This window comes from Telopea speciosissima, chromosome 1 (assembly GCF_018873765.1).
Source record: "Telopea speciosissima isolate NSW1024214 ecotype Mountain lineage chromosome 1, Tspe_v1, whole genome shotgun sequence".
NCBI classification, from domain to species: Eukaryota; Viridiplantae; Streptophyta; class Magnoliopsida; order Proteales; family Proteaceae; genus Telopea; species Telopea speciosissima.
In genome coordinates this window covers 11,455,854-11,669,761 of record NC_057916.1, presented here as the reverse complement: position 1 = coordinate 11,669,761, position 213,908 = coordinate 11,455,854, and the positions used below count along the sequence as shown (strand labels likewise).

General features: G+C 38.8%; 11 protein-coding genes across 21 annotated transcripts; 4 read left to right on the top strand and 7 right to left on the bottom strand.

Moving 5' to 3' along the window:
• Window positions 1-6,180: 6,180 nt before the first annotated feature.
• Window positions 6,181-15,942, bottom strand: LOC122657221 (adenylate kinase 1, chloroplastic-like). Its single transcript, XM_043851930.1, has 4 exons — window positions 15,406-15,942; window positions 9,869-10,009; window positions 7,576-7,848; window positions 6,181-6,581 (listed from the first exon to the last, which is right to left on the bottom strand). Exons 1-4 carry the CDS (start codon window positions 15,754-15,756, stop codon window positions 6,438-6,440), a joined length of 909 nt encoding a protein of 302 aa, XP_043707865.1. The 5' UTR covers window positions 15,757-15,942; the 3' UTR covers window positions 6,181-6,437.
• A 4,256-nt stretch (window positions 15,943-20,198) lies between these two features.
• LOC122648430 (protein TONNEAU 1a-like) lies at window positions 20,199-65,322 on the bottom strand. 2 transcript variants are annotated; one of them, XM_043841647.1, is made up of 8 exons: window positions 65,203-65,322; window positions 61,817-61,949; window positions 33,598-33,686; window positions 33,357-33,479; window positions 32,753-32,886; window positions 32,638-32,663; window positions 32,414-32,570; window positions 20,199-20,356 (listed from the first exon to the last, which is right to left on the bottom strand). In XM_043841647.1, the coding sequence occupies exons 1-8, from the start codon at window positions 65,287-65,289 to the stop codon at window positions 20,305-20,307; spliced, it is 801 nt and encodes a 266-aa protein (XP_043697582.1). In that variant the 5' UTR covers window positions 65,290-65,322; the 3' UTR covers window positions 20,199-20,304. The 2 variants fall into 2 exon arrangements, with proteins under 2 accessions (XP_043697582.1, XP_043697587.1); XM_043841652.1 differs by lacking the exon at window positions 32,638-32,663 and having other exon boundaries at window positions 32,414-32,578.
• Window positions 65,323-65,918: 596 nt separating this feature from the next.
• Window positions 65,919-83,798, top strand: LOC122648422 (enoyl-[acyl-carrier-protein] reductase, mitochondrial). The gene is made up of 12 exons (XM_043841637.1): window positions 65,919-65,926; window positions 70,752-70,757; window positions 74,832-75,008; window positions 76,963-77,060; window positions 77,235-77,366; window positions 77,556-77,699; window positions 77,811-77,913; window positions 80,006-80,105; window positions 80,325-80,401; window positions 80,485-80,563; window positions 82,959-83,077; window positions 83,541-83,798. The coding sequence occupies exons 3-12, from the start codon at window positions 74,842-74,844 to the stop codon at window positions 83,632-83,634; spliced, it is 1,113 nt and encodes a 370-aa protein (XP_043697572.1). The 5' UTR covers window positions 65,919-65,926; window positions 70,752-70,757; window positions 74,832-74,841; the 3' UTR covers window positions 83,635-83,798.
• On the top strand, window positions 67,384-71,506 carry LOC122648411 (leucine aminopeptidase). The gene is made up of 4 exons (XM_043841626.1): window positions 67,384-68,527; window positions 68,760-68,993; window positions 69,115-69,441; window positions 71,034-71,506. The coding sequence occupies exons 1-4, from the start codon at window positions 67,547-67,549 to the stop codon at window positions 71,328-71,330; spliced, it is 1,839 nt and encodes a 612-aa protein (XP_043697561.1). The 5' UTR covers window positions 67,384-67,546; the 3' UTR covers window positions 71,331-71,506.
• On the bottom strand, window positions 73,507-74,367 carry LOC122648447 (50S ribosomal protein L10, chloroplastic). Its single transcript, XM_043841660.1, has one exon. It carries the CDS (start codon window positions 74,365-74,367, stop codon window positions 73,678-73,680), a length of 690 nt encoding a protein of 229 aa, XP_043697595.1. The 3' UTR covers window positions 73,507-73,677.
• Window positions 83,799-86,653: 2,855 nt separating the features above from the next.
• On the bottom strand, window positions 86,654-94,531 carry LOC122651362 (uncharacterized protein YKR070W). 2 transcript variants are annotated; one of them, XM_043844768.1, is made up of 12 exons: window positions 94,341-94,530; window positions 94,131-94,234; window positions 93,655-93,690; window positions 93,458-93,531; window positions 93,276-93,316; window positions 93,003-93,074; window positions 92,647-92,848; window positions 90,160-90,258; window positions 89,512-89,579; window positions 87,873-88,074; window positions 87,647-87,730; window positions 86,654-86,725 (listed from the first exon to the last, which is right to left on the bottom strand). In XM_043844768.1, exons 1-12 carry the CDS (start codon window positions 94,460-94,462, stop codon window positions 86,666-86,668), a joined length of 1,164 nt encoding a protein of 387 aa, XP_043700703.1. In that variant the 5' UTR covers window positions 94,463-94,530; the 3' UTR covers window positions 86,654-86,665. The 2 variants fall into 2 exon arrangements, with proteins under 2 accessions (XP_043700703.1, XP_043700773.1); XM_043844838.1 differs by having other exon boundaries at window positions 86,660-86,725; window positions 94,368-94,531.
• A 1,893-nt stretch (window positions 94,532-96,424) lies between these two features.
• LOC122647736 (DNA topoisomerase 6 subunit A) lies at window positions 96,425-98,085 on the top strand. Its single transcript, XM_043841072.1, has one exon. The coding sequence runs from the start codon at window positions 96,476-96,478 to the stop codon at window positions 97,757-97,759; it is 1,284 nt and encodes a 427-aa protein (XP_043697007.1). The 5' UTR covers window positions 96,425-96,475; the 3' UTR covers window positions 97,760-98,085.
• Window positions 98,086-98,406: 321 nt separating this feature from the next.
• On the bottom strand, window positions 98,407-121,215 carry LOC122659422 (pentatricopeptide repeat-containing protein At5g02830, chloroplastic). The gene is made up of 12 exons (XM_043854555.1): window positions 121,097-121,215; window positions 117,325-117,529; window positions 116,593-116,700; window positions 107,521-107,685; window positions 107,047-107,356; window positions 106,760-106,941; window positions 105,858-105,923; window positions 105,644-105,724; window positions 104,869-104,966; window positions 103,625-103,844; window positions 101,447-101,507; window positions 98,407-98,879 (listed from the first exon to the last, which is right to left on the bottom strand). Exons 1-12 carry the CDS (start codon window positions 121,213-121,215, stop codon window positions 98,539-98,541), a joined length of 1,956 nt encoding a protein of 651 aa, XP_043710490.1. The 3' UTR covers window positions 98,407-98,538.
• An 18,906-nt stretch (window positions 121,216-140,121) lies between these two features.
• On the top strand, window positions 140,122-144,174 carry LOC122665455 (ethylene-responsive transcription factor RAP2-7-like). Of its 5 annotated transcripts, none has more exons than XM_043861615.1 (10): window positions 140,125-141,044; window positions 141,194-141,219; window positions 141,346-141,376; window positions 141,520-141,607; window positions 141,698-141,843; window positions 142,094-142,138; window positions 142,253-142,356; window positions 142,454-142,590; window positions 142,856-142,975; window positions 143,775-144,174. In XM_043861615.1, exons 1-10 carry the CDS (start codon window positions 140,446-140,448, stop codon window positions 144,030-144,032), a joined length of 1,554 nt encoding a protein of 517 aa, XP_043717550.1. In that variant the 5' UTR covers window positions 140,125-140,445; the 3' UTR covers window positions 144,033-144,174. The 5 variants fall into 5 exon arrangements, with proteins under 5 accessions (XP_043717540.1, XP_043717562.1, XP_043717554.1 ...); XM_043861611.1 differs by having other exon boundaries at window positions 142,442-142,590; XM_043861605.1 differs by having other exon boundaries at window positions 140,122-141,044; window positions 141,520-141,843; window positions 142,442-142,590.
• Window positions 144,175-155,698: 11,524 nt separating this feature from the next.
• On the bottom strand, window positions 155,699-183,524 carry LOC122665477 (mediator of RNA polymerase II transcription subunit 15a-like). Its single transcript, XM_043861632.1, has 6 exons — window positions 183,450-183,524; window positions 183,090-183,217; window positions 163,571-163,682; window positions 160,310-160,433; window positions 157,314-157,378; window positions 155,699-155,854 (listed from the first exon to the last, which is right to left on the bottom strand). The coding sequence occupies exons 2-6, from the start codon at window positions 183,152-183,154 to the stop codon at window positions 155,714-155,716; spliced, it is 507 nt and encodes a 168-aa protein (XP_043717567.1). The 5' UTR covers window positions 183,155-183,217; window positions 183,450-183,524; the 3' UTR covers window positions 155,699-155,713.
• Window positions 183,525-187,177: 3,653 nt separating this feature from the next.
• Window positions 187,178-207,703, bottom strand: LOC122667004. Of its 5 annotated transcripts, XM_043863177.1 has the most exons (15): window positions 207,465-207,483; window positions 206,672-206,771; window positions 206,332-206,459; window positions 206,075-206,228; window positions 205,825-205,934; window positions 205,271-205,354; window positions 205,144-205,192; window positions 204,937-205,028; window positions 202,505-202,643; window positions 202,241-202,320; window positions 202,085-202,162; window positions 200,643-202,054; window positions 194,788-194,790; window positions 188,761-188,871; window positions 187,178-188,669 (listed from the first exon to the last, which is right to left on the bottom strand). In XM_043863177.1, exons 2-15 carry the CDS (start codon window positions 206,762-206,764, stop codon window positions 188,047-188,049), a joined length of 3,156 nt encoding a protein of 1,051 aa, XP_043719112.1. In that variant the 5' UTR covers window positions 206,765-206,771; window positions 207,465-207,483; the 3' UTR covers window positions 187,178-188,046. The 5 variants fall into 5 exon arrangements, with proteins under 5 accessions (XP_043719112.1, XP_043719120.1, XP_043719087.1 ...); XM_043863185.1 differs by lacking the exon at window positions 207,465-207,483 and adding an exon at window positions 207,556-207,703 and having other exon boundaries at window positions 200,643-202,162; XM_043863152.1 differs by having other exon boundaries at window positions 200,643-202,162.
• Between the last annotated feature and the right edge of the window lie 6,205 nt (window positions 207,704-213,908).

Below are 213,908 nucleotides of genomic sequence, written 5' to 3'. Positions count from 1 at the left end.
CTAAAGTGGCAAACGTCGTCAAAGTAGACGTTAAAGGGTGGTCAGAATAAAACTAACGTCGGACACGTAATGGTGTTTACTTTGATAGAAATGGCAAATATATCCTTATTCCTTGTTTCCCTCCCACCATGAACGTGAAGAAAAAGGAAGATGGAGAGAGAGTGACACAGGGCTGTCATGAAAATATCTAAGGCCATAGGCGGGAAAAAAAAATTAGGCAAATAACAACGTCAAATTAGTGGTTGACACGAGGGGTGTCAACCCTTGTACGAAATTATCCACTGAGCTTGTCACACGTGGACTTTTTATGTAGTGGATTGATCCTTATTGAATTAATTAGTGAGTTACGCAACTTACGCTACCAAACAATATTTTATTCTCTTACCAAAAAATAATAATAATTTACCTAATAAATATAGGCTTGGGCTCCTCTACAGGATGGCACGGTGTGGAGTGCGCACATCTATAAGCTGGGCTGCCACGGTGCGTAAATGTATGCAGTCTTATTCCAATAATAATTCACCTAATAATAATATGGGAAAAAGATCTCTGTCCAAGAGTGTGTCCTACACCAGTACTCTCATGTATTTATCTCTTTCTTCCTCAAAACAAGCGGGTAGAAATGTCTTTTCAAATGGAGAGGAGAGAGATAGGTTCATGGGAGTACTAGTGTAGATCACACACCCTCCTAGACAGAAAACTACTTCCCTAATATTATGTTAAAATTATTTGTAAGGGAAAATTTTCATACACGGTTGTATAAACCGTGTATGTGAGAGGGTCTCTCACAAATAGTTATAAAAGTCTTAAATTCCCACCCATTAATTAATGCCTTGAAACTCCCACCCTCTCACATATACGGTTTACACGATTGTGTGTGAAAACTTTTCCCTTATTTATATATGAAAAAGTTTTTTATTATTGATCAATAATTTGTTTGTTTTTTTATGAAAATAAAAAAAATATAAATCCATTATATTGTCCAAAAGAAAGAGCTTATATTAAAATTATTTGTATATGAAAAAGCTTAGCTTGTCGAATTTACATTTCAGAGGTAAGGATATAGAAAGCATAGCATAAATGGAAAATTATCCCCTCCAGTTCCCTACCCGGCCCAATTCCCTAGTTCTTGTAATAGGGGGGGTGGACCCCACCCGGGTAGGGATAGGATGGTCATTCCAGCCCCCATGCTAGAGGAACTGAGGGAACTAGAGGAAATAAAGATCCAAGTTGAAATAGTCATCCCAATCACTTGATAGAGACCAACCAACAGAGTCCTAACACTTTAAACTAGAAATAACCTCCAACAAAAATTTCAAAACCCATGTTGGATGCCCATACGTGTATGCTCTCATTAATCCCGTGCTAGTGCAGGGGCCACGCAACCTAGCAACACCCCTCCGCTTTTGTAATGTTAATGTTCAAATGGCCATGTGAACTAGATAAGAAAACAAATGGAAAAAAAAAAATCTACACAATGTTAGGGTGGGATTCCCTTTCATACCCTCTAATATAATGAGCCATAAGATCTATATTGACATTCTCTCTCATCAAATTTGTCTTTCCCCCTCTCATTGGTGTTATTTCCCACTTTGACGTCGTAGGAAACTTCTGCCTATAAAAAAATATTCCAAAGTTGGGTTCAGATTAAATTTTTTTTTGATCAAATCCCTAATCCAATTTTTTCTTTTCAAATTAGTCGTATCTTCTTGGTATTTAGGCAAGCAATGGTGGTTTATGTGACACCCAAGTGAGTCACAGACCTCCTCAATGACAAGTTCATGGTATACCTCTTTGGAAGAAACCACCGCCAAACTAGCAACAATAGCACTGGCAACAAGCAAATGGTTTCATGTACGTCTACTCTAAAGCAATGGATTCCAACAAATGGGAGTCTTGGCATCTCACCAGGAGAGGTACATTGTGGACCATGACCTTGTCATTGTTTCTCTTATTATGTTCATTCATACTTAGTAAATTCGCGTTTAATATGTAAATTATACGCATCCTTTTATTTTTAGATCATATTTATCCACATGTTTCCAAAGAAGTCTAAAAAATTTCTTTTCCAAATAATTCAATTAAATATTTGATACAAAGGAAGCATCATGGCTAAGAATCCTACTTTTTGTCACATAACATGTCTAAGTGGGGCTTGAAAGAAGACGCCATGCATATCAAATAGTTCTCCATGTATTGCATAATAAGAGGACATCTTGTCACCACCAATATTGATGTTGATCTGTATCGATTGTATTGGACCGATCCCAGACTAAAATGTCACATATATTTGTATTGTATCGATCAATCCAATATCGGTATCAATCACGGCTAATATTATTACGAATCAACGATATGACCAATCCGATATCGATTCTTAAAACTATGATTTAGACCTGTAATTGACCTATAAATATGGGAGGGTGGACCTTACCTCCCTATAGGCCATAACCTATCATAGGATAGAAAATCATGCAACAAGATTATCCAACCCTTTTTTTTTTTTGGAGACCGGAGGGGTATCCGACTTTAGGCCGATTAAATCCCCCCTGGGCTCGTATATGACCCCCGCGCCACGCACGAACCGAGAGCTTCTGGGCCCTAGTGAGCCTCAGGCAGGTGGCCCCAAGAAATTATGCAGCGACGAAGGTTTGATCACGAGACCTCGCTTCGGATTACCCAACCTTTATGTGGTCACATTTCCATAAATATCTTTTAGAAGGGAATAAAATATTTTAAAAAAGAAAGGAAAAAAGAGTTTAATTGGGAGTTTGTGAGTCCACTTTGTCCAATGTATAGGGCAAGTCTATACATCATTCAATAATAGCTCAATAGAATTCTAAGGAAAAAATCAAAAGAAGAACTCAATTATGAATTATCCTAACACCCTTTACAAAGAATTCATGTCATTTGATACATTAATTTATTTATATTAAAATTGCAGTCAAATGATTATATGTAGTGAAAAAGTAACAAATTCACCAACACAATAAGGATAGAACGTGCAATTTAATCAGGTCATTCACTTGATTTTCTTCAAAATCTAATTAAATTTTTATCTTTTTCCATGGCAGACTCACCATCTACACTCAAGCCCTTACCCCACCCCCATTTATTATGATAAAACTTTATTGCAACTAAAGTGGTGTACTAAGAAATTGTAATTTTACTTGATTGATCTTTTAAGATGAATTTTTTTTTTTCAATGAAGGTCAAGCCCGTCATTTCACATAAAAGTTGTATTAAATAGCTTTAAACTTTTGTAAACAATTTTTGAGAAAAAAGGCTGCTTGATCACGTCCACTATGTCAGACACATGGTGGCGAAATGACCATCCCGCCCCTATACTGGATGCTTGGATGTGTGCACCCATTGATCCCCATGCCGGTGCAGGGGCCACACGACCAAGTAGCGTTCTCTATCCCAAACTCTTTTTACCCATACATTAAATAACTCTTGGAAATAAGACGAGATAATTAAAACGAGGATTACAATTTTAATTCACTATTATGGTGACAACAACTCGCACCCTATAAGATGCATAAATGAATTCATTAAAAGTGAATAGGACACATCTCCATTGTACATAGAGAGATTGAACAAAGGGAAATATACTTATCCCCTACTAAAGAAAAGGTAAATGTTGTTGTGGCAATGGATTTGATCAACCATGTCAGTAGTGTTTACATACACATTTCCATGGCAACACATCGAATGGTTGTAAGTAAAGGGAAGTGAAATCACTTTTGAAAAGAAAAAGGTAAGTTTTGTAATTGTGGCTGTGCAACCTATTTAGAACTATTATTATATATGATAAATGAGAAAAAGATCCTTGCCACATTGAGTGCACCCTGCACCCAATTACAGGATCTTGCGAACTAACTACCCCACCCCTTGAAATAAAAAAATCTCATTGATGCCCCTGCATGCGCTCTCATTAGCCCCACGCAATCTGGCAGTGATCTTCTCCCCTTGATAAATATACTTTTAAATGTAAAATTTATTTTACTTAAATAAAAAAATTTGATTATAAAAATAAAATAATATTTAATAAAATAGATAATCAATTTATAAATATATATATATTTTAGAGTTAATTACACCATCATGTGAGCTGATGGAATAAAAATTATCACTTTAGTATTGATTTGATTCATTTTCCTTCCAATCAAATGGTGCCAACTTATCTTAAACTACTATATAAGATGAGGAAGGAACTATCTACAAGTAAGTGGTGTTCAATTCTTTTCCTTTTGACTTTGGCATCGATGTACAACAGAAACATTCTCTCTTTATGTTTCTGTGGCTACATGCTAAAGCCTTTTTGTTCCATGGTTACTACGCCTAGATTCTTTCACTTTTCTTGATCTCTTCCTTTATCTCCACCTCGAATCTTATCTCTTTAGTTACACTTATTCAAGGCAGACTGGATTAGGACCATCAAATTATCTGCTCCACAGCCTATTTCGTCATTGCCATTTCCTGACTTTATTCTCATCATCCACTTACCATAAATCTACCTGTTCTGATGATATCCGATGGGACATGGGAGGAAGGCCGGGTTTAAAAACCCGGAATCAGGATCCGGATCGATTTGAAGGAATCGGCTTTGGAATCGATGTATTCCAGGCATTTAGAATTTTTCCATACAGAATTGGCCTGGACCAGAAGGGTTGGGGGAATTAGGATCAGCCTCGACCGATCGGACCTCTGATGCTATTTGGTGTTTATCATGTCATCGGGAAATGGTTGGTATCAATGGTGATTTGGTCTAACTCAATTCGAATAGGTTAGAATCAGAGTTGTTGAGATGTTAGGAGTTATAAAAGTATAATCTCACATCAGTTATCCGGGACATTGGGCATATCTTCATATACAATTGAGTTATCTCAGTTTTAATAGTTTAAGCTTTTGGATTGATCACAAGTGACATTTTATGGGGCTATCCTACTTCATTTAATAGGAATTAAGATTGATTGATTCACCAGAGGCTTTGTCCAGAGTCACATCTTTACCTCCCCTTCCTCTTCCCCTATATAAGTTTTTGATCCCTTAAAAAGGTTCTTTGCAATATACAAAAAAGCTTTCATTGTGACCCATCTAATGTTTGTCATGTGGACAAATTATATGCCAACTTTAATGGTTGGATAGGTCAGGCTTAGTTTAATTGGACTCATTTTGGGCATTTTTTACTTTATCATCCGAGAATGTGGAATCAACCTAAAATGCATTCCAAGAATGTATACCATACAAATGCCTTAATTTTTCACAGCTTGGAAAAGGGCAACATTTGATTAAAGGTGTTTCTTACATAAACATTCAACAGCCTTCGATGCGTCCTTCGTTACTGCTGGCTGCATTGCAGACTGCTTTGTAGTAGAGTGCCTTCCCACTCAAGTCATGGAGAAACACAAGCTCATCTTGTCCACAACTCTGGCAAGAATTCATCAGATACTGCCCCTCATATTGTTTATATTCATTCAGAATTTGGAATTTTAAAATTTGTAAGACAAGAGACAATCAAAAAAAAAAACCAGAAGAGTGCATCTTATTATCACCAAGTAGGTGAATTAAGAGGTTGTAACCTTAGTTTTTTAACCCTGTCTTATTCCTAAAAGTTATTTAATGCAGAAATAATCCTATCATTTCACATGTAAATTACATTAAATAATACATTTAAGGTCTCTGGCATGAAGGGACCATGGGATGTAGAAGAAAGGAAGTGTCAGTCAGTTCTCCAAACAGACTAGGGAAAGAAAGAAAAAAACAGGGGAGGGGGGAAGAAGGGCAGCAGATTCCAACTAAAATCGTAGGCATCTTATTCAAGTGTGGTGGTCGGGATTAATTGAATTTCTGTTGCAATCTGGCACCCTAGTCCTCTCAAATAATCCAACACCAGGGAGGTGAAAAAGAAAAGGGGGGGGGGGGGGGGTTGGATACCAAGTAAATTACCATTACCATCAGATACAAAGGAGGTGGGATTGAATCACTGAACCAATGCTTTACCAGTTTGAAACCAAGGTGTGTCATTATCATATTATAAATAATCGACTATCAAAACTTACAACAAATCATGAAAAACTGATTTCCACAATCTTTCAGTGTATACTATTATTACCACAAACTAACTGACCTCCATGAATTCCAGAGTTGACCACATGAATACTTTGAAGTATAACCATCCTTCACCACTCAGAATAATAGTGATGTTTACCCTTATACTTCTCCAAATAATAGACCAAATTCTGATGTACTACATATCTTCAAAGCTCAACTAGGCAGCCATCTCATTAAATGTCTGACCAGATTTGAAGCTTTTATTTAGGACAGAGAGAAAAAAATGTATTGTTTTTCTGTCAAATTACTGTGCATGTACATCCTATGCATGCGAAGAATGACCTACTCACATTTGAGAATCCATTCCACATGATAGGAACTCATGCTGCTGCAGACTGTTTGTCATCATGGTCATCAAGGTTCAGAGCTTGCAGCAACTTAGGCCAAGATTCAGGGATCCCTCCTGGTAGATCAAACTCCAACAACTTTCCTCGACTGCGATAGAACTCCTCTACGGGCTGGCTCTGCAGAAGCAGCACAATTATCAATCTCTAATCAACCAACTGACCAACAAGATGAACCATGACCATATATATATATATATATATATATATATATATATATATATAGAGAGAGAGAGAGAGACACCCAAGCAGAAAGAATTTTATTCCGAGAAGCAACTTGACACAACAATTGTATCAACTTCAGTTGGCGAGTGGGGTACTAAAAACCAGTAGAATGACAGTAAGTTGTCAGTCCAATCAATCAGGAATCAGCACCTTGTTAAGGGGGCTCCAAACCAGAAATAAATAATGAATAATCAGATTGATCACATTCTTACATATAGTCCGTAAAACATAAAAGGGCATACCCAGTGCACAAGGCTCCCGCACTACGGGGTCTGGGGAGGGTCATAATGTACACAGCCTTACTCCTGCTTTTGCAGAGAAGCTGTTTCCAGATTCGAACCCGTGAAACAGCCAATGGAAAATGGGAGATTGGCATCCTTTTCTGAGTGAATAAGCATGCCATGTCTTTTGGTCATCTTTTCCCCTCGCCCACCCATTCTCAATTTTTTTCTAATTGGATAGATATCAGCACATTATATCTTCTCTTGTATAATTTATTAAAAAAAAAAACAAAAAACTACAGAGTAATTCTTTATCATTACAAGGTCTTCGAGTGACATTATGCTGATTTCTTACTTGTTCTTATGTGCATTACCCCCAGGTTATGGGTATAAAATCAATCATCCTGCCCCAACTTTCTACCAAATAATAATTGTTACACACTTTCCACCAAATAAAAAATCTTTTACACCCCCCTCCCCTTTCTCACTGTTTTTTAATTGTGACTAATGAATGGGAAATCACACCCTTAGAAATAATTAAAATTTTCAAAACCGTAGCCATCTCAAAAACCTAGTAGTTGAATTGAAAAGCACATATAGTATCTTAACATCTTTAACTAGTATAGCAGCAGCTAGAATTAACAAAGGTTTGCAAAAAAGGACAATACCATTTCATCATATATACGAAGTCGTTCTTTCACAACTGCCTCTGTATCATCGGATCGGGTGATGAGCTTTGATGCACAATGCGGAGGGGGAAGAAGTGGAGCCATGTATATTCCAGGTCTCCCATTCTCACCCTTGATATCAATATTTGCGACATTGAAGTTCCCACCACACTGGCTGCAAATCCTTCTTCCAAGGCATTTCTCAAGAAGTACATCTTCCCGGAGCTTTAGGTTAATAACTAAATCAATGTCAGTCACATCCTCCAATATTTCCTACACAAGCAGGAAGGAAAAAGTGAACTAAGAGAAACAGAACAATATAATACAATAGAAACAGTTTCACTATGCAATAGGCCAAGGACTACAAAATTTGAGTTCCTGCAATCACCTACATATGGTGCAGAAATTCAATGATAAACCAATTCAATCCATGATGCTATTACTGAATTACAGGCATACCAGTTCAATGTCCAAGACAGTATAAATGTATAATTAAGTGAATATTTGTCAAAAGATACCAAAAATAAGTCCAAGATACTCAAGTGAAAACTAAATGAACATTGACATTAACCACACACCCCCAGGGGGGGGGGGAGAGAGAGAGAGAGAGAGAGAGAGAGAGAGAAATGAGATGAGGTAGTATAGCATATACAGTTTACTTTGTTATCTTTCACACGCAATCTGTGATCCATTTGTCACACCTTACGTCGAGCATTTCAAACAAGGCACTCAAAGAAAGGTGCACCCACAATATCTTGAAGGGGGTTAAACTTATAGCTCTACATTTCTTTTTAAAAGAATGGTGCAAGCCGTAATAAATGAGGGAATTAGAAACCTAGCAATCATAACAGCAACGCATACAGTGGGTACAGTATAGACATATTAAACTACCGTATATGCTCTACATATAAATGGATGAGTCATATATGCTGTGCCATTGATCTCAAAAGATCCAGTACAAGATTCTCTAAAATCCATGAGAATGAAGCCTCAATAGAGCAGGTCCTTGACCCAAGTTATCTCCTCATCAGGGGTTTATAGGTATTATCTTCAAGTAATCAGCTATCCACTTCTTCCAACAACCCAGCAAAGAGGGAAGAAGATCAGGTTTTGTGGGTGTTCTCCATCTGAGGATGGAAGATTCTACAGGGCCTCTAAAATCTGAGAGAATGTAGCACCAGATAGCAGGTCCTTCACCTGAGCTACCTCCTCATCAGGGGTTTATAGGTATTATCTTCAAAAACACAGCCATTCCACTTCTTCCAAGCACCCACCAAAGAGGGGCTGTAGTATTCTCCAATTGGTGATGAAAGATCCTCCAGCAAAATTATGAGTACCAAATGCCTACTGAAACTACTAGAAGGGCAGCCAACCCTGTTAAGAGGGAAGGAGATCAGGTTTTGTGGGTGTTCTCCATCTGAGGATAGAAGATTCTACAGGGCCTCTAAAATCTGTGAGAATGTAGGACCAGAGTCAGAGCAGGTCCTTCACCTGAGCTACCTCCTCATCAGGGGTTTATAGGTATTATCGTCAAAAACACAGCCATTCCACTTCTTCCAAGCACCCACCAAAGAGGGGCTGTAGTATTCTCCAATTGGTGATGAAAGATTCTCCAAGGCCAGCAAAATTATGAGTACCCAATGCCTACTGAAACTACTAGAAGGGCAGCCAACCCTGTTAAGTAAGGGGCATCTTTTCCACCTATGATCTACAGAGGAACACAATGATATGGTCTACCGTCAACAACACATAACTTTTGCAAAACCAAATAAATAGGAGAAGTGTGATACTCCAGCGTAGTTTATGACAGGAGTTCACGGGTCCAGACTTCCTAACATAAATGTGAACAACAAGCCCATTGATCTGAAGTCCATGATCTTCTTTGTATCCAGGAGGGCAGAAGCTCCTCTGTCCTATCTTCATTTGTTCATTCATATTTTGTCCGTCTTCTTTGATCAAAATCTATCATTGTCAATTACAAAAATTTATTAAAAGAAAATGCTGCACAAACACGACCATTGATTAAAAAATCAGAAAAACCACATCAGTCTTTCCAATCAACAGACTAATGGGTCCATGAATTCATTGAGCAGGAATAGACAGCATAGGATGGATGGTAACATCCAGTCCAATAACCTATTAACACAAGGAGATTAATGGACATGCATATGGCAGAGAACTAGCTTGGCTTCATGCTTCACTATGTCTAGCAAAATTTATAAAACTAAAACCACACTTTAATTTTGAAAAATCATGCCCTATCACCACAACCATATAAGTGCTCAGTGCTCACCGCTTGTCTTATTGTTCGAGGGAAACCATCAAGAATGAAACCTGATTCACCCTTGGCTTCTCCAGCTTCAAGTCGCTGAGACAATAAATTTAATATGATTTCATCCGAAACCAATTTGCCTTGATTTACAATCTCTGCAAGCTGCCAAAAAAACGAAGATAAATATATAAATCGAGAATGAAAATATATTTAAAACTTCATTTGAAGAGAAGTTTTCAAGGAGCAACAGTTACTGCATTTCCTCACTCTACTTAGAATAGATATTCTACTAGGTAAATATATAGTTTGAGTCCCATAGAAGATAACTGCAGTTTTTAATGGGATATAACAACACATGGCACAAATGAGTGCTCAAACAAAAAGTAAAAATCAATAGAGCTGATTAGAACCATATAACCTTAATAATATTTTAATTAGGCCCAAAAGAAAAAGATGTTACAATATTAGCACAATAATAAGTATTAAGTAAACCAGTAAATGCTCACAAAAGTATGACTCAAAATATAAAGTTAGCAAAAAAAAAAAAAAACCTTGTGTTCTTAGTCCAATTGCAAAACTCTCTCTCTCTCTCATATGAACCGGTCCCACTACAGTTTCAGGCCACGACAATCGCAACATCATTCTTGCAGCAGTAGTGACAGAATCTCAGTGAAAATGAGGCAGATAAATGAAAATGGAGGAGATAATGGACATATTTGGAATGGTTTCTCAAGCTACTGCTTGAATGCTTCTGAAAGGGCTCTCTAGTCAGCAAAAGGTGGAGCCAAACAGAGAGCTCGTGTTGGTATAATCACCGCCCCCATCACCAGAAGCCAAGAAGTGGGGAGGAGGCAGAGAAGATTCCATCGCACAACCTCCTATGGGCTCTGCCTTTGCTGACCCGAAAGCAGAAGCCCAGGAAGCCATCCAAACATGCACAACATGGATGTGGCACAGACACTAGGGAAGCGGCAACAACGCCCCCCCCCCCCCTTTTCCATGGGTATAGCAGGATTGGCTGCAAAATGCTGATTAATCTGAGAACTATAAGAGAATATTTGGCTAAGCTTCAAAGCAGGCTTAAGCGTGAGCAACAGACGCACAGGCACTAAAGGGATGGGGTCTTGGGCTTCTGGAAGAAGAGATTCCAAGCGCCAACAATGGACCTGCTTTCTATAGCTTCTCATTGTGAGCAAGGTTCGAGAACTCGCGAGATCTCGCCGAGATCTCGCCGAGTTTCTCGGTTTTGGGCAAAACCGAGTCGAGTTCCTAGTCGGTACAAAAACTACAATTTCTCGACCGAGATCTCGCCGAGATCTCGGTGATATCTCGAAGGTGAAAATCATGGTTTTTAGTACAAAAACCAATATCTCGCAGAGATCTCGCGAGATCTCGGTTGGGCCCAAAGATGCTAGTTAGTTGTATTTAGCCCAATTTTCACCCAAAAACCATTTCCAACATAAGAGAGAGCAGGAACAAGTTCTTAGGCTCTAAACCAAGGGGAAAAAACCTCTCCTTCAAATTTCTTCTTCTTTCTTTCGATTGTTGGATGGAATGCACTGTTTGGAGTTAGATTGAAGTGCCAAAGTGAAGATTCAAGTGCCAATTTGGAGCATCATCACCTATTTGCAAGATTTCAAAGGTGTTTTCTATTTCTTCCCCAAATCTATTTTTTCCAAAAAAATTTTGTAATCCTTGTTAGATTCATGTGGTTTTAATATATGTTGAACATCTTTGCCCGATCTATCACTTCATGGAGTCGGATTTTTTTCAGTTAATAAATTATTTATTATAATTTCTGGAAAAATAAATGATTTATTTGAAAAAGAAAATGAAAAAAATAGGATGAATAGTGATTGTTTGAAAATGATTTTGATATATGTTAAACTACTTGGGATGCTCTACAGCCCCATGGATTAATTTTTATTTTCACCCATTAAAAAAATTATTTTATTTTTCAGATTTAATAAATATATTATAAAAATTAAAAAATATATATAATATTAAGGAAAAATACTTATTGCTTATGGAAAATTATGTACAACATATGTACATAATATTCAACTTCAAATGGTGTCAAATTCATCATTACATTATATTTTTCTTATACTTTAAGGTATAAATAGTTTTAAAAAAAATTCAAAATATTATTTTTAATTAACAAATAAATACTTGGGTTAGGGGATAAATAAGATATAGTTATTTCATAGTTCTAGTAGCTTGACATTACGTTTAAGAGTTATGAATAGATTGACATTACGTTTAATAGTTCTAATTTGCTATGTTTTACTAAATTATATATAGATTATGTTGTTTTAGACTTTTAGTACGACTGTCGCCTACCAACCTATGGGCCAAAGTGAAACTCATATTTGGACTTGTTTTTGGCAAATCGGGCATGCCATTGTGTTTAAATGGCCTGAAATAGGCTGGATACCAAGTTTGGACCCAAAATATGTGTACAACCCACCGAGTTGGGGTCCGAGTCCAAAAAAAAATTGCACCAACTGCCGAGATCTCGGCTCGACTCGGTTCGGCCAGCGAGATGCCACCGAGACCCGAGTTCTCGAACCTTGATTGGGAGAGGCTAGGTTCTCAATATCTGAGCGAAGCTGAGAAGCTCCCCAAAAACAAGCACAAAGTGTGTTTCCTAGAGCTTTGTGGGTGTCATTTCAGTATAAGTTGTATAACTTGCTGGTGTGATTCTTGTACCAACCTTTCTTCCTACCCTTTATTCACTGGATTACTGACCTTATTAATTGAAAACCTTCCTTGCAACCTAAAATACCTGCAAGCCTCCGTGTCTTACCTTAAAATTCCATAAATTGCAATCGATCTTCAGATTCTCATTTTCTAGTCAATATTCAACCGGATAGCTTGAATCTTCTATCTAGTCCTAAATTCCATATTCATATTATCAAATCTTATCAATTTCCCTATTTCTTCTCTCTCTAGCCTTTATTTTCCCTGAGTCCCACACCAGAATTTGATTCCTTTTATTTCCTTCAATTGATGAGATTCACTAGATGGGAAGATATTTCTCTTTATTTAGAATGTTTATCAACATAAACCAATGTGATCTCATTCAAAATGAATACATGAATGTTTTGGATGCAACCAAATTATACCATACCCTAGTTGCCCTGTTTTCAGTTTGTTTGTTCTCCTTCAATAATTTAGGCTTGGAACTGACTACGAGTTAAACATCAGTGTATTTCAACTCTACAACTTTACTTTGGAAAAAGATACGTTTGGAACTATAAACATGTTATTAATAAAATTAAGCCCAGTACTCTTATTGTTTCTGGTCCAGCAAAGACATACTTCATGTTGCAGCAGAAATATATATTCCAGAGAGACTCAAGTTCCCAATCCAGCTTCAATTCTCAAATTCTCACCAATAATATACAAGATATTATAATTTGGATAAATAAAATGAAGATTTCTCACTGGAAACATATTAAACTTCACACAAATATTTCAAAACCCAGGGTAAGACAGAACTGTAACATCAATAGTCAAAAGATTGTATGAACTTGACCATACATTGCTCATCATGTTGCAAAAGAAAGACAGAAATCCAGATAGAACTCATAGAAACACTTACCATTCACCCACAAATTCAAAATCTCATCATAAAATTTATACAAAATCCAACTTTTTTAACTAAAAATAAAAAACGCTTAACATAGGGAACATTTTAGGAGGGGAGGTGCAGGGTGATGGCAGAAGCGATTTGATACAATATCGATCTCAAAATTTTTACAGACAAGGATCTCAAAGAATACATCCATCAAATCTAACAATAGGGACTCGTGATTACCTAAAACGCACTGATGGCATGTTCCATCAAAGGAATGCAGCACTCAAACACGATCTCCATCGAATGCACCCTCTCCAATGGCTAATTCCCAAGCTTGAAGACGAAGAAGAAGACTCATTTTCTCTCCTCAATTCTTATCTCTAATTTGTGTTGTGCAATTAGGGTTTCGGCCATAGCTTCTCTTTTATAGATGAGCTAAGCATGGAGATTACAATCTAACGGACAAGATCATGCCAAGTGGTGTGATCTTAAAGGGTAGCCTTTAAGTTATCCTGAATTGCACTAAAGGACAACACTATAAATCGTAACCTGAAAGCCCTTAGTGATAGAAACTTTCATTACACTTTCTCCCCCACACTACTAACATCCAAAATGGACTTTGCAAGCATGGAATAAAATCACCATTATTAAATCTAATCCATTGTTCATCATTACGGGAGTATCAAGACCAGTGACTGGACCTAAGAAAACATTTGAGACACTTTTCAAATAATATTGATTTAATATAATAATAAAATAAAATACTTTTTGCAAACACTTTACAAAAACAACTACCAGGTCTTGGATTTCGACCAGTCACAGTCCGACAAGTCTCACTTGGATGTTCTCCCAAAACAAGTAGTGAAAACTTTATTGAGTGTCACCCCTATTCACATTTATATCCTATACGCCGAGCGGCGAGTATATAGTCAGTCCTGTCAGTAAATCAACCATTGGCCCACCACATACACACAAAAAATGGATGCAACAATAAGTGCCACTCAGGTATAGGAAAATAAACTATTAAAAATTCATGTTGCCAAACACAACTGGCGGTGAACCATTCAGGAATTTCTATGGACCATTGTTCAACACAATAATGTCTCCATATTTATTTTTCCATACTAATCTCCACCGGTGAAATATACAATATGGTAACCCTAGAACAATGTGCCTAAGTTTGTTTCTAGTTGAGAAAAAAATATAAGGATAGGCAACTGCACATAAAAGAACAATTAAAATATGCACATAATAAAATTGTAATTAATTAATTTAATCTCATTAAATTGGGTTTGATGCACACACATCAAACCATAATAACTGCGGTGTCTAGACTGATCATCCTTAAAGGAGCATCCTAAGTGACACACGATCAGGATCCTGCCCATAATAACAGTAGCAAAATTACAACCATTTTCATTGCTGTAACTGAAGAAATTGTTATGAAGAAAATAGAAAGAAATATTTACAGCATAACTTTAACAGGTGCTGATTTCCAAATCAACTCACATGTCACAGAGGCTCTCAGAACTACCAATTTGAAGGTAATTCCCATAATTTAGCCATCAATGAGTTGGAACTCAGCTCAAAACTCAGAAAAACTTAAATAGCAACGGAAGCAGTCTCCCGGATTTGCCATTAGATTTCTTTCAGTTGCTTCAAAAGCCCTCCAGCTCGATTCTGATGATTAAGATGAAATACTTCAGCGAATTAAAATCGAACCCACCCCCTGGGGGCCGCATTTTCTACGTGTTAAAGATTAAATCTCAAAACTATTTTTGGATTGTTTTTCCTGAGTTGCTTTTTGGACTGTGAAGATAGCTAGAGACGACCGACATGAACGGGCACATCTCACTCGTACAAGAAAGAATTAGGAAATAGATCAATAGAAATGACTGGAAATTTTCAAATGAATAGGGAGGGAGAAAAGAAAACGTATATAGAAGACTAAGAAAAGAAAAATAGGGAAACCTACCTGTTTGGAGAGGGGGCCGGAGGAGGAGAGCTCCTCGCGAACCAGATCACCAGTGGCGATGTGAGGGACACCTAGGAGGCTACAGAGACGACTGGAGTAGGTTCCCTTCCCTACGCCTGGGCAGCCCAGGAACACCCACTGCACGTTCCTTTCCTTTGGATCTCGACGCACTGGGAAGGCTTTGATGAGCGGCGGCGACGAAGAAGATGGAGCACGGTGGAGCTCAGCTGCAGCTGCTTCGGAAACTGCGGTTGAAAACAAGTTCCTCCTCAAACAAGTAGTTGTCATCCATGAATACGACGATGACAACGACAACTCTTTCGCTCTTAGCAGGCGGTTTAAGGCCGCCATGAATTGAAGAAACACTGGAATGAATAATTAATTGCAGAGGGAGAAAGAGAGAAAGGGGGGTTTCAGAGAGTATTCCCGGAAACCAGCAGAGGTACTAGGTTTCTAATGGCAGATCGTAACTGCGGAGCCTTTATATATATTTCTTCTCTCACCGACGGAACCAGAGCGAGGCAATCTGGACTCTGGAATGAGCCACGAGGTGCCTTTTCTTAAGAAATAGTTCGTAAGACGTTAACGCCACCTATAATTTGTTCTTACAGGATTCTAATATGCGGATCTTTTGCCCTTTTGTTGTTTTTAATTGTTTAAGATTTCCTTTTGTTGGGAGAGAGACAGTTCCCACCACGCCATTGTTGGAAAGAATCTGCACACCACACTAATGGCAATGCATAGAATGGAGTCTATTGGTTAAAACAAGAGAGAGAATGTTAGTGTGAACTCTGCACATCATTATGTGAGTGCAAATTGAAAATTAGCCCGCACTAGTAAACATGACCTAAATCGATCGGTTGAAACCCAAGATCGGTCCGATTGATTACTAAACGGAGTTCAAGAATCGAGCAATTAATAATCAGGCATTCACTGTGTTCTAGGTGCAAAGTAGTAGCTTAACGGTCACCTCATCGAGCCAACCTATAGTCAACCATTTATAGGCCAATTAACCCGTTTAAAACCCATTTAATATGATTATAGCCCATTTATAGACCGTATATTATCTGATTAGTCAATTAGCCCACTTACCTTAAGCTCATTATGGACCAGTAATTGACCAACGAAATAAAAAACGTATCCATGCTCTAGCCTACAAGGCCTAATTACCTAAATAGGTGCATAGAGTGTGGGGTCTGAAATTGGTGGGGATCGATTAGAACCCAACCAAAATTGATCAAGCCTGACTATTTGACAATTGACATCCCTAGCTCCAATGCCATGCACTTATTTTTTTAACGTCTTTGCTTGTGTTTGTTTTGGCAAGGAATGAAAGAAAATAAAAGAGAGAGGCTTCCATGAGCTAGTGATTTTCCGTTTAAAGAGATAAGGAAAGAGGGTGCAAATGTATCCTCCTCAGTGGCTCAAAGAACCTTTCCCTAAAAATATATATGGGAAAAGGCAATATGGAGGATACACTAGCACCTTCTCTCTATCTATCTCCTCTTCACATGAAATGACTTTTCTACCCTCTTATGTATGAAACCATTTTGTTGCTCTTCATTGGTGGCTCATTTAGGCCGCTTGCTCAAGAAGCTTCTCCCAAAATATATTTACCCGGGAAGAGATTCGGAGGAAGCTTCCAACAAGCAGAATAGAAGTTGACCAATGTGCCATCTCTGTGGGAGACTATCCCCTAACCACAACTCATCCACGGATTCTTCAACATCAGTCGGTTTGGACCTTCACTTAGTTTCACCCAAGCTTCATCCTGGTCATGGATAGATCACCTAGTTTCGGATCCATAAGCAATGACAATTGCCCTATGAAGACTCGTTTTTGCTACGGCTCCGCTGGGTATATATATCAATAAAAGAAAAGTCAAAATTTTGAATTTTTGGGTAATTATCTATGTGAGAATGGAAGGTGATGTTTTTCGAAAATTACAAGATATATCTGAGTCATCCATTTTTACATTTCTTTTAATCTAAATCGTCTGTTTCCACTCAGAGTTAGGAGAATAGGCAGTAATATAGAGTACTGGTACACATGCATGAACATACATAGGATGCATGATAATACAAAAATAGGTATTTGATTGAATTAGACTTTGGAGTTTGACACGTGACTAATCTAAACCATATCCTCTCTATCCAAATGTTGGAATGAACATACCATCTATCACGACAAAATATGTTTTGTGATAATTTAAAAAATAGCAGACCTTTATGACAAAAATAATACCCTCCAAATTTTTTGAATCCGGTTTTTGTGCACAATCATGTAAACACGGCAAGTGCTTCCGCCCTTTGTCCGAAAACCTCCAGAAAATTATCCTCTCCAATTCCTTAAAGTGTGGCAGTGCGGCAGTGCTAGGTGGAGGTGTTGACAGCTGGCAGCTGCCGCATCCAACGGTCTAAGTTTATTGATATGAAAGGTTGAATGCGGCAATTGGCAAGTGTCGATATCTTCACCTAGCACTGTTGCACTGCCACACTGCCACACTTTAGAAATTGGAGAACCATCGCCATGATCCTCAGTCACGGTCTCTGGCTCCACAGTAATCATCTGCATCAAAATCTAAAAAGAATGTGTACACGGGGATTAACTCCACCGAACTAGTGAGAAAGAAAATGGGATGCACAATCACAAATAATCCATGGTGCATGCCATTATTAATTCATTTACCACCTAACACACAATGCTAAGTCAATGGGTATATGCTACTGCAATAACTCGGGAAGACATTGTGGATCCTTCTATTCTCACCACAATGCAACCTTAATTATTACTATGGAGCTCACGCCGGTCGTAGTCATCACCACCCAGAGGCAGACCCCGATAACCATTACTACCCCTGGCCTGGCCTCTCTAACTCTTCACAGACAGCAGGTGCTCTGGCTATCCAACACCTAAACCCCTGTTGGTAAGGGTCGTAGCATAGGGAACTGAGCCTAACCACAGATATACTACATGAATCCTATCGGGTTGAGAGGTACATCCGGGTGTGTCAACATCCCATTCCATCTAACACCCGGGTACCAGCACAACACGGTGCATACAGGCAAGAATGAGATGCAATATACAATTCCACGTAATCCGGGGGTTTCGGTCCCAGTACTTCCCAGTACCGTAACCCAACACAAATCCATATCATCCCAATCATCATCATCGAATAAGAATAAATGCAAATATGTAATCATGCTTGAATGATAATATCATAATATAATTCATAAATGCATGAATAAGCAATACTACATACACGACAATACATAAAATCTTTCCCCTAAATTATTTATGCAAATAATAACAAATTTCAACCCTCCAAAGTGATTTCAAATTTAGCAAGAGAATATGCTTTCCTTTCTTTTCTTTTTTTCATTAACAAACAAAGAACTTGAAGATTGGAATATTCTTACTTTTTTGTTTTAGCATAATGGGTCTTCGATTCCGTGCCTTCCACGCAGCCACCCTCCACCCTCACGTCACAACATAAGTTTATCAAGGTTGAGCATTAACTTAAACCAAAGAAAAAGTATTTTTTTAAGGGGCGAAGGGTTATGGAACGGCTGCGTGGAATCAACACACCTAGGATGGTGATGTAAGGCTAAGAAGACTCCCAAGTATTGTTTGAATCCTTTTCAGGCTACACTATTGCATAGATACTTCGGAAAAGAAAAAAGGAACTGCATCCCTGCCAGATAAATAGATAAAGGAGAACGTTCTACGTGCGACAGTGCAGGCTACACCCAGACACATAGGCAACCTGTGCAGGGGGTAGGGTGATCATTGCACCCACCCCCATGTGCCTGGGTGCAACCTGCGCTGCGGCATAGAGAACAGTGCCCCAATAGATAATGTCAATGGCTACAGCTCCTTTTGAGTATATAAAAAGCACTGGTGGATCAAAGAGAGCAACCGAGGATTTTGGGGGGGGGGGGGGGAGAAGTGTGGGAACCATTGACAACGAAGTAGCCTCCATGATTTCAAATCTGATTCAGCCAGAACCCTAGAAATCAAACCACAGTGGGAACACCAATTGTGGAGACACTGAAATTTAGCAATCGATGCATCTTGAACCCATGCATTCTATGATCCCAGAAACACTCTCAGCTCCGATTTTCATGTCTGGCTCCAGAGATCCATAATTCTATCTTCATTTATTTGAGATCAGAAATGTAACATTCTTCAAACCGAGTTTAACAATATGACTTAGCACTAGCCTTTTCATTGTCTGGAAAAAATGAGACATGTACCATAAAACCTCCATTAGTAGCACTCGACACTGGAATGCATTTTGCCTCACAGAAACACTGGAATGGGTTTTCCAAAATAATAAACTTCCTCGGCATCAGTTTGTAGAGGGTTCTGAGCCTTTAGCACCATCAGTGTTGCGCCTCTCTCAAAAATCCCCCAAACACACACAACACACAAAATGTACCGCTTGAAGCTCGCTCCCCCTTCCCCCCCCCCCCCCCCCCCCCAAAAAAAAAATGCTTCTGCTGTAATTCAGGTTAGTGGTGAGATAACCAGGAAACCTTGCTATCCATTGATTTTCTGGGTGGGAGATTATATTTAGTACTTCACCTAATAAAAGAAGAAACAAGGGGCAAAAGAAAGCAAGCTACATGATCTTAGCTAACGCAAAACAAATATCACGCATGGCTCATAAATTGCACCCACATCAGCAATACAGTGAAGAGGCTCCCACAGGACATCTCAAATGCTGAAACAAACCCAATGGTGAGACTGTCATTTAAAAAAAAAAAAAAAAAAGACAGGAAAACCAAAGGTGAGACAGAAAGCTCAAGCAAACAACTAAAATGGCACATAATAAGTCTTACATAATAAATTTATATGACAATAAAACAACAATATAAGTACAAGGTAAATGCACAGCTAGATATGATCTTCCTTGCCATCATCCTCTGTGGCTCCATCTCCAGCATGTCTGATCAAAATCAAACACAAGAATCAGTAAACTGAAATATTATATTTTTGCAATTTTACAACCTATATAAATCTATATCTTTGAATTAAGTAATCACAATCTGAACCAAACAAATTGGTGATCCATACAACTTAAAACATTAAATATTTACAAACAATTATCTTAGTACCCTTCTATCCCTCCCCCTCCCCCATCTTTTTCTTCCCTGTTTGCTTGAGCGATAGCAATTTTCATGGCTTCACAACAGACAAGAAAAATCTTCAATTAGGATTGCATAAATAACCATTTAGTTTAACGTAGTAATTAGGATTCGCAAAAATCGTTAGTATACTATTAATAGCATAACTATTATAATTAAATATTTAATAATTAACATAATATAATTAGTTAATTAACACATTGTAACCTGTTGGTTGTGGGTTCAGAACTTCGAAACAGCCTCTTCTGCGAAGCAGGGGGTAAGGCTGCGTAAATTTGCCCCTCCTAGACCCTGCAGTAGCGGGAGACTCGTGCACTGGGATGCTCTTAGTTAGTTAACATAATGTAATTAGTAAAATTAGTATAGCTATTATAATTAAATATTTAATAATTAACAAAAGATAATTAGTAAATTAGTATAGCTATTATAATTAAATATTTAATAATTAACATAAGATAATTAGTGGTAAATTATATTCGCTGGCTGGCTTGCCAACAGAACAAGATGGAACTTTCTTCTTTCTTTAGCGGCCAGCTTTCGAGCTTTACATCTGCTGAACAACTACACCCTTGCAGAGCCTCGCGTGCTTTCCCAAAGTGTTGCCAGACATGAGAGTTTGAAGGTGTGGTCTCATTCCACGGCAACAGACAAACAACAAAATGATTTGTATTGCTAAATATCTGCAAACAATACAGCCAATGCCACATAATAAACAAAAGAAAAGCAAAAACATAGACATACACCCACATATAGCTAAGGTTCTAAGTTAGATAAAGAGGTGTGCTGATAAGCGTTGATATACCACCAATGGACAAGAACCTTCTACTCCATCCATCCCCATATTCAGAATAGGGGTCTACAGCATCCCAGAGCACAGGTACATTGCAGTATGAAGTATGAACCCTGAGGTGAGTGAAGGTAAAGCACCCAACCTACATCCAAAATCACTTCCCACCACAGCAGCCCAAACCACAGGTACATCGCAGTAGAAGTAAGAACCCTGAGGGGTAAAGCACCCAACTTACATCCAAAATCACTTGCCCCCCCACCCCCCAACTAATGCAATCCTATTCACAGTTTCACACTCTTCAATCCCACTATGACACATTCAGATCAACCGCATCCACCTTACTAACACCTCAAGAAGCCCTCAAAGAAGCCATCAAGGTTCTATAATGCTTTCATCCTTTTATCTTACCTGAACCAGCCACCTGTCAGAAAGCCAGATAAATTGAGACTAGTGATTATTCACTTCCTCCTCTCTTCTTCCTTCTATTATGCTTCTTTATTTTTTTGTCCAGCAACCAAACCTATCATATGCCCCATTGAATACTCCCACTTATTTTTCAGATCACCATCAGCCACAGCCAAGCAACCTTCTCAATTTAAAATTCCCAAGACCTACCCTCCTATTTCCTTCTTTCCCCTTCAGCCCCATAGTTTTTACATTATTGAATCACGCACTTGAAGACTTGACCAAGAAATCCCATCCCCCACAACTATCATAAGCCAAGGAGCTATTTTTCCGCCCTTCACTGCTCCTAGAAATCTTTTTGAAAGCCGTAATTACCACCTCTTCAACTTTCTTTGCTAATGTCTTGACGTTTAGATGTATAGGAAGTTGAAGTTCTGAGATTGGACTAGGAAGAGATGGTTAAAAAGGGAAAAAGGTAAAGGCTTGATGGAATCTGAAATTAGGGTAAGACTTTTCTTCTTTTCCTTTTTTTTTTTGGAGGGGGTGTTTTGGGGGGCATAAATGGCTATGATTGTTGGATCAAACAAGGGTTAGTTGGAGGGCAAGGGCTAGCATTTGTATAATTGGGAAACAGCATTTTAAGTATGTAAACTAAGAAAAGCAATTAAATAGTACCCCCAAAAAAGGATTCCTCGCTGAGATGAAGAAATAAGAGAAAAAATTAGAGAAATACAAGGGGGGAAAAAAGGATTCTAATAAAGATTTAAAAATTCAAACTTTCAGAAATTGATGACAAATGGTTGAAAACAAATGAATGGATGACAATACAAGAGAAAATGCCAATCCATTCAGAGATAGATTGGTGAAATCCCTTCCCATATGGGCCATGTAAAGAACCTTTTGCCTAAAAAAATTAAGTGATAAGAGCATTGGGAAAAAGAAAAGAAGAAAATAGAACATAAAAGTCCTCCACTCAGGGTTCCCTGGTTGGACGTGTCTCTAGGCCCAACTAAAAATGCTAAACCCATTCCATTACCCTAAATCCCATTTTCACAAAGATTCGACTACACCTCACCTTTATGAGGATACCTAACATGACTCGGAAAAGAAATAATAATATTCTCCAGATTGACTATGTGACTTTCATCTAAAACATCCAAGACTATTACTCCCTCCATCCCCACAAAGACTCTTGTTTGGAGATTTTCTATGTTCTATTTTGTTTGTCCTTTATACTATTAAATGGACAAAAAAAAATTTACTTGCCTATATTATCCTTAGCTTGTCAATGCAGTAAAGGGTTAGTAGTGCATTAAGAGAGAGAGAGAATAGTAAACACATGAAGGGTAATGTTGGAACTTGGAAGATCGTAAAAATATTGGGAGTAATTAATGCAATGACAAACCTTTCTTGAAAAGTAAGATCTGTCAAAATAGACAGTCATTATCGGACAGAGGAAGAGGATATATTTTGTAAAAACAACAGTATAAAATTTCCTAAACATAATAAGATTGCATTGTCAGAAAATAGCAGCTTTTCAACTTATCATAATTTGTAAATACCAAAATCAAGATCTAGTGAAAATAGTAAAAATAAATGAATTTTTAAAGTAAATAAACATAAAGCCCCAAATAATCCCAAAAATATCAAATTTAAAAGGCAAATCCCATAAACAGATACAATCTTCCTCATGTCTTATATGTGATAAAAAAAAAACAAAAAAAAATAAAATTTACAGTCCTTCATTGACCTGGTTTCATATATTTTTCCCTTTGAAACACTAGCTTAGAACTTGTCTTTAAACTTTAATATCCCACAATCACCTTTCTTCTTTGTCAAAGCCCCTAATTTTGTATTCCCAGTATTGTCCAAATGATGCAGGATAAACACGAAGAACAAAGCTGAAAGGCTGTCAAGCCCTTCATTTTCTGGGGCAAAAATCAAGGAAAACCAAAATCTTAACAAAAGAAGAAGAAAACAAAGCTGATTCTCTGTCATTTCTTTAAAAAAATTAAAGAGGATAGCCAAAAAGCATGGCTGCTTACAATTTTTTATAAGCTGAACATATCTAAAACTCAAACAACATGAAAACCCCTCATTTGTTCTTAACAGGCACCCAAAATATTAAAAAATAGAAGAGAGCGATTGAATTAGTCTAATCAAATTAGCTCCCATCAATTCTGACAAGGATTGGGGCAGAAACAACACTAGGGGAACAAGAATTAGACTAAGAGAAAAGAAAACAGATCTGCTTGTGTCCACTTCTATCTGCTGCCACTTGCTCCTCATGCTTCTGTTTTTCGTTCTCCTAAAACCCAAATCTGAACTTCTTCTTTGTGCTGCGCCTGCTGCCACAATACTACCCAAAGAACCCTCACTGCCTCTTCGTTCGAGCTTCAATCTTCTATCAACACCCAAGAAACTAGCTACATTGGTTATTGTTAGATATATGGCCAGAATACCGTGGGGGGTATTCTGACCCTTATACCCTCTTTATTTTGTTATTTTGTTATTTCGGTATATGTGGTTTAGTCCCACATTGTTAATGTACTAAGTGTTAATTATTCATTATGATTATAAATATAGAAGTGCTTAGGATGCATTAATCATCCAAGCATAGAGTTCTACTTCAGATCCATTTAACATGGTATCAGAGCTGGTTATGAATTACAACCATCCACGATTCCCTCCCCTTCTCTAATTCTCGATCTCTCTCCTGTTCTCTTCTCTTCTCTTCTTTCCTTTGTTTTGCTTTGTTCTTCTTTGTCCCATAGGGCAGCACTGATGAGGTGATCTATTGATCCAGCTGCTGCCCTCCTTTGTTACCTCACTCCATGATATGAAGATTTGATCGATAAGGTGCTGTCCTCCTTTGCTGCGAATATTGAAGACTTCAGCCTTCATTGGACAGATCCACACTATATTACAAGGACTTTGTTCACTATATTGGAGCTTCAGACCTGCGGCAGATCAGTATTCCAGCACCTACATCAAGCTACATCAAGTTCCAGCCCTCAAGATCGATATCTCTTCACACTTTCAGGGTTTTTTCAAAACCTTGACAATTGTCGATCTTGGGGTTCCACTTATCAGTTAATTCTGATTTTTTGAGGAGTGCTTCACATCTGTTCAAGAGTCCTTCGACTGCAATTTCAGCCTCATACAGTCACTTTTCAGGCCTCACATCATCTTATCGATTTCAGCAATTTCAGGGTTTTTTTTTTTCAAAACCCTGAAAATATCGATCTCAAGGTTTTCTCTGGCTGCTGTTGCTGATTCTTGGAGACACTTATTCCTTCATTATTAGAGGGCTTTCATCCTTGTTTCAGCCCTTAACTTGGAGGTGTTCTTGGTTTTCTCTTCACAACAGCCCCCTTCTACAATTTGGGATTCTTCACTGTCTCCATGGGTGACTCTGTGGATTCGACTGCTACTTCTGTTGGTGATGGAAACAGCAAACTAGAGTATCATACTTTCTCTCCAAATCCAATCAAGTTGGATGGCACCAATTACCTACTTTGGTCTAGGTCTGCCTCCTTTGCCATTGCTGGCCGTGGCCTTACTGGTCATATTAGGGGATCCACTGCTATGCCTACTGAGGTTGGGGCTGCTCAAGACAAGTGGCTTGCCAACAATGGAGTTGTTATGTCCTACCTGATTGGTTCTATGGTTACAGATCTACAACACAATTTTCTTCTCCTTGATACAGCCTCGGAAATTTGGGCTGCTTGCAAGGAGACTTATGGACAGCTTGGCAATGATGCCCAGGTATATGAAATCAGGAAGAAGGTCCTTCACACTACTCAGGGAGAATTGACAATCTCCAAATACTATGCTACCTTGCACAGCCTTTGGCAGCAATTGGACCATTTTTCTGATTTTCACCCAAGTACAGCTGCAAATATTACTTCTTATAAGCAACACATGGACAAGATCAGGGTTTATGATTTCTTGGCAGGATTAAATGTGGAGTATGATCAGATTCGGGTTCAAGTGTTGGGTTACAAGCCTTTTCCCACACTTGAACAATCATATGCTCTGGTCTCCTCTGAAGAAAACCGTAGGGCTGCCATGTTGCACCCTCCTATTACTGACAGATCAGCTCTCCAGGCTGCTGCCCCTCCCACTCCTGCACCTAGTGGCATTGCTTCTCTTGGTGATTCTACTACAGGGTCTGTTGTTTGTGAGTACTGTCACAAACCTTACCACACCAGGGAGAAGTGCTGGAAACTTCACGGGAAACCGGCTGATTTTGAAGCTAAAAGGGCTGCCAAGACAAAGATAAAGACGAAGACCAAGGCCCATCAGACTGAGACTGTTACTGCAGCTCCTACTACTGACACTGGTCTATCCCAGGATGATCTACAGGCACTCCTACGTATGCTAAGGTCTTCCGCTACTGCTGCCTCTACTACATTAGCCACTGCCAATTCTTCAGCTCCTTCAGGTTAACACTTTGCCCGGTCAGGTATTCCATTTGGAGGTCATTGTGCTTCTGTGGCTTCCAATCCTTGGATCATAGATTCTGGAGCTACAGATCATATGACCGGTTCCTCTAGTCTGTTTCACAGATATTCTGCCACTTCTAGGAAAGATAAGGTCAAAGTGTTTGATGGTTTCCTTTCTTCCATATCTGGAAAAGGAATCATCAACTGCACTTCCTCTCTTCCCTTGTCTTCTGTTTTGCACATTCCTAATTTTACTACTAACCTTCTTTCAATTAGTAGTATTACTCGTGATCTAAACTGCAAAGTCATTTTTTTCCCTTCTCACTGTGTGTTTCAGGATCTGGACTTTGGGAAGACGATTGGATTGGGTAAAGTGCACGGTGGACTGTACATGCTTGATGACGGTTGCGTCTCTCCACCACCACCTTCTCCGCTGCATCAGAACTCCTTAGTCTCTTCTGAACTCTCCCAGTGGCACTCTCGGTTAGGTCACCCCCATTTAGGAATTTTAGCTCATTTATTTCCTCGTTTGGTCACCCTTCATCCTAAGGATGATTTTTTTTGTGAGGCTTGTGTTCTGGCCAAACAGACACGTTCAACTTATCCAATTTCAAATAAAAGGAGTTCTTCTTGTTTTCAATTAGTGCATTCGAATGTTTGGGGTCCTAGTCGTAAACCCTCTATTTCTGGTCATCGTTGGTTTGTCTCTTTCATTGATTGTCATTCTCGGAACACCTAGGTGTATCCTTTGCACACAAAAAACCAAGTTTTTCATGTTTTCATCACTTTCATAAAATGGTCCAAACTCAGTTCCAGGCTACTCTCAAAGTATTGAGAAGTGATAATAGAACAGAGTATACAGAATCCCAATTTCAAAAATATTTGGCTGATCATGGAATCATTCATCAAACTAGTTGTGTTGATACCCCTGCCCAGAATGGTGTGGCGGAAAGAAAAAATCGCCACTTGTTAAAAATGGCTAGGGCTTTGATGTTTGCGAGGAATGTCCCGTCTCAATATTGGGGGGATGCGGTCCTCACTGCAGCCTATCTCATCAATAGGCTACCCTCTAGGGTTCTTACCTCCCGCAGCCCCTCTGATATTTTACTGGGTAATTCCTCCTTTATTGTGCCGCCCAAGGTGTTTGGTTGTGTGTGTTATGCTAGGGATACAAGATCTCCAGGGAAACTTGAGCCTCGGGGGCTCCGTTGTATTTTCTTGGGTTATTCACCGACCCAGAAAGGTTATAAATGCTACCATCCCCCTTCCCGCCGTACCATGGTTAGTATGGATGTTATTTTCCATGAGTCCCTTTCTTATTATTCTTCGCCACCTCTTCACAGGGAGAGTTCTAGTGAAGATGTGTCCTTTGAGATTCCTCTACCTGAGGTTCCTCTGGCGGCTACCTAGCCTTCTTTACCACCCACGGCTACTACCCAACCTTTTTTGGATGCTTCCCATCCTACTTTGGAGACTGCCCAACAACCTCTGGCTGTTCCTCCTTCACCTAATGGGAATCCTTTACAGGGGGAGACCATAGAAAATAGTAGTGATAATGTTCCTATCCAGGGGGAGTTGACTCCAGTCCAGAGAACTATTGGTGAATTTCAGAAGAGAATTGACAACTCCAACATGATCACCTATACAAGGCGCAGATCCACCGGAGGGCAATTGCATCCCACTCGTAGCACCAGCACCCATCCAATTGCCGGCTCCAGACACGGATCCTACATCTCCTGGTAATCCATCTCCTTCCGACCTACCTATTGCACTTCGCAAAGGTACTAGGACTTGCACTTTACATCCCATATCTCATTTTGTTTCTTATAACTCTCTTTCTCCCTCTTTTCGTGCCTTTGTATCTTCTCTTTCCTCTATCTCGATTCCTAGAAATTGGCAGGAAGCATCTACAGATGGAACGTGGAAGGCAGCAATGTTGGAAGAAATGAGAGCACTACACAAAAATAATACGTGGGATCTTGTGGCTCTTCCTCCAGGGAAAAAACCAGTGGGATGTAGATGGGTCTTCGTGGTTAAACAGAAGGCTGATGGTTCGGTGGATAGGTATAAGGCACATCTGGTTGCAAAGGGGTTCACTCAGACTTATGGAGTTGACTATCAGGAGACCTTTGCACCAGTGGCAAAGCTCAACACCGTCAGGGTGTTATTATCTTGTGCTGCAAATCTTGGGTGGGATCTTTAGCAGTTAGATGTCAAAAATGCCTTCCTCCATGGGGAGCTTGAGGAGGTATATATGGACATTCCACCAGGTTTTTTTGATGACAGGACTAAGGGCAGGGTTTGTAAATTGAAGCGTGCCCTTTATGGTTTGAAGCAGTCACTTAGGGCCTGGTTTGGCAGATTTCATAAGGCTATGATTTCAATAGGTTACAAGCAGAGCAATGCTGATCACACTTTGTTTATCAGACGGCTTGGTAACAAAGTTACTCTTCTCATAGTCTATGTGGATGATATTGTGGTCACTGGTAATGATGATGCTGCAATCAGGGATTTGAAAATTCTTCTTGGCCGTGAGTTTGAGGCCAAAGATCTTGGTCCTCTTAAATATTTTCTAGGGATAAAAGTTGCTCGATCTTCAAAGGGCATCTTTCTTTCTCAAAGAAAATATGTCCTTGATCTATTGACTGAGACAGGGCTGCTAGGCTGTCATCGATACTCCTATGGAAGCTACTACAAAACTTAGGGAGAAAGAGGGTGAGCCTGTTAACAAGGGTACTTATCAGCGATTAGTGGGCAAACTAATCTATCTTTCTCACACACGCCCTGACATTGCAGTTGTTGTAAGTTTGGTGAGTTAGTTCATGCATGATCCCTATTCCTCTCATATGGATGCAGTCCGTCGTATTTTGAGGTATTTGAAGTCTGCTCCAGGAAAGGGAATCCTTCTATCTCCCAATGGTCACTTGAAGATTGAAGCCTATACTGATGCCGATTGGGCTGGTTCTCCTAACAAGAAATCTATCTCTGGCTACTGTTCCTTTGTGGGTGGGAACCTTGTCACATGGCGTAGCAAAAAGCAGAATGTTGTGGCAAGGTCTAGTACTGAAGCCGAGTTCAATGCAATGGCACAAGGAATTTGTGAGCTTCTGTGGCTTAGAGGATTATTGCAGGATATCGGTGTTGCTGTCCATCTTCCTATGATGTCACAATAAAGCCGCCATTAGCATTGCTCATAACCCTGTCCAGCATGATCGTACTAAACACGTGGAGGTTGACCGACATTTCATCAAGGAGAAGCTTGAAGCCGGCCTCATTTGTGTTCCCTTTGTGAAGTCTACTAATCAACTAGCTAATGTGTTCACTAAGGGACTGAGTAGCAAGTTGTTTCATCCTATCTTAGTCAAGTTGGGCATGCATGATATATATGCTCCAACTTGAGGGGGAGTGTTAGATATATGGCCAGAATACCGTGGGGGTATTCTGACCCTTATACCCTCTTTATTTTGTTATTTTGTTATTTCGGTATATGTGGTTTAGTCCCACATTGCTAATGTACTAAGTGTTAACTATTCATTATGATTATAAATATAGAAGTGCTTAGGATGCATTAATCATCCAAGCATAGAGTTCTAATTCAGATCCATTTAACAGTTATCCAATCAACCAAACCAGATTTGACAAAACCTGACTCGTCTCGACATTCTCTTCTTAATTCTGGATCTACTCAACTGACCCTTGAAGGAAGCTGCTCAAACCTTCCACATCACCTAACCCTTAAATTCTAGGCTTCTAGCTACCAAGACATTTTACTTGTTACCACATAACAATCCACTGTCACTATTACACTATTTACGATTATATCGGCCTTTTACCAGTAAGAACTTGTCCCTTTTGTCCTTCAGATATCTCTGTTTCGCCATACTTTCTTATTTATGCATTTGTTCATATTTGTTGCAACTTGCAAATAATTTAAATATCTAATTTTAACACTCAATCTTTCCAGCCCCACTTTAACACCATTATCTATAGCTACACTCATTTTATTTATATGCTGCTGCTTTATTGTCCAACATTCAGCCTCACAACGCATTGATGGTCTTAAACGAAAATTTTCTGAAATATTTCGGTTTCGATGGAAACTGAAACAAAATGTTAGCTGACTTGAGGAATTTAAGATTTCAGCAAAATTTTGAACATCACCCAATATATAAAAAACAACATTTCAGCGAAATTTCAACTCCTTTCAGTCATTTCGACTCATTTCATCGAAATTTCGAGCTTTCACCCAAGAGCTCCATAACTGTAAGAAAACATCAATTTTTGACACCTTCATTTTGCTGCTGAATCAAGGCGTAAAACAACTATAAAATCATTTTTACGAAACAGTTCCTCTTAGAATGCAGTAATTACGAAATATTATATGAACATTCTACTAATGGAATTTCTCGCTCTAAACACCTAGCATGATAACAAAAAATGCCAAAAGCATTCCCCCCCCCTCCTCCCAACACCCCCATGCTCTAACAAGTATAAACCATATGAGAGGGTGAAACAGGGAATTAACACACCCTCAACCCCCCCCCCCAATAAAAACAAAAAAGCTTACTAGAGAACCTAACCATGTCTAACAGGCAGAAAACAACTATAAAATCATTTTTACGAAACAGTTACTCTTAGAATGCAGTAATTACGAAATATTAAATGAACATTCTACTAATGGAATTTCTCACTCTAAACACCTAGCATGATAACATAAAATGCCAAAAGCATTTCCCCCCCCCCTCCCAACACCCCCATGCTCTTACAAGTATAAACCATATGAGAGGTTGAAACAGGGAATTAACACACCCTCAACCCCCCCCCCAACAAAAACAAAAGAGCTTACTAGAGAACCTAACCAGGTCTAACAGGCTTCGATGGGCAGTGATCAGCCAAAGCACAATTGCCATCTAGTAGGAACAACAACTCAGCCTTGGTCGGCCACATGGATCCTCGCCCTCTAAACAGCCCTATTCGAGGTCATACCTGATACAAGATCTAAACTATGCATGTCTTTCTCACCACTTTTCCTAGGGTCATTTTAGGCCTGCCCCTAGCTCTTTTAGTTCCTTCAATCCGAATCAAGTCACTCTTCCTCGCTGGAGCGTCCCAAGGCCTCTATTGAGCATGGCCATGCCATTGCCACCTCAAACAACTTTCCCAAAGCTTATCATGTATTGGGGACACTCCCAACTCAGTTCTAAGATGGCCATTCCTTTATCCCTAGTTCCTAGTTTTGCGATTACATCCATCTCACCATACATCATAGTCAGTCGTACGGCTGTCCTACAAAATTTGCCATCTAGTAGGAAACGCCTACGACAAGCTACTACAACACAAACTACTTTTAGTATGTATGCCGAAGACCTGATCTGAATATGAACCTACAAATAGCAGTTAGTGGGAAAGGAGGTTTATTTCTGTACTTTCTTCCGGAATAAAGTCCTTAATAAATTCCACAGACTGCAATTTTGGGGATTTGTCCAATCCTCACCAACTGCCACCCTGTAGATGAAGTCTTCATCTGTTTTTTTCTTCGTAAACTCGGGACGACACCACTCATTGAAACAAACTCAATCTTTACAGAGAAGCACTTGAGGTCAGTGGAGAGCACAGTTACCAGAAGTAGCTTAAAGTAAGAGCATCCAAGAATCGATTGGTGAAGCAGCAGCAAATAACATGATCCTACAGTTTCAAGAGCCTAGAACTGTATCCTATGAGAAATCCAGGAACAAACTACAGAAAAGACTCCAAACTCTCTAATGGGAGAAACTTCCCCTCTGCCGGAGCATGAATAAATATCTAGGGCTGTAAATGGCTCGGATTCGGCTTGGATAGTGCTATATCTGCATCCGCATCCGATTAGCTATTGGACGGATTCGGATAGTGCTAAACGGATACGGACAGGGATACGGATCGGATATTTTATCCGTTTACATGTAAATATAGCTTTTCGGATAGCTATAGCCCATCCGTATCCGCATCCGTTTGGCTTTCGGACGGATTCGGATAGTGCTAAACGGATACGGACACGGATACGGAAACGGATTTCGGCTATTCATTTACACCCCTATAAATATCCCACAAATACTAGAAATTTCAGATTTGACTAAGAAACAGGTGAAATTGGCAACCAGATAATGATTTCTAATTCTCTCACAAATCACAATAATGCAGAAAAATTAACATAAATTCAGATAGATCAAAAGACCCACCGCCAAGATGTTGTAAGATTCCGGGCTTTTCTATCCAATTGGATGTTTTCCAATGCATTTGATGCTCGAATTACATCCTCTGAAAGCTCATCATTGTCGTATCTCCAATTATATTCATCCTTTCTATAACCAGGCATAGAAGAGCCTACTCTCCGATCTGAAATGCTGAAAAGTGTCAGGGAAGAGACATCAGAAGCAGATAAAAGAACAGGAATATCACTTACCAGGCGCCTGAGAAACAGGAACAGGCCTGATCCATAAAATGGAAAATATCAGTTAGGAATGGAAAAGAGGAACAGTGAGGAATATTACGCATGATAAAGAAAGCTGTTCTGTTACCTTCCAAGGGGTGGTAAGCCTCCAGCAACAGCTGACGTAGAGGCCCTCCGAGCATTTCTAGACTCAGGATTACATATGGATTCAGTTTCTGGACCACCAAGTCTCCTCCCAGTAGCCCTTGCTTGGGATAAATTCTGTCAGAACATCATTCAGCACAACGTACGTAAATACCTAAACACATCTTTCCACCAAAACTGCCTAACAAAGTATGATGTAATGACAAACTGTTTAAATCTTCAGAAGAATCCCCGTGAGCACCACAGTAATATACATGCCTCTGCAAGGTACAAAATATTAACTATTTCTTCTACTACATAATTCCTAACATAAGGAGAACAGAGGTCTGCTTTAACACATTGTTTTACACTCAAAATTACATTTTAATGTTTACAATTTTCACTGAAGTTGACGGTTCCATCCATCCTGGATTATGGAAGTACTTCCTCCCTCATTTAAAAAACAATAAAAAATAATTATAATTTTGTTTATTTTGGGATATGTGGTGGTTAGAATATTCATCTACACATTTATTAACAGTAAGTAAATGGATGGTTCTGGATACGATATTGCACAGTAGGGATCAAAGTGGAATATATCATCATACCTCATACTTTAAATATCCTTCGAGAACATTTAGAAGCAAAGGGCCACTTTCTGCATTCCTATTGAGATCATATCCATTTCTGCTACTAAAATCTTTTAACTCAGCTTTCCAAAAATCCTTTTGCTGCCAGAGGAAGAAAAATTGCCCATACATAAAGAGAAGAAGTTGCATAAAAAGCAGTAGGTCAAGTCACATAAAAAATCAGTGCTACAGCCTGAAACAGAAAAAATTACATGATTACCAAATTACACTCTGGCAAATAAACTTTTAGAGTGTGGTCCAGTTGTGCCCAGTCCAAGTATTCACATATCAGAGCTGTTAATAACCTTCCTGCATGTAGCACATTTAAGTAAAAGAATAATTGTTAGAGAGGAAAGTCACATAAAGATTTCTTTACGCAACTAATGCACATAGATACCTGCATGCATACGTGTCCTCCCAACCCTACCCTCACCCCCACCCCCCAATAATTAACATCTGCATTCAGATGCTAATTTTGAACATATGTTTCCTCAACGCATTGATAAACTTGATTGCAAACTGATTCTAATTGAATCACTGAACTAACTGTTAGACGGATGCTACAGAACTCCCAACCCTCAACCTGGTTTTGTATGTCACCCTTAGCACTGAGTCCTTAATGCAGAAGCAACTGGCAGACAGGTGCAGAATTAAATAAGAGTATTTTGGACTGTCCAATTAGCTTAAATCAAAAGCCTTAACACGGTGACTAATGGGACCTGGCTTCCGCTTCCACATCCCGACGCATATAAATGTGGAGAAGTTTTCTGCTGCAATACATTGTCGAAGTCGGAAGTAAAACCCTCAACAAAATCAGCTATGGTTTTAGAGCCAGTGTCACTAAGATATTGTCATACCATCTTTTACCACGAGAGAGAAATGTTGTCTTGTCCAGTAGCAGTCAGTATCTTCAAAATTGTGTAGATCTTATAAAATTTATATATTTTTAAACAAATACTAATTTTATTTTTAAATAATATCACTTTTAGAAATTAGTTTTCCATATATTGGAGATATTCGAAGCTCTCACCATAATAGATTAGGAGTAGTCTTTATTTGGGTTAATCAGGAAGTTAAATTAAATTACAGTACAGGAATTTTTTTAATGATTTATCATATGATAGAAATTAAATTCTGTTTCAGCCTTGGGCAATTATCTGCGGACAATCCAAGGAGCAAACTAAGTAAGATCTCTGCCTCTTCTATACTCATTCCCATTTCTTGCAGTCTGTTATTTACTTTGTTCTTTCTAAAGTCTTAACTATGGACAGTTAAGTACTTACTGTTGTCTGAGTTTATCACACAAACAGAAAATATGATGCAGTACACAATCAGCGTAGAAGGAAGAAGGCCCGGCCCAATCATGCCCCCATTTAGCCCCACGTTTCAAGTTAAAACCAGGCCCATATGGCCCATATTATGGTTCACCTTAAGACCCATAATCTGGCCCTAATATGGCCTGCGCATCTAGAAATTGAATGAAAATTGTGGTGCCATACGATTTGCGTGGAGAGGAGAATATCTAGAAGATTTGGTTGCAGGAATATTCCTTTGGCTGAAGATTTGATAATATTTGATTAGATTAAATTTGATTTTACTATATTCGTTTGAGTTTTGTTAGGAGTAAGGGGGAGGAATCGTGAATAGAGCTAGTGTCAGCTCTCTATTCACGCTTCCTCTTGTAGGGGTATTTTTGTCTCTGCTGTTTTATTATTCTAAACCTATTTAATATACTGTTTTGGGGGCAGTCAAAACTAACGGCTGTAGCTCCTAATTGTGCAGTAGCTCTTCTTCCTCCTCCTCTCTTCTTCTTCTTCTTCTCTACAATTATTACAAGTTTCTATTTCTTGTAATATCCAAGTTAGTTTCAATTTTTTTGTAATAGGTGGTGATTCCTGCAGGCTTTGGAGGTGATTTCAAAGTCATCCTTTTTTTTTTTGGTGAATAAAAAATTCATAACCAAAACCCCGAAAGGGAGAAGAGAGGGGGAGGGAGAATACACAAGAAAAGGAGGGGGGGAGTTATACAAAAAGACAAGCCCTAAAAAGCCGGGCCATCAAAGCAAAGGAAAGAAACATCAAAACCCCAGGATACAACAATATGACTGTTCCTTGGAGTATCAAAAAGAGGTTTAATGGGGAGCATGTGGAGTTTAGAGCTAACATCAAAGTAGATGGCTTTCCAAGTCATATCCTTTTTTATTTCTTCTTTCAAATGTTTTATTTTTTTTTAAAAGTGTTAAAAATCCTGTCATCTATACTGATGTGTCCCTATTGCTATTGATCTTCCACTGGTTCTTCCCTTGTTTGAGATCGATTCTGCATTAAAATGGTTTCAAATAGATTGCACCAGTGGGACAGGATTTAGACGACCAACACCAATTACTTGGGAAAGGAAAAGTATCATGGAGTTGTTTGGAAGCACTCAGCAGACATTTACCTTCCTCAAATTTTTTTGTTCAACTATAACCGAGATCCTATTACAAAGGGAAAATCTCAGGTCTACACACCCAAAGCATTGTATGGGTCTGGGGCACTTAAAAACTTGTCATGTGCCTCTTCACTCTTGTTGATAGGATAAGAACCTACTGCTGTATGAACCGATGACCCATCTAAGAAAGGGTGTACCCAGTGCACGAGGCACCCGTCACTGTGGGATCTGAGGAGGGTCACAATGTATGCAGCCTTACCCCTGCTTCGCAGAGAAGCTATTTCCTAACTTGAATCCCACTAGATCGCAATGTAGCAACCTTACCGCTGGGCCGAGGCTCGCCCTCTCATGAATCATGACCCATCTAAGAGATCAACTTAAATAGACATCAGCTTAATCAAATGCTTTGAACTGAGGATGTACAGATGGTTTATTTCAACAGCCCAAAGGAGTGAAAAAGTGGGTTTCAAAAAAAAAAAAAAAGAGCATCCCAGTGCATGAGGCTCCTGCTACTACAAGGTCTGGGAGGGGAAAATGTACACAGCCTTACCCCCTGCTTCGCAAGAGAGGCTGTTTCCAAGTTTTGAAAAGTGAGTTTCAAAGCACTCCAAAAAAATAAAATGTAAATCAGATGGTTAAAAAACATGTGATCATGTGGATTTTTGGTATGCATAATCTTTAGGTGGAAACTCTACATGTTTAGGTTCTGATATTTTAAATGTGTCATGAATTGCATCTTATTGGGGCCCATAACTCTGTAGAGGTCTGGTTGCCCCAGACCCAGACCTAGACCTGAGACATCCCCTTATCTAAATTCCTTTCTTCATACTGTTTTAACTTAAGGGCCTTTGGTCTTATCCATGGCAACTTGCTTGGACCTTTCATCCAATGTCAAATAGAGTCAGACTCCGACGATTCCACCAGAACCAACAGCACAAGCTCTTCTGACCCCATCAGGAAAACTTATATTTAGCTGACAAGTCCCAGCTCAGCTGTGACTCAATGATCAGGAGAGCTCTCCCCACCAGCACCAGGTCAATTAGGGCTACTACTCTTCCTTCTAATTCCTTATTTGATAAGACCGATCTTAGGAACATGAAACAAAACCAAACTGAAATAGTTCGGAGCCCAGAAAAAACTAATTCGGAAGTGAGGTGAGGTACTTCTTTTGGTTGGAATACAGGAAATTCATCCAAGCCCTTCCAAAAAGGACGCCAAATGAAGAAACCTTCAAAAACCTTAAAGCAGTGTGCTCCCAGTTACTTACCTTAAGAAAGGAATGCATCCAGACCTTTGGACCAGGCTCATAGACCATTCGGACTGCCAACTGCCAGGAAGCCCAAGCCTAAACAGTCCATATCAACCAGAGGACCAAATGTACCCTAAGAACTATTAACTATTTAACTACTCAATGAAACAATCAAACAATTAGGCTATTGTGCCCAGTTCTGACCAGGGGGACGTGGCGTCTGTTACATGATTAAAATTTTTTACAACCCACAACTCCACGTAAATGATGGGACTTGAACTGAAGATGCATTAGACATCAAAGCTAAACCTTGGCCACCATACAAGTGCTGCTTGTGCCTTATCAATATTGTTGTTCACTTTATACACCATATCATGCTATATCTTACCCAATCAACTCAACTAACGGAACTAAGCCTTATCTCCCAATTAAGGGGTTCAGCCACAAGAATCCTTTTTCGCCATTCAGCACTGTTTAAACATATATTTCCTTTTATATCCCAGTCATCAATGGGCGAAAAATATCAGATATTTGGACCAGGCAATTGGCTGTCCAACTGATAGGTCAGAATGGTCCAACATCCATAAACTTGTTTGAAAAACATAATCTCTGCACCGATCAATTGTCCTACCTAAACCCTATAGCCTCCCCTTTAATTTGCACCTTAATACTCAACATATTTTCTTTTACTTTTTTTTTTCAATTTTTTGAAAAGGTAAGTATGAGCCTATTTTCCGATTTTCCTATTTTCTTGAAAAAAGTAGTACTCACATACAATCAGCCATAACCAAATGCTTCAAAGGATTTCTTAAAGGAACAAACCCAAATTTAAAGTGTGTTTTAAGCTCCTGAAGTCATTTCCAAACAACAACAACTCAGCCTTATCCCAACTAAATGGCGTTGGCTACATGGATCCTTGCCCTCCAATCAGCTCTATTCCAGGTCATACTCATAGTTGTCAAGGCGTCGCCTAGGCGTCCAGGCAGATCTGTAAGGGCCTAGGCGACTGTCGCCATAGTGTAGGGCGCCTTGCACTGGTTTAATTGGTATCGGACCAGGTTCTGACACTTATTTATGCAAAATATCATTAAAGTAAATGGTTACATTTACTTAAGATATTATTTATAAATAAGCATATACCCCCTATTTGAATCCAATAAAAATAGTTAAAAAATCAAATTCCAAGAGGATAAAAAGTCAACCCCCCAGTTCAAGAACAAAAACTGGATTTTTGACCGTAGGTGAAAATTTCAACTTTCTAATGCTGAGTTTTTTCTCAAATCTAAAAATTCCATAAATCTTAATATGGTAAAACATTACTAAAAAGCCAAAGTGCGGTAAAATATTCATTTGTTTTGATTTCACGAAAATGGAGATGAACCGGAATAACGTCCGATCTTGTTTCTGGATTGAGTGGAAAAGGGATATATGAAGTTCGTTTTGTTCCTCTGTGCATCTCTGTGATGGGTAAATCCCTATGAAAAAGGGGCAACTTTCGTGTAGTTTGTGATTGGATGTAACTGTTAAGATTTTCTCTCAGATAAATCTTTCTCTTAATAGATCTCTTCTTGCTCCTCAATGTTTGGAGAATGTGGCGTTGTATTATTGTAAGTTCTCTGTTCCGAACATTTCCTGGAAGTAGTTTTAAAAAAAATATTTTCAGTCAGAACGATTTTGACAGCATTCGCGCATACCGAACAAGGTTTGACCGGAACATAACTCCTTCAATATAAATCAGATTTAAGCAATCTTGGATTAGTTGAAAGGCTGGTTTTGTGTTCTAGCTAATACAAAAAGTCTCATGTAAAAATAAAATCATTTGATTAGTCAAACTTCTTAAAGAACAAGAACATTTCTCTAAATCGAGAGCAGTTTAATTACTTACTGAAAATAGTATAAACCAAATGTATGTTTTGATTGTTTCAAACTTTCAATAGCTAGCTTCTTCAGTTCTACTGTCTTCTAGTTCTATGTTGATTTTTTATGACTTTATGTGGCTTAATATTTATTTTTGATTACTTAATGTGACTCAATATTGATTTTTTATGACTTGATGTTGCAATATTGATTTTTTATGACTTGATGTGACTTAATGTTGATTTTTGATGATACAAGGTACATATTGTAGCACACTAAATAATGTTAGAAAAGATGGGAAATAAAAAATAATACTTGGTCTTGTTGCCTAAGCGGTTAATGTGAAACCTGGTCAAATTTCATAATAAATTTGAACTTTTGGAATCTGCGTGATTTCAAGTTCTGGTTCAACTTTGCCCATACTAGCCTCTAATTTGTGGGCCGTCTTAATTAAGAAATTCAGACCTATCTGTAAAGGCATTCCGATCAGCCAACTACCGTGGCCTTAAATGAGTCTCAGGTGTCTAGCGGAACACAACACATAACCGTGGCATGCTGGATTGATGGCCTGCGAAGCCTCTCTCTGTCTTAAGCCGAATCTCAGGTAAGAATCCCATTTTATATGTATGTATGTTGTATTTTTAATTAATTAATGCATTAAGGGCAGAATAATAATTTTTACCTTGTGGGACCCCGCACCAGAGTTACCTGTGTCTGGTCTGCTGGCTGGACAAGCTGCAGGACCTCCCCCCTTAATTAAACTCAATGTAAGTATAATTTAAAATATATTTATATAACGTTTTGTATAACCAAATAGGGTTAGAAGGGTATTTTAGTAACATTGTCATTTGTGGGACCCGCTTCCCGATGGGGAATGCTGTTCCGCATAATTACCCGTGTTCGGATGACCTTTAATGTCGTCCGGCATCAAGTTATGGATAGAATAGACCAATAAATACGAATTCAGGTTTATAAACTATTTTAGAAATTAGTTTAAATCTAATTTCTGTCCGAAAGACAGATTTAACCCTTAGTGCTTAAGTAGTTAGATAAATATCAAAAGCCTTTCCAATTGATCACTATTCACAAGTCTAAGGGAGCTAAAGAAATTGCTCCACTGGGAAGAAGGAAAGAAAGAGGAAAAGAGAAGAGAAGAAGAGAGGGAAAAAGGGAAGCTTACCTTAGGGCTTGTCTTCAACACTGAGTCGAACCAAGAATCTCCATTAGAAAGGTGCCTGCACTCTAAATCGCTTCCTATAATCGAGGTAAGCCTTGGATACTTGCTGTCTTCCTCTTTATTTCCTTCTTCTCCATCTCTAGTTCACCTATTAAGAATTTCGCCATTAAAGCTTGGAGACCAAGCTTGGGTTTGTGAAATCGAGCATAATTATACTGATTTAAACAGTTTTGACTCTCTAAGACCTGAAATTTGGGAAATTACCAAGTCTGAAAGTTGTATTGCTGTTCTTGATGGCAACTTACAAATCCTAAACTAATTAATTAGGTTACATTAAATAATTACCAAAATTATGAAGCTATTTATGAAATTAAACTCCCATATAGGTAGACCCACCTTTATATAATGTTAAAATACTTAGTTTCTTCCTTGCATGTGAAGATCTACCCAAAAATAGGAAAAACCCCAAATTCGGACACACTGACCCGGATGCTGTTGCAGGCCTAGGGGCGGTTGACCGGCTCCCTGGAAGTCTGCATCCGGCTCCCCTATTTTTGTGCCCTTATGACCTATACCCCTTGGGACTTGACCTTGGACCATCCCATAACATATTGCATGGTGTTTGGTATGTTGTTTAGGGCTGTTTCTACTGTTTTCTAGTCGGTTTGTTGGATTGTTGGTGGGTAACTGACCTAGAATTCCTTCTATAACTAATCTATAATATTCTTGTCTCATATTTAGGACTGTCTTGGTCTGTTCTTGCCTGCCTATTAGAGTTTATTCACCTAGGCTAGCTACAACTACAGGTAAGGGGACCTTGACCTTAATTTAAGTGTGTTTATCATTTTAATTTCACTGTTATGCTGAATGCCATATCATGCATCATTACAAATATACTGATGCATACAGTTTTCTAGCTTATGATTTAATGCATTAGAATGCATGTGAATTAGGCTGCGTATTGGCATACCGCATTCTGTGCATTGATATTTTTATTATGTGGAAATTGTTGAAGGTGGAAATCGAGTTTATAACTCAATCCACGCTTGATCATCATAATTAGGATCGCACTGGGTTAGGTTGATATTCATTACCAAGATCGCGCCCTTACCAACAGGGGGAAAGGTGTTGACAACCCGTGGCGAGACCGATGTGTTAGTTCCGGGATGCCATCTTCTGTCCCCATGTTAAGCGGGTCCCCAATTCCGCGTGGGAATAAACAGGCGGGTTGGTCATTGGGGTCTGCTTGGGGTCCGATGTGTTAGTTCCGAATCGCGGGTCCTCACCGTGGTAGAATGGTTTCGCTCGGGTGATCAAGGGTTAGTTCCGGACCGAGGTTAGCATCTACCACTAGTAGTAGTACTTATACCCCACGAGACTTAGTATCTCGTGCTAGAACATGTTAATTTAGCACACGCATCATGGATTTATTGTGTTTGTAGAGCTTGTACCCCTTACCGGGCTCGACTGAGAGCTCACCCCTATGGATATCCTTATTTTTCAGGTGATTTAGTTATTGCTAATGTTGGATTTGCGGGCTGAGTTTAAGTTCACGATATTTCGTGCGCACGTGATGATTGGGCAACCTCCCGATCTCGCTCGATAGTCCAGGCTATCTCCCACTCTTTTATGCTTTATAAATGCTTTATATAGTTATAGAATAGTTTCTTGTATACTTTTACTCAAGTACCTTTGAGAACTCGTATAGTTGATCACAAGCCTTATCATTTATATAAATGAAATATCATTTAGATTTCTCTTACTAATGATGTTATCTCTATTAATTAAATTATTTCCGCGCCTCGACATCAGATTCGTGAGCAATGATTGTGAATAGTGTATCGCACTTGGATCTTGGGATTGGTTGGATGTCAGAGACATCCCGCCACACTTGGCCCTTAATAACCGGGCCGGGGTGTTACAGTTAGGCACCCCTCCACTGCCTTAGGTCGCCTTGCCACCTTGACAACTATGGTCATACTTGATACAAGACCTAAGAACGGCTTCCATTGAACATGGCTATGCCATCATATTTTCTTTTTCTTTTTCTTTTTTTCCATTTTTTGAAAAGGTAAGTATGAGCCTATTTTTCGATTTTCCTATTTTCTTGAAAAAAGTATTACTCACATACAATCACCCCTAACCAAATGCTTCAAAGGATTTCTTAAAGGAACAAACCCTAATTCAAAGTGTGTTTTAAGCTCTTGAAGTCATTTCCAACCAACAACAACAACTCAACCTTATCCCAACTAAATGGTGTAGGCTACATGCATCCTTGCCCTCCAATCAGCTATATTCGAGGTCATACTTGATACAAGACCTAAAGAAAGGCCTCCATTGAACATGGCCATGCCACCTCAAATGACTTTCTCGTAGCTTATCATGTATCGGAGCTACTCCCAAATCAGCTCCAAGATGATAAATTGAGAATTCCTTACTTTATCCTTCCTGGTTTTACCACCCATCCATTCCAACATCCTCATCTCCGCTACACTAAGTTTATCTATTTGATGCTTCTTCGGGTCTTTTTGGTATCATTTTTCAGTTTGTTTTTCTGACAATTTTTCATTTTTTGGTGTGTTTGGCATCATTTTTTTAACTTGTTTTTAGTTAAAATAAATGGGAAAAAAAAAACCCCAAAATCATAATAGACTCGAGTCTATTATGGATTATGGGAAAAAAAAAACAAATTTTGTCATTTTTTGCGCTGATGTACGGTTCTATTTTGATGCTAAAATGGTAAAAATACTTTATTTTATAAAAACCTACTCTCTTACTTGGTGGAAGTAGTCTGGAGCCCATGCTTCAGGGGTGCAGTAGATTGGAGATGAGGAAGGAGTTTGATATCTCACGGATAGCAAAGTTTTGGAAATAGGATGGTGAAGAAGGCTTGCAAATGGCCTGGGTGAGTTGCCTCTATTGGACGTTGGTGGTGATGGCACAGGTCAAGACTTAGAGATCTCCAATGTGGTTGCAGATCAAATCTCTTTCTTTTTGTTTGGAGTCTCCCCATTTGGTAGCATTGCTGTTAGTCAAAGAGGATGTGTTGGTAATGAGAAAGTCTTCTTTTAGAAGTCACATGATCACTTCTGCTGATGTTGTGTCCTAACAGCCCACTTACGGAGGGACCAAACGTTTGAATCTGAGAAGTGAGAACTTGTTATAAGAAAATGTGATGAAATTTTTCTATATCCTAATGCTGTGGTGAGAATTTACTGAAGAGGTGTTGAATATTCTCTATTTCAAATTTGCCTGTTGCTTGATGTGCTTACCAATCTTAGTTTGAGCCACCGAAGATTGTATGAAAGAAGAATCTGACTTCTTCCATTGTGTTCATTCAATTACATTTTATTAGTTCTTTTGGTGGGTGGAAGTGAACCCATCAAATATATCTATTTAGAAAGGGAGGGATGAGTACTAACAATAGGGAACAGAGGTCACTACAGTGAGGATAATAGATGAGTCTCCAAGACAGCCCCTCACTAATTCTTAAACCTCCCTAACAATTTATATTGATGATGATCAAGATCTGTTTCTCTGTAAGCTCGATAGAGAATAATACAATCATTTTTACAGAGGGGCTGCAAACCACACGGTTATTTAATATGCATTGACAAATCCAAACAGTGTAATATGACGAATGATGAGATGATTCAGTCGTTAGCAAGCCATTCAATTTAGAGACATATCTTGATGGAGCCCATATTATTCATTGGCTTCTTTTGGATGAAAGACTTGGTTTACAGTACCAACCTCATTACTTCGATAAGATCTACACTACCTTTGTTGGCTAAATTAAGATAAAAGTTTAAAAAATTAGTCTATACATAGCATACCAAACCTATTTTTCATTCTACAATCAATTATGTTGAGTAGTTACGAAACAGTTTTTGTTTTTTGATCAAAAATGGTTTTCAATAATGATTTTTTTTAAATAGGCCAAAAACAAAATGACAAACGATACCAAAAAGACCCTTAACTGCCCAACATTCCGCACCATACATCATAGCCAGTCGTATGACTGCCTATACAATTTTTCATGAAGTGTTAAAGGAATACGCCGATCACACAACACTCCGGGTACACCTCTCCACTTCATCCATCATTCCATCCTATTTTAATTCTATGTGAAACATCATCCTCTATATCACCTTCTTTATTTATGATTGAGCCCAGATGCCTAAAATAATCACTTTGCGGAATCTCCCACTCATAAAGCATAGTTGTCATGTAAAAGGGCGTACCCTTTCAGGAAGGGAGGCTTGTCGACTCTATTGATTGCAGCTTTCTCCAGACCTCTGGAAAAGCGTTTAAAAAAAAAGGCTCGAATGGTACAATCACTCCGTCACCCCATAATGAAAGGGGTGATCTCGTAGTGCTTAATCCCTTATTGCTTGAGAAAATAGCATACTGTCCCAGATTTCTGCTATTTCTAATCACTCATTTTCTTCTTCTTTTTCTCCTCCGTTTATTTCTCCTCAGAATCGATAGTTTTGAATACTGTATTTTTCCCCCATCCAATTCGTAAAAATTAGCCTCATCATTCCGTAGATATTAAAAAAAAGGTTTGCCTAGTGCACAAGGCTCCCGCCACTGCGGGGTCTGGGGAGGGTCATAATGTATGCAGCCTTACCCCTGCTTTCGCAGAGAGGCTGTCTCCAGACTCAACCCCGTGACCACTTGTTCACAATGGAGCAACATTTACCATTGCACCAAGGCCGATCACACAACACTCCGGACGCACCTCTCCACTACATCCATCCTATTTTAATTCTATGTGAAACACCATCCTCTATATCACCTTCTTTATTTATGATTGAGCCCAAATACCTAAAATAATCACTTTATACACAATTAGCTATTTAACTGCTCAACGAAACACAAGGTCCAAACAATTGGGTCATGGTGTCGAGTTCTGACAAGTGGAATGTGGTGTCTATTATAATTAAAAAATTTTATAGCCCACAACTCCATATAAATGATGGGACTTGAATTGAGGATGCATTAGACGTCAAAGCTAAAACCCTGGCCACCACACAATAAGTGCTGCTAGTGCATTATCAAGATTGTTGTTCACTTTATACACTATATCATGCTAATCTTACCCAATCAGCTCAACTTAACTGAACTAAGCATTATCCCAATCAAGGGGTTCAGCCACATGAATCCTTTTTCTCCATTCAGCACTGTTTAAACATATATTTCCTTGTACATCCCAGCCATCAATGGGCAAAAAAGATCAAACCTTGGCCAAGGCAATTGGCTGTCCAACTGATAGGCCAGAATGGTCCAACATCCAAAACCTTGTTGAAACAAAAAACAAAATTTGTTTTCTCAGCCCCGATCATTGTCAGACCTCAATCCTATAACCTCTCCTTTGATTCGCACCTTAATCCTCAACCTATTTTCCTTTTTTTTCATTTTTTGAAAAAGTACGAGCCTATTTTCCTATTTTCTTGAAATAGTAATACCCACCCTTAACCAAATGCTTCAAAGGATTTCTTAAAGGCACAAACCCTAATTCAAAGTGTGTTTTAAGCTCCTAAAGACATTTCCAAACATTATAACAATATGAGAAAGGGTGACCCCTTTTCTGGGAGGCAAGGGGTGGGAGGGAAGGAATTCATCCAAGCCCTTCCAAAAAGGAAATCAAACAAAGAAATCTTCAAGAACCTTAAAGCAGTGTGTTTCCACTTTCAAGTTGCATACCTTAAGGAAGGAATGCATTAAGTGTCACACCCCGGTCCGGTTATTAAGGGCCAAGTGTAGTGATGTCTCTGACATCCAACCAATCCCCAAGGATCACAAGTGCAGTACCCTATTCACAATCATTGCTCACAGATACAGTAATCAGAGGCAGCGGAAACAATTTAATTAATAGAGATAACATCATTAGTAAGAGAAGTCTAACTGATATTTCATTTATATAAACGATAAGACTTGTGATACAACTATACAGTTCTCAAAGGTACCACAAAGTAAAAGTATACAAGAAACTATACTATAACTATATAAAGCATATATAAAGCATAAAAGAGTGGGGAGGTAGCCTAAACTATCAGGCCAAGATCAGGAGGTTGTGCAATCATCACGTGCGCACGAAATATCGTGCACTTCAAACTCCAGCGCCGCAAATCCAACATTAGATGTCACACCCCGGCCCGGTTATTAAGGGCCAAGTGTGGCGGGATGTCTCTGACATCCAACCAATCCCCAAGGATCACAAGTGCAGTACCCTATTCACAATCATTGCTCACAGATACAGTAATCAGAGGTAGCGGAAACAATTTAATTAATAGAGATAACATCATTAGAAGAGAAATCTAAATGATATTTCATTTATATAAATGATAAGGTTTGTGATACAACTATACAGTTCTCAAAGGTAGCACAGAGTAAAAGTATACAAGAAACTATTCTATAACTATATAAAGCATTTATAAAGCATAAAAGAGGGGGAGGTAGCCTGGACTATCGTGCCAAGATCGAGGTCGCCCAATCATCACGTGCGCACGAAATATCGTGCACTTCAAACTCCAACCGCAAATCCAACATTAGCGAGAATTCAAATCACCTGAAAAATAAGGATATCTATAAAGTAGCTCTTAATCGAGCCCAGAGGGGGGGTACAAGCATACAAACACAATAAATCCACGATGCATGTGCTAAACTAACATGTTCCTAGCACAGATACTAAGTCTCATGGGTATAAGTACTCTCTAGCTGGTAGATGCTAACCTCGGTCCCTAACTAACCCTTCGGTCACCCGAGCGAAACCATTCTACCACGTGAGGACCCGCCGCTTCGGAATTAACACATCGGACCCCGAGACTCCCAAATGACCAACCCTGCCTGCTTATTCCCACGGCGAATTAGGGACCCGCTAACACGGGATGAAGATGGCATCCCTAACTAACACATCGGTCTCTCGCACAGGTTGTCCAACACCTTTCCCCTTGTTGGTAAGGGGCGCAGATCGGGTAATGAATATCAACCTAGCCCAATGCAATAAACATGATGAGACAAGCATGATCCGAGTTATAAATAACCGAATTCCATCATCATAAATTCACATCATATAAATAATCAATGCAAATGCAATGCAGTATGTTTTTTTGCAACTTATTTTACATGACATCTAATGCATTAAATTAAAAGCTAGAAAACTACATGCTCCAGGCACAGGTAATGATGTATGAGCATGGCATTCAAAGATAAAATTGAAATTAACGTGATAAACACGCAGAAATTAAGGTCGAATCCCTTACCGTACTTCAGAAGTTAGCCTAGGTGAATAAACTTCAATAAGCAGCAAGAACGACAAGACAAATCTAAATATGAGACAATAATATTATAGATTAGTTATCGAAGGAATCCTGAGTCGCTTACCCACCAACAATCCAACAAACCGACTAAAATAGTGAGAAACAACCCTAAACAACATACCAAACACCACGAATAGGTTCTGGGATGGTCCAAGGTTAAGTCCCAAGGGTCTAGGTCATAAGGGCACAAAATGGGGAGCCGGATGCGACTCCAGTGGAGCCGGCCAACCGCCCTGCCCGCAATAAGATCCGGCCGCCGTCAATTTGGGGTTTTGCTTCAATCGCCGATTTTGCATGTATGGCCCAAATTAAGAGTTTTAACATTAATTCAAGGTGGGTCAATCTATTTTGGGTGTTCAATTTCATAAATAACTTCATAATTTTGGTAATTATTCAATTAAACCTAATTAATTAGTTTAGGGTTTATAAATTGCCATCAAGAACAGCAATACAACTTTCAGACTTGGTAATTTCCCAAATTTCAGGTCTTAGAGAGTCAAAAACTGTTTCAAATCAGTCTAATTATGCTCAATTTCACAAACCTAAGCTTGGTCTCCAAGCTTTAATGGCAGAAATTCTTAATAGGTGAACTAGAGATGGAGAAGAAGAGAAATAAAGAGGAAGACAGCCAGTATCCAAGGCTTACCTCAGTTATAAGAACAGATTTAGAGTGCAGGCAGCTTTCTAATGGAGATTCTTGGTTCAACTCCAAGTGTTGAAGACAAGCCCTAAGGTAAGCTTCCCTTTTTTCCCTCTCTTCTTCTCTTCTCTTTTCCTCTTTCTTTCCTTCTCTCCCAAGCTGGAACGAATTTCTTTAGCTCCCTTAGACTTGTGAATAGTGATCAATTGGAAAGGCTTTTGATATTTATCTAACTACTTAAGCACTAAGGGGTAAATCTGTCTTTTGGATAGAAATTAGATTTAAACTAATTTCTAAAATAGTTTATAAACCTGAATTCGTATTTATTGGTCTATTCTATCCATAACTTGATGCCGGGCGACATTAAAGGTCATCCGAGTACGGGTAACTATCGGGGACAGCATTGCCTACTGGGAAGGTGGGTCCCACATGGTCAATTTTACTAAAATTCCTTTCTAACTCTATTTGGTTGTACAAAACGTTATATAAATATATTTTAAACTATACTTACATTGAGTTTAATTAAGGGGGAGTTCCTGCAGCCTGTCCAGCTAGCAGACCTGACACAAGTAGCTCTGGTGCGGGGTCCCACAAGGTAAAAATTACTATTCTACCCCTGATACACTAATTAATTAAAAATACAACATACATACATATAAAATGGGATTCTTACCTGGGATTCGGCCTAAGACAGAGAGAGGCTTCGCGAGGCCATCAATCCAAGCATGCGAGCTTATGTGTTGTCTTCCGCTAGACACCTCGGACTCATTTAAGACCACGGTAGTTGGGTGATCGGAATGCCTTTACTGGATTTGAGTCATGAGATAGGTCTGAATTTCTTAATCAAGAGGCCCACATCTTAGAGGCTAGTATGGGCAAAGTTGAACCAGAACTTGAAATCACACAGATTCCAAAAGTTCAAATTTATTATAAAATTTGACCGGGTTTCACATTAGAAGTAACTAAATCACCTAAAAAATAAGGATATCCACAGGGGTGAGCTCTCAACTGAGCCCAGTAAGGGGGGTACAAGCATACAAACACAATAAATTCATGATGCATGTACTAAACTAACATGTTCCTAGCACAGATACTAAGTCTCATGAGGTATAAGTACTACTACTAGTGGTAGATGCTAACCTCGGTCCCGGAACTAACCCTTCGGTCACCCAAGCGAAACCATTCTACCATGGTGAGGACCCGCCAGTTCCGGAACTAACACATCGGACCCTCGACACCCCCAAATAACCAACCCCGCTTATTTATTCCCACAAATGGAATTAGGGACCCGCTAACACGGGATTAAGATGGCATCCCGGAACTAACACATCGATCTCTGCCATAGGTTGTTCAACACCTTTCCCCCTGTTGGTAAGGGGCGCAGTACTGGGTAATGAATATCAACCTAGCCCAGTGCAATCTAAACATAATGAGGCAAGCATGATCTGAGTTATAAATTACCGAATTCCATCATCATAAATTCACATCATATAAATAATCTATGCAAATGCAATGTAGTATGTCTTTGTGCAACCCATTTTACATGCAGTCTAATACATTAAATAAAAGCTAGAAAACTACATGCTTCAGGTATAGAAGTAATGATGCATGAGCATGGCATTTAGCATAAAGTTGAAATTAATGTGATAAACACGCAGGAAATTAAGGTTGAATCCCCTTACTTGAGATAGTCGATAAACCTAGTCAGTTAGAATCCCAAAAGGCCAAGTAATCCGCACCAAAAATGGAGTAAAACAGTCCTAAATAAACATCAAAACATCATATATTAGTAAGGGTAATAAACTAGGTCAAACCCGAAGGAATCAGTCCAACAATCACACAAAAAGGGGGCAACCGGATGCAAACTTCCAGTGAGCCGGTCGACCGCCCCTAGGCCTGCAACAGCATCCGAGTCAGTGTCCGAATTTGGGGATTTTGCTTCAAATGGCCAGATCTTGACATGCATGGGTCAAATTTGGTGTTTTAACATTAATTCAAGGTGGGTCAATCTATTTTGGGTTCCAATTTCATAATTAGTTAGTTAATTTAGGAATTTCTTCAATTCAACCTAAATTTCTTATCTAGGGTTCATGGACTAGTCATTGGGGACAGAAATTGGGCTTATTAGAGGTACTGCCATGGAAATTCAGGCATAATTGAGCCTAAATAGCATTAGGACAGCAAGAAATTAGGTGGAACTTCCACTGTTTAAGCTTGGATTAAAAGTTGTAATGGCAGAAATCTATTTAGGCATAGTCTAGGCTGAAATTATATCAAATTTAGAGGAGGAGGAGATGGAAACAGCAGGGATTCTCAGAGCTTACCTGAAATCAGCAGTAAGAAGGGACGATGGCAGCCTTGCCTTTATGCTCCAAGGTCTCTAATGGAGGTCTCTAAGCTTCCAACTCAAGTCTAGGACGAATTTCCAAGGTATGCTTCTCATTTCCCTTATTCTTCTTCTCTTTTTCTTCTTTCTTTCTTATTCTCCAAGGCTGGAACGATTCTGGTTCCTCTTCTCATTGTTGGTGAATAATGAATAGTGTAAAGAGGGTTATATTTATAGAAACTTAAGCACTAAGGGGCAAAATGGTCATTTGGTTATAAATTATTTCTAAAATTGATTCTTTTGTATTTATTACCTTATTCCAGCTACAGAATGATGTCATGCGACATCAGGGATGATCCGGATATGGGTAACTGTCTGGAACTACATTCCCCATTGGGAAACTGGGTCCCACAAAGGCAATTTTACTAAAATACCCTTCTAACTCTATTTGGTTGTACAAAACGTTATATAAATATATTTTAAATTATACTTACATTGAGTTTAATTAAGGGGAAGGTCCTATGACTGGCTCGATCAAGCAGACTCGACACGTAGCTCAGTGGGGTCCCACTAGGTAAAAATTACTATTCTCGCCTCTAATACACTAATTAATTAAAAATACAACATATATACATATAAAATGGGATTCTTACCTGGGATTCGGCCTAAGACAGAGAGAAGCTTCGCAGGCCATCAAACCAGCATGCCAAGCACAGGAAAAAGATGTGATGTTGCCCATAGCTTGAGGTTAGCATGGGAAATATTGAACCAAAATCTGAAATCACTCGGGTTCCAAAAGTTCAATTTTTTTTTTTTTTTTGCGGGTTTCACATTAAGACCTTTGGACCAGACAGACCATTCAAACTGCCAACTACCAGGGAGTCCAGGCCTAAACAGTCCATATCAACCTAAGGACCAAATGTAACCTAAGAAATATTAACTATTTGCACCTCGCGACAAAACTTGATCTCAACAACCTGGGTCTGTGAAGAAGAAGAAGAGAAGAGAAAGTGAAAACGATAAAGAAGAATAGTAGGGAAATCCTATAGCCACGATAGTACTCAGAATTCTAACTTAGAATATGACTCAACTTTGACTTCTCCCGCTCTCGACTTAACACTAACTCTCCTCCTCATGGTACAATATTTAACATACTTTAATCCTAAACCTATTTTCCTTTATTATTCATTTTTTGAAAAGGGGAGTATGAGCCTATTTTCCTATTTTCAAGAAACAGTAATACCCACTTACCATCACCCTTAACCAAATGCTTCAAAAGGATTTCTTATAGGCACAAACCCTAATTCAAAATGCATTTCAAGCTCCTGAAGTCATTTTCAAACATTGCAACAATATGAGAAAGGGTGACTTGGGGGGAAGGAGGAATGTATTTATCATGCATCCCACTCTAGTCATCATCCACCATTAGAATACCTACGTTTCCTACCCAAAATTTTTGACAAGCTCATATATCAGATTCCCTAGACATCCATCAATCATGTATTTAAAAATGTCACCAAGGGAGCAACTAGTCAATCAACACAACTAGCAGAAACTGTATCTAAGTAAGGCAAAGTCAGAGGATTAGTCATTGCTTAGTGGATTTGCCTTGGCTGATACATCAACATCCAAACAAAGTTTTGAATCTACAAAAAAAACTTAAAAACTGTCCAACTAATCTCTTCATCTCTTTGATTTAGGGGGCCAAAAAGAAATTATGACCTCCCCAATCCCCAAAGTAAAACAATCCTCTCATTTATTGACTTTGAGGAGCCTAAAGTACATGCTAGCTAGCATGAATACTGAATCTTTAATAAGCTTAGTGAAAATTAATTGATTCAGGTTTTAATACTCAAAGACATATTGATAATTTCCTTGTAAATCAAAATTTAAAAAGTTATGAATTTAAAATAAAATATTTAAAAAAAAAAACTCAAACTATAATAGCATCAGAATACAACTAAAATTAAAACTTAAAACCAAGAACTGATATAAAATAACAAAAGCTAACTAGACTCAAACCAAACACCCAAGATAAAGTTTAAAACTTGATTTTTTAAAACACCTTTTTCTTATAGGATAACAAAATTCCATTAGGCCAGAAGGTTGACAAGGATGTACAAGAGAACATAAATGCTACCTCAACTCGGGCCATATAGTTTGGAGTCACTCCATACAATTGGATACGGCCCTATGTACATATCCTGTCTATTTACCAATTACCACACCCCTGCCTTGTTAGTCTGCTGCAGAGTTGGCCAATCTAGGTCTCCAAGAAAAATGAAATATTTGCTTGTAGACACAGCTCCCTTGCTCTCCTAATCAAAAGAATCAGCCTCCGGGGTATTTAACCATCCTGTGACAACCACTTGATAGCAAACGCTGGGTCTCCCTTGATGACAAGAAGGGTCCAAGTGAATGAATAGGAGATCTGCAACCCCTGAATCACACCCCTTAATTTCTGCCGTGTTCGAATCTACCTTCTCAATAGGGCCCAATGACGCTGTCAAGGGCGTTGCCAAATGATCTCTAAAGCCGCTACCCAATACCGCTGGTCCCAGATTGCCATAGCCACTACCATCAAAATTTAGTTTAACCACCAAAGGTGTAGGGGCTATACAGTCTGACCATATTCCTCCATTCCCTTGGGATGTAGTCAAATGGAATTTTCCTAAAGCACTCTTGATTAGTTTCCCAAAGAGCTGTTCAGACCATTAAGGTTTCACACATTTCTCTTTGCAAATTTTCTTCCTCCTTGAAAACTCCAGTTATTTCTTTCTTGCCATATGCTGATATGCTCCAAATAACCTCCATAAGAGTGTATCTCCACAGAATCACCAAAAGGGGTAGAACTCCAGAAGCAAGCCAAGTCGAGTATATCTAAAGAGGAGCAATCCAGTTGACTCCAAAGAGGCCTAGGAAGTCATGTCATACTTATTCAAAAGGCTGTAATAAATAAACTAGTGACTCAACAACAACAACAACTCAGCCTTATCCCAACTAAATAGAGTCAGCTACATGGATCCAAGCAAAGAAAACATATTAAATAGAATAGTAGAAAGAAAGGAGTGCAACAACTCAGCAATACCCCACCTAACTGGGGTCGGCTACATGGACCCTAGCTCTCCAATCAGCTCTATTCAAGGTCATACTTGAGACAAGGCCTAGACTGTGCATGTCTTTCCTCACTACTTTTTCTAGGGTCATTTTAGGCTTGCCCCTAGCTCTTTCGGAACCTTCAATCTAAATCAAATCACTCCTCCGTACTGGTGCATTCCAATGTCTTTGTTGAACATGGCCTTGCCACCTCAAATGATTTTCGAGGAGCATATCCTGTATCAGGAACTCCCAAATCGGATCTAACATAGTCATTCCTTACTTTATCCATCTTAGTTTTGCCACACATTCATCTCTACTACAGTTAGTTTATCTATACGACGTTTCTTAACTGCCCACATTCCGCCCCATACATCATAGCCGATCGTACGACTGTCTTATAGAATTTCCTTTAAGCCGTAACGGGATGCATCGATCACATGACACTTCGGACACATCTCTTCACTTCAGCCATCCCACTTTAATTCTATGTGAAACATCATCCTCTATGTCACCTTCTTTATTTATGATTGACCCCAGATATCTAAAACAATCACTTTGCAGTATCTCTTTCTCCTCAATTTTCACCATTTCATTATCCGTCTTAGTGTTACTAAAGTTACACACCATATACTCCGCCTTCGTTCTACTTATCTTAAAACCTCTTGACTCCAAGGTTGATCTCCATAACTCCAACTTAACGTTAATCCCTGCTTTTGTCTCATCTACCAAAATAATATCATCAGCAAAAAACATGCACCAAGGAACCTCATCTTGAATGTTTCTGGTTAAATCATCCATGATAAATGCACACCAGTACGTGCTTAAAGCTAATCCTTGACGTAACCCAATTGTGATTGGGAATTTTCAATACCTTGACCTCCCACGGTTTTCACACTGTAAACAGCAGTGAAAAATAATGCTTGAATGATCTTAACCGATCACCAAGGCCCTTTATTTATATAGAATTGAAGTACAATTAATCAAAGTACAAATAGGAATGTTGCCTCAATCCTAAACCTATTAGGAATTCCTAATACAACTAGGAATGCCAGAATAGGACTCGGCTGAGGGAAAAATAAAAGAAGAGAATCATTATCTGACTAGTACTACTCCTAACTTGACTAGGACTAATCCTAATCAGCTAGGACTAGAAGGACTAATCCTAATCTAACTAGGATTACTTACCCCAATCAGGTAAGCAGCCTATTTCAACACTACCCCTCAAATTGGAGCAAAGATGTCGATCATGCCCAACTTGACTAGATTGGGATGAAACAATTTTTCAGACAATCCCTTGGTGAAGATATCAGCAAGTTGATCTGCAGATGTCACAAAGGGAATACAAATCAGCCCATCTTCTAACTTCTCTTTGATGAAATGCCTATCCACCTCAACATGCTTGGTACGATCATGCTGTACTGGATTGTGTGCTATGCTGATTGCAGCCTTGTTGTCGCGGTACAACATCATAGGAAGACGAATAGGAACACCAAGATCTTGTAGCAAACCTTTAAGCCAGAGTAACTCACAAATACCTTGTGCTATAGCTCGAAACTCAGCTTCGGCACTAGAGAGCAACTACATTTTGCTTCTTGCTACGCCATGTGACAAGATTTCCACCTACAAAGGAGCAATACCCAGAAATAGACTTGCGATCTGCAAAACCAGCCTAATCAGCATCAGTGTATGCTTCTATCCGTAGATGACCATACATAGACAAAAGAATTCCTTTTCTAGGAGCTGACTTCAAATAGTGCAAGATATGAAGAACAGCCTCCATATGAGAACAGTAGGGATCATGCATAAACTGGCTCACAGTACTCACGGCGACAGCAATGTCAGGACGAGTGTGTGAGAGATAAATCAGCTTCCCTACAAGTCTTTGGTACCGGCCTTTATCAACAGGCTCACCCTCTTTTTCCTTGAGTCGAACGGTAGGATCCATAGGAATATCTGAAGGATGGCAGCCTAACAACCCGATTTCAGCCAATAAGTCTAGGACATACTTCCTCTGGGAGAGAAAAATGCCTTTAGAAGATTTGGCCACTTCAATCCCAAGAAAGTATCGTAGCTTTCCTAGATCTTTAATCTCAAATTCTTATCCAAGGAAGGACTTCAACCGTCTGATCTCATCACCATCATTGCCGGTAACCACTATATCATCAACGTAAACTATAAGAACAGTGAGTTTTTCACCAGCCCTCTTTATAAAGAGTGTGTGATCAGCATTACTCTGCTTATAGCCCACATAAATCATGGCCTTGTGGAACCGGCCAAACCATACTCGAGGTGACTGCTTCAGCCCATAAAGTGCACGCTTCAGCCTACACACTTTTCCTTGGTTTCTGTCACAAGAGAACCCTGGTGAAATGTCCATATACACCTCCTCATCCAGTGTTCCATTTAGGAAGGCATTTTTTACACCTAGTTGCTGCAAATCCCATCCAAGGTTGACTGCACAAGATAATAACGCACGAACAGTATTTAACTTTGCAATAGGTGCAAAAGTTTCCTGGTAATCAATGCCGTATGTCTGAGTGAACCCCTTGGCCACGAGTCGTGCCTTATACCTATCCACAGTGCCATCCACCTTCTGTTTTACCACAAAGACCCATTTACATCCAACGGTTTTCTTCCCAGGTGGAAGAACCACAAGCTCCCATGTGTTATTTTTCTTCAAGGCTTCCATTTCTTCCATCATAGCTGCGTTCCACTTTCCATCTGATAGAGCTTCCTGCCAATTGTTAAGAATACGAACAGAAGAAAGAGAGGAAACAAAAGCACAAAAGGATGGGGAAAGGGAGTCATAAGAAACAATATGAGATATGGGATGCTGAGTGCAAGTCCTGACCCCTTTGCGAAGAGCAATAGGTAACCCAAGAGAAGGAACATTACCAAGTGGAGAGGCAGGTTCTGGATCCAAGTTCGGCAATTGGATGGGTACTGGAGCAACAGTTGATTGAACCTGCTTATGTTTCCTTGCATAGGTCTTCATGTTACTAGCATCAATCCTCCTCTGAAATTCACTAATAGTCCTCTGGATAGGAGTCTGGACAGGGGTAGATTGCTCCCCCTGAATAGAAATAGTCTCCCCCTGTATAGGAACCTCTCCCCCAGTCCCCCTGACTCAGGGGGAGTATTAGAGGCAGGCCGAACAGGTTCAAATTCATGGTAAACAGACTGAAGTGGAGGTGGAGAGTCAATAGTCAACACATCTTCACTAACACTCTCCCCCTGAAGAGGTGGGGACATATAATATGGAACGCTTTCATGAAAAACAACATCCATGCTGACAAAAGTCTTATGGGATGGAGGGTAATAACATGTGTACCCCTTCTGAGTAGCAGAGTATCCCAAGAAAATGCAGAGGAGACTACGTGGGTCAAGTTTACCAGGGGACCTTGTATCCCTGGCATAAAAAACGCAGCCAAACACCTTAGGTGGAACTATAAAGGAAGAAGAGCCACGTAATAGCTCAATAGGGGCTTTGGAAAGAAGAACACGACTGGGCAACCTATTAATCAAATAGGTTGCTGTAAGAACAACATCCCCCCAATAAAGGGAAGGGACATTGCGAGCAAATATAAGAGCCCTAGCCACCTCCAAGAGGTGGCGGTTTTTCCTCTCAGCCACACCATTTTGGGCTGGAGTGTCAACACAGCTGGTCTGATGGAGAATTCCATGGGCAGCAAGGTATTTTTGGAACTGACCTTCCATATACTCTTTCCCATTGTCACTCCTCAAAGTTTGAAGAGTGGCATTAAATTGGGTTTTAACCAACTGATGAAAGTGCTGAAAACACGAAAAAACTTCATTTTTTGTGCGCATAAGGTATACCCAAGTGAACCTAGAATAGCAGTCAATAAAAGTAACATACCACCGATGTCCAGACAGGGAAGCTTTCCTACTAGGACCCCACACATCAGTATGAACAACATGAAATAAGGAAGAGGATCTGTTATTAGAAATAGGATAAGTTGAACGTGTCTGTTTAGCCAAGACACAAGGCTTACAAAAAAAGTCTTCCTTATTACAGTCTTTAACTAATGCTGGTTTCCAGCATTAGTTAAAGTACCTAAAGGGGGATGGCCTAGCCTAGAGTGCCATTTATGTAATTCAGAAGAGAACGATGCCGACGGTAAAGCCTGGGTAGGTGTAGGATCGCCTTCAAGCAGGTACAATCCGCCATGCACTTTACCCGATTCAATCGTCTTCCCCGAGTCCAGTTCTTGAAAGACATAGTGAGTGGGAAAAAAAGTCACTTTACAATTCAGGGATTTAGTGATACTGCTAATGGAAAGAAGGTTAGTTGTAAATTTAGGAATATGCAACACAGATGACAGGGTAAGAGAAGGAGAACAACCAATGGATCCTTTCCCTGATATGGAGGAGAGGGATCCATCAGCAATTTTGACTTTATCCTTACCAGAAGCAGAAGAATATGTATTAAAAAGGCTGGAAGAACCCGTCATGTGATCAGTAGCACCGGAGTCTATGATCTATGGAGTGGAAACTACTGAGGCACAATGACCAGCAAAGGAAATACATGTACGGGCAGGGAAGGAACCTGAATTGGCAGCAGATGTAGTAGAGGCAGTGGATGTGTTCAACATACGACGTAGAGCCTGAAATTCTTCCTGGGAGAAACCGATGTCAGCAGTGGGAGTTGGAGCTACACTTTCAGTGTGATTGGCTTTGTTTTTAGACTTAGCACGACCACGTTTGGCCTCAAAATCAACTGGCTTCCCATGTAATTTCCAACATTGAGCCTTAGTATGAGATGGTTTGTGACAATGCTCACACTTCACAGGCTCTTTGGTGGTAGTAGCAGCAACACTGTCAGAAGAAGTAACAGGGGTGGAGCCAGCAGTCTGTAAGGCTGATCTCTCAACTTTTGGAGTAAGCATCATGGCAGCCCTTCGTGTCTCTTCACTGTGAACATAAGAAAAGGTCTCCTCTAAAGTGGGGAAAGGAACCCGACCAAGGACTTGCACCCGGATAGGGTCATAATCATCATTGAGTCTAGCTAGGAAATCATAGACCCGAAACTGATCAACATAAGAATAATAGGCAGTAATATCAGTAGTAGTAGTAGGTTGAAACCTAGCATAATGATCCAATTGCTGCCATAAACACTTGAGGGCAGCATAGTATTTAGTGACAGACATCTCCTTCTGAGTAGTGTTTTGGAGTGTTTTCCTGATTTCATAAACCTGAGCATCACTTCCTGATCGACCATAAGTTCCCTTAACAGCAGTCCATATCTGAGTAACAGTGTCAAGGAAGAGATATTGACTAGATAGATCAGTGGTCATAGAATTTAAAACGAATGACGTCACCACAGCATCGTTGGCAGCCCATTTAGTACGGGCAGCACCTTCTTCAGCAGGTTGTTTGGTGGTGCCAGTAAGATGGCCAGTGAATCCCCTACCAGCCACAGTCAAGGATAGTGATCTGGCCCAGATTAAATAATTTGTACCATCAAGCTTAATGGCAGCAGCATAGGGAAGGAAGTCATTCCTAGGCTGACCATCCCCTCCAGAAGCAGCAGTAGTTGTTTCAAAATCACCCATAGTTCAGCAAGGCAGAAATCGATCCACAAATTTGAAAAAAACAGATCTTCAAAAAATTGAATCAAATCTGAAATATGGGTTTTGAAGTTGCAGCAATTTCAGCCATCAGAATAGGCTGAAAAACTGATCGAGTGCTCCTCTAGTAGTGGGGAAGAAGTCCTCCAAAAATTAGCTCCTTCGGATGAGCTAATAAGAAACCCTAAATTTATCAAAATTTAGGAAAAAAACAAAAATACAGAAATATCGCAGGTTTGGAATCTGAATTAGATTTGATCCAAAGCTGCAGTCTTCTATAAAGGAATGGTGTAGACCAATAATGGCAGGAACCAATCTCCAAAGAACCAGAAGTCAAACTGTAGTTGAAGAAGTAGCTTGATCTCTAAAGATGGAGGGAATCTGCCGACAGAATTAGGTCACACCAGTGTCTTCAATCTTCAGTGAGGTGTCATTGAGGGCAGCAGCTATATCTTCATTGGATTCACTTCAAAGTTGCTGCCCTAAGTGAGATAGAGAGTCCGAGAGTGGTGGAGAAGAAGAGAACTAGTAACCGAGACTGTTGGAGGAGGAGAGAACCAGTAGCTTAGAGAGTTGAAGAAGAAAAAACCAGAGAATCGAGAGGGCTGCTTCTTCAGATCAGAAGTGGCTTTGATACCACGTAAACAGCAGTGAAAAATAATGCTTGAATGATCTTAACCGATCACCAAGGCCCTTTATTTATATAGAATTGAAGTACAATTAATCAAAGTACAAATAGGAATGTTGCCTCAGTCCTAATCCTATTACGAATTCCTACTACAACTAGGAATGCTAGAATAGGACTCGGCTGAGGGAAAAACAATAAAACAAAGGGAAAAATAAAAAAAGAGAATCATAATCTGACTAGTACTACTCCTAACTTGACTAGGACTAATCCTAATCAGCTAGGACTAGTAGGACTAATCCTAATCTAAGTAGGACTACTTACCCCAATCGGGTAAGCAGCCTATTTCAACACACACTAATCACTATGCCATCATACATATCTTTAATTATATCCACATACTTACTCGACACCCTCGCTTCTCTAAAACATGTCAGATTAACTCTCTAGGGACTCTGTCATAAGCTTTTTCTACGTCAATAAAGATCATATGGAGGTCCTTCTTGTAAACTCAATCTTTCCATGAGCCTCTTGAGTAAGTAAATAGCTTATGTCACAATAAATAAACAAGAGACTCATTAATTAAAAAATAACAAATGGCCCAAGTCTCACAATACAGCAGTTGAGAAAACGAGTTTCCTCCAGCATAGTCAGCTCAGTAAAGCATACGAAAAGCAACAACCAACCTACAAATATCAGCGGCAAGGCATAACCACTAGGAAGTCTCCTAAGAAGAGCTACATCTAGCAGTGCAAAAGGAGTTTGTATCTCAAAAAATAAAATTCCAATAATACTCTTACTAAGTTGCCCAGCATGGTTATCCATGCCCTACAAATTAAAGAATGGTAGGTCCACTAGATCCAATGTTGCCTGCATGGAAATCAGGTCCTTTTTCTCAAGTCTTGCCTGTTACTCATTGCACACAACTTTCTAAAGATTGGTGTCAGATCGGTTCAATCATTATATCAAGCCAGTATCAGATGAGGAATTGAGGATTATCCAATACACTAGAATGTTCAGTCCACTGTTTATTAGGCTTCCCCCACCCCCAACCCTTGGATCAGCAGGTCCAGAACTATCTAAATTGGCATTACCCTGGACGATTTATACTACATGCCGATTCTTAAAACCTCGATCCCACGTCAACAACATTAAAATTCCTTTACAACTCATGATTACATAACATACAGTGTAGCAAGCTTTAATCTTAAAGCCAAATATGTAGAGAGGGACTTTTCTGCAGGAATTTGATGATGTCCACAAACCAATTACTATCAAATGATTTCTGGCTTCCAAGTTCTTAAGGCTGGTTCCCACTCACTATGTAGGACCAGAAGTCCAGATGTAAGATAAACTCCATATTACTCTGTGAGGTAGCCACCTCTTTTTCAATAACCAAGAAGATCCTGCCTGATTGATATATAAAATGATTGTTGATTCCAATTAGGCAGCAGCACTCCATAAATTCAGACAGACCCCGATGGAGAAGTAAATTTTTGAACTTTATGACGTTCCCATGATTCATCAATCTTCTTCAAAGATAAAATCACAATGTTTTTACCGTCAATTCAAGATTTTTATTATTTTTTCATAAATAAATAAATATGATCCTATATAAAATTGTTTCACCCAAAAATTAAATCAAATTCGTTTTGTTGAAAACCTGTGGTTTGAAGGTCTAACACTGCCTATCAAAATAACAATAAAAATATATGAAAGGTACGAAAATTTGGAATGCAGAAAATCATGTTTCCATCTATAAAACTCCACATACGGGTCTCCAAAATGAAGATGTGTTCATATACTCAAATGTCAGTAATTATTTAATGCTAATGGTGCCACGTGCCAACTGATAAACAACAGAAAACTTTCTTTAGAAACAGTCAACTTAAATCTGACACAGGAGATGGTCATGCACATGAGAAACTCAATATAAATGCGCAAGCTCACACCATAGGGGGAAAAAGTGCTCCACTCTCTTCACAAAAAGGACGATGATACCACAAATTGGATCAGGGATATCCATGTTTCTAAGATTGGCAACAAAGTAAAAAATTTAAAACATCCAAAATAGAAAGACAAAAAAAAAGTCTTATTTTAAGAACAAGGACTTGAAAAGGAACCTGAAGGAGAAGCATGAAGCTGCTTTGCAGGGTCATTGCAGCTACCAAGTAGTGCGGGCGGTACACCATCATCGTTCTCAACTACACGATCTTCCTCTTCAATGGCCTCAAAGACGCTTGCCCTGAGCTCAGCCTGACAAGAAATTCAAATACTAAAACCAGTGGAAATGATGAACTAATACACCTGATCCAGCAGGAAATTGCATTGCAAAATACGAACGTGCTAGTGAAAGGTGGGGAAAAGGGCATCCATAAGAAACCAGGCGAAGTGCGCACACTTAATGCTTTCATGCAACCACCCCATCTTAAGTAGGCAGGTCACATACCAAAACACGATTAGCTTATTAATTTCAGTCTTTTGGCATTTTTATAATTGTCATTTTTTTAATTTTCCTTCATTTTACTTGACCAACGGGCATACCTAGTGGAACAAGGCTCCTGCCAATGTGGGGTCTGGGGAGGATCATAATGTACGCAGCCTTACCCCCGCTTTGCAGAGAAGCTGTTTCCCAAAGAAATCAGGTTCATTGCCCATATTTGAGGTACACATGTAACCACCTCATGATGAGGACATCACTCAAGCATTTAGGACTTATCAGAGGAGACAAACACATGCAGCCACGAGCCCACAAGTCACTTCATTATGGCTAGATGACTAGTCTTATGTGTAGTTCTTTCTATTATTTTGTTTTACTCATATTTGGGGCCAGATTATTATCTTATTTTGTTGTTGTGTTGCTATTATGTTGTAGTCATATGGGTAGTTAATTTAGGAAATAACTATTTAGAGGTTTAATATGTAGTTATACAGGTAGTTATTTTAGGAAATAACTTTTTTATTTTTGCGTGTGTAATGTTCCGAGGCCCTTTGTATTCATGATGGAAAGACAATGAATGAATTAAAGCATTTAGAACTTGTCAGATTACTCTCTTTTCTGCAGCATGAGTGACTCTATGCAATTCTTGGAGTGAATCCAAAATGGTGTGAAGCCAGGATGGTTTTCTTCTTTCCACTCCTCTCTTTCAAACTCTATACCTACAGCAAACCATCCCTATTTGATCCCCCAAATCCATCATTGTTTGTTCCATCATATTTTCTCCCAACCTCCATTATCATTTCTTAAGAGCCTTCCATTTGTTCTTCAACTACAGTCAACAGCAGCCCATAAACCCCAATAAATCTTACCTTTTTGTCTGGAATAGGGCTGATTGTGATGAAAGATGTGGTATCCCAAATTCCCTTGACCCTCCTTAGCCAAATCTCCAAGAAACTTAATTTTCCCTTCTTGCCTAGACTTGATTATTGCTAAATTTCTTACCAGTTCTTGAATAAGTCCCAAATTTTCCAATTTTGTCTCAACTTCAGTCTCCAAATACCTTGGATATTCTTCTCCAACAACAAGGAGACCTTGAGGATACAATCTTTGGAGCATAGTTCGAGAACTCGCGAGATCTCGCCAAGTTTCTCGATTTTTGGAAAAGCCGAGACGAGACTGCCTACAAGTCTCAAAAGTGCAATATCTCGGCGAGATCTCGGATCTCGGTTGGATCTCAGTTTCGACCCAGTATTTTAACCCACCTACCACTTAAATACCTTACCTGATTGGACAAAACTCGACATATCTCGGCGAGATCATGGTGAGATCTCGGGTCCAGATCTCGGGTTGACCCAAAGTTGAGACTTCGACTTGGAACAAAAAAAAATACACCAACTCGGCGAGGTCTCGACCCGTCTCGGTTTTTCCAAGAGTCGAGTTGGTACCGAGACCCGAGTTTTAATACCTTCAGGACTTAATCACAGCCTTCTAACCCGTGGGACAGCAAAAGAAGGTACTGATCTAGCATGTTTCTCTTGTTAAATTTTCCTTTGCATACTTAGTATGAAATTCTACACATATGATTTGTTTATTTCTTTATTTATAACTATACTTGTTAAGAATTTCTGCATGTATGCTGAGATATATGAGTTGGACACCCTTCCCAGCCTTTCACCTTTCAGTTAGGATAATTTTCTAGGTTTCTCAAACCTGTCCTACACCACACCATTGTAACTATGAAGGTCACGTACCATCTGTCCTTGAAGGACCAAAACACAAGAGATTGTTCATTTCAATCATTTGGGCTTACTTTCTTTTCTGTTTTTTAAGTCTTCCATTGCATTTTCTTCCTTAAGCTCTTTCCTCTCCCCCCCCCCCCCCCAAATGATCATATTTTATTAAGAATTTAGAAGCAAGTATTGTGTGCATATGTCTGTTTAAGAAGTGGAGAAGTTGTGTAACATCTAACATGTCCTAATCACAAACTCTGAACATCCTAAGTGAGCTCTCTACTCTCTGAACACAATGCCTAAAATATATGTGGATAAATAACCACTTAAATCTAAGAAAACATTTGTATTCATAAGAACCTTTAGATTACTTCAAACAATCCCACGATTCCTGAATCCTGATGTAATAAAACTTTAGCATGACCAATCTCACATTCCCACCTCATAAAGCTTAAGGGAAATCTACTTAAGACATCAGCAAACAATACTACAAACAATGTGTAGGAAAAGGGTCCAACCGCACGCATAGATTGAATTTACCACTCAACATAAGTGTAACTGACACTAAACCTCACTACCAGGGTTCAATAGATTCCTTGTTCTTCATCCTCGTCTCATATTGGAATAATCAAGACTTAACAACTAAGATGAACTTGCATCAGTTAAAGAGCACTTGAAGTGAACCTACAGAAGGGTACAAAGTAGCAACGGAATAACTGCAAGATACCCACATCACTCTGGGCACTCGAAGAACTGACAAAGATCCATTCCCTTTATTATGTTTGAAATATGATTTATGGCTTTAGAAATACCCTTTGACAAAATTAGCAGAGAAAGAAACATGCTTCACAAACTCACTGATGAATTTAAGCACTGAAAGGAAACGGAGTGTCCATCTCTCTCTCTCTCTCTCTCTCTCTCTCGTCACACATGGGTCGTACGAAAACATTTCTTCCAACTCCAATTGAAATGTCTACCATAATCAAAATCATTATAACCTAAATTAATGTGCTACCTTCTAATCATAATAACCTAAATTAAATATGCTGCCTTTTTTTCTAGCTATCTCTCTCTCATTGGTGAAGTGGGGAAAGGAGTTTCAAACTACATTCCAGAACTGCGCCAAATTCCAGCTTCCTAGTAAAAGGAAGATGACCGGATTCAATTAAGGAACGTAAAACCTACAACAAAACCCGCTGTAACACTCGTTCCCACCAAAATCCAATGCATTTTAGCCTATTTTTCCAAATTCAAACGAATGTGAAATGTATCACAAACATAGAAGGGGTGGAGATGAGCTAAGAAAGAGGGGAAAATGAACGAATGTATATAAAGTTACCCTGATCTTGGCAAGAACACCTTTCTTCTCGAGAGTGCGAGTAACGAGGGTCTTGAGGTCCATCATCTCCCTCGTGTAGTCATCCATCTTGACCCTCTGGCTTGCTCGCTCTACTGCTCTCTCTCTCTCTCTCTCTCTCTCTGCTCTCTTTTCCCTCTTTTTCCCTCTTTTCCGTCCGCCGTAAGGTAATAAAGTGCCGGTCCGGTTCTCCGGTATGCCTTACGCTACCGAAAAGGCCAAAATAATGGCTCTTTCCGATTTAATCCTTCCAGCCAGAAAGAAGTTTTGAACAACATAACAACATATCAATTTGGGCGGCCCACAAGCCCTTCTTCATGTTGTATTAAGGCCTCGTTTGGTTGGATGATTATTTTTATATCTGTTTTTTCCTTGTAGGGAGGGGGACTTACGATAATGGAAGGAAACCCAAGACCTATTTTCGTTTCCTTGAAATTCTCTTGGGGCACATTTGGACAGTGGAATGTGACTGTGTGGAGTAGGATAGGTATTAGGATGAGTCCACGTGTTGGTGGGGTGAAAATTAAAAAATAAATTCATATCTCTTTCAAGAAAAAAGGGGTAAGGAGAGATAAAACCCGCAAAGAATGAGTGAACATAGATAGAGAGTAGGTTGAGGAGGAGAGATGGCGTGGAACACATAAAGGTGAGGAGACAACATGAAGGCTTGAAGATGGTGGAGGATCAAAGAAATCGAGAGATACAGGTAAGTAGATAGGGGACACTCGGTCACCTGGTGCACCACTATAAGGAGAAATGGGATGAAGGGAGAAGTTGATAGAGATATTCTCTTCTCTGAAACCTATCCCAAAAAACTTCTCTCTCCCTCACACACACACACAATGATATAACTTCTTAAAAGAAATAATATTAGCAATGGTATGCAAAACTTTAGGATTATGATCTAAACCAATCAAAGAAAGCTTCTTAAGAAAGGTAAAAGGCCAAACTTGCAACCATGACTTAAAAAACAAAGCATATGTCAATACATTCCTTAATCGGACTAGAGGCTTCTATCTATTTGATCAAGCAAAGGGAGACCTTGAAACTCTAATCTCTTCCAAATTAAAGCAACATATGACATTCATGAAATATTGAAATGTAGAGAACCTAAAAAAAAGGACTATCACCCAATTTATCCGATTGATAGAGCAATTCATTAAAATTACCAATAATATATAAGGAGCAGTGATTAGAATTGGTATAAGAAGAGTAGGGCTGCAACAAGCTGGGCCCAGGCCTGGCCTAATCCCGACTTAGGGTCAGAAATTTCCAACCCTGACTCGTCCTCAGAGTGGGCGGCATGCAATACTATGCCCGACCTAAATTGATTGAAACTTGACAATGGAACATGTATGTGTGGGGGTGTCAAAAGTTGGCATGCAATACTATGCCCGACCTAAACCAATTGGTTGAAGTCCCTTATTGGCCTGATCGATTACTAAACATATCAGGCTCAAGCACCAACCGATTAATAATTGAACACTCCCGATGCAAGGTAGTGGATTTATGGACGCTCGACCAACCTGATTGATTATTAAACATATCGGCCCAAGCACGAACCGATTAATAATCGAGTGTTTTCAGTGCAATGGAGTAGCTCGATGGTTGTCCGACTGAGAGCAACCAAATACTATGACTGATTGATTCGTTTATAGCCCGATTAACTTGTTTAAGCCTAGGTAGCATGATTATAACCCGTTTATGACCAGTTTTAATGACCATTAATAGATCGATTACTCATTGAACCTAGTTATGAACCAATAATTGACCAACTGAATAGAAATGTGCCCATGCCCTGGCCTATGAGTTCGGATTACTTAAATGCGTAGGACCTTAAATTGGTGGGACCGGTTGACACCCTTTGTGTGTGTGTGTGGATGGGACCTACCCAAGAATAAAATTTGGTCCCAGCACCATGACTCACTTACCATAGGCTCATAGGCTTGGGCACTAATTTTGGAGGTTGATTTATATGAATTATTTATGACAGAACCGGCAACGAGGATCTATAAATAGCCTTTATTCCCTCCAAAAATTTAAACGCAACGAGTATCAGTTTGGCCAAAGTGCCCAACCACTCAACCAGGGCGAGGTTATCAGTTCTGCAACGAATCAAAGAAAAGGTATTCTCTTCTGCGGTTCTGCCCTAAAAAGCACCTCTTGTTGTGCTACTCTTCACTCCCTCAGTCATCAACTGTCAACAACTGTGAATGTGACAGCAAAATAGCCTTTAACAGTTTGGCGACCTCTGCGCTCTTCTTAAAGCCATCGTTCCCCCAATTCGAAACCCTAACCCTAATCCAGTGATCTATTGTTTTCTTCAATGGCACCCGTCGATCCGCATTCCTTCACCGATTCCTCTCACCCATTCGCCACCCACCTCTCCCTTTCTCTCTATTTTGAATTCGCCTCTTCCACCATTCAGGGCTCGGCTCTGCTTAGCCTTCCAACCCCTCATTCTGGCTATATCTATCTCGACACACGCTCTCTCACAATTTCCTCCGTCGTCGACCCCAAAACCCTAGCTCCCCTTCCCTTCTCGCTGTCTCCCGTCCCTGACCCGATTAAAGGCCAAAACCTAACCGTTTCCCTTTCCAACCAATCTTCCTTCCTGATCGTTTTTGCCACGAGCCCGTCTTCGTCAGCCCTTCAATGGCTCTCTTCTCCACAGACGTTCAACAAGACTTTCCCCTTCGTGTATACGCAGTGCCAATCTATCCATGCCCGTTCTATATTCCCCTGTCAAGACACCCCTGCTGCACGCCTCTGTTACTCGGCTCGCCTCAATGTCCCTCAACAATTGTCTGCCGTGATGTCCGCACGGCATGTCGAACGCCGACCACCGGTCTCTGGTGAGGCTGCAATGGCCTGCGACGATGCATTGTGGTGTGCCGAAGGCAGGATGGTGGATGAATTCACTATGGAGCAGCCCATACCGCCTTACTTGTTTGCGTTTGCAGTGGGAGAGCTTGGCTTTAGAGACGTTGGGCCCAGAACTAGGGTCTACGCCGAATCGGTGCCCGCGGTTCTGGACGCGGCTGCGAGGGAGTTTTTGGGGACAGAGGACATGATTAGGCAGGGGGAGAAGTTGTTCGGGCCTTACGAGTGGGAGAGGTTCGATCTGCTCGTGTTGCCGCCGAGCTTTCCTTATGGAGGCATGGAAAATCCAAGGATGGTGTTTTTGACACCGACGGTAATCAAGGGGGATGCAAGCGGTGCACAGGTGGTGGCCCATGAGCTCGCTCATAGCTGGACTGGGAATCTCATCACTAACAAAACCAACGAGGATTTCTGGTTAAACGAGGTGATCTGATTTTTCCATGTTTGTTCCCTTTCTCTCTCTTGATTGAATCTGTGCTGAGGTGCTTCTCGACTGTGTGTTTGTTCCGAGTTAAAAGAAGATTTGACATGAATTTCTTATATTTTTCATTTAAGCATATATGTTTGTGTTCAGCTGGATGGAAGTCTGGAACTGTTGAGAGGTTGACTGTGATTTGGTTAACTTATTTATTTCTGTTTATATGTTTTAATTCAAGGGTTGTACAACCTATGCGGAGCGGAGAATTGTTGAAGCTGTGCAGGGGGAAGAGATAGCTGCTCTGAATACTGGAATTGGTTGGAGGGGTTTGAATGAAGAAATGGAGGGATTCAAGGACAACATGGAGTTCACAAAGCTCAAGACGAAGCAGGAAGGAGTGGATCCAGATGATATCTATTCTCAAGTTCCATATGAGAAGGGTTTCCAATTCATTTGGCGCATTGAACGTCAGGTAAGTTCTCATAATAGTCCATAAAATTGCTTTGAAGAAATTGAGCCTGATGGAGCAAACTCCCCTACCCTCTAACCCCCACCTGGGGTTCAAAACTATTTGTGTCTGTTGGACTGATTAGATTGGAAGGCCAGCATTTGACGAATTCCTTAAGAAATATATCGCCACCTTTAAGTTCCAATCCATTGATACAGAAACGTTTCTCAATTTCCTGAAAGCTAATATCCCCGGAATAGAGAAAGAGATCGATCTGGTCCTCTGGACTGAGGGAACTGGTATCCCTCCAGATGCCTTTGAACCTGTTTCCAACACATATGCTAAAATTGTTTCACTGGCGAAAGAGTTTATTCATGGGAGGATGCCAAGGGAAGATGAAGTATCAGATTGGCATGGACAGGAATGGGAGCTTTACCTGGAAAATTTGCCCAAGTCTGTTGAAGCTTCACAGGTATTGTCTATTCTGCATTGATTTAGAGCTAATTCCTTGTATGTGTGTTTGATATTTGTTGGTGTATATGCTGCAAATGAACCTTGGTCTTATGTTGTAGCTTAGAAGTTTAATTGAGCTACTGGCTTAAACACAAGGTCTTCTTGTCTAGTGGCCTCCCTGAACTAGTTATGCAGAGGTTATCAACTTGTTAATTACGATATAATGTCCACCGATTTATCAGCAACTGTAACTTCCTCTTTCTATTCACTTTTGTTTAATCATATTGTACTTTTAGGATCATAAGAGTCGAAATCTCGCCTTTTATATATGTCTTTGGAACTGTAAAAGGGGTGTTTGTGATCTGCAAATATGATTGTTACTTGTGTCTCGGTTATAATCCACAAACATGTGTTTCAAGAGGGATTTTCTCTTCTATACAAATCTACAGGCAAACTGGAAAGGTTGCTCCATTGTGACCAAGTGGTCACGGGTTCGAGTCTGGAAACAGCCTCTCTGCAAAAGCAGGGGTAAGGCTGTGTGATGACCCTCCTCAGACCCTGCAATGGTGGGAGCCTTGTGCATTGGGTACGCTCTTTTACAAATCTACAGGCAGACTGAAGGTAGCCTTGGCTTTGAAATGCTGCAAGAGTTGGTTGAACTTCTTTAGCATATCATTGTAGGACATTGGAAAACACTGTGCTATATTTGGAATGTTTATTGGATGCTTTTTAAGTGGTTTAAACACCCCAAAAAAGTTGGCTTTGGTGGCTGGGGCAAGCAATTAAAAAGCCAGCTGCTTAGCTATATGGAATCACTGGTTCCTTTTCATAACCTTGATGAGAAGTCAAATGTTTATTTAAAACTCAAATAATATGACACGGGGTCCTTTGGTTAGATGCCAAGTGAAGTGATGTAAAATTAAAACAAAAACAAAAGCAAAATAAATTTTTTGTAATCATTACAAAGAATAGTTGTGTAACCAACAAAAATGGTATCTAAAGTTTAAATGAATTTTTTTTCAGGAGTTTTAGATGAAAAGTGAAGTAAACTTCAAGTGCCATAGTAATATTCTTAGTAACGATTGCAGCACTTTCCTTTTTGTTCTTGTTCTAATTTTACTTCACTTCACTTTACATGTAACTAAACGAACCTATGGCTAATTGTTTCCGTGTAGAAATTGTGTAAAAAGGAAGTTTTCAAGTAAAATCCTAACCTTTTGTATTAATGTTACCTGCAACTTTTCCTTTTACATTGATTTTTTGCTTGGAAACAAATGGATAAAACAATAATACAACTACAATATGAATAAAGGTATAGAGTTATTATAGAAAACAATAAAAATAGTATTTAAATATAAGATCACCAAGGGATACAATACTGACGAATTTGCTTCTAGAACTAGATTTTCATTGCTTTCCCCTCTCCTTTTGTCGAATTAGATTGTGTAAAAGTTTGCACCATATGACCTGAACCAAGAGCATAAGTGCCAAGTTTAAACTCTGAATGATGCAACTTTAAATTACAAAGCTGTAGCGAATGCATACAGCTTATTTTTTATTTTTGTGCAAGCTTGTGTCTCATTATATGCTTTGGTCTGGTTGGTTCTGCAGGTTGCAGCCTTGGATGCACGCTACAGGCTGGCAGAATCCAAGAATTATGAGGTGAAGGTAGCATTTCTTCAACTGGCCATTTCATCTGGATGCAGAGAATTCTTCAGTGAGGTGGAGAAAACCTTGAAGGAGGTAGGAAGGATGAAGTACCTGCGCCCACTCTATACTGCGCTGGTACAAGGTAATGGAAAGGAAGAGGCAAAGATATTGGCCAAAAGAGTTTTTGGGGAAGCTCATGAGTGTTATCATCCTATAGCTCAAGGTGTTGTCGAGTCCATCCTTTTAAAGCACCTGTAGGATGGATGAGCTATGATAATACTCAGATCAAACTTATCAATGCTATTGTAATTATTATTCCTGTATTTTCTGTTACTAAAATGAGATGGACAACATGTTTATGGTACTTTCATACACATCTTTTCTCAGCTCACAATATGTAGGATAATGAATGTGCTTTCAGTGGTTTAACAAGCTTTTGGTGGTTCCCTCTATTAGTGGTGCTGTAATTTTGCTTGAATGTATGGAGCTTTGCTATTAGTACTTAGTAGATTTTGTTTCCGTAGGTTGGAACTAAATTGAAGGAAGGGAAATGAAATATAGATAAAAATACAGTTTGTTATCATTATTCACAATAATTATTAACCAAAGTTTCATCCTCTTAAAGGAAGTCAAATTGTATAGAGACCAATTTCTTCCTGCCATTGTCATTGACGATTCCTCCAAAACTAAAATGAAGCATGCTCTGATTTCTTTAACGATGGTGACATCACTTCCCTCATAGGGTAAGAAATTACCTTCACAAGGATGTGCAAGTCATCAGGAGTGTTCGTTGGTCTTCTGGTTCTCGAAGCGTTGCCGGATTGTTAGTTGGTCGTTTGGAGTGTTTGCTGGTTGTCAGAGTCGTCACACAGAGTCATAGATGAGGATGCAGGTCTCAAACATGAGGTTTGGAGAGGACGAAGACACCTCTAGAGGTTCTTATGAATAAATGACATTTGTTATTTTCTCATGTAATAGAGCCATGACATCATCACTTAACATTCTCGTATTAACGAACTATTAAATTTGTAGTTTTTTATGAAACTGAAGGGGTGTACGAGTCGTGTGCGAAATTTCTAGTTTTTCTCAATTTTTGGGAAACTACAGAGGGTGGTATGCATAATTTTCCCAATCATATTTCAAGAAAAAAAAGACCAACAACATGACATAACTTGAAGCATTTGGGGTAATGGTTGGAAGTACAATATTTCCTTTTCCTTACTTGTCTACAAAAATCTAAGGATTTTGTTAGAAATATTTTGCTTATCATATTTATTAAGCTTTTGAGTTGGTTATACAATTCTTGTTATTAATCAAAAACTTTCCATTAATAGGCTTTTGATGCATTTACACTTGAGCCAATGTTGTTCAATAAGATTTTGATGGGTTTCATAGATTTCATTTAGATTAAACTAATAAGATAGCTAGGCTCATTGTTAGCCAAAAATGCATATCATGAAGGAGTTGTAGCAAACTCCTCCGTTCTATTGTACTTTGTGCACTTCAAACGGCTTGATGCAAACATGCAGTCATGGATGAAGGTATTGGTTTTGCATTGACCGATACATATCGCCATATCGGCACTTTCAGGTACCCTATACTGTTATGATATTGATACTGATCGAGAGTATCGGGCCAAAAAGTGACTCATTTTTTAATTGACGCCTGATCCATTTTGTATCAATATCAATATCAATATCGGCGATGACCAATACAGCCACCGATACCGATACCGATACTTATAATCCTCGGGGTTGTGGGGGGGGGGGGATCTTGTCTTTGCCATTTGCAGCTTCTTTTAGCATATCTAAAATGTATTGTATGATGATTATAATAAGTAACGGGCAATGGGATCCCTTGCCCCAAATAAAAAATTTTCATCAATAAGTTTGGTTGGAACCATTTATTATCACAGCAAAACTTGATGTTGGATTATCCAACCTTAATCCACGTAAGGAACCGAATTTTTAGCAGTTCTAGCACAAATTTAACATTCACTGAATCATCTAACTTATGATTTCTAAATCACTAACATTTGCTAAATATTGAACCTCATGGAAAGCAAGGAATCATCATTTATTTGAAAAAAAGGGTTTGGCATTTGGGCATGGAGGTTGACAAAACCAGAGGCTTATTCTACTTTTATTCTTTCATCTTGGATATATTTTTTAACCTGAACTTCACTATGAATCCTTTCTGAATGGAGGAACTAAACCTACCCAGAACTAGAATTTGGATGGCCAAAAGAGAATGGGTTGATAGGAAGTTAATAGAATCCACAAGATTTGGGGATTTAATAGTTCCAGTAGATCAGTCCAAAGTGGGGTGTGAGGTTGAGGGCAATGGTGATCATGTTCATAACGATAGAATAACTACAACAATATACCAGTAGATTGTGAGTGATAGATTGAACAAAGATTATCTGACAAGACTGACATGAAACAACTACTAGGAAGAATCATTGTAAGAAGATGATAAGCTTAATGATACAAAAATCTGCAATTTGATCCATACATAATTTACCAGCAAATGAACTACAGGCAATTTGAAAAGAAGGGGCTTTGGCCGTAAAGAAGAACTTACTGCTCCGCCAATGGCATAATTTTTATTGCCCACCGCCTTCTTCCAACTTCTGAACATACGCCTTCAAGACCATGACCAAATCCCTCGCCGGCGCTTGAAGCGTACCAACCAACGCTGACGCCGGGCTCTGAAGTGATCCCAGCAACTTCGCGTAAATTTCTGCTCTCGTCGGCATTGTTTCTAGGGCTTTGAAATCGGATGCCCCATAGAACTTTCCCTCAAACACCGCCCCAGTGAAGTCATTAGCATCCAACTTCTTCTCTTTCTGGAAATCTCTGTACGGCTTGAGAGCTCCAGGGATCTCTTCAGTATGAACAAATAGCCAAGCATTCATGCCTTTCATGCAAGGTTTGAGAGCTTCCCATGGAGTCCCTTCGATGGCCTTACCCACAAGTGTATTCTTAGCAACGACGAGCTTCACGGATTCCGGTAAAGATTTCCTGAGGTCTTGAAATTGCTGCACCGTGAGGCCTTTGTAGCTGATTCCAGCAAGGAGGTAGCAGTTCTCCAACTCCTTCTTGACGGTTTCCACTGTTTCTTCTTTCTTGGTTCGGCTGATAGCGCAGTAAATAGATGGGATTCGAGTGGTTTTGTGGGTGATCCGCAAAGAGGTTTTCGGTTTGAAGAGCGATTTAGTGAAAAAGCCGTTAAGGTTTAGGGTTTGGGAGCAATGGGGTTTTGTGGAGGTGTAAGTGCACAGAGAGGCTTCCATTATTGTACCCTCGACGATTGGGAGGGAAACCAGTGGTGCTCTATGGTTGTAGACTTGTGGTAGTCTCTTGCAGGTGAGACTCGGCCTTATCATTAATGTTTGCTCGGTGAGGGCATTAGGATCTGTTTGGATGTAACAATTTTTTAAATTTTCTTTTCTTTTCTTTTCTTTTCTTTTCGTTTCTTTTGTTGCTTTTCAAACATAGCCTAGTTTCTCCTTAAATTAAAGGATAAATTACATCACATCCCCTGAAACCTGAGCCATACTCAACTCACACCCTCTTATTTGAAAATAGAAGAGGGGAGTGCGTTGAGTATATCTCATGTTTCAGGAAAAATAAGAGGGGAGTGAGTTGAGTATATCCTCAGGTTTCAGGGGGTTGTCATATAATTTACCCTAAATTAAATACCGCCATAGTTATTCTAGAAGCACAACCCCTCGAGGGAGTGGAGTTACAAATCTACAGGGAGAAAAATGGGTTCTGTGAGATTAGTACGACTCGCACCTTCCTACTTCAATGGCTTCTTACGGGGTTTCCAGCGCAACCCAACGCTCAGCATTCGTTGTTTATCCAGCAACATGTCTCCGCCGGCCAAGGGCGTTGTCTACGAACAGCAAGGCCCGCCGGACCAAGTCACCAGGTCGACACTCCGTCTCTCCTAGTAGGCCAGTACTTAATTCGGTTTTTATTTTTTGGGGGTAACCTTGAGATACTTCAAGATCCATGTCATATTTTCAACTTGGAATTTCATAATAACATTTTGAAAGCCTTCCTGTTGTTCATGTTTGGATTCTTGGACGTAAGTCGTCTGTTTATAGGATATGTTGGGGGGTTGACTAAAATACCTCTACAAGTGCAATGCAGACGATGGAAAGTTAGAATCCCAACTCCTGGCATAGGACACAACTTCCCTCATTTATACAAAGAGCAACACTAGGAAGACCTCGGGGTAAGCTATCTTGCGGACCCCTCAATTGCTTGGACATGCAGCATCTCTTATTTTATTGCTTTTTTCCCGAGGAACCTGTAAAATTTTTTAGGCCCAGAAAAAATTTTGGGTTCTCTAGGTGGCTGACCTGCAATCCCAAGACAAATTGTCTCACCAGTACAATGTAGCTCATCACTACCCCCTAGATTTTACAAAGTGGAGGTGTACTTGAATAATGCATGTGGAGACCTTTGCTATCAGCTAGTTCAAAATTCAGATTCCGACCAAATCAGAGAAAGTTTCATAGAATATTTCAGAACGCCATGCCCTTACTGTATCTGGGTAACGTTGACAGCTTGGAATGATCATTTGTTCAGTTAATCAGTTCTATCTTAATCAGAAGAACATTTAACACTTCAAAAAGATCTCCATTTTAGCAAAGGAACAATTGTAATTTGTCACCATAAAAAGTGGGGGAGGGGAGGGGAGGGGAAGGATACTAATTTGAGAAGTAGATTATATAAATTAAGTGATGGGATAATAAATAAAGCATGAATCCATCTAAATCTGGTATGTGCTGGCTTGATGTACGCAGTGAGATGGCCAGATGGGTTCCATATGGTCTGTCCATGAATTTGATGTCGTTGTTTATGATGTCCTCAGGGACGACAGTTCGACTGCATTTTCCTTCATACCTCAGGGAGATGATTGGAGATGCCAGTGGTTTGGGGTTCCTCCCCTAGGATTATAGGCTTTTGAAAAAGATAGTTGTTATGTTTGAATGATTTTTATGGTTTCATATTTTACGAACTATATGAATAATGGAGACACTCCGTGAAAGGAACATTAATGATTCATATAAATCACTTAATTGGAATTGTCCCGAAGAAATCCAACAAGTAATTAAGAATGCTGTTATACGGAAAAAAAAAGTAGTTATCATGCCTTTGTTTGACGAATCATATAGTTCTACGATCCCATCAACTAATAGGCTCATCAAATGAATCGTAATTACAATTGAAATGACCAAAAAAGATATATGAGTTAATATATGTTCGAAAGTCGAAAATTTCATAAAAAATCCTAAAACTAAAGAAGGCCTTTCAGTTACGGAATTTAAATCAGGAATTGAATTTCTTATAATCATAAAATTTTTCTAATATTTTGGACCAACTCAACTAAGTCTTTGTCCCAACTTCTGCTACGATGGTCTTTTTAAACCATTTAACTTTGTCAATAGTTTAATCTAATATACTAAAGAAAAAACAGATGTCTTTAGCATCATTTTTTTTCTGTTTGGATTATTTTCTAAACTAATGAATAGATGGGTTTAAATCATACAATATGGGCTTATCTTGTATGGATGTTTTCAACTGAATATCTAATGTTGGCAGAAACTAATTTATGGATCAGGCCTCAGTGTTGAACATCTTGTTCGAGCTTGTACTGAGGTTTGTCATTAACAAGGCTAATATGCAAAGGAATGGTTATTGGGATACTTTAGAAAGTGTAGTGATTCTTTTTTCCTCTTATTAACCTTTTCCCGTTCTACCTCCCTTTCTTTCTTTTTCAATATTTTTTTAGGAATTACATGTTTTGATAAAGAGAAGCTATAAATTAGTCTTGCTTCCTGTATAACATGGATCTTCTGTTCCCTTTCCTGCAGGGTAATTGATCTTCCCCCAGTTGAAATCAGAGAAAATGATGTATGTGTCAAAATGCTTGCAGCTCCAATCAACCCGTCAGATATCAATAGGATAGAAGGTTGGAATGTTAAACAACTTATTTTATGAAATGATGGCCCTTATGCTGGCTTCATCTTTATGATGTTTTCTTTAGTTTGAATCTTAATGGATTCTCTCTATCTCTCTCATATTTTCATGTTCAAAAGGCTCTTCTTATAAATTTTCAGCATCTCATCTGCAATTTATACTATAGGTGTCTATCCTGTGAGGCCTCCAGTGCCTGCAATTGGGGGATACGAGGGGGTTGGAGAAGTACAATCTTTGGGATCTGCTGTGAGGGATCTCTCTCCTGGTGATTGGGTTATCCCATCTCCTCTTTCTTTTGGTATAATCCTGATGCTGTGCACAGTGCTTTGAGAATGGTTAAATTTGTTCATTACCTTCTTATTGGTGAAGCTGTTTAGTCTTTCCAATTTTCTTCTGGATTTTGCATAGGATCTCTTCTTTTTAAAGGTCATCTGCTGATGTGTTAGTGTTGTGCTTTCTCTTCTTACACAAATGATGTGCTGCTTAGGGACATGGCAGACTTACATTGTAAAAGAGGAAAGTGCCTGGCACAAAATTAATAAAGACATCCCTGTGGAGTATGCTGCTACAATTACTGTAAATCCTTTGACAGCATTACTTATGCTGGAAGACTTCAATAAGCTGAACTCGGGTAGTGCTTGAATATCATACTTGACAGATGGCAATATGGCCATATAATTTTAATCTTGCTTCTCTATGTTCCATTTATGGCGTTTGTGATGATCAGTTTGGACATGAATAGGAGATGCTATTGTGCAAAATGGGGCTACAAGCATTGTAGGGCAGTGTATGATTCAGCTTGCACGAGCCCGGGGCATCCATAGCATTAATATTATAAGAGACAGGTGCCAAATAACACTTTAATTTGAATTCATTAAACCCTGTAACGGGGATTTTTCTTCAGATTTTGACAAATATATATTGTTTGTGAATTGTAGTTGCATTAGTGATATTGGCAAATAGTAGAATCTTAGAGCTGAAATTAACTTGGATGGGAAGCACTTTAATGTGTCTTTGTGGTAGTGCTTTATGCAACAGCCATTTCCTTCACATTCTGAAGCATTGATTATCATTGGTTGAACAATGACTTCTTAACAAGTACCGTTGGATTTTGTTTTGTCTTTTCCTTTTGCCTTCACCTTTGTTTGAGTCTCATTTTATGTTGGTGAGCGGAGCCATGGCCTCAAAAAACAATTCTTTGTCATCTCATAGGATGGCATTCTACTTGTCAATCACTAATTTTTTATTTTCTCAGATTCTCAATTTTCTATTGAAGGGCACAGATGCTGAGCAAAGCTAGTAAAATGTCTCTTCTGTTTTTCTTTTTTGGGAAGGGGCTGGATATAGAACATATATTGCTATCCTGTGGACTTTGAGTAGCCATATAACCATTCTAGTAAATTGGGTCCTGTGTTGCCTCTCATAAGATGTGGCTGTTCATATGCGATCAAAATATATCCTATGAGACCTGTCATGGCTGCAATCTTGAGTTATTGAGGTGAAATAGTTTCCAAGTACCTTCTTAGCAAATTGGAAAGTCTCTGCAGCATAAGTTATTCACATGTTGACTTACACTGCTCACTGAGTTTGGACTTTGGATTCTGTGTTTTGACAAGTTGTTAGGAGAAAGAGAACCTATTTGCTCAAATTATAACCTATTTCTATTTCAGATTGGCCAATCCAACTACTTCCATGAACCCAAGGATTGTGGCCTTTAAAATCAAATTATGACCTATTTTTGGTATGATTCTATAATTGATCTATGGATATAAATTCTATGGTATCCTAATTGTAAAAATTCATACCAATTAATGATTGTAATTGTAATAATGGTATTATTGAAATTCTTATTTTCATTCTTCAAACTATCTTAGTTATTAAGAAAACCACACCTTTATTGGTAAAATATGCTGGGAGAGAGGGAGAGATTAAATGGAAAGAGCTCGTGGCCCTTACGCTTTGTTACTTGTATTTTGATAAAAAGCATTGGACTTACTGTTTGATGGGTCCCATTAAACACATTAACTAAAGAAAAAAAATTATCCTTGCAATGACTTCTTAGAAAAAAGCATGATGTTGTGGCCCCTATACTTTGTGACATATATTGTGATAAAAAGGATCAGATTTATTGTTTGCATAGTTGTCAAGGCGTCGCCTAGGCGTCCAGGTGCCTTGGACGCCTTTGTCACCTTGATTTTTTACCCTCTCCAAAGCCTTGGGTCGCCTAGACACTGTGACAACTATGACTGTTTGGTGGGTCCCATCAAAGACACTCACTACCTTGGGAAAAATTATCTTGAAATTATTTATTAGAAAAAACCATGAAAACAACAAACTTTGTACATGCTCATCTTTTACTTTAAATAGAATTCAACGGCAAAAAAGGTTGGTGAGGCCAACCCCATTTAATTTTGTGATAAGGGTTATTGGAGTTGAGTTGTGTTCTTACACATATTTTTAAATGAGAAAAAGGAATTTTAATAGAGTTAAAGAGTTTGAAAATTAATATTCACATCAGATGGTTAAAAAATATCAAATCATATTGATCTTGTGTATGGTCTTTAAGGTCAGACTGATTCATGGGTCCTGGTCGAATATGTGACACTTAGGCATATTCTTGGGGACCCCAGATCTGTGTATAGTACACCTCCAGATTAGAGTTAATTCCATTTTAAATAGAGCGACAAATACATGATGAAAATCAAATGAATATATGACAGTGTAATATATTCAAATTGAATTGAGTAAAGGGTGACTCCTTTGCTTGTCAAATCTACTTCAACTCTACTGTGATGTAACAGGAAAGCTTATGTGGATGATAGTTCTTACAAAAATTAACCACTTTGTTGTATATACTATAGATATTGTGCATTTTCATTACAAGGACCATCTTTTTGGCAACTTATACCTTCAACTGCCATCTCCTGCTTGCTGCAGGGTTGGGTCGGAAGAAGTTAAAGAAAGACTTAAGAAACTAGGTGCTGATGAAGTGTATACTGAGAGCCAGTTGGAAGTAAAGAATGTCAAGAGTTTCCTGGTATTGTTAGATTTTGACCCTTTTTTTCTTCATTACTTGAATTTGTACTGTATATATTCTTTTGATAAGTGATATATCACAAGGAATAAGGAGGTCCATCCTATCTGTTACATCTCATCTTCAAGAAGGATTGCTTCAGATTATGTTTTGTCACAGTTGGTTTTCTTCTTACACTAATGTCTCTTTGTGATTTCCTCTTTCCTTGAAATGCTTGCTTAGGATGGTCTACCTGAACCTGCCTTGGGATTCAACTGTGTCGGTGGCAATTCTGCTACTTTAGTCCTCAAATTCTTAAGGTGAAGCATGCTATTTAAAATTTGTGATGCATTTACTTTCAAATTATGTCTGCTCTTTGCCTGATGAACTCTTATTTCTCCAGGCAGGGAGGAACTATGGTGACATATGGTGGAATGTCTAAGAAACCTGTCACAGTATCAACTTCATCTTTCATTTTTAAGGTATTTTCTTAGCAACAATTGCCCTCTGCAACTTTTCCTCATCAGTAGTCTAATTGCTCATTTACAGAAAATCTGACATTGTGCTGTTGATCAAAAAGTAAGAAAGAGAATCTGTTTCTTGCAAGATCTTGGACGTATAGTCTCAAGCATTAAAGCCTCCATCTTTTCTCAACATTTGAAATCATAAATGATGCTGTTTTACTGTTTCCTTTTTCTTTTTCTCAACAGATTCCTGTGAGGAAGAAAGGTTCTCTATGTTGGATTTGTTTTGTGCCAAATATGCCCTCAAGGCTGTGAAATTCTTTGTTCTGCCGACTTGCATGACCATTGTGTAGTTGATCCATTGTTGTTTTAAGCTAAATTTTTATATGAGATTTAATGGTGATAGATCTCTTGACGTATTCACATGTGGGGAAAAACTGGCCTATTAGATGGAAATTTCTTTCTAGCATGGCATCTTCATCCCTTTGCCCCTTCATAATTTATGTCTTCTCTCTAGAAATATGCTTCGCCTTGGTTTATAGAATGAACTTTTTGCAGTGTTTGTGCCTTTGCTGTCATTATTTTCCTCTTCGGAAGAAATCCTTGAGCAGAATAGCCTGCTAAAGACTAATGAAACATCAAGTTTCCTATTTTTCTTGTGATATATTCAAGAACAGTGTTGGACGAATTTGTGGAGATGAAACAGGTGAGCAGCCAGTTATTTAATTGGGGAACATGTGCAGCTATGTGAGAGGGTGGGCCTCAGCGCACTGGTAAGGTTGTTGCTCTAATGGTCATGCGTTTGAGTCAGGAAACAGTCTCTCTGCGAAGCGGGGGTAAGTCTGCTTACATTATGACCTCCCCAGACCTCGCAGTGGTGGGAGCCTCGTGCACTGGGTACGCCCTTTTTATGTGCTGCTATGTGGTCTTTGGGAAGAATGTTTACCAAACTGGGACCTGGACTGGATGGTGAAAACCATCTCCCTGTGACCTAGCCACTAAAAAACAGTTAGTCTTGGATGATGATTTGATCAGTGTTCAAGATCAGGAAAATTTTTCTGATTATATAGTTCATACTCATTTCAAAACATGAAACACATTTTTTGGGAAGCTTAAGTTGGAAGTTTGAAATTATGTAAACAAAAGGAAAAGCAAAGTCCTTGGAGGAATTTCATAGTTGAGTCGGGATAGAAATGGGGTTGCAATGAGAACAAGAATCAAATGAGGATGCGATCTGAAATTTCATAGTTGAGTCGGGATAGAAATGGGGTTGCAATGAGAACAAGAATCAAATGAGGATGCGATCTGATACAAATTTCTCAAATTCAATCTCTTTACATCAATTGTGAGATACTACGTAAGTGAAGCAATAAATTGGTCTCTAGAAATATCAGCTATTAGCCTATTAGTATAGCCAACAAATTCACTATTTCACTCTCACAGGGTCCATGTTTCTAATAATTTCTTGAAGGCAGAAGTATGATTAGTATTTCAGGTATTGTGAAAATACGGTACAACAAAAAACTACTATTACAGAGTACCAATTTGGTTTTATGCCTGGAAGATCCATGACAAAAGCTATTTACTTAGGAGACTTGTGGAAAAATTTAGAGATTGCAAGAAGGATCTCCATATGGTCTTTATTTACCTAGAAAAAGCTTATCACATGCCTTCCCAAATTTAGTTTAGCGTTTCTTGTGTTGTGGTTCTCAATAGACATGGAGCCTACCACCTTCAAAGAAGCAGGGGTTTATGTGCTTAAGATTCAGAGGATGATGGAAATCATTCCAAAACATGTTCCTTAGGTGCTTTATGCACACACGATTCATTGAACTCAACCTGCGCATTTGCGTGTGTGCCCTAGGCCTAGGCATCGACAGTCCTCTTAAGCTTAAAAAAAGAAGCCTTTTTAAGTGGAGATGGGTTAGTGGGTACATAAGGAACCTGCTCATGTGATGTGGAAATCATTGGTAGGAGTTCAAGAGTAACATAGTTGAACCACAATTGCTGGTGGCTGAAATAAAGAGTAAAAGAAAAGGCAGCAGAGCCCCTGATTGGTTTGTCAATTTCACTCATGAACATTTATTTGCACCATCTGATTTTTATTCTATGGACGTCTTTGCTCACTCAGTTTCACCTTTGCTCTTTGTTTACTCATTATCTGCCATAACTGCAATACTTTGGAAGAGCATGAACAGTTCTGAAAACACAGCAAGAGTCCACCTTTGTTCACTGTTTGCTCATTCTCTGCCATGACTGCTGTACTTTAAAAGAGCATGGGTCATACTCAGTAGACATCGTTTACTTTTAACTTAAGACATTGTGTTCATTTACAATCAATAATATGATAGTTAAATCTTTTTCTTTGCGTTGTACGTTCTAATACCATTTCCTTAATCTATTTTGTTTGCAGGACCTTGCCTTGCGTGGATTCTGGTTACAGAAGTGGACGACTTCAGAGAGAGCAAAAGAATCCAGGCCTATGATAGATTACCTTCTGGACCTTGTGCGCAGGGGAGAGTTGAAATATGAGTAAGTTCTTCAATTAAAATATATTCAATTATACCACCGTGGAGGTTTGTGATGCCAGGCATTACAGATGGTACATCCTTACATGTACCACACCCGTTTTTATCCAGCTGTCCATTTGATGACCTACCCTTTGATCTACCAGAGCTCTCAAATCATGTATCTTTTAATCCCCTAGCTTTTGGTTGAGACAAGACATCATATTAGTATAATGCAGATGATTGGCATGGTCTCTCCAAGAGGTGGGCATCAAATGGAAGTTGCTCTGTATGTACTGGCAACACTATATTTCCTGCCAAGGATTCAATGAATGTCTTGTAGTTAGTTTTTCAGTGCTGTGATAGTGTTACTGTTTTTTGTGGCTGCCGTGCACTTGCATTCCCCAGGCAGCCATGACTTCCAGTTCCAGGCTTAAGTGCGACCCTTTCAAAATTGATTCATTTGTTGAAACACCCTAATATTGCAGGATGGAGCTCGTGCCTTTTGATGATTTCCATGTGGCACTTGATAAGGCACTCGGGAAACTAGGGAGCCATCCGAAACAAGTTCTTAAATTTTGAATTTGGGTGTCATTGTAAGGAATCGTGTTTATCTTCATGTTTAATATCTTCATTACTTAAATAATACTCAAGAATTTTGTATTGATGAAGATAAATTTTCTTCAAATAATTAGTACTCTGGTTGTGATTCTGTAAGGGACTTGGGAACAACCACACTGCTCCTCTAGGGTCGATGCAGCAATGGGCATCTGCATTCATATGTTGGGACATGGATGCATATTACATTGTTGGACTGAATCATGGGAAGCCATCTAATCAAATCTATTGCAGGTATTTCTTTGAAGGATTGTTGCCCTAATGACATGTACAAATCCTGGCCTACATGCAGGTCTTAAGCAAACAAAGAGGCTGTTCGCCAAAAGGGTTTATTAAATTCATTTTGGTTGGCAATCCCTCCAAGGGGTACTGTACCGGTAAAGGGGTTTAATCTAATTTTTGCTTATGGCCCAGTTTGTTTAGTTGTAAATTTTGTGTGCAAATGTTATTTTACATGAAAATTTCCTGAATGTTAAATTTTTCTATTTTTTCAATGCCCTTTTTATTTTGTAGTTTACTTTAAAACAGTGGGAAATCTTATTTTAGAGAAAAGGTTATCCTTTTTGACCTCTTAAATGAAAACAAACAGAGCCCCTTGTAGGATTTTATATTGTTTTTTAATATAAATATTTTGGGGTGGGGTTGTAAAAATAACCTTTACTTAGCTAGACACAAGGGCTGCAACATAAGAAAATTACTAAAGACATTTACAGCATATTTGTATCCAAGTCGAGCAAATTCCATGTTCCACTTCATTTATGTCTAGGCGAGTTATACATATTCTAGCTCTCTTCCAAAAAAAATACACATTCGAGTTCCTTTCTCTGGAAAACTTGCTTTGTGCAGTCTCTTAAGGGTTCAAATTGATTTATGGGAAAAAGATTTGTACAATGTTAGCTTAATTTCAAAATTGCATGCGGCACCTTTCATAAGACTCAGATTACTGTAGCACCACCCCCTGGTAAAATGTTTCATATACCCTCTCTATTTTTAATGTTTTCCAATAATATACCTCCTCCAAGGCATGAAACTGCACACTGTCCGTGTAGGAAACCCTCTCCCCTTGATTTATTTATGATATTATATGACTAAATAAGAATAGAAAGAGAGTAAATGTCATCTACAAAAATATCCTTCTAGTTATCTACGTTAGCTTTCCTAGTTAATCAATGGGTTAAGTCCACAACCTACCTACTAACGTACTTATGATTACAGTCATCCAAATAAGGGAGAGGGTTCTCTTAGCAAACTTCTATCAGTGCGGTGGAACAATTTTGTATATAGGAGGGCAGCGAGGTTATTTCACTTGGAGAGAGAGAGAACCATCATGAAAATAAAAAACAGGCCATCATGAAAAGTGCTCAGCATGTAGACACTAGTTCTTGAGTATGAGAACCCTTTTGATAATCTTCTCTGCTACAATGTCCAATTCCAAAATGAATCACAATTAGTTCAGCTCCAAATGCGCTGAAACATTTCCCTGATCCAGCTCGAGCTAAGATTTCTCCTGTTACTACTTGCTAGGAATAGGCTTGCAGGCCATCCAGAGGAAGGAAGAAGGATTCTAAAGCGAAAACATTCATCACTTTCTATTCTTATGCTATTTTTGGTTTTCAGAAGAAGCATCCTCTATTTCTCCCACTTTATCCCTCTAGATCTTCCACTTATCCCATGTGGTTGTGTGCATGAGTTATGTGTTTCTTTCCCTTCTAAAAGAATAAGTAGACATTTCAATTCTAAAACAAGGAGAGAATGGTACTAAATTTATTTTTTCCAGATATTCTAGTGAAATTTAATTATTTGAACAGTATTTATATCAACATTGACAAATACTTCTATACTTAGGTATCTTTCTAGTACATAGTTTTTTAGGTATCATGATGGCACGACACATATATGCACACATCCTCTTCATAAAATTGTAATTAGTTGGCCAACTTAAAGAATAAGAGAAAGAGAAGTTGAATGACAGTGGGTGATCTAATATTAGAAACTAATAAAATAGAGTGAAGGTAGAACAAAGCATGTTGGTGTCAGTTTCCCTTGCTCTTTTTTTTATAATGTGAACCAGTTTCACTTCTTTAGCTTCTTCATTGAGTGAGATACTCCTTTATTCCTCTCACTTGATAAGAACAGGTACCCATGCCAAGGTTAAGGTATTGTTTTGAGTGGTAGATGTTGTGAATCCAGTGATCCTTAGTGCAGTGCATACTAGAGGCCTAACACCAAAATATGAACCTCTGCGCTTCAAAATTTACATGGAAATCTTTTATGCACAAAGCTGAAAGAATGCTTAGTTGTTTCATGCAAAAGGTTCTTCGAACGGCTTACTGGGAAGGCCCTCCTAGGTGTATTCACTTCTAATTGTGTAGCATAGAAGGGTGATGTGCAATTCCAACCACTAGAAAGATAGGGCAAGGCCTGGATTGCCCAATGTATAAATTTTCCGGGCCAATGATATAACCCTCCATGCATTGGCACTTTTACCTGTATCTTCAACTGTCCAGTTGTCTTCAATTAATTTTTTGAAAGTTGTGTTTTTTTACCCCTCATACTCCTAACTGGAATTCCTATGTAGGTCATTCATAGCAATAAGCATGTTTGCCCTACCTCCAAAGAAAGCTATGACAAATTACACGTAGGGAATTTCTATTTCTCAATGACTATCACAAATATTCCTGACATAGAGTGGCCAAGGAAGCATCTCAGAGCATAGTGAGAAAATAGACTCAAATTTCATACTGTTGAGGTCAGTTTCTTGAAACTTCTAATGAGATTCTTGACTATGTCGGTAACCTCTGAGCTTTTTGAAACAACACTCACTTCTAGTGAATGTGTCAACACCTTCAATCAAACCGCTTTCATTGTACAGTTTTCTCCTTATTGACAAAGTAACCTGTGAATCATAATAATTGAGAAAAAAAAATTAAAAAAGAAACACCTTGAAAGGTGAACAAAGAATCAGAGTTTTTTTTTTTTTTTCAAAGGACAGGCTTTATGAAGTACACTCCTTTTCCAAAATATACTCTACAGCTTCCTGAACAGTGTCAACAACCTGTGTATGCAACAACCAAGATAAATTTAGTGGCTACCAAACATCTCAGTTGAAATCCAAGTGGTCAGCATGCAACGGATCACAGAAGCTGAAGTATCAGAGCTCAAACTGGGAGATTGAAAAATGAACATTTTACGACACTTTCCAATATCTGGTGAAGTTATATAAAATATCAAAATAAGAGAGTTTTCCGCCACCGGAGGTGAAGAGAGAATCTCTTCATCCAAGGTGATTTGACACTATGATTGGACTCCTGTAATAGTTAATGTGGTCATTAACTTCCGCACCCCCTATTACGAATGCCATCATTAAGAGGTTCTCTCTTCACCGTGGGTGAAGGGAAACTCGGTACATAACAAAATAGGTGAAATAATTGTCTAGATGCTTTGAAGCACTGAAAGCAAAATAAAAATGGTATATTCTATGTCAGTAAGAAATATTACAAATTTAATTAAACGGGTTATGCAGCCAAATCTGTCTATGAAATGCTGTTGTTTCCCACCTATCTATGAAATACTGTTGTTTCCAAAAGAAATATGACACAGAAAATGGAACCAGACTCTAATTCATTTTTTACAGCATAATCACTGATTTAATTAGTACACTATTTCATTAAAAGAAGTTAATAAAAACTGTTACTCCATTTTCTCTGGTTATATTATAATCTTCTATGATATATTAAGAGGGGGAAGGGGGTGGATTGTTAGGGAACTGACATATTTAAAGTTGGGAAAGTTAGATACTTTTTAAAATACTTTTCAGTTCTATATAGAAAGGGATTGAGGCAAAAAAATTTAATGGTTTTCCCCTTCGAATATCCCCCCCCCCCCCCAAAAAAAAAAGAGAGGAAGAGAAGACGTTAAATCTTGGATTATGAAGAACATAAACAAAATGTATTTATCATTCAGCGAATCCACATACCAAATCTGCTGGAAATTCTGGATGATTTTCCTTGCCCTTAAAAACACCTGTCCTCGTCAGGATAGAAAACCAGGGATGTCCTGCCTAAAAAGCAAACGCTCAAACTTAATTCCATCAAATAGAGTCGGTAAATAATCCATTTGGGATAGAACTGAAGGTGTAGTGTTAATGAAAGTAATTTCCCAAAAAAGAGAAAAAAAAAAGGGGAAGCCCTAGAGGGACAGACCTGCCGTGCACCTTTGACGTCAACTGAAGGATTATCTCCAATCATATACAGAGTTTTGAAAGGATGAGATCCTGTGTTTCCATTACTCACAATATGGTTGCAATATGAAGACAGCAAAAGTTTCAGTGTTTCTTCTGCATTCTTGAATACCAAAGGATTCGGTTTCCCAAAAGATGTATACTCCAGAGTCGAAGGGTGAATTCTGCATATATCAGACACAGCATGAGAATATGGACCAGACAGTTTAGTTTTTCCATACCAAAGCATGCTATATGCAACTTGTTCCCAACGTCAATCCACATGGTAACTTGGAATTAGAAACGCTACTCTACTGCTGCCTTCATAGGGAGCTGCAGTAAAATGCTGCCTGAGCCACATTAAAATGTCTGTCTCTATGAGATCTCAGTGTGCAGAGACAGATAACCAGTAAGTACACAAAGCACCATATGCATGATGAGATAGTAAAGGGGTTTTATTTGATAGTCTCGAAGGTAGTTCTGGTCATGCAGACAAAGAAACACAAACTGGACCTGTTGGTCTCGAAGTTCCAGTGACCCTATCAACCTTTATGGATCTGAGTATTAAAAATGGCACATCATAACTGTTAACAAATTACATTGCAATGTCAAACTGTTGCACTATCTATGGTGATGAAGGCATGAGAGGTATATAGCCCTGTTAAATTCTTATAATAGCTGTTATCAATTTGACTTTCAAGATGATCCAACAAGTGAGATGTAACGCTTGTAAAAAAAATTGTTACTATTTTGCTAATAAAGCCATTAACCAGGGTGTTATGGACTTTCATCACTGGGAATGAGATGATAGCATGAAACTACACACCCAGGATTGCAGCCTATAAACAAAATTACAAAAGCCACTGGCCTAGAATCATTATCTATATTTGCACACAAGCTACAATCCCGGATCAACGTTGTAACTTTGCTGCCGGGCAGAAGGAATCCATCACGACTCCGTAACATTTTCATTCATCTTATTTTCTTTCGTCTCCCCCTCCCCCCTATTATTTTTCTCCCTTTGATTGACATTAGTTAACATTTAGAAAACATCAGACTGCATCATCTACATACTTCTTCCTACCATAGAGGCTGATTTCCACCCTCAAATAAATTTTATTTACCTTCTCCTTTATTAGTTTATTCCAAGTTAAAGAAGTTAGAGAGTTACTAACTCAAGGCTAGTTGATTCTAGGTTCTTACTTAAAAAAAGGGTGTACCCAGTGCACGAGGCTCCCGCTACTGCGGGGTCTTGGGAGGGTCATAATGTACGCAGCCTTACTCCTGTGCTTTTGCAAAGAGGCTTTTTCCAGACTCAAACCCATGACCACTTGTTCACAATGGAGCAACCTTACCGTTGCACCAAGAACCTAGTTGATTCTAGGTTCTTATTAACTAAAAATATTTAACATATCAATTGTCAGGTTTAAGTTAAGAACTTTAAATACATTTTAAGTAATTAAGCCACTATACATATTTAACCTGTACATTGGTTGCCAACGTGCCTCTCAGTCGACAAAGTGGTAGTCTCTTTGCATTAGTATTCTCGTCTACATACACAATCTTTTTTCTCAAATCCAACCAAAAGAGGTCACTACTGTATATCTGAGGACAGTGCTTACCTGTTGAAGATGCCTTCTAGTGCAATTCTGAAGGCACCCATTCCAAGACGTTCAGAAGGAAATTCAGCCTGCTTGAGTGACCTAAGTCAGTAGATTCTTAACTCACATAGAAATGAAGCACAAAAAGAATCCCACAAATCAACAAATATCATTTTTACGATACATGCAGACCTTCTGGAGAGATATCATAATGCTTACTGAGAATAGAATAGTCAATTGTAGAAACAGGATTACTGACCATAGTTTATATCTTGTACATGACAATAAGAGTAGATCAGTGGTTCATATTCCTACAGGTCACACCAATACTGGCAGACAGGATCAAGTATTTAAGGAGATCACTAGGATATCCCAGTTTGATGCAGTGAAGAGACGTTTAACAACTTATTAGACTATATGTCCACATTTTTATCACTCCCTGGATCTTCAATAATAGGATGGTATAATATCAACCATCTACAATGAGTTTTTGGGCCCCGTGGCATAAAATATTTCCTCATTTAGGTTGTCAAAATCTGCATACAAGCTCCAACTTCCACACCAGAAACGAGGTTGTGGTGTTATAGAGCTTCTTTCTATCTGGTACATATGAATAGGATTTAAAATTCCCTCAATACTAAAATCACCAGAAGTAACAACTTAACTGACCTGGTATTCAAGATCATCATTTGCAAAATATAAAGGTGGTTGGTGCCTACTCCTCTCTGTCCCAGGGAGACCCCCAGTTGTTAAAATGTCACAGAGAACCTAGAGCCATCCATCAATTAGTTGAAAGCATTTCGCAGTAAAACCAACTTTGGAAAAAAAGAAGCATGCAACATCTCATAGTTCTTATAGTGTCAACAGCCTGCACTTGTATGGCACAAGGGCTGATCTTACCATTTAATTTAATTTTTTTTGGCAGTTAATATCTTTAAGCTCTAATACCAAATTGATGCAAAAACAGCAGCAGAACATGGGGAAAATAATCCAATTAACAGTTGCTAGAATTTGAAAAACTTAAACACCGGTATGATTATCCAATAAAGTATATGAAATAACCTTGCCTAGGAATGAAACTTTCACACAATAAATAGAATCATCAACGATTCCAAAAATCATGAAATCATGCAGGCTTCTGAAGTATGGAGAATTTTATAGCCTCATCCATGCATTGCTGAAGGGTCTAAAAACAATCATGCAGCTAGGAATCATAAAGTGGCTGCGAACTCCATGTATTTTTGGGATGAGCTTGGACTGCAGGGCCAGTAATGCAGTGGTACATAAGATAATGTCTATCAGGTTTGCTGGTTATCTTCCGAACTGCTCCTCCCTAAACCATTCACTGGATTCCTAGTCTACTTCAACCAACCAGTTCCAAATCCACCAACTATTCATGTCTATGAAACTCCAATCTGAACCATGGTTCTGCTACTCACTATGTTACCAAAATCCAAAATAATACAGCTTTGTACAGCATATATACTTCAGAAGTGAATTGTCACACAATGTTACAGCTCATACTTTAACATGTCTTTTCTTTAAGGTACTTCATTTTGCTAAAATTTGACAATTGCACTGAAAATTTATGCTGCTTTATCAAATGATGATTCTAATATGTACTTTTTTTTTAATAAACAAAGTTAACTCCAAGAGGATTTTTTAGTAGAAGAGGCTGGTTATCACCATACTACATGAACGAGTTTAGTAGGCGAGTCACCCATCAAAGAGAATCATCAATGATCCTTCTACATGTCAGCTTACATTGACAGCCTAAAATGGATCACATGGTGGCAGTTCACCTCGTATTCATGTGGTAAATAACATCCCAAAAGCAGATCACATGGTGGCAGTTCACCCTGTATTAATATGGTAACTATCATCCCAAAAGGACTTTGCCGTGCAGCAAAATAAAGCCCTTCCCTTGAGTACTATTTGAATTCAATAATTTTGATGCCTAATATTACAAGGGAGAACTTCAATCTGCAGAGAAACATATAGCTGAGCTGGACTACAACAACTAACTGGAAATCCAAAAGATCCCAATCTATGGACAGTCCAGAATGCCCAGAATATCCCTTCACGGCTTCACATAACTGAATGAATAAGTCACCTGGCAAGGACATCAAGGTGACCCACCATAAACACCCAAGTTATGTGCGTGTCTGTCTGGCACCTTGATGTGAAAATTTCAGAGGGATGACAATCATTCTGGACATGGGCTGAAAGGGGATCTAAAATATTGGTTGCATGCTTAATTGTTAAGCCCAACTCAACCATACGATCCATCGTGTATTTGAACTTTCCCCGCAGCTGTTCAAATATTGACTGTTTCAAGTCAGATACAGCCCCCCCCCCCCCAAAAAAAAAAAGAAGAAATAATAATAATAATAATAAATATATGGGGGGGGGGGGGGGAGAGAGATAGGCTTTTTAACTGAGACAAGGTAGTGATTGTAAAATGATACTAACAGGAAAAAAGCAACCTGTACACTTGTGCTATACATTCTACTGGTGCTTTATTTTTCCAAGTGGTATAATGCTTTTGGCTGAACTTTCCACAGGATTAGAGGTTGAAAAGGGTTACATCTTGAGCATTTTTTCGAGACACTGATCTACCATGTCACAGAAATAGGACCACACTCAGAAGCTTGGGATTGTGGGTTAGCAACCGAATTGGTTCCCATTAGGGCTAATAAACATTTCTTTAGCCAGAGTAAACCAAATGGGAATTTCTGCCAAAAGCATTTCTGCATATTTGTTTGTAAACACTTCAAGTGCTTGTAAAATAATTCACCCAAAAATCCGAAAAAAAACTTGTGTCCTTGAGTAGCTTTAGTTTCTCTGGTTACCAGTGACTGAAGCCACTACAAGAGAGATTATGCTTTTCGGCACCTTAAGTTTGCACTGTTGCTTAGTGGGGATATCAAGTTTTTTTTTGCTTTTACCAAATATCTATACAACCCCCTCCTCCTCCCCCCCCCCCAAAAAAAAAATAAAAATTAAAGGTCATGAGTGAAACAAACATTAAGAGAAATTTAACAAACATTAAATTTCAGATCATAAATAAAAACACTAAGAGAAAGGTGCCATATAACATGCAAATGTAGTAGAAACAGAGAACCAGATAAGCTACAAGTTAGAAAACATGAAAACCTGAATATCCCTGCTCCAGTCGACAGAATCACTAACAACAAATGCTGCTTGAACTCTCTCTGAGAGAACATTGCATTTTCTGGTTACCTCCTTGGAGGTGCTATTCTTGTTAACTTCCTGCTTAGTTGCCCAACTTTTAAACTGAGACAGGGGATCAATGTTACAGAAGTAGGATGAATACTCATCTATTGACACAGCTTTTCTGCAAATAGAATATGTTAGGAAGCAAGCATTTACAATACAGAAAATGCAGACAAATCAGGAATTTATCATGACTGACTCCATATTCTATGAAACCTGTAAATAGTCAGACCAAGGCAACAGATCAAGACCTTATCTACAGATCAAGACCTTACCTAAAGCCATACTCTGACATCACTGCAGCAGGTTCCCCTTTTCCAACAGCAACAATGAGTTCATTCTCATATCTTCAGGGGGAAACACGAAAACCAATTAACAGAGACATAAAACGAAGAAGATATTTTGATGTTTCATAAGCTAGTGAACATGAAGCTCTTTTGGCATTCAGATGTCAAGGAAAACCTTAAATATAAATAATAGCCCTAAATAATGCGGCCTGAATGTAGATTACTTTATGCCAAAAATTGTACATAAGATAGGTTGGGTACCTATTTACTAGGTTTTTGAAAGGAGAATGGCCCTGTACAACCTGCATGGGAATAAACAATAGAAAGATACTGATAGCGATGTAACAAAGATGAAGAAGCCTAAGTAATATTAAAAGAGGGTGCAAGCAGAAAAGCAACATCCTGACAAATTTATAACAATTTCAGAATCTTCTGAACAGTACCTGTGAAGGTAAAACATTTACCCCCAAGAGATTACTCAACTCAGAGGCTCTCTTAGATTCTGGGATGCCACCTCCTGCTCAAATGGAATGACAAGAAGGACTTACGCATTAGTCCATTGTACTTCCTATCACAACCCTCCAAGGATCTAAATCTATTTCTTGATGAAGCCTTCTGTTATTGCTAAAAAATGACCCACCGTTTGTCAAGAATAGAAATGGGATCTTCAAAGCGCCTGAAAAGAAGAAATGTTCCAGTGAGTGGTTCATTCCCGGGAAACAGGGGAGGGGATATAGAAGTAGAATTAAAAATGGTTGCACCAAACAAACGACATTGATCGTACGATGTTGAAGCAGTTCAAAGAGAAACAACCAAATTCTCATAATGCTCAGTATTTCAGTAAACGAAATACGAAATGAAAAAAAAAAAATGTTTCCCAACATTGGAAATAACCTTTCCATTGATTGATAAGTTTCAATGATCAATCAAGAAAAAGGTTTCTTTCTGGGCTCATTTTTGCTATGTTTAATCTCGGATAATACACAAGACTATTGTTAATTCAATTGGGGAAACAAAGCAACAGGAGTCCTAAAAATCACTCTATATTCTGAAGCAATGAGAACACGTAAAGTCTGGCGAAAAAATTCAAACAAATGAATAGTTAGTGTTTCCTACCCGAATCTGCATATAAATTTCTCAGCGCCTGTGGAGAGCCTCCGATGGGAGTACGGCCTAGAAGAATAACCCCATCAATGTCAAACGCAATCCCAAAAGAAGGCCTGCAAGCACACAATATCGGCCGAGAAGCCTAAAAATGCATCACTGCGGAGAAGATGACATTCAGACTATGAAACAATAATTAAAAAAGCTGAAAGTTAAACCAACCGTTCGAGCTGAGACTGAGAGTGAAGCTGAGAGAATGAACGTGCAACGTCAAAGCGGCACAGCCGAAATGACTCTCTGGTTCTTCTTCCCTGATAAACTCTAAATAAGGTGCCAAACCTCATTTTTCCTCTCCTTGTAAATTAATACTTAGAATGACATGACTCTCTGGTTCTTCCCTTTTAAGCCGTTTATTGTTTTACCTCTTTTTTTTACCCCTCAGCTTCCTGAGACCGGATTTTCCTGTCGCTCAAGATTCTGGAATTGGTGAAATGTAACCAATGGGCAACTATTGGTGGCGTGAGTGCGTGACTCGGTGAAAGACATGAATAAAAAATGAGAATAAAAGTAGGGTTATCTATTTCCACAAGAAGAAAAAGTGGTTGTCCACTTGTCCGGTCATTTGTACAGTCTAGTTAACCAAATCTCTCAATTTTCTTATGGGAATGAAAAAATAAGTATAATATTTTTTTGAGAAAAAGTTCTCTGTCTTAAAGTGCGGCCTACGTCAACATTTTCATGAGCCCATCTCTCTTTCCCATGTAAAAAGATATTTTTGCTCCTCTTGTTTTGAGGAGGGGAGAGGAGATAGACACATTGGAGTGCTGGCGTAGACCACACTATCGGACAGAGAACTATTTCCCTTTTCTTTTTTTCTTAGAAATCTCATCGCACCAAAGGATCCGGATCTTCTATTGCACGCTGCCTAACTACACTGTGCTACGCAGACACAGGCCACACACCAAAACCTTGTAAACAATCACAAGAAGAAAAAAAAACCCTCAAACGGGGTTTTAAGGGGAGTTAGTATTTTTGGGATCCAAGTGGGGGGTGGTTCCAAAGTTTAAAAACCTGGAATCAAGAGCCGGGTCAATCAGGACTGCTTCCGATCGAATGGATCGGTCTAGATCTCGACTATGTCAGAATCAGCCAATCTAATTCAATTGTTAAAACCCTAGGTGGCTTTCCCCTCCCTAACAGATAGAGAGACTCCTAAACCCTATGGCTTCCCCCTCCCCAATAGATAGACTCCTAAACCCTAGGTGGCTTCCCCCTACCCAACGGTTAGAGTGACTCCCACACAAAGCAGTGCTATAGGTCATTGTGGGCCCCACCCCGGGCTACCCTTAAGTGCCCATTATCTAGTCCCTTTGCCGGTCACTCTCAACCTCCCATTGTGGCCCTGTATGGCAAACTTCATAAGAAATAATTCTGGTGTTTTTTGTGTTTTTTCAGATAAATGTGGAACAAAACATGTACGTGAAGTCCAATTTGTTTTGTGTATCTTTTTTTTAGAATAAATTAGGTGAAATAAAATAATAAATTTTGTTGGTAATTCGAGAAACAGATTTGAATTGTTTATTAAAAAAAAACATAATTAAATAAATAAAAAACAACCCAATAAACCTGACTCTCTCCCTCTTCCCACTAACACCACCACCGCCACCACTTCTGTTAATTTAGGACCTGTTTGATAACCTCTCTAATGTTTTTGTGCTCAGAAATAGTAAAAAATAATTTTTTCCGTTTCTATACTGAGACAGAGTCTTTGTAACGTTTGATAAACCTGTTTTTACATTCCATACTTGTTTTGTTCTTTTTTAGTGGCATAAATACTTTTTGGAGTCATGTGTATCCCTTGCCCTTCTTTTCAATAAAATCTCATTCAATCAAAAAAAATCTTTTTTAGAAAAGCATTCTCAATGGGGGAGTACGGGCTAATGAGAGTACAGCACCTTGAGAGGTGGGATTTCCACTTTTCAAAGGGGGCAAGACAGTCATTTTATGGATTTTAATCCTTTTCAGTTTCTAAAGTGTGGCAGTGCTAGATGGAGATGTTGACACCTGACAGCTGCGGCATCCAAGAGTCTAAACTCATTGATATGAATCATTGGATGTGGCAGTAACCAAGTGTCGACATCTCCACATAGCGCTGCCACCGAATTAAGGAATTCGAGAGGATTATTTTCCGTCATGTACCCTCACAAAAAACGAAGCTGTAAAGTTGGAATAGAGCGAAGATTTTAAAAAGGTTAATAGGTCAACCGTTTCCAAACTTATACCGTGACCACAAGGTTCACTACTTGAGTCATTTCCCGTCTTTCTTTCTCACTCTCTCTGAGAACTGAGATTTTCTAATGGCGGACAAGAAGAAACGGCGGCGAACTGATCAGAACTCGGAGGACGAAGACAGCGTCGGGCATGAGGTCATACCCTTCAAGAAGCGCTTGAAACCAGACAAGGTTATCCTCTCAAGCCTCAAAGATCTCGTCGAGACTCTCCGATCCAATAACTCCAGCGCTCAGAAAACCCTAACCCTATCGGATCTCGACCTCTCTTTCAACTGCCGTGAAGTTGCCGACCTCAACCTCTCATCCGTTCAAGACGCCATCGAACGCCTCATTCTCCGTATCACGCAATCCATCCTCTCCGGCTCGGGCTTCTCTTTCGACGTTCCAGCCCGTGGCAACGCTAACCAGCTCTACATTCCCGAGCTCGACCGCATCGTCCTCAAGGACAAGACCTCCATCCGCCCCTATGCCAACGTCTCCACCGTCCGCAAGACCACCATCACCACTCGTATTCTCCAGCTTGTCCATCAGCTCTGCCTCAAGAACATCCATGTCACCAAGCGAGACCTCTTCTACACTGACGTCAAGCTCTTCCAAGACCAAGGCCAGTCCGATGCCGTGCTTGACGATGTCTCTTGTATGCTTGGATGCACCAGGTCCAGCCTCAATGTCGTCGCCGCCGAGAAGGGAATCGTTGTTGGAAGGCTCATTTTTAGCGACAACGGTGATATGATCGATTGCACTAAAATGGGGATGGGCGGAAAGGCTATTCCTCCCAATATCGATCGTGTTGGAGATATGCAGAGTGACGCCCTCTTCATTCTTCTGGTTGAGAAGGATGCTGCTTATATGAGATTGGCCGAAGATCGCTTCTATAATCGGTTCCCATGCATCATTGTTACTGCCAAAGGGCAGCCAGATGTGGCAACGAGGCTGTTCTTGAGGAAGATGAAGACTGAGCTGAAGCTTCCCGTACTCGCACTTGTGGATAGTGATCCGTATGGATTGAAGATTCTATCAGTTTATGGATGTGGATCAAAGAACATGTCATACGATAGTGCAAATCTGACGACGCCTGATATCAAGTGGTTGGGGATTAGGCCAAGTGATTTGGACAAATATAAAATACCAGAGCAGTGTAGGTTGCCCATGACAGAGCAGGATATTAAGACTGGTAAGGATATGCTGGAGGAGGATTTTGTGAAGAAGAATCCTGGGTGGGTTGACGAGTTGTCTTTGATGGTGAAGACCAAGCAGAAGGCAGAGATTCAGGCATTGAGTTCCTTTGGTTTCCAGTACTTGTCAGAAGTGTATTTGCCTCTCAAGCTACAACAGGAGGACTGGTTATGAATGAAATAGGAAAAGGAGAGAGGAGGCTGTGCTGTATTAAACCCATGTATTACCACCCCCTTCTTGTTGTTGGGGATGGAATGTGAGTTTTGTCCACTTATACATCTCTGTATCATGTAAGAACGACTGAAATAGATCGGTTTGTACTTTTGGTGCAACTTTGATTTTGCTTCCTTTCATCATATGAGATAAAAATATGAAATGATTGTTTACATTGCAAATCAGAAGCAACTTTCATTTTACATCCATGTCCATTTTGTGTGAGGTTGAAACAAGAATGTTGGTGGACAGCATCTCAATTTAGCATTTTGGCACCTATCACATGTTCAGATATGTCCCCAAATCTTCAGCTTCAACATCATAACAGAATATCAGCAAAAATAGATGTGTTTTCAACCTCTTAAAAAGAATCCATGTACAATTGTGAATAATTTGACAAAAAGGAAAGAACAAGCAAAACTGTAATTTAGAGTTCAAATATAGGATAGCATGCTAAGAAGTGATATACGGGTTATTGCAATTGTGCTTGCATCCTGACACTTAAAAATAAAAGGATTGAACAAATTCTATTTTTCACAACAATTTGAAGCTGGAAAGAGAAGAGAAGAGAAGAGAAGAAAAGACAGTAGTTTTCATTTTTTAAATCGCAGCATCAGCTGTACAGACTATTCCAATGATTCATAGTATCTGTAAATATTACAATGTAGTGAGCTTATTCTGCTTCAGAAATTGTATACTAACTATATACAAAATTGGATTTGGAGGATGTCATGTGATACTTATCTTCTAATGACACCTACTCTTCTCTGTAACCAGTGATACAATGACTTCCTTGTGACCTTTAGCCTTTGTAATACTGCAGGTCTTCTGGCCAAGGGTTCAAAGTCAATGGGCAGCCTGCTGTTCATGTTATTTTCATTGTTCATGTCTGGGTTGAAAGGGCTTCCAAAATCATTTCTAGTAATTGGAATTCTAGGTTGTTCCAGGATGACATCTAAGCCCAGTTCATCCTGCAAAAGTTCGATAACTGCATTCTGCACCTCAGAAGCATGGTTTGTGGCACCTGGACCTTTTCTCTTGATTCCTAGAATGATGGTCATGTCATCTTTGATTGGATTTCCTGCAACCAAGAAAGCTACTTGGTGAAGAAGATACTAGAAGACGGAACAGCAGTAATATACTTGATATAGAATTCTGATAAAATCAGAAACCACATAAATCAGTGATGCTGTCAAATTTCCTTTTAAGAGAGGAGCAGGAAAGGTAATGTCACAGTTCACCAGAATAAAAATACAATGCAAAAAAAAGACAACTTATGCTCAAAGCCTGGGGGATGAGATATTGCTAATAAACTATGCAATAATTCCCTTAAAGAAGGAAACCACTGGGATTCGAACCAGAGTGAGATCGCTGTAATGGAAAGGAAAGAGGTGGGGGTTATTCAACAAGATCGATTGTCGCCTATGCGGGAAAGCGCAAACTAAATAAGATCTTCATGCTATATTGTGTGTTGGGATAAGTGACTTAAGCTGGGCCTGGGTTTTTCAAAAAATGTGACCTAGCTACCGAGTTGCACCCTTACTTGGCTGCCAAAATTGAATGGATAAACCACAGATCGATAATTGCAACACTTTCAGATGAAGGACTTGGGGGCTCTCATATTTTCTAGGAATAGGTTTGTTTGTATCAAGAAAGGAATTAACTTGTCTCAGAGGAAATATGTTCTTGATCTCTCTGTCTGAGACTGTTATATTGGTTCTAAAAAGGTTAATAATCCTATTCCTATGGATCCTCATCTAAAAGTTGGAGCTTGTGATGACAAAGGTATTTCAGACACATCGGTAGAGAAGATTGGCTGGTAAGCTTAATTATCTTACTGTTTTTTTTTATTTTTATTATAGGTATTCTATTCTAAGGGACCAGAGGGAAGGTGAGAACTAAGAGGTTCGAACCTGAGACCTCCAGTAGGGTGGGTTTTTACAAGCCACACTCTACCAACTGCACTAGGCAGTTGTTCTTACTATTAGCAGTAAGGGTGCTCCAGGAAAAGGTCTTATTTATAGAAGCCATAATCATATCAATATTGTTGGTTGTTCTGATGCTGATGCTGATCATGATCAGAAGTCAACTATTAGGTACTATACGTTTGTTGGAGGAGATCTTGTTTCATGGTGTAAGAAACAAAATACAATTACTTGGTCTAATGTTGAGGCTGAGTATAGGGTGATGGCATATATAACGGTTGAATTGATGTTGTTAGTCTCTTGTTCAGGATCTTGGCTTTCCTGTTGACCAGCCTATTGATTTGTTCTGTGATAATCAGGATGCCATCTATGTTGCAAGTAATCCGGTGTCTCATGAACATACAGTTGACTGTTTGTGCAAGATATTGTGATGATAAAGTTGATTTCTACTCATTTTATTAGCTCTGCTGATCAGCTTAGTGATTTGTTTACCAAAACCTATTTCTTAATGTGTTTCTTCAAGGTTGTTCTAAGATGGGCATGGGAGATGTTTATGCTCCAACTAGAGGGGAGTGTTAAGGAATTATACATTAAGTGATTAATGCAATTGCAGGGGAATTTTAGTTTTAGATAATTTCTGTTCTATGTTTATGTATGAGTGCACATGTCAAGGATAGTATTATAATTTCCTTGTTTTTAGTTATTATAAATACATTATGTGACTACCGGTAAGGTTTATTCTCTTTCCTGCCAATCAGTAGTCTCTCTCCATCTTCTCTCTTCTTTTCTTTCTCTCTCGTATTCTACTTTTCTTTTCTTCCTCTGCTTCTTGGTTGGTTATTAGTAGTGCTTTGTTTTGTTACATGTTTCAATAGCCTTTAGTTACTAGTTGAGATGATTCAGGGAAGAGCGGAGAGAGATATATGTTCTCATTGAAGCCCTAATCGATAGTCTTGGATAATTTCTATACTCTTTAACTCATGTTACCTCAGGATAGCTTAGTTGACCACCACCATTCTCTATCTAAAAGGTATGAACTACATAATTGAGAAACCATTGAATTATTGATGAATAAACAAGCTATCGGTTGGAGTTCATTATGGGTATGATGTTGCTTTAACATGTACTCATACTAGAGAACTCCATTAAGGCCTTCCTCATGGGTCAGTTGGACTAATCTTTTGTTCTTCAAAAAAGCAAAACTCCTCTGGTTATCCTTTATTTTTTATTAATATATTTATTTCTTATTATTTTATCTCCTAAACCCTAATTGAGTTATCAGCCATATCCTAAACCATAAAAAACCCTAATTGAGTTACCATCCAAATCCTAAACCATATAAAAAAAATTCATATTTCTATATCTTATAATTTGGATTTTCTCAAACCCTAAATTGGCCTACATCAATCTCCTAAGCCTCTACCATTGATCAAAACAACCAAACCAAGGTGGCAAGGTCAAAGTATTTGATGTTGAAACAACGTCCAAATTGTAGGGGGGGGGGGGGGGAATAGCAGACAACATTGAAAATAAATATAAATAAAGGAAGCCCAAATTTTTGTGTGTGTGTGCACATGTACACGTTCATGCACACTTCGCTGGGTGTCATGATTCCAAACTTAGGAGTCATTAGTATTCATGAAAGCATATTAGTTGATCGAGCAATGAAATCTTATCCCAACCATTTGTATCTATGTAACCATGTTATAAAAATAGTTCTGACCTAGAGTGCAGCTCTCTTTGATCATCCACAAAACTGCAAGAACAACAATACGAGCTTCAACCTGTTGACATATGATACAGGAAGAAATGAGAACATAGACAAGTGCATATACATATGCAGCTTTCAGTTTTAACTCAAAATGCATGGAAAAGATCTATTGATTGGGAAAAGTTATGAAATTAGATGCACACATGTATATAGGTTTTTTATTTGGGGAAATTGCCTAGATCTAGGAGATAAGAAAATTAATTACAAAACAAGTAGGTTTGACTTTGTTTTACACTTACTTTGTCTTGTAAACCTACTTGTTTTGTGATAATTATGTCTAAGCAAAAGAGAAACTGCTTTGTCCAATCTCAGTGGACACAAGTACCATTCCCAATATCCTATGTCTGGTACTTCACTACTGAGTGGATAAGTGGTACCAATGGTTACCCATACTTCAAAGAGGACTGACGCAAGATTATTGTGACTTTGTTAGTGTGCTACTTTTGTGAAATTTGTCTTCCACTTATTTTAACAATTTCAGATCACAATTTCAGTAGACTGTGGTATACTATTTATGGTGATTCAAAATATTACTATTTCAGTAAGAGATTTTTAGTAGTTTTAGTTAATCTGGGTATTAAATTTGTAGAAATTTAGTTTACTTAAAAAAAAATGTCATTCTATTTTTAGTTGGAGACTTGAGTAGTATAGTCTGGTATGAGTTTTAAATCAGTAATTGTTTTAATGTTATTGCATCAATCTACTAGAATAAGAAAGCAATGACGCTATATAAGCAAGCCATGGTACACACTGTAATACGTTTTTGTTAATGGAATAAAGTCATTTGGTTTCCTGCAGGTAAGTCTGGCTTTGTCTGCAATTGTACACATCCTTGGCTGAGGTTATGATTATCCCTGCCACTGTTTGGCTACTTTTATTACTACTCTTGTTGTTCTCAATTATTACTTGCTGATTACTCAACCTGGGTTAATTTCTTCCTGTTCTTGATTCTTCAAGAATTTTCAGATTTTTTGCACTAGTTCTCAGTAGGTTTCTTGATCATTCCATATTTTGAAGAATTCTTTAATTTTATTCTGGTCTTAACTATTTCTTTCAAATCTATCCAGATTTATGATCTAGAACAATTCATACTAATTCTATGATGGCTGTATATATATATATAGAATCAAGAAAACTGTTCTTTCTTGACCAGGCCCCTTAGTTTTGCCATTCCTCTAAGCTTGGTTCAAATTTGTAAGATTGGATTTGTTTTGATTGTCTTCTTCCACCCCCCCCCCACCCCTGCTAATTTCCTTCCCTCCACACTATATCTCATATTTGAAATTGGAAATCTTTTTCCCTCCAATTCAAGCTTTCTATCCAAATCACTTCAACCCCCAGGGTTACAGGGATTGTTAATACCTTCCTGCATCTAGGAGTTACGGACTTAGGTATCCAAATCCTTAGAAGGCCACGCGGCAGCCATGTTGATACATACTACGTAAGGGGTCGCTGTAAGAAGACCAAAGAGTATTTATAATTTCAAACCTTAAAAATCTAAAGATGTAAACCATATGAATATACTGAAATATTGCAATCATGCTAAATGTGATGCTTTTCATAAATGAACTGTACATCAGAGGATTCATCCTTCTCGGTTCACAATTTGGCAGCCTGACTCTGCATTCTGTGTGTGTGCATAGTTTAGCGTAGTTACTGTAGTATAAATTCCTCCTCAGTGATGTTCTCTGATGTACTGGAGGTCCAACAGTCCCTTAGTCTGAACAGTAACAATTGTCAAGACTGGGTGCACTGCCTTGCAGACTATTCTCCCATTTTGGATAACAGACCTACCACAGTTTGACAAGCCGGCCCACAGTGCTTTAAATAATTGACCAAACTGAACTTGAGGTCATGAACTTCCACACTCAAAATGACATCCAGATCCAGTACCTTTGTACACACAGGGGTTACCAAGTCCAACACTCTCAAACTTCACTATGCCAACACGATAACATGTTATCCAAGACAGCATTAGTTAAATGTAACATATATTCATAATCTGCATTTAGCCTGGTCAGAGAACACTTGATGCAGCTATGTTCCACTTTTCGACTGGAATTCCAGATGATGTTTCAATTGCTTAACTAGGTTTGAGTTGCCATTGCCTTATATATATAACAAATGTACCTTGGTGAGGCCTTGAAGATCCATCACAAGGCTCTCAGCGATATCCTTTTGCAAGTGACCAGCAACTTTTTCAAGAAGAAAACTTTGAGGTTTCTTTAGATCAGTTTTGATAGAAGAACTTCCTGAGGCCAGTAGACCTTGATTTTGATCGCTATCCTGTATTACTCCTTCACACCACTTCTCAATTAATTGCTTGAGGTAATAGTCATTGGAATTGTACCTGCAAATGCATGTTTGTATTAGGCACTGCAACTTGGGACATAGATATTAAAGTTAGTTGTGACATCAAAATAAATCATATAAAGGGTGCTATCAGCGCAGCTTATTTAAGCCACTGTTATTTTCCTTTGCTTCTTGGAAGATCTTGGATCTACATTGAAGACCCTTAGGATTTAATTTAGTATCTTGTAAAAAAGGGCGTACCTAGTGCACAAGGCTCCCGCCACTGCAGGGTCTGGGGAGGGTCATAATGTACGCAGCCTTACCCCTGTTTTTTTTTCACAGAGGCTGTTTCCAGACTCGAACCCGTGACCACTTGGTCACAATGGAGCAACCTTTACCGTTGCACCAAGGCCTGCCCTCTTAATTGAGTATCTTGTGTCTATTAAAATTTTGTGATTTACCAGGGGTGTTTCATAATTTTCATAAGACATCACATTTGGTTAAAGAGGTTGACCTAACTGCGTTCAATTTTGGAAAGACCAATCTTTTGAAATGTAGCCAAGTGAAATGGCTATGTAGGCAACTTAACCATATGATCTGTGATTTCAGAAGGACCAGTACAAAAAAGGTGTTGGATAAGAACATTTTTAGTTGTTCATCTCATCTTTGTTTAGTTACAAGAAGGCTTTTTCCTGTACCTGTTTGAGGGGCCTAGTATTGGTTGCTATTCAAGTCAACCCCCAAAAGATCAACCCCGTTTTGCAGAATCATTGACAGACAGTCTAGATTTGAATATCATTTTCTTCAGCACAGAATCCGAGCAGTTTTTTAGCTGATTTTTGGGTGTCTTGTGAAAGGATCTTAACATCACTTATCTTTGAGTTGGTCTTGATATTTCTCAAGTTCTTTCAAGTTGTATACTGTACCGCCTTGCCGTTTCAAGTACTCCTGTTTTGGGTCTTATTAGGCTCTTTTAATTGCATCACATAATTTGCAAGTAAGGAATGCGTACATCATATTTTAAATGCATGAACCAAATTGCGAGTAACATGAAAAAACACATTTAGAGATGCTCGACTCACCCTGCTTTCCGCATATCTTGATATATAGCCAGGCATTGCTGTACTTCTTGTACGGAACCATATCTGCTACGGGCTCTTAGAAGTGTATTATATGTCACCTGAAATGACAACAGGCATAATTCTTCTCACATTCTCTTGGGCCAACAATGGCTTTGTTTTTTACTAGATGCATCTCTGGAGATAAATAAAATTTGTATGCAATAGCATTCAAATTATAATAGCAGTAGCCCCTCCACGGCTTCCCCCCCCCCCCCCCAACCCAAAAAAAAAGCGAGGTAAAGAGGAAGAGCATTATTGCTAGATTGTAACTCTCTTTGTCTGTGAAGTAGATGCATTGATAATATGCAACTCTTTTTCCATCATAACACATTAAACCAACTTCATCCTGCCCTATATGGTAGCAACATTGATAAAGATTACTCATCAAAAGAGAAAAATAAAAAAACAGGGTTTTTTTTTTTTTTTGGGGGGGGGGGGGGGGGAGGGTGAAGTTTTATGATAATCTTTGATCTCGTGAGAAGAAACGAGTCTGCCCTTCTTACACAGGATCAGTGATACAATCAAAGTTCAACCTATCAAAAGAAAAGGAAAAAAAGAGAAAAACAGGTTGGGGAGGAGGAGGTGGAAGTTCTACGATAATCTTTGACCATATTCAACATAAAAGTCTTTCTTGTTAGTGAGTAATCCAAACATGCAAGTAGCAAATAAAGTACGTGTTTAACATATGGAAGAAATAATATGAGCAAAGGAGGCATTAATTGTTCGTATAGCTCACCAAATTTGGTTGTAATCTATGTCCTTTCATTTCTTCGAATAATAAAAAAGCTATCTTCAAATTCTTGTTTTCTACACAAGCCTGCGAAAGAAAGAGCAGGTACTGTCAGCTTAAGGTACTGAACATAGACACAGAATGAAACAGCATTTACACATTAAGGATGGGCAAACGTTGGACAATGAACAGACTTAATGTGTCAAGTAAGCAGAAAAACCTTGATGGCTGCCGTGTATGCAACAACATCGGGTTTAATTCCTTCATCTTGCATAGTTTTCAGAGCCTAAGCAGGAGAAGGTGGAAAAATATGTTAGTTATAAAAGAGAATTAGCATTTATATGTATACTTTCCTCAGACAGACTATACACCAGCACAAAAATGAAGGGACAAGGAGGAGAGGAACTAAGTAGGCTATCAAAAGCATAATAATTGGCCATGGGAAATGACTGGAGATTATCAAAAGATAAAGCAAGAATTAAAGATACGTATTTAAGTAGTACAATATATCATGCATGATGTGTTTAGGCCAACAAACTACAGGATGGGATTCTCAAAATAATGCTTAACGCAAAATGAACACACGGTAAATTAGACAACTTCTCCAGGTGGAACACTATATATTTTACTCCCTGAACAACATATGCTACCTTCAGCTTGGCTAAGGTATGAAGGCCCATTTGCATGGCAAGGAAATGCCACACTCTTCCATTTAAATATTTGGGCTGCTCAACCATCTCATAGGACACATCTAAAATTAAGGTGCCATGCTTCAGTGCTGCTTGACAAGTATAAGGCAACCAAATAAAGAAAATACTGAATGCTAGTGAATGGGGTTCAACTTCTAGTGCAATGCATGTTCATGCTTTAACATGGCAAAGCTACACAAATGTGTTCCATAAATTTGTGCCAATCTCATTCATTGATAATTAAACTACACATCAGTTGGCATTTTTTTTTACCCAGAAACAAGCGGGAAGGATTTAGTACAAGCATAACATTTACTACTAAAAATTAAGAAATATAATAACTTCATACAGTTTTAAAAGGTATGATCTATATCTTATAATTTCATAGCACCAACAACTAGAAGTCAAAACAACAAACTAAAGTATGCTTCACCTGTATAGCACCCCCAGCATTTCCAGAGTTTCCACCAATATCAATCAATATTGACCAGCTAATGTGATTGGGAGAGAGACCTGCTGTCTTCATCTCCTCCATCAAAGCTTTAGCACGGTAGTAATCAGTACCACAGGCCTTCATCAAAATATTATATGTTGTAGTTGTAGGTGCAAAGGGAACTGGTTTAATGAAATTCAAATGATGTGGATCAGAGACACCACCCGGCATATCATAATCTTCACTTGCATGACCTGTCCGCCTAGTAAGTAGATTGTGTATCTTTCCATTACTTTCTTTAGTATCACAAATCTTCCAGACCCCACTCTCCTTCCAAGACTGGAACATACGAAAAGCTCTGTCATACTGACATGCCTCAACACAAGCATGAAGAAGAATGTTGAAACACTGCGAATTAAGTTCACAACCAGCAAGAAGCATCTCTTCAAATACTTGAATTGCCTTTTCTACAAGACCCACATTGGCACATGCATTGATCAATGAAGACCATGTAACTAAATTTGGAGTAACACCAGACAAAAGCATGTCTTCTTTGACTTTCAGAGCCATTTGCCACAATTTTGCATCTGCAAAGACCTTGAACTCAATGAAGTATCAATACATTGAAGAAAAGCACCACAGTAAATGGATCACAACTTCTACATGGTGAGGAAATAATAGTAGTAAGATTACGATATTATTATCACATGCAGGGATGCATTGAATTATGATCGTAACATTTGACAATAGAAAATGCATACCTTAATAATAGTACTGTATGTGATGACATCCAATTTCAGTGCCCCTTTTGATGCCATATGCTTTATTTCCTTATAAATGTCTTGAGCCAAATCAACTCTTTCAGCAAGAGAGCATGCCTTTAAGAGTATATTATAAGACGCCACATCTCCAATAACACCTAGGTTCTGGATATGCAGAAGGAATCAGGTTCACCATATTGTGTGAAATGTAAGAACGCATTACATTAATTTGTCTAATATTCAATATCTTTAATATAAATAGGCATGTGCAGCGGTACACTAAATGTAATTATTTGAACCTTTGTAAAATATATATATGCATTAGCTTAGGCCTTGTACCAAGTATGACCTTTGTTGAGATGTGTTACCCGATATTATAAGGGTATTTTTGGTTTTTTATTTATGCTTTATTTATGTACTTTTGAACAAGGGTACGATTGTAATTTGGGCTGTGACACTGTTCACGTGAACAGTGTCGTGAATAGTATCATGAACAGTGTTTCCCTTTGTAATCTCTTTTATTATTATTATTATAAATAGAGAGCTTGACTGATCTAATTGATCATTCAAGCCATTCATGAAATTCCTGTTTTGTTAACACGGCATCAGAGCCAAATACACTCTGATCTAGGTTTTCAAAACCCACCTCCCTCCGTTCGATTTTTTTCTCCTTCCCTCCATCGAGCTTCTTCCCTTCTTCTTTCTTCCTTTCTTTTGGTTCTTCTTCTCCCATTAGGGCAGCACTACTGAGGTGATCGTAATGATCTAGCTGCTGCCTCAATATACCTCCTTTTTTATGCCTCTTTTTTGGATCGAGTGGACCTGAAGCACTGTCTGCGATTTGAAGATTCCTATTTTTTTTGGAGATCAGGCCTCTACATCTGTTTCGGCTGCATCTTCTATTGTGGGATCTTTATTTGATATTGTTCTCAGCCCCTATTCACTTCATCAGATTGGTTGAAGACCCCAGCCCCTTATTGATCTCTCTTCTCAGGGTTTTTTTCAAAACCCTGACATTAATCGATCTTGGGGTTGGGCTGCTGGTTCCTGCTGCATCTGATTCGCACCCTTGCTGCCTTCATTTGACATCATTCCCAGCCTACATATCTGAGATTTTTTGCTCCAATATAGCTCTTTTCTATTGGGGGTCGATTCCAGAATTTTTTTGGATATTTTTTGGCTGTTTGCTGCTTCATTGAAGATTGGTTACCTGCTGCAATGACTGGTTCAGATTCTTCTTCAGCCTCTTCTGGCATTGATGGCCAGCCCCGGACTGATTTTCTTCCCCTTGCTGCCCCAATCAAACTTGATGGCTCTAACTACCTGAAGTGGTCTCAGTCTACCTATTTGACAGTAGCTGGCCGTGGCCTCACTGACCATCTTCTTGGGACAACAACTAAACCACTGAAAGAGGGTTCTCAGCTCAACAAGTGGTTATCGAATGATGCGATGGTGATGTCCTACTTGATCCATTCTATGCAAGGGGATATCTCAGACAATTTTCTTCTACTGGACACTGCCCATACTATCTGGAATGGTGCCAAAGAGACTTATGGTCGCACGGGGAATGATGCACAGGTCTATGAGATTAGAAAGAAGGCTAATGCCACTACCCAACAGGAGCTCTCTGTCTCCAAATACTATGCTGCCCTCAAGAACATGTGGCAGCAATTGGATCATTACTCCGACTATCAGCCCTCTACTGCTACTGATCTGGCTGCCTATCGCAAACACGTTGACAAAATACGTGTCTATGATTTTTTGGCTGGACTAAATATGGAGTTTGATCCTATTCGGGTGCAAGTACTTGGGCAGTCCCCTTTTCCATCCCTAGAGCAGGCTTTTGCCTTGGTTCATAATGAGGAATCTCGTCGGGCTGCTATGCTGCATTCCTTTACTGTTGATCGCTTCGCCTTGCAAGTTGCTTCCAGTACTCCTTCTCTTACCACTACTGATGGTGGTACTACTGTCCCTAAAGGTCCTGTCAAGTGTGAACACTGCAACAGGCTCTATCATACTAAGGCTCAATGCTGGAAGCTCCATGGGAAGCCTCCTGATTTTGAGGAAATGAAAGCCCGTGGGAAGTTTAAGCCCAAGGCTCATATGGCTGATTCTCCTACTACTACTGTTGCTGCCCCTTCATCTGACATTGGGCTTACTCAGGATGAGCTCCTAGCTTTCCGTCGCATGCTGCAGGCCTCTTCCGCTGCCTCCACTACGGCATCTACACCTGCTGCCCCTCCTGGTTCTAATTTTGCCTCAGGTACTCCAGTCAGTAGTCTATGTGCATCGGCTGTCTCCAGTCCTTGGATTATAGATTCCGGTGCCACTGACCACATGACTGGCTCCTCTAATGTATTTCATCTTTATTTTCCATCTTCTAGCAAAGACAGTGTTCGAGTAGCTAATGGTTCCCTTTCTCCTATTAATGGGAAGGGTTCCATACACTGCTCACCTACCCTGTCATTAAAATTTGTTTTGCATGTTCCGTCCTTTTCTACTAACCTTCTCTCTATTAGTAGTCTAACTAGAGATCTGAACTGCAAACTGACTTTTTTCCCTTCTCATTGTGTCATACAGGATCTGGAGACAGGGCGCACGATTGGGGGTGGTAAGATGCAGGGTGGTCTCTACTTACTTGACCCAGGTCAGCCTTTTACTTTGCATTCGGCTTCCTCTACAGCTCATCATTTACAGTCCACCTCGTCCCCTGACCTTCATCTTTGGCATTGCCGACTTGGTCATCCATCCCTTAGTACTTTGTCTCTTTTGTTTCCGGGCTTGATTAAGCATTGTAATAGGAATGAGTTTTTATGTGAGGCTTGTGTTTTGGCCAAAAAGACTCATTCCAGTTATTCTTCATTAAATAAAAGAAGTGAGTTTCCTTTTGCTTTGGTTCATTCTGATGTGTGGGGCCCTGCCCGTTGTACTTCCCTTTCTGGTCATCGATGGTTTGTCTCGTTTATTGATTGTTATACTCGTGCCACTTGGGTGTACATGATGAGCCATAAAAGTGAGGTCTTCCGCTGTTTTCAGTTATTTCATCGTATGGTTCAGACCCAATTCAATGCCACCTTGCGCATTTTACACAGTGATAATGGCAGATAGTACATGGAGGGTCGGTTCCAACTTTATTTGGCTACACATGGTATTGTCCATCAGACCAGCTGTGTTGACACACCTGCCCAGAATGGGGTTGCTGAAAGGAAAAATAGACATCTCCTTGAGGTAGCCCAGGTCATTATGTTTGCACGGCAGGTTCCTTCTCACTACTGGGGTGAAGCCATTCTTACCGCTACTTATCTCATCAAGCGTGTGCCTACCCGTGTCCTTGATGGTCGTTCCCCCGTTGATCTCCTCCAGGGTTCCTCCTCCTTTGTGGTTCCCCCCAAAGTTTTTGGTTGTGTTTGCTATGTCCGCAATCATCATCCTCATGGAAAATTTGATCCACGGAGCATTCGGTGTATTTTTCTGGGCTATTCTACGACCCAAAAAGGATACAAGTGTTACCATCCACCTTCTCGTCGTACTTTTGTCTCCATGGATATTGTCTTCCATGAGTCCTTATCATATTATTCCCAGATACCTCTTCAGGGGGAGCAGGATCAGGGTTTTGAAGATGTGTCTGCTATTCTTCCGGCTTCTATTCAGGGGGAGCCCTCTGTAACTTCAGCTCCTATACTGGCTCCTATTCAGGGGGAGCGTAGACCAGTCAGTCAAATCCCTGTTGATAAGGTAAATACCCGGGAGCGCACAAGACAAGTTGAGACTACCACCACCACCATACCACCTCCACAATCGTCTGCACTTAATCCAGATCCAGACCCTACTACATCATCTGGTAAGGATCCTTCCCTTGACTTACCTATCGCTGTTCGTAAAGGCGTTAGGTCATGCATCCAACACCCCATCTCCAATGTTGTTTCCTATGATGCTTTATCTCCTTCCTATCGTGCATTTGTTTCTTCTCTTTCCTCTGTTTCTATTCCTCAGAAATGGCAGGAGGCGATTGCAGATCCAAACTGGAAAGCAGCCATGATGGAAGAAATGACGGCCTTACTTAAAAATGAGACATGGGAGCTAGTTGTTCTTCCTTCGGGTAAGAAACCAGTCAGGTGCAAATGGGTATTTGTTTTCAAGGAGAAGCCAGATGGAATAGTGGATAGATATAAAGCCAGGCTTGTGGCCAGAGGCTTCACTCAGACTTATGGGATCGACTACCAGGAGACATTTGCCTCTGTTGCGAAGTTGAACACTGTCCGGGTCTTACTGTCTTGTGCTATCAACTTTGGCTGGGACCTACAGCAGTTGGATGTAAAAAATGCATTTCTTCATGGGGAGTTGGAAGAGGAGGTTTATATGGATGTTCCTCCGGATTTTTCCTCTGACAAGACCCATGGGAAAGTTTGTAGGCTCAAAAGGGCACTCTATGGGTTGAAGCAATCTCCACGGGCATGGTTTGGTAGGTTTCATAAAGCGATGGTCTCCTGTGGATACAAACAGAGTCATTGTGAAACCCAAAAAAAAAAAAAAAAAGAACTTTCGGAACTTGAGTGGTTTCAGGTTCTGGTTCATTGCCCAAGCTAGTCTCTATGTGTTGGACTGTCCCGATTAAGAAATTTCGACTAATCTCATGACTCGTCTATAGAGGGCATTTCGAACAGCCAACTACCTCGCCCTTCTAGAGTCAGAGAACCCCAATGGAACCCTACACCTAAGCTACCTGTGTCGTATCTACTAGCTGGACAGCATGAAGAACCCCTCCATTAATTAAACCCATTGTAAGTACAATTTATTTGTATTTTATAGGGTATCGTTCTGACCGTTTAGAGTTATAGGGGTATTTTAGTAAATTTACCTCTGTGGGACCCACATCCCCAGTGGGGAATCCTGTTCCTAACATTTACCCGTATTCGGATTACCCATGATGTCATATGACATCACTCTATGGTTAGATTAATGTAATAAGTACGAAATTCTAGTTAAAATTAGTTTTAGGAAACTGATTTTGGCTTTATTAAAACCAAACAACCCTTAGTCAATCCACTACACATATAAATAAATATATCAATCTATCTTTACTATTCCCAATTCACAAAATCAAAAGAGAGGAAAATCGATCCAGCCTAAGGAGAAGAAGAAGGGAAAGTGAGGGCTTTGCATGGGGCTTGGTTCCTACACCTGAAATTGAAGTTTTGGGACCTCCATTGACAACTTAGCTGCATAAATCAAGGCTGCCTTCACCTCTTCTCACTGCTGTATTCAGGTAAGCAGAAATTCCTACTGTACCCATCTTCTTCTCCTAATTTCTCTATCCCTAATTGATCTTTATAACAAATTCTTCCATTAAAGCTCAACCTATTGGTTTAATAAGCTAAGACCCATCCCTAACCTTTTTAATTAGACCCAATTGAGGATCAGATCTTGAATTAAGCTGTATAATTCCTGTTGTACCTCAAATCACAGCTGAAACATGAAACCTAATGAACCCTAGCATAGTGAATTAGGTTAATTTGATCAATTTCTCAAATTGGTTAATGATTTTGAATTAAATTAACCAAAACCCCTAATTTCTGCTGTTTCCCATCTTGTTCTTCTCTAATCTCAGTCCTAATTAACTCCTAAACCCTAATCAGCCATTAAAGCTTAGAAATCTTAGGTCTATTAAATTAATTTCAGTATTTAAGCCTTGTTTTGAACCAAAGAATGGTTCAGATGTAACTATGACCTGAGAATTTCAGCTTAGAAACCCAATTCTCTGCTGATTTACTCAATTAACAAACCCTTGATAATCAATTTGGGTTAATTTGTTAAACCCCTCAAATTGATTTTCAATTTTGGAATTAATCATGAAATTGGACCCACCTTAGAATTAGGTGAAACCATGAAATTAAGCCCATGCATGTCAAGATCTGACCATTAGGAACAAGACCCCAATTCTGCCCTCTGAATCCGGTCCAATATTTTTGGACAGAAATGCCCCTAGACCCTTGGTTAGACCTTAGACTGCTTCCTCGACCCTAACACTTGATCTTTTCTAATGTTTTAGGACTGTATTGGGCTGTATACTCTATTCTTGTCGTATTCTTGGGATCTTTGAAGGGTAATCGACTTAGTCTAGTCTCGCAACTTGGTAAGGGAATTCGACTTTAATTTTGGAGTGTTTATCATTTTAATTTGTTATTGTTCTGATTGCCATGTCATGCATCATCAAAATTATCCTGTTCATATAGTTTATGAGCTTTTATTTACTGCATTAGAATCTGCATGTGAATTAGGTTGCATTGGCATCTTGCATTTGCACTGATATTTACTTGTTACTGATGATTATTACTGGAGAAATACTGTTCTATTTAAATTCAGCTATTCATACATGTGCTATCATGCATAGTTTGCACTGGGCTAGGCTGTTATATCATAACCCAGTACTACGCCCCTTACCAACAGGGGGTAAGGTGTTGGACAACCCGTGGTACAGCCGAAGGGTATGCCGGGGTACCATTCACTGTCCCATGTTAGCGTGTGTACTCCGCTGTGGGAATAAACAGTAGGGTTGGTCATTGAGGGTCTATTGGGTTAGCTGCCTGGTGATATGCTTTCCTGGCAGGTCCTCACCGTGGTAGAATGGTTTTGCTCGGGTGACCGACGTCTGGAGCTGCCTGGTGTCATGCTTTCCAGTTGGTCATTGGGGGTCTGTTGGGTTAGCTGCCTTGTGTCGTGCTTTCCTGGCAGGTTCTCTTCGAGGTTAGCATCTACCATAGTAGTACTTATACCACATGAGACTTAGTATCCATGTTAGGAGCATGCTAGATTAGCACATTCATCATGAATTATTGTGTTGTGTTTTGCATGCATTTCCTTACTGGGCTCAGTTGAGAGCTCACCCCTGTGGATATCCCTATTTTTCAGGTGATTTAATTACTTTTAATGATGGATTTGCGGCGCCGGAGTTTGAAGTGCACGATACTTCGTGCGCATGTGATGATTGCGCAATCTTCTGATCTTGTCCTGACAGTCTAGGCTATCTCCCCACTCTTTTATGCTTATAAATATTTCTATATTGATATAATATAATTTTCGTATAGTTTTACCCTGTAGTACCTTTGAGAATTGTATAGTAGTATCACAAGCTTTGTTCTTTATATAAATGAAATATCACATAGACTTCTCTTACTATTGATGTTACCTTTATTATTTAATTGTTTCCGCTGCCTCTGATTACTGTATCTGTGAGCAATGATTGTGAATAGGGTACTGCACTCGTGATCCTTGGGGATTGGTTGGATGTCAGAGACATCCCGCCACACTTGGCCCTTAATAACCGGGCCGGGGCGTGACAGTAACGCTGATCACACTCTGTTCATCAAGCGAAAAGGAGAAAATGTCACTCTTCTCATAGTTTATGTTGATGACATAGTTGTGACTAGTAATGATACAGATGAAATTTCTCACCTGAAGGCTTTCTTGGGGCGGGAATTTGACATAAAAGATCTAGGACAGCTAAGATATTTTCTTGGGATTGAAGTTGCCCGTTCTCCAAAAGGCATCTTTCTCTCCCAGATAAAGTATGTTCTAGATTTATTATCAGAGACTGGTTTGCTTGGTTGTCATCCTTGTGACACTCCCTTGGAAGCTACTACTCGTGCGCAAGAGAAGGATGGTGAACGTTGATAAGGGCAGATATCAACGATTGGTGGGCAAGCTGATTTATCTCTCCCACACCAGACCAGATATTGCCATTGTTGTGAGTCTTGTGAGCCAGTTCATGCATGATCCTTATTCCACTCACATGGCTGCTGTTCTTCGTATTCTCCATTACTTGAAGTCAGCTCCAGGAAAGGGGATCCTTTTGTCTCCTCATGACCATCTTCGCATTGAGGCTTACACAGATGCTGACTGGGGTGGTAACCCTGACAGGAAATCTACCTCCGGCTATTGTACTTTTGTTGGAGGAAATCTAGTCACATGGCGGAGTAAAAAGCAAAATGTTGTGGCAAGATCTAGTGCTGAAGCTGAATTCCGTGCTATGGCCCAGGGCATATGTGAGTTACTGTGGCTTCAGAGTTTACTCCTTGAAATCCGTGGTTCTGTTCATCTTCCAATGATGTTGTACTGTAACAACAAAGCAGCAATTAACATTGCCCACAATCCAATGCAACATGACCGTACCAAACATGTGGAGATTGACGGACACTTCATCAAGGAGAAGTTATAGAGTGGGCAGATTTGTATTCCTTTTGTGAAGTCTGGAGATCAACTGGCTGATGTCTTCACCAAAGGGTTGAGTGGGAAGTTGTTTTATCCTAGTCTAGTCAAGTTGGGCATGTGTGACATCTATGCCCCAACTTGAGGGGGAGTGTTGAGATGTGTTACCCGATATTATAAGGGTATTTTTGGTTTTTTATTTATGCTTTATTTATGTACTTTTGAACAAGGGTAGGATTGTAATTTGGGCTGTGACACTTTCATGTGAACAGTGTCGTGAAAAGTGTCGTGAACAGTGTTTCCCTTTGTAATCTCTTTTATTATTAATATTATTATAAATAGAGAGCTTGACTGATCTAATTGATCATTCAAGCCATTCACGAAATTCCTGTTTTGTTAACCAAATAGAGCTGATTGGCCCATTTAGTTGGGATACGGCTGAGTTGTTGTCGTTTGTAAAATATATATATGCATATCTCAACATTGAACTTCAACTGACTATTTCTAAGGGGAGAGAGGGTGTCAGCAAATTTATGTCCTCGAGCCAAGAATCTCATTTTACATCAATCAAAAGTTCAAAACCAAGTAGAAGGAAAAGCACAGCCTCACTAACCCGATATATTGAAATGCTATAATCTGGTAAGGCTTAAGAGTTGCAATGCGTTTCATTTATTATCAAGTAAATGATGGCTAAACAGTTTCTGCTGTCAACTTTGTAAAATTCAACATATTGCAAAATGTATTTTCAGATATGTGGATTGAAGGTCTACTAAAAACAAAGATAAGATTTACTATTTTACACTGGAAAGGAATCCCCCATAAAATCTGCCTTTAAAGAAACGACAAAATAAAAGGAGAAAACATTACTTGCATTTGCTTGTAGACATATAAGGTATAATTCAAATCATTGGCATTCACATTCATGAGACTGTTGAAAACGTAAGTATTGGGGATGACCTTCTGAGCGAGCAAGTCCTGCAGCAAAAAGTTATATACATAAGAAACACTCAGATCTTAGTGGATTTATGGAAAAAATAAATAAAGGAATGTTCAGAGGCAAATATGAATATGAATTTTAACACCAAGTCTTTTATCAGAGAAGACATATGGAAAGTTGAAGACCATCAAGTGCAAAGAATACTCCAATCTCTGTTGCAATCGTATTAACTTTTTTTCATTAAATCTCAATTCCAGGAAACTACAACTGGATTTAAGTTGTACTTCTAGTCTCTGATATCTGTAATGCATGGATTCTCCAGTTGGGAATCATAAATTCACCTACTAAGACCAAAGAAATATGAAGGGAAAAGATACACACTTCAAAACTGCCCACATGTTTATCTGCAGCTGAAGGCATGCTCTACCACCTAGCTATCCACTAGCATACCAACATCATCATGCACACCTCCTCATTCATAAATATGCATACATAAAGTCCCATCCAAACATCAAATTTATGCACTTTAGCATAAAAGATAAAGGTGTATTAATAATCCAAAGCCAGACACAAATTAAAACATGCATAATGTTTCTCTAACTTACGAAAGGAAACATCCACAGAAAACTTCCTCAAGATTTCTCAAGAATACAAGAGATTACCTCATAAATGTATCGAGATCTTAAAGAGTCACCACAGACACCACAAACATCAATTATAGTACGACAAACATACATATTAGGCTTGTCTGATTTGCTCCTGGAAGCTTCATATGCAATCAAAGCAGATGCCAGATCCTGTCTCTTTCCAAATTCATGAATGATAGAACTGAACAAAACATGTGCATGTGGAAGCATACATACGTACCTGCAAAATATGGCCAGAGCATTAAATAAAGGCTAAGACTTATGTTACATGGATGCAGATGCAAGTGTTAAGAGTTTGATGCAGACACAGTGTTGAACTCAATAAACCACAAGAAGTAGGATTAATTGACTCCAGGGTTACACAGTTTCTCTCTCTCTCTCTCTCTCTCTCTCTCTCTCTCTCTCTCTCTATATATATATATATATATATATATATATATATATATAATTTTTTTTGGTTGTATCATAAAAACAAGATTTACAAGTGTTATTACTCAACAGAAATTATAAAAAAAAAAAAACAGCTAGGCACAAAATATTATTTTATTTTATTAATTACAATTCTGAATAGAAATATTTCAAAAATAGTGGAACAGAGATATTCAAAAATAGTGGAACAGAGATATTCAAAAATAGTGGAACAGAGATATTCAAAAATAGTGGTTGTTAATAAGGATGCATAGCTTCAGCTGTGGCCCATTGATCTATTATACAACCACCTGTAGAACTGCTGATAGAGAGAGAGAGAGAGAGAAAGAGAGATATGTTACAACCGCTTATCCTAAAAGCTCAAGCTGTTAAGGGCAACAACAATGTATATCAACACCCCCGCATGTGCAGGCCTGTACACACACGGTCTTGCACGTGCACGCACTCACGTGAATCACCATCACATGGCACTGAGGGGAGAAAGTGTCGGGGAACCCCATTGCACTTCCCAAGGATCGAACACTCGACCTCCCTGCTCTGATACCATGTTACAACCATAGTTCAAAATCTTGACGAAATTTCATCGAGATCTCGAATATTTCGAGTATTTTTGTCGAGCCGAAACGAGATGCTATGTCGAAATGAAAAAATGCAATATTTCTGAAATTTCGGTCTAAAAAATGCACCGTTTCGTCGAAATTTCGATTATTTTGGTCATTTTGGCATTTTACACTCAAAAATGACCAAGCAAGACTTATAGAAAAAAATACAATATTTCGACAAAATTACACCGAAATTTTGGTCTGGCCGAAATGGCCTTCCAAAACGAGATTTAATACTATTGTTACAACCACTTATCCTAAAATCTCGAATCTCGAACTGTTAAGTAAGGGCAACAACAATGTATATCAACAAGAGAGAGAGATGCAGGTCTTGGATCTCCTAAAAAGACAAAGAGAACATAAACAGGTACAATTGTCCATGCTTCTGCATTCCTCCCTTTTATTTCTTTTTCTTTTTTTTTTAAACCCGAATATTACCTGGGACCCAGGCCAGCCCCTAGAGTTTTATTAATAAACCAAAATGGTAAAAAAAATATAAGGGGGGGACATTCCACCTTACCCCGACCCAAGAAGCTGAACAAGCTCTCAAAAAAAAAACTCAAACAAATCCATTCCCAGCCCCATACAGCTTGGAAGAAAAATAAGCACTACTTTCTAAGAACAAGCAGTCCAGCCTTGTCCTTCCTTAGAATAACTTGTAAAATTCCCGGTGGTAGATTGCCTCGGTGGAAATTGATAGAAGACCCAGTGTCACAAGCAAGATTAGCCAACCAATCAGCCGCCCTGTTACTTTCTTTATAAGCAAAGATCACATTAAACCAAGTTGCAGAAACTAAAGCTAAGGCCTCTCGAAACCAGTGCCAACCCTTCCACAAGTTGCATTTCCTTTGGCGAATCATTCTAACAGTGGAAGCGGAGTCCAAATTTACCACCAAATCAAAAAAAACCTAACTCCTTGCACAGAAACAAACCATCCCTTAAAGCTCCTAATTCAGCAACTGAGTTAGTGCAAGCACCATAGAAGTTAGAAAAAGCTGCCAGGACAACACCATTCAAGTCCCTAATGACCCCTCCACCCCCACCATTGCTAGGATTACCTCTACAAGCACCATCCACATTAAGCTTCAACGAAGCGAAAGGCGGACACCAATACACTGGGAGAGGACGTTTCAGCCTGGGGGTGGGCGCCGAAAGACCGAAACACTGCTGAATTAACCCATCCCTAGAGGACCCCAAGCGCCCAACCTTAGGGGGAAGCGGAAAGCTTTTCACCCAGGCTTTAATGCACTCAACTATTGAGCCAGCAGTGCGCACGTTTTCCTCGTGTCTTCTATTGTTTCTTTCCTTCCAGAGTTCCCAGACGATCAGAGAAGGAAAGATCCCAGTAATTTAGGCACTTAGGCTTTTGCAACTTGCCGATTCCTGTCAAAGAGAAATCCGAAGTATCCTGCGAGGGAAGAACAGCAATGTCAAGCCCTCCTCCTCCTCTTCTTCTACCCTTCTCCTTATTCTTCATCTTTGTTTATTTCCTCTTCTTTCAAAGGATGGTACTTGGGAGAGGACAAATTCTCCACAAGTCAGTGCCTTGGTGGTGTCATCAGTTGCCGAATCTGTGTCCAAACATACGAACATGAAATTCATCTGGGGCCTGGCAACTTTGGATTTCACAATATTTTCAAGGAATACGATCTAGTTAATAACAATTAACAACAGTATTTTTAATGTTCTTATCATGTAAATCATTCTTTTTTAGGAAACAATGAACATGAGTGGGGAGCCCCCTCACACAAATGCCCATGTGAAAAACAGTCATCAATGATAAAGAAAACGTGCTCTAGCTTCACAATTCAATAGCAAGTTCATATGATTGATAATAACCTCATTATTATGCAAAACATCAACCAAGAATGAACACAAAGACATAAACCCATCTGGTTGCATAGTGATTCCTTATTCTCCAAATAACTTTGTTCAATTTAACAATTGGCAATCCTAAATGATGCATAGTTTCGAATTTTTGGTGATATGGGTTCCCCAAGAGACAAACCAAGAATCAATGCACCGAATCTTCAATTTTGGAAACTCCTAGCCAAAATATTTTTCAATTATTTCAAACTAATAAAAAAATAGCATAAGCTTCTCTATATCTCCAGTGATTTTCAATTGAATCAGTGAAATGATTTTGATTTTGGTCTCAATAAACCAGAATATTGTAGCCAAAAGGCCCAAAACCAATAAAATATATCGGAAATGGAAATTGGTGTGCATGGCCAAAAAAGACTTCAATCACACCCAAAGTATGATCACAGATCTAACCAATGTCGATAATGCCAACTCACAAGGCGAACTCTAAGCTTCAGACCAGGTTAGTGTCCAAAATCCAAATGACCTCAAGTCTCCAGTATAACTAGAAAATAATAGAATTAAAATTATTTCAGTTTATGTAATTCATGAATAAAATGACCAGGCTTAGCATTATAATGGAATAAATAAAACTAATAGGGGACGTGCTGATTGCTCTCTACTTGCACAAGCATTAGAAACCTCAAAAGTATGAGGTCGCCTTTGGATGACTTCTGAAAACGGCTTTTTTGTTTCCCACATTGAAAATAAATCTATTGGAAAAATAAGTGACTGTCATACTCAATTTATTAGCAGTCAAACTTCAAAATGGAAAACAAGACCGAAGATTTACAGTTAAAAGGGAAACAAAAGGGCAGCTTTTAGAGAAAAATAGACAAAGTTGCAACCAAACTTTCTGAAGACCAATTTACAGGAAAGCACTCCAGCCATACCTTACAGCCAAATGTGGGGTACGTTTCTGAGTGCACATTGTTACAATTTCAAGTGGGTCCACAATTTCTTTAATACAGAAGCGGAAACCTACACCAAAAGAAGAGCGCTCAGAATGCATCACAAAATATTACTGTCTAACAAAATTATATATATTCAAATATCAAGCTTACCTACCATCATCACCTCCACCCAAAAAAGGGGGGAAAAAGACTTTTTTTTTTTTGGGTGAATAAAAAAATCATTACCAAAAGGAGAAAAAGATACAAGGAGCCCCCAAAATTAGGAGGGAAAAAAACCAAAACAGAACTAGCAATACAAAGCAAGCAAGACCCATTCCTCAGGGAGAGGAGACAAAGGGCTGCAATAAGGAGAGAGGCAGGCCTCAGGACGCAACAATAAACCTGTACCTTGGGGAATCAGTACACTAAGATTGGACCAAAGATAATTTGCTTCCGACTTTGAAAGCGATGAACTCCCAAATTTGCTCTAAAGATCTAAAGTTGGAGGAGCATTTTTTAAGATTGCGCTCCATCCAAATATGGCTGATAGCAGCAACAAAAAGGCAAGCTTACCCACCACGCCACAGATTGACTTTTTGGCAAAGGACATATCCATCCAGATCCGTTCAACTGCTAATGGAAGAATCCTTTGCTTGGCCAGCATTTACTTGGGAGCCCTTTCCAAATTGAGAAGGAAAAGGGGGAAGCAAAGAAGAGGTGGTCCACATCTTCGAATGCATTCCAACGAAGGCAACAGGATGGAGAGACTGAAATCTTACAAGGAATGAGAAAGGACTGCATTGGGAGATAGTTGGAGAGGCCTGCCAAACAATGAAATTATGACTGGGAATGTGGCTCTTGATCCAAACTAACTTGCGCCAGGGAGACAAGGGGCCACAAGCACTGATGAGTTCCCAAGCCGACTTAAAATTGAATTCCCCTGAAGAAGAAACAGACCAAACAACAATGTCTCCCCTACCACTAGGCCTTCTAGGAATGGAAGGTAACGCATTTCAGACGGCTGATAATTGGGAAGAGGAAGAAGCAGGGGTAGCCAATCATCATGTTGAATGACATCCTCAACCAAAGACTGTTTAGTGAAACCCGAACTGTAAATAGCTCTTGCACCGACTGAGTGGAGGAGAATACCCATGGGGTGCTAATGGTCAAGCCACAGGTAAGTGGAGCCACCATCATCTATTTTTCAAGAAGTGGCTCCAAGAGAAATAGGCTTAAGGTTTAGAGTTTTCCGCTAGACCCAAGAAGCATCAGTGATAGAAGGACCAGTCCAAATAGAATCATTGCATAGTAGCCCAGTAGACCTAGTCAACCCAAATACTTTTCTTCTTAGCCACAAGCTTCCATATTTAATTTGAGAATACTGGTAGAATTAACCTCGTTGCTTCTTCTCAAGCCTAGACCTCCCTCATCCTTGGGGAGACAAACAGCAGCCCAACTGGGGTGGAGGAATCTGAAAGATTCAGATCCTTTCCAAAGGAAGGCACACATGGGGACTCCAACGCCTTAATGGTGGACTGAGGTAACTCGAATTACCAAACCAATAGATATAAGAGGACTGAAGGGCAGATCTGATCAATTCTAGATGACCAGCATAAGAGAGAAGCTTGCCCTTCCAAAGTTGGAGCCTCTTACGAATCAGATCTAACATAGAGTACAGTGATGAGCTGTCAACCTGGCCGGAATCAAAGGCAGCCCCAAAGACTTGATTGGAAGACAGCCTAAGGAGAACCCCATCTTCTCAATCAAACGAGACTTATCCTCATCAGAGACCCCCGCCAAGAATAAAAGAGATTTGGAATAGTTGATTTGAAGGCACGACAACCCCTTACAATGCTGCAAACAGGACATAATGGTCTCAATCGAAACAATATTCGCTTTGGAGAAGATCATGAGATCAGCAACAAAGGCAAGATGGGACAGCTTGAGGGTCTTGCACTTAGGAATGGGAGAGATAAAGCTGTTGATTCATACTTGACTAGATACTCCTGGAAAGGAATTCAACGGATCAGGCAAAGATGAAAGGGGAGAGGGGACAGCCTGGCTAATGCCCGCGGTGTTCTCTTTCTCAATCTTTTTTTACCCTTAAGGAAGTGTTGGGAATAAGATAACAGGCAATCAATAGAAAGTTACTAATTCTCAATTCAACTTTTGTTACAATAAGATGTATCGAAGATAAGGGAGAATGTTTTCTATGTGGGGCGTATGGGCCACGCCTATGCACAACAAGGGCTGAAATGATCGCTATGGCCCCGTGTATGGTAAAAATTCTGCCCCTTTTGTGCCACCATGTGTGCTCTCATTGGCTGGCATATGCGGCGTGACCCATGCGTCCCACCCAGAAAACAGAGTCCCATAAGATAAATACCCAAACCAACTAAAGGAAGCCCACAAACCAATTAATCTACAAATTGGATGTTCATATGGATTTTTGGTCCGGTTTTCGTCTGAATTCGAAATCAAACCAATCTTTTTTGGATTGACTACGTACTGGAGTATTCTAAAACCGAATCCAGACCAAAATCAACATGTATTGAACTGGACATGAAAACCGGACCGAAATCCAAACCAATAACAATCTATAACTCATTAGAATTTTTTTTTTTCTCATATATACGTGTTAAACCGAATTCAAACCGGATCAAAACTGAAACCAACCGAATAACAAACTGATAAGTGAAATTAATAAGAATCCGAAATCAAACCAAGTTGAACCTGATTCATCCTGAACCAAAATCGGTTCGAACCAAATGATTGACAACTCTAGAGAGGGAGAGAGAAGGGTAAAAAAAAATAGTACAAGGTACATATTTTGCATTATATGGAGGTGGGGCAGGTGGGCCAGTAATTTTCCCTATTTTTTTTTATGGGTGGAAGTGGAAAGGACTGAGCTATTATTACCTGAAGACAAAATTAAAAGAACAACACAGAGAAATAACATTTCTTTTCCAGACATTATTATTCCTTAAAGGAATAAAAAAGTGAAAAAAAAAATTTGATTAAATACAGAAAGTTTGACAATAGCAAGGGGGGGGGGGGGCAGAGAGAAGATGTGGAAATGAAGACTTTCCACGAATGGAGAGGAAGCATCCACGTCCCCCTAGGCAGGCGACGTACGTAAACCTCGTACGCCCTTGCCGACAATACACCCAAAAAGGAAACCCTAACCCTTGCCCCTTCCCTCTCTCTCTCTCTCTCAATTATTTGTTTCCCTTTTTTCTTAAGTTGCTTATTGGTATTAATCTATTTCATTTAAAGGAAAGGATTATATCAACACATGTAGGCCCATTAAGTAGATACCAAAGAGAGTAAGAAACTCACATCAGATTCATTTTTTAGTGATTTAGACATTTTGAGGACCACCTTCTTGATTGAATTGCATATTTGCATATGGGTTATCTTGACCTCAACCTAAGCACTAAAATCTTGGATTACCCTTAGAGGCTATCTTGACCTCAACCTTAGCACCAAAATATCTTACACTTAAAGTAAGAAACTTCATTTCTTTTTCATTAAGGAGAAGGGGAAGGTAAGGGGTAGGAAAGTTAGTAAACAAGTACTCCCTAACTTCTTAAGTAATTGTAATTTGAAAACAATCAGAAGATACATGCACCAATTTCTTAAGCTTAAACTTTTATTTTGGATTAGATGTTTTAATTGAACCCTCGGAAGTTGGGAAGAATGAATGTCATCATTAACTTCCGGCCCTTATTATTCAAGTCGATAATATCCTCATTTATTTTGATAAGAGGATCAGATCTCATGGATAAAGAGATTCTTTCTTCATCATGGGTTAAGAGAAACTTGATCCTTTGATCCAATTCTTTTTTGGGTCTTAAACTCTTAATGGAGTTAGATTCTAATCCTTCATCTCCATCGAGTAAGAGACGTTTTTCTAGTTTAGTGAGGACAAATATCTACCATGCATCTACCGCATGGTAGATGGAATAAGGCTATTTGGTGGACAGTTAAACCCCAATTCTCCTTTCTTACATGTCAAGTTTTAAGTCAAACGGTGTTTACCGAGTAGCAAAACTAGGCATTGGAAAATTTATAAGTATCAAAATTGACTCTAAGGTTGTGTTTAACATTATAATAGATTTTGGGTTTAGAACACATTTTGAAATTAATTCATTTCTATTTATCGCTTCAGAATGCATTCTAGACCCATAATTTATTCCAAGAATACATACTAAACGCAACCTTAAAGATATGATCAACAAAGAACATTTCTTAAATATCCATAGAATTGAAATTACCACTTTAATTTTTCATATAACGAAACTTAGGTGATGATCTAAACTACCCTCTAAACCTACCAGTCTAGAAAACCTTTCCACCTCATGGTCCTTGAGGGCATGTAGGTCAAAAGAGAGAATGGATGGGCCAAAAAAAGGGCAGTTACATAATGGAGTTGTCTTTCAAGTATCCCATTCTCCATACATCAATGGGGTTCCTCTCCTCCCCGTTTACCAAAAAAAAACAATGGGCTTCCTCTCCTGGGTTCGACGTTTTTGAAAAGAGAAAAAGACAGGTAGAAAGCAACCGACAGAAAAATGGGCAATACATATGACTACTAAAGTACTAATACAACAATAAATATGTCCAAATAGTAGTATGGAAGATTGTCGTTTCATATATTTTTTTCACTTTATATTAAGAGCGTTTGTTTGACGGAGGAGGATGGGTTCAGAATGTTATGGGACTGGTTAGGGGAATAGGGATGGGATTTTTGGAGTGTTTTTTTATGAACACTAAACAAAGTCCCATCAATTTGGTGGATCCGACTCCTCTCCAAGGAGCTTGGAACCCACCCAGGGGGCATCCAAGGGTTGAGTTGTACTGCATACATCTTGGCGCATGCCTAGGGATGTGTGCGGCACAGCCCAATGGCTGGATACCCACTTGGACGTGTTGGGCTCCTTGTCCTTGGAGAGGAGCTCAATTGTAATTTGATGGGCTTTGGATAGAATAGGGATGGGATTTTCAAATGCTACATCAGCAGATAAAACATTTAGGGCGCGTTTGGTAACAATCTGAACAAAGAACGTCCGTTCTTGACTAGAAACGTTCTTTTGCGTTTCTAGTCTGGAACGGCGTTCTGAGACTGAAAATGACCATTTGGTAACGATCTCAAGAACGCCGTTCAAAACGAAAATGGTGTTTGGTAAAACCTGTTCTTCCCTATTTGATGTTAATTGCAATAATGTCATTTCTTTGTCAATTATACCAAAAAAAGACTTGTAAAATCCTTCTCTTGCCAACCTTAGCATAAAATTAAAATATCTCATTAACATAACTGAAGTAAGTATGAAAATATGTCAAATTTCAAAGATGCCATTAAAATTGGGTTCTTGTGTAGATTAGTGGCATAACTGACTATGCTATGAACATTTGAATAAAGAAGGCCTTGGTGGACTCGAACCACCATCCTCTTGGAACATGCTCATGTTCCAAGTGCTCTACCAATTTGAGCTAAAGACCCATCAAGTTGTCAATGAATTAACACAACAGATTGAACCAAATTATATTCTTCATTCTTTTTTGAATTAATTTGCAATGGATGAATTTTAATGGCCCAAGAAGCACAAAAGAAATCACTCAACGAAACTGTGGAAAGGGAAAGCGTTTTTACCCTATATGTGTGGCCTGTAATCTCCAATCTATACAATCTTTGTCTTCAATTCTAAGCAAATCCCGGATTTGCACTCTGCTAAAGTCTTCCTGAATTTTCCAGCATCTCCTAACAACAAAATTAACAATTAAAAATGGAACCGAATATATTTTGTTGGTTTGGTTCTTAGGAGGTCCTTTGATCATTAATACTAAAATGGTTCATGTCATGCAAGTTTAACTTCCCAGGTGAAAGCTTGGAAGTCGTCGTTTTTTCCTCTAAAAAGTTTATAGATCTTGGATTTGAGTTCAAGTACAGCTTAGAAGAGATGTACAAGGGAGCCATAAAAACAGCTAAGGAGAAGGGTTTGCTTCCCCTTTCTAATCCAAACCCAACTCAATAACACTAGTTGAACACTAAACCAGAATCAGAGGAAGCTGGGGGAAAAAAAACACAAACAATGAAAGCCAAGAGGATATAAAAGGAGGGAGGGGGCAGAAGAAGAGGAATTAGGCACAACATTATAATGCAAAATCTCTTTGATTCTCTCTACTTTAACCTAAAGCTCCAAACTTTAATTTCCAATTACTAACCAGACTGTTCTGTGTTGTGCAATTGAAGAAAAAAAAAATAAGGAAACACATTCATAATGATTCTCATGCTTTTGCAGGAACATCTCATCATGATCATCCCATAGAGAACTAGTTCTACAAATTTATAAGTGAATGTGCTAGAGATAGATGTATCTTTAAGGGAGTCTATGCATCAAGGACACCATATTTCTATGTTGCTTTACCTTTTATTGTATAGAGCAATATCTGGTTTGTCATCCCACTTAGTGGGGTTTCTTTGTCTTCTTAATTGAAGTGCTTATTCATTTAGAAAGGGGGAGGTAGGGGGAAGACATTGAAGTACAACCAAATGCTCTGTAAGAATTATTCCTTTAGCTAGAGACCTGATTACCATGCCAAGCCTTTCAATCTAAGCTGGCATCTTACAGAACATAGTCCATCAATCACATAATATCAGTCCATACAAAGAAACCAGTTGATTAACACCTAAGCTCAACCAATCGACAATATTTAATACTGAAAACAAAATAAATCAATGTTGAGTACAGGTTTACTCTAAATCAAATCAGCCAAAAGAACCCAATCATCAGGCATAATTTGAGAACCAACCAAATTCAAATTAAAAATCCCGCATTTTCAATCGAATTACCTCACGAAGCTGATGTGAACACCTAGGCTTCGGTGAACAACAGAGCAATCGATGCAAAGAAAAATCCCATACGTGACGAACGCCCATGTCGGATTCTTCGCATTGCAATCGAAACACATCTGCATCAAAAAACCGAAACAAATGAACAGTGAGAACCGAAAATGAATCCGTACAGATATGCAACTCTTAAACCAGATCTCAAAATAAAAAAACCAATAAAAATGAGATAAAAAGAGGAGGGAAAAACAGAAACATGAACCTTGTCACAGGTCATACAAAATTCCCAAATCACACCAAAAAAATCCCTAAAATTATAGATCATACAAAATTCCCAAATTATACCAACAAAATTTCTGAAATCCCATACCTTTTCGGCTGAATCCTTCGAAGTATAGGGTTGGTGACCCAATTCGAAGACAGAGAGAGTGAGAGGGAGAGAGCGAGACAGAGAGAGCTAGAGAGAGAGAGAGAGAGACATGAGATCATGGTTTGGCCGTAGTTGCAGGTACCTTCTATTCCTCTAGTCCTTCTATTTCCTTCTCTTCCCCAGATCTATCGCAAGGAGGCAACGAGCCTGTTGGCTTCTTTCTCAAAATCATGGGTTTTCACGATATCGCGATGTAATTGTCGTTCTTGTTCTTTGCAGACCGTCTCTGAGACCTCCGGTTCGTTCTAAAAGAACGAAAAAACGAACCGTAAAACTAAACACTTTTTCATGTTTTTTTGTTCTTTTTGAACAAAAGAACTGTTCAGAACTCTGTTCTAAACGTTACCAAACGCACTCTTAATGTTATTCTCTGAGTTTTTGTAAGTTTATCACCCCAAATCAACAAAACAAGATTAGAGTATGATTTTAAAATGTCACATCAGTATTTTTTCACTCCAATTCTCTCACCCCATCTCAATCCCCCGTCAAACAAACGGCCCATAAAGAAATTTTCTATATATAAAAACTTCCTTATGATGCAAGAATCCAATTTCTCTCTAGATTGGGTTATCTTATTATTATTATTATTATTATTTTTTTTTTGAATATGTGGGTCTCAAGTGGATGATTACCTATTTCAAGAAATCCATTGGTGTGGCTTGTATATAGATTCATCCCCACACTGATAGCGTGGAAAATTCTTTGAGCAAACGACATAGAGGAGCACCAATGAAGTGCGATGGAATGGTTTCGTCACATAGGAGGGTGGTGAAGTCATTTCATGTAAAAAAGAGAGAAAATACTAGCATACTCCTACGCTTGCACCCCTGTATCTGTCTCTCTCCTCCTCTTTATAAAATGACTTCCCTATCCAACCGAAAGGGGCGCTAATCAAGTTCGGCATAAGTGTAAGATCTACACCAAACACAAGAAAAATGAAATGATCACACCGCCCCGATAAAATGAAAAATCTCATCCTTATTAGATGCCTCCACATCATTGATTAATATCACGTTGGTGCAGAAGCCACACAGTCTGGCAGCTATCCCCTTCCCATATATTATATAGTCAAAATAAAGGAAGGGCAGATATTCGGTCTAAGATACGTTTCTATCCATTTTACAGTCATGGTGGTGGGGGGCATTTGCCGCATTACATCTTTTAAACATGCCGATGCCCTCTGCCACCCTGTTTAATTAATTCTGATTTTTTTCCCCAACATTAAGAAAATCCAACAAAGAAGGAAAAAAAAATTTAAAACCGTAGGATTAGATAACTGTAGCATCCACTACCGTAGATTGTAGAGAGTGGACGGTGGACTGGTGGGGTGCTTACACTCAACGCACGATCTCTAGAGAGAAAATATATAATATTTTAATGAAGGGATTTTTTTTGTCGTATATGAACCAAAGAGGGGAAAAATAGAGAAGCCCACATCCACAACTTTTGGAGATAAATTTTCTGAAAAATAAAAAGAGCGGGTCAGTGGGAGGAAAAGAAGAGATTCGTGGGTGTTAAGGGGTACGTGGCAGATTAAGATTGGTGGAAAGTGGGATTGAGTTGGCATTAAATATGAGGAGGTTGGAGAGTTGAGGAGGGGTTGACCGGGTGACCCGGTAAGAGTGGTGGGTCCGGGTTTTTTAGAAACATATATTATTATTATTATTATTATTATAGGGAATAGACTTGAGAGGTCGTAATCAGTCGGGTCGGAGGGTGATTAATATATTTGAGATTTGAGGTTACCATAATAGGAAAGAGGGTTGGGAAAAGGGGTTTAAGGATGAGGAGTTGCCGTAAGAGGAAAAGTTCTTTGAGTACTTGAGGGGCACAATTATATAATTATAATCTTTTTTTTTTTTTTTCTTTTTTGACCCTTTTGTAATTAATATTTGTGTTTTGTGGGGACAGATTATAGAGAGAGAAAGGATAAGGTATTGGACGTTGGAGATTTGTTTCTCATTGGATTTCCACTTTTGGAGCTGACTTTGATTGGTGTGGTGGTTGTGTTTTGTGATTATGTTTATTATGATAATGACCCCTCGTCTCTCCCCTAAGTACTCCTTCCTCTTTATATTTTTCTAGTCAAAATTTTTAAAATTTCATAGAGGCCCCTCTATTTCATTAATATGGCTGAACAGCAACCCCTTTTTTCTTCTTCCACCTTAGGTCAAAGATGTATGAGTGAAGGAGGGTTTTAAAACTAGAGATCAGAAGAAGTTTGTTAATCTTTTGGGATTGGCATGTGGTTTGTATGATATATATATATATATATATATATATATATATATATCTATTTATCTATCAGTTGTGTCCTTCATTTGAATTGACCACACACTCTCACTCTCTCTCTCTCTCTCTCTCTCTCAAAAGTCTTATTTAGTTACATGAACAGGGGAAGAGGTACACGTGCAAGTTGCTACTGCTCCTTGTGCCATTTAAGTTGCCATTGTAGAAAAAGTACTAAACTTCTTAAATGAAAAAAGGGACAAGCTAGCCATATACATAGGATATGAAGAAAGTCAAGAAAGACTTCTGTGATTCACTGCTCGTAGTCATTGCCATTTGCCAATGTATCTCATCAATTTTCAATTCAATGAACATGAAAAGAAAGAATATAATAAAATGAAGAAGAAGGGGTGGGATTTAAGTGATTTTGACTGATTCATAGTGAGTGTCATAAGCTAATCAAGAGTACTTATAGTTGTGACTTAAGAGCTAGCTTAATTGATAACACCACACCTAAATTTCTCTCTTTATCACATCCCCTCCAAATGAAAGCATTAAATGGAGAAATCTGTTTTTAGTCACTTATAATCTCTTCATCCAAGGAGAATATGAACTTAAACAAACCATGGTGTTTTACAAGAATGAAAATTTTCAATTCCTTGATCTTTCATTTGATATTCGAGGTTTGCTTCCCTCAAGATCTCACATCTCGTAAACCAAATTCTAATAATTATTGTTTAATCTCTCTCTATCCAAATTTGATGAAATGGTCCAGTTTCACTAGAGAAAGGATTCAATTTACTTAAAAGGGGGATTTTTTTTTTTTTCTTTAATGGTTGAGTTGTGTAATCCACATGTTGCCCTTGTAGCATAAGGGGAACTGTTTTGGAGAGTCCCATACCACTTGGATTAAAATATTTAATGTTGGGATAGATCTTGTCATTTCACATGTAAATTGCGTTAAACTTTTTTTTTTCACTGCATTAAATATTGCATTGAATAACTTTTGAAATAAGACAAAAAACAAAAAAGTAAGATGTGAAATTTTGGTTTTTAAACCCCAAAAGTAACAATATAACTTTTGAAATAAGACAAGAAACAAAAAAGTAAGATGTGAAATTTTGGTTTTTAAACCCCAAAAGTAACAATATAATTTGTCCATTTGACATTGAGGTATACAAAAGTCTTAATAAAAATCATCGGCCGTATTGTAGGGTGTGTGGTGCACATCCTGCGACACAGCAAAAGCCATATGTGCCATGTGTGCCACGTGGTCTTTGCTGTGCCGTATACACCCTGCAGTACGTCAGAGGATCCAGACTCCAAAAGTTTCTTTTTTAAGAAAATTTTAAATAAATAAAATTAAAAATATTATGTTGAGAAATAAGAATCATCTAAATAATACTATGTTTGGTGTCATTTAGATTGCCATTAAATGACAATTTCATGTCAAGTGGCAAACATAGGTGGGCCTAAGTGATAAGGTACATTCATTTCATTGGTGAAATTTCAACCTCAAACCAGCAATGGAAATGTCTCAAAAAGTGAGTCAAAAAAATTTTGAACATTACACCACTCTTTATGACAAATCTTACTTGTAATTTATGAAATTTTATATTCATTTTGTCGCTACTTCTCTCATTTGTTTGGAATATAAATTTGACAAGTGATTTGGTTTAACTCAGTGATTTCATATAAATTTGACAAGTGATTTAAGTGATTTGGTTTAACTCAGTGAAGAGGACTATCTCTCTTAACATCTTTAATGTATCCATATAAAATAGAAAAAGGTTTTTAAAAAAATATAAACAACAAAATAAATTATCTGCATTTTTTATTTTTAATATACTATACAAGTACTAATAAGAATGTCTTAATTAGGTATTACTTAACCAATCAAATCACATTCTTACCGAGCCTAAAATTAGAGTTATGGTGCATGGTCAAAGTTTGTTAATGGAAAGATAAAGATCAATTTAATGTCAACTTATGAAGATGACAACTTTTGCAATTGGTTGGTATCCCAATTAAGAGATTGCAAGGACTTAGGAGGTCAAGGGATCAACTCTCTTGTCTTCACCATGTGACTTAGAAAAACCCCCTCTCTCATCTCTCTCTACTCACTTCCCCCACCCTTCACCTCGATTGAATGTAATGCATTGATACCCTTTTCACTAAAAAAAAATTTTAAAATATCATGTCAACTTAAGAATTTCTTTTCACCTCCCCCCCCCCCCCAACCTACTAACTCAATTTGGTAGTCAAGACTGTTAGAAAAACAACGACCAGAAATGGGATATTGCAGAAGAATAACGAAAAAGGAAGAGAAGATCAATACACACAAGCACACAACATCAAGGATTTACGTGGTTCACCCCTAAGAAAGTAGGCTACATTCACGGCCGGCGATAGAATTGTTTTCACTACTTCTTTAAAACAAGTTACAAACCCTCAAGTCTTACACACTCCTCTCAACAAGATAAGAACATTTTCTAAAGAAACCCTAACCTAAAAAAGCACAAAAATGCCCCTAGAAGCTCAAAAGATCCACCCGGTCTGGTTCATTTCAAAACTGAACATATGTCGAAATAATATTGTTTCGAATGTCTCGATGAGCTCTACAAGGGTTAGAGCTTTTGGCACTGATATATGCACTTTTAGGCCTTTCTGGCATGTTTCGAAGCCGAAATGACCATTCGAAGATCTCCCTGCACTTTCTAGACTGAAATCAGGCTTCACCAATAACAAAGACTTTTGTCTATTTATACATGTAAATAGATTTGAGAACTTTGTAGCCCACTCTATTTCTAAATGAATTGATAACTACCCTCATCAGGGTCTGTGGGAATTCTCTTTCCATGAATATCTTCTCAAGCTTATAAGTTAGTTTTTGCCAAATGTGGCCTAAATAAATCCACCCCCCACCCCACATTGGGAACTTAGCAGTTTGCACCAATAAATTAAAAAAAAAACATTTGGTAGTGAGAGGTTTTTTCCATTGAAGAGCTTAAGGTTCAACCATGGTCCCATCAATAGGGTTGTTTATAAGTAATGCTAAAGTTTTTGTCTGTAGTAGTGAGCTGTACTTGGACCATATGTAGTGAACTCCAATTCATAGAAAATTAAATCTCATCCACATAGCTCCATCAGAGTTCATCATTTTAAGCCACCTAGAGGGTGAATTTGGTCAAACCAAACTGCTGGATAGGTAGTACACTGCATGAATTAGCCACATATGGGGGTCTTAAGTCTTAACTCAACCTATGACTTATCATACAAACTGAACTTTAGCCTTTGTATTTTCTATTGTTAAATTAAAATTGGTAAGATTGACTTTTAAGCTATCTTAAAAAAAAGTTTACATTTCTAGCATGGGAAATTATATTTAAGGTTTTTTTTTTTTTTAATGTAAAACTTAAACTAAATAAATCAATAAAGAGTGAAATATAACAACATATTCGCAAAATTTGTGCATTAAATAACTTGAAAACTTAGGGTAGTGTAAAGAGTCTTATCTCAATGCATTGTGGAGGAGAAACTAGAATAGAATATGAGAATTTATTGGATTTATGAGAAAAAATGTAAATTTTTTTAAACAAAAATATATATGTTTGAGTTGGATATAATATGTACGTACACCTTCTTTTGATTGTCCCTTATCGTATTGTAAAATTTATTTAAATAGTGGATAAATAAGGGTTTGCAAAATAATTGAAAAGTGACTTATTATTATATCTTTCTCAAAATTATCATTGTCTTACACATTTTTTTGTATAAACAAGTCAAATGATAGGATTTACCCTCATTAAAAAGAAAGTAGGTTATACTAATAAGGACAAAAAAATAAAATTACAAATTATTTGACACCTTAATGGGTATCAATAAAAAAATTTCAAACTTTTTTTTACAAGATCTTGATTAAGTTTCTAACGAAAAAATAGGTCCGGCAACGATACACATGGCCCCTCAAAAACAACAAAACTCCTCTCCCCCAATAGACCTATATGATGCCAAGAATAAGGGGCTGGGATGGGGGGAGAGTAGTATCTTGATCCCTCACCCTGGTATATTTGACGCAAAATGTGTTATGTTAGCTTCAAACATTTTCTCTTATTATTTTTGTCATTAAGAATAGGAAGAGTAGCAATAAAGGGCTTGGAGTAGGGTTGTCCTCATGTCCAAGGATCCCAATTTTCCTTCAAATACAAATACCAAAGCCTTTGCATTTAGGACTTAGTTCCCCTTCACATGCCACATGTCGAGTATAGAAATTTCTTCTCCACTAGATATATGACTATGTGATTAAACTCTTGGATCATCATTACACTCTCACTCTCTTTTGCAAAAGTCCAAAATACCACTCCCTAATACAATCCAATGGTACCAAACTACCAATGAAGATGAACAATCCAGAGAAACTCGACCTTTGTAATTATTTGATGGCAAAAAGACCCTTAAGGTACACTCACCGTTTTTTAAAAAAAAAAATTAATTTCTCTTTTATTCCTTATCATTATAAGCCTCCTGCTAAGATATCGTCCCACATGCTACCACTGATGTGGCATGGAAGATTCCTCCTACACTAACAATGTGGGAACCTACCCCTCCCACTTAAAGTATACTCTCCCCCGATTTACATATCTAAGTTTGAGATTAAAAACTTAGGGTATCTACCACCGATAATGAATCGATGCGCCTACTTTTTTTTTTTTTTGTTAGAAAGATAATCATCATCATGGATTACGCTCCTGCTATCTCCCAACAACGAAACAGAAAACCCAAGCGCCTAGTTAACCTTAGTTGTCTGTGAACCTAGATCATCTATATCTATACGTTAGCCCTTCACATATAGTTTCAGGTAGGGGTGAAACAGGATTGGGTTTTTTAAAACCCCAACCCAACCCTAAGTCCTCTTAGAACAGCCCAAGCACCACCTGGCCCTAGGTCGAGTTGAGATATCTCAGCCTAGGCCCTACCCTGTCGGGCTCAGCCCAACCCAGTTCGGCCCTGATTGATCCTTATTTTTGCTACCCTAACTGATCCTTCTTTTTTTTTCATTTGCGTCCTCCTTTGCATTAAAAAGATGAGAAACATGTGCTTGGGTATTGATTTGTTTCATACTCTATTGACTATTAGACTTTTCTTTGGGTTAAAAAACTTTGTCCTAATCTTAATATTTTAAATACTTTTATTTAATAAATAATTAGACTTTTTTTTTTTTGTTAAACCAATAGATAATTAGATATTGAACAAAAATTGTGATATGTAAACATTAAATTGTAAAGCAAAACCAAACATAGGACGGGCCGAGGCTGGGCTCAACCTTGGCCTAATCCGACCCTAACCCCAAACCTGAAAATTCCAACCCTAACCCGTCCTTCAAGTTGAAAAATCTAAACCAGGCCTTGTTCAGGTTTGGGGCCAACAAGGCCAAACTTACACCCCTAATTTCAGGGATGCAATTATAATTTATCAGAAAATGGAGGGATATTATTGTAATTAAACGAGGAAACCGGCAAGACACAGAGAAAGAGAGAGAGCGCACATGTTACTCATTTTTGGGTAACCGTTAGGACACGTAGAGCATTTTGACCCGTAAAAGGACAAACTCCGCATGGGCATGCGTTATTCGTCGGCTTCTTCGGTCTCTTTCTTATTCTTCTCAAAAAGGAAACCAAACATCAATAATTATTTATTAACTTGTAATTTTTAGAAATAAGAAAATAAAAAAAAAAAACAGCTGGCAGTATTAAGGCTACCCTTGACGTGTACGGCTGTGGCCCTCTCGAGGGGACACTCTGATTCCACCAAATAGGGCAAAAATTTTAATAAATAAAAACTAACTTGTGGGGACCACCACCAATAACCCAATAATAGCCAGCCAATTTCCTTAAAATAAAATTTATTTTTTATTGTTTTCCATTTGAAGGAAGAATGAGAACCTAAGATCATTCACTTTGGGCCTTTTTGGAATGAGATTCTGTATTGAGATATGAAAACTATTTTAGCCCAAAAATAGTAAATTACACAGAATTTCACACAAACCCCAAACGCATAAATAAATAAATGTTTGTTGGGCTTTCATTTCTAGGCCCACCTTTTTTTGGATCTTTGCGATTATGAACGTTGGATGGGGACCAGATTGATGAGATTAGAAAATCTTGGCCCTCGATGAGCAACCATCGGAAACAAAGAAATTGACAAAATATGGGTCCCACTTCTATGAATTACAAAAAAAGACAATATGGGTCCCACAAGAAAAGTGCCATTTATGGCATTGTTCACCATTTCTCCGAACCTAGTTTTGATGTTAAGCGACGATGCTGATATCTGTCTCTATGTGGTGGGGCCTATCCATGGATAGCATATGGTCCAACCTACCATTTTTTGACACGTGGAAGGCTCGCTTAACTGGGTGGATCCATTAAAAAACAACCTGTTCCATCAATTTACTGTTTGTTTCTATAAAACTTTTTATACGATGAATCGATTATCGATGATATTCTCTCGCAAGTTGCTTCCCTTTCCTCGCACAATTACATAATTTATTAGTGTAAATTAAATAATGAGTTGAGGAATATCGGATCAACCCGGACCCGTAAATGAATGGATTTTTTTTTGGGGGTAAAGAAAGAATGGATACTGGTCATGCCCGACATTATAACCCTCTGACCTTACAATATTAAGAAATAAAAATTATATGAACATAAGGCACACAAAAAAAAAAAAAAAACCAGTAGTAATTAGTAATATGAAATATGCATGCAATTCTTTTTTTTTTTTTCAAAATGGTAGATTGATATGCCTCAATGTGTACCTGCGCTCAGATATCGCCCAACGTGAAAAGACCGGTGCACCCTGGTGCTTTCCACTGTTCCAGGGAATGCGTCGATCTTTTCACGCTGAGTTGTGTCTGAGCTTAGATACATTCCATGCCCAACGATCAGTTAGCGTTTCTTTTCCCAAAAAAGAAAGATACGATTTTTATATATGTTTAAAAGACAAGAGGTTTTTAGGCCTACTCAATTAGAGGGGTATAGTTAGACTGTATACCTAATTGTGTCATGTGGAAAGGTAATATATTCTACCCAAAAAAAAAAGGTGATATGGAGACTATGATTATTGTATAAATAGAAATGGGTTAGATTAATACACTTGTCAAAATTTATACTTAAATTCAATCATAGAACCCATTAAGTATTAGCACGTACCCTCTTGGTTGTTTGCAGCTACTTCATAGTTACAAATATTCCAACGTTTTGTGTAGCCACTTGGTAACTCAATTTAGATTGAAAATCAACATGTGAATAAGAGACCTTGAGTCTCTTAGTTCAAAAAAAATTTGTAACACCTAACCTTCTAGCTTAATCTTGGATTGCCTTTGCAGTTCGGGTTTGCGAGCTTGACATGTGGAAGATGTTTCATCCAACTATGTGAGCTCAAGTAAAAAGAAAAAAATAATAATAATAATTGGGTCTACTCGAGCTCACACCATTGGATGAAGCATCTTCCACTTATCGAGCTCGCAGACCCGGATTCCAAAGGCACCACAAGATTAAGCACTGCAAGGGATTTTTATCTGAGTATTTGTGCATAGTCCAAAGATATCTATCAGGTTCGACACAACTGTTAAGTCTTGTTTGATTAGAAGTGAAGTGACGTGAAATTGAGCAAAATTAAAATTTAGAACAACTATCTAACATAGTTGGTAGAGTGTGGAGTGTGGAGTGTAAGGAGGTCTTCAGTGTAAGTATTATTTTCTCTCACTTGCTCTAAAAATGTGTGCCTCGTACAGATGATACTTTATTTAGGATACCCATTGGAGTGGCATGCAGATTCCTCCCCACATTGATAGCATGGGAAATCCTCTCCCAAAATATTATTATACTGAATATGTGAACAAAATTTTACTTTAATTATGTCTAATATATCATTAAAATTATATTTTTATTTATTTATTTTTGGTAATTATCCCCTTTTCATATTTTTGTGTCACCTTACATCAATTTTACTTTTATCAAAATATTCAACTATGAATTTTTCTTATAATTTTTTCATCGGAGAAGGATCTATTCGACGCCAGTTTCCTACCAATGAGAAAGTGGAAAAAGAGAGTTTGTGGGATCCACGAGAGGATGTGCACAATAATTTACATAGTGTCGCCTTGACAATTTTATTTTCATTCACCTCAATTCACACAGCCAAACATGGCCATATGGTACTGTACGATTGTAGCAATGTAACTGCACAGCTAATAAGCTATGCATATGAGAGTAAATCGGGTCGGGTTTAAACCCTATAAAAATGGAGCGCCGTCGAACAGTATAGTTTAAATCCTGATATTTTTGCTAGGGGTTGGAACTAGGGATGTAAACGGATCGGATTCGGCTCGGATAGTGCTATATCCGCATCCGCATCCGATTAGCTATCGGACGGATTCGGATAGTGCTAAACGGATACGGACACGGATACGGATCAGATATTTTATTCGTTTGCATGTAAATATAGCTTTTCGGATAGCAATAGCCTATCCGTATCCGCATCCGTTTAGCTTTCGGACGAATTCGGATAATGCTAAATGGATACGGACACGAATTCGAAAACGGATTTTGACTATTCATTTACACCCCTAGTTGGAACTTGGAAGCTGGAGGGAGGACCAAAGGAAATGGAGTTTTGAGGACAAAAACAACGCGAAAAATAAGATTAAAAAAATACAGCAGAACGAAAGATTAGGTGACCCTAATCGAAGACCAAAGTAATTATATTATCTTATAATTTTTTTTGTTACCTAATCTAATCTATCTCATTAATCATGAATTTATTTTTAAATTTCTTTAATTTATGTAGAAATGCAAATTTGTACTTCCTTAGCACGTCCCATTCTGATTCGATCCCATACACCTGCGCCACTGTTCTTTCTCCCACTCTGCTCTCCTCTCTGCTCACCTCTTCTGCTACTTTCTTGTGCTTTTCTCCAAAATATCTCTCTCTCTCTCTCTCTCGCTTCTGTAACAGAAAACATTAAAGTCAGTAACAGTAACAACGTTATCTCCTTTTATTTCCTTTCTCGTCTCTAATCTCTCTCTCTCATCTGTAGAGTCTATGGACCAAGAATAATCTATAATCTCTGTGTCTTAAAAGTGGTATTTAGGTGGGAAGGGGGCATGGGTTCTTCTCCACTTGTCTAACTCCTTCCTTGGAACCCGACAGACGGCGGTGATTTCTGTTCTCCATGACGAACACCTGAACCCGACACACGATCAATACCTTTTCCCTTCTATCTCTCTCTCTCTCTCTGAGAAATGTGTATCTGTGGACTAGGGTTCTCCCTCCATCATTTCGGTTTCTTCCCTGTGTGAGTTCTCCGGCTGTTGCAGACTGGGTCTCTTGTTTAACTCGATCTTCTTCTGTCTACGATTGGCTTTTCCTGTTTTTTCGGGTCTGATAAGCTTTCCTCTTTGTCTTGGTTCTGCTTCTCTGCTGTGGTGGCGGAAGGGGTTCATCCATTAAGTGAAGGTTTCCTCTCGATCGTCTGCTTTTTAGCTTTTGATCGTTTCCAACTACTTGAATTTTCGGATCCGATCGATTCAGTTCCTCACCTTCATCTGTAATTTTCTTTGAGCAGAGAGATCACATAAGTAAATGCCTTCTAAAGAGACTGAGGTTTCTGCGAGCCCAAGCACCAATGCTCTGTAGAAACTTCTCTGTTTTTTCTTGCCGATACCTTACCGGCTCTGGCTCTTCTTTCACAGATAGAACCCACTTTCTGGAATCTTCATAGCCAAAACAGAAAAATCAGAAAAAGAAAGAGGGGAATTTCACGAATTAATAGGAGTTATGCTGGATCTTAATGTTGTTTCGGCTGATTCGACCTGCGTTGAAGATGAGATGATGGTGGACAAGCTTCCCGATGGTTTCGGAGGACAAATGGACGACTCCGGGACTTCGAATTCTTCCGTCGTTAATGCTGAAGCTTCCAGCAATGGAGGCGACGAGGACTCTTGCTCCACTCACGTCAAGCGTCGTGGTGGTGGCAGCGACCTCTTCGCTTTCAGCTTCGATATTCTTAAGAAGCAAAGTGACGCCACCGACGCTGTTGAAGTTGAAGACGATGACGATGACGACGGAGATGAGGCAGAGAACGGGAATCTCACTACACGGCCGGGTTTCATTACGAGGCAGCTCTTCCCGGTGAGTGAAGATCGAGCTGGGCATCCTGCTAATGCTGGCTTTCGCTCGGGCTTATCTTCCTCTCGACCGCATTGGGTAGGTCTCTCGGTTTGCCAGGCCGACATGGGGAATCAGCAGGAGTTTAAAGTCATGCCCCCGCAGCAACAGCAGGTCAAGAAGAGCCGCCGGGGACCCAGGTCTCGTAGCTCTCAGTATCGGGGTGTGACGTTTTATCGCAGGACTGGGAGATGGGAATCTCATATCTGGTTAATATTTTGAAAAATCTTTTATAATTTTCATGTAGATGACTTTCATTCATGCACTCTTGAGTCTGAGTCCTTCTTGTTTTCTGGTTTTCGATAAAAAATTGTGTTCACTAATTTGCTTTTTCCTCTTCGTCCTCTTTGTCTGCCAGGGATTGTGGGAAGCAAGTTTATTTGGGTGAGGAATTAATCTCAATCTTCATTTTACTGCTCTTTGCTGATTTCTCCTGAAAATATTGTATTAATTCGTTTTCTGGCTTTCTATTGGTGAGTTTTTGTTCTCTTAACTGTGTTGGTTTTTCAGGTGGATTCGATACTGCTCATGCTGCTGCTAGGTAAGTATAGTTTCCGACTTGACAAACTTGAGTTATGAATGGGTTGATCTTCGAGATCCGTTTATCCTTTATATATATATATATGTTTTTATGGTTTTGGGGGTGGGATGTTAATTTTAATCTTGTTTCTTCTGCCATTCCAGGGCATATGATCGAGCTGCTATTAAGTTCCGGGGTGTCGATGCAGACATCAATTTTAATCTTTCTGACTACGATGAAGATCTGAAACAGGTGGAGTGGACTAGACAATTGCTTAGAGATTTCTGTGTTGACAGGAATTGTGATTGGGAACTTATATTGGTCATTTCTACTGCTCTTCAGATGAGGAACCTGACCAAGGAAGAATTTGTGCACATACTCCGCCGACAGAGCACTGGATTCTCCAGGGGAAGCTCAAAATACAGAGGCGTGACACTGCATAAATGTGGTCGATGGGAAGCTCGAATGGGGCAGTTCCTTGGCAAGAAGTGAGAAAGCCTTAACCTGAAGCTAATTTTCCTTTTTGTTGATTTATCTGTCTTGGATGCTGCTCTCTAAAGGGAAAAAAAATACCCGATTGTTTTATCTCTAAAACTAGTTTTAAAGGACATCTCATCTGGGGGCCTTTTTCTGTGGAAAACATTTCTATTTTCTGAGTACCTAATTTTCAACCATAAAAGAAAAAAAGGAACGTTGTGAACCCTGTTTTTATCAATGAGAAACGATGCTTGCTTGCAGGTATATATATCTTGGGTTATTCGACAGCGAAATTGAAGCCGCAAGGTCCTTGTGATCATGAATTTCACTCACCATGATTGTGAATTTCTTACACTGAATTCTGAACCTCAATTAGGTTCCATCCAACACAAATCTCCATTTTGATTTTCTGGAACTCAGGGCTTATGACAAGGCAGCAATCAAATGCAATGGAAGAGAAGCAGTTACCAACTTTGAGCCTAGTACATATGAAGAGGAGATTGTCTCTGAGGTGGACCATGGAGGTAGCATTGATACTACTCTTTCATTTATGCTCATGATATGATTTATATTTGTTTCTGACTTGATACATGACCAACTTGTTCAAAGCTCATGCTGCAGGCAGCAGTCACAATCTTGATCTGAACTTGGGGATTTCACCTCCTCCTTTTGCTGGTGAACCAATCGGAACTGACAACATGAGTGGTTTCCAGTTCGATAGTGGCCCTCACAACATGCCTGATACCAGGAGAGCGAGGGTAACTATTAGGATTAAACATATGAATTCCATTTTCTGTGTCCATCAACCCAGTTTTCAAATTCTGTTGAAGATAATTCCACTGGTCGAATATCTTTATTTTGTGGATACGATTAGCTTAGTCAGTAGCTCTCATTAGGTTGTTTCTTTATATCTGGTAGATGCCTGTGGAAACTGTAGGCGGATGTCAAGTTGAAAAGGTTGTTTTGCTTTGCATCAACCTTAAATATAACTTGTGATGTATGATCTCTGCTGTGCCACTGCAGATGGAGAACCATAATTTGGCAGCAGTGGATGATCGAACCCATCATGGCCCACCAATAATGGCATCTGAGCACCCTCCGATATGGTCTGGTGTATATCCCAGTCTCTTTCCCACTTTTGAGGTAATTTCTTTTCGTTAATTATCATTTTTAAGACTTATCCTGAGAGGAGGCATGTTTTCCTTAGCACTTGGCCATTACATGCAGTAACACCTTTGATTTCACAAGTTAAAATGGCTGTGACAGTCTGAAATTGCACCTACCGTCCTCCCCCAATCCCATCAGAAAAATAAACCGTGTACTTGGCTCTATGTTTAAATTGCTATTACAACTCTTCTCTTTTATGTTATCTTAATCCATTGGTGTGAGCTGGTCTTCTTTTCTATTTCTTGGCTGAAATAAGATATTCCCAATGTCATCTTCTTAGTTACCTTGTAACCACACGTTTCAATCTGCCTGTGGAATGCCCAAGCCTTTTTCCATTTAGAAAAGATCCCCAATTTTCTGTCACTAGCTTGACCTGCGGAGGGTTTCTTTTTAATACATGTGAACTTTTATTTGCCATTGTCTTTCCAACATGCTGTAAGATATCCAGTTAATTTGGTTAATTGTTTAATTCATGGTTAGTTTCTTCTTCTTTTCTTTCTTTTTTTTTTTGGGGGGGTGGGGGTGGGGGTGTTGGCAGGTATAATTTAACTACATGGAGGATCCCTGTGGCCCACCTTGTGTGAGACTTTATCTGTGTATTTTGAACTGTTGAACTGCTATGCTTCTCTGCTTTCGTATTTTTGACTTTTGAGCCAAGATTTGACCGTGATTTTTGCCAAATGAGTAGGACTGATATAATGCTTCTTGATATTGTATTATGGGCTCTCCCCTTGATGACAATGCCTCATGGTATGGTTGTGTTGACTGTTGACAGGATAGAGCGATAGAGAAGAGGGTCGAAGCAGGTTTGCCAGGACTCTCGAACTGGGCATGGCAAATGCACAGCCATGGCAATGGCAGTGTCAACCCAATGCCACCATTCTCTACTGCAGCATCATCAGGATTCTCTTCTACTTCTGCCGCTTCATCAGCTGCCCTCTTTGGACCACACCCTAGTACAACTCAACAAAGCAATTACCCTCCATCCACAGCCTACCCCACCAATGCTTCTTACTACTATTACAGGAGCTGATACCCAACACTACCCCAAAAAACAACCAAAAAATCCCCTTCTTAATGAGTAGAGAAGGTGAGTCAATATGGTTTTCCAATTCATCTTTTACATACAATAGACATGGAAACATTGATAATTCAAACAGTAAAGGGGCATTGTGTATTGTGTATTGTATATCGGTCTCCCCATTGATATTGTACACAATTGCCACACGAGCACAGCAGCAATAGAGTTTGCAAATGCAACTGGATTTGATAACGAGGCATCGAGTATTCATGCACCTATTTGGAATGAAATTTTAGCATTGCTAGAGTTGATTTGATCTCCCCCCTCCCCCCCTTTCTAGTCCATGTAATGGGTCATGCTCTGATAATGCTTGAGAAACAAAGAGGGGTTACCACTGACTTTTTGAAGTAGTTTGAACTCTCCCCTCTCTCCAGCCTCCAAGGAGGCCTTAAACAATTTCTGGTTCTGGTTAATTTTTTGATGAATGGATGTTCAATGTTCAAACTCAACCATGGTCTCATTCGCAATTATAAGATAACGCTGGGTAGAGGGGAGTTTGGGATTACTTGCGGGCTGTGGCCAGCACCAGACCAGAAGGAAGGCAAGTGTGATGTGAGTGGAACATTGGGCCGTCCAGTCTTTGCTAACATGATTTGGTGTGTGAAGGAGAGAACATAAAAGGGAATGGAGGATGTAACAGAAGGGAAACTATGAGATTCTCTCCAGCCCCCACTCCACTAGAGGTTTGCAGGGATAGAAGGTGAGAATAACAACTACACCTGTTTTATTCATAGTAGATAGTTACATACAATGGTGGAAGCAGAGAGAATTAATTAGGGTACGTACCCTCCACTTAAAGTAGCTTCACAAGTAGAAGAGGGGAACGGTTAGGAGCAATGCTGTGTGAGGCTGTGCCACTGTGGCTTTGAGTGGTAACCTTTTAATTCCCCATGTGAATTTTGTACTTGGTACACTTAACACTCCCCTTGAAAGTCTCAAGACAAATATTACAAAGTAGGGTCGGCCACTTAATATTAGAATGCATAGGGAGAGGTGGCCTAAGGCCGTATAGGGCCTTAAGAGGAGAAAAGAATATGAACGAAAGAAACGAGATAAAAAAGGAAGACAAGGACAAAGCCCTGCCTTGTTCTCTCTCTTTCTCTGGCACATCTGTCTTATAACACAAGAAGAGGGGGGGAGCGGGCTTGGTGGTGGTGGTGGGCTGACCGCTGACTAGCTGGTGAGTGTTGGGAATAGTGGCAGTGTAGAATCAGGTTTGTGAGGTCAAGAGGGAGGGCCACTGATAAGGAAAGCTCCTCAAAAGGTACACACACACTAGCTTTATATTCAGCCAAGTTCCCTGGAGTTGGGTTGGATTGGCTTGGATTACTTTAGCAATTTGGATCCTAAGTACATGATGATGATGATTCCTTTGCCTTCAATATTTCTATTTAGTACACTTTAGGTCTGCATTCATGTTTTATACGAGTACTGGCAAATGGGGCTACAGTTTAATATTCTAGGTTTTTAGCTCTCATGTATGTGTTTCTGTGTATTCCACAGATGATGATGGAAGGAGCCCAAAAGGCTGAGGCAGTCTGAGACTCTCTCTATTGATTTGTTTTCATTGGTCTTTAACCTTTTGAATCTCTGCTTCTTCTTCTCCTGTGACCAACTCTACTTTTTGCATTGATTTTAGCACAGCTTCTACCGCTTGGCTTGGCTTGCCTCTGCCTCTGCCTCTGCCTGTGACCTACAGTCTCCCAACCCCCAAAAAACAAAACACTCTTAGACTCTACACCACAAGGTCTTATGTGATGTCTTTTTCCCTCTTTATTCCCAAACACCCCCAACTAAAAGGGGGAGTGGAGGAGATGCTCTAACAACACAGATCTTCTATGGCGCCCTGCCCTGTGCTGCACAGACATAGGGCTGTGTGCGATGACCGTCTTACCCCTGTTCGGACAGGGGCAAGATGGTCAATGCGCACAACCTTGTGTCTGCGCAGCACGGTAGGATGGGCAGCCCGTGCCGTAGAAGATCTGGATCCATGCTCTAATGCCTTTGTCAACTCAACAGTCATCCAATCAGCCTATCACATTCCCCTCCATCCCCTCTCTTTCCATAAAACCAAAAGAAATAAAGAGGGAATTATAGAGGTTTGCTACACGATTTGTTGAGATGTTCGAGATTTATAGAGGTATAGTGCAACAATGGTTATTTAGAACATTGGATGTGTTTTAATATACCATTTGGTAATCTTCACCTAATGCCTAAAGGTTTTGGATTATATTCCCAAATGATTTAACATGGGATCAAAGCTAGATCCACATATATGCCAAAGCTGCGTGTGTAAGGGAGTATAATGTCGAAATGTTAAGAGTTACAGTGATATAAGTAGTGCAATGTTGAGATGTTCAGAATTATAGAAATAGTTCTACATCTATTATATGGGATTTTGGTTGTCTTAATATACTCTTAGGTTTTGGGTTATACCAATGAGTACAAACTAGGAATTGGGATCTAGATCACCTAGGCCAATCAAGATCGGTGAAAACCTTGGCAAAGCTATCTCGGCAGCTCAGCTCACCCAGCTAAGTAAGGAATTTATTACATGCTGCGGTTCTACGTGGAGTTGTCCATTTGGTTCCAAGGCATTGAGGTGACTTGACAAGAATTAACTTAAGGCCCTGAGGCTGGCTGGTCCTTCAAATGTCACCGACATTGTGCTTTCCCAATCTCTAATCTTCTTAGTACGCATTTTTCAAAGCGCTCTCTCTCTCTCTCTCAAATCACAATCCCCGATGTGATTTCGATTGCTCTGACCTTTAAGACCAAACGAACTAAGGAAACACTATAACAATAATTAGAGAAGGCTATCTAAATAATGGTGGGGGAGAATTTTCCAAGCTGTCAGTGTGGGAAGGAAGAATCTATACATCATATCACATCACATCAATAAGTGTCCTAAAATAAGATATGGGGAAGTATTCCATATCCGCATGGTTTTAGTGCACCGTATCGAAAACAGATATTGATATGGTATCAGATCAGTATCAGCATGGATTGGTCGTACAAATTTACCTTTGATTCTCCTTTTAAAATGGATTTTTGATCATTTTATCCTTTATTTTTATCGTGTCATTGATATGGTATACATATGAAATTGGAATCGGTCAGTTGCAAAATGGGTATGTATCGCTTGACATGGGTGATACATTATCGATACCTAAGAGCATGCATGTCTGGGAATGCAGATCCGGCCTGCACACGGGCTAATATGGGAGAGTGCGTGGGGGATCAAATGGGGCGTCATTTGCACATTTCATAGGACGCGTAATCATTTCACCCCCTATATGGGCTAATGGGAGAGCGCATAGGGTATCAAATGGGGCGTCATTTGCACATTTTATAGGGGTGAGATGATCATTTTCCCCTATATGTGTCTAGGCATGGAACGTATATTTTTGGACAAAGTTTTTCCCCAAAAATATATCATTTATATGGACCCACATTTTGAGTGTAGATGAAAAAGAATATTAAAATAATTAATGTGAGAGAAAAACTGCACATTAGAGTTGTCGCAATCTGTTTTCTTTAATACCATTTAGTAATTTGAAAAAGGTTTTTTGAGCTGCCGAGGCAAGTACGCTAGACTTCTGTGTCTGTCTCTTTCATCTTCACATGAATTATCTTTTTGCCGCACTTCATTGTTGTGCTCCCCTATGCCTCTTGCTCAAAAAACCCTCCCCGTTAGTAATTTATTGGGTAAAATAGAGAGAGGATTCCCCACGATACCAATGTAGGGTTAAGGTAGAGAATATGACTGATTTTTGGCTGAATAGTAATTGATTTAGCCCGATTTTGATCCGGATCAAATCGAAATTGGTTGGACCGAATCCAGGTTGAAAGAGACTAGGTAACTTATTTTATTTTTTCTTGATGAGAAAGAAAATAAAATTAAAACACCAAAGAGACTTGTTACTTTAATGGGGTTAGGGTTGTTGCAATTTGGATCAGTGTATGATGATGAGAATTAAAGGCAGAGGAAGAAGTCTCACATGCTGTGCTTGATTTTCCTTTTCAAACTGAAGGATTTGAAGTCACGAAAATCACAACTACACATCACATAAGACTTTGGGTTCAGGACAAGGTCAGGTTCAAACTGACACCAACCAATGCAAAACCCAAGAAGCTATAACAAAGCTTTCTCTCCCATCCATGGTCTATTCAAGTACTGACTGGTCGGTCCTTTCTTCTTTCCCACTTCTCCTCCCTTCGAATATGACATTTCATTTCAAGATGATCAAAATGACTATTGTTTAATTATAATCTCTAATCTCTATGTTTAGGTGATTTAACATTAATAATTATTGAACTCTTTCCTCACTTTCCTTAATTCTCTTCTCTGTTTCTTTTTGTGTGAATCGATAAGGTTGAGTAGATGGGAAGGAGGAGCTATTTTGTTTAAGCAAATTCTAGAACAGGACATGAGCAACTAGTTGTGCAACAATTTGTTTGTCGTAGGGGTGTCAAATGGTCAGTTTGATTTTAGCAGGGCTGAATTGGTCGGTTTGAAAATGAGTGAGATCAAAACCAAATCATTAAGGAATTTTGGTTTTCAGTCGGTTTTGATTTCGATCTAGTATGGTTTTGATTTTTCAATATCAGATTAATATCGATTTAGATCGATTTATTTTTTAACTTGAATCACAATGAAATCTTATATTCATAACCTGTAATGTAATAAGGAAAAATTTGGTAAAAGCATTTTTTTAAATCTTTTTCCCCAAGTCAAGCAAGTATATAACCAAGAATAGAGAAATTGAATTGATATGTTCATGTTATAATTAGAACAAAGATAAATAAATTGTTAAAAAGAAGATAATTAATATTGAAATCAATGAATAACTCATTAGTAAAAGATAACAAATATTGAAATCACGAATGAATTCTAACATCAAATCATTCATTTAAGTGTCCAACTATCTTTATATAGAGAATAAGGAGATTTTGACACCTCTAATTTGTTAGGCAAGAGGATGAAAGAAAGGAAGGTAGAAGGTAAACCCAATTAAGTATCTAAAAAAATTTTATTGCCAAACAAAAGGGAGAGGGATATTTAATGACAAAAGAAATGGAATCCATATATTTAATAAGGAGAGAGCAAGGATTAAATAGCCAAAAATCAGATCAGTCCCGACCGAGGATTGGCGAAGAATTCCTACTTTCCACGTAGGGATTGGTTGATTTAGATCGCCTCTTTTACAATACTGTCAGAGAGAGGAGCGAAACTTTGACAAGGAAGTACACACTGACAACTTGTAGTTTCTTTTCTTTAAACAACATTATTTTGCAAGAGGATTTTACAAAGGACCCAGTTACTTCTGCCCATGGTTAAAAGAGAACCTCTTCTTCCACCTCATTTGACCCATATTTTTATCTGCTCCATTTTCCCAAGTTCCTCTAATAAATGGAGGTGGATTCCACCTGGGCAGTATGTTTGAGCAAGGGTAGGGTAATCATTTTTGCCCCCTTCTATTAGAGAAACTTGGGAAAATGAACCTGAATGGAGCAGATAAAGGTCCCATTTGACCTTGAAATTGGATTAGAGAGGATGTTTGGACCACGAACAAGAACAACAGGAGATGGGAGTTAATAATGAAAATCATAGCATGATGCGATTTTATTTCTACCCACCCGAAAAATTATCGTCTTCATTTATTTGCCCCTTCATTTCCTCCATTACATCTAATAGGGGGGGTGGTTCCCACCCGAATAGTGTGTTCGGGCAGGGGGTTAGGATGATCATTTTCAACCCCATATGAGATGTAATGGAGGAATTGGAGGGGCAGATAAATAGACACGATAAAGATCCCACCCCACCCTCCTCTCTCTCTCTCTCCATCAATAATAGTTTAAGCTTATGCAGCTATACTTAGTAGGTCTAGGGATGTAAATGGATAACCAAATCCGAATCCGAATCGCATCCGTGTCCGTTTAGAGGCATCCGTATTCGTTAGAGATATCCAGAAATAATCCGAATACTCGATTAAAATCCGTCAGAAAAAATCCGAATACTTAATAATAAAAATTAAATAAATAATGATTTTGACGGTTTTTAAGATTCAATAGGTTCTAGAATATAATGAAAAGAGAATCATGATCTAAGAGATATGGATTGAGAGAATTGTATCCACTAGGGGAGGAAGGTCCGGGTTACACAAGGCGAGAGATATAACGGATGGTCAAAAATCCGAATCCGATCCGCATCCGAATCCGTTTAGAGGTATCCGAATTGGTCAGGGAATATCCGACTCCGATCACATCCGATCCGTATCCGATCCGTTTACATCCCTAAGTAGGTCCAAACACCAAAATTTATCACAGATGCTCCATGCTCTTTCTCTCATACCTTTTGTGGGGGTCCTCTTACAGTTCTACTTTTGTTGGCTAGGGTTTAGTAGATCTCAGGCATGGTTCTAAGTGTCGGTATAGGGTGATTCGTATCAATTTTGCACCTTGCTGATCTTGATACCATACTGATACTGTATTAATGACATGGTACAGACAAAAGATAAATTGATTAAAAAAAAAAAAAAAACTATTTTTAAAGAAAGATCAAGGGCAAATTTGTCCGCTACGATCAATCCTTATCAATACTGATTCGATACCATATCGATTTTGAGTTGATCGATACCCATTCCGATACCATGCACTAAAACCATGTCTCAAGCTATAAGGGCACACAAGAAATCAAAGAGGTTTAGGTTGATGGGTTTTTGTGGACTATTGCGATTCTTCCAACTCTCATATCTCCAAATTAGTAAATGTGTTAATTTTTTTTATTTTTTTTTGTTTTCTTTTCTAAGCCGGTTTTTACTAGTGGTCCGAACTCTGAACTCCAAAGTAATCAAAATCCAAAAAGGTTAATAAGGGGAAAAGAAAATTTTGTCAGCAGCATTTTGTCTTTGTCTGTTGTTGTTATTTGTGAAGTGTGACTCAGTGAGTCAGTGACTCTGTTCACTTATTATTGGGCTCTCTAGATTTTCCTCACAGTTCTCAGTGATATTAACTTTTACCAGCCAATCAATGACTGACAGACTCACTGACTTCTCAGCACTGAGCTGACTCACTAACTCAGTCACTGCCATATCCAAAAACCTCAGTCACTGACTTTATTGGCTGACTGACATGAATAAATGAATGAATATTATTGGAACCAATCAATAAATTAATAAATAAAGGGACCAAAAAGCCCATCCTTTTGAAATGTAATTGGAAATGGTTGGTAGAGTTGCTGGAGGAAAAGAATGGGATTTGTAACCTTTTTTTATTTTGTGGGATATAAGGAATCAGATTAAACTTTGTTTAAAAATATATTTTGTGAAATAGGATAAGGGTAGAATTTAGATAGTGCATAATTTAGCATTTAAAGCTAGAACTGAAAAGGTTAGTATATTTGTTTAAGACAATGTAAGTGCTCGGTATCTTGTAGGGTGTCAAAACTTAGCCTGATTGGTAAAACCAATTGAAATAGATTGAAAAAATAAAATAACAATTCTTATTGAGGATTGATTTTGGACTGAAGTATGATGGGACTAGAAAATTATCTATTGATTTCAATATTAGTGAGAAAATTTCTAATTGTAAGGAGAATTGTTACAAATAAATGAGTATTATGAGATTATGAATAGAAAAATTGATTTATAACAATGCTTTCATTGATGATCTCCTTGTTCACTATACAAAATTAGTTGGATAGTTAAATAAATGATTTGATAGTAAGGTTCATTTTGTGATTTCAATCTTAATTATCTTCTCTGATTAATTATCAATAGTAACAATAATTTTGCTACGAATTCTATTTATCCATTGATTTTCATGTCAATTATCTTTTCTTTACAATTTTTTATTTTTATTTATTTTTTTGTTTCGAGTACAACTTGAACACATCAAATCAATTTTCATATTTATGATTGTTTACTTGTTTAATTTGGAGAAGATAATTTTAAGTGTTTTTACCAATCTTTCCTCAATATAGTTTATGAATGTAAAATTTCATTGTGGTTCAAACCCAAAAACAAATCGATCTAATTAATCTTGTTTTATTCAGTGTCATGGCAAAGTAGAATAGAATTGGGATCAATTGTGGAGTGCGGCCACCAACTGACCAGAAGGAAAGGCAAGTGATGTGAGCAAAGCATTGGGCCATTTATTCTTGGATTTGGATCCTCTCCAATGAGTGCCCAATGAGGCATCCAATGGTTGGGCTGCTTGACACACATCCTTGACACATGTCTAGTCAGTGCGCCCCAGCCGTTGGATGCTCATTTGTCGATACCCTCATTGGAGAGGATCCGGATCCTCTTGTCTTAATTTGCTACATGATTTGGAGTGTGAAGGATACCATAAAAGGGGAAATGTAGGATAAGAAGGGAAACTATGAGACTCCCTTAGCAGTTAGGGCCCCACTCCAATTAGAGGTTGGCACAAGCGTTGTCTCTGTCTTGAGGGATAGTTGAAGATGAGAATGATTCATAATAATACATAGCTTACATGAAATGATGGAAGCAGAGAATTAATGAGTCTAGGTACCCTACCACTTATAGTACCTTCTTAAGTAGCAGAGGAAGAGTTAGGACTCAGGAGCGATGCGTGTGAGGCTGTGGATGTGCCATTGTGGTCTTTGGAGTAACCTCTTAAGTCCCCATGTGAATTGTGTACTTGGCACACTCCCCTTAAAGTCTCAGACAAATATTACAAAGTAGGGTAGACCACTTGATATTATAAAAGCACATAGGGAGAGAGAAATAGGGTAAGGCCGTAGAGGGCCGTAGAGGAGAAAAGTATATGAATGAAAGAAACGAGATAAAGGACAAGCCCTTTCTCAGTCTCTCTCATTTAAAACAATACCAGAAGGGGGGCTTGGAGGTGGGGCTGACTAACTAGGGACCGCCCTTTATCTGCTTTATTTCATGGCCAGGTTTATTTTCCCAAGTTCTTTTAATAGAGGAGGTGGAAATGACCACCCTACCCCTACTCGAACACATTGTTTGGATGGGATCCACCCTCTTCTATTAGAGGAACTCGGGAAAATAGAGCAAATAAAAATACGACTAGCTACTATCCTTGTGGGTGAGTGTTGGGAATAGTGGCACAATGCAAGTCAGGTTTGTGGGATCAAGAGAGCCTCTGATCAAGCTCATCAAAAGTTCTCTCGAGTTGGGTTGGATTGGATTGCTCCATAGGTTATTATTCTCTTGGCAATCTAACATAGGAAAGTGAGATGTTTGATTAGATGGGACAAGAAAATTTCAAGATAATGTCGGAAGTTGAGATTTTTTTCTCTTGGTTCATTTCCATCTAATGCCTTAAGGTTTTGGATTGTATTAAGTATTTAAAACCTAAAATCAGTCCCAATAAGTACTAATCCTAGGCCTGAGTCGATTCTGATCATACAGAAATAGGTCAATCTACATCGATCAAAATCAAGATCAGCTTATTCGATGGATCAGATCACAAATTTTAAAACACTAGGTTGTACCCTCAAGTTATATATTTATTTCATGGGTTATCCCACTTTTATTTAATATGGTTGATTTAAACAAAATGATTAGCCAAATTAAGGAAATACTGGAACTTCCTAAGGAGGTTTCTCTCGAGTTTGATGGTGAAAAAGAGAGAACAATGAAGAACCTGAAATTCCAATGAAGGATTCTTCTAAATTTTAATGATGAAAAAGAGAGAACAATGATTTTTTTTTTGGTAGACGAGAGAACAATGAATAACAATGGCTGTCAAGAGGGTTGTATTCCTATCCTTTTTCGTCTCTCACAGAAAGAACACTCGTTGATGGTATTGAGCAAGAACCCTTTATCTCTGTATCCCTTTTGATTCTATAGGAAACTGTTTTAATCACTTTGGGCCACATTAACCAACATATGGCTGATTTTGATCGATTTCTAATTGATTCAGCCCGATTTTAAATCGAACCAAATTGAAATTGGTTGGACCTGATCTGGATCCAGATTCTGGGTTTTTGAACTTTAGGTCCAAAGAAAGAGACTTGTTGCTTGATTTTTTGGTAGGGGGAGGGGGTGTTAGGGTTATTGGAATTTGGATGAGTACATGATCAGTGAGGCTTAAAAACAGAGAAGTCTCTCAACCTGTGCTTGAAATTTTCCTATTTCAATCTTTAGGATTTGAAGTCACTAATAAATCACAACTACACATCACAGAGAGACTTGGGTTCAGGATATGTCAGTGCCAATTGACACCAACCAATGCAACCTTGTGGTCTATATGGTCTATTCAAACACTGACTGGTTGGTCTTTTCTTCTTTCCCAGATCTCCTGGCCCCAACTCTGAATATGACATTTCAGTGATAATCTCTAATCTCTATGTGAAGGTGATTTAACATTAATGATTGAACTCTCTCACTCACTTCCCTTATTTTCTTCTTTTGTCTATCTCTGTTTCTTTTGTGTGATTCGACAAAGATGAGTAGATGGGACGACAGGAGCTATTTATTAAGCAATTCAACAAATTCTAGACCAGGATAGGAAAGATTAGTTGGGCAACGATTTGTTTGTTAGGCAAGAAAATGAAAAAAGAGATTGTTTAAGGAAAGGAAATGAAAACCCAACATGTTTTTTGTAAGACAGTTTTCTTGCTAAACAAAATTCTCTTTCATGAGAATTTTACAAAGGACAGTTTCTCTCCAACTATGGTGTAGAGAGAATCTCTTCATCCATCTCTCATCCCATCTGATCTTCTTATTGGACTGGAGAAAAAGGTATTTTAGATCATAATCAATAGAGGATTGGGAGTTAATAATAAACCAAGAGTCCTAGATCATGAACGGGTAGGTTCGTTTTCTGGTTTTAGTCAGGCCTTTCTTTTCTGGGAGCTTTAAAAAAGCCAAACTTGTAAACATTCAGTTTGGTTCCGGTTTTCCAGACACTTCCAGTTGGTCCGACCAGTTTGGCCTGAAAATTGAAACCATTCTTATGAATGCAAAAAAATTTAAAAAAATTACTCAAGTTTACTTCTAATTTGTACTTTCAATTTGTCAAAGAGGATTATCTGCGGTAAATTTCTCTTTTTAATTAGGAAAATTAAATTCTCTATTAATCATCATTATGCTCTCATCAGTGTGAAAGATATCGTTATTCTAATATATGCATTGGTAAGTATAATAATATGTATTCTATTACCAATATCTTGAACGGTGTAATTCTAACGCCAAGAAATCAATGAGCTTCTGTTTGTTCCACTGCGGAGGAGTGCAGCTTCAAAGGTCCCCTCTCCCTCAAAAATAGCAAAGAGGATATATCATCGCTTTTATCAGTTTTATGTCCACACCATTAGTGTCGTGGGCTGCTGCTGCATGGAGAGTGTGGATGACCACCAAGTGATGGCTGAAGGCGCTGTTGTCCTGGCATTTGTGAGGAAACAGGTTCCTTAGGCCTATTTGAACTAAGAACATCAAGGATCTGCTCCTCATATGCGCCCAGATTGTCCTTGTAAGCAGGTACTACACTGTTTTTGGTCACTTGTAAAAAAGTTATCAAGTGCTCCAACAAACCCTCGTAAAATTTTAGTTCTTCAGGCTGTGGATGAGCATCAGGCTGCCAAACAAGAAAATTAAGCAGATTTGCAGATGCATACAAGTTTGTTTTACTAACAATTAACACTTTGTGGAACATTTATAGAGTATAAATAAGATGGAATCCAGTGACCAAAAAAAGGGTACCTGCTGTAATTTGATAGCAATCTTCTGGTACATTTCATCTAATTCGGGTAAGTACATTTCCTTCATTGCCTTAATCTGCAGATCCAAAATATTAAAAGGCCAAATATTTAAGTGCAGATCAGAAAATGTGTAACAAGGCAAGGAAAGAATGTTGACACATTATCTGCCTGAATCATTTTGACTCCTCAGAATCAGAGTATAACTTAAAACTCTTCTTCCAACGACACTAGGGAGATCGTAAGTACTAAGTACCCCATGAATCCTCAGCAAAGTCATTCTTAGTAATCCACTCACAATAAGATGGCTCTTCTTTCATTCAGAAAGGATGGAAGTATGTGGATTCCTATGTATATGGCTACTCCTTACTATGGCTACTCCTTACTGAGTCAAAGCAAGCTTGAAAACTTAACCATTAAAGAGGTTCCTTCTTCCAAAGTGTTCAAAGAGCCTTTTCTTATCAAGTGTTATAAGGACTGTTGGAATTTTTTCAAAATATTGATGTGGGACTTTTCGGCTATGAAAGGAAAGTTCATTGGGTTTATCTGTGTTAGTGGTTGTTATTATCACATGTTGTGCTTAGAAGAGATTGTACGGTGCACTTGCGAGCGAGGACGGTGACCGTCCGAGCGCGTATGTGTGCGCATGTGTGAGGCGCAATGTGGCTCTTTGATGGCGCACTTTGCACTTCGCAGTTTGTCGCCTTAATCTTTTCAGGATCGATGGTGTCTGATCAAAGGGTGCTTAGGATCGATCCGACTGTTGGATCGGTGGCTAATCAAAGGGGGGATGCAACCATTGGTTCAACGTTGAGCCCAATGGTTGCAGCCCACACGTACAGCCATGAAAGCCCAACCCAATAGTCATGACCTGTCAGATCAAGCCACATGAGCCAATGGGTGTGACCCATCCGAACAGGCCTTGTGGGCCTATAAATGGGCCATGAATTCTCTCAGTCCATATGTAAAAAATCTCTGATAGTTTCAGTGGTTATTGTCTCTGCAACAAGTAACAGACCAGCCTGATTTATCTTGGGAGGCAGGTTTGCTGCAACCTTTTGCAGGAATAGGAGGGTGCAAATACTGTCTTAAGGACAGAACGACCTCGTTCGACTCGGGCCATAATTCTGTCCTCTTCTTTTGATCCCATTTTTCTGACAAGGACTATAGAAAAAGAAAACAATTCTGAGTGTGGATCAAAGGCATTTGAAACAGAACAAAGAATGATGACTAAAAACAGCATCAAGACCAAACAAAACAGCATCATGACCCAACAAATAGAAACGTGCAGCTACATACAAATATAGGCACAATCTATAACATCCAACCGTGAGAGAGGGGAAAATAGAAGAAGAAATTAGCAAAAGACATTTGAATTCAAAGTGGCAGTTCAAGCTTTTTTCCCTGGTGAAGCGAAACCTCTACGATTAGTGCTAGTGTGGTACGACAGAATTACGGAATGTGGTAGAGATGATAGAAAGAATATAATAATGAACAAAATGAATAAATAAATAAACCTAAGAGTACTGGGAAATCACCTTTTGATAGACCTCTTCTTGCCAATCACAAATTAGTCCTGTCTGAGCTATAGAATCTATTGATGCTGAAAATGGGTAAATGGAGATTAGTCCATAAACCCTGCATTAGATATGGAATTTCTCCTAGAAGAAAAAGAAGAAAATTTAAGTTCAAAATTAGACTACTCCATCTGTTATTCCATCAATAAAAACAGTTAAACATCTTAGTGGTTCTTGTGCTGTGTTTTCGAGGCAATCTTATAAAAAAGGGTATACCTAGTGCATGAGGATCCCACCACTGCAGGGTTTGGGGAGGGTCATAATGTACACAGCCATGCCCCGCTTCGAGGCAATCTTATGGTTTTGGAAAAACTGCCCCTTGCATTTTGATTCTCTCCTTTAGGCACCATTTATTTCCAAGTAGAAACCAAATGAAAGGAAAATTTTCGGGCAAAAGTCCGTGGAACCATGAGATTTACCCAAAACTTTTCCTTGTACATAAGCTTTCAGTTCTTGTGCTGTGTTTTTGGAGGCAATCTTATGGTTTTGAAGGAACTGCTCTTGCATTTGCCTTCTCTCCTTTAGGCTCTCCACGTAAAAACCAAGTAAAAGGAAAATTTTCAAGTAAAGGCCATGGAACCATGAGATTTACTTGAAACTTTTCCTTGTACATAAGTTTTCACCTGGAAATAAAACAGAGCCTCAGTAAAAGTTCCATGTCAATGAACAGCAAAATAAAATACATTCATAAGGGAAGAGAATTCCCAGTGCAAACGTAACAGCCATGTTCCCCTAAAAATAAAGATAAAGACCTTGTAGAAGACTACCCATTTTCAAACGTAACAGCCCATGCTCTTGCATTTGGCTTCTCCGATTGTCTTTTTTGTTTCCAAATTTAAGACTTAATATGACAGAGATGAGAGAACCGTCAAGTAGTCCCTTTTCAAGAGCTGAAGACCTTGTAGAGCGGTTCATTTTCACCTACCATATTGTGGAAGTCTTCACACATTCATCATGCCGGTTCAGGCCAACCAGGGGAAGGGGGGAGCCAGATGTGTGTCTAAGGCCACCTGTCCCTTCTCTTGGTTTTGCCATCAGAATATAGGGGTTTTCCCACCATTGAGCCCACAATACTAAGGCCATCTTCACACCAAAAATGGAATGGAAACCCAGGGAGGATGATCCAAATGGGGATGGTGCTGAGGTTCATGCCATCGAGTTGCATGTGACGCTCCCATTGTCAATGAAAGATTGGCTTCTGGCCGACATGCCATGGACCTCCTTCAAGGGGCACAGAATTGTCTTCAACAACAGAAAATGTTAATAAGAAGAAACCATTGTTGAGAAAGTGAGTGTCCATAGTTCCATTTAGTTTCAACTGTTCGGTGAGAGATTGCTTGACAATATTGAAAGGAGACGGCTTCCTAGGAAATGATCAACTATGGAGTTGTGCCATTTCATGGCCTCATTGTCCAAAAGGCTGGATTGGTAATGCACGATCTTCGCAGATCCAATAGAGGTGGGGGAAGGTGAACAAGGCTGACGGAAGAGGGAGCACCAAGTCACGCAAGCAAGAGGGGGATTGGGAAAGGGGCCAAGGACACCTCTTTTTTTTTTTTCCTTCTTATTCCTACCCTTTGGCCTAGAACGTGAAAGAAAAACAACAGACACCATTACTACTACCTTGATCTTCTCAAGATACATTTCCACTATTTACATCACATGTAACCGGTGGCATGGCTAAGACATTAAATTGTACATCCATAACTAACTTAAGGGATTCCAATCCCAAGACGCGACCTCTCATTATCATGCCATGGTCACGAATAGAAGAACCTTCATCATCTTGGGTAACATGAGAGACCTTAATTGATGATCAAAGAGCATTCCGAGTTTACTCATCGAACATCTTTAACGTCCTCATCATGTTAATAGCCCTTGGTTGTTTCTGAATGGTTTATAAGTCAGCTAGGGAAAGAAAATCTTGTTTCAGGATAAATATAATTTACTCAGCTGTAAGCGCAAACGAATATTCTTGTCTAATCAAAACAATTTAGATCATTAAAATAACTAGTGCGCTGTAACACTAGTGATGGTAAGAAGGACAATGATGTACAATTAATTTGCAGATACAAACCATTAAATACAAGTGGGCGAAACTAAATCAATGGTTGCTCACACCTTAAGCTACCCTCAAAGTTTTGAGGTTTGAATTAGAACAATTCAACCCTTACATTTACAACTTAGCCTGTCGGAGTTCATTATGCATGTGTTGGTTGATTGAAGTGATTTTGTCTGTCAAAAAGACTTCTAATAGTTTGGCCACTTGAGAACCATGCTCATTCCTATCAGCTAACAAGTACTCAAGTCAAGTGTATACCTATTGTCTCAGAGCGAATCACGACTCTAGATAGTGCCCACTATCTCAGTGCACCCCTCGTTGACCATGACCACTTCCTTATCTCATATGAGACAAATGCAGAGTGCCGTCAAACATTATCTTATTGGCATCTACAAGAGTAGGTCAACGGTACCTCTGCACCCACTAACTACAGGATGCCATAGGAATTTCACCCGTTAGGAATTTTCATATCACACTAGGTTTGAATGAGGGAATCGAAAACGTACATGCATACATGATTGTATCACCGTATATCGCATTGCATTAAACGAATAAACGTACATCACATGTAATGTAATATGACTATATGGAATATAGCAATGATTATAGCGCCCTAGGCATGTAGTCTATGACTATGTAAAATAGCAATGATTATTTTCTATAATTAACCATATATGCAACATAGAAGTCATATCAAATGTGCACTATGATATAATTATGCAAGTAATGACCTAATATGAGAAAATCAACAAGGCATATTCATGAAAAAACAAAACAATAAACATAAAACTCATGAAGTTTCAGCAAGACATGTTGTCGCCTTAGACCCAAGAAAGAGCCTGGATGACAAGGCAGCGCCAAGGGGACGCCTTGACAACTATACTCCAAATCGTACCTGGATCAGGCGGATTTTGGTTACCAACAACAGGGTTTGACTGTAAGGAACCAGCCACACCAGGAGTTTGAGATTTTGTCTCTACTGCCAGCATCTTTAGAGATATCTTCCGTAGATAGTCTGTCTGAAATGAAAAATCAAGAAAAGTTATATTCATTTACCACACAAGCTACAAATGAAAGATGCAAAGAGACTATAATCATAATCCAATGTACTAAAACTGTAACACAAAAAACAAAGGCAATTCTGTAGCTCCCCCACACAGTTGTTTTATTTCTTTGTAAGTGTTCGGTGAATTGTGTTCCTGACGAGATCCATAGGTTATAAAGCTGAGGTGGTCTGCCCCTTCTATGGGAATGAATCTGCATCATCATGGGTGGATCCCGAAGGACCCAAAAATTGTGCTCCTTATATGCATTATATAAAAGGAAGGAAGGAAAGGGACCAGACTTGATAGGCATGTACTGCTAGCTCCCACTGCTCATCCCATTACCCATGTCCACCCACCCCTTTCAAAACATTCAATTCCTTAATATTATGATATGCATAATATCTATATAACCTGCAAACAAAAAATAAATTTATATTGTGAACATATTTTATCTTTTAGTATATAATATCGTAAAGGGTCCCCAAAAGCAAGTGTTTATGCTATAAATAGTATCTCATACTACACATGGCATTAAGATTCTAATAAATTAGATCACTTCAGTTAGTTAAGAATATACATGACAAATCTCTTGGGAAACAATTCTAAATTTTACTTCTAATACTAATTTGGGAAAGAAAAAATACAATATATCTACTGCTTCTGTCTCAATATTTCCATAGGTCATTTCAATTGGATGGTCAGATGGCAATTACATTGTGCAGAAAATCAACTCACCCCTAACTACCTAAGCAAGTCCATATCGTGAAAAGGGTAATAGGTCCTTTGAACACAATAAATGGAGTAGCAGAAATCTACTCTAAAAAGTTCAATAATTCAAATGGTTTGAACCATAGTACTAAATCTCGTCTCGGAAGGCCATTTCGGCCAGACCGAAATTTCTGAGTTGAAATTTTGCCAAAACATTGTATTTTTTTTCTCTGAGTATTGCCTGGCCATTTTGGGGGGCGGGGGTGCAAAAATGCCGAAATGAGCAAAATATCAAAACAAAATGACCGAAATTTCGACGAAACGGTGCATTTTTTAGATCAAAATTTCCGAAACAAGATGACAGAAATTTCCGACATATTGCATTTTTTTTCATTTCGACCTACCATCTCGTTTCAGACCCACTGAAATATCTGAAATTTAAACTTCGGCGAGATTTTGAACTATGGTTAGAACCAGATTGTTGGAACAACATACCATTGGGACAGGGTCACAAGGGTAGTTACCCATGCGCATTATTTGAAAAAACTTTATGTTAGCCAATGTTTTGTAAAGAGTTTTGAACAATGGACCTCCTCAAATACCATAAATCAAACCCTAGACAATTAATTTGACATTATTTCTATGTCAAACACACATATTTATATTACATGCAATAAAAGTTAAAAGAATATATATGTTACATAATTTTATGAGTAGATTGTTGGACAGGTGGACCAACAATTACCATGTCAAAATGGTCTGACATAGTGACATCACAGTTCGAGAACTCGCAAGATCTCGCCGAGTTTCTCGATTTTTGGAAAAGCCGAGACGAGACTGCCTACGAGTCTCAAAAGTGCAATATCTCGGCGAGATCTCGGATCTTGGTTGGATCTTGGTTTCGACCCATTATTTTAACCCACCTACCACTTAAATACCTTACCTAATTGGACAAAACTCGACCGAGATCTCGGATCTCAGGTCCAGATCTCGGGTTGACCCAAAGTTGAGGCTTCGAGTTGAAAAAAAAAGATGCACCAACTCGGCGAGATCTCGACTCGTCTCGGTTTTTCCAAGAGTCGAGTTGGTACCGAGACCCGAGTTTTAGTACATTGAGTGACATCTGTTTAGTTTCTAAAGCATTGTTTGTATTGAAGCAAAACAAAATGATTGACTAGATAACACTGGTGGAACCAAGGTTTTGACTCCCTTAGTTCGAGCTAAAAAAGTAAGATTGTATTAATAAGACAAGGAGCAAACTGTACATTAAGGTTTGTAGCAGTTTGACCCCCTCTAGAAGATAATCCTGATTCCGCCCCACGTACATCAGTGTTGCAATTTCAGAGGGTTTTAAACTAGCACTGAAGGAAAATTACAGGCTTGTCCATGATGAAACTGATTTACAGATTCTGTTTGGTTGGCTGAATGATGAAGGGAGTTCATCTTGGCCTTCGGATATGTTCACTAAACTTCAAGAAATACAAGCAAAAAATCATTATCAGCATCCTCTAAACGCTACGCATCTAGGAAGGTAAGTAAGGTTGCTGCCAACTACAAATAAAGTGCAATATAGGTTACTGCGGACCACAGGTTAAAGTGCGACATAGGTTACTGTGAACCACATAACACAACATAAGATTGCTGAGAACCACATAAAAGAATCTTGTTGCTGAAAACTACAAGTAATAAATTGCTGTTGAGGATTAAAAGCAGATGACACAAAAAATGTAAAAAATAATCTTCAGCTGATGACTAGAGAAGATAACACTAATAATCTCCAAATATCAGATGATAATTCCAATCTCAACCTCACGTGTAGAACTACATGGGGACAAATAATGCAGGATAATCCATCCTCATATGGCAGCAATAACCAGCATCACAAAATGAATCCCATAATCAAGAACATTCGCAATATCATCAATAGCAGCAACGGATTAGATCAAAGTAGAAAAAGAACTCCAATGAAGGACAAAAACTGGCAGAATAGTAATAAATTAATAACTCATAACCAGAGAGAACTCTCAAAATAGAACAGCTTTCATACCACCAGATCTTTAATGCTTTTGATACCATGTGACAGTACCAATGCATTAAAGACTAGCAACAATAATAAGGAAGAAGAAAGGAGTTGACATATAGAAGATATTGGAGAGAACTTCCCCACAGTTTGTATGGTGAACAATGAGAAAACCGTGGCCAAATTGACCAAAGGCAGCACTTAACCGACATAAGAAAAAGAAAATACAATACCAATAGTGCCCTTACTAATTAAGCTAAACAATAAACAATAAAGCAATAGAAACAGTGGGCCTGTGGACCTAATAATAAAGACTAAAACTTAACAGAAAGCATTCAGCAATGCAAAGAGAAGAAACCATATAACAAAGTAATGAATGTACCTGGCTTGCCGCAGCAGAATAAACCCCTGCTTCAAATCTTACAGCAATTTTCCTAAGTTCTTCTAACCCTTCTGGGCCAGAAATTGGACGGTTCCTCTTCAAAGTTTCCATTCTGTGGATGCAAAACATTATTTTATAATAAAATACTGACTAAGAGTCAATGAGGTTCTTAGAAAAGCAACAACAAATAAACTGTAGCTCTAATAACCATCAGAATGGTCATATTTAAGTTTTTCAAACCAAATACACTTCCTCAGAACTCTAATTGAAAAAATGTATTAGAGAGACAGAGAAGCTCTTAAATCACCACTACAGGTGAGTAACATTAAACATTTCCCACAAATCTCTAATGCTGAAAATTTAGAAAAATATAATGTTTGGTTTCACTTCTTTGGATGATCATTAAGTTTTGCTTCTCAACATCGGAATCACTTCCTCAATTCTAGTGTTGGTGCACGTACGGAAAGTATTCATTTACAATAAAAATTAAAGAAGTGCTTCCAGAAGAATCACTCAAGAAAATCATAACTGATACCAGACAGGCTTAAATGACAAGTAGCCTCAGAATAAAATTATAGCAGTTCGAATTGTTCAAGGTCCCAAAGGTTGAAAGTAAGAAACTTCAGCGTAGGCACACTTGAAAACAGGTTTTGACTATACTCCATTCCGATATAGATATCATCTATAAGAATAAAGCAGGTTTAGGAAATGCTTATGACAGTTACATGAATGTAAGCAAAGGCATCAACACTTATCTTCCCAAGATATAAGAACTTTTAATTGCCAGCTCAAGCATACTTACAAAGTTAGGAATTAATATGAACAAATAAAGAAAAGGCAAATAATATCTCAAATTATACAACAAAAAACATTTGCATTTACATTTATCCATCCAGATTATGACTTTAAAAAAATAAATAAAAATAAAAACTCAATGAATTCTGTTAGCATGCCATATCTCATTAAACAATATATTTACTTTTAAAGAGCAATCATAGACTAAAAAATTATAGAGATCTCATCACAACTCCTATAGGTAAGAATAAACTTTAGATTATTATCGATTTCATCACATCAGATATTGCACCACAGCAATGCAGATTAAACTGGCCACATTTGTATTCAGTAGTTTATGACATGAATAGAAAAAAGTGAGGATACCAAGCTTAATATAAATGCCTTTAGTCTTTTTGGTGAGATGGAGGTGGGATCAAGCAGCATGTACTATAAACAAACAAGAAATAAGGATGGACAACTAATTCCTAAAAATTGTGTCCAACAACTTTCAAGTTTTTTAACCACAAAACACCGTGTAACATGAACTCTCCTATTCAAATTTTGACACTGAATTGATTCGGTACAACACTTCTAAGTTTCACGTATCTGTTCATCTAACTATCATGATACAAATATAAGAAGACAAGAAACTATTTGATTATTTTTGTAAAACTCAGGCTGAGGATAAAAATGGTCAAATGACCAAACTAACCTTCCATGCAATGTTATGTAAACATGAGAAAACAATATCAAATACTATAACGCAGTGAGCATAACCTAAATGCACCTCCTAGATGCTAGGAAATCTAGGAATGACATGAATATACGATTAAAATTAACAAAATGTTTTTTTTTTTTTTTTTGGGTAGAAGAAATTAACAAAATGTTAAAGGGGCAATTACGACATGAAACATGAATGAATTCAAAATAACCATAAAAAAAAATAGAAAAAAAAATTACGGAAATTTTCAGGAGGTTAGCAAAGATATCAAAGGGCTCCAGAAAAAATTTGGAGCAAAATGAGTCAGAATAGATTAGAAAAAAAACAACTAAGCATGTCACTACTATCCTTTTCAGGGCAATCCTGGCATACCCTCATTCAAATCACAGAAAATTACAAAACAAGAATTAAACAATTCTGAGGAATTTACACAAAATAGAAAACTGGTATACCCTCACTAGCAGTCTAGGACTCAAGAAAGATTCCAATCCAGTGGCGTATGCACAAGGCTCTATAATTGCTAATGATGCAAATTTTTCTGTCCTCGAGAGGGCAAGTGAATCATGACTCGAATCAATGCCCCGAAATCTTGTGCAAGTTGGCCCATTTCTCTTTTGCATGGCAAAGTTTTTTGTTTATTGCGCTGCAATGACTACATTTGTGCCACGTGGAAGGCTACAAAGCAGATCGTATAGTTTAAATGATCATATGACCCTTTGGATTTACCACGTGCTCAGCTCTCTCACCTCTACCACACACTTTTTGTCGCAGTTTAAATGATCATGACCCTTTGAACTGCAGTATTTCTTTCTTTCTTTCTTTCTTTTTTTCCCCCGCTTCAGAAGACCGATTGCCCACTAGATTTACTTCTTTTTGCAAAATATATATTATTTTTTTCACACTCTTACGTTTCAACAAGTTTAAAGCCAAAATATTGTTATTAAAAGTCAACTCTATTAGACCTCCAAATCGGACTTCCTTCATAGTATAGGAAGGATACTCAACCAGCTCTTACTCTGTTAACTAGAGGCTGCAGACTTGGCTTAAGTCTGTCATATGGTTTAACTCGCTTATGTATATAAACAAAAAATATTTGCTTCTTCAGGACAGGATTATCCATCCATCACATGTGTTCATGCACTCTTAAAGTAAGAACAAGATAATAAAATACCAACTTAAAATAGCAGAGGATAAACAATTTTGCAGGAAACTCATGAAATTTATACTTTTTAACCTATCAGTAGCAGAAGAAAATATACAGACCAACTTTTAACTCTACAACAAAGTAACAAATGGAGATAGTCCACTGATGCAAAACCTACATATTTCAACCGAAAAAAAGTTACCAGAAAGGGGAACATGCTTTGCTTTCCATCCTTCAGTTTCTTATCAAAGCCAGTTTAAAATTTAAGTAAAGACAAACAGAGCAAATACAAAACCATACACATGGAGATGAAATCTGTAGAATTCCTTAACAACATGATCCCAAGCAACGGATCAACAACCAAAAAAAAAAATAATCTTACATCTTATTCAAAATCCTCTGCCGAGAATCAGGTTGAAGTTGAGTTCTCCAATTGCTGGTATCCATACTAGGCTCCCCTTGAGTAGGTCTACAATTGTTGTTATCCATAAAAGAGAGCTCTAACAACAATTATCCAAATAACAAAGACACAGTTAAAATTCAACACCAGCATAAGCAGAAAAAACCGAGAAAATTTGCCGAAATCAAGGGCAAAACATAGGTAAAATCCTAGAAATAATACGACCCATTTTTTTGCTCAAGGTAAGTGTTAAATAATGTAAACCAGAATACCGTGGGGGTATTCTGGTCTTTTTGGGTATTTTATTTTGTTATTTATGTACTGCCTAGCTATGTCGGCTATGGTAGGGGTATTATTATCACACACTGTTATTTTTCTTATTATAAATATAAGCCTTGGGCTGATCACATTGATCATCCAAGCAATTCCAAATTTCGGGTTTTGTTAACATGGTATCAGAGCCTATTTCTCTGATCTAGGTTACAAAACTTTCCCCCCTCCCTTCCCTCCATCGTTTTCCTCCTTCTCCATCTTCTTCCTCCCCTCCTTCCTCCTTTTTTCTGGTTTTTTCTCTTTGATTCAGGGCAGCACTGATGAGGTGATCAGATGATCTAGCTGCTGCCCTCTACATACCTCAATTTATGTAAAACAGGTTTGGTTACTCATCTGCGATAGCTGCTGCCCTGTTCTTCTCTGCGATTTTTTTAAACCCTCTCTTTGAAGATCAGACCTATTTCTTATCGGAGTTTGATTGTTCCCCTTTGGAGGTTTCTATATCGCACCATTGGACAGCATCTACTGCAGCCCTGCATTCAGCATTGAAGCTCTCTTCCCTCAATCGATCTCACTTTCAGGGTTTTTTTTTGAAACCCTGACTTTATCGATTTTGGGGTTTTAGGTTTCGGATATTGCTGATTTTTGGAGGGTGTGTCTCTCACACCACACAGAGTACTCGACAGCAGTTTCAGCCTCTTTCAGATTTTTTGAAGACCCCTAACCCTAATCGATCACCTCTCTCAGGTTTTTTTCAAAACCCTGCAACTTATCGATTTTTGGGGTTAGGGCTGCTTGTGTTGCTGCTGCCAAGAGGGGTTTCATACCCTATTTTCAGCTGCTTCTTCTGGTTTTTTTGCCCTACTTCTCATCATCATGCCGGACTCTGATGTTACCACGGCTACTTCTGACAGCGATGGTCAGACTAGGTCTGATTTTCTTCCATATGCTGCTGCAATCAAGCTTGATGGTACGAATTATTTAATTTGGGCCAGACCTCTATCCTTAACCGTGGCTGGTAGGGGACTCACTGGCCATCTTACTGGCACCACCAAACAGCCTACTGAGGAAGGTGCTGCCTGTACTAAATGGGCTGCCAACGATGCTATGGTAATGTCCTTTGTTCTGAATTCTATGCACACTGACCTTTCTAGCCAGTATCTCCTCCTTGACATTGCTACTCAGATATGGACTGCTGTCAAGGGAACCTATGGTCGGTCAGGAAGTGGTGCTCAGGTTTATGAGATCAGGAAGACGCTCCAAAACACTACTAAGAAGGAGTTATCTATCACTAAATACTATGCTGCCCTCAAGTGCTTATGACAGCAATTGGATCATTATGCTCGTTTTCAGCCTACTACTACTGCCGACATTATTGCCTACCACTCTTATGTGGACCAGTTTCGGGTGTATGATTTTCTGGCTGGCCTTAATGATGACTACGATCCTATACGGGTGCAAGTTCTTGGTCGGGTTCCTTTCCCCACTTTAGAGGAGACCTTTTCTTATGTTCACAGTGAAGAGACCCGACAAGCTGCTATGATGGTTGCTCCTAAAGTTGAGAGATCAGGCTTACAGGCTACTGGCTCCACCCCGACTCCTTCTGAGAGTATTACTGTTGCTGCTACAGCCAAAGAGCCTGTGAAGTGTGATCATTGCCACAAACCGTATCACACTAAGGCACAGTGTTGGAAGCTCCATGCGAAGCCTGCTATTTTGAGGCCAAACGTGGTCGTGCTAAGCCTAAAAACAAAGCCAATCATACTGAAAGTGTAGCTCCAGCTCCCACTACTGACATTGGTTTCTCCCAGGAAGAATTTCAAGCTCTTCGGCGTCTGTTGCAGACATCTGCTGCCCCTACTACATCTGTTGCCAATTCAGGTTCCTTCTTTGCCCGTTCAGGTATTTCCTTTGCTGGTAATTGCGCATCGGTAGTCTCCACTCTTTGGATTATAGACTCCGGTGCCACTGACCACATGACAGGTTCTTCTAGCCTCTTCAATACATACTTTCCTGCTTCCGGCAAAGATAAAGTCAAAATTGTTGATGGGTCCCTCTCCTCAATCTCAGGGAAAGGATCCATTGGATGTTCTCCTTCTCTTACTTTGTCATCCGTGTTGCATATTCCCAAGTTTACCACTAATCTTCTTTCCATTAGCAGTATCACAAAATCTCTAAATTGTAAAGTAACATTTTTTCCTACTCATTGTGTTTTTCAGGAGCTGGGCTCGGGGAAGACGATTGGATCGGGTAAAGTGCATGGCGGATTGTACCTACTTGATGGCGACCCTGCATGGCTGCATCTACCCAGGCATTACCTTCTAGGCTTTGTCACCCAGCATCTTTCTCTTCTGAATTACACAAATGACACTCTAGACTAGGACATCCCCCTTTAGGTACTTCATCCCATTTATTTCCAGCATTAATTAAAGATTGTAATAAGGAAGACTTTTTTTGTGAGCCTTGTGTTTTGGCCAAACAAACACATTCAATTTATCCCATTTCTAATAAAAGATCTTCTTCCTTATTTCATGTTGTTCATACTGATGTGTGGGGTCCTAGTAGAAAAGTTTCTCTTTCCGGTCATCGGTGGTATGTCACCTTTATTGATTGTTATTCTAGATTTACTTGGGTTTACCTCATGCACACAAAACATGAAGTCTTTTCATGTTTTCAGCATTTTCACCAGTTGGTTAAGACCCAATTCAATGCCACTCTTCGAATTTTGAGGAGTGACAATGGGACAGAGTATATGGAAGGTCAATTCCAAAAATACCTTGCGGCCCATGGAATCCTACATCAGACCAGCTGAGTTGACACTCCAGCCCAAAATGGTGTGGTTGGGAGGAAAAACCACCACCTCTTGGAGGTAGCTCGGGCCCTTCTGTTTGCTCGCAATGTCCCTTCCCTTTATTGGGGGGATGATGTCCTTACTGCAGCCTATTTAATTAATAGGCTGCCCAGTCGGGTTCTTCATTCCAGACCCCCTGTTGAGCTCCTACTTGGCTCTTCTTCCTTTGTTGTTCCCCCTAAGGTGTTTGGCTGCGTCTGTTATGCCAGGGATACAAGGTCCCCTGGTAAACTTGAACCACATAGTCTCCGCTGCATTTTCTTAGGTTACTCTGCTACTCAAAAGGGGTACAAATGTTATTACCCTCCATCCCGGCGAACTTTGGTCAGCATGGATGTCGTCTTTCATTAGAGTGTTTCCTATTATGTGTCCCCACCTCTTCAGGGGGAGAATGTTAGTGAAGATGTGCTGACCATAGACTCTCCGCCTCCACTCCAGTCTATTTACAATGAGCCTGTACCAGTTCGGCCTACTCCTAGTCCTCCCTCTGAGTCACCAGTCCGGCCTACTCCTAGTCTTCCCTCTGAGTCAGGGGGAGCAAACTACCCCAGTCCAGACTCCTGTCCAGAGAACTATTAGTGAATTTCAGAGGAGGATTGATGACAGTACTGTGAAGACCTATGGAAGGAAACATAAGCAGGTTCAATCAACTGTTGCTCCAATGCCCATCCAATTGCCGAACCTGGATCCAGAACCTGCCTCTCCACCTGGTAATGTTCCTTCTCCTGAGTTACCTATTGCTCTTCGCAAAGGTGTCAGGACTTGCACTCAGCATCCCATATCTCATGTTGTTTCTTATGACTCCCTTGCCCAATCCTTTTGTGCTTTTATTTCTACTCTTTCTTCTGTTCGCTAGAAGCTCTATCAAATGGAAAGTGGAAGGCAGCAATGATGGAAGAAATGGAGGCCTTGAAGAAAAATAACACCTGGGAGCTTGTGGTTCTTCCACCTGGGAAGAGAACAATTGGATCCAAGTGCGTGTTTGTAGTGAAACAGAAGGTGGATGGCACCGTGGATAGGTATAAGGCACGACTAGTGGCCAAGGGGTTCACTCAAACATACGGCATTGATTACCAGGAAACCTTTGCACCTGTTGCAAAGCTGAATACTGTTCGTGTATTATTATCCTGTGCAGTCAACCTTTGATGGGATTTGCAGCAACTGGATGTAAAAAATGCTTTCCTAAATGGAAAATTGGATGAGGAGGTATACATGGACATTCCACCAGGGTTCTCTTGTGACAAAAGCCAAGGTAAAGTGTGTAAACTGAAACGTGCACTATATGGGCTAAAGCAGTCACCTCGAGCATGGTTTGGCCGGTTCCACAAGGCCATGATTTTTGTGGGCTATAAGCAGAGTAACGCTGATCACATACTCTTTATAAAGAGGGTTGGTGAAAAACTCACTGTTCTTATAATCTACGTTGATGACATAGTGGTTATTGGCAATGATGGTGATGAGATCAGACGGTTGAAGACCTTCCTTGGACAAGAATTTGAGATTAAAGATCTAGGGAAACTGCAATACTTTCTTGGGATTGAAGTTGCCAAATCCTCTAAGGGCATTTTTCTCTCCCAAAGGAAGTATGTCCTAGACTTATTGGCTGAAACCGGGTTGTTAGGCTGTCACCCTTCGGATACTCCTATGGATCCTACTGTTCGTCTCAAAGAAAAAGAGGGTGAGCCTGTTGTGAGTTATGGCACAAGGTATTTGTGAGTTACTCTGGCTAAAAGGTTTGCTACAGGATCTTGGTGTTCCTATTCGTCTTCCTATGATGTTGTACTGTGACAACAAGGCTGCGATCAGCATAGCACACAACCCAGTACAGCATGATCGTACCAAGCATGTTGAGGTGGATAGGCATTTCATCAAGGAAAAATTAGAAGGACTGATTTGTGTTCCCTTTGTGACATCTGCTGATCAACTTGCTGATATCTTCACCAAGGAATTGTCTGGGAAATTATTTCACCCTAATCTAGTGAAGTTGGGCATGATAGACATCTTTGCTCCAACTTGAGGGAGAGTGTTGAATAATGTAAACCAGAATACCGTGGGGGTATTCTGGTCTTTTTGGGTATTTTATTTTGTTATTTGTGTACTGCCTAGCTATGTCGGCTATGGCAGGGGTATTATTGTCACACAGTGTTATTTTTCATATTATAAATATAAGCCTTGGGCTGATCACATTGATCATCCAAGCAATTCCAAATTTCGGGTTTTGTTAACAGTAAGCTATGAATTGGGGGGGAAGGTGGGGGGGGACTAAAAATGGTACAAGAATAAACGTCAAGGACAAAGTTCAGAAAAGAATAGATGAAATTTCAACCTGAGTCCTCAAAACACCTGAATTCCAAACTCTGTTCTCCTGGTAGCTTTCCTTCGCCTTCAGCTTCAAGCCTTCGAGACTCTACTAAGGCATCCAACAATCTTCGGAAAAAAATCTCTCCAAAAGAGAGCCTCGGAAAGCAGAGAGGGTGGTTTGAATGGTTATTGGCAGGATTTAAGTAACCAGTGTCAGTGTTGGTGTCGGTATCGGTATCAACACCGATCCGTATCGATCTGGATCGGGTCAGATATACCCCTGTTTTCTTCTTAAAAAAATGGGTTTTTTTTTTTTAAAACATTTTTACTCTTGTTCATACTGATCCACTGATATGGATCAGCCAAGAATCCGCCAATGCCGATACAAAACAGTCAATCCGATACCGATTCTTTTTCTTTTTTGGGGTAAAAGTCCGATAACGATTCCTCAAACCATGGTTATGGAGATGCATTGGAAAATTAAATTTAAAAATTGATGCCAGGTAGGCCCAGTGCTGGTTGGTTTCTAGTATTAAACTGATTCTTGTTTTTACTTTTTAAGGCCCATAGGCCACTAAAGATGGCAGCCCGAGAGGGCAGCCAGGGGTGGCATCCCAGCTCCAAGAAGAGAGGGCGGCCAAGGGTGGGGTTGTGAGGAGAAGAGTCACTCGAGTGACCTCTCCCTAACTGCGACTTGCAGCCACCACCCTCTTGGCGTTTCCCAACTGATTACCTTAGGGGCAACTACTATCACTCACCTATATTTATACTATATTTACTCAAACTTCCATATCCTGAATTTCTTTTCTCATTCCCCTAGAAAAGCAAAGTTGCACCTCGCCTTCTCCCTTGGTTTTTTAAATTTTCTAGATAATTTTATCCCGGTTGTTCCTGTTTTTTTTTTATCGCGGTAACCTCATCACCCCTAACCAACTGCACCCCCATCAACCCTGCTACCCACCTTTGTCCCAATCCTTATCCTTTATAGTATTTTAAAATTTCCAAACTACCCTTATATATATTTGCTATATTTTTTCATTGTTTTTCTCCTCTATTTGCTCATGGTTTCATGTGCCATAAGTAGATAGTTTTTGTTTTTCAGAAACAGAGTTTTGCATTCTAAAGTAGCAAATCATGCAATTTCTGTGTTTTATTTGTTTTTCAGTAGTTATATTACAGTTTCATACATCACCTCGCCAAATTTTATAATTTTTTGCCACAATTTTTAATGAATACTAATGCATTCCGTGTATATAAGGGTATTCTTGTAATTTAGCCATCCTATACCTAATTCCGAATTTCAAAAATCATAAAAACATGTATCTACTCTCTTATAACAGTATAATGTTTAATACAATTTTCCAACATTTTTTGGATCGAATTATATATGTTTCTTGCGTTTTTTGCATTTCAAAGCATAAAAGAATATTTTGGTCACTTTACCCCAATTTCGAAATTCATAAAACATCTCTATATCATTCCACGTAAAAAACCAAGTAAAAGGAAAATTTTCAGGTAAAGGCCATGGAACCATGAGATTTACCTGAAACTTTTCCTTGTACATAAGTTTTCACCTAGAAATAAAACAGAGCCTCAGTAAAAGTTCCATGTCAATGAACAGTAAAATAAAATACATTCCCTCACCCAAAAAAATAAAATAAAATAAAATACATTCATAAGGGAAGAGAATTCCCAGTGCAAACGTAACAGCCATGTTCCCCTAAAAATAAAGATAAAGACCTTGTAGAAGACTACCCATTTTCAAACATAACAGCCCATGCTCTTGCATTTGGCTTCTCTGATTGTCTTTTTTGTTTCCAAATTTAAGACATGACAGAGATGAGAGAACCGTCAAGTAGTCCCTTTTCAAGAGCTGAAGACCTTGTAGAGCGGTTCATTTTCATCTACCATATTGTAGAAGTCTTCACACATTCATCATGCCGGTTCAGGCCAACCAGGGGAAGGGGGGAGCCAGATGTGTGTCTAAGGCCACCTGTCCCTTCTCTTGGTTTTGCCATCAGAATATAGGGGTTTTCCCACCATTGAGCCCACGATACTAAGACCATCTTCACACCAAAAAAGGAATGGAAACCCAGGGAGGGTGATCCAAATGGAGATGATGCTGAGGTTCATGCCGTCGAGTTGCATGTGACGCTCCCATTGTCAATGAAGATTGGCTTCTGGCCGGCATGCCATGGACCTCCTTCAATGGGCACAGAATTGTCTTCAACAACAGAAAATGTTAATAAGAAGAAACCATTGTCCAGAAAGTGAGTGTCCATAGTTCCATTTAGTTTCAACTGTTTGGTGAGAGATTACTTGACAATATTGAAAGGAGACGGCTTCCTAGGAAATGACCAACTATGGAGTTGTGCCATTTCATGGCCTCATTGTCCAAAAGGCTTGATTGGTAATGCACGATCTTCGCAGATCCAATAGAGGTGGGGGAACAAATGGAGCACGAGAGGCATTCTCCTGAAGGTGAACGAGGCTGACGGAAGAGGGAGCACCAAGTCACATGAGCAAGAGGGGGATTGGGAAAGGGGCCAAGGACACCTCGTTCCTACCCTTTGGCCTAGAACGTGAAAGAAAAACAACAGACACCATTACTACTACCTTGATCTTCTCAAGATACATTTCCACTATTTACATCACATGTAACCGGTGGCATGGCTAAGACATTAAATTGTACATCCATAACTAACTTAAGGGGTTCCAATCCCAAGACGCGACCTCTCATTATCATGCCATGGTCACGAATTGAAGAACCTTCATCATCTTGGGTAATATGAGAGACCTTAGTTGATGATCAAAGAGCATTCCGAGTTTACTCATCAATCATCTCCTTTAACATCCTCATCATGTTAATAGCCCCCGGTTGTTCCTGAATGGTTTATAAGTCAGCTAGGGAAAAAAAATCTTGTTTCAGGATAAATCTAATTTACTCCGTTGTAAGCGCGAACAAATATTCTTGTCTAATCAAAACAATTTAGATCATTAAAATAACTGGTGTGCTGCAGCGCTAGTGATGGTAAGAAGGACAATGATGTATAATTAATTTGCAGATACAAAGTTACAAACCATTAAATACAAGCGGGCGAAACTAAATCAATGTAATGTAGTCCTAGATAGGTAGGAGACCTACTAGGAGCCAGATAACAGGATCAATAGCAAAAGGGGTTGCTGGTTCGAATGGACAGCACTAGGTTTTAGGTTAATTCTAGGGTTTAGGATGGAAATTTAGGAATGGGTCTTATATGGCTTTAATATGCAGGTCTAGAGGGTTATTATGGGATAAAAATAATTGGATTTGGTTAAGTTTGAAAAATCTGCAGAATTAGGGTTAGGGTTTCGGGTTTTAGGTTTAAGGATCTAAGCTGAAAACTAAGGTTTAGATGGTCAAATGGGACTCAAATTGGGATCAAGTGTAGGAGGGAGAGGGAGGGATGTTTGCTGGAAGTTTGGCACAGATCTGATGGTTGGAAGGTGAATGCTTGGGGATCAAGTTAAAATTCGAAGGAATAGTTATAGGTTTAATGAAGGGGATGGAAGGCTGTCTATAGTGATCTGATTGGGTCGATGGGAAAGGATGGATTAGGTTAGAGGATGAAGAGGGGAAGGATATATGTAGGAAACTAAATTACTTACTTCAGAGGCAGCAGCAGCAGCTTGAAGAAACTCGATTGAAGAAGAAGAAGAACCTCCCGGTACTGGACAGACGCAAAGAGTCATGAGAGTCCACTCACCCTTCACCTTGACATTCACAAGGCAACACTCAACAGAGCAGGGCAGCAGCAATGGCAGCAAACAAAAGCTTTTCATTAATCAAATTCGTGTTCAAGGCTTTGCCCCCTTACAACTTATATAAAAGACTCAAAAATAGACTTCTACTCTAAAAGGAAAGGCCTAACCCTATCCCTAACCTATTAGGTAACTTAAACTGACTAGGAAACTAAAATACTCAAGGAAATAGACTCAAAACATGACTAGACTTATAGAGTCCTAATCCAGCCCAACTTACATCACATGACCACTTAAGTTGTCACATGATCACTTAAATTGAACCAATTAGATGCAACCAATTTGAACCGGTTCAATTAAAAAACATAAAAATAAACTAAGTATTGGGCTAATCCCGTATACAACCTATATACCCCTAGTTTAGGCTCATTAAAGTGGCCTATTACATAGAAAACCCTTGGGATCAAAGGCCCAACATATATCTATTCCAACCCTAGACTTATTCCTAATAAAAGAAGCCCAGTTTGGTGATAATTCTGCATCACAATGATTGCTCACACCTTAAGATACCCTCAAAGTTTTGAGGTTTGAATTAGAACAATTCAACCCCTACATGTACAACTTAGCCTATCGAAGTTCATTATGCATGTGTTGGTTGATTGAAGTGATTTTGTCTGTCAAAAAGACTTCTAATATTTTGGCCACCTGAGAACCATGCTCATTCCTATTAGCTAACACGTACTCAAGTCAAGTGTATACCTATTGTCTTGGAGTGAATCACGACTCTAGATAGTGCCCACTATCGCAGTGCACCCCTCGTTGACCATGACCACTTCCTTATCTCATATGAGACGAATGCAGAGTGCCGTCAAACTACTCAAACATTATCTTATTGGCATCTACAAGAGTAGGTCAATGGTACCTCTGCACCCACTGACTACAGGATGCCATAGGAATTTCACCCGTTAGGAATTTCCATATCACACTTGGTTTGAATGAGGGAATCGGAAACGTTCATGCATACATGATCGTATCAACGTACATCGCATTGCATTAAACGAATAAACACACATCACATGTAATGTAATATGACTATATGTAATATAGCAATAATTATAGCACCCTAGGCATGTAGTATATGACTATATATAAAATAGCAATGATTATTTTCTATAATTAACCATATATGCAACATAGAAGTCAGATCAAATGTGCAATATGATATAATTATGCTAGTAATGACCTAATATGAGAAAATCAACACATAATAAAGCATAGCATATAATGTAAGCATATTCATGAAAAAAACAAAACAATAAACAAAAACTCATGAAGTTTCAACAAGGCATGTTGTCGCCTTAGACCCAAGAAAGAGCCTGGACAACAAGGCAGTGCCAAGGGGACGCCTTGACAACTATACTCCAAATCGTACCTGGATCAGGCGGATTTTGGTTATCAACAACAGGGTTTGACTGTAAGGAACCAGCCACACCAGGAGTATGAGATTTTGTCTCTACTGCCAGCATCTTTAGAGATATCTTCCGTAGATAGTCTGTCTGAAATGAAAAATCAAGAAAAGTTATATTCATTTACCACACAAGCTACAAATGAAAGATGCAAAGAGACTATAATCATAATCCAATGTACTAAAACTGTAACACAAAAAACAAAGGCAATTCTGTAGCTCCCCACACAGTTGTTTTATTTCTTTGTAAGTGTTCAGTGAATTGTGTTTCTGATGAGATCCATAGGTTATAAAGCTGAGGTGGTCTGCCCCTTCTATGGAAATGAATCTGCATCATCATGGTTGGATCCTGAGGGACCCAAAAATTGTGTTCCTTATACGCATTATATAAAAGGAAGGAAGGAAAGAGACCAGACTTGACAGGCATGTACTGCTTATCCCATTAGCCATGTCCACCCTCCCCTTTCAAAACATTCAACTCCTTAATATTATGATATGCATAATATCTATATATCGTGTAAACAAAAAATAAATTTCTATTGTGAACATATTTTATCTTTTAGTATATAATATCGTAAAGGGTCACCAAAAGCAAGTGTTTATGCTATAAATGGTATCCCATACTACACATGGCATTAAGATTCTAATAAATTAGATCGCTTCAATTGGTTAAGAATATACATGACAAATCTCTTGGGTAATAATTCTAAATTTTACTTCAAATACTAATTGGGGAAAAAAAAATACATTATATCTACTGCTTCTATCTCAATATTTCCATAGGTCATTTCAATTGGATGGTCAGATTGCAATTACATTGTGCAGAAAATCAACTCACCCCTAACTACCTAAGCAGTCCATATCGTGAAAAGGGTAATAGGTCCTTTGAACACAACAAATGGAGTAGCCATCTACTCTAAAAAGTTCAATAATTCAAATGGTCAGAACCATAGTACTAAATCTCGTTTCGGAAGGCCATTTCGGCCAAAGCAAAATTTCCGAGCCGAAATTTCGCCGAAACATTGTATTTTTTCTCCGAGTTTTGCTTGGCCATTTTGGGGTGCAAAAATGCCGAAATGAGCAAAATACCAAAACAAAATGACTGAAATTTCAACGAAACGGTGCATTCTTTAGATCAAAATTTCCGAAACGAGATGACTGAAATTTCCAAAATATTGCATTTTTTCATTTCGACCTACTATCTCGTTTCAGACCCACTAAAATATCTGAGATTTCCGAAATTTCGGCAAGATTTTGAACTATGGTTAGAACCAGATTGTTGGAACAACATACCATTGGGACAGGGTCACAGGGGTAGTTAGCCATGCGCATTATTTGAAAAATCTTTATGGTAGACAATGATTTGTAAAGAGTTTTGAACAATAGACCTCCTCAAATACCATAAATCAAACCCTATACAATTAATTCGACATTATTTCTATGTCAAACACACAAATTTATATTAGATGCAATAAAAGTTAAAAGCATATATATGTTACACAATTTTATGAGTAGATTGTTGGACAGGTGGACCAACAATTACCAAGTCAAAATGGTCTGACATAGTGACATCTGTTTAGTTTCTAAAGCATTGTTTGTATTGAAGCAAAACAAAATGATTGACTAGATAACACTGGTGGACCAAGGTTTTGACTCCCTTAGTTCCAGCTAAAAAAAGTAAGATTGTATTAATAAGACAAGGAGCAAACTGTACATTAAGGTTTGTAGCAGTTTGACCCCCTCTAGAAGATAATCCTGATTCCGCCCCACGTACATCAGTGTTGCAATTTCAGAGGGTTTTAAACTAGCACTGAAGGAAAATTACAGGCTTGTCCATGATGAAACTGATTTACAGATTCTGTTTGGTTGGCTGAATGATGAAGGGAGTTCATCTTGGCCTTCGGACATGTTCACTACACTTCAAGAAATACAAGCAAAAAATCATTCTCAGCATCCTCTAAACGCTACGCATCTAGGAAGGTAAGTAAGGTTGCTGCCAACTACTAATAAAGTGCAATATAGGTTAGTGCGGACCACAAGTTGAAGTGCGACATAGGTTACTGCAAACCATATAACACAACATAAGATTGCTGAGAACCACATAAAAGAATCTTGTTGCTGAAAACAACAAGTAATAAATTGTTATTGAGGATAAAAGCAGATGACACGAAAAAAGTAAATAATTATCTTCAGCTGATAACTAGAGAAGACAACAATAATAATCTCCAAATATCAGATGATAATTCCAATCTCACCCTCACGTGTAGCACTACACGGGGACAAATTATGCAGGATAATCCATCCTCATACGGCAGCAATAACCAGCATCACAATAAATCCCATAATCAAGAACACTCGCAATATCATCAATAGCAGCAACGGATTAGATCAACGTAGATAAAGAACTCCAATGAAGAAAAAAAAAAAAAAGGGCAGAATAGTAATAAATTAATACCTCATAACCAAAGAGAACTCTCAAAATAGAACAGCTTTCATACCACCAGTTCTTTAATGCTCTGATACCATGTGACAGTACCAATGCATTAAAGACTAGCAACAATAATAAGGAAGAAGAAGGGAGTTGACATATAGAAGATATTGGAGAGAACTTCCCCACAGTTTGTATGGTGAACAATGAGAAAACCGTGGCCAAATTGACCAAAGGCAGTACATAACCGACATAAGAAAAAGAAAATACAATACCAATAGTGCCCTTACTAATTAAGCTAAACAATAAACAATAAAGCAATAGAAACAGTGGGCCTGTGGACCTAATATAAAGACTAAAACTTAACAGAAAGCATTCAGCAATGCAAAGAGAAGAAACCATATAACAAAGTAATGAAAGTACCTGGCTTGCCGCAGCAGAATAAACCCCTGCTTCAAATCTTACAGCAATTTTCCTAAGTTCTTCTAACCCTTCTGGGCCAGAAATTGGACGGTTACTCTTCAAAGTCTCCATTCTGTGGATGCAAAACATTATTTTATAATAAAATACTGACTAAGAGTCAATGAGGTTCTTAGAAAAGCAACAACAAATAAACTGTAGCTCTAATAACCAGCAGAACGGTCATATTTAAGTTTTTCAAACCAAATACACTTCCTCAGAACTCTAATTGAAAAAATGTATTAGAGAGACAGAGAAGCTCTTAAATCACCACTACAGGTGAGTAACATTAAACATTTCCCACAAATCTCTAATGCTGAAAATGTAGAAAAACATAATGTTTGGTTTCACTTCTTTGGATGATCATTAAGTTTTGCTTCTCAACATCAGAATCACTTCCTCAATTTTAGTGTTGGTGCACATAAGGAAAGTACTCATTTACAATAAGAATCAAAGAAGTGCTTCCAGAAGAATCACTCAAGAAAAATCATAACTGGATACCAGACAGGCTTAAATGACAAGTAGCCTCTGAATAAAATTATAGCAATTCGAATTGTTCAAGGCCCCAAAGGTTGAAAGTAAGAAACTTCAGCGTAGGCACACTTGAAAACAGGTTTTGACTATCCTGCATTCCGATATAGATATCATCTATAAGAATAATGCAGGTTTAGGAAATGCGCATGACAGTTACATGAATGTAAACAAAGGCATCAACACTTATCTTCCCAAGATATAAGAACTTTTAATTGCCAGCTCATGCATACTTACAAAGTTAGGAATTAATATGAACAAATAAAGAAAAGACAAATAATATCTCAATTATACAACAAAAAACATTTGCATTTACATTTATCCATCCAGATTATGGCTTTAAAAATAAATAAATAAATAAAAACTCAACTCTGATAGCATGCCATATTTCATTAAACATTATATTTATTTTTAAAGAGCAATCATAGACTAAAAAATTATAGAGATCTCATCACAACTCCTATAGGTAAGAATAAGGTTTAGATTATTATCAATTTCATCACATCAGATATTGCTCCACAGCAATGCAGATTAAACTGGCCACATTTGTATTCAGTAGTTTATGACATGAATAGAAAAAAGTGAGGATTCCAAGCTTATTATATATGCCTTTGTCTTTTTGGTGAGATGGAGGTGGGATCAAGCAGCATGTACAACAAACAAGAAATAAGGGTGGACAACTAATTCCTAAAAATTGTGTCCAACAACTGTCAAGTTTTTTAACCACAAAACACCATGTAACATGAACTCTCCTATACAAATTCTGACACTGAATTGATTCAGTAAAACACTTCTAAGTTTCACGTATCTTTTCATCTAACTATCATGATACAAATATAAGATGACAAGAAACTATTTGTTTATTTTTGTAAAACTCAGGCTGAGGATAAAAATGGTCAAATGACCAAACTAACCTTCCGTGCAATGTTATGTAAACATGAGAAAACAATATCAAATACTATAACGCAGTGAGCATAACCTAAATGCACCTACTAGATGCTAGGAAATCTAGGAATGACATGAATATACAATTAAAATTAACAAAATGTTAAAGGAGCAATTACGACATGAAACATGAATGAATTCAAAATAAACAAAAAAACAATAGAAAAAAATTACGGAAAATTTTCAGGAGGTTAGCAACGATATCAAAGGGCTCCAGAAAAAATTTGGAGCAAAATGAGTCAGAATAGCTTAGAAAAAAAACAACTAAGCATGTCACTACTACCCTTTTCAGGGCAATCCTGGCATACCCTCATTCAAGTCGTAGTAAATTACAAAACAAGAATTAAACAATTCTGAGGAATTTACACAAAATAGAAAACTGGTATACCCACGCTAGCAGTCTAGGACTCGAGAAAGATCCCAATCCAGTGGCATATGCACAAGGCTCTATAATTGCTAATGATGTAAATTTCTTCCGTCCTCAAGAGGGCAAGTGAATCATGACTCGAATCAATGTCCCCAAATCTTGTGCAAGTTGGGCCATTTCTCTTTATGCATGGCAAAGTTTTTTGTTTATAATGCAGCAATGTGCATTTGTGCCACGTGGAAGGATGCAGAGCAGATCTTAAAGTTCAAATGATCATATGACCCTTTGGATTTACCACGTGCTCAGCTCTCCCACCTCTACCACACACTTTTTGTCGCAGTTTAAATGATCATGACCCTTTGAACTGCAGTACTTTTGTTTTCTTTCTTTCTTTTCCACGCTTCAGAAAACCAATTTAAATGATCATGACCCTTTGGATTGCCCACTAGATTTACTTCTTTTTGCAAAATATATATTATTATTTCACACTCTTACATTTCAAGAAGTTTAAAGCCAAAATATTGTTATTAAAAGTCAACTCTATTAGACCTCCAAATCGGACTTCCTTCATAGTATAGGAAGGATACTCAACCGGCTCTTACTCTGTTAACTGGAGGCTGCAGACTTGGCTTATAAGTCTGTCATATGGTTTACCTCGCTTATGTATATAAGCAAAAAATATTTGCTTCTTCAGGACAGGATTATCCATCCATCACATGTGTTCATGCAATCTCAAAGTAAGAACAAGATAATAAATTGCAGAATAACTTAAAATAGCAGAGGATATACAATTTTGCAGGAAACTCATGAAATTTATACTTTTTAACCTATCAGTAGCAGAAGAAAATATACAGACCAACTTTTAACTCTACAACAAAGTAACAAATGGAGATAGTCCACCGACGCAAAACCCACATATTTCAACCGAAAAAAAGTTACCAGAAGGGGGAACATGTTTTGCTTTCCATCCTTCAGTTTCTAATCAAAGCCAGTTTAAAATTTAAGTAAACATAAACAGAGCAAATACAAAACCATACACATGGAGATGAAATCTGTAGAATTCCTTAACAACATGATCCCAAGCAACGCATTAACAACCAAAAAAAAAAATCTTACATCTTATTCAAAATCCTCTGCCGTGAATCAGGTTGAAGTTGAGTTCTCCAATCGCTGGTATCCATGCTAGGCTCCCCTTGAGTAGGTCTACAATTGTTGTTATCCACAAAAGACAGCTCTAACAACAATTATCCAAATAACAAAGACACAGTTAAAATTCAACACCAGCATAAGCAGATAAAACCGAGAAAATTTGCCGAAATCAAGGGCAAAACATAGGTAAAATCCTAGAAATAATACGACCCATTTTTTTGCTCGAGTTAAGCTATGAAATAGGGGGGAAGGTTGGGGAGGGACTAAAAATGGTACAAGAATAAACGTCCAGGACAAAGTTGAGAAAAGAATAAATGAAATTTCAACCTGAGTCCTCAAAATAACTGAATTCCAATCTCTCTTCTCCTGATAGCTTTCCTTCGCCTTCAGCTTCAAGCCTTCGAGACTCTACTAAGGCATCCAACAATCTCCGGAAAAAAAATTCTCTCCAAAAGAGAGCCTCGGAAAGCAGAGAGGGTGGTTTGAACGGTTATGGGCAGGGTTTAACCGGTGTCGGCAACACCGATCCGCATCGATCTGGAACGGATCAGGTATACGGTATACCCCTGTTTTATTCTAAAAAAATAGAATATTTTTTTTACATTTTTACCCTTTTTCAAACCCATCCACTGATTTGGATCAGCCAGGAATCCACCAATACCGTTACAAAACAGTCGATCCAATACTGATGATTTTTTTTTTTTGGGAGTAAAAGTCCAATAACGATTCCTCAAAACCATGGTTATGAAGATCAAAAGGAGATTAAATTAAAAAATTGGTGCGAGGTGGGCCCAATGCTGGTTGGTTTCTAGTATTAAACTGATTCTTGTTTTTAAGGCCCATAGGCCACTAAAGATGGCAGGCCGAGAGGGCAGCCAGGGGTGGCATCCCAGCTCCAAGAGGAGAGGGCGGCCAAGGGTGGGGGTTTGAGGAGAAGAGTCACTCGAATGACCTCTCCCTAACTGCGACTTGCAGCCACCACCACGCCTCTTGATGTTTCCCAACTGATTACTTTAGGGGCAACTACTATCACTCACCTATATTATACCATATTTACTCAAAGTTCCATATCCTGAATTTCTCTTCTCATTTCCCTAGAAAAGCAAAGTTGCACCCCTACTTCTCCCTTGGTTTTTTAAAATTTTTAGATAATTTTATCGCGGTAGTTTCTGTTTTTTTTTTTTTTTTTTTTTTTTTATCCCGATATCCTCATCACCCCTAACCAACTGCACCCCATCAACCCTGCTTCCCACGTTTGTCCTAATCCTTATCCTTTATAGTATTTTAAAATTCCCAAACTACCCTTATATATATTTGCTATATATTTTCATTGTTTTTCTCTTCTATTTGCTCATGGTTTCATGTTCCATAAGTAGATAGTTTTTGTTTTTCAGAAACAGAGTTTTGCATTCTTAAGTAGCAAATCATGCAATTTCTGTGTTTTATTTGTTTTTCAGTAGTTATATTACGGTTTCAGGCATCACCTCGCCGAATTTTATAATTTTTTGCCACAATTTTTTAATGAATACTAATGCATTCCTTGTGCATAAGGGTATTCTTGTAATTTGGCCATCCTACACCTTATTCCGAATTTCAAAAATCACAAAAAACAAGTATCTAATGTCTTATAACAGTATAATGTTTAAAACCATTTTTTGCATCGAATGTTTCTTGCATTTTTTGCATTTCAAAGCCTAAAAGAATATTTTGGTCACTTTACCCCAGTTTCGAAATTCATAAAACATCTCTATATCATTCCATTGTTAATTGATGTTTATATCTCATTTTACAACACTTTAGGAATTTTCATTAACTCCACCCATGCATCTTTGCATTGCATTTTGGGTCCTTTAGCCATTTTTTGCCCTATAGACATTTCATTTTGTCACCCGAAGTAAGATAGGTGATGATGAATAGAGATGTTCATCCTATTCATACGACCTTTGTGAACATTCATACTTTGAAATTCTCTCTTGTCCAATCGTTCTCTTTCATCCTTTTATAAGTTTATCAGTAAAAACATCAAACTTTGTCCGAATGTAAAAAGAATTCTAAAGCGATAATATTCTATTATTTTTGTATCTAAATCCTATTTTGATCAAAAAACATAAAAATGTATCTAAATCCTATATGGCCTCGATAAAAGTTCGTTTGATCTGAAGAACTAAGACAAATATGTAGAAGTCTTCTACCTCGTCAGTACCTTAAGAATCACATAATAAGCTTACAGTCATTCATTGTTCAAGAGGTTCATTGGGCACAAGTTTAGATGGATTCTTATTCAGAATAATCACCACTATTTCAAAAGTTGCAACATCATACAATATGATGTTTTTGGGGCTCTCAATAGAGATTAGATTTATATACAGAATATCCGACAAATACTCCCACCTAATCTAATCAAGGTTATTGATGAACTTCCCTAATTGGTCCTCAACGACTGAATAGGAATCCTTGAACTTTTCAAATATTATCCTTTTTTTATACATTTAAGTACAAGGAAATAGTTTTCTGACCGGGAGTGTGGCCTACGCCAACACTCCCTGTGTCTATCTCTCTCCTCTTCAATACAAAGGGTCATAGGTGTCTTTTTCATATGAAGTAGAGAGAGATAGACTGGAGGGAGTGCTGGCCTAGGCCACACTCCCAAACAGAGTTTTTTTTCCCTTAAAAGTAAAAATATCCCAAATGATGATATACACAAATGCCCTACCACCTACATCAATGCGAATCAACTCCAAAATACAAATGCCTCTCCATCCTTTAATAAAAATACTTCTCAATCTTAATTCACCATCGTCCAACACTGCCTTTGCTAACCCTAGTTTCCGTCAAGGAATCAGCCAAACTGGATCAGCCTCAACCGATCAAATCCCGATTTTTAAAACATTGCCAACAAGACTCGAGCTGAATTCACAACAGGTAAGGGGTTCAACAATGACTTGTACAAACCCTTCCCTTACAAGCTCCATCCAAAGTTTGAAGCCCACAGTAACGGCAATCACAGCACCACTGGGGAGCAAAACCAAAATAACCTTCCGACCATAGAGTTAACAGTCACGGACGGTGCTTGAAATTCAACCCCGAAATTAACGTACCTCACAGGATTAGCACACCATTACACACCAGCAGAAAACAAACCGGCTGAACATGTGATTTCTAAGCTGTTCAGGCAACCATCCAAACCCACAACCTTGACAAACCCAAAGGCTAGCTCCTGACCAGACCACAGAGCGCTTCCCTGGCTAATCCAAGCTTTTCTATAACACATACCAGCTACGCCTAGCACAATCCGAATCCGAATTGGACGATCCAAAACGACTGGCCAAGCCCAATCCGGATTCTGACCAATCCAGAGGTGCTCATCCATGCTGGGTTTCAATCCTGATTCCAGTCAATTCCTGCTGAATCAGATTCGGCTAGACCCGCGATTGATATCCCAATTCCAAGTTTAATAACCTTATGGTGGGTGGAAGAGGCACACACACACACGCAGACACCACATGAAAAGAAAATCCTACCACACAATACGAGACGTATTTTTACCCCATCTCTCCTGTGCTGCTGGACCCAAGATAATGGCATTTGAGCTATGCTCCAATCCTTACATAGCTGTAAAGTCGAAGGATTGGCTAAACATTGAAAGCACAAAAGGCAGAAGACATGTACATATGCAGGAGGCCAAAAACAGAAACAATAAATAGTAGAGTTTGATTGTGAGAAAATAATACCAAAGGAGGATTGCGGAACTTCCCAACTCAAAACTGGATTGACAACTCTCCGATCTATCCAAACAGCGATGTCTGCAAAGCCAGAAACATACAGAGAATCTCCTTCTGGTTCTTTGGATCTCTCAGGATGCAGTATAATAGATGATCTCTCCAATGACTACGTTACCCATAACCAGGGACACTCTTTATAACCTACAAAGTGATTTCCTCCCATCAAGGAAGTTACCTGCAGTTGCATTTCCTACTCAACTGCTAAGAGCAGTTACTGATGTGGCAATGGAGGGCACATCAACTTACATAGCATGCCCTAATAACAGATACAACTGTATACAAAGCTCAAGAATGCCCTTCTATTTAAAGGTAAATGAAGAAAAGGACATAGTATGAACATTTTTGTCAATTTCTTTCTCGAATCATAATCCAAACAAATTTTCAAGCACTATGAACAAATGAACAAATTTTCCAGATTCTGTTCTTCAGTTATGCGACTTCAACAGCTCAAATTTCACTCTTTCAAGTGTGATCATAATAATCCCCTCTGGCGGTGAACCTGTACCCCATGGCACCATCAAGCAAAGGTTCCCATTACAGCTTACCTGCCCATCAGAAAACACACATTTATATAGTAGCACAAACAATACAGAGAGCACACGCCATGGGTTATAGGCCCACAAGTTGGTCTGACGTTCAGACAAGACACCAGCACTACACCTCAGATTAGGCCACCCCCTAAGAGATAAACTAGACCAATGACCAGCAAGATCAATTCATTATCATCTGAAAGGAAGATTCCATGCAATGACAGTAGATAGTGTCTTTTGCCATCCAAATGAACACAGAAAAAATAAGAGGTTGCATTCATCCAAATCTTTTCCGCTTTTAGGCCGAGTAGAATCCCTTGCTAAACAGGGTCCTGATCCAAAGCATGTGGGTATGCATGAGGACACATTATTTTTAAGAGATAAAATTGCTCCTCAGCTGCCAAAATCTAGAACCCGAAGTCATCAACATTCTGTAACCAAGATGTAGGAGAGCTCATTCAATCTTTCTCCAAGCTTCCTCTAACAGAGAGAACTGCTTAATCAAACCAGAATCAACTCCAGAGCATATATTGTTGTTAGGCACATGGTCAAACCTGCTCTGTATAAAGGAAACCAAAGCCAGCTAAAGAAAAGTTACATCTCGAATATAGATCACATCCCAAATGCTCTGTTGTATATATCAGCTGAACTTGGCATCCTAAACTTCAAATCCTCGTAACCAGGAAAAAACTTGTTGAACCCCCGTCTCTCGTTTCTCAGAATCTCTGCCATACCCAGGTCACTACTGTTCTGTACCTCATTCCAAGCATCCCAATGGCCATTTGGAAAACGCGCATTTCTGGACTGTTGGAGAGACAGCTGTGCATAAGGGGCCAGGTTACTAGCTTGTGGTTGTTCCAAAATCCTTGTAGGAATACTATAAGCATCACTCCAGGAGAACCTGTCGCCAATATGGTCAGCAAATCTGACGTTCTGATGAGTGGAAATGGATTGCTGCATCTGGTGAGTAGAGATGGAATGCTGCATCTGGTGAGTAGAGATTGAATGCTGCATCAACAACTGAAACCTTGCATCATTTTCCGGAGTAACCTGTGGAGAAAAACCTGGTCTCATATCTAAGCCTGAACTATTTATCCCATTCGGCAGCCTGCCCTTGCCAACAGCCAATATTGCAGGATCAATAAATTCAACATCTCCAATGCTACTGCCAATATTTCCAGTTGGTGGGGCCTGATACTGATTTCTGAAAGAAGAGCTTTGAAGTAGATGATTCCCTGGCAACAGGTTAGAAAAACAAAGTTAAAATGGCAAAGCTAAATGACTAGAAGTGTGACAATATACATATACAGCAAAAAAATAGAATACCAGAAGTAGCTTCGAAAGATGTGTCCATTCTCTCTTGAGAAGAGAAACCGGGAGGAGGAGCCCTGCTTGAAACTGTGAATCCTGGTGGTACTGAAATTTGAGCTCTAAAAGCTGTTCAACACACCAGTTGTGGCAAAGAAGTTAGTGAGTGTAAGCTTATAGGTTGACATATGATGACAATGCAATTACTGAACATGAAAAAACTAGCATAATGGTGTCTGCCTCTATAAGTCAGTAAAGGAGACAATTTCCCACCTAAAAATAACATATTACAATAATAACGATGTGCAAGAACCAGTTAGTACTCAGATCCATATTATTATCAAACTAACAGAAACAGAAACTGGAGAGAATTGTATGACTATAACATTGAAGTGGGTTTGGCCAATAGTTCATCCAATACAAACATTAATACATTTCTACTTTGATGGTTAATACGTTGCAGACTAGCATTCTGAAAATAACTTACAGCCAGCCACTCGCACTAAATAGTACACAAAATGACCGCCAAGAAAATTGATTCCATGATTCTAACTATAGCTTCATATTTACATGCAGTTGGTTTGGCATTATGGCATATCACGCAAAAAAGCAACGATTTTCACATGGTTTCTACTTATACAATAACAACATAGCCTTATCGGCCAAATGTATCCTTCCTCTCCAATCATTTATGTTCGACATCATACATGATACAAGGCCTAAGCTATGCATGTCTTTCCTTACCACCTCTTATATGGTTAATTTAGGCCTGCCCTTGGCTCTTTTAGTACCATTCAATCTAGACCAAATCACTCCTCCGTACTAGGGCATCTCTAGGCCTTCGTTGGGCATGATCGTACCACCTAAAACGACTCTCACGTACCTTATCTTGAATCAGAGTTACACTCAAATCAGCTCTAATGTGGTCATTCCTCACTTTGTCCTTCCTAGTCTTGCACACATCCATCTCAACATCCTCATCTCTTAATGTAAAGTTAAATCACAAATGATCTAACTCCAGGCAGGATCTTGATCTCAATCAATAAACTTTAGACTACGGGAACAAATCAGCAATTAGAAAAGGAAGATAGAAGAGAATATGGAGGGATAGAAGGGCAATGGGGATAGAGGGCTGTCTCAGCCGTGGGCTTCTCACCCTCAACTCTCTAAGTTGATCTCTCAGCCTTTCTCAGGACCATGGTTTGCAAAAGCAAGCTTCATTTTTCATTCACTCTATTCTTCCAAAAACTTACAATAAGGCCTCTATATATAGTGAGGGCTTAATCAAATAGTAGTAGATACTTGCAGATGAGAAGCTGCTTACAAGCTGCTGCTGAGAAATGGCTTGACGAAGACAAATTGGCTGGTCCAATTTTGTCCAATTCTGTCCCAAAGTTAGGGACTGGTTAGGCTTAAGCTAACTGGTCTTGGCTTCTTCCTTCGATTGTATATCAGCCCATGCATGGGGCTGGGATCTACATCAACTCTCCCCCTCTTAGAAAAAATTCGACCTCAAATTTTGAAGAAGGTAGGGGTAAACTTGGTATGGTGAATGTCAAATTTCTGTCCATACAAATATTCTTGCAGCTCCTTGAACATACAAATGTAAACCAGAATGTGTGGAGTTCGTTCTTCAAAGTACTTTGGTGGAATAACAAATTCCACGTGTTCAACTTCCACATCATCCACTGCCTCAACTTTGCTTGCTATAAATTCTTCAATGTAAGCCTCAGCATTCGGAACATCAAGGGCCGACTCTTTCATGACGACAGAAATTGCTGGAACTTCAACATTAACTTCACAGATGTCATTGTTATCACCCAGGATATCTTCACACTCTTCTCCTTCAAAGGTAACATCAACAGCCCAATCATCATCAAGCTATGGTTCACACACCAACATCTCCGGAATGGATTCAATGGCTGTGATTATTGAATCACCCTCCTCTTCTTCGTGCAGATCATTGTAGCTCACACGCCTTGCTGGTTGTAGAGCAAGCCTAGGGGCACGGTTCACCGTAGGTTGTTGGCTGTTGGGTTGTGATTTCCTCAACTCTTTAATCTCTCGGTCCGTAGCAGCAAGCTTATCGGACAGTTGTTGGACTGCTAGAATGAGTTGCCCTTGACTAGCATTATCCGTCAGCCGATTGGAGCTTGGTTCTCCCATAGCTCTGATACCAATTTAATGGAAGGTTCACGAATGATCTAACCCCAGGCAGGATCTTGATCTCAATCAATAAACTTCAGACTAAGGAAACAAATCAGCAATTGGAACAGAAGATAGAAGAGTAATGGGGATAGAGGGCCGTCTCAGCCGTGGGCTTCTCACCCTCAACTCTCTCAGTTGATCTCTCAGCCTTTCTCAAGACAATGGTTTGCAAAAGCAAGCTTCATTTATCATTTATTCTATTCTTCCAAAAACTTACAATAAGGCCTCTATTATAATGAAGGCTTAACCAAATAGTAGTAGATACTTGCTGATGAGAAGCTGCTTACAAGCTGCTGATGAGAAGCTGATGCTGAGAAATGGCTTGATGAAGACAAATTGGCTGGTCCAATTTTGTCCAATTCTATCCCAAAGTTAGGGACTGGATAGGCTTGAGCTGACTGGTCTTGGCTTCTTCCTTCGATTGTATATCAGCCCATGCATGGGGCTGGGATCTACATCATCTCTGCTACACTGCGTTCACCTATATTACACTTCTTGAGTCTCCACTGCCCAACAATTTGCACCATACATCATAGTTGGACGTATGACAGCCCTATAAAATTTTCCTTTTAAATTTTAAAGGGATATATCGATCACACAAGCACTAGGAACGAACCTTTCCACTTCATCCATCACATTTTAATCCTCAGAGCTACTTCATCCTCTATGTCACCTTCTTTATTTGCTATTGAGCCCAAATATCTAAAGTAATCACTCTATGGAATTTTCCTCTCCTAAATACTCACCACCTTATTAACCGTCCTAATGTAGCTAAAATACATACCATATATTCTGTCTTTGTGCTACTTATTTTAAGACCTTTTGATTCCAAGGTTGATCTCCATACCTCCAACTTGGTGTTAATCCCTGCTTTTGCCTTTTCCACCGAAACAATATCTTCAGTAAAAAACATACACCAAGGAACCTCGTCTTGAATGTCTCTGGTTAAATTGTCCATGAAAAGCGTAAAGAAATAAGGACTTAGGGTTGATCATTGATGTAACCCCATCATGGAACAAGAATTCAGCGAGATCGTGAGATGAGATACTATGCGTTACAAAAATATTACATCATCTCGCCAAGATCTCAGTTCAACTCGATTGGGCCTTTACATAATTCCATCTCGACCGAGACCAGTCGAGATCTCGCTGATCTCGGCAAAAAACACATACCCCATCCCAAATTCACCAGATTGCGCAGAGAACCTGCATCCAACATCAAATTTGTAGAAGTTTGAAGAAGTTTGGAGGATTGCAAGGTAAACAGGTAAATCATTTTTCCCAAAATCTTTTTTTTCCCAAAAAAATATGTTCGAATCTTGGTGGTTAAGTGTCAGAGAATATATGTTACACATCTCTGGCCGATCTATGACTTCATGGAGTCAAAATTATTTTTCTATTATTACTTTTTTTTTTTAAATTTTGAATGTACCAAAGACGCCCGCGTCGCAAATAGTCACACCTTACAAGCTTAGGATGAGGACTTGACTTTGAAGACCATGCTTGAAAGTTTCGGAATCATGAGTATAGATACTACTAGTGAGCGTCAATCGTAGCATGCATCTCAGCCTCAGCATGACTATGAGTATGACCATGAGAGCAACGGTTCCGAATACAATGGCTACGGTCAATTTGGGCAGCCGCAGTCAGTACACTCTGCACATGAGTTCGACAGTCGCAGCACTAGGTCAGGTTTTGTGAACGACATTCACAATCCCAACCCAACCATACCCATACATGTCAATGGTAGTTCAATAGCCTGAAGCCTTTAGCAGTGGATCAATCTCATTGCAATTGCCTCTTCCATACCCTAGGATAGGGTACCTTGGGATAGCTGATGACAACACTTATATGACTTGTGTGGTAGACTACACCCATTTCTTCAACAGCACTATGACATGGGAATCCTATGTGGGGCAGTCTAAGCCTTACTGGCTTCAGAAACATGGCTTGGAAGGATGATAGATGCATTTGTTAAGATTGATGTATTTTACACTTTTACATTTGTAACGCTTATTGAAGTTGTTTTATATTAATTGTAAGCTTTCATTGCTTTCTATAACTAAATTATGTATAGAATAGGGCCAATTAGTACGCGTAGCCTATCAAACTAGGGTCCGAAGTCAAACCCGTACTTGGACTTTGATTTTAGATTATCTGATAATGTCATTGTGTTTAAATGGCCCAAAATAGGCTGTAAACAAAGTTTCATGACCAAACTTGGTCAAAAATCCCCAAAACCAGCTACCGAGTTTTTTTTTTTTAAAATGCACCAACTCGCCGAGATCTCGAACCATGAACCCCATTGTACAGAACACCCCTGTTGTTTGAACAATTACGTCCATACCCATGAAGGATGCCAATGTTGGATAGGTGTTAGTTTTGAAATGTAAAAGACAGTTTTACCCTTATTATATCTTGAACTAAAATGATAAAATCGAAATACCATTGTTACCCTTATTACATACTCAAATCTAAAATTCCCCAATCGATTTTCAAAAAAGGTTTAGGGCTTTGCTACATACCATCTCCAAAGAAGGTGAAGAAGATAGAACTTTCCAACAGACCTCCCCTTGCCCAGCAACTCTCCAGCGAAAGTTACTCTCCACTGCCCCTCGTTCACAATCATTTATTGTGAAATTAGAGCACAAATCTTAAATCCACACACCCCTACGAATCCAACAACTCACACACCCCTTGCAACCACTGCGCATGGATGGTTCCTCTGTTTAAAGGATGGTTGATCAGATTTAGTTTAAAATCCAAAGCTCTCTCTCTCTCTCTCTCTCAATGCTTTTGTAATCAGTGGTTGAACGAGTACTTTTTTATTTCATTTCATTGTTGAACTTAGTTTTGGTTCCATGAATGAATTTTATTCATTTCATTTCCACCGAACTATCTCTCCTCTCTTTCTTTGCCTTCCTCTTCTTCTGCTCCTCCTCTCTTCTTCTCTCATCTTCTTCCTCATCTTCATGTCTTAAATTCCAACACAAGCCTCCCGAGGGGTATGACTTATACCTTTCGTTTCCCTTAGAATCTCTTTAGCAACCCTCTAAATACAAGTTGTCATCTCGTTTCACATTGGGTTAGTATCTCCCTCACAATCTCACTTTCCTTGTTTGACCATTTTATCCATAAATGCATTCAAGGAATCTCCTTTAAAGTTCCACCACCTTATCTTAGGGCAAATAGGCTCCCAAAATGGTTTCTACTCATGCTATTATATTAAACACATATTCAGAAGAAGTACTTAACTCACAACAAGAGTCCCACCTTGACTTAAAACAAGGGAGTGGGGGGGGGGGGGGTAGAGATCATGTCCTTTCAAATACTTGAAAGCATTCTGTTAGATGCAATTTATAGCTTTACACACTTAATTCAGAGGCATGAACAACCATACCCATCTTAATCATAAGAAAGCATGAACAATTATACCTAATGTCGAGGGGTATAAATGAATAGCCGAAATCCGTTTCCGTATCCGTGTCCATATAGCACTATATGAATCCATCCGAAAGCTAAACGGATGCAGATACGGATAGGCTATAGCGATCCGAAAAGCTATATTAACGTGTAAACAGATAAAATATCCGATCCGTATCCATGTTCGTATCCGTTTAGCACTATCCGAATCCGTCCGAAAGCTAATCGGATGCAGATGCGGATATAGCACTATCTGAGCCGAATCTGGTCCACTTACATCCCTACTTATGTCAGCTTATTTTCATATAAGCCGTTGATGACATTGTGCCATAAATTTTTAGAATATGAAACTGAATCTAATTCCAAAAGATGTGAGGCCGAGGGACTTGATGCAGTTGCAAATCCATTGCTGGACCAGCTTCAAAACCAGGTCCAAATCTGGGTTTTGTCTAATTGGGATCTTTAGGAATTTATTTCCTTATCTGGGGTTATTTTTGTTATTTGATATTTATTAATATTTTATTCCTGTTTAGCCAACGATAGGATTCGTAAGAGGCAAGAGTTTTGATTAGAGGACACAGTTAGGATTGTTTTCAAGTCTTTATATTTGGATGCATATAACCATCAATTATCAGAGTTAATGAAGACTTGATTAGTTTTATTGGTGGTGTGCTGATGTACATATGTGGAAGATGGTGACAGAACCACAACTTTCTGCTTCTTTTCGTTGTTCCTTCTCCTCTGATTTCATCATTTCCAGGAGTATTCTCTTGTATTCTCTTCAACGACTCCTTTTCTGTACCAGCCTTCCTCTTCCTATAGTTTCCTCTTTTCTCTCTGAATTCTAGTTATTTTGCAGCTATTCCCTCTACTGGAGGTAGATTATGGTTTGAGAAGAAATTGCTGGAACAGATTTCGTTGCTTTGGAAGAGAGGTCTACTGGCTTGTATTTGTTGTTCTATCGTAATCTGCAATTTGAAATTTATTTTACCAGAAAGTACACTCATCATGCATCTTTCAGTAAACTGTTGTATGTATACTTTCTGTCTTTCTGATATTATAAACAACAACAGTCCAAGGACTTTTTAGAATAGCCCTTCACCGCTAATCAGAATTTCATTTTTGGTCCGAGGTCTATTTTATATTCCGGAAAAGTTTTCAAGTGTTCTGAAATTACAGGTTTACCCCTTTTCAAAAGTGGTTTTTATTTTACCAAAAATTATTATGAAATTCCAGGAGAGCCCTTTTCTTTCAATGTACTTACCCCCCTATGTCCCAAGGTCCTTTATTTCTTCCAAAAGTGTCCCGAACTATTCTTGATATTTATAAAATTGCCATTGAAACTTTTATTTGAGATTTTTATTACTTTGGTGGCCCACAGCAACCCATATTTAAGGATTTTGTAACCTGGTATTGCATTAGGATTATGATATAAACACATCCAAATACCTAAAGTAGTGATGTAAATCCAAGCCTCCACAAGCTGAAGAAGCCATCCTAATCATAGGGCCTTAGCAAGGAGCCTTAGTCATTTTAGCCTTAGTTTATTTTCTGCTTTCTATACTTAGTTTTTTTTTAGTTCCATTGTAAACTTAAATTGAACCGGTTCATACTTGGTCCAATTTAAGTGAAATGATCCTATTGGCTTATAGGGTCTTATATCCTATTGGTTACTAAGGAATCTTTTTAAGTTCAGGTGTTTAATTGTTTAAAGTGTTTAAAGTCAGACCCCTCCACAATTTCTGAAGGAGGAGGACTTGTAATAGTTTTAGGAATCAGGCCCTTAGGCCTATTATATTAATAAAACCGTGGAAAGGCTCCCCCACATTATTCAGACTAAAAAAATAGACTCCGTTTGCTGCTGCCATTGCTGCTGCTGTTTAGCTCCATATGAGTACACCTTGTGGGTAATATCAAGGAGACCTTGTGAGTCATATCAAGGTGGAAGGGATTGGAGAACTCCGATCGAATCCTTGCATCTTGTAGATCGGGAGGACCTGCTCTAGCTCTTCTTCAAGTTGGCATTAAAGAACCTGCAAATCCAATAAGTTATTTACAGTTTTCTGCAACTACCCTCCTTCTAATCCTCAGACCTAAGCATACCTTCCTACATTCGATCCCCTAAACCCTAGCTCCATCTATAACCTGTCCAGCACTATTCTATCATTCAAATCCACTCAAATGTCAGACATAACATCCTCACAATAACCCTTCCACTCGACTTTAGTGTCTGCCCTAAACCATCGTTCAAACCCTAATTCTCTCATCCTCCATTAATTCCCCCAAAACCCTAATTACAGATCCATCACTTCCAGCCATCAGAATTCACTCTAAACACAGCCTAACTACCCTTCTACTGTTCCTAACACTCGGCCAGAAGCCCTAGTCCAAATTCCTACTCTAAACCCTAATTCCATTATCTTCTTTTTCCCCAAAACCCGAAACCCTAATTTCCTGGAATTTAAAATCTCATTCAAACCTAACTTAACCTAGCTCATTATACTCCCCTAGACCTGCCTAGCTTTATCATCTATCACACTTGTCCATACCCTAACCCTAACCCTGAAGCTGACCCAATTTCTTCAATTCTACCCTATTCGGCTAGCTGTTCAGAAGGGCCTGATCTAGTTGGCTCCAAGTAGACCCTTGTCTATCTAGGAGTAGGACTACATTAAGTAGACATGGTAGGAATGTGGTTGGAAATGGTTTTACTTCAAAGATTTTGCTTTTATATAGTGTTGCGGATCCAGTAATAGTTGGGGCAGTAGAAAGAGTGATAATGATGATGATGATGTCGATCATGGAACATATGATTGCTAGAACTTCTGAAGGGATAAATGCGGGGTTGGCCAAGTTTTCTTCCTTCTAACAAACCATCTATTACATTACCAGAATCTTCTCTTGTATTTAGTCCCAAATACATCTTTTTTAAGGCGTGAGAATTCTCCAAGTAAGCTTTAACTCTTCTACATCCCGCTCATCCTGGCCAAAGTGTTTAATATTCTTATGTAAAATTGGTTTCTTGATTGTAAAGCCTCTCAAATTTCCCATTCAAGTTCACAAAGGTTTTATCTGAACAAGTGATTGCACACCAACCTTGTGTCATCATACATGAGAAATTAGTAAACTTGGGAACTCATCTGCAGCCATATAATACAAGCTTAAACAAGTCTTGCCAAAATCTCACATTATTGTTAGCTACTTCACCAATTACTCTACCTAAAACTACCAAGTATGTTTCATATATATTTCTTTCCACTCACTCCATGTGTTTGTTTACCCATTTGAACTTCCTGGTATTCCACCCATCAAAAAGCATCAACGTTTTGGTTTAACTACCCAGCTCATATAACGATGATATCCAAGAGGTGTCCTAGTTAAATCTCCAATACCCGTATGAAATCAAATCTTAGTTCACCAAAGTAACTGACCAGATAGATAAAAACCCAAGCTTCCCTGGTCTGCAAACATAGTACCAATTCCCATGGAGAAATCTTAGTTCACCAAAGTAACTGACCAGATAGATAAAAACCCAAGCTTCCCTGGTCTGCAAACATAGTACCAATTCCCATGGAGAAACTACTACATTTCACCTAAACCAAAGGTGGCCCAACATGCAGAAACACTGTGATCAATGTTGAAACCAAATTAACACACCAAGAGACTCAGCCAATGACATGCACACAAAGAGAAATTACAAAACACATTTTGACACCCAATACCAATGAGAAAACATGAACCCAAAATTTATACACCAATGGACTCGGCCAATGACATGCACACAAAAAAATTTTCAAAACACATTTTGACACCCAATACCAATTAGAAAACATGAACCCCTAATGATTAACCAGCCGATGGACTATTCCATTTTAAAGGTCAGACCATCAGAATGCTAGAAGCAGATGTTCATAATGACAATTAATACTCCTTGAGAAAGAGAACTAAAGGTAATTAAGTCTATGGTTGTTGAAAGACTCAGTCTCAAATCCATGGGTTCCCACATTGACAATTCACTAGATAAGAAGTTATACAACACTTATACATCATCTCAACTGAGTAAAATCAGGTAATTAGTAGCGCTACATAATAAACATAAAGGGAAAATTACACTGCCACCCCCTGAGGTTTGTCCTAAATACAGAGCGACCCCTTGTGTTTTTAAATTATACAGTTGCACCCCCTGAGTGGACGGTGTCAAGTATAAAATTTAAATGACAATGTTGCCCTTCAATTAACCATATTCTAATTTTTTATTTTCTAAGATAATGAGACCACTATTGCTTCCTCTTCGTTCTTCTTCTTCTTCAACCACCGCCCCACCACCGCTGCAACCTCTGACCAACCTACTATTGTGTCTACCATCCTCTGCCCTCTTCCAGTAACCCCATATGAAAGGGAAATTCGTGGCCATTTCTCCCTGCAGAAAGCCACCCTCTTGCACGTTTAACCCCTTTATTTTTGCTTCAGTTCTGTTTTACCAGAAAAAAAGGAAGGAAACCCAAATAGTCTTGAATCACAAGGGAGAGTATACGAAAAAGGAGAAACGTTGCGACTTGGGGGGGACCCAAATCCCAGCTGGGTCAGAAAATTTTAATTTCAAACACCACCCAATATTCTTTTTCACGAAATGGGAAACCCACCAATCTTACTTACTTCAGAAACAATTCCAATCTCCACACAGAAGAAATACACAATGCAAAAAACAACAATGAACATCGAATTTGACAAAACCCACAACCCATTACCCTCCTCTTGCCAAACCCCTCTTTGCATGAAATTCACAAAACCCAAAACCATCATCCCATAACCCATATCCCTCCGCTATAACCAAACCCAAATTGAAACTCCAGACCGAATGCCGAGGGGATAACAAGGAATGAAACCAAAGAAAAAGAAAGTTCGAAAGAAGTCCTAGCTAACCAGGAGAATATAAAAAAGAGGGGAACAAAAAATCCTCAAATGAAGATCGGAAACAACTAATCGAAGAAGCGAGCAAAAAATTATACAAACCTGGAGCTGCTCCTGAATCCTGCTGGGTTCTATATGAAAATCCGAGAAAGTAAGACGAGAAGAGAATAGAAGTCGTTCAAGAGTAGAGAGAAAAAGAAAGAAGAGGAAGAGGAGCAGAGAGAGAGGACTGAGGCAGGTCATCGGTGATGGCCTCAGCAGATTGCCACAACAAGAACTTGAGGCAGGTCGTCGGTGATGGATTTGATGATGGCCTGAGGCAGATCGCTAGAACCCTAAACCCTGATTCGAGTAGCAGGGGAAGGGGGTGTGAAGTTTGGGCTGCCCTACGGGCAAAACTCACCCCATCAAGGGTATATTTGTCATTTTAAGGTATCAATGGCCAACACATCAGCAACTAATGGTAATACTCTAACGGAGTGTTGCTGAGTGTAACAAGTACCCTAAACTCAGGGGATCGGAGTGTATATTTTGAAAACACAGGGGGTTGCACTGTATTTAGGGCAAACCTCGGGGGTGGCAGTGTAATTTTCCCTAAACATAATTATACCCCATGCAGGGGCGGAAGTTGGGGTCATTAGTTCTCCTAATTGAACACACAACAAAAAACTAAGAGTGTGAGGAATGATAATCCATTCAATGAAAAATCCACAAGAAGGTATTTTGGGAAGTGGAAGCGCATGAATAAGTAAAATTCTTCATACACTGCAATGAAAACAAAGTACACAAACAAGTGTCATAGCCAACCTTTCTGAAGCCCTAAAGTTACACTAGGTTCAACAATATGGATATGCATCCTAACCATTATCTACCAAATAAGTTTATTCAGCTATCAGAAAAGACCATCCAAAGAGAAGCATGAAATGTAATAAGATGGTTTATCTAAAGATAAATACTAGATACTAATGTCTAAGGTTGGCACTTGGTTAGTCACTCAAAAAAAAACTAACTAAAGAAACAAATCTTTTCTTAAAAATGGGGAGGGATTCTCTTGTCTGACAGACCATGGTAGTCTGTTGCTCCAGACCACAATGTCCCATCTCTGCTCCACCGACCAGAAAAATTTTCTTCCGAATTAAAAAGAAAAAAGATGTCATTACACGCACGGAAAACTTACTGAAAAAGAGGGGGGAGAGAAAGAGAGGCCCAACTCCAAGATGAGAAATGAAAGTAACCACAAGTACAAATTCATATAAAGACGAAGCATAAGATAAGAACAAAATAACAGATCAACGCCACTCAGAGAGTGAGAGTTATTAACAAAGGAAACAATAAATATCAAAGCTGAATCACACTCACCAGAAAGCTTATTAGAAGAGACAGGTGAATGGTTGCTGGGATGATAATCAGATTCCTCAAAAACGTCAGACGAAAAACCATTGCGAAGTTTGTCAAAGAAATGATCTCTGTTTTCCAGTGAACCCTGGGGTTCAGTATAATTCTTTGTCATATACCCAAATGTATTGAAAGAAGGCTCCAAGTCAGCTCCTTCATTTGCAAAATCATCCTGTCTAGCAAATGAGAATCTTGATTGATTGCTGTTTTGTGCTTTCCATGAACTTGACATTTTAAGAGAACCCTGTTGTTTATCAGGTTCATTCAACAATTCAGCTAAATTATGTGGTGAGGTCAATGAGTCATCCCAAGGATCAAAGTCCACTGAAAAGATATTTGAGATAATGCTGCTCTCTCCCATATCCAAAGCTGCATTCTTTCCAACATCATTATTGTTTCTTCCCGAAAAGCTCCCTTTCTCTACATTTGAGAACGCATTTGAATGTTCAAACATCACATTTTCAATGGAGCTGCCAAATTTGTTCACATTACATCCATTTGATAATACTGAACCACCAGACTTAAATGGAATATAGGATTCATCAACTCTTGTATTTACAGTTCTTGTATCATCTGCATTACCAAGATTCCTATTACTAGATGTTTCACTCTGTTGCCAAGAAGATCCGCTATAATGATTTGTGATCTTGGGTGGATTATGTGAAGAAGGCAGATATGATGGACAACTGACACCTTCTAAAACATTTAGTCTTTGACTACCCAAAGCTATTATATCCTCTTCAACTTTACTGCCTACATCTGGCAAAAATTGTGCCCGTGATTCCAATCTCCAATCAGGTTGTTCACCCGAACCAGACCAACTATCTAACGTTGTGGCAGCTATCCTCGAGGGCTGCATTGTTAAAGGTTCTCTGAATTGATCAGAATGAGGTTCTAAACCTTGATTTCCAGACAACCTGAATTCAGTATGCTCTGAAACTGAACCATTAGATCTTATGGGGTCAGAGATCTCAATACCAGGTTTGCTTTCAATGTTCATAGAGAACAACCCCGAGCATATATTCTGGATGTTTGCACTTATAGCACTATTCCCATCCTTAGCTGGAGTAGAATTACAAGACCGTCTGTCAAGGTCTACAGAGTTTTGCTCATTTGGTGGCACAGCATCCCCCCTATCTTTATCCTTGGATGCTGACGGAGACAAGCGGTCGCTGTAAGTAGATGGAGCTGTCTCTTGGACATATACAAGTTTATCCGATACAGGTATACAACTATCTCTGAGAACATATTGCTCAGATATGTCCAGTGCTTCTGATCTACCAATAGGAAGTGTTGAATGACCTTCTTCCATAACCATTGATTTCTTTCCTACATCATTGTGCAATATAGAAGTCTGAATTGTGTTTGTAACCACTGGAGGAAGCACTGATAAACCATTAAATGCATCAGGCTTTTGTCTTGCAGGCCCATTGGAAGACACCACGCTTGGCACTGGAGGCCGACCATTTGTAACCCGCGTACCCCTGATAAGTATAGCACATATCTTTAGCAGTAGTAGCTCATAGAACAATGGAAGAAGCTAAAAAAAATAAATGGCATACCATGATGCGGCTGCGGGAAGAGCTATAGATCTTCCAGAACTACCATTAGGAGGGGAACCTTTGACCTGGCTCACAGGATTCTGAGCAGCAAAAACAAACAAGCTACGATCAGAATCAAGACAATACAATAAGCACCGTGACCAGTTTGCACTTAAAATATATAAACTAGAAAATCAACCCGTTCTATTCAGCTTCCAGTCAGAAATGGCTCATAGGGAAACATTTCTCAAAAAAAAAGAAAAACCTAGCACCAAAATCTCTTACACTGGGGGCACTTTTGATGATAGGTTTGGCCGAAGAAGTGGCACTGCTATTACAGTAGTCATCAGCTGGAGGAGGTAACACATTCCCTGAACGCCTTTGCAAATTATATGTGGCACCCGTAATTTGTTGAACTCTACTCCTTTAAAACCACTATGCAAGTCAATTAATTGTACACAAAGCTACAACTTGAACATATGAAACTTTCAAGCAGCATGCACAGTACGAGAAAAAATGCATCAAGAACATAATTTGAAACTCAGATGGGGGCATCACAACCATTGTGGGGAAAAACAAATAATCCCCATCGACCGAATTTTGAAAGTATGGCAAAACAGGCATGCAGAACAATAGAAAGGAAATTAGAAATGTTTCAGATGACCAAAGAGAAGAAGAACATGTCTGGTAATGATCCAAATGAGAGTGACTACAGCAATATAAACAAGAATTCCCCCTCCCCCTCCCACCTAAGCAAAGGGAAGGGAAAAATCCTATTATAGCTTTTAAGCTAAGCCCTTATTTCACAGACAAACTCCAATGTGAACTCTTTCAAGTGCTGATGCAAGTAGCTCTCCACCCAGATTCGTCTAGGTAAGGAAAGTTTGGTAGAAGGTAGGGAAGTTATTGCTTCATGCTTTTGCTCAATTCTCTGTATATCATGGCCAAGGGCCATAGGGTTTCAAATATTCTAGAAATAAGCTTGGTTTATTAGAAAAAAGTCTAGGGTTGGGTTCTATACATGTTGGCCCGGGTAGTCTAGCATGTATTTCTTCGGCAGATAAATTTATTGCATCGTACGTACCGTGATTATAAATTTAATCAATCACCGAAATAAGCTTGGTTTATTAGAAATAAGTCTAGGGTTGGGTTCTATACATGGTGGGCCTTTGATCCTACGGGTTTTCAATGTAATAGGTCACTTTTATTGACCTAAAGTATGGGTAATAGGGTTGCACACGGGATTAGATGTTTTAGCTTCTATACATAGTTTATTTTCATGTTTTAGTGTTTTAAATTGAACCGGTCAAAACTGGTTTGAACCGGTGGTTAATTTTTAAGTGTATTTTCATGTTTTAGTGTTTTAAATTGAACCGGTCAAAACTGGTTTGAACCGGTGGTTAATTTTTAAGTGAAATTATTAGATTTTTATTTTATTTTGGTTTAGTGGTCATGTGATCACTTAAAGTCACATGACTTTGTTTTCAAGTCATCCACTCCTCCCCATGGTTCATAGTGAGTCGGCTAGGGGTTCTTACACAGTTACACTACTAGGCTGAATAGGAAGGAGGCTTTAAGCCCTATATATAAAGTGAATTGTGGGGGGTCTTTTAACCTCTCATTATTTTGAAAACTCAATCAAGTTTGCTGTTCAGCAACTTTCTCCTCATTGCTGAAGATTTTGTCTTGTGTTTGATCAAGCCTGGTGGGATTGGTGTTTGATCCAATCCATAGTTATCAAGGCGTCACCTTGGCGGGCGCCTTGCCACTTTGTTGGTGTAACCTTGAATTTAGACCCTCTTTGACGCATTGCCGCCTTGATAACTATGCTCCTACCTCTCTTGTTACCCAACACTGTTCAAGTTCTGGTTTTTCTTCAAGGATTATCATTCAAGTTAGCTTATGTCCAAGAAATTCTTCAACAACAGTGAGTTTTTAATCAACCAAACCCCATCCATTCTTCTAATCCTATAACAGCCCAAACCATATTCCCCCCTTTGTTTCTTATTTTCTCCAAAACCCTAAAACCTCCCCACAGCCCATTCCAGCCATAGAAACCACCTTAAATTTGGATAGAATTCTCCTCAGCCCCCATAGAGAACTCGATCCAAACCTGGTCCCTTTCTGACCACTCCAAACCCTAGAAATCTCAAATCTCCCTCTTTGCAAAACCCAAACCCTAACCACATTCCCTTGCTGCCGATTCTAGTTAAAATTCCTAGACCAATTAAACCTTAACAAGACCTTCACTGGAAGACTCCCCTACATCAACTAACCCTAACCCTGTCCATTAATGATTAAACCCTAACCCTAATTTGACCAAAATCACCTATTTTAACCTAACCGAATTACTCTTCAGCTCAGATCTTGATTAATTGGCTCCGACTTTGACTATTCAAACCTAGGACTACATCACCCCCTACACTGAGCAGGAGTGCAATTAATCATTATGTTTTTCCACATACCCCATAGAAACCATGACAATAAAGATATTTAGCCAAATCTTTCTGGAAGCAAGCTGGATTCACGAATCTAAATACTTGTGAAGATGCAAGGGAGTAAACTAATTATACCTAAATGCAATAAGAGGAGGTGATAATAACAAAAAAAATGTAACCAATGATATGCAAGACGGCAAAAGCATTTGCATGCACAATCGGTATACCAATAATGTAGGAGGAGAAACAAAGCACTTGAATGTAGTCAGAAGAATATACCTTGTATAGGCTGAAATTATTTCATCCTTTGTAAAACTATCTTCTTGTGTACCAATGTCATGCAAATATAAACAATCTGGATTGGTGCAAGGCTGCACAAATAGATCAGTGTTCTTAGTGAATAAAGCAAGCTCCTTAGCAGCTTCTACAAAGGGAAATATTGGTAGAACAACCACAAGCTTCACTAAATAAACAAATCATTCATACCACATTTCTCAACCATGCATGACAGTATTTTGTGGTTCCAAAGCATGCTCTGCAGGAACAAACTCAAACAGTTAATATGATACCCCATGGTTCAATGCTGTGACCATCAAAAGAAAAATGTGCTTACCTCAATGGTCTACCTTCCAAGACAAAACCATGTACTGATTGAATACATCTAACTGCTTCCTCCTCTTTTGAGTAAGTAATATATCTGAGTCAAAAGTAATAAAATGGAACTGAGACAATTCTAAACACAAGACACATATATACAGACAGATAAGCTAGCTAACCCATATCCAATCCTATGACAACTGGAAAGGCAGAACTCGGTAATAAAATTTTCTGAATAAATCTAAAGCATAAGCCCAACCCATATCCAATCCTATGAAAAATGGAAAAGAGAAACTTGGTAATAAAAAGTTTTGAATAATTAAACTCTGATTGAATGGTTGAAAAAGTAAAATTTGTCCGTTGAAATCAGCAACAAGAAAAGAAATTGGTGAGCATGATTAAACAACTTAAACGATCAAAGACTCAATATTGTTGACGGGAAAATCACAACAATTACATTACAATTCTTAGGAATTGTTAATAAAGCTAGAAAAGAAAAACGTTAAAGCAATGAGAATTAGGCCACCAGAAATGAGTTTAAATTAATAAAATGACAACAACTGAACTTACACACTACAAGTGTTGTTCGCAGAATGCTGAATAACACCCCCTGCTGTCCGAGAAATAGACACCTTTAGAACCTTGCCATATTGCCCAAAATACTCCTTGCGCTGAAGAAGCTGCTCAGGACCATGGAAACCATCTCAGACGCAATAAAAATAATATAAAAGATAAAAATGCACATGCACAAGGTCCTGCCTATTCACTCAGTCAAATACAAAACATAGAATAGAGGATCAAACATGAAGAAGTTACCCACATCTTCATCTGCTAAATTAGAAGGTATCCCAATTATGTACACCAGGTTCCGCTGAATTACTCTAACACTGCTAAGGTGCTTCCTTCCTTCAGAAGTTTTTGGTTTTGCTTTCTGTGACTTCAGTTTCCTGTCCGAATTGATTTCAGCGACCAACCTGGCCAGAAAATAATGTACTGTGAGAATTCCAGCTCCTTCTCCCCCAATCCCACTAAAATAGGAGGCAGATCAAGACAAAAATTATTAGAGAGCATACTAACCTTTCACAGTTGGCCGCCATTCCTACAATTTTTTCTTTGTCATAGGGTGTGCGGCATGCCGGGCACCGCCCTTCTGTATCATCCTTCTCAGCCATGTCCATTATGTGATGCCAACACCATACACATATCTGGGAAAAAATGGTTTATAGAGAAGATAAAATGGGTAAATGATGAAAGCAAGAGCAGAAGGCCCAAAAAAAACGAGTCGAAGTGTAAAACCACCATAAATTTTTAACTGCTCATCATTACAAAAGGTCGTTGAACAATAAAATTTAGAAATTGCAGGCAGTAAACGAAAGAAAATGCTTCAATAAAATGAACAAGAAATTGCGTTTCAGACCTCATAACCACATTTGCAAGGCTTCAACTGCTGATCTGTCAAGTCCATCTCTTCAGCGCAGAGAGGACATGTCTTCTCTCCATCGTCACTCATGGTTCTCCTGAAGGAAAAAAGGGATGAATTAAAACCAGATATAATTTTTTTGTGTAATACAAATATATGACTGGCGCTCTATCAAGAGGATCACAAAATGTAAAAACTACGAATCACATGCATAGAAAAACTTCAGCAAGCAACGCCTCGGGCAAAAAACACTAATCTGAGAGTACAGTTGACATACTATAGATTTTCCACGCGCACAATCCTCCAATCTAATACTCTACATTTAGCTCTAGTTCGCAACACTATCAATAACAAGACAAAACTAAACGCTTTCTTAGCAAATCACCAATGAAACCCTAGGGGTCCAAATTTAATCGATAAAAAAAAAAATCCCAATATGTTTTATACACGGTTACAACAAAACCCAAACAAAAAAAATTCAATTAGCGCCAATCTAATCAAAGGAAAAGCCCCAGGCAGGAACCTCTGGCGATAACGGCATAACTATAATAGATCGCAGATGATGATAAAAAATAAAAATAAAAAATCACCTCGAATCAAGATCCATGGACTGAAAACGTCATTTCAATACCTAATTGAAGAACGCGGACACAAACATAGAAATCAAAAGTAATAAACATGCACAGCAACAATATGAACAAGTTAGCCAGTCTACAAAATCGACAAACAAAAAAAAATTATATTGGGGGAAAGGGAAAAAAAAAGGCAAATTTCTTTTTCTCTTTCATACAAATGATGATCTCGACGAGATATCGAATGATCCAAAGATAGCAAAAACATGAATAGAATTAGGGTTTTGGAATTCGAAGTCGAAGACCTACGGTGGCGGATCGAGCAGCAGAGGAATCTGTTAAGTGAGGAAAACGCGATAGAGGAAACCGAAAGCCTTTCGCCGTATGGAAAACCACAGGTCCGAGACGCCCTTCTGGTCTGGATGGCTTTGTGTTGCTGGTGTTTTCTGCGATCCTGCCATTTAAATAAACACGTCTTCTCTCGATGCCCTCCGAGTTTCTAAAAATTACAAAAATATCCTCTCCGTTTTTGTCGAGACGTTGGAGATTTTGTACTCGCTATGCATAATTACCAAATTACCCTTCTACTGTTCGTACTGTCATGCTTTACTTTATACCCTGACCATTATTTCCTTGGGTTCGTCGTGCATCCATGGTGTGAGTGTGTGACCAATGTGAGTTTCAGAGGGTCGGGCCGGGTCGGGTCGATTAGAATCCAACTATATATGCAACAAGTAAACATACCAATCAATTAAGTTTCGGTTTTTCGTCTCGGTTTCAATTTGGTTCAAGATACAATATATACTAATCAAAACTGAAATCAAATAATTCCCACAACCTCAAATTGAAATCGAACTAATCTGGTTTTGGTTGCATTCGGTTCTATTCGAATTTTGTATTCGCTTTATTTGATTTGTTTACAGTCTCAACTATTCGGTTTTAGTTGAACACCTTGTTGAAACAAATAAAATTCTAAAGGAAGTTACAACCTTAAGAAGAAACAACCCCACAATTCCTAATCTGATACTTTTCAACCATTTTTATACAACTCAACAACAAAACACACATAGTAAGTAATTTCACACGATTCAACAAAGACACGATTGTAGAGTTTAGTATGATTTGTATTCGGTTTATATGAGTTACATTTCACTTGGTTCGGTTGGCTTCAAATCAACGGGTTTTAATCTAAACTCTAAATCGAACCTAATGAAATTTTACTTTCCAAAATCAAAATCGAATCGATATCGTATGATTTGTATTCGGTTTATATGGGTTACACTTCACTTGGTTCGGTTGGTTTCAAATCAACGGGTTTTAATCTAAACTATAAATCGAACCTAGTAAAATTTCACTTTCCAAAATCAAAATCGAATCGATATCTTTGTGTTTGCTTCAATTCAGTTTTAATGAGCGATTTTCAGATCCGATTCTAAATTGACACCCTTACCAACCAAATCGGAAATTCGGAATCACATTTACCTTCTTTTTTTTTAAAAAGAGGCATTGAGGTTCTTTCACAAACGGTTAATGGATTTCTAGTATTTTATATGGGTGTCAAATGGTTGGTTCGCCCAAGTTTTGATTGGGTTGAACTGGGCCAAACCAAAGCCAACCCGATAAGAGAATGCCCAGTTTTGATTTTGGCCCAGGTTTAGTCTGCTTCAATCAACACAGTGCGGTCCGTTCTTGACCGATTTCATAATACCCAACCCAAAGTCGGCCCATTAATGAATCAATTTGGTTTGGTTTGGGTTTGTCCAATCATTTTATGACCGATTTGATTTAGGGCTTGACACCCCTAACCGGGTGTGACTCCATAGAAAAATGTCCTTGATTCTCTTCACCGTTGTTGAAAAGAAACATTATCAAACAAAATTCTAAAATAAAAAAGAAATTGTTGTTTGATCGCATGCCTCTGCACTAGCACATGGTGTTAATTTCGCATACTCTCATGTTTTGCCATAGGGGCCACATGCATTGTTTTTCCCTTGAATAAACAGATATCTTAGGTTTTCACATTGATTAAAAACAATAGCAACAACAATACTAATAACGATCACTCATCCTATATAACATATGTGCAGGCAACCAATGTATTTACACAGCTGGAAGGCAGTTGTAATGCAACCCAATATAAGATCATGAGAGAACTTAAGGTCTAGCCTAGGTAATAAAGCATTGGGAAAAAGATCTCTGCCAAGTTGTGTTCAGCCTGCACCCAAACACAACTATGAAATGACCACCCTGCCCCATGAAATGAAAAAAATCTTGTGCAAGGGTCACACAGCCTAGCAACGATCTTCTGCCTAAAAGCAATATATCAGATATATTAATTGTATCAGGTAAATCATTAATAGGTGGTTCGGTTATGGATTTGCAATAAACCTATTTATAAAATGGCCCAATTCAATTGTGAATCGTTTAAGGACCATTTTATGAACATGTCACCTATTCCTACAGTCTTTGTCTCGTTGCTTCAAGATCCAAAGTTGCAACACCGAGACCAAAACTATTTAAGGACTGATTATGAACATATTACTTCAAACCAGTTACTAAACCGAGACCATAACGTTTCAAACCGTGAAACCAAAACCATTTACAAACTGGGAGACTGAAACCCTTTAATAAATGGTTTTGGTTTCACATATTAGAACCATTAATAGACAGTTTGGTTTCGTTTCTACCTACTACACCCTGGATCGAACCAAACCAAAATGTTTGAATCGAAACCACACCATTTAACACCATTGTGTTGTTTTGATTGGCTACTCGAGGCTGCAATAAGGGGTTGGTATGCGATCTCTACACCCCCTATATCGATTACATCATTTTTTTTTTGGTCAAAGATTACATCATATGAAAAGATATAAGGGAATATCTCTCCCATAATGTACATGGATAATGAATTGTGGGATAATAGGGTAAATATATACATGATAAGCTACATTGGCAATATTATTTGTGCTCTTACCTATATCACTAAAAATCCTTCGTGGATTTCTTATCTTACAGAAACAAATGGAGATCAAGGGCCTTCTCGAATCCAAGGTTTGCCGATTTCTTATTCCAATTTTGTTATTCCATACAAACCAACTAGTGAAGGTGTTATGATTTTTTGTTTCATTGAGAAGGAGTTTGTTGCCAGGCTGCATGGCCCCTGGACTAATGTGGGGGGTCAATGGGAGTGTATGCATGAGCGTCGATGGGGAGGGGTGGTCATTTAATTGGCCCATGTGAGAGGGCGTAGGGGATGCCTATTGGGCAAAGTTCTTTTTCGCTCTCTATTTTAGTTTTGGAGAAAGTTTTTCATTGTGTAGCCCTCTCTCATTTGAATCCAAGAGTTAGATGAGCTGATAGCTTATAAGGTTTCCCTTTTCACCATGGGTGGAGGAAAACTCGGTCCTTTTTTTTTTTGTTATAAATTCATTCTCTTATGTTTTTAGAAACCAATACGAACGTGTACCGCAAGTTTTCATGACATACTATTACATAGAAAGTTTATAACTGACTCATATTCATGTTGCTTCAAGGAGGCCGTGAAACAAAGGTGCCAATGAGGTGGGTTCTCCAGAAGTGTGGGTCTCTACGCAGCTCTCATGTTGGTTGTGTTAGTAGATGGATATATAAGATGGGGGAGATATATCTCCCGTATTTTATACATGATAGGGAAATAACATTCCTTAACCACATTAATTGTAACGGGAAAGACAATATTGTATACTTTTGACCACTATTGTGTTGATTGCATCGTCTAGCTGGAGCCAAGGTGCCAACAAGAGTCTGTGTTGCAAATAGAACAATGATAAAATGAGAGATAGACATATCTTGACTTGAATGACTACTAATTTGAATTTGTTATGGTATAGGAATGATTCATGAACTTGTCAATGCCCCCCTGCCCCTTGAAAAAAAAAAAAAAAATTGTAGTTGTTATGAGAACGGTGAAGCTAAGTTGTGCCGGTGGTCTCCTTCCTTAAGATTGTAATGTCCCTAACAGTGTAACATGGGTTGTGCGAATCAACGTCCAATACCACATGCCGTTTTAGTAGTTGTTGCACTTATTTACTAGGTCATGTTGGGACACACTTGAATTGTTCTCAATCAACAAGAAAATAAAACTTTGAATACTTCTACTCATTATACCATTTTATATTAACAATTAGGAGGAGGAGCTTTAAAAGAAAAAGGATCGAAGGAGGCAAGGGACAGAGCAGTAAATGCTCCACAAAATCCATGCCCATGAAATGAACAGACGTACGTGTAGAAGGCTAGATTTAAAAAATTGAAAAAACATCTCTTCATCTCCCAACACCGAGCAGCGCACCTTGAGAACGTGGCGTATGCTAATTAGCCCAACTAAGCGCATAGGCATCCATACCGGCCGACGGTTTCGACGGCGTTGAAACAACAGACTCAATAGCTTCATGACAGCTGGACTGACAACAGGGCCCATGGTCGATGTACCCAACCATAGCTGCGTGACACGCAAGAGGAGCGCGAAAAGAAAATCATCATTTGACAACAAACGAAAAGGCACCAGAAAGAAGCAACATTCAGGCATAAGCTTTAGCAATACCATCACGCGGTCATAATTGTCTATTGTTCCCATCAGAAATAAAGCCAATCGATCGAGAGTGTTGGCGACGAAGCCACTCGATCGAGAGTGTTGGCGACAAAGTCACTCAGTCGAGAGTGTTGGTAACAAAGCCACTCAGTCGAGAGTGTTGCTAACAAAGCCACTCGATCGAGAGTGTTGGTGACAAAGCCACTCGGTCAAGAGTGTAGGTAACGATGCCATTCGGTCGAAAACGTGCCACAAGTATGACTCATTAACCTCCCAAACAAAGGACCAACGGTTCTTACTCCAACTGACGCGGAAGGCTCTGCCGGATTGGGGGGCTTATGCTATACCCAAATATAACTACCCAATTAAATCGTGCCACATCGTCAGAGTATCGCAGTCCATTGACGGTCAAGGATCCAACGGATCACTTCCATAACCTGTTCCAATAAGGAATCTACCAAAAACGGCACAACACACCACATAAGCGTGGATTAACCTTTCCTTATTCCAATCTACTCCTATAAGAAAACTGTGAGAGCAACGCCCACCATTCCTATCAATTAGGGATCACACTCCTGAAGAGACTCTACCAGTGTTACTCTTACCTCGAATAAAAACTACCATATTGGGACTCTCTCCTCCATTGCCTCTATTGGCCACGCATATTATATAAACACAGGTATAACCACATACAAACTATCTTGTTCTTTATCAACAACAAATTTTTTTTTTTTTTGGTGGGTAGAATTGCTTTTTATCAATTGTTGCTCAAAGAGATCTGACTTAGGCATTAGAGAGTCCTTTGCTAGTGTAAATCGGCTCTTTGGAGTTTACAATGCTCTACTGTTTAGGCTACAAGGTAGGAGGATAGACTGTGGAGATTTATTGACGCAACAATATCCATATATCTAAATTTATTTGAACTCTATTATTAACACCCCTTAGGAGTCAAATAACTTGTAGCATTTTTTTCCCCTCTCAATATAACAAACTTGTAAAATAGCACTTTTTTCTTTCAACGTAGGTAAAATCTTGTCATTTCACATATGTATTGGAAAAGCTTACGAGACAAAGATATTTCATATAGGCTATGTTTGATTGCAAGGGAAATTAAAGGGAAGGGAAGTGAAATTTTTTAAACCTAAAAGATAAAAACACTTTTGTAATCATTATACCATGTGATTATATAAACTACTTAAATTTCTTACCATATTTAGTAATGAGACATTTTACATGTAATTTTCATTTTACATTTTAAACCAAAGGGAAATGGATGCAAAGTAAAGTGAAATTTATTAACCAAATATGGAATGATTTAGACATAGTGATAGAGTCACATGGGGTAATGATTACAAAAGTTTCCCTTTTAAATTTAAAAATTTCAATTCCTTTCCCTTAAATTTCCCTTGTAACCAAACGAAGCCATAATGACATAATAGGAAGTCATTTTTAAATAATTTTGAAAATCATCTTTTACCTGACTTAAATAACTTTTGGTAATAAGACAAGGGGTAATGAAAAGTAAGTTTTATTTTTTAGTTCGCGACAATGAAAATTAAGTTACATCTTCTAAATACATATATAGAGGTGTCACTCAAACAATACTAATCTATTTATCAAAGTTTTATATTCAGTAAGTACTATTTTTATTTCAACAATGGGGTTGAAGTAGTATGCATAATTACACATTTAATAATCCCTTATACATGTAATGGACTCGGATTGTGTCATTCTTTCAAACCCGATCCTTGTACATGCAAAGGCTTGTTTTTAAATAGCATGTCCCATTCAATAAGATTTGCTCACAATGAATAGTAGTTCTCGTATAAAATAGTTTATTTCTTCAAGGGTTTATTAATTATGATTTTACAAGGCATGAAAAGGATTGGTTGCGTATAATGACAATGATTGATTGCTAATTCATCATTTTTCTTGGAAGGTAAATAAGAAACATATTTTTCATCAAATAACAAATGTGTAACATTTATGTTCATAATTCAGCTGTATACAAGATAGAAAATTTGCCAAATATTAACTGACCTGCATAAATGCTACATATAGAGAAGAATTAGACGCACACATTTGTTGGTAGCAC

Coding starts and splice junctions, on each gene's coding strand:
- LOC122665455 (XM_043861605.1), top strand. CDS start 140,446: ATGCTGGATCTTAATGTTGTTTCGGCTGATTCGACCTGCGTTGAAGAT. Junction 141,377..141,519: donor ACTGCTCATGCTGCTGCTAG/GTAAGTATAGTT, acceptor CTGCCATTCCAG/GGCATATGATCGAGCTGCTA. Junction 141,844..142,093: donor GGGCAGTTCCTTGGCAAGAA/GTGAGAAAGCCT, acceptor GCTTGCTTGCAG/GTATATATATCTTGGGTTAT.
- LOC122659422 (XM_043854555.1), bottom strand. CDS start 121,215: ATGCATTCTGAGCGCTCTTCTTTTGGTGTAGGTTTCCGCTTCTGTATT. Junction 107,686..116,592: donor ATGTCTACAAGCAAATGCAA/GTAATGTTTTCT, acceptor CTGCATATCCAG/AACCTAGGTGTTATTGGAGA. Junction 98,880..101,446: donor CAAAGAGAGCTGCACTCTAG/GTCAGAACTATT, acceptor TCTTGGTTGCAG/GAAATCCAATCAAAGATGAC.
- LOC122657221 (XM_043851930.1), bottom strand. CDS start 15,756: ATGGCGGCCTTAAACCGCCTGCTAAGAGCGAAAGAGTTGTCGTTGTCA. Junction 7,849..9,868: donor CTCGAACAATAAGACAAGCG/GTGAGCACTGAG, acceptor CTGCTTGTGTAG/GAAATATTGGAGGATGTGAC. Junction 6,582..7,575: donor TTCGTATATATGATGAAATG/GTATTGTCCTTT, acceptor CTGCTTCTGCAG/AGCCAGCCCGTAGAGGAGTT.
- LOC122651362 (XM_043844768.1), bottom strand. CDS start 94,462: ATGAGGTTTGGCACCTTATTTAGAGTTTATCAGGGAAGAAGAACCAGA. Junction 94,235..94,340: donor TCTCAGTCTCAGCTCGAACG/GTTGGTTTAACT, acceptor GTGTGCTTGCAG/GCCTTCTTTTGGGATTGCGT. Junction 88,075..89,511: donor CTAGAAGGCATCTTCAACAG/GTAAGCACTGTC, acceptor TGATATATGCAG/AATTCACCCTTCGACTCTGG.
- LOC122647736 (XM_043841072.1), top strand. CDS start 96,476: ATGGCGGACAAGAAGAAACGGCGGCGAACTGATCAGAACTCGGAGGAC.
- LOC122665477 (XM_043861632.1), bottom strand. CDS start 183,154: ATGGATACCAGCGATTGGAGAACTCAACTTCAACCTGATTCACGGCAG. Junction 160,434..163,570: donor ATTCTGCTGCGGCAAGCCAG/GTACATTCATTA, acceptor TTTTCATTTCAG/ACAGACTATCTACGGAAGAT. Junction 157,379..160,309: donor CCAAAATCCGCCTGATCCAG/GTACGATTTGGA, acceptor ACCCATTTTCAG/CATCAATAGATTCTATAGCT.
- LOC122648411 (XM_043841626.1), top strand. CDS start 67,547: ATGGCACCCGTCGATCCGCATTCCTTCACCGATTCCTCTCACCCATTC. Junction 68,528..68,759: donor AGGATTTCTGGTTAAACGAG/GTGATCTGATTT, acceptor TTTTAATTCAAG/GGTTGTACAACCTATGCGGA. Junction 68,994..69,114: donor TTTGGCGCATTGAACGTCAG/GTAAGTTCTCAT, acceptor TGGACTGATTAG/ATTGGAAGGCCAGCATTTGA.
- LOC122648430 (XM_043841647.1), bottom strand. CDS start 65,289: ATGGATGACTACACGAGGGAGATGATGGACCTCAAGACCCTCGTTACT. Junction 33,687..61,816: donor GCTTCATGCTTCTCCTTCAG/GTTCCTTTTCAA, acceptor TGCTACATGCAG/GAAGGTTATTAACAGCTCTG. Junction 32,887..33,356: donor AAGGATATTTAAAGTATGAG/GTATGATGATAT, acceptor ATGTTCTGACAG/AATTTATCCCAAGCAAGGGC.
- LOC122667004 (XM_043863185.1), bottom strand. CDS start 206,764: ATGAGTGACGATGGAGAGAAGACATGTCCTCTCTGCGCTGAAGAGATG. Junction 205,193..205,270: donor TTGGAAGGTAGACCATTGAG/GTAAGCACATTT, acceptor TTGTTCCTGCAG/AGCATGCTTTGGAACCACAA. Junction 202,163..202,240: donor CTTCCCGCAGCCGCATCATG/GTATGCCATTTA, acceptor TATACTTATCAG/GGGTACGCGGGTTACAAATG.
- LOC122648422 (XM_043841637.1), top strand. CDS start 74,842: ATGGGTTCTGTGAGATTAGTACGACTCGCACCTTCCTACTTCAATGGC. Junction 77,700..77,810: donor CTTCAATAAGCTGAACTCGG/GTAGTGCTTGAA, acceptor GGACATGAATAG/GAGATGCTATTGTGCAAAAT. Junction 77,914..80,005: donor ATTAATATTATAAGAGACAG/GTGCCAAATAAC, acceptor TGCTTGCTGCAG/GGTTGGGTCGGAAGAAGTTA.
- LOC122648447 (XM_043841660.1), bottom strand. CDS start 74,367: ATGGAAGCCTCTCTGTGCACTTACACCTCCACAAAACCCCATTGCTCC.